At 43.2% G+C, this 288,358-nt stretch overlaps 3 protein-coding genes, 3 long non-coding RNA genes, 6 other non-coding genes and 4 pseudogenes across 24 annotated transcripts; 8 read left to right on the top strand and 8 right to left on the bottom strand.

The window, feature by feature from the left end:
- Positions 1 to 13,128: 13,128 nt before the first annotated feature.
- On the top strand, positions 13,129 to 14,543 carry LOC102126694 (PRAME family member 17 pseudogene; annotated as a pseudogene).
- A 63,139-nt stretch (positions 14,544 to 77,682) lies between these two features.
- GJA8 (gap junction protein alpha 8) lies at positions 77,683 to 80,282 on the top strand. The gene has a single exon (XM_065536382.1). It carries the CDS (start codon positions 78,883 to 78,885, stop codon positions 80,188 to 80,190), a length of 1,308 nt encoding a protein of 435 aa, XP_065392454.1. The 5' UTR covers positions 77,683 to 78,882; the 3' UTR covers positions 80,191 to 80,282.
- Positions 80,283 to 87,605: 7,323 nt separating this feature from the next.
- Positions 87,606 to 99,485, bottom strand: LOC107126563 (uncharacterized). The gene is made up of 3 exons (XR_001483083.3): positions 99,075 to 99,485; positions 93,928 to 94,032; positions 87,606 to 88,300 (listed from the first exon to the last, which is right to left on the bottom strand). It is a non-coding gene; the product is annotated as an uncharacterized lncRNA (long non-coding RNA).
- On the top strand, positions 98,939 to 127,711 carry PDE4DIP (phosphodiesterase 4D interacting protein). Of its 11 annotated transcripts, none has more exons than XR_012415547.1 (8): positions 98,939 to 99,124; positions 107,611 to 107,670; positions 109,540 to 109,642; positions 113,887 to 114,081; positions 114,663 to 114,882; positions 114,982 to 115,071; positions 124,685 to 124,797; positions 126,223 to 127,711. XR_012415547.1 is itself a non-coding variant. In XM_065546853.2 (3 exons), exons 1-3 carry the CDS (start codon positions 99,083 to 99,085, stop codon positions 126,395 to 126,397), a joined length of 330 nt encoding a protein of 109 aa, XP_065402925.1. In that variant the 5' UTR covers positions 98,939 to 99,082; the 3' UTR covers positions 126,398 to 127,711. The 11 variants fall into 11 exon arrangements, 1 of the variants encoding a protein (XP_065402925.1); XR_012415544.1 differs by lacking the exon at positions 114,663 to 114,882 and adding an exon at positions 112,373 to 112,516; XR_012415543.1 differs by lacking the exon at positions 114,663 to 114,882 and adding an exon at positions 112,373 to 113,023.
- Positions 117,714 to 119,502, bottom strand: LOC102124501 (insulin-like growth factor 2 mRNA-binding protein 2 pseudogene; annotated as a pseudogene).
- Positions 127,712 to 155,411: 27,700 nt separating the features above from the next.
- TRNAH-GUG (transfer RNA histidin (anticodon GUG)) lies at positions 155,412 to 155,483 on the bottom strand. Its single transcript has one exon. It is a non-coding gene; the product is annotated as a tRNA-His (tRNA).
- A 5,803-nt stretch (positions 155,484 to 161,286) lies between these two features.
- Positions 161,287 to 161,358, bottom strand: TRNAE-UUC (transfer RNA glutamic acid (anticodon UUC)). Its single transcript has one exon. It is a non-coding gene; the product is annotated as a tRNA-Glu (tRNA).
- An 8,474-nt stretch (positions 161,359 to 169,832) lies between these two features.
- LOC101865626 (uncharacterized) lies at positions 169,833 to 173,635 on the top strand. The gene has a single exon (XR_010587608.2). It is a non-coding gene; the product is annotated as an uncharacterized protein (transcript).
- An 11,498-nt stretch (positions 173,636 to 185,133) lies between these two features.
- Positions 185,134 to 185,205, top strand: TRNAQ-CUG (transfer RNA glutamine (anticodon CUG)). The gene has a single exon. It is a non-coding gene; the product is annotated as a tRNA-Gln (tRNA).
- Positions 185,206 to 189,812: 4,607 nt separating this feature from the next.
- On the bottom strand, positions 189,813 to 216,230 carry LOC135970679 (uncharacterized). Its single transcript, XM_074035519.1, is given in 6 exon segments — positions 189,813 to 192,179; positions 192,482 to 193,781; positions 208,401 to 208,619; positions 208,621 to 208,939; positions 213,791 to 213,895; positions 216,157 to 216,230. Coding segments are annotated over 4 exon segments (693 nt in total). The 3' UTR covers positions 189,813 to 192,179; positions 192,482 to 193,781; positions 208,401 to 208,424.
- A 7,243-nt stretch (positions 216,231 to 223,473) lies between these two features.
- Positions 223,474 to 226,434, top strand: LOC102115829 (DENN domain-containing protein 10 pseudogene; annotated as a pseudogene).
- An 11,103-nt stretch (positions 226,435 to 237,537) lies between these two features.
- Positions 237,538 to 266,937, bottom strand: LOC102122572 (guanine nucleotide-binding protein G(q) subunit alpha pseudogene; annotated as a pseudogene).
- On the top strand, positions 239,557 to 245,974 carry LOC135971439 (uncharacterized). Its single transcript, XR_012415523.1, has 2 exons — positions 239,557 to 239,650; positions 240,669 to 245,974. It is a non-coding gene; the product is annotated as an uncharacterized lncRNA (long non-coding RNA).
- Positions 259,223 to 265,319, top strand: LOC135971436 (uncharacterized). Of its 3 annotated transcripts, none has more exons than XR_010587650.1 (5): positions 259,223 to 259,490; positions 261,176 to 261,356; positions 264,208 to 264,268; positions 264,724 to 264,857; positions 265,183 to 265,319. It is a non-coding gene; the product is annotated as an uncharacterized lncRNA (long non-coding RNA). The 3 variants fall into 3 exon arrangements; XR_010587647.1 differs by having other exon boundaries at positions 261,173 to 261,356; XR_010587648.1 differs by having other exon boundaries at positions 261,173 to 261,356; positions 264,205 to 264,268.
- An 8,799-nt stretch (positions 266,938 to 275,736) lies between the features above and the next one.
- LOC135969028 (U1 spliceosomal RNA) lies at positions 275,737 to 275,900 on the bottom strand. Its single transcript, XR_010584082.1, has one exon. It is a non-coding gene; the product is annotated as a U1 spliceosomal RNA (small nuclear RNA).
- A 5,949-nt stretch (positions 275,901 to 281,849) lies between these two features.
- Positions 281,850 to 281,923, bottom strand: TRNAN-GUU (transfer RNA asparagine (anticodon GUU)). The gene has a single exon. It is a non-coding gene; the product is annotated as a tRNA-Asn (tRNA).
- Positions 281,924 to 288,358: the final 6,435 nt, after the last annotated feature.

Below are 288,358 nucleotides of genomic sequence, written 5' to 3'. Positions count from 1 at the left end.
AGTATACACTGCACCTTATTTGTAGTCTTATCCCTCACCCTCTTCCCACGCTTCCTCCCAAGTCCCCAAAGTCCATTGTATCATTCTTATGCCTTTGCGTCCTCATAGCTTAGCTTCTACATGTCATTGAGAACATATGATGTGTAGTTTTCCATTCCTGAGTTAATTCTCTTAGAATAATAATCTCCGATTTCATCCAGGTCACTGCAAATGCTGTGAATTCATTCCTTTTTATGGCTGAGTGGTATTCCATCGTATAAATTTACCATAGTTTCTTTATCCACTCATTGGTTGATGGGCATTTGGGTTGGTTCCACGATTTTGTAGTTGTGAATTGTGCTGCTATAAACATGCATGTGCAAATATCTTTTTCATATCACGACCTCTTTACCTCTGGGTAGATACCCAGTAGTGGGATTGCTGGATCAAATGGTAGTTCTACTTTTAGTTTTTTAAGGAATCTCCACACTGTTTTCCATCACACTGTTTTCCATAGCCGCTGTACTAGTTTACATTCCCACCAGCAGTGTAGAAGTGTTCCCTGATCACCACATCCATGCCAACATCTACTGTTTTATTATTTTTTTATTATGGCCATTCTTGCAGGAGTAAGATGGGATCGCATTGTGGTCTTAACTTGTATTTCCCTGATCATTAGTGATGTTGAGTCTTTTTTCATATGTCTGTTGGCCATTTGTATATCTTCATTTCAGAATTGTCTATTCATGTCCTTAGCCCACTTTTTGATGGGATTGTTTGGGTTTTTTTCTTGCTGATTTGTTTGAGTTTGTTGTAGATTCTGGATATTAGTCCTTTGTTAGATGTGTAGATTATGAAGATTTTCTCCTACTCTGTGGGTTGTCCGTTTACTCTGCTGATTGTTCCTTTTGCTGTGCAGAAGCTCTTTAGTTTAATTAGGTCCCCACTACTTACATTTGTTTTTGTTGCATTTGCTTTTCGGTTCTTGGTCATGAGATCCTTGCTTAAGCCAATGTCTAGAAGGGTTTTTCCAATGTTATCTTCTAGAGTTTTTATAGTTTCAGGTCTTAGATTTAAGTCCTTAATCCATCTTGAGTTGCTATTTCTATAAGGTGAGAGATGAGGATCCAGTTTCATTCCCCGACATGTGGCTAGTCAATTATCCCAGCACCGTTTGGTGAAAAGGGTGTCCTTTCCCCAACTTTATGCTTTGTTGAAGATCAGTTGGCTGTAAGTATTTGGGTTTATTTCTGGGTTCTCTATTCTGTTCCATTGGTCTATGTGCCTATTTTTATACCACCACCACACTGTTTTGGTGACTATGGCCTTATAGTATAGTTTGAAATCAGGTAGTGTGATGCCTCCAGATTTGTTCTTTTTGCTTTGACCATGAGAGCTCTTCTTTTGGCTCCATATGAATTTTAGAATTTTTTTTTCTAATTCTGAAAAGAATTTTGATTGGGATTGCATTGAATTTGTAGATTGCTTTTGGAAGTATGGTCATTTTCACAATATTCATTCTACCCATCCATGAACAGGGGATGTGTTTCCATTTGTTTGTGTTGTTTATGATTTCTTTCAACAGTGTTTTGTTGTTTTCCTTGTAGAGGCTTTTTCACTCCTTGGTTAGGTATATTCCTAAGGTGTGTGTTTGTTTGTTTTGCAGCTATTGTAAAATGGTTTGAGTTCTTGATTTGATTCTCTGCTTGGTCGCTGTTAGTGTATAGAAGAGCTACTGATTTGTGTACATTAATCTTGTATCCAGAAACTTTGCTGAATTCTTTTATCAGTTCAGGAGCTTTCTGGAGGAGTCTTTAGGATTTTCAAGGTAAATTATCATATCATCAGCAAACAATAACAGTTTGACTTCCTCTTTACCGATTTGGATGCCCTTTGTTTCTTTCTCTTGTCTGATTGCTCTGGCTAGGACTTCCAGTACTATGTTGAAGAGATGTGATGAGAGTGGGCATCCTTGTATTGTTCCCGTTCTCAGAAGGAATGCTTCCAACTTTTCAATTCATAAAATGAATTCAGTATTATGTTGGCTGTGGGTTTGTCATAGATGGCTTTTATTACATTAAGTTATGTCCCTTGTTTTCTGATTTTGCTTAGGGTTTTAATCATAAAGGGATGCTGGGTTTTGTCAAATGCTTTCTCTGCATCTATTGAGATGATCATGTGATTTTGTTTTTAATTCTGTTTATGTGGTGTATCACATTTATTGACTTGCATATGTTAAACCATCCCTGCATCCCTGGTATAAAACCACTTGATCATGGTGGATTATCTTCTTGATATGTTCTTGGATTTGATTAGGTAGTATTTTGTTAAGAATTTTAGCATCAGCCCAGTGTGGTGGCTCATTCCTGTAACCCCAGCACTTTGGGAGGCCGAGGCAGGTGGATCACGAGGTCAGGAGTTCTAGACCATCCTGGTTAACATGATGAAACCCCGTCTCTACTAAAAATACAAAAAATTAGCCAGGCATGGCAAGCGCCTGTAGTCCCAGCTACTCAGGAGGCTAAGGCAGGAGAATGGCATGAACCCAGGAGGCAGAGCTTGCAGTGAGCCGAGATCGTGCCACTGCACTCCATTCAGCCTGGGTGACAGAGCGAGACTCCGTCTAAAAAAAAAAAAGAATTTTAGCATCTATGTTCATCAAGGATATCGGTCTATAGTTTTCTTTTTTGGTTATGTCCTTTCCTGATTTTGGTATTAGGGTGATGCTGGCTTCATAAAATGAATTTGGGAGGGTTCCTTCTTTCTTTAACTTGTGAAATAGTGTCAAAAGGATTGGTACCAATTCTTCTTTGAATGTCTGGTATAATTCTGCTGTGACTCCATCTGGTCCTGGAATTTTTTTGGTTGGTAATTTTAAAATTACCATTTCAATCTCGCTGCTTGTTATTGTTCTGTTCAGGGTATCTAATTCTTCCTGATTTAAGCTAGGAGGGTTGTATTTTTCCAGGAATTTATCCATCTCTTCTAGGTTTTCTAGTTTATGTGCATAAAGGTGTTCATAGTAGCCTTGAATAATCTTTTGTATTTCAGGTGTGGTATCTCCTGTTTCATTTCTCAGTGAGGCTATTCAGATTTTCTCTCTTCTTTTCTTGGTTAATCTTGCTAATGGTCTATCAATTTTATTTATCTTTTCAAAGAACCAGATTTTTATTTCATTTATCTTTTGTATTGTTTTTGTTGTTCTTTCAATTTCATTTAGTTCTGCTCTGACCTTGGTTATTTCCTTTCTTCTCCTGGGTTTGGGTTTGGTTTGTTCTTATTTCTGTAGTTCCTTAAAGTATGGCTTTAGAATGTCAGTTTGTGCTCTTTCAGTCTTTTTTTTTTTTTTTTGCCCAGGCTGGAGTGCAGTGGTGCAATCTCGGCTCACTGCAAGCTCCGCCTCCTGGGTTCACGCCATTCTCCTGCCTCAGCCTCCAGAGTAGCTGGGACTACAGGCGCCTGCCACCACATCTGGCTAATTTTTTTGTATTTTTAGTAGGGACGGGGTTTCACCGTGTTAGCCAGGATGGTCTCAATCTCCTGACCTCGTGATCCACCCGCCTCCACCTCCCAAAGTGCCGGGATTACAGGAGTGAGCCACCATGCCCAGCCTCTTTCAGTCTTTTTGATGCAGGCATTTAGGGCTATGAACTTTCCTCTTAGCACTGCCTTTGCTGTATCCCAGAGGTTTTGATAGATTGTGTCATTATTGTTATTTAGTTTAAAGAATTTTTTTAATTTCCATCTTGATTTCTTTTTTGACCCAATGCTCATTCAGGAGCAGGTAATTTAATTTCCATGTATTTGCATGGTTTTGAAGGTTCCTTTTGGAGTTGATTTCCAGTCTTACTCCACTGTGGTCTGAGAGAGTGTTTGATATAATTTCAATTTTCTTAAATTTATTGAGGCTCATTTTATGTCCTATCATATTGTCTATCTTGGAGAAATTTTCATGTGCTGTTGAATAGAATGTGTATTCTGCGGTTGTTGGATGAAATGTTCTGTATATATCTGTTAAGTCCATTTATTCCAAGGTATAGTTTAAATGCATTGTTTCTTTGTTGACTTTCTGTCTTGATGACATGTCTAGTGCTGTCAGTGGAGTATTGAAGTCCCCCACTATTATTGTGTTGCTGTCTATCTCATTTCTTAGGTCTATTAGTAATTGTTTTATAAATTTGGAGCTCCAGTGTTAGGTGCATATATGTTTAGGATTGTGATATTCTCCTGTTGGACAAAGCCTTTTACCATCATATAATGTCCCTCTTTGCGTCTTTTAACTGCTGTTACTTTAAAGTTTGTTTTGTCTGATATAAGAATAGCTACCCCTGCTCACTTTTGGTGTCCATTTGCAAGAGATGCCTTTTTCCACCCCTTTGCTTTAAGTGTATGTGAGTCCTTATGTATTAGGTGAGGCTCCTAAAGGCAGCCCATAGTTCATTGGTGAGTTCTTATCCATTCTGTGGTTCTGTATCTTTCAAGTGAAGCATTTAGGGCATTTACATTCAATGTTAGTATTGAGATGTGAGGTACCATTTCATTCTTCATGCTATTTGTTGCCTGTGTACTTTGTTTTGTTTTTTGTTTTTACTTTTTAACTTGTATTTTTGTCTCATAGGTCCTGTGTGATTTATGCTTTATAGAGTTTCTGTTTTGTTGTGTCTCCAGGATTTATTTCTTTCAAGATTTAGAGCTCCTTTTAGAGGTTCTTTTTTATTTTTTTCTTTTGAGACAGAGTCTCACTCTGTTGCCCAGGCTGGAGTACAGTGGTGCGATCTCAGCTCACTGCAAGCTCTGCCTCCCGGGTTCACATTCTCCTGCCTCAGCCTCCCGAGTAGCTGGGACTACAGGCACCTGCCACCAAGCCCGACTAATTTTTTGTATTTTTAGTAGAGATGGGGTTTCACCATGTTTGCCAGGATGGTCTCAATCTCCTGACCTCGTGATCCTCCCGCCTCAGCCTCCCAAAGTGCTGGGATTACAGGCATGAGCCGCCGTGCCCGGGCAGCAGCTCTTATAATGGTGGCTTGGTAGTGGTGAACTCTCTCAGCATTTGTCTGAAAAAGACTATATCTTTCCTTTATATATGATGCTTGGTTTTGCTGGATACAAAGTTCTTGGCTGATAATTGTTTTGTTTGAGGAGGCTGAAGATAAGGCCCCGATCCCTTCTAGCTTGTAGGGTTTCTGCTGAGAAATTTGCTGTTAATCTAATAGATTTTCCTTTATAGGTTACCTGGTGCTTCTGTGTCACAGCTTTTAAGATTCTTTTCTTCATCTTAACTTTGGATAACCTGATAAAAATGTGCCTAGGTGATGATCTTTTTGCAATGAATTTCCCAGGTGTACTTTGTGCTTCCTGTATTTGGATGTCTAGGTCTGTAGCAAGGCTGGGGAAGTTTTCCCCCATTATTCCCCCAAATATGTTTTCCAAGTTTTTAGAATTCTCTTCTTTCTCAGGAACACCGATTGTTCTTAGGTTTGGTCATTTAACATAATCCCAGACTGCTTGGAGGCTTTATTCATATTTTCTTATTCTTTTTTCTTTGCCTTTGTTGGATTGGGTTAATTTGAAGACTTTGTCTTCAAGCTCTGAATTTCTTTCTTCTACTTGTTCAATTCTATCGCTGAGACTTTCCAGAGCATCTTACATTTCTATAAGTGTGTCCAATGTTTCCTTATGTTTTCATTGTTTTCTCTTTAAGCTGTCTATTTCCTTGAATATTTCTCCCTTCACTTCTTGTATCGTTTTTTGGATTTCCTTGCATTGAGCTTCACCTTTCTCTGGTGACTCGCTGATTAGCTTAATAACTAACCTCCTGATTTCTTTTTCAGGGAAATCAGGGATTTCTTCTTGGTTTAGATCCATTGCTGGTGAACTAGCGTGATTTTTTGGGGGGTGTTAAAGAGCCTTGTTTTGTCATATTACCAGAGTTGGTTTTCTGGTTCCTTCTCATTTGGGCAGCCTCTGTCAGAGGGAAGGTCTAGGGCTGAAGGCTGTGGTTCAGATTCTTTTTGTCCCACAGGGTATTCCCTCGATGTGGTACTCTCCCCCTTTTCCTATAAATGTGGCTTCCTGTGAGCTGAACTACAGTGATTGTTCTCTCTCTTCTGGGTCTAGTCACCCAATAAGTCTGCCTGGCTCTGGGTTGGTACTGGGGGTTGTCTGCACAGAGTTCTGTGATGTGAACCATCAATGGTCTCTCAGCCGTGGATATCAGCACCTGTTCCAGTGGAGGTGGCAATGGGGGATGCAATGGACTCTGTGAGGGTTCTTAGCTTTATGGTTTAACTCTCTATTATTGTGCTGACTGGCCTCCTGCCGGGAGGTGGCACTTTCCAGAGAGCATCAACTGTGATAGTAGGGAGAGGAACAAGCAGTGGACAGGTCCCTTTAACTCCCAAGATTATATGCCCTTTGTCTCCTGCTGCCAGGGTGGGTAGGGAAGGACCATCAGGTGGGGGCAGGGCTAGGTGTGTCTGAGCTCAGACACTCCTTGGGCGAGTCTTGCTGCGGCTGCTGTGGGGGATGGGGGTGAGGTTCCCGGGTCAATGGAGTTGTGTACCTAGGAGGATTATAGCTGCCTCTGCTGAATCATGCAGGTTGTCAGCAAAGTGGGGAAAGCTGGCAGTCACAGGCCTCACCCAGATTCCACACAAACTGAGGGGCCAGTCTCACTCCCACCATGCCCCCACTAACAGCTCTGAGTCTGTTTCCAGGCAGTGGGTGAGCCAGGCTTGAGAACTTGCCACAGGCTACCCACCTCCCACCTGCAAAACAAAAGGGCTTGGTTCTTCCCTGACCTGTGGAGTCTGCACACCGGATTCGCACCCTCCCCTGAGTTCTGGCCAGGAGGCTTCTTGCCCTATTCAAATTGTTACAAAGTTCAGCTGGAGACTTCCTTCTCCCTGTGGAGAAGGAAATGTTGAATCTGGGACATCGCTTCAGTCTGCTGAAATCTTTCTAATCCTGATCTTGTCATCCAACCCTCTCAGCAAATTTGATCAGTATATTCTGTGAATCCATCCATGTCATTAATAAAAATGTTGACTGGGACCCTGCAGCAAATGACCAGAGACCTCCCATAAAGTTGACACAGATTCATTCATCATCAGTCTTCACATGTGATTGTTCAACCAGTTACATATCTACTTAACTGTTCTGAGCTCACAGGTCTATATCCTGCTGAAACTCACTAGCCCAGTAACCCCATCAACAAAGGAAATGGGTTTAGTGTGGCATAATTTGTTTCAAGTGAGTTCCTGTTATTTTATGAAGGTTCCTCTGGCAGGATGGATCCTAAATCCACATTGCTTCTGCTGATGGTGTTTGTACCTAAGCTGGGAGTTGTGGTAACATAATAAATCATCGATAATCACTTGCAGAACCCTAAGAAGCCAGGATTCCCAATTACCTACCCAATAGAAAACAAAAAATACATATATGCAAAAGAGCAGCTTAAAGTAAAACGGCAAAGTTTTTCTTTGGCTCTCTGACACGTTGCTCTCAGCCTTCCTCTATTGCACCATATCCTTTCTTTCCTACCCCATATAAATCCTGTGGCCCCGTGAGACCCTCTGATTTCCCAAGGCTCCCCACCTTTGTACTTTATTTCATTCCTGCCCTCCCTGAAATGCTCTAAGCTCCAAAATGAACCCTTCCTGAACTCCTCCCTCCATTCTATTTTCTTAATGTACTGGTCTCAGATAGATAAGAAAAAAAACAACTGGACTGTAAGAATTCACACTAAAGTATGAATGATGAATTACCCTGCAAGAATGCAGGTATTTGTTAAATAGGAGCGTAGTTAACCCCAAATAAGCTCTACTTAGTGGAATTACAAGCCCTGTGATAAAATCTGGGTGGAAAATTGCAAACAGAATTTGCCATTTCTTTTGCTGGGGGGCTTTTGTATTAGTCAAGGTTCTTGGATATAAGTAACAGAAACTTTCCCTGATTATCTTAATCAGAAATGAGATTGGAAAAGATGTCAGGTGTGTATATTCAGAACTGATAAGGAGGCTTGGAAGTCAGACAGAACCCAAGAAAGACTGGGCAGCTGAAACCTCATGTAGATCACACAACAAAAACATGCTGTCTAGAAAGCTGTGGCAGGCTCCACTGCTAATGGACCTTGACTCATACTGGACTCTAAATACTGAATCCCTAGGCACCTGACTCTCTCCTGCTTTAAACATTTTCAACTGTTCCTAAAATTCAAAGACCAGGCCCAAAGTGTCCATTGGTCAAGGCTGGGCTGCATAGCCACTCCTCAGTGCCAGGGAACAAGAGAAGAGTATTTTCTGTTCTTTGGCTTTCTTAATGAGAGAGTAATCCTCCTCACTCTTCCTCCTCCTTTTAGGATTCAGAAGTAGATTATCCAAGAGCATGAGAAATGTCTAGTATAACTCCTAGAGCTCCTTAAATTTTACGTGTACTTTTACTGAGAGTCTGATCCTGCATGTGCCCCTTCTAGAGCCATTTGTGGGGGTTGGGGTGAGCTTTCCACCTTCAAGAGTCATTATGGTAGACAACTGAGTACTGTATCTGTTTCTCAGTGGGTAGACCTAGGCAAACCTGTCCCCAGAGTCCAAGGAAGCCTCTCAGCTGCTAAAGAAAGAGGCTAACAAATCCAGTTTCTTAGAAAGAACAGTTATTTAATAGGAACTTAACAAACAGAAGCCATGTCTATGTCTCAGGCAGTGGCGTGACAAGATGGATGATCCTGCGCCACTACCCCCCAGACTGGGTGTTTATATACTGTAGAAGAGGGGCGCACGTGCTTCAGAGGGAATGGGTAGGAATTTGCCATAAGAGCAGAATTTACAGTAAGTAGGAACTCACCCGTAAGGAACAAACCAAAAATCTTAGAGGCCTTCCCAGAAGAGGGGTCAATCAGAAGCCAAATGGCGAGTCAGCATCAAAGATAGAATTGCTTTGGCCTCCATAGTATCATCTGACACGTATCCCAAGCTCAGCAGCCAAGATCTTGACAAACTTTAAAAAAAAACTGTTGGAATATGCCACACATACAGAAAAGTGCACAGATCGTAAGTGCACTTTCACAAAGCAAAGTGAAATTTCACAAAGCAAACCTATCTTCTGAAGAAATATTACCAGCACCCCAGGTGCCCCCCATTTGTGTCAGTTACTACCTTCCCAAGGTGACCACTACCCTGGCACCTGGCACAGTTGATTTTTTTCTTTGCCTTCAAATTTTGAAAAATTGAATTGTATGGCATTGTCTCTTTTAGGGCTCGGTTCTTTCACTCAACATTCTGTTTGTGAGAGACATCCATATTGTATGTGGCTGTATTTGACCAACCACTTTAGAAAGATTGCTGTTGCACTAGCCGGCTGTCCCCAGGGGGCCTGGGATTTCCTGACAATCATATACTGAGGTCAGCTCGGAAACAAAACTCTAGACATTTGTTAGATTCACAAGAAATTTGGCCAACCATGATTAGTTCTAGTGAACTTGAATATCACCCTTTTGTTATCCTGTGCTAAAACTAGGGAATTCTGAGTAATTATAGTAGGGATACAGATATAAGGAATCCCTCAGATTTACAAATGTGTCTCAAATGAGCTTAAAATGCTCTAAAATGTGTCCTCTTGGTTCCTAAAAATTCTTGCACCAGAAGCAAAATTCAACTTCCTAATAATTAAAGGACGTCATATTTGAAGTTTAGGGAGTTCTGGCCTTGTGACAGACAAGAACTCACCATTCACCTGGACATGCCCAAGTGAGTCATCTGTGTCCAGTGCAGTGGTCTCTAAACACATGGGTCATTTGGGATAAACTGGTAGTAGAGGAATCATGATAATAAGTGGAAAGTTACTGGTACAACTAGAGATAATGAAACTGGTTTACAAAGAGGTTGCTGATGGAGACAAGGGGATGCATTAAGGGAGGGGCAGGCAGGACAAGGAATGCTAGATAATCAGACTAAAACATTTAAGCTCTTCCAAAAATGTTCTCCGGAAAAGCGATCTCCTTGGAGAAACAGGTTGAAGATTAAATTGCACCTCCCTGGGGGCACCCGCAGTCATACGATAGTGTGCTTGTGGGGTAGAGGGATCTGCAGGTGAGAAGCCAGAGGGAGGAAGAGAGGGCTAGCAGGGCTTTATGAGGAGGCAGCATTCCTGGTTCTCAGCTGTTTGTTCTGTAAATGGAAGGAGCAAGTACTTTGCATTCCATAGGTGTCTGTGGATAAAGCCATCACTTTGCAAACCTCTGTTCTTAACTCAAACCAATAGGACAAAGAGCAGTTGCTGCATGTCTGCAAGCTGAGTAGTTTGAAGTTAGTGAAGAAGGCAGTGAGATGACAGTAGTCAGAGGGGAGTCAGAAGTCTGGTGCTGCTGGGGACCAAAGAAGCCATGAGGGGTCACACCTTGGTTCAGTGGGCTAGCCTTTCTCCAGGCGAATGTATCTGTTTGTCTCTGCTTCTTATCTTCAGCCCAGCCCCAGACTCAACTTTATGGCTCTAGATGGTGATAGAGAAGGTGAGGCAAACAGGAAAAGCAGAAGGAGAAGAAGCAGAGAGAAGAAAGTGTCTGAGCCAAGAAGGAAAAGGTGAAAGAAGGCCAAGATGAAGGATAGAAAGGATTGCGGGAAGGGAGCGGGGACGAGCATCTTAGTCCTGTGTTGACAATTCCCCCAAAACCCATGAATTTCCCCACGGTGTGAGTGGGAGATGAGGTGAAGCCATGAAAAGACATGGAGGGATAAGCAGGGAGAGGTTCTAGTGGGCTGGGAGCTAAAGCCCTGCTTCACACTGCACCGCAGCGTTCACTCACATTTGCCTTGTCACTCACTCTTAGCCTATTGAGAATTTTTTAAAACGAAACCTGATATTCAAAGTTAAGCAGTCTTCAAATCAGGTCAAGGGTCTCAACAATTATGTGCATCTGCATATATGAGGCACTGTTGTAAGTTTCAGGAAATATGAAAACGAGACTAAAGAATGTCCTACCAAGGAGTGTAAGACAGATGATGTTAAGGGCCACAGGAGGGTAGATATTAAATAATATGCTGAGAGTCAGCAAGGGGAGAGAACTCACCCAGTTGAAGGAGCCAGAGAAGCCTACCAAGAGGAAGGCATACTTAAGAAGAGCACTGAAAGATAAGGAATGGAATAAGTGTTCCAAGTAGAAGGAAACACCTCGGCTGGGCGAAGGGGCTCATGTCTATAATCCCGGTGCTTTGGGAGGCTGAGGCAGGAGGACTGATTGAGCCTGGGAGTTTGAGGCTGCAATGATCACACCACTGTACTCCAGCCTGTGCGACAGAGCAAAACCTTGTCTCTAAAAAATGAAAATAAAGAAGGAAATACCTTAAACCAAGACCCACAAATAAAAAAGTACTGGGCATGTTTTCAATATGACTGATGCTTCTGCGTAGTCAAAGGTATACGGAGATGAGGCTAGAAGGAAGAGAAGCCATATTATAAAGGCAATTGAGTGTCAGAGTTTGGATTTTACCTTGTAGGTAAACAGGAACCATTGAAAACTTTTCTGCAGGGAAGTTCTATGACCAAGTAGCATTTTAAGAAGAAGAATCTGGCAGCAGTATACAGAAGTAAACATCATGACAAGGATTGAAGTAAAGGAATCCCATTAGAAGGCTACTAGAATAGACTAGGGGGAGTAATAACCTAAACTAGGCGTGTGTGTGTGTGTGTGTGTGTGTGTGTGTGTGTGTGTGTGTATTGCTCTATTGCTCAGGCTGGAGCACAGTGGCATGATCATAGCTCCATAATCTTGGATTCATGAGCTCAAGCAATTCTCCCAGCTCAGCCTCCCAAAGTGCTAGGAGTACAAGATGAGCCATTGTGGCCAACTCAGATACATATATTTTTAAATGTTTCATTGATGAAACTTACAGAACTTAGTTATTGATTGGATGTAGTTGATACAGGAAAGGAAGTCTTGACTCCAAGGTGTGTGTCCAGAGCTGATAGAAGTGTAATGGTGCCATTAACACAAATTTAAAAATCAGAAAAAAGCTCAGAAGTGTAGAGGGAGGGGAGGTCTTAGTTTTGGGATATATTGAAATGTCAGTAGAATATGTAGAGAAAATGTCTAGCCAGTAGTTAAAATACAGATAGTAAATGATTTGTGACTGAATATATAGACATAATGACTAGCTTCATAGTAATAGGAGTAGTAAAAATCACACAAAAAAATTGTAATGCTGAGTGTTCAGTCCCTGAGCAAGGAGAGGGGTAGTTTAAGGGAGGGGCTGTCACCATCCTTGCTGTCAAGTTAAACTGTTAACTAAATTCCCCCCAGTGCTAGCTTGGCTTATGCCCAGGAATGATCAAAGATAGCTTGGAGATCAGAAGCAAGAAGAGTCAACTACGTCAGGTTTCTCTTAATGTTATAATTATGAAAAGGTGGTCTCACAGGGACTTTGGATGAGAGAGTTTCTTTCTTTTTTTTTTTTGAGATGGAGTCTCACTCTGTTGCTCAGGCTGGAGTACAGTGGCGTGGTCTCGGCTCACTGCAACCTCTGCCTCCCAGGTTCAGGCGATTCTCCTGCCTCAGCCTCCCAAGCAGCTGGGATTACAGGCGAGCAACACCATGTCTGGCTAATTTTTGTATTTTTTGTAGGGACAGGGTTTCACCATGCTGGCCAGGCTGGTCTCAAACTCCTGACCTCAAGTGATCCGCCCACTTCGACCTCCCAAAGTGCTGGGATTCAAGGCATGAGCTGCTGTGCCTGGCCATGACGAGAGAGTTTCTAGTTGAGGGGCATTTACTGCCTGGTTGTGGAATGTTAACTGAAACTACCTCTATCACTGAAGGACATAAGATGATCCTGATACCTGAAATACCCATACTGTCTGGGATGGTGTCAGATAAACATGTTAATGAGAATGGCAGTTCCCAGAGTTCCATACTTAAATGGCAATGGTTTATATAGGATCATGCCACCTGGGGAATGCCAGAAGGAGAGACTCACAGGCACGGATCCTCTTTTTCCCTAAAACTGACTCTAGAACTGTGTGAGGAGCTGCCAGATTCCATGGTTCCCAATAAACAGTTCCCTCACTGACAAAAAGCTATTGGATTTGTGGATGGCAGTTTCAAAGTCAAAGGCCCACCTCTAGTTTGGAAGGCTGCTCCTCTGATCATTTATCAGAATGAGCCTCCAAGCCCTGCCCACACTCCTGGAGCTGGTGGGGCAGAGCCTGCTGAGGAACCAGTTCTCGGCCATCTTCACCCTGGAGGAGCTGCCCAAGGAGGTCTTCTGTCTGCTGTTCACGGAGGCCGTCAGCAGGAGACGCTGTAGAGTCTAAAGGCCATGGCACTGGCCTGGCCCTTCCCCCGCCTCCCTCTGGAGTCCCTGGTGAAGACACCTCATCTGGAGACCTTGTGAGCTGTGCTGAAGGGACTTGATACGCTGGCCAGAAGGTTCGCCCCAGGAGGTGGAAACTTCAAGTGTTGGATTTGCGAGATGTTCATGAGAATTTCTGGACCATATGGTCTGGAGCCAAGGCCCTGTCCTGCTCCCCAGAGGCCTTGAGTAAGAGGCAGGCAGTGGAGGACTGTCCAAGGACAGGAGAGCACCAGCCCTTGAAGGTGTTCATAGACCTCTACGTAAAGGAAAATACCCTGGATGAATGTCTACGCTACCTCTGTGGGTGGATCCACTACAGAAGATATTTAGTACACCTGTGTTGTAGGAAGGTACAGAATTACTCAATGCCCATTTCAAATTTCAGAAATTTATTGGGAAAGGTATACCCAGACAGCAGTATCCATGAGTTGGAAGTCTGGAAAAAGTGCTCACTGAATAGAACAGGAAAGTTTGCCCCTTACCTGAGCCAGATGAGCAATCTTCACAAACTCTTTTTAGCCTTCGGTTACGGGTGTGAGTTATACATGCGCGGCCAACAGCAGTTCATTCCTGACTTGGACTCTCCATTCGTCTGCCTGGAGCCCCCAGACGCTTTATATAAGAAAGGTCAATAATATTAAAGAGCACCTGGAGCACCTGCTCAGATGCCTCAAGAACCCCTTGGAGGCCATTACATTCTGTCATGCTTACCTAGCTGACCGGGACATGCAGTGTCAGTACCCAAGCCTCAGTCAACTAAAGCAGCTGCATCTGATTCATATCCTAGTGTGGACCACCAATCTTGAGCCCCTTGGAGCTCTGCTAGAGAAAGCTGCTGCTACTCTCGAGACCCTCGTCTTAGAGGACTGTCGGATCCAGGACTCCCAACACCGGGTCATCCTGCCTGCCCTGAGCCGCTGCTCCCAGCTCACCACCTTCTACTTTCACGGAAATGAGACCTCTGTGAATGCTCTGAAAGTCCTATTGCGTCACACAGGCGGGCTGAGCAAGTTAAGACTGGAGACAGAACCTGCCCCTCTGGACAGTCTTGACAACAGGTGTCATGTCAATTGGGAGATCATCGCCCCAATTCGGGCTGAGCTGATGGGTACACTCAGGGAAGTAAGGCAGCCCAAGAGGATCTTCTTTGGCCCCGCCCCCTGCCCTGCCTGTGGCTCATGGCCATCTGAGAAACTGGAGCTCCGTCTTTGCTCCTAGGGAAGGCCTGGTTAGTGGGGTGGATAAGCTGTGTCCCAGACACTTGGGCACTAAACTCTAGGACATAGGTACATTTTTTTTCTTTCTTTTTTTGAGACAGAGTCTCACTCTGTCACTCAGACTGAAGTGCAGTGGCACAATCTCAGCTCACTGCAACCTATGCCTCCAAGGTTCAAGTGATTCTCCTGCTTCAGCCTCCCGAGTAGCTGGTGTTACGGGTATGTGCCACCATGCCCAACTAATTTTTGTATTTTTAGTAGAGACAGGGTTTCACAATGTCGGTGAGGCTGGTCTCGAACTCCTGACCCCGCCTCTGCCTTCCACAGTGCCAGGTTTACAGGCATGAGCAGCCAGGCCCGGTCAGGTGCATCTTAAAGGAAGCACAGAACGAGTGTGTTTCAGGCACGTGCTCAATGTGAGTAGAAAAACAAAGGTGACTAAGCAGGGGCAGTACTGGGTGAAAATGCTGACTTGGCGTCAATGAGGCCTTCAGGGACCTGTGTCCTAGAGTCAGAAATAGAACCTGAAGTTCTAGAGTGATGCAGGAGTTACCGCCACAAGGATGGTTATTAAAAAATGTCAAAAATAAATGGAACCTGAATGGAAAAAAAATTGTAATTCTAATACATAGCTGAGACAAGGACTTAGGCTAAGATAATTAGGCTAATATATATATATATAATTTTTTTAAAAAGCCCTGTAAATTAAATGCTGTTTGTCTTTATCTGTTTTGCATTGCTAGAACAGAATATCTGAGACTGGATGTAAAGAAAAGAGGCTTATTTGACTCACAATTCTGGGAGCTGGGAGGTCCGAGATTGGGCAGCTGCATCTGTTGAGGGCCTCAGGCTGCTTCCACTCATGACTGTAAGTGGAAGGAGAGCAGACATGTGCAAAGAGGTCACATGGCAAGAGAGGAAGCAAGAGAGAGAAACTGAGGAAGCCAGACTCTAAAAGCCCACTCTCGCCAGAACTAATCCATCCCCACAAGAAGAAGAACTGACTCACCCCCACAGAGGGCATTAATCTATTTATGAGAGAGCTGCCCCTATGACCCAAACCTCCCAATAGATCCCACCTCCCAACACTGCCACATTGGGAATCAAATTCCAACACGAGTTTGGGCAGGGACAAACCACATCCAAACTATAGTACTGTTACTACCCATGCTTAGAGATGAACAGAACTAGGTTAGAGAGATTAGGTAAACGAGGATATGAAGCCAGGTATTCTGATTCCCAAAGACTGCACTCTTGGCCACCATGCTTTACTGCATCTGTAAGGGCTGTTTTGACAGCTAGTGTGCAGAGAACACATGAGTGGTGGGGAAGTGGACGCAGTGGGCAATGGAATGAAAAAGAACAAGAGAACAGAAGGCAGCAATGGCAGGACACAGGGGAACAGAAAGAAGACCTAAGCAAATGTGTAAGTCTGGGAAGATCCTGAAGAGAAGCCTAAGAAAGGCTAACTGGCACAGAAGGACCCAGGAGGAAGTTGGAAGGGATGGAATTAGAAGGCCTAGGAAGGAGTTAGCCTGGTCAAAGAAAAGAGAGACTTTTCTGGAACAAAGAAGGAGTAAGGTGAAAGTACCAAGGAATTCTGAGGAGAAGCTGAGAGATCTTAGGTAGGTAGCTGTCATGGTCAAATTTTATCCCCAAAAAGATGTTGAAGTCCTAACCTCCAGTATCTATGAATGGGACCTTATTTGGAAATGGGGTGTCTGCTGTTGATCAAGTCAACATAAGGCCAGTGGGTTGGGCCCTAATCCAATATGACTGTATCCTTATAAAAAGGGGAAAAATGGGCACTAAGACAGAGACATGGGGAGAATGCCATGTGAACCTGAAGGCAGAGATCAAGATGATATGCTTACAAGCCAAGGAATACCAAATATTGAAATTGTTCTTTTTTTTTTTTTTTTTTTTTTGAGACAGAGTCTTGCTCTGTTGCCCAGGCTGGAGGGCAGTGGTATGATTTTGGTTCACTGCAACCTCCATCTCCCAGGTTCAAGCAATTTTCCTGCCTCAGCCTCTCAAGTAGCTGGGATTACAGGCACCCGCCAAAACACCGAGCTAATTTTTGTATTTTTTTAGTAGAGACAGGGATTCACCATGTTGGTCAGGTTGGTCTCGAACTCCTGAACTCAAGTGATCCACCTGCTTCAGCCTCCCAAAGTGCTGGGATTACAGGCATGAGCCACAGCGCCCAGCCCAGATACTGCATTTGAAATGCGATATTGAGAAGACATCCAGAAGCTAGAAGAGAGGCATGGAACAGATTCTCCCTCACAGCCCACAGAAGGAACACCTTTATCTTGGGCTTCTGGCCTCCAGAACTGTGACAAAAAATTTCTGTTGCTTAAGTTACCCACTTTGTGGCACTTTTTATTATGGCAGCCCTAGCAAACTAATACAGTGACCTTGACTTTCTCAAGAAATAGGCAACTTGTTCCCCATATCACATAGCTTCTGTAAAGAAAGACTTCTGGCTCGGTCCAGGGCCAACCCAGGTGTGGTTGGTGGAGATAATATTATAAGTGCAGCACTTGGGCCAGAGCTTAGGAGAAATCAAATGGGAAAAGTCTTTTTCCCTTCTCCCTCCAGGGCCTCAAACAGCAACTGATTTCCTCATCCAGCTTGACCCTCCAAGGTGTCCTGGGAACAGGGTGCAGGAGTGCAAGGTGGGCACGCTCCCTGAACTGAGCTGTAAGGAACCTGGCTTGCTTTGGTCAAGGATAGGCCAAGGTAAACATTCAGAGTGACTCAGCAAGTTTAGAGCGCAGGTGTATAACTCCACTTGTTGTCATAGCCATGTAGACATAACATAGAGAAGCTCACCACCATAGCCATAACATAGGGAAGGCTCATCACTTGGCTCTAAGCCACTATTGTCTATAAAAAGTATAATTGCTTTGCCAACACTGTAGAGGCACACTGATGCCCAGAGAAAGAGAGAGAACCAAAGTTGTCCGTCTTTGCAGATGGACAGAGGGGAGCCAGGATACAGCTTGGCTCACTCATGTCCAGATAGGGAAAGAGTTAAGCTGCTGACCCTGAAGGCAAGGGAGAGCCGGCCACACAGTTGTGTGTGGGAACCACTGAACTAACCAGCTGAGACAGGGTGGACAGTGTGAGAAAGTTGTTGATGAGAGTTGATGCTGAATAAAATCATCTTTCACCTGCCTACAGCCCCCTAAGTGTTCTTTTTGCTCATCCACCCACTCCCTTCAGACTGTAACATGACATTTGGTATAGTCGTGAACCTGACATAAGCATAACTGAGGCAGGCAGATGTAAGGCCTGAGTGTGCAAAGGGCCTCTCTAGGGTGGAATTTACACCTATGACCAGGGCACTGGTACATCTAGCTCACCCTGGATGTCACCATTAGCATAGCTAACTTGGCATTTGAGGTTACATTAGATCCCTTGAAGTATTGTTGTGATGCTGGCTTTTTTTTTTTTTTTTTTCATTGAGGAGAAAAAGGAGGAATTCATTTTTATTTTCACAAGGTCTCCGGAAGCCTGGGTTGGTGCAGATGGGAACATGCAGCTGACATTGAAGCCTGTGGGAGGGTGGGAAGGAGCCCCACTGGGGATAACACGCCCCCGGCCCCCACTTAGCTTTCACTCCTATGTCGGTGGTCTATGAGTCTTTTGTCCCCAGTAGCCCTACTGGTCAGGGACTGTGTCTCATTCTTTTTGATGGCCCCACAGTGCCTAACCTAGCACCTGACACATAGTCACTCCCCAATGAATATAGAGCAGTGGCTCAATAGCTTCTTCAATATTAGAACAATAATGAATGTTTCCATGTTTCCCATTCCAAAAGCAGATTTAGAACACTGACACCCATTTAGAAGCAGGATCGAAGCCCACAGCATAAGGGCTATTCTGACACTATTGATACCACCTATTCCAGCACACCACCTTCCAAGGTCAAAAGTGACTGTTCCCCTCCATTTCCCAGCTATCCTGCCTGGGAAAAACAGGATTGGAACAGAACAGGAAGTATTAAGTAGGAAAACACTAGAAGTTAGAATTGTAAAATGTAGTAACACACTAGAAGCCTGAAGACTCCTTAAACAGGCCTGACGGAAAGCTGGGGAGGAGGAGGGACAATTGTGAAAGAGAACAAAACACCAGGCGCTTGAAAAACTTTGGTTCCCTGACTAATCAGTGGAGTCAATAGAAAGACAGCCCAAGAGAGGAGCACATTGCGGGTAAAGTGGAAACGGAAACCAGGCCATTAAAAATATATAAAGAAGAGCCTTGCAAGGAAGTCTGTAATCTATAACAAAGACACATAACCCTGAACCTAAAATAAAAGTTTGAAAAAAAAAAAAAAAGACGTGAAAGAGAGAAAGCCAGCTAAGGACTCACTAACAGCAATGACACCTCAGGTGCAGATAGCACTTTATAAGGTGCTTTCATGTATAACAACATAGAGAGTAAGGTAGGAGTTCGTATTTCCACTTTATAGAGTGGGGAGCTGAAGTTCAGAGAGGGTATATAATTTATGTACAGTCACACAGCTGGTAAGTGGCAGAGCCTGTTCTCTAGCACTCAGAATGGAAAAGGATTCAGTGAACAGGCTGAAAGAATTCTTTCTCTTCGTCTCACCAAGGGAGGTGGTAAATTTGTCACTAAAATAGACAAATAAATGTGTTCTCCCTGCCACACAGCAGCAGCACAGCGTATCTAAGGCACGGTTTCTGGAGTCCAACAGACCTAGCCTCCAGCCGTAGCTCTTCTCCCTACTAATGAGAGACCATGAACAAGCTGTTTAATCTCTCGAAACTTAATTTCCACAAGTGAAAGACAAGAATAATACTAGAGTTATTCTGAGGGGGAAAAACATGATTATGTCTGTAATAAAATTGCTAATATTTATAAAGTGCTTAATTTTTTGAACAATAATGTGTTTTCTATTGAAAACGTAAAGTAAATTTTAAACTTTTCAGAAAGAAAATCATAACTCACTGAAGAGTGTGCTCCTTTTGCTCCCAGTACACCAAAGGAAAGTCTGTATCAGGCAGTTCCACCATCAAAATACCACTGTGGTCTCCAAACATTAAAAGCAGAATTACTAGGGGTGGGCTGAAGCTAACCACCTGACCTTACCTGTGTACCATCTCCTGCAGTCATCACATTACCATGTCAAGTCACAACTAGCATTCGTTCCACAGATGAGGAAACTGAGGCCAACAGAGATTGAGTAACTTACCCAAGATCAGGGCAAATTTGCATTCAGGTTGATCTGACTCCCAATCCTACGTTCTAAATCAATGGATTTCCTGAATCAGTAATTTTTTTTTTTTTAATTTTGGAACTTAGATAGACTTCCAATATTTGTGACAGGTTAGAATATAATTTCTAACTCTCCAAAAGTCATCTCCGATTATTCATATATATATATATTTATTCAATCAATGTTCATTGGTGTCTACTATGGTCCAAGAACTGTCCTGGGGGCTGCGACACTGAACAAAGCCAATCCTCTTCCTCATGCCATTATCAATTATCATGTTTATACCAAAACAATGTTAAATGATGAATTATTATGAAAACATGGGAAATAGTAATACCATACATAGATAATAATAATTCCAAACATGGAAACGGTAATCTAAAACATAAGAAAAAGGATTAGAAATAATAATACCAAACATAGGAAAAATATCAAATGTAGACAATATACCAAACACAGGAAAGGAAGATGTTTTAAAAGATAGGAAGACACAAAAAAGTACAAGATCAATTTATATTTTATGATACTCAATGTATTTACTGTAATTGTTTACCAGTTTGGAGATTAATATTCAACAGTGCAATAAGTGGAGTTTAGTAGTTCAACTTGTTTTAGTGCCTTCTTTCAAATCAGTCTCTATAGAAAATTGTTTCTTACATACCTATATGGCCAAAAAAAGAGAAAAAAGGAAATAAATTTCTTTTTTTTTTTTTTAGATGGAGTCTTGCTCTGTTGCCCAGGCTGGAGTGCAGTGGTGTGATCTCGGCTCACTGCAAGCTCCACCTCCTGGGTTCACACCACTCTCCTGCTTCAGCCTCCCACGTAGCTGGGACTACAGGCGCCTGCCACCATACCCGGCTAATTTTTTGTATTTTTAGTAGAGATGGGGTTTCACTGTGTTAGCCAGGATGGTCTTGATCTCCTGACCTTGTGATCCACCTGCCTTGGCCTCCCAATTTTGGGTGAAACAAGCATACCGTCCTTTCCCCTCCCACCCTCGCCATTCTTTTCACCATCTCCTGGGGAGACCAAGAAGGAAGGGCTTGAGGGGGCTGGTTAGGTGCCCAGGCCAGGTGAGCCTGTGGGAGCTCTGACCACTCATCTAGCGGCAGTTAAGCATTTATCTGAAATGGATGATGCAGATGGATGGAGAATTCTTCTGCAAAGACTAGCACAGTCTGAGATGATGCCAGGGAGATCTGCCTCACATTTCAGTGCCCCAGAGCCATCCCAGGATGCTACCACTTTCTTTGAGGCCCAAAGAGCTTCTCTCTTCTCAAAAGGCCCCTAGTAAAAATGCAAGTATTTCTGTGGGTGTTAAGCATATCAGCTAACACTTTTCCTATCAGCCACAGCACCTTTGTTATCAGCGAACACCTTGGCTCAAATTACTTGACAACTTTCAGAGTGTGTGTGCACAAAAGAAACCCCAGCTTTGTCCCTGGTAGAGGAAGGTGAAGGGTGGCGATAAGGGTTTAGGGAATGCAAAGTGAACAGGGAGAATTGTTAGAGGAGACCAAGATAAGTCTCCACTAACTTGACCACTTGCTTTGCTTGCCCTGCACTCATGAGAGAGGGGACACGGGGAGAGGCGAGAGGTTTGTGTTTTCATGTGTATATGTGTTTGTGTGTGTTATATAATCTGTGTAAGGACTCCTGGGAAGCACACAGCAAGTTCTGCGAAGAGGATTGCAGAGAAGTTTGCATGGCCTGAATGGAGAGTGTAGACTCTCAAGGGATGGCTGAATCTGTGGTTGTAAAGTGTTTTAAATCAATCATTTAAAAATTTGTTTAATAACTACCCTCTTTCCTAATACCCAATTTGTACTTGTTTCACTTACAAAAAGTCATTTGAATATTTACCTTCCAAATCAGATCATTCTGAGCATCCAGTTAGTAGTTACACTATGAAAAACTTGTTAACAGGCAAGAAAAGCTATAGTTTATAGCCAGCACCTGGTAGCTGGGAACAGTGAGCTATGACAGATGCAGGGAAAGGGGGTGTGTCCTGTTTCAGGGGTTGATGAATGATACCAGATCCTGCTCCCCAAATCACACTTCTCAACTATTAGTTCAGCATAGATGGTGTCCACTCCTCCTCTCTCTCATAGTAAGGGAATCAGTGGCATCTCCAGGTGTCTACTCCACCTAGTTCTCAGCATCATTCACTCCATTTTGTTCTCCTAAGTTCTCCTAGGAATCCTCTGCCAATATATTTTAGTGTGGCTCCAGGGAATAAAAGAAACAAAAGCAATGGCTTACTGAAAATAATATTTTAAGTGATATTTAATGCTTCAGATAATTGGTCATAACAATATAAAAGGTCGGTTTACCAAATTATAGATGCAATGTTATCCCAACACTGTGAAAATATACTGTTACATATATATGTATATGCTAAAGGAAAACAAAGAAAATACATGAAAATATTAACCCAGTTAATATTAACATTAACAATGGATATCTCTGGGCACTGAGACTGAGGGTGACTTCTGTTAGCTTTCCTCAAGTCCATTCACTTCTCTCCAGGTTCTTTGGCATCACCTAGTAATGTCACTATCATCTCCCTCCTGATCTTCTACAGTAACCTCCTAAATGATCGGCCTGCAGCTAGTCTCGCCAAATCAGTCCCCACATAGAATCAAGAGTGAACTTCTTCAAATGCAAATCTGGTGACCATGGAGACAGGATGACAAACTGGCACCAGCTGCTGGCTCCTTCCATGAAACCCAACCCTAGAGATGTCCAAGAAGCAAACGTGAGCTTATTAGATTCAATGCTTATTGCAAAAACTCTTTTTTTGGTTTGTATGCTTGTTTGTTGATTGGTAGGGAGTTAAAATTTGGTTAGATTTTGGAGGTGTCACAAGGACAGAGAATGGCAGCCTACGGCAGACAAGCGCTAGAAACTTTGGACAATATATTAGCTTCCTATTGCTGTATAACAAATTATTGCAAATTTAGCACCTTAAAACAAATACTTTTGGCGTCTCCCAGTTCCTGTGAGTCAGGTATCCAGACATGGCTCAGCTGGGCCCTTTACTCAGGGTTTCAGTTTCACAAGTCTGTGATCAGTGTCTGGCCTCCATTTCTTTCTAGAGCTCCAAGTTCTCCTTCTCAGCTCATACAATTGTTGGCAGAGTTAGTTCCTTGCATTTGTAGGACAGAGGTCCCTGCTCTCTTGCTGGCTGTCAGTAGGGGCCACTGTCAGTTCCTAGAGGCCCCCACAGTTCCCTGTCATATGGCCTTCTCACAATCTGGTCACTTACTTCTTCAAAGCCAGCAGGGAAACTCTCTCTCTCCAACTTACTAAGATGTAATCTTACATAATGTAATATAATCACAGTGTGACTATTCCACCATATTCACAGGTTCTACCCACATTCAAGGGGAGGGGACTATAGAGGGTGTATATACCAGGGGACAGTAATCTTGGGGACCATCTCAGAATTCCACCTACCACAATTTGACCTCTGGCCTCCAGTAATTCATGTTCCTCTCACATGAAAAATACATTCACCCCATCTGTTATGGGCTAAATTGTATCCCCACAAAATTCATATGTGAAAGTCCTAACTCCCAGTATGTAACTGTATTTGGAAATAGATTCTTTAAAGAAGTAATTAAAGGTCGGGTGCAGTGGTTCACCCCTGTAATCCCAGCACTTTGGGAGGCTGAGGCGGGCAGATCACCAGTTCAGGAGATCAAGACCATCCTGTCTAAAACGGTGAAACCCTGTCTCTACCAAAAATACAAAAAACTAGCTGGGTGTGGTGGCACACACCTGTAGTCCCAGCTACTCAGGAGGCTGAGGCAGAAGAATTGCTTGAACCCAGGAGGTGGAGATTGCAGTGAGCCGAGATCATGCCACTGCACTCCAGCCTGGACAACAGGGTGAGACTCTGTCTCAGGAAAACAAAAATAAATAAATGAACAAATAAATAAATAAATTTAAACACATAATGACTCAAAATATATGTTTGTTTGTTTTTGAAAAAAAAAAAAGACGTAATTAAATTGAGATTCTTAGGACAGGCCTAATGTAACATGACTGGTGTCCTTATACAAAGTAGAAACTTGGGCATAGATGTATACAAAAGGAAGACTGTGTGAAGACACAGAGAGAGACAAGCATCTATAAGCCAAAGATACAGGCCCTTGGGGAAAAAAAAACCCTGCCAATACTTTGATTGCAGACTTCTAGCATCCAGAATTGTGAGAAAAATCATTTCTGTCGTCCAGGTCACCCAGTTTGTGGTACTTTGATTTGGCAGCCCTAGCTGACTAATACACCATCCCAGCATCTTCATTCCATTACATCATCAGCAAAATCTCTTCATCGAATCTCATCTCATCAGCCCAAAATGCAAAATCTCATTATCTAAATCATATAGCTCAGGTACAGACAGGGATCCTGGGTACAGTCTATTAAGTGTAATTCCTGGGGCACAATTTCTCTCCATTTAAGAACCTGTAAAACTTAAGAGACAAATTATCTACCCACAAGGCACCCAACATACAATGTTCAGACAGACATAGGATAATAGTTATAGACATCCTGGTTCAAAAATGGGAGAGATGAGAGATAAAAAAAGGAGTCACTAGTCCATCACAATATTGAAATTCAGCCAAACAAATATTACATTTTCTTGATTAAGTTTCAAGGAATGGGAATACAGACTCTTTAGCTCTCTAACCTCTGAACTCTGCATTCTGGTCTCTGAGTCATCTTTCCTTTTTGACAAAAGGTAGCTCATGTTCGCAGCTGAGTCGTTTAAATCAGTCCACTTTCTGCCAGTAGCTCAGAGTCCTCTTTCAAGCCTGGTGTAGAAAACGGGAACTGGCATATAGAGTGAGGAGGGCATATTTGCAGGTGAGGGGCTAGCAATGAAGATAGGAGATTGGTCTCATACAGGAACACTGGTCACATAATTAAATATATTAAAGATATTGAGAGCCAGGTTTCTTACCATCAGAAAATGGATTAACAAATATGAAAAATGAGAAAATTAGAATGAACTCTGTGGTTCTGGATTGGAATTAGAAGTATCAGTTTGCGGCCGGGCGCGGTGGCTCACGCCTGTAATCTCAGCACTTTGGGAGGCCGAGGCGGGCGGATCACAAGGTCAGGAGATGGAGACCACGGTGAAACCCCGTCTCTACTAAAAATAGAAAAAAAAATTAGCCGGGCGTGGTGGCGGGCACCTGTAGTCCCAGCTACTCGGGAGGCTGAGGCAGGAGAATGGCGTGAACCCGGGAGGCGGAGCTTGCAGTGAGCCGAGATCGCGCCACTGCACTCCAGCCTGGCCGACAGAGCGAGACTCCGTCTCAAAGAAAAAAAAAAAAAAAAAAAGAAGTATCAGTTTGCAATATATAGAGAGAAATATAAAAATATACATATAAATGAGTGTGTATATCTATATTTATTTCTTAGCTATATCCACTGAGAAGCCCTGGGAAGTGAAACACCGCAAAAGCAAGAATCACACCTGCTGCCCAGATGCAGGCTTTTCAACATCATGCTCTACTTGAAGGAACCAGGGCTCCTCAGAGAAATGTCTTGAGTTCAAGGCTTGGGCAGGGAAAGTATAAGGTGAGCCCATAACACTTTTTCCCTCACAAGGCAAGAAAGTACTCAAAGAATGATAGCACCATATCAAAAGCACACAAACACCAGCTTGAAGATGGCCAAACTGGAGACAATGTATCAAAGAATGACAGTAACAGGTCATAATTCATTGAATAAAATAGGAAACCATGAGCCCATACAGGTATAAAACAATAAATAAATAAATTAAAAGTTTGTTCAGGAATAGGATAGTTACATAGCTTCAACATTTTTCACACAAAATATTCATTAATTACAAAAAGAAGTAACTTGAAATTCGAGAAGACTAGTAGACATCATCTTAATAAAGCAACTCTTGGCTGGGAGCAGTGGCTCACGCCTGTAATCCCAGTACTTTGGGAGGCTGAGGCGGGTAGATCACCTGAGGTAAGGAGTTCAAGACCAGCCTGGCCAACATGGTGAAACCCCATCTCTACTAAAAATACAAAAATTAGCTGGGTATGGTGGTGCATGCCTGTAATCTCAGCTACTCAGGAGGCTGAGGCAAGAGAATCACTTGAACCTCGGAGGCGGAGGTTGCAGTGAGTCGAGATCACACCACTGTACTCCAGCCTGGGTGACAAGAGCAAAACTCCATGCCAAAATAAATAAATAAATAAAGCAACCAAAACTGACATCATTGATAATAAGAAAAATTGAAGTTTTGCACTACCTGGCATGATGCACTGAGAATAACACAGTGCCACTTCTATGTTACTCTTTCCAAAGATGCATAACCCGAGTCTATTGTGAGCAAACAGCAGATAGGTCTGAATTGAGAGACATTCTACAAAACAACTGGCCTATAATCTTCAAAAATGGCAAGGATATGACAGTCAAGGAAAGATGAGGAACCATTTCAAATTGAAGTTAGCCAAGGATGTGATATATGCAGCATTTTGAACTGGATCCTTTCGCTATAAAGAATATTATTGCGACACTTGGAAAAACTTGGAATCGGATCTGGTAACAGTGATTCATCAAGGTTAATTTTCTTTTTTCCTTTTTTTTTAATTTAAGACACAGGATTTCACTCTGTCACCCAGGCTGAAGTGCAGTGGCATAATCACAGCTCACTGCAGCCTCAACCTCTCTGGCTCTAGTGATCCTCCCGCCTCAGCCCCCTGAGTAACTGGGACTTGTATTGTATTGTATGTACTATATATAGTCTATATAAGCATATGGAAGAATGTCTTTGTAGGAAATAAACACTAAAGTTTTGGGGATAATAGGGAATCAGGTTAGCAACTTATTCTCAAACAGTTAAGGAAAAACAATCACTTCTACCATACTTGTACATTTTTAGTGTGACTGTAATCCTTTAAAAAGATGTAATTTAAAAGTATACTAATAAATAAACAGGCCATGGTTTGACTACTTTTGGGCAGGCTGTCCTCCCACTCCAGCTTGCAGGCCATTTCAGGGCCTATGGGGTTGGAGACCAATAGTTTGTTGCCAGTCTCAGGCAGGAAAATTGAACTGATTTTGTCCATGTAGCAGCAGCTGCCTGAGCATGGCTCAAGATTTCCTGCCTGATCACATTTCTGGCTAAACTTTACTGACAAATCCTTCTCACTGTTCTCAAAATATTTGCCCCATGTGTAGCAGAGTCACCAAATCAAAGACCTAGGTCTGGCTCTAAAATCTCTCACATTCTTTAGACTACAGCTCTCTGTCTGTCCCTGAATCTTCCTAAACCAACCAGACACCCACAGCTCCTCAGGAATAGATTTACTTGCTATTATATTATGGGGAATGTGGCTGACTTTTGCAAAAGATTTCCTGCCTTCTCTCAGCAAGTGACTAAACTGGTTACAGCTAATTCTGCTGGGAAGTAACCAGCTGTTTTTCCACAATCCTGCAGCCATTTCCATGAATTAATTTGGGAGTATTGTAGACCCTTGAAGCAGCATAAGGCTCTGGTGCCTGATAGCTTTAGTAGGATTTAGCATCTTCAGCAATGGACTGAATATAAAGAAACATAAAATCTATTAACAGCTGCTCCTGAAAATGCCTGTGCAGTCTTGGGTGAGATAAAGAATCTCCCTATTCTTGTAAGTGATGAAATGATAGCACCACTAACCCATACCTGTTGTCAAGGCGTGTGTGAGGATAAACAGAGTGTATTTGGAGAGTCTTGAGTTCTACATTAAGAGAATGTAGTATAGCCATATTGCCAATTTACTCAGTTTTTAATAGCAGGAAGCCATTTAAAATCCTAGCCCTGCTAAATAAAAGAAGAATTATTATTACTAAGATTTACATTTAGATAATAGTTTGTGCTCAGTAACTTATTTATATACTCAGCACACATTCACTGAACACATACTCTGTGCTGGTCATTGTATAGGCACAAAGGATGTAACTGTGACCAGGATGGCATAGTCCTTGCCCTCATGGTGCATACAGTCAAATGGGGAACTATGCAACTAAGCAACTTCTTGCAAGTTTGAGGAGTAATAAAAAAAAAAAGAAATTAATTTTCAATGCAATGACTATTACTATGAGGCAAGTAAAAAAAAAAAAAAAAAAAAAAAATCACAGGTCTGGAAGTCAGAAGAGGATTTGAGACCCGAATCTCCTGCTTACGGCTATGTCACCCTCTAAGTTACTTAAATTCCAGTCACCTGGGCAAGGTGGCCACTAGGGACAGCTCCAGTCTGCAGGTCCCAGTAAGATCAACACAGAAGGTGGATGATTTCTGCATTTCCAACTGAGGTACCCGGCTCATCTTATTAAGACTGGTTAGACAGTGGGTGTAACCCACGGAGGGCAAGCAGAAGCAGGGAGGGGTACCACCTCACCAGGGAAACACAAGGGGTCAGGGAAGTCCCTCCCCTAGCCAAGGGAAGTTGTGAGGGACTGCACTGTGAGGAACGGTACATTCTGGCCCAGAAACTACACTTTTACCACAGTCTTCGTAACCCGCAGACCAAGAGATGCCCTCAGGTGCCTCCACCACCAAGGCCCCGGGTTACAAGCACAAAACTTGGTGGCCGTTTGGGCAGACACCAAGTTAGCTCCAGGAGTTTTTTTCATACTCCAGTGGTGCCTGGAACACTAGCAAGACAGGCTATTCACTCCCCTGGAAAGGGGGCTGAAGCCAGGGAGCAAAGTGGTCTGACTCAATGGATCCCACCCCCACGGAGCCCAGAAAGCTAAGATCCACTGGCTTGAAATTCTCGCTGCCAGCACAGCACTCTGAAGTCTCCCTGGGATGCTGGAGCTCGGTGGGAGGAGGCACATCTGTCATTACTGAGGCTTGAGTAGGCCGTTTTCCCCTCACAGGGTCAACAAAGCCCCTGGGAAGTTCAAACTGGGCAGAGCCCACCACAGCTCAGCAAAGCTGCTGTAGCTAGATTGCCTCTCTAGATTCTTCCTCCCTGGGAAAGGCATCTCTGAAAGAAAGGCAGCAGCCCCGTCAGAAGCTTATAGATAAAACTCCCATCTCCCTGGGACAGAGCACCTGGGGGAAGAGGCAGCTCTGAGCACAGCTTCAGCAGACTTAAACGTTCCTGCCTGCCAGCCCTGAAGAGAGTACACACAGCACAGCACTCAAGCTCTACTAAGGGAGAGACTGCCTCCTCAAGGCACCTCTTCCGGTACCTGCTGACTGGGAGACACCTCCCAGCAGCAGGAGTCGACAGAAACCTCGTATAGGAGAGCAACGGCTGGCATCTGGTGGGTGCCCCTCTGGGAGGAAGCTTCTGGAGGAAGGAACAGGTAGCAATATTTGCTGTTCTGCAGCCTCTGCTGGTGATACCCAACCAAACAGGGTCTGGAATGGACCTCCAGCAAACTCCAGCAGACCTGCAGCAGAGGGTCCTGACTGTTAGAAGGAAAACTAACAAACAGAAAGGAATAGCATCAACATCAACAAAAAGAATGTCCACACAAAAACCCAACAATCAGTACCAGCCACTGCAAAAACATGTCAAATTGTAAAGACCATCGATGCTATGAAGAAACTGCATCAATTAATGGACAAAATAACCAACTAACATCATAATGACAGGATCAAATTCACACATAACAATATTAACCTTAAATGCAAAAGGGCTAAATGCCCCAATTAAAAGACACAGACTGGCAAATTGGATAGAGTCAAGACCCATTGGTGTGCTGTATTCAGGAGACCCATCTCACATGCAAAGACACACTTAGGCTCAAAATAAATGGATGGAGGAAGATTTACCAAGCAAATGGAAAGTAAAATAAAAGCAGGGGTTGCAATCCTAGTCACTGATAAAACAGACTTTAAACCAACAAAGATGGAAAAGACAGAGAAGGGCATTACATAATGGTAAAGCGATTAATGCAACAAGAAGAGCTAACTATCCTAAACATATATATGTGCCCAATACAGGAACATCCAGATTCATAAAGCAAGTTCTTGGAGACCTAAAAAGAGACTTAGACTCCCACATGAAAATAGTGGGAGACTTTAACACCCCACCGTCAGTATTAGACAGAAGAACAAGACAGAAAATTAACAAGGATATTCAGAACTCAAACTCAGCTCTGGACCAAGCAGACCTAATAGACCTCTACAAAACTCTCCACCCCAAATTAGCAGAATATATATTCTTCACAGCACCACATCACACTTATTCTAAAATTGACCACATAATTGGAAGTAAACAATCCTCAGCAAATGCAAACGAACAAAAATCATAACAAACAGTCTTTCAGACCACAGTGCAATCAAATCAGAGCTCAGGCTTAAGAAATTCACTCAAAACCGCACAACTACATGGAAACTGAACAACCTGTTCCTAAATGACTACTGGGTAAATAATGAAATTAAGGCAGAAATAAATAAGTTCTTTGAAACCAATGAGAACGAAGACACAATGTACCAGAATCTCTGGGACACAGCTGAAGCAGTGTTTGGAGGGAAATTTATAGCACAAATACCCACAGAAGAAAGTGGGAAAGATCTAAAATCGACACCCTAACATCACAATTAAAAGAACTAAAGAAGCAAGAGCAAATAAATTCAAAAGCTAGCAGAAGGCAAGAAATATCTAAGATTAGAGCAGAACTGAAGGAGATAGAGTCAAGAAAAACCCTTCAAAACATCAGTGAACCCAGGAGCTCGTTTTTTGAAAAGATGAACAAAATAGATAGACTGCTAGCCAGAATAATAAGGAAGAAAAGAGAGAAGAATCCAATAGCCAAATAAAAAATGATAAAGGGGACATCACCACTGATCCCACAGGAATACAAACTACCATCAGAGAATACTGTAAACACCTCTGCACAAATAAACTAGAAAATCTAGAAGAAATGGATAAATTCCTGGACACATATACCCTCCCAAGACTAAACCAGGAAAAAGTCGAATCCCTGAATAGACCAATAACAAGTTCTGAAAGTGAGGCAGTAATTAATAGCCTGACAACTGGAAAAAGCCCAGGACCAGATGGATTCAGAGCCAAATTCTACAAGAGCTACCAAGAGGAGCTGGTACCATTCCTTCTGAAACTATTCCAAACAATAGAAAAAGAGGAACTCCTCTCTGACTCATTTTATGAGGCCAGCATCATCCTGATACCAAAACCTGGCAGAGGCACAATGAACAAAGAAAATTTCAGGACAATATCACTGATGAACATCAATGTGAAAACCCTCAATAAAATACTGGCAAACTGAATCCAGCAGCATATAAAAAGCTTATCCACCATGATCACGTCAGCTTCATCCCTGGGATCCAAGGTTCAACATATGCAAATCGACAAACAGAACCAATGACAAAAACCACACGATTATCTCAATATATGCAGAAAAGGCCTTTGACAAAATTCAACACTCCTTTATGCTAAAAACTCTCAATAAACTAGGTATTGACAGAATGTATCTCAAAATAATAAGAGCTATTTATGACAAACCCACAGCCGATATCATACTGCATGGCAAAGGCTGGAAGCATTCCTTTTGAAAACCAGCACAAGACAAGGATGCCCTCTCTCACCACTCCTATTCGACATCCTGACCAGAGCAATCAGGCAAGAGAAAGAAAGAAAGGGTATTAAAATAGGAAAAGAGGAAGACAAATTGTCTCTGTTTGCAGATGACATGATTATATATTTAGAAAACTCCATCATCTCAGCCCAAAATCTCCTTAAACTGATAAACAACTTCAGCAAAGTCTCAGGATACAAAATCAATGTGCGAAAATCACAAGCATTCTTATACACCAACAACAGACAAGCAGAGAGCCAAATCATGAATGAACTCCCATTTACAATTGCTACAAAGAGAATACAACACCTAGGAATACAGCTAACAAGGGGAGTGAAGGACCTCTTGAAGGAGAACTACAAACCACTGCTCAAGGAAATCAGAGAGGATGCAAACAAATGGAAAAACACTCCATGCTCCCAGATAGAAAGAATCAATATCATGAAAACGGCCATACTGTCCAAAGTAATTTATAAATTCAATGCTACTCCCATTAAACTACAATTAACCTTCTTCACAGAATTAGAAAAAAACTATTTTAAAATTCACATGGAAGCAAAAAAAGAGCCTGTACAGTCAAGACAATTGTAAGCAAAAAGAACAAAGCTGGAGGCATCACACTACCTGACTTCAAACTATACTACAAGGTTACAGTAACCAAAACATCATGCTACTGGTACAAAAACAGACACAGAGACCAATGGAACAGAATAGAGAACTCAGAAATAAGACTGCACATCTACAGCTATCTGATCTTTGACAAAGCTGACAAAAGCAAGCAATGGGGAAAGGATTTCCTATTTAATAAATGGTGCTGGGAACACTGGCTAGCCATGTGCAGAAAACTGAAACTGGTACCCTTCTTTACACCTTATACAGAATGTAACTCAAGATGGATTAAAGACTTGAACGTAAGACCTAAAACCACAAAAACCCTAGAAGAAAACCTAGGCAATAGCATTCAGGACATAGGCATGGGCAAAGACTTCATGTCTAAAATACCAAAGAAAATGGCAACAAAAGCCAAAATTGACAAATGGGATCTAGTTAAACTAAAGAGCTTCTGCACAGCAAGAGAAACTATCATCAGAGTGAACAGGCAACCTACCGAATGTGAGAAAATTTTTGCAATCTACCCACCTGACAAAGGGCTAATATCCAGGATCTACAAGGAACTTAGACAAATTTACAAGAAAAAACAAACAACCCCATCAAAAAGTGGGCAAAGGATATGAACAGACACTTCTCAAAAGAAGACATTTATGCAGCCAACAAACATATGGAAAAAAAAGCTCATCATCATTGTGGTTTTGATAGAGATGCAAATCAAAACCACAATGAAATACCATCTCATGCCAGTTAGAATGGTGATCATTAAAAAGTCAGGAAACAACAGATGCTGGAGAGGATGTGGAGAAATAGGAACACTTTTACACTGTTGGTGGGAGTGTAAATTAGTTCAACCATTGTGGAAGACAATGTGGCGATTCCTCAAGGATCTAGAACCAGAAATACCATTTGACCCAGCAATCCCATTACTGGGTATATACCCAAAGGATTATAAATCATGCTGCTATAAAGACACATGCACACATATGTTTATTGCAGCACTATTCACAATAGCAAAGACTTGGAACCAACCCAAATGTCCATCAATGATAGACTGGATAAAGAAAATGTGGCACATATACACAATGGAATACTATGTAGTCATAAAAAAGGATGAGTTCATGTCCTTTGCAGGGACATGGATGAAACTGGAAATCGTCATTCTCAGCAAATTAACACAGGAACAGAAAACCAAACATTGCATGTTCTCACTTATAAGTGGGAGTTGAACAATGACAACACATGGATACAGGGTGGGGAACATCACACACCAGGGCCTGTTGGGGGCTGGGGACCTAGGGGAGCGATAGCATTAAGAGAAATACCTAAGGTAGATGACGGGTTGATGGGTGCAGCAAACTACCATCGCATGAGTATACCTATGTAACAAACCTGCACGTTCTGCACATGTATCCCAGAACTTAAAAGTATAATTAAAAAAAAGGTTACTTAACTTCAAATAGCCTTGATTTCATCAGCATTCTCTGAGAATCCATATGGCAACATCTGTACAGCCTCTCTCATTAGGTTGTTGTGAATCTCAAATGAGATAACCAATGTGAAAGCACTTGCAAAACTTATAGATGAGAGTTTTTAAGCCCTGTCTGGTGCCAGAAGATGTGACTGTCCCCAGACATTACTGATCCACCACCACCCACCACTGCCCACTGGCCTGATCTCTGTCCTGTTCAGTATGTCTAACAATAAATTGAATGAAAACATAAGATGTTTACTAATATACAGCACAAATGAAACTAAAAATAGAAAATACAAAGAATGATGGATTGATCCGTTCCAAGATGGCCGAATAGGAACAGCTTCGGTCTGCAACTCCCAGCATGATCGACACAGAAGATAGATGATTCCTGCATTTCCAACTGAGGTAACTGTTCATCTCATTGGGACTGGTTGGACAGTGGGTGCAGCCCACAGAGGGTGAGCCAAAGCAGGGCGGGCATCACTTCACCCAGGAAGTGCAAGGGGTGGGGGATTTCCCTTTCCTAGCCAAGGGAAGTTGGAACAGACTGTACCTGGAAAAATGGGACACTCCACCCAAATAGTGTGCTTTTCCCAAGGTCTTAGCAACAAGCAGACAAGGAGATTGTTTCTTGTGCCTGGCTCGGCAGGTTTCATGCCCATAGGGCCTTGCTCACTGCTAGCGCAGCAATCTGAGATCAAACTGCGAGGTGGCAGCCTGGCTTGGGTAGGGGCATTCACCATTGCTGAGGCTTGAGTAGGTAAACAAAGTGGCGGGGAAGCTCAAATTGGGTGGAGCCCACCACAGCTCAGCACGGCCCACTGCCTCTATAGACTCCACCTCTGTGGGCAGGGCATAGCTGAACAAAAGGCAGCAGACAGCTTCTGCAGACTTAAATGTCCGTGTCTGACAGCTCTGAAGAGAGCAGTTGTTCTCCCAGCACGGCAGTTGAGCTCTGAGAACAAACAGATTGCCTCCGCAAGTAGGTCCCTGACCCCAGTGTAGCCTAATGGGGAGACACCTCCTAGTAGAGGCCGACAGACACTTCATATAGGCAGGTGCCCCTCTGGGACGAAGCTTCCAGAGGAAAGATCGGGCAACAATATTTGATGTTGTGCAGCCTCCACTGATGATACCCAGGCAAACAAGTTCTGGAATGGACCTCCAGCAAACTCCAACAGACATGCAGCTGAGAGACCTATTAGAAGGAAAACTAACAAACAGAAAGCAATAGCACCAACATCAACAAAAAGGACATTCACACCAAAACCCCATCTGTAGGTTACCAACATCAAAGACCAAAGGTAGATAAAACCACAAAGTGGGGAAAAACCAGAGCAAAAAAGCTGAAAATTCTAAAAACAAGAGTGCCTCTTATCTGCCAAAGGATCGCACCCCCTTGCCAGCAATGGAACAAAGCTGGACGGAGAATGACTTTGATGAGCTGACAGAAGTAGGCTTCAGAAGATCATAATAACAAACTTCTCCAAGCTAAAGGAGCATGTTCAAACCCATTGCAAAAAAGCTAAAAACCTTGAAAAAAGGTTAGACAAATGGCTAACTAGAATAAACAGTGTAGAGAAGACCTTAAATGATCTGATGGAGCTGAAAACTATGGCATGAGAACTTCATGACACATGCACAAGCTTCAATACCCGATTCAATCAAGTGGAAGAAAGGATGTCAGTGATTGAAGATCAAATTAATGAAATGAAGCAAGAAAACAAGGTTAGAGAAAAAAGAGTAAAAAGAAACAAATGAAGCCTCCAAGAAATATAGGACTATGTGAAAAGACCAAACCTATGTTTGATTGGTATACCTGAATGTGATGGGGAGAACGGAACCAAGTTGGAAAACACTCTTCAGGATATTATCCAGGAGAACTTCCCCAACCTAGCAAGGCAGGCCAACATTCAAATTCAGGAAATACAGAGAACACCACAAAGATACTCCTTGAGAAGAGCAACCCCAAGACACATACTTGTCAGATTCATCAAGGTTGAAATGAAAGAAAAAATGTTAAGGGCAGCCAGAGAGAAAGCTTGGTTTACCCACAAAAGGGAGCCCATCAGACTAACAGCAGATCTCTCGGCAGAAACCCTACAAGCCAGAAGAGAGTTGAGGCCAATATTCAACATTCTTAAAGGAAAGAAGTTTCAACTCAGAATTTCATATCCAACCAAACTAACCTTCAAAAGTGAAAGAGAAATAAAATCCTTTACAGACAAGCAAATGCTGAGAGATTTTGTCACCACCAGGCCTGCCTTACAAGAGCTCCTGAAGGAAGCACTAAACATGGAAAGGAACAATCAGTACCAGCCACTGCAAAAACATGTCAAATTGTAAAGACCATCAATGCTATGAAGAAACTGCACCAATTAATGGACAAAATAACCAACTAACATCATAATGACAGGATCAGATTCACTAATAAGAATATTAACCTTAAATGTAAATGTACTAAATGCCCCAATTAAAAGACACAGACTGGCAAATTGGATAAAGAGTCAAGACCTATTGGTGTGCTGTATTCAGGAGACCCATCTCTCATGCAGAAACACACATAGACACAAAATAAAGGGATAGAGAAAGATTTACCAAGCAAATACAAAGCAAAAAAAGCAGGGGTTGCAATCCTAGTCTCTGATAAAACAGACTTTAAACCAACAAAGATCAAGAGACAATGAAGGCCATTACATAATGGTAAAGGGATCAATTCAACAAGAAGAGCTAACCTCCTAAATATATATGCACCCAATACAGGAGCACCCACATTCATAAAGCAAGTCCTTAGACATCTACAAAGAGACTTAGACTCTCACACAATCATAATGGGAGACTTTAATACCCCAGTGTTAATATTAGACAGATCAACAAGATAGAAGGTTAACAAGGATATCCACAAAACAGACCTAACAGACATCTACAGAACTCTCCACCCCAAATCAACAGAATATACATTCTTCTCAGCACCACATCACACTTATTCCAAAATTGACCACATAGTTGGAAGTAAAGCACTCCTCAGCAAATGTAAAAGAACAGAAATCACAACAAACTGTCTCTCAGACCAGAGTACAATCAAATTAGAACTCAGGATTAAGAAACTCACTCAGAACTGCACAACTACATGGAAACTGAACAACCTGCTCCTGAATGACTACTGTGTACATAACGAAATGAAAGCAGAAATAAAGATGTTCTTTGAAACCAATGAGAACAAAGACACAACATACCAGAATCTCTGGGATGCATTTAAAGCAGTGTGTAGAGGGAAATTTATAGCACTAAATGCCCAGAAGAGAAAGCAGGAAAGATCTAAAACAGACACCCTAACATCACAATTAAAAAAACTAAAGAAGCAAGAGCAAAGAAATTCAAAAGCTAGCAGAAGGCAAGAAATAGAGATCAGAGCAGATCTGAAAGAGATAGAGACACAAAAAACCCTTCAAAAAATCAATAAATCCAGGAGCTGGATTTTTGAAAAGATCAACAATATTGACAGACCGCTAGCAAGACTGATAAAGAAGAAAAGAGAGAAGCATAAAATAGATGCAACAAAAAATAATAAAGGGGATATCACCACCAATCCCACAGAAATACAAACTACCATCAGAGAATACTATAAACACCTCTATGCAAATAAACTAGAAAATCTAGAATAAATGGATAAATTCCTGGACACATACACCCTCCCAAGACTAAACCAGGAAGAAGTTGAATCTCTGAATAGACAATAACAGGCTCTGAAATTGAGGCAATAATTAATAACCTACCAACCAAAAAAGTCCAGGACCTGACCGATTCACAGCAGAATTCTACCAGAAGTACAAATGGAAAAAGAGAGAATCCTCCCTAACTCATTTTATGAGGCCAACATCATCCTGATTCCAAAGCCTGGCAGAGACACAACAAAATAAGAGAATTTTAGACCAAAATCCCTGATGAACATCAATGCAGAAATCCTCAATAAATTACTGGCAAACCAAATCCAGCAGCACATCAAAAAAGCTTATCCACCACAATCAAGTCGGCTTCATCTCTGGCATGCAAGGCTGGTTAAATATATGCAAATCAATCAACGTAATCCATCACATAACAGAACCAATGACAAAACCACACGATTATCTCAATATATGCAGAAAAGACCTTCGACAAAATTCAACAGCCCTTCATGCTAAAAACTCTCAGTAAACTAGGTATTGATGGGACGTATCTCAAAATAATAAGAGCTATTTATGACAAACCCACAGCCAATATCATACTGAATGGGCAAAAACTGGAAGCATTCCCTTTGAAAACCAGCACAAGACAAGGATGCCCTCTCTCACTGCTCCTGTTCAACATAATGTTGGAAGTTCTGACCAGGGCAATCAGGCAAGAGAAAGAAAGTGTATTCAATCAGGAAAAGAGGAAGTCAAATTGTCCCTGTTTGCAGATGACATGATTGTATATTTAGAAAACCCCATCATCTCAGCCCAAAACTTCCTTAAGCTGATAAGCAACTTCAGCAAAGTCTCAGGATACAAAATCAATGTGCGAAAATCACAAGCATTCTTATACACCAATAACAGACAAACTGAGTGCCAAATCATGAGTGAACTCGTATTCACAATTGCTTCAAAGAGAATAAAATACCTAGGAATGCAATTTACAAGGGATGTGAGGGACCTCTTGAAGGAGAACTACAAGCCACTGCTCAACAAAATAAAAGATGACACAAACAAAGGGAAGAACATTCCATGTTCATGGATAGGAAGAATCAATATCGTGAAAACGGCCATATTGCCCAAGGTAATCTATAGATTCAGTGCTATCCCTATCAAGCTACCAATGACTTTCTTCACAGAATTGGAAAAAACTACTTTAAGGTTCATATGGAACCAAAAAGAGCCTGCATTGCCAAGACAGTCCTAAGCAAAAAGAACAAAGCTGGAGGCATCATGCTACCTGACTTCAGACTATACAACAAGGCTACAGTAACCCAAATACCATGGTACTGGTACCAAAACAGATATATAGATCAGTGGAACAGAACAGAGGCCTCAGAAATAACACCACACATCTACAACTGTCTGAACTTTGACAATCCTTAGAAAAACAAGAAATGGGGAAAGGATTCCCTATTTAATAAATGGTGCTGGGAAAACTGGCTAGCCATATGTAGAAAGCTGAAACTGGATCCCTTCCTTACACCTTACACAAAAATTAATCAAGTTGGATTAATGACCTAAATGTTAGACCTAAAACCATAAAAACCCTAGAAGAAAACCTACGCAATACCATTCAGGACATAGGCATGGGCAAGGACTTCATGACTAAAACACCAAAAAAAAAAAAGACAACAAAAGCCAAAATAGACAAATTGGATCTAATTAAACTAAGGAACTTCTGCACAGTAAAAGAAACTACCATCAGAGTGAATAGGCAACCTACAGAATGGGAGAAAATCTTTGCAATCTATCCATCTGACAAAGGGCTAATATCTAGAACCTACAAAGAACTCCAACAAATTTACAAGAAAAAAACAAACAACCCCATCAAAAAGTGGGCAAAGCATATAACAGGCACTTCTCAAAAGAAGATATTTATGCAGCCAACAGACACATGAAAGAATGCTCATCATCACTATTCATCACGGAAATGCAAATCAAAACCACAATGAGATACCATCTTACGCCAATTAGAATGGCGAACATTAAAAAGTCAGGAAACAGCAGATGTTGGAGATTGTGTGGAAAAGTAGGAATGCTTTTACACTGTTGGTGGAGGTGTAAATTAGTTCAACCACTGTGGAAGACAGTGTGGTGATTCCTCAAAGATCTAGAATCAGAAATACCATTTGGCTCAGCAATCCCATTACTGGGTATATACTCAAAGGATTATAAATCATGCTATTATAAAGACACATGCACATGTATGTTTATTGCGGCAGTTTTCACAACAGCAATGACTTGCAACCAACCCAAATCCCCATCAATGACAGACTGGATTAAGAAAATGTGGCACGTATACATCATGGAATACTATGCAGCCATAAAAAAGGATGAGTTCATGTCCTTTGCAGGGACGTGGATGAAGCTAGAAACCATCATTCTCAGCAAACTATCACAATGACAGAAAACCAAACACCCCATGTTCTGACTCATAGGTGGGAACTGAACAATGAGAACACTTGGACACAGGGCGGGGAACATCACACACTGAGGCCTGTTGTGGGGAAGGGGGCTGGGGGAGGGATAGCATTAGGAGAAATATCTAATGTAAATGACGAGTTGATGGGTGCAGTAAACCAGCATCGCACATGTATACCTATGTAACAAACCTGCACATTGTACCCTAGAACTTAAAGTATAATAAAACAAAAAATAAAACAAAAGAATGATGGAGCCAGGATCCAATTGTCTCCTCAGGATAACAAGATGAAATAGAATCAAGATACATGTAAAGTCCTGCATTTAGGTTCACCAAATTGACTGAACATTAACACAAATAAAAGACTTAGGAGTATCTTGGTATTTTACATATGAATAGTGTTTTGGTGTTCACGGAGCGCTTGCATCTCATTTAATCATTTAGGAAGTTGGCTTCAGTGAATCTAATTTGTTAGATTAAAAATTTGCTCTGATTTATCCTTTTGGTTGCTAATCCAATATTTCTTGAGTTAGGTAGGGGGCTGGGGGAGGGATAATCCAATATTTCTTGAGTTAGGTAGGGGGTTGGGGGAGGGATAGCATTAGGAGAAATATCTAATGTGACGAATTATGGTGCAGTAAACCAACATGGCACATGTAGGGATGGGTGCAGTAAACTAACATGGCACAGGTATACCTATGTAACAAACCTGCACACTTGTACCCTAGAACTTACAAACATAAAAAAAACAAAAGAATATGAGTAGTGTTTTGGTGTTCACAGAGCACTTGCATCTCATTTAATCATTTAGGAAGTTGACTTCAACGAATCTAATTTGTTAGATTACAATTTGCTCTGATTTATCCTTTTGGTTGCTAATCCAATATTTCTTGAGTTAGGTATAGTATAGTATAATTACTACACTCTACTGAGTTTAGTACAATAAAACAAAAACAAAACAAAAGAATATGAATAGTGTTTTGGTGTTCACAGAGTACTTGCATCTTATTTAATCATTTAGGAAGTTGGCTTCAGTGAATCTAATTTGTTAGATTAAAAATTTGCTCTGATTTATCCTTTTGGTTGCTAATCCAATATTCCTTGAGTTAGGTTTAATTAAGTCTGGGTTCATGTATATTACCACATATGGCTGTATGCTAATCCTTGTCACACCCAAGAGTGTGTACCTTACTCAGGATTACTCAGTGAGGCCTGGGTGAGACTGGGAAGAAGATAAGATTTCTTTCTTAAACTCAGAGTTCTACCTTTGCTTTAATCTCTACCTCCCCTAAAAAAACCTTTCCTGTCTTCCCAGTTGCAATTCATCAGTTTTATTTTCACTATATTCCCATATACAGAAAAGTGTGTGTGTATGTGTATGTGTTTGTATGGGATTGTTTACTGGCTTAAACTCAGTTATCCTGCACCAACCAACTTTCCCGCCCATAACTCAACTCTAGATCACAGCCCCTTGCAAGATAAGATCCGTGCCTTACACCTCTTAAAATCTTCAATACTCTGGCAGAGGTTTGTACATATTAGGTGCTCAATAAATATTGGCAGAATTGACTGGTTGTAATGGAATACAGGTTTCACAGTCACACCTGAATTGAATCACTGTTAAGCTATTTACTAAGCTTCATTTATTACTTTTCCCTATGATTTTGTTTTGTTTTTAATCTTTAAAATGGGCATAATAACCACTTCATAGGGGATTTTCTGAGTATTAAATGCTATCATAAGTTAAATAAATATTAATTCCCTTCCCTTTCGATTTCTAGCTCATTAACTTTACTGAGGTCATGAGGAGGGTTTCTTTACATAAAATAGTAAGATTAAGGTATCTTAACTCTAGCCTTCTCAAGTTCCTATACAGAGATCAGACGTCCATGGCTTCTGGTCCCCATTAGCCCACAGTCCCTGCAGACTCTCCCAGTCCCTGACTACTCCCTGGAGTCACAGCAAGGCAGCTGTTCTGATTTAAGTCCACCATGCAGGGCTATCTGGGAAGCATGAGGCCTCTTTTCTCCACCACGGCCCTTAATACATCTCATCTGTACAGAACCTGGGCCCTCAGACCTCACAATTATTTTCAATTCAACAAATGTTTCACTATTTACTGTGGTCCAGGAAGTGTGCTCGGGCCAAAAGAGGTCAAAAAGTTGATTGAGGCATAATTCTACCTTCAAGGAACTCAGTCTGCTGACAGTAAGTACACTTATACCAACTGATCTCCCACAGAGCAGAATGGGATAGCAGCCAATAAAGAGATAAGCCCCTGGGGAACTCCAAAGTGGGAGATCAACTCTAGATCTGATCAGAAAAGACTGCAGGAATAGTGGTATTTGAGTTGTGCTTATGGATGTATATAGATAGCTGTGCAGGTGAAGAAGACTAAATGGTGGAGGGAATAGCCTAAGTAAAGGCATAGAGGTAGAAAAGAATCAGAAGTATTCAAGTCACAGCCCGCACACAATTTTGGCTAGAACCTACGGTATAAACAATGGAGTAGCAGACAAGAAGCCTAATACAGTAGGCAGCTTCTGAAACGTCTCCCACTGATTGCCTCCTGATATTCACACCCTATTAGCATACTCGCCTCCCAATCCAATTAAGTTCTAAAAGACTGGACTGACTTCCATCTTGGTCTCTCCGTCTTCTCTCATTAACTTTGATGGAGCCAGCTGCCATGTTACAATCTACCCTATGGAGATGCCCAATTGGCAAGAAACTGAGGGCACCCTCCAAACAAAAGCCAGTGAAGAACCTGGGCCCTCCATCCAATGACCCACAGGGAGCTGAATCCTGCCAGTAACCACTGGCTGAGCTTGGAAACAGATCCCACTCCGGTGGAACCTTGCATGGACTGTGGCCCTAACTAACACCCTGATTGCAGTCTTTTGAGAACCCTAAGCCGGAGGACCCAGTCAAGCCATACCCAGATTCCTGTCACACAAAAACTGTTAGAGAGTAAATGTGTTTAAGCCAGTAAATTTTGATTATGTAGCAATAGACAATTAATTAATATACATGGAAAGAGAGACAAATCTTGGAGAACCCTCAGTACCAGACTGATATATCTGACCCATGACTGATATATCTTGTCTGTACCTGAAGGCCATTGTGAGATATTAAAGGTTGTGTGCAATGTTGTGAGCGGAGACAGGGTTTTTGAACACTCATCTGGCAGTGGTGCACAAGATGAGTTGGAGCAAAAGAGACAGAGATTCCCAAGTTAAGAAATTAAGCAAAACTCTTGAGAAGCTCATGATTCCCTGATGAGAAGCAAAGAAGACTTGAGCAATAGTGACAATGGAGATTGGAGGGAAGATAGGAGAGACAAAATTAGACTCACCTGGTCTTGGCTGTAGATGGAACATCAGAGGGAAGGAGAGACAGAAAATCAAAGGAAGATTCCAGAGAATAAGGAATAGGAAGCTGGAAATAGGGAAACCTCATTTACAGAGTGAAGATCACAGAACTAAGGGCAGGTTTTGAGGGAAAGATGCTGAGCTCAGGTTAGCACCTATTGAGTTTAAAGTGCCAAGGAAACATCTAGATGAATTCAATATTCAAGACTGAAGCTTAAGCGAGAAGTGTGGGAGTCACCTACATAAACCTAGAATCTGGACCTAATGGGGACCAGGGCTACAAGTCAGGGCTCAAGTGATGCAGCAACTACCTTAACACAGAGCATGAGAAGGTGAGGCTGCAGCTCAGGAACCACAGTCCCACACTTTTCATCTTGAAATCATGGAGAATACAACTTGGGGGAATCACTGGCTTGTTGCCAGTGATGCCAGGGATCATGCTGGGAGGACACAGGGTTCCGCCCATTGATTCAGTTAGGCCCTGACAAAGGTGTATATATTTTCCTGTGTTAATATACCAAATACTGCCCCAGGGAGTGATGTGAAGCCTTCGGGTCTCATTCCGGATGAATATTCACACTCATGTTAAAAAGAAAAGACATTATCTCATAATCTCCTACAAACAAAGTAAAATCGTAGTTGCCAGGGACTTAGGGGAAGGAAAAAAAGAGTCAAAATGGTATAGAGTTTCCATTTTGCAAGTTTAAAAAGTTCTAAAATTGGTTGTAGAACAATGTGAATCTACTTCATACTAAACTGCATTAAAAAATTGTTAAGATGGTAAATTATACATTATGGACATTTTACCAAAATTTTTTTGATGAGAAATTATTTGTCTAAGAGTTCCTGGCACCTCATCAACAGAAGTCTGGTATTGCCAGAGAAAATAATTTAAACCGCTACCATTCACTGACTACCTCCTACATGCCATGTGGTTATAAGTTAATCTTCATAAAAATCCAATGAAATAGGCTATTGTCAACCTCATGGATGCTAAGAAATGTGCACAAGATACACAGCCAGTGAGTAGCAAAGCCAATATTTGGGCCAAGATCGCTCTGATTCCAATAACGTGCTACCTCGTGTGCTCCACTGCCACTGGTTGAAATGTAGAAAACAAGCTTAAGGTGTGGAAGACAACTTCGAGGTAGGGGTGGATGGAATTAGGAGAATATCACATAGTCTTAGGCCAAGAACCATGTCTTGTTCTTTCTAACTCCCACAAAGCCCAGCACAGTGCAATGCACATTAAGACCTTCAAAATATATTTTGGAGTAAATAAATGAATAAGAAATCACTATTAAAAAAAAAAAAAACAAAATGAGCCATTTCCTTCACTCCTAAAAGTTAAGGTAATTGTTTTTCTCTGGCTTTCAAACCAGCCAATCAAGGTAAGTTTATTCCAAATAAAAAGGCCCCTGGGTCTTCTGGCTAATGATCCAACAGGTGAAGAGTTAGAAGTCAGCACTCCCATCCACTCAACAACAAAAAAGTTGAACAAACAGCTCTTCTTAGATCCATCAGAGAACCAAAATCACAGGACAAACAGCTGTCCTGAGAACTGGAGAGACAATGAGGCAAATACAGAGAATTACAGTTTACTGGAGCAAAAGACCACAGCTGGAGCCAATTCCAGAAGGAACACTTACACTATAATGGATGAATTGCTGCAGGTTTAGTGTGGACTCGCTTGAGAGTTAAACACTGAGGGGTAGCAGCCGTCTTTCAGGGTTCCCAACACTTTCCTGAGTTTTACCTCCAGGAGCCCCACCAGGTTCTTATTGTAAAAATTGAAGAACAATCCCCTCATGCTGCCAGCAAAGGGGTCGGGGATGGACAAAGTAATCATTTAAAAATATTCCCAGAGAGCTCTATTCTCCTTAACAAAGCTGCCTTCAAGCAATACTATTTTACCAGAACCTAACTGCCTTGGGGGAAGGAAATACCCAATTCCAGCCCCTTCAAGACTTCCATGACCCTATTTTAGAAAGAGTCTCTAGAGAAACACAAAGACAACAGAGAAAACAAAAGCAAAGACACTAGAGGGAATTCTATCATCTGACACTACAGTAAACACAGCCTAACTGCCAATCAGAAAAACAAAACCTCACACCAAAGGCCAATATTTCTGTTTCTTTTAACCAGACGTGTAGCTTTGTATGGCAGATGCACCTGATGGCAATAACAAGCATACCCCCCCCCAAGAATGCAGACTCACCTGATCTATATAACTGCCTGCTTTCCACCAAATGGTAGTGGTTTTCCTGTCCCAGCCCTCCACCACTGGTCCACCCTATACGTAAGTTCTGTCAGTAAAGGCTATGTCTCCTTCTCTGCCTGGGTCTCTTCTTCAGCCTCTCAAACCTAGTATGGAAATCAATAGGGGTCTGGCTGACAAGCTCTCAACAACAACAACAAAAAATACAAGATACGCTAAAAAGCAAAAAAACACAGTAAAAATAGACAAAAAAAAAAAAAAAAAAAAAAAGCGGCTGGGCGTGGTGGCTCATGCCTGTAATCCCAGCACTTTGGGAGGCCCAGGCGGGTGGATCACGAGGTCAGGAGATAGACCATCCTGGCTAATACGGTGAAACCATGTCTGTACTAAAACATACAAAAAATTAGCCGGGCATGGTAGCGGGCACCTGTAGTCCCAGCTACTCAGGAGGCTGAGGCAGGAGAATGGCGTGAACCCGGGAGCCGGAGCTTGCAGTGAGCCGAGATCGCGCCACTGCACTCCAGCCTGGGTGACAGAGCGAGACTATGTCTCAAAAAAAAAAAAAAAAAAAAAAAAAAAAGCATCAGAACCAAACTCAGATGTGGCAGAGGTTTTGGAAAAGACCCATTGAAGGTTCCTGGTGGACTCCATTTCTTTGAGAAGAGGGTTGTGTTTTCCCTTCTAACTCTGTGATCCTAGACAAGCTTTTTAAAGCTGGTTCTGCTGATTCTTCTACCTCAAAGTCTGTCAAATTCATACTATATTTTCATTCTGCTGCTGTCCCCTGAATCTAGGTCCCTGGGCCACATGGATTATTATGTAATCTAACTATTCTCGCTGCCTCCCCGACTAGTCACCCTACAACTACCCCAGACTGATTATTCTAAAACATCACTTAGCACACCACAGCTCCACCTGTAAGACTCAACTTCAAGGGAATCAAGGGCAAGTTCTTGAGCCCGGCTTCCTGAAAGAGCCTTCCACGCTGGTCCATCCCTTCCACTGCTTCCCAGTTCCCTCCTCTGCCCTGTCCCAGAAGCCTGCCATTACCACTCCCAGTGCTGCCTTCTCCTTCTCTGTGTACCCAAGTGTGGGTTACCTTTCAAGCACAGTTCAGTCCAGCCCCATCTCGATGAGAGCCTCCGCGCTCTGTAGCTACGCCTTCCTCCATAATTCTGTAACTTTTTTCTCTATTATTCATTTAACCTTTATTATTTTTATTGAAGTAGCCTTTATTATTAACACCAAAGAACTATGTAAGCTATTTATTGATCACTTATGTGCCAGGTTTTTTTTTTTAACATATTTATATACTTTACATAGTTATTAATCCTTAGTCATTAACCCTTACTAAATTCCCATGCAATAGGTATTGTAATCCTCATTTTTCTTTTTTTTTTTTTTTTTTTTTTTGAGACAGAGTCTCGCTCTGTCGCCCAGGCTGGAGTGCAGTGGCGCGATCTCGGCTCACTGCAAGCTCCGCCTCCCGGGTTCACGCCATTCTCCTGCCTCAGCCTCCCGAGTAGCTGGGACTACAGGCGCCCACAACCGCGCCCGGCTAATTTTTTGTATTTTTAGTAGAGACGGGGTTTCACCGTGGTCTCGATCTCCTGACCTTGTGATCCGCCCGCCTCGGCCTCCCAAAGTGCTGGGATTACAGGCGTGAGCCACTGCGCCCGGCCGTAATCCTCATTTTTCAAATGAGAAAACTGAGGCTCACAGAGGTCATCCTACTTCTCCAAAATCATACCAGACAAGAAGTAGTACAGTTGGAAACTGAATTCAGGTCTGTGAAATTCCAGGGGCTCTATTCTTTTTATATTATATTATGTGACTTCTCATTCACACCATCATTATTCTTTCAACAAATAGTCCTGGTGTACCTATTATGTGCCATGTGTTGTAATATGTGTTATAATAGAGTTAAAGATGAATTAGAGGCCAGGCGCAGTGGGTCACACCTGTAATCCCAGCACTTTAGGAGGCTGAGGTGGGTGGATCACAAGGTCAGGAGTTCGAGACTACCCCAGCCAACATGGTAAAACCCCATCTCTACTAAAAATACAAAAATTAGCCAGCCATGGTGGCAGGCACCGGTAATCCCAGCTACTTGGGAGGCTGAAGCAGGAGAATCCTTGAACCTGGGAAGTGGAGGTTGCAGTGAGCAAGATTGTGCCACTGCACTCCAGCATGGGTGACAGAGCGAGACTGTCTCAAAAAAAAAAAAAAGCCCAAAACAAAAATGATGAATTAGACATAAATTCAGTTTCCACAGAGCTTTGAGATATGCTTCTTTATGTTGCCATTTCTCTTTTTATGTACTTTCTGTCTTTCCATGCCTGGTATAACCATGTCTGAACATAATGGATCTTCTCCATCAGGCTGTAAGGGACTGAGGTCAAGGATGGGAGGTTTTCCTTAAGCACTGCTATATTGTTAGTATTTAACACAATACCTGTCACAAAGTAGTCTGGGAAAACACACACACTGTGTTTCTCCACACTCTCACACACTTCTGGCCCAAGATGTATGAGTTTTTTCTACAATTCTCCAACCCTCTGAACACCAGCTGGAGGCCCTACAATTTAATTCCATTCTGACACTATCTACCTGGAGTTAGTGGCAGACCCTACAAACTCAGGGCTCAGTCCAGCAAGACTATTTCCCCACTTCAGATGCCAATTGCAAGTCTGGGCCTCTGATACTTCTGACCAAACAGCTATAAATCAGAGGTTCCCACAACCTTCTTCTATCATTTCAATTACTTTAATGATTTGCTAGAATGGCTCACAGAACTTAGGGAAACACTTTACTTATGTTTACTGGTTTGTTATAAAGGCTATAACTCAGTAACAACCAGAGGGCTGTTCCCGGCACCTTCAGGTGTTCAGCAGCCTGGAAGCTCATCAAATCTTGTTCTTTAAGACTTTTTACAGAGCTCAATCTTCAGTCCCCTCCCCTCTGCCAAGAAGTCAGTGGGTGGGACTGAAAGTACCAACCTTCTAATCGCTCTGTCTTTCTGGTAAGCAGCCTCATCCTGAGGCTATCTAGGGATCCCTAACGCTCAATCACATCATTAGCATAAACTCTGGTGTGATTGAAAGGGCCGCCATATGCATAACAAAGGACATTCCTATAATTCTGGAATTTCCAAGGAATTTAGGAGCTCGGTGCCAGGAATGAGGGACAAAAACCAAATGTGTATTTCTTAGTATACCACAGGTAGGTACTCAAGAAATATTTGCTGAACAAGGGAATAAATGAGTGAATGAATGAAAGAATATTACAAAGGGATGGGGATATGAAAAGTGAGGAAGGTGAGAAAGAGAATAAAGTTCTCCATTTCCGTGTCCCAAGATTCCCAAGGGAACAGTGCATAAATACAGTAGCAGTTTGAAAACAGGAAGGAATTTAGTGCTAGTGTTACTGCTTAGCTGATGGGTGGGAGGCAAATCGTTCTCTTGTTGGAGATGTGGTCCACTGGGCTGATTGATAGACCCTGTACAATGTCCCCACTTCCACACCAGGAAGAGAGGACTTCGGGTCCAGGGTTCCCAAGTTCAATAGCCTTTTCTTTTTTGCCTTAAAAAAAATTGCTAAGGCATGAGATACTTCCGTTCTCCATTGGCATCTTTGCACTGTGCCCAGAGAAACAATCATATCATGTTCAGGAAGGCCAGGGCCTGCAACGGCGGGGAAACAGGAACCGTCCCCACAGATGTCTTCCCCCCAGGGGAAAACAGCTAGGGGCTGGGGAAAAAAAAAATGCTGTGTGAAAAGGAAAGCCAGACTTCCCCAGAGTCTCCAGGATGAGGAGCTGGCACTTCCAGTATCCAGAATGACCCTCAGCCATAAAGTCCAGGAACAGCACGTTATTCTTAAACATACACACTTTTCCTTCCATATCCCCATCCTCCTACACACATGCATGTGCGTTCACACACACACACACACACACACACAAAATTCCTGGGTGAAATTGGACCAGGAGGCTTTGCGCTGCCAAGCATATTCCAACTCCTTAGCCTAGAGGCCAGTCCCTCACAAGAAGAGTGTCCATCTCCCTCTGGAATACATCTCCGTACCTCCAGATCAAGCCTGACCTTCCTGCCCACTGTCTGCAAACATGTCAAGCTCAGTCTCATTCCCATCCATTCTTCTCTTCCCCTTCCACACACTCCCTTCCCTCCTCACTGATTAGCAAGGTTTTCCCCATAGGTCCTCGACCAAGAGCATCTCAGCCAGAGCCACCTCCTCTCACTTTCAAATTCCAATAGCACTTCTTGTTCAAGTCAGTGCTTCCTCACCTTTTTCATGGATTAGAAAATGATCATATTTGTACAACACATAAAGCTGGTGTCAGACAGGTCCACAAGCCCAGAGACTCAAGATGCCCGGAGGACAGAGGGGATCAATATCTCTGACATGCCCCATAATCCTTTCAAAGTCGCCGCACACACATATGATTCGCAAGCTCAGGTCTACAGATTTCCTGATGCTACAGACCATTCTGCAAGCCAGTTGGGGAACCAGAAAAGAGATATACAGGGAAGTTCTTGCCTTTGAGGAGCTTCCATGCTAGTTTAAGAAAAGAAATATACCTGCATGTATAAGTAATACACACTTGCACAATCATTTTTTAATTATTTGTATAACAGAATATGGCCTTTGGCATCAACAACATATGGCGGTTCAAATTCTGGCCTTGCCACTCCCTTGCTGTGTGAACTTAGGCAAGATAGTATCACCTCTCTAATCCCCCTTTTCCCACCTTTGAAATAGGATAACAAATATCTACCCTCACATGGTCATGCTTTTAAATAACCTTTATTGAGGTATAATTTACACACAGTAAAGTTTACCCATTAAAAGCATACAATTTAGGCCCCACACAGTAGCTCATGCCTATAATCCCAGCACTTTGGGAGGCCGAGGCAGGAGGATCGCTTGAGCCCAGGAGTTTGCAACCAGCCTGGGCGAGATGGCAAAACCTCATATCTACAACAACAACAACAACAACAACAAAATACAAAAAAACTCGCTGGGCGTGGTGGCGCATGCCTGTACTCAGGAGGGTAAGGCTGGAGGATCCATTGAGCCTGGGAGGTCAAGATTGCAGTGAGCTGTGATTGTACCACTGCCCTCCAGCCTGGTGACAGAGCAAGACCCTGTCTCCAAAAAAAAAAAAAAAAAAAAAAAAAGCCATACAACTTAGTAAGTTTTCACAAAGGTATAGGGTCATATAGTCATTACTGTAATCAAGATAAGAACAATTTTTTCACCTCAAAAAGTTCCTTCTAGCCTCTTTACAGTCAATACCCACCCCCGATTCGTTGTCCGCTGGCATCCATGGATCTGATTTCTATCACTATAATTTTGCCTTTTCTAATTTTTCATACAAATGGAGTCACAAAATCATAGTCATTTGTGCCTGGCCTCTTTAACTTAGGATAATGCTTTTGAAATTCATTTATATAGTTGTGTGTACCAGTAGTTTGTTCCTTTTTGTTGCTGAATAGTATTCCATTGTATGGGTATACTTACAATTTGTTTACCCATTCTCTTGTTTGTGGATACTTGATGAATAAAACTGCTGTGAAGATTCTTGCACAAATCATTCTGCAGATGTTTTTATTTCTCTTGGGTAAATATATAATAGTTAAATTGCCTGGTTATATAATAGGTGTATGTGTAACATTTTTAAAACTTTCAAAGACTATTGCCAAGTGGTTGTACCATTTGAAACTTCTAACACCAGTGAATGTGAGTTCAAGTTGCTTCACATCCTTGCCAACATTTGTTGTTGTCTTGTTAATTTTACCCGTTATGATGGGTATGTAGTGAAATTTTATTGTAGTTCTAATCTCTATTTTCCTAGTGACTAGTGATGTTGAACACATTTTTATGTGCTTATTAGCCATTCATGTATCTTCTTTTGTGAAGTCTCTATTCAGATCTTTTGCCCATTATATTTGTTGGGTTATCTTTCTATGATGGATATGTAGAAGTTCTTTATATATGTGAAAGAAATTCTTTGTCAAATCTATATTTTACAAATTTTTTTTCCTAGACTGTGGCTGGCTTTTTCATTTTAATGGTGACATCTTTTGATGAGCAGTTTTGAACTCTGATAAATTTAGTTTATCAACTTTTTTTTCTTTTTGGTTAGTGTATTTTGTGACTTCTTTAAAAAATATTTTCCAACCCAAGATCACAAAAAAATATTCTCTGAAGGTTTCTTCTAGAAGTTTTATAGTTTTAAATTTTATGTTTAGGTCTATGAGCCATGTCAAATTAACTTTGTGTAGTAATATGGGGTAAGGGTACAATTTCATATTTTTCATACATTTGTTCAGATGTTTCAGCACCATATGGGGAAAGGTTTTCCTTTCCTCTACTGATTTGATTTGTTAAAAATCATTGATTTGTTGATTTGTTAAAAATCAGTTGATCATATATGTATGTCTCTTTCTGGACTCTATATTCTGTTCCATTGATCTATTTTTTTCTGTGTTTACTTCAATACTACATTGTCTTAACTACTAGAGTTTTAAAGTATTTCTTTCTTTCTTTCTTTTTGAGACAGCGTCTCACTCTGTCGCCGGGCTTGAGTACCCTGGCGTGATCCCGACTCACTGCAACCTCTGCCTCCCGAGTTCAAGTGATTCTCCTGCCTCGGCCTCCCGAGTAGCTGAGACTACAGGCGCGTGCCACCACGCCCAACTAATTTTCGTGTTTTTAGTAGAGATGGGGTTTCACCATGTTGGCCAGGATGGTCTCAATCTCTTGACCTTGTGATCCTCCCGCCGCAGCCTCCCAAAGTGCTGGGATTATAGGCGTGAGCCACCACGCCTGGCCTAAAGTATTTCTTTAATAGATAATGAAAATTCTCCAAATTTGTCCTTTTTCAAAATTGTTTTGACTATTAAAGTCCTTTGCATGTCTATATATATTTTAGAATCAAAATGTCAATTTATATTTTTAAAATCTTCTAGGATTCTGATGGGGATTGCACTGAATCTGCAGATCAGTGGGCATCTTAGCAATACTGATTCTTCCAATCCATGATATATCTCTTCATTTGTTTATATCTTCTTTAATTTCTCTCCACAGTGCTCCTCAGTGCAAGCATTTTGCATTTTATTAAATTTATTTCTAAGTATTTGATGGTTTTGATGCTATTGTAATGATACTTTTTAATTTTATTTTTGAACTTTTTGCTGCTGGTGTATGGAAATATGATTGATTTTTGTATATTGACTTTATATCCCATAATTTTCTACATGTATTTAGTCTAGTAGAGACTTCTTTTCAGATTCCTTAGAATTTTTAACATACACATCATGCCATCTGAAGATAGTTTTATTTCTTCTTTTTCAAACTTCATACTGCATTTCTTTGGCTTGCCATATTGTACTGGTTACAGCCTTCAATATAATGCTGAGTAGAAGTGATGAGAGAATTTTTTCTGATCTTAAAAAAAAAGCATTGATATTTTACTATTAAGTATGATATTAGCTGTAGAATTTTTCATAGATGCCATTTTTCAGATTAAGGAGGTTATATCTGAAAGCATAAGCATTTTATTCATGAATGAGGATTAAATTATTTCAAATTTTTTCTGCATTTATCAAGTTGATCAAATGGCTTTGCATCGTTATGTTGCAAATATGGTAAATTGTACTAACTAATTTTGAGACACTAAATCATCCTTGAATTTTTTGGGGGGAACCCCATTTGGTCTTATAATATCCTTTTTTTATTTTTTAATTATCTCCTTTATATATTGCTCAATTCTGTGTGCCAATATTTTGGTAAGGTTTTTGTATCTATATCCTTGAAAGATAATGGTCTTTAGTTTTATTTTATTGTGAAGTGTTTTTTCTGGTTTTGTTTCATTCAATTAAAAATATTTTTTAATTTCTCTTGTGATTTCTTCTTTGAGACATGGATTACTTATGAATGTTTAATTTCCAAATATTTGGAGATTTTTCTAGATATTTTATTATTATTTATTTCTAATTTAATTGATTTATAATTTAATTCTATTGTAGCTAGAGAATACATTATGTATAATATAACCTTTTAAAAGTATTAAAAGTCATTTTGTGACTCAGCATATTATTCATTTTGGTGACTGTTTCCTGGGCACTTAAATATTTATTCTGCTATATAAGGTAGATTGTCCTATGTATGTCAATTAGGTCAAATTGTTGATTGTGCTGCTCAGGGCCTTTTATCCTTACCGATTTTTTACCTACTTGCTCTATAAATTACTTAAAGAAGGCTATGCTGTTAAAATCTCTCACTATAATTAGATATTTGTGTATTTTTCCTCTTAGTTATGTCATGTTTTGCTTCTGTTTTTACATACGTTTACATTTAGGATTGTTGTGTCATCCTGATGCATTGATTTACACTTAGGAGTAAACAGGGACTAGAAATAGACTAACCCTCAAAAAGAATAAATCTCAGCTTCCAATAAACTCAGTCATTGATTGGACTGAGATAATTTGTCAGCACCGATTATCTAAGCCTGGATCACAACCACAGCTACCTTCAATGCACACCTTCTTTTAGGCTAGAATTGGGCAGAGTTTTGACTATGAAGTTTAGGCTAATCTGGTGTGCCGATATGCCATGCAATTCCTTCAGTTTTCCAAATCTAGACTTGCTAGTATGTCATTAGTATGTAATTAGCTAGCCTATACGCTAGACACCCAGGATTTAGTGGTGCCAAATGTTGATTCCTTGTATTGGTTTATTTACACATTTTGTTGTCTGACTCTTTAAGAAGTTCAGGTCATTGCTTGAGGCAAATTGTATTTATTCATTAATTCAACAAATACTTTTTGAGTATCTAATACAGTAAAACTCCTGCAATGACAATGCACTAGAATATAAAACCCTGATATTGGCTTCCTTCTTCCATTCAGCCCCCATTCTCAAATTAACAGACACATTTCTTATTATTTGAGGAAAAAGAGAAAATGTGGAACGAAGAAGAGGGGCAGGATGGAAAAAAATAGGGGAAATGGTGGTAAATTTGTCTTTGGAAACAGGGAAGTGGAGGGTAAGTCCTAGCATCCCTAATGTTTTTCTGGACCTATCTACTTGAATTGGGCCAACAAGTGGGTACCACTAACCAAGAGATGTTTGGAATCACTGCTCTTTCCCTGGAAATCCCAACAACAGGACCCAGAAGCATCCTCATCAATATTTAGGCTAGAGCAGATAACTGCTATCAGGAGTTGCCAAAACATAAGCAGGTGGTAATGAATTTAGAGGAAGTTCCCTGCTGGCTCGTTGTGCTGGCCAGCCCCAGTTATTTTATTAACCTAATTAATTTGACCCTTCATTCTTTATTTATTATGAATTTTTGGATAATATTTAATCAAAAATCAGCAAAATTGTATTAACATGAATTTTAATAATATGCCCTCAAAGAACTTGCGTTTTATTGGAGAAGCCAATCAGGTTAACCAATAATTATCATGCAGTTTAATAAAGTCCGTAATAGAGGTATGGACCAAATGGCACCATCCCAACCAAACAAGAGAATCATTCACTGTTTTTCTTTTTTCATGTTTTTCAAGAGACTATAGCGATCATCTTCATTGTAAACACTTTCAGGTGTTGAACAGATCAAGAATGATGGGTTTTATATCTTTGTGGGAGCAACAAATGAATGTGTTAAAACAAATAATACAAATGCATCAACCACCATCCCCTCCTGCAGTATGATTTTCTTTCACTGATTCTAATCAGTGTTACCATTATTGTGGTTATTATTTCAGTCATTCTTGAGTTAAAGCTAGAGTCACGTAAAGTCGATTCTTAAACTAAACTAATTAACTCTTAAGCAGGTATAAGCATGAACTCCATTTGACTATGCCAATGGAAAAAAAGACCAGTTAGTTTAAAGGCATTATGAATATCATTAAACTTAAAACTAACATGGTGTGGGGCGGGGGAGAACAATCCCTCTGAGACCAGTGCTTTTTAAATGTCCAGGAATAGAAGAAGTGATAACAAGAAAAATCATACAGTTGGAAGCTTAGCATTTTATAAGGCATCTAGAGAATACCCAGAGGAGAAGCCTATCCAAGATTGATCTCTGCAATGGTTAATTTTATATGTCAACTTGATTGTGCTAAGGGATACCCATTTAATTGACAAAACATTATTTTCAGGTGTATCTATTAGGATATTGTAGGAAAAGATTAGCATTTAAATCAATACACTGAGTAAAGAAGATTCATTTCCCCCAGTATGGGTGAGCATCTTCTAATCCATTAAAGGCCAAATAGAACAAAAAGCAGGAGAAAGGGTAAATTCTCTCTCTCTTCTTGAGCTGGGATACCCATCTACTACTGCTTTCAGAAATTGGAGCTCCCAGTTCTCAGGCCTACAGATTCCAGGATTTACCCCAGTGTCTCCCCCACCAACTCCCCATCCCACCAGCTCTCAGCTTTGAACAAGGAGTTACACCATTGATTCACCTGGTTCTCAGGCCTTCAGACTTGAACTGAATTGCACCACCAGCTTTCCTGGTTCTCCAGCTTGCAGACAGCAAATTGTGGGACTTCTTGGCCTCTATAATCACGTGAGCCAAATCCCATAACAAATCTCTTATATGCCTATATATATCAGATTGGTGCTTTTTCTCTGGAGAACCCTCACTTATACAATCTCTTGTGGACAATATAAGTTAAAGGAAGATGGAAGACCAAAATCCCTGGGCATGCATCTTCTCAATGTCCTTACCTTGCGCTCACTGCCCAGTTCTTTCACTGCCTCTTCTTCCAATCTACTTGAACAGTTAACCAAACAGCAGCTAACTGGTCTGGTCAGCTGGTTGTGATCATTCCGACCCTAGGAATGGTTGCAGTAGGGTCTCAAAAATGCAATGTACAGGCATAAGTTTACAGCAGGAAGCATGAAAGGAACTGGATTATGCATAAACCATGAAACATATCTGCCAGGTCCTCTTCCTGAAAAAGGATGGATCTAATTATATAGGGGATCATAAAGGGGGCAGAATTTGTAGGAATGACCCCCCAGCGTTTCACATTACCAAGACTAAGGGAGAAGTTTTGGGGAGAACTTTGGTGTCTCTGAACAGAAATAACTCCAGCTTGGCAATGAGCTATGTGTCCCTTTTCTCTACGATCTTCTGGGTCTTGGTCCCTTTCAAGTACTTTCATATTTGCCAGCTACGTGTCTCAGTTTCTTTTATCTAAGCCCTCCGTCAACTGATTATATTTCATCTCTAATTTTAACAGGCATGTGAAAGTACAGGATCTTCCACACCCATCTCAGAGCAGACATCTTATTTCCTAGACTTTCATTTCAAGGCCAACCCAATAAAAGACATTGAACTTAAAATGTTATAAAATATACTTCCACAGTTTAAAGCTCAGTTGTAGACTCTTTTCTCTCCCCCCCAACCCCCATTTCTTTAATAAGAGAAAGTAACTAATGTTACCAAACTCTTGAAGTCCAGCTGCTGTCTCTAACTCTAACCAAAAGACAAGTACCATGTAATGGAAAAAATGCAAGTTCTAAAGTTCAAATTTGGGCCTGGATATTATAAATCTTCATTCTGTCACTTCTTAGCATTATGACCTCAGGCAAGTGAATAAAACAGTTACTTTATAGGGCTTTCATAATGATGAAGTGAAATGATATATATAAAGGTGCCAACCTTATAATGTACGTTTAATAAGTTATGACTATTTTAAAAGGGACTCTTCAAGTTTTGTAATAACGTTGGTGTTCACATCTGCATATGCCTAACTCTTAGGATAGAACTGGTGAATGAGAAATGCATTGTGTTACTCCGTGAAAGTATGAGTAATGGACAGTAGCAGACCTTTCTGCTCATAATTTTGGTCAAGAAGTTGTGCTTTCTCATTTTTTGTGAGATTTCCAACCAAAATAGTTGATGAACTCACAAATTTGAACTGGTCTCTCTGCTCCAGCAACTGATGGAAGCATTTCTCCGCCTATTCCCACCCACTCCTGGGGCCTTTCCCACTCACCAGGTAGAATTTTGAGAAAGAAATTGGCTTCCTTCAAGACAGAAAGTTCAGGCAGAAACAGCAGCCAGGAATTACACAGGAGCAATCTTGTGTAATTCAGAGACTAACCACAATCCAGATGAATCCAGACAAAGCCTTAGTTAGCATTTCACAGTTTTCAAAGGACTTTCATATTTCTCACCTCCTGGGCAAGGCCAACTCTTCATTATACCCACATTTAGCACTCTGTATGTGTCTTCATTGTGATGATGATGATTATTATTTTTTTTGAGACAGAGTCTCACTCTGTTGCCCAAGCTGGAGTGCAATGGCGTGATCTTGGCTCACTGCAACCTCTGCTTCCCAAGTTCAAGCGATTCTCCCGCCTCAGCCTCCCAAGTAGCTGGGATTTCAGGCAACAGCCATCATGCCTGGCTAATTTTTGTATTTTGTAGAGACGGGGTTTCACCATGTTAGCCAAGCTAGTCTTGAACTCCTGACCTCAGGTGATCTGCCCACCTCAGCCTCCCAAAGTGCTGGGATTACAGGCATGAGCCACCGCACCCAGCCCATTGGGATGATTATTAATTAGATGATAATGATAGCTCATGTGTATTATTTCTTCAGTGTCTATCTCCAGGAGGACAAGGACCATGTCTAACTAGTTCAGCATTGTATGTCCAGCTCCTAGCCCAGTGCCTGGCACATAGTAGGTACTCAGTAAATAGTTGTTGAATGAAAAGAAGCTATAGCATTCATATGCCCATCACTCTGTAATGAAATATTTACAATTGAGCTAACAGGTCTAGTTCAAAAATTTACCTACTGCCAAAACAAATATCATGACATTTTTCAGAGTCAAAAGCAAACCTCTTTTTGGCTAATCCAGGCTACTACTTCACAGATAATCAGAAAAGGACTACAGACACCCCTAACCCTCACTGCTAATGAATCATCTTCCCATTTAAGAAGTCAGCAGAGTATTTTCTTTCCAGTCTCATGTCATCAGTTTTACTCAAACAGTTGTCAGCCCTAATGGGTTGTTTCTCCAAATTAATTCTTCTCTCTTTCTTAGAAAGATTGATAGCACATCACCCTCATTCTGATCTTTTTATTGTCCAAGATTTTCCTCCTATAAGATAATGATATGATTTACAGACTGGCTTAAATGGCACAAGACCTAGGATTCATAATATATATATTTTAAATTTTAGGACAATTTCAGATTTTTCCTGACTACTTTCTCCTGATTCCTACCCACAATGATTTCTTTTTTCTTTTCTTAAAATTTTCTTGTTGGAGACTCTAACAATAAATAAATAAATAAATAAATAAATAATCAGAGAGGTGCTCTATTCCTGGTGCTCTATTCCTGGTGCTCTATTCTACCCCAGATTCACTGCAGCTGTGCCTAAGGCTGCCAACACAGTCTAATGACATGTCAAATACACTGTCTATGACTTGTCCTGTCAGGAAGAGCCAAAAGCTGCTTTGATTAATTTTTATTTTTAAATGCAATTGGCATGTGGGTATACATTCTGCCTTTGTGACCTTTGGGCAGGGCACGTAATCTGTCTCTTTCACTTATTCTTCTACCTGCAAAATTGGTGTGACAATAAAATCTTTCTAAACTGATATGTAGTGAAAGATAAACTATACAGGAGCACTAGTGAAAAGATGCCATGCAAGTGCCTCAAAGTGACCTGTTTTCTGGACTCTCTGCTGCACATCTTGCATCTCTAACAAGTCTCCCTCAGCCATGTTCTGAACCCCAGCCCCAGCAGTAACCAGTTATACAAGTAACAAATACAGATTCACCTTAGTGCAAACTAAGTCAAATCAGAAAATAATTCTCCTGCTGACTAAAACACGCATCTTAGTATTCTAGAGCAAAATGCAGGTAACTTTTGGATAATCCAAACCATAGCTTTACAGGCAGTGATGACCAGCCATGAGTACTTAGTATATGCCAAGAACTGTTTTCAGCGTGCTGCATACATTATCTATTCAGTCCTAAGTACTCTGTAACATAGCTGTGATTATTAAACTGCATTTTTAGCCAGGTGTGGTGTGGTGGCTCATGCCTATAATCTCCGTGCTTTGGGAGGCTAAGGTGGGGGGATCACTTGATGCCAGGAGCCTGAGACCAACCTGGGCAATACAGCAAGACCTTGTCTCTACAGACTTTTTTTTTTTTTTTAATGAGCTGGGCATGGTGGCACATGCCTGTAGTCCTAGCTACTCAGAAGGCTGAAGCAGGAGGATCACTTCAGCCCAGGACTTCGAGGTTACAGTGAGCTATGATTGTGCCACTGCACTCCAGCCTGGGTAACAGGAGAGAGACCCTGTCTCAAATAAATAAATTGCATTTTACATCTGAGAAAACTGAGGCATATAGAAATCAAATGGTTTTCCTGAGATCACACGGACAGTAAGTGGTAGAGTTCAGATTTGAGTCAGCTGGCTTAGCCATTATACTCCACTGCATTTCAAGATAATGATAGCAACCATTTATGTGCCAGCAGTTGGGCCAAGTACTTTACATAGATTATCTCATTAAGTTCTCATAATAATCATCTCCATCTACAGATGATAAAAATGAGACTTAAAAGGGTTAATTTGCCAACTATCACAGAGCTAGTAAGTGATAGATTCTGAGCCAGGCTGTCTGATTATAGAGACTGACAACAAAAATACTAAACCATGTTGTGAAAGCCAGTGATGTCTCTACCTACAGGCTTCCATGCAAGACCCCCTCGTCGTTTACAAGGACATGAAAATGTGTTTGCTGGACCTAGTGAGGAGAGAAATTCCTCTGCACTCTCCACTCTAATGGGTTTACAGGTAGGCCAAGGGCAAAATGAACTCCTGAGTAGGAACCTGGAGTCTTTGTTGATGCAAGCTGTACCACTGGATTTCAATTAGCCAGGAGGCTTTTGGAAGGCAAGCCCAGGGCATGGACAACTCACAAGAGTGGAGGCCCCAAAAGCTCCCCAATTCTGCCCCTAGCAACAGAGGCTTCCTGTAGCCAAGTCTGTCTCTGATTTGCAGGTGGGTGAGTTAAATTCACACAGTCTCAGCCATGACTCTTAGAATGGGTTCTCCATTGCCCTAACCAGAAAGGCCCCAGAACGTTTGTCTCCAATGATCGAGGTCTGCCAACTGCTGAAGTTTCACCCTTTGCTTTGCCATCACATGAACCTAATGCTCTACAATTTACTCTGCCCTTTCATGATCAAATATTGCCCCTGGTACAATCAGGGATACAGTAGAATTGTGCAGGACCAAAGGAAATAAGGACAGGTCTGGGAGAAGAGAGCGGGATAGATCAAAGAATCTTGAAACCCTCGGGTTGGTGATTCTGGATTTGTGGTGCTGTGGGAGACAGGGCAAATATTTCCGTGACAAATGGGACTTCTGAATAGGAAGAAAAGGAAGAGGAGAAAAAGAAAGATACCCTCTGGGGCATCCAGTGCCACCAGAATAATGATCACCGAACAGGGTGAAAAGGTGTGCACCAGGAAATCGGCCGAGAAAGCGTGGTTATACAATAAAATTAAAGCCAAAGTTGTCCCCCTTTGCATTTCCTGTCCTCCCAGCCCCTCCCATTTAGATCATACCCATCTTTTCCCATGTGGAAAAAAAGAGTTCACTTGACCCTCCTTTGCAGACTTGGAGTCGGCCTCTTTTCTTTGCCCTCAGGCTCTGAAGGCCTCTACAGCAGTGCGTGGAGCAAAAGAGAGACGGCATCGCCCCCTCGTGGCGCGAGGCCAATCTCTGTGGTATTCTGGACGCTTTCCCGGGCTGCCCAGGCAGGGGCACCCCGTGGGAGTGGAAATGCTGTCCTCAGAACCTCTGGCTGTTGAATGACTTGTGTCTTGTCAGAATGGTGAGATCCCCGAATGCCATCACCTTGTTCCTTCTACCGTCTCCATCGATGTTTACACAGATCAGCTCAGCTAGACCCTGCAGTGTGTTTTGAAAACAGGTTACCCCTGCAAGAAAACTCCTGGTTTAGTAAAACAGCACATCAGGGCTAGAGCAGAAAAGAATTCTGCTGTCTTTGTTTCCATTTCAGTCCATTCTGCCAAGTTGAAGCAGACTGATTTTCATTCATCTTAAATCCCCCCAAAATATTTTTTAAAAATAAACCTCTCGAACCAAACACCATCACATGTGTACCCTAAGGAATAATGAGTCACCTTTTCAGGCAACGGAAAGAAAGGACCAGAGAATTGCTGTCAAGCCTAGGGTGGGTGGAAGAGGCAGGGAATTAATTTTGTTGGTAGATAAAGATCTGGGCCTCAATCCCAAAAGCCCCGATTGGGGCATCAAGCCTACAGCGCCCCTGTCAGTGCTGTCCCCACTGAGCTTCGCTCCCTGCTGTCCCTGGAGCCTAGGCAGGCAAACAGTCATTCTTCTGCACTGTCTCTCTGGGATAGCCGGAGCCTTTGCCCCCATCCCGAGGTCACCCTCTCCCAGCACCTCCTCTGCCTCTGGTAAGAGGAGGTAAAAGGAAGGTGGACACAGGAGGGCCATGAGAGCATAGATGAAGCTGCCCCTACATCAGAGTGCAGAGGCTGGAGTCTAGCCCCATCTTGGCCAAAACAGAAGCAGGGAGTGAGAGAGGCAAAAACGAGGAGCCAGCCTGTTTCCATAGATACGGATTTCAGTTGCATTTTATGACAGCCGTGCCAGGCTGCCTGGAGAGGCATTGTTTGGATGCCTAGGGACCCGCTCAGAAGGAAAATGAAGTAAGAAGCAATTTTTTAAAAATTCAAGTGGTTTCCCTCCCACTTTCAGGTTGAGATCCACCCTCTGCCCTCTGGCCTTCTGGCAGAGGTCATCCCTCGTATGACACTTGCCTTTAGTGCAGCCTGGGGCCAGTCTAGACCCTCCAACCCCAGGCCTCGAAGATCACAGTCAAAATGATTCCTAGAAGCAAGCCTGCTTTCCCTGGAGCCTAGCCAGTCAAACAGCCATCCTTCTGCACTGTCTCTCTGGGACAGCCTGAGCCTTTGCCCCCATCCCGAGGTCCTCCTCTCCCAGCACTGCTAGTGCTTCTCTAATGGCTGCTCTGTGGCTGAAGGAGTTTCAATATCCCAGCCCCTGGTGACCTCTTGTGAGGGCTGCCACTGGGGCTTTGAGAGAAGGCGGCTCACCTGGTCTCCTGCCGGGGGCTCAGCCTGCAGCTTGGGAAGGACTCCCCTCACTCCTAGATTCAAAACACTCATTTTCCTTTCCCACTCCTACATCTTCATCTCCTACCACCTCATCTAGGTGGTGCCCTTCTCTCTAATCATCACTCATTCATTTCTCAAAACCCATTGAGTTCTTTCATTTGCCAGGCCTTTATAAAAGAGATGTGAATAAGAGACTTTCCCTGTACTCAGAAATCTCACAGACTAGTGGGGGATGCAGACACAGAAGTGAACTACTAGAAAACAACTTAGATAGGGTCACATAAGAAGTCCTGGGGAAGTTAAAGCCCAAACTGAGCCTCAATGGATGAGTCAGTTAGGGAAGAGGAGATTCAAAATAGAGGGGACTGCATAGGCAGAGGCATAGAGGCAAGAAACAGGGTGATGTTCATAAGAAACTCAGTAGATCATAGGTGCTGAGAGCCAGTGCAAAGCTATGAGTGGCAAGAGATGGGCTGGCGTAATTGGCAGTCATCAGACAGCAGAGGGCCCTATATGCCATACTAAAGGCCCCAAACTTCATCCTGCAGTGGTTCTTCAGCCATGGCTCACGGAGTTCCAGGGCTCCACTGTGGTGCTTCAGGGGCAGGACTAGGGGCCTCTCACTCTCAACCTGAGTGATTTTTTTTTTTCCTAGTCAGAGTTTCGCTCTAACCTCAAGTGATCCGCCCACCTCAGCCTCCCAAAGTGCTAGGATTACAGGCGTGAGCCACCACACCCAGCCCTGAGTGACTTATTTTATATGTACTTGAATAGGTGACAACAAGCCACAGAGAGATTTAAGTCTGGGAAGGACGTGATCAAAGAGGCATGTATGGGAAGGACATGATCAAACGACATTTCAAAGAGACCACTCTGGTTTCCAGGCCTCACTTCCAACCGTTCCTCAGGGCAGTCTACTGCCCAAGAAAATTTCTGATGGTGATAAATGATTTACAGCAAAAATGAAGACTTCTTCAGTACATCTGTGATAATTATTTCCAAACTTACTTCATCCAGACAGAAGAAAATGAAGTGGGATCCCTTTCCCTTAGACTTCAGAGCCGTTTTCGCCAACTGGCTGTGCTGATCTTGCCACCTAGTGGTAGGAGTGCAGCATGACTCCAAAAGGAAACAAGCTTGCGTTTCTTTATAAAAATCGGTATTATCTTATTTAATCCTCAAAACACCTTGGCAAAGTATGTCTCATTATTATACCCATGTTACAGGCCATAAAACTGAGAGATGGGCAGAAAACAATACTTGTTTTGAGTCTCCTGTGGGTTAGGAGCTATGTCAGCTGATGTACATGAGACTGGCATTATCCCCACTTACAAGACGGACAAACTGAAGACCTTGGTGACTGAGAGATCAACTAGATTAAGCCACAGACACTGAGGTTTTCCTGCTTCCAGGTCTAGATTCACCCCAAATAATCAGGTCAGATTCAAATCTCTAACTTGAATTGAAAAGAAACCAAGTAGTAAAAAATGAGGAAAGAGGCAAGCCTTTGTGAAATTCAGAGTAACCGGCACAGACAGACCACAGCTACTTCTTTGTCATGAATGGCAACCAAAGCGCAGTTGTAGATTAGATCTTAGAATAATGATAGGAAGAATAATTACCACTGGAATATGCAAATTATAGGAATCTGAGAGCCTAAAGCCAATCAGATGCCCAGCAAGTACGTTTCTTAAGAGCGAGTGGCTGCTTTCTGTGGAACAGAGCATCGCTTAGAGCCAGGAAAAGCTGATAATTGTGGTTTGAATGGAACCTTAATTCCACATCTGAAACCTTAATTCCTCTGTGCCATGTAATGTAGCATATTCCCAGGTTCCAGGAATTATGATGCTGACATCTTTGCCGGCCATGATTCTGTCTTTCACATACATTGAGACCAAAGAGACCAAGTACCTGTAAGAGGACCAACCCAGACGGGCTGTGGCAATGACGGTGTTGCTTCTGAGCAAGAAGTTACAGTCCCAAGAAAGGGTAATGACAGCCTTAGATATATATAAAAGAGACAAACAATTTCCAAAACAAAAAGCAAAGACAAAAAGAAAAATTAAAAAAAGCTCTCTCTCCATAAAATGGTAGAAAATATGCCTATAAAGGAGAAAAACAGGCCTGGGTGCGGTGGCTCACGACTGTAACCCCAGCACTTCGGGAGCCTGAGGCGGGCAGATGACCTGAGGTCACAAGTTCGAGACCAACCCAGCCAATATGGCAAAACCCCATCTCTACTAAAAATACAAAAATTAGCTGGGTGTGGTGGCGCACACCTGTAATTCCAGCTACTCAGGAGACTGAGGCACAAGAATTGCTTGAACCCAGGAGGTTGCAGAGAGCCGAGATTGCACCACTGCACTCCAGCCTGGGTGACAAGTGAGACTCTGTCTCAGAGAAAAAAAAAAAAAAGTTAAAATTAAAGAAAAAATAAAAATAAAGATAACATTCTTGCACTCTCTCACCTATCTTATCCACCACTGATATCTGAATATAGTAAATATAGTACAAATCAGGCATCTAGAGCCATAAAAGGCAAGACAAAAACACATCAGAGAAGCAAAATGTCACAGATAGTCCCCAGGTTTGACTTTCTGATTTGCAAATCAGAAGAGGCCCTTGCAAACGATGATAAAATCTGTCTCCAGATGCACCAAGATGATGAATTTAAATATATATGTATATATAGTTAACCCTTGGACAAAATGGATTTAAACTGTGCGGGTCCACTGACATGCAGGTGTTCTTCAGTAAATGCAGTCTGCCTTCCGTATTGTCTCCGTATTGGTGGGTTCTGCGTCAGCAACCAAACATGGGTAGGAAGGCAAGATTTGGAAATCTGCATTATAGTAGGACTTGCTTTTCATATCCATGGGTTTCATAGGGCAGACTACAGGACTTGAGTTTGTGTGGATTTTGGTATCTGTGGGTGGTCCTGGAGCCGATCCCCCACAGATACTTTGGGATGACTGTACTCCTTTATTATCGTTATGTTTAATGCCAGCAGAGAAAGAGGACTAAAAACTAGGAGGAGAATTGGCAGTAATCATATTGCTCTCATAATCCAGTGTTTTAAGCATCCAGGCTTAAATGCTGAACTGAAACAGAAGCTGATCTGGCAAATTTTTTTTCTAACTGGTTTCTTGAATTTAAGTGAAATTTAGAGACCTTTCTAAGCCAGGCACACAGTAAGAAACCATACATTTTTAAATGACAGATTTGATTAGATAAAACTATAAATTCTCTGTACAGCAAAACACACTAAAAGTAAACCTGCAAGACAAGTGATGATTTGCAAAAAGTTTTACAACATATGTGGCAGAGGAATAATAACTATAGTCTATAAAAAGAGCTTATATATCAATAAGGAAAAGACAACTGCTCCCCCTATCCAAATGGACAAAGGATATGAGTAGGCCATTCAGATAAAAAGTAAAAAGAAAGGCACATAGCTAGTAAACATGAGGAGTCACGCCATCTCTCTAGTAATAAAAAAAAACACAAATTAAAATAACAAGATACTTTCTGCCCATCCCATTGTAAAAAATGTGAAGCTGGACAATAGCTAGTGATGGTAAGAATACTTAACGAAGTGCTCCCTTGACAGCTGTATGAGTGTAGTATGGTACAGTGTGTTTGAGAGCAATTGGTAGTACCTATCAATTTTTTAATTTTACCACTTTTGAACAATCATTTCTTTTTTTTTTTTTTTTTTTTTTTGAGATGGAGTCTCGCTCTGTCACCCAGGCTGGAGTGCAGTGGCCGGATCTCAGCTCACTGCAAGCTCCGCCTCCTGGGTTTACGCCATTCTCCTGCCTCAGCCTCCCGAGTAGCTGGGACTACAGGCGCCCGCCACCTTGCCAGGCTAGTTTTTTTGTATTTTTTAGTGGAGACGGGGTTTCACCATGTTAGCCAGGATGGTCTCGATCTCCTGACCTCGTGATCCGCCCGTCTCGGCCTCCCAAAGTGCTGGGATTACAGGCTTGAGCCAATGCGCCCGGCCCTGAACAATCATTTCTACCTCTACACTCTCCTGAAATATTCCTACATGTGCTCAAAATATTTCATAAGGATGTTATTACTTAAAAAAATAGTGTGACAGGAAAAAAAGCAATCTAAGTGTCCTTCAATAGAGAACAGACCAATAAATGTACAGAATGTCCTTATCATGGAATACTATTACAGACATTAAAAGGATGAGGTTGATCTACATGCCCCACAAAGATCACCAAGATATATTAAGGGAAAAAGGCAAGTCATACATTAATATGCAATGCAGTGATTTCATTGGCATTTACATACATATATGCATAGAAAAAGCATCTAGAAAGACACATATCAAACTGTTAGGCATGGTCACAGTGATGGTAGGATAGGAAGAAGAGGGCAAGGAGAGGCCTCTACTTTTCTTTTTTTTTTTTTTTGGAGACAGAGTCTCGCTTTGTCACCCAGGCTGGAGTGCAGTGGCATGAACTCAGCTCACTGCAACATCTGCTTCCCAGGTTCAAGCAATTCTCCTGCCTCAGCCTCCCAAGTAGCTGAGATGACAGGTGTCCGCCACAACACGCAGCTAATTTTTGTATTTTTAGTAGAGATGGGGTTTCACCATGTTGGCCAGGCTGGTCTGGAACTCCTGACTTCAGGTGATCCTCCTGCCTCGACCTCCCAAAGTGCTGGGATTACAGGTGTGAGCCACTGCACCGGGCCAAGGCCTTTACTTTTTACGCTACATGCCTCTATATTGTTAGCTTTTTTTTCAGTGTGCAGATATTCGTGCCATACATTTGTAGTTTTATTAAATATATGGATATGTGCAAAGTGAATTAGTCTACTTAGAAAATATTTGCAGCTATGTTGGTTTTATAGAACAAAAAGAAGTTTTTTAAAAATATACTAAATATTAACTAATTAGCACAAAGACCGGAGACCCCAGATGCTCTGAAAAGTCAGCACTGCAGAACCAAATCTTATAATTAAAGGAGACGACATGGGCTGCCCAGAGCAAACATGGGTTCTGGAGTCAAGCAGATCTGGTCCCAGTCCTGGCCCTGCCCCTTTGTTTCTGCAACTGTGAGCTAATTACTTAAGCTCACTGCCTCTCCATGAAATAAAGATACAAGTGCCTACCCCTCAGTCTTGATGCAAACACCATGTGGGTACAAAATATTTTTCTCCCTTTCTCATGATATTGTATAAGTAGGCTGGGCTCATATGGCAGCTGGGAGACTGTAGTGAACATTTGACAATGATTTTTTTTTAGGTGGACCCAAAGAAGTGTTTTTAGGGCCCTATCTTGGTGGCAGGGTGTCAAGAAGTGCAGTGTGTTGTCAGGGAGGGTTATAATACAAAAGCTCTGGGCACCAGGGCCAGGATGAACAATTCTAGTAGCTGCAGCTTCCTAGATCAGTGGTTCTAAAATTTTAGCATGCCTTAGAATCACCTGGGGGGCTTGTTAAACCAGCTTGCTGGTCTTGCCCTCAGAGTTTCCGATTCAGAAGATCTGGGGTAGGGCTTGGGAGTACACAGTTCTAACAAGTTCCCAGGTGATGCCGATCCTGCTGGTGTCGGGGCGCACACTTGGAGACCCTCAGACTTAAAGCATCAACAACTGCCCCCAGCCCAGTGAATTTTAGGCTGTGGCAGACTCTTCCCCTACCCCTAGTTCTGGAGATGCTTCCTCTGGCGTTCTCTCTGAAACTTCCCAGGCATCGAGAATTCCAGGACACTCCCTGGTTTTACCCATGGCCAGTGGCCGGTTTCTGCAGCCTGTGGTAATTCTGTCCAAGGTGATGGGGCAGCTGAAAGAACCCAAGACTTTTAGTTAAGGGAGGGGAGAAACTGCGGGGAATGTGGAGAGCCAGACCCAGCCCCTGGCCTGGGTCCTGCCTGTTGTATGTGCTCAGCACAAGGACAGGAATTGTATCCCCCTTCTGCCTAAGCAGATTGGGAAAGATAACTTTGTTAGCAGGAGAAGCCTGGGCCGAGGGGTCGTGCTCTATAGAACTGGCACAATCTGCTCTCATGCATGAGCTGCTCCTATCAATAGAGAGCCCTGCCTTGCCCTGACAACTCGTCTGTGCTGGAAATCCTCTCTCGAGTGAAAGTCCCCCCAGATCCCCCTTCCAACACACCCTTTGCCCCTCAGGGCACGGGAGCCCTTGAACCTCAGCCAAATGGTTGTGATGTAGAAGAATTTGTGGCTCCCAACCAAACTGGCCAGGGAGGAGGGAAAGAGAGGGAATGGCCTGCCTCCTGACCCTCTCCAGGTGGCACAAACAGAGCAAAAAAGCAAGTATTGATCTCTCTGCAGGTGAAGCAAAATACCCTTGGTCTCTCTTTCTGGTGGTATCCAAACCTTCTTCCTAACAATGGTGATAGCACTTACTATCTATCAAGTGCTTACTATGCCAAGTATTGGACTCAGTTTCACACACACAGTTTCATTTAATCGCTGCAACTCTTTGAGGCAGACACTGTTCACCATTTTTCACAAGACAAAACTGAGGCTCAAACCAGGAAAGTCACTTAGGCAAGGTCAGGCAGCTGGCTAGTGAGTGGTGAAGCTGAGATGATCTAATCCCAGAGCCTGGTGTTAACCTCTTCGCTGTTCAGTCTCCCACAAGATGGAGGCTCCCAGGCCAAGGTTAGGCCCAGGATTCAGCGTAATGGGGTGGACCAGATTCTCCCCCACCCCCTCTCTTTGGGCAGCGTACCTGAGGCCTCTTTGCACACTCCATGTGCTAAGCATCACATAGGGGACCGTGCTTTATCTTTGTGCTCCCAGCACAGTGCCAAGCACATAGTGGCTGCTTAGCAAAGCCTGTGGTAGAAAGGAAGGATAAAGTTGTATGATGGGCACTGGGTAGTAACTGGCTTCTTGCTGGTGTTGGGGTTTTGAAGACATGCAGGTGAGAACAAACAATACATAGATGAACAACCAACAGATTAAAATTACATTTCCCAATTATGTTTGTCCTTGCCCACTCTACCGCAGCCCCTCTGGCTTCCTTGCTGCTCCAAGCCTTCACCCCCATGCCCTCATGATGGTTCTCTCTCTCACCTTCTTGGAAGTCTGCTCAAATCTCACCTCAGTGAGGTCTCTTTGGGCACCACCTCCCCTCCACCAGCAATCCCAATCCCCCTCACCCTGCCGTATGTTCTCATTTCTGGTGGTACTTACCACCTTTGAATATTCTGTATAATTCACTCGTTCATTGTGTTTAATGCCTGTTCTCCATCTCCCCACTAGGAATCTTTGTCTTACCAATGTGTCCCACACACCTCAAAGGGTGGGAGCTCAACAAATACTTATTGAATGAATCTCTAAACATTGCCCACTAAGTCAGAGCTGGGCTTGAAATACTCAGAGAAGTGACCTGATTCTCCTCCAGTCCCCGGTCCTATGTTTCTCAGAGACTCGTTCCCCCGGCACTTCCCAGTAACTGGAAGGGAGAGATTCTACTTCTCCCAATTCCATTCACCACAGGGATTGACTGATGATGGTCCTCTTGCGCCCTATAATAAATCTTTCTGCCCTTCTCCTCAGGCCAGGGCTCACCTGGTTCTCCCTAAAGAGCCTCTCTGCATATTGAGTCTGTGCCCCGTAACTGGAGGCACCTGGAGCCATGGAAAACACATGGGCTGGAGAGCTATGCCACAACCTTAGGGTGTCATTTCCACTCTAGCCTCAGTTTCCTCATCTATAAAATAAGGGCTGGGGCCAATGATCTCCTCCAGTCTTTCCCAGTTCTGACATTTTTCCCTGTGGAAGTGGAGGAGTGTGTAACCTTGGTCAAAAAAGTAACCAATGTACTTAGAAACAAACCAACCCATGGCCCTGGGGCACAGGACACAGCCACACTCAGATCACAGCAAATATAACCAACAAGGCATTCACAGCATCACATAGGTTAGATTAGCAGTTACCATCTGTTTTCACAAAGCAAGAAAGGCAGTGATTATTATCTCTATTTCACAGATGAGAAGACTGAGGCTCAGAAAGTCTGAACAAGTCGCCCACACATAGGAAGCAGATGAGCCACACTCAAAGCCAGGTCTTCCAACGGCAAATTCCACAGGCTTTCCACACAGAGCTGCCTCATTGCTTTTGAAATGCACCCTGGGCCAGGTGCAGTGGCTTATGCCCGTAGTCCCAGCACTTTGGGAGGCTGAGATGGGCAGACTGCTTGAGCTCAGAAGTTCGAGACCACCCTGGGCAATATGGCAAAACCCCATCTCTACAAAAAATACAAAAATTAGGTGGGCTTGGAGCCTGTGCCTATAGTTCCAGCTACTTGGGGGGCTGAGGTGGGAGGATTGCTTGAGCCCAGAGGTGGAGGTTGCAGTGAGCCAATATCAGGCCACTGCCCTCCAGCCTGGGTGACAAAATAGAAAAGAAAGAAAAAGAGAGAAAGAGAGAGAGAGAGAGAAAGAAAGAGAAAAGAAAGGACAAACCCTGTAGGAGAATGCCACCATTAGATTATCCAAAATGTCAATAATCTAAATTATTAGTCTATATGATTACAGAACATAAAATTGGAATTTACATTTGTATGTGGTTTTGTCTCCTATTCTAGACATTTATTTATTTATATCAAATAATGCAATACTGACACCCTGGGAAGACATCCCTCTGAAAGACCTGAGAAAGTGATTCCTGGTAGGAATAGACAAGTCATCTCTCAATGGTAGCTAAGATGAGCCTCTTTCCCCATCTCTTTCAAAACTTTCCCCAAGATATACACGATTGAGTGTTTATAGTTTCAAGGATTTCCCAGCTACAAACAGAAGAACCAACAACAAAGATAATTCAGTCGATTGGGTACTACGAGTAGAGGAGTATCTTCTATGTCAACAGAGTAAGAAAACAAAGAAAGTGCTAAATTGAAAAACTAGATTTGTCTAAATCTGAGAGACTATAACTGGTTCACAGCCTTGTTGACAGCCCCGTTTTTCCGGATTCAAACGCAGCCTCTACTACCATCTCTCACAAAATGATGACGAGCAATGACACCACCCACCACGCTAGACGAGTTTGACTGGGAAGCCTTGGATAGGGAGAACTTCATTTTGAAGAGAAGCTTTGTAGAGTCTCATCTCTTCATAGGACTATCTCAGGGAGGGCGCAAGTTTCAGGAATCAGCATGTACTGAATATTCCCAAAGAAAGAATGATTGGATTTCTTCCCTTCATCCTCTGACTTCTTGCCTCATTGATATTGCAGGGATCAGCCTTGACCATCTATTTTTAACTGAAGGATTTCCTAGAGGGCATTGTCCCAGTCAGTGTGGGCCCTCAAACTTGGGAGTTCAAAATAAATCAGACATCTAAAGTAAACAAGGTTTTGGGCTAGTGACCATTTTATTTAAAATGGAATTGGGAACTCACACACATTGGTACCATCCTGTTTCAAACTGCCTCCATCAAAATGCAATATGTCCATGACACCAGAAAGGACAGGAAAGGCAGGTGGGGTGAGGAAGCAAGTGCTTAGATTTTGTTTGTCTAGTTTACCCTCAAAGTTGTCTTCAATTTAGTAATCATACATTGCAGATTTCATAAAACAATGTAAGTTTCAACTATTTTTGCTCCATTGTTTTCACCAATAAAATTGTAGGATGAAATGCCCCTATTTTTGGTTTGGAAATGTAGTCAAAATAACCATTTTTTATACTAATAATAGTCAGTCCCAGATGATGGGAAGGGAGTGGGCCTCAGAGAGCATGTGTCCATGCCCTCCAAGCTGGCTTCCCAAGCATCATTCCTCATTAAACCGCATTAGAATTTAATCCAGGAGCCTCCTGGTGAGCAAAACCATCATATCCCCATTTAACAGATGAAGGCACTAAAGTCTAAAAATGTTAGCTGACATTGATTCAACTTCCGCCACTCGAAAGTATTTGTAATTATGAGTGAAACATGGTGAGAAATGCTATTACTTTGACAAATGGCAACAGAATTATTTGGAGTGTTAAGGCTCATTTCAAAGAGGGAGACCACCCTGCTGAAGGTTTATGTTTCTTTTTTATTGTTTTGATCTTTTTAGAAATCTTTTTTCCTTTTATTTTTAGTTGACATATAATAATTGTACATATTTATGTGATACAGAGTGATATTTCAATACATGTATACAATGTGTAATGATCAAATCAGGATAATTAGCATATTCAGCATCTCAAACATTTAGCATTTCTTTCTGTTGGGGACAATCAAAATCCTCTCGTCTAGCTTTTTGAGACTATACAATAAAATAGTTAACAGCCTGGCACAGTGGCTCACGCCTGTAATCCCAGCACTTGGGGAGGCCAAGGCGGGCAGATCACCTGAGATCAGGAGTTTGAGACCAGACTGGCCAACATGGTGAAACCCCATCTCTACTAAAAATACCAAAAAAAAAAAAAAAAAGAAAGAAAAAAAAATTAGCTGGGCTTGGTAGTGGGCGTCTGTCATCCCAGCTACTCAGGCTATGGCAGGAGAATAATTTGAACCTGGGAGGCGGAAGTTGCAGTGAGCTAAAATCTTGCTATTGCACTCCAGCCTAGGTGACAGAGCGAGACTCTGTCTCATACACGCACACACACAAATAATAAAAATAATAAATAAATAAATTAATTAATTAATGTTAACCATATTCACCCTACAGCACTGCAGACCACCAGAACCCATTCCCCCTATCTAGCTGTGCTTTTGAATCTATTAGCAACATGTTCCCCATCCTTTCTTCCCCTACTACTACCCTTCTCGGCCTCTAATATCCACCATTCTGTTGAAGGCTTTGAGAGACAAGAGCAAACCACCAATACAGCATGAAATATGGTCCTTTGGAAAGGACCAACCACTCTCCGTCTGACTCAGGCCAGAGGGATGCACACAGGTGACCACTTACTGTCCCTACATCATTAAGATTCTCCAAGCTGATGATCAGGCCTCAGGAAAATGCCCCTAGGCTCGAGTGCTCTGGAGAGACGCCAAAGGTTTACTGATGTACAGGCCCAGTCTGCTGCTAAAAGAAACTTTGGGAGGCACAGAAGCCCCATCTAAGCTTTCACACATCAGCTTTCCCATCCTCCTCCCCTCAGTGCCCAACACAGCTCTCCCATTCTCTCACTCCCATTGTTTCCCAAACATCCCTCCCTTCATAAAAGCTGTCTGGCTGGGAGCTTAAAATATTGCTGGACAGTAAAACCTACCCATCAGGGCCAATCCAGTCATATCTGCTCAGTCGTGCAGCACAGTAGGGGCGGGGTAGAGAAGTGGGAGGTGGGCTTTTAGGCAGCAAAGGAAAGAGACGAAAGTTGCCATTTTGCTGCTGAGCGCCAAGAGAGAAAGACAGCACATATTTCTCCGTGGGACACTCCTCATATTGGCAAGTTTTCCTTAAGTGATATTAGTTTGTAACCTTCCCCCCAATTGTTCTTTCTCAGCCTAATCTAAGGGCCATATATAGGCTTCTCCAAAAGGAAAAAGATTGCCAATAAGATTCAGTCTTGGGCTGGGATGGCTGGACTTACACTCCAACTCTGAAAACCCTCTTCAAGTTGACCTAAGAACTGGCAGAGGTTTGGAAGGGAGAGGAATGCTGCAATGATCGGGAGGTTAGGGAAACAGAGGTGTCCAAACTCAAACTACAATTTGACTTCTTAAGCTCTTTTCATTTTTCAGAATGAATCAACACGTCTACAGGAATCCACAGGGACCTAAACCAAGTATTTGATATTTATGAAAAAGTTCTGTGCCCTTTTCACTCAATTCTACAATAGGAATAATAGTCTTAATTATTGAATGCTGTGGGGGTAGCGAAGGCTTTGTGCTCAGCATTTTCCATGTTGGAGCGTTTAATGGAGCACAGGAATGGATCTGGCTAAGGACCATAAAATTCTTCCTAGGAGTATGTTCTGTTGTCTGTCTATGAGAACTGCTGGCTAGTGGCTGTTCTAGAAACAAGAAGAGAGGCACATTTCCACTTGGTTACTAACCGGAGTGGTAAGTGGCCATTGAATGCTCTGGAGAACTTATTAATGGATGTATATGTGTTATTCTGCCTCTTCAAAACCAGAGGAGGGCTATGCTATAATGGGCTTAGATCTGGAAGACCAGGGCTCACATACTAGCTCTGCCCTCACTAGCTAAGCCCCATCTTGGAGACTCATTTAACCTCCCAGCCTGTCTTTCTGTCCGGGGATTGATAATGCCAAATTCACTGGTTCTCAAACATCCACCTGAGGGTCTGTCAGTTCTAGCCCAAGATGACACACAGCCTGTGACCAAAATGCGACAATGACGAAGTTAATGATGTAGTAAACGTTTCACCAAGTTAAGTGTGTTCAATTTAAAGGCTTGTCTTTTATTCTGAAATTATGTCCTCTCTGGTTTTATAGTGTTAAAAATCCTCTTTTATGAAATGATGATGAAAACAGACTGTAGTTGTAGTTAGTGATTTAATAACTCTTTTTTTTTTTTGAGACAGAGTCTCACTGTGTTGTCCAGGCTGGAGTGCAGTGGTGTGATCTCGGCTCACTGCAGCCTCCACCTCCCAGGTTCAAGCAATTCTCCTGCCTCAGCCTCCCAAGTAGCTGGGATTACAGGTGCCCACCACTGTGCCCAGCTAATTTTTGTATTTTTAGTAGAGACAGGGTTTTGCCATGTTGGCCAGGCTGATCTTGAACTCCTGACCTTAAGTGATCCTCCCACCTCGGCCTCCCATAGTCCCAGGATTACAGGCATGATCACCACGTCCAGCCAATAACTCTTATTTTTATGTCCTTGATTGGCAAAATAAGGAGTTGGCATCCTTATGTTGGTCACACTAGTTTGTTGTGATTATACTAGTCTGTGAAATCTAAGTCTGAGAACCACTGGCCTAGTTCACAGCTTGTTATAAGGACTGAAATAAGATACGTGAAAATATATTACTTAGATCAAGGATACCCAAACATAAGGTGTTATTTTAATCATTACCTCTAGCCATCATTTTCTGGTGGGATGTTCCTGGCCATATATGGACACCCTGGGGTTGGAAGTTTGAACTCCATCCATTGATTTTCCATCTGTAATAGGTCTGTTCACTAAATTTTCACAAGCAAAATAAAACAGAGAATTATCTCTGAAAAAGAGAAGAGAAGTATTATTCCTTCAGTTCAGATTTCTCTCTGCTCCCATAGAATGCTTTGCTTCTCTGCTCTGACTTCCTTTAGATTTTCACTGTTAGAGGTCAGGAAACCAAGACATTCCCCTTCACACCTCCAAAGTGTCTCTCCTTAACAGCACAGTAGGCCTGTTTCAACATCATGGGGTTGGAAAGATTGTGTCCTAAATAACAGTTTCTCTCTTTCAGTTATCACACGAAACTTTGTAACTAGACATTTTTAAAAAATACAATCTTAGCATGGCGGCTTAGAGTAGAGACACCGGCTTGTTTGGCTTTGGTTTCGAAATTACTAATGAGGTGGTCAGGAGCGACTTCTTGTGTCATGGACATGTGTCATGACTCTTGCGTCAAGAATTGTTGGCCTTCCAGTTTATATCTTTGATCTCATACAAAATAAGCAGTTTTGTGTCTCAGAGCAGCTGGTTGGGGATCAATTTACTATCCTTTTTGTTATTTACCATTTTTTGCAAGTTCTTAATTTTTCTGCTGTTAGCTGTAACAAGAGGACTGAAGCTCCTCGGTCTCTAGTACTCATATTACAGGAATTTAGGGATTGAAAATTTCAGATTTCAGGAGGATTACCATCAGAACCATGCACTGCTGTCTGTGGAACTCCCACTCTGTGAAGAGCTTTGTTCTGTGTTGTGATGGTTCACAAAAGATGAGGCCAAAATGGTTCCTGCCCTCCAGAACCTTTTGATACTAAAGGGAGGGAAACAAGATTGGTTAACATACAGGGCTGAGAGCATGTGCTCATTACGCACATTCATGTGGGTATGTGAGTGAAATACACATACTTGTATGGTACAATACAAGTAAGGTTGTCAAAAATGAACTGATGTATCAATGAGGGTAAGTATTAGCAAGATAGTTAAGATTAAGTAAGATATTAATAAGATAGTAAGATATTAACCAAATCTTATAGAAGTAAAGTTATTGAAATTGCTGTTTTAACATAAAGTTTAGAATGAATTATTTGATAAGAAATGAACTTTTTCCTGGCTCTGCCACTGGTGAGCTTTATGCTTGGGCTGCTTACCTGATTGTGATGTTTCCCACCTATTTTCCAAAAGGCAATGGGAACCACTACTACTCTTACCAGGGCAAGTACTAGACTTAACTGTAGTCTTAAGAGTTAAAAATAGATACATGTGGCTGGGACTGAGTTGCTGGTTCTGATTCTGAGCTGCTGGTTCCCTCCCCCTCTCCATTACCCATTCCTACAAGGAACTCTTCCCAATGCCAAACCCATGACTGGGGATGCCACAGCTGCTGTCACCTTTTCAGGAGAAGAGAAGCTGCTGTAGGATGCCCTGCCTGATTGGGAGTTTATGAGGCCTCAAGAGGAGAAGCACTTTCTGCTCTCCCACAAGAAGAAGCAAACAGCTATTGTGCCTGCCCTGTCAGCACAGGCTGGACTTTGCAGATGCTTGCAATTAGTATCCTGCCATCAGGTTCTGTCTGGCCAGACTCCAAATCACAGGTTGGAAATAGGCTTTCATGTTTAACAAATATCACTGTGATTAAAAAACAGTAGGCATATCCCTTTAGCCCCATGAGTTCCTGGTCCTATAGCGTGGGGCATGGCCAGAAGCAGCCCAGAGCAGGATCCTCTAACATGGGCTCTTGCCCTGGTCTGATGGCAGTGATGAGTAAACTTTACAACTCTAGAGATGTTCAAGCTGGAGGAACAATTGTTCTTCATTGAGGTGGAAGTTTTGCTCATGATTCTTTATAGGTTACAGGTTTGCACTGGATGAATGACCCAGTTGCAAGCAGCTCCTTGTCAGCTCAATGCCATTTCCATTAGCCATTGCTGTGCTAGAGGCATTATATACTATCATGTTTAATGATATTTTTTCTATAGACCAAATTTTTAACTCTATTAAAACAGCCATATACTACAGACCCTGAAACATTTTCATTCTGTAGGACACTAAAAGTGTCCTAGAAGACCTTCCTCATCCTGTGACATGATTCCTTCCCAAAGCATTCTCTCTGTTCTTCGGATTTAAAAGAGTAATAATAAAAATATACTGCCTTCAATGTGTAAAGCTATTAATAAGGGTTTCCAGATTTCAACCTAGAGAAGAGGAAACATAAATTAAGAGCACAGAAGTCAGAGAATTGTGTAGCTCTGATTCCAGGCAGTTTATCTCAATGGTGTAGTGGGAAGAACCCAGCCTTTGTGATCAAGAGAACAGAACTGCTGCTATTTAGCTGTCTAATCTTGGACAATATATTTAGCCTCTCTGAGCCTCAGATTTATTTTTTCTTTTCTTTTCTTTTCTCTTTTTTTTTCTTTGAGACAGGGTCTTTCTCTGTTGCCCAGGATGGAGTATGGTGGCACAAATCAGGGTTCACTGCAACCTTGACCTCCCAGGCTCCAGCAATCCTCCTGGCTCAGCCTTCCAAGTAGCTGGGAACACAGGAATGCACCACCAAGCCCAGCTAATTTTTGAAGTTTTTTGTAGAGATGGGGTTTCACTGTGTTGCCCAGGCTAGTCTCGATCTTCTAGGCTCAAGTGATTCTCCTGCCTCGGCTTCCCAAAGTTCTAGGATTACAGGCATGAGCCACTGTGCCTGGCCTTCAGTTTTCTTTTTTGTTGGAATCAAGTTAGTTAACAAATACTTATCAAGTTCTCACTGTGTGCTGGGCTGTATGTCAGGCATTGAGTACATAGCAGTAAATAAGATAGGCGTGACTCCTGCCCTCATGGAAATTACAGTCTAGCCGAATCAAGTTAAATGAAATAATATAATGTCAAAGTTCTTTCCCAAAGTTGATATTCAATAAATGCTAATCCCCTTCCACTTCCCTTCAAATATATGATCATTATATATTCTGACACAGTCAAACACAAGATGGCCACAATTTCATACATACAAGAATTTTGTTGGAGCCCAGACACCCATAGTATACGATAATTCTTCAGTATTATGTCTCACGAAACTTAGTTCAGTGTGTGGTCTTGATTTAAATCCATGTAACCAAGGATTTCTATTTATGGTCAACAATTAATCCTTATTTTTGGTGGAGTTTAAGGAATTATACAGATATTGCCTCACTGATGCTTTCAGACCATTTGTGAAGTGAATGAGAATAGGTATTATTATTATTAAACCCACTTCACAGATGAGGAAGCGAATGGAAGCAGATTCTTTGGGGCCTCCTTTGTTCCCTAGTCCTAGTCTGCACAGAGGAAGCACTGGATAGACGCTGTTTGCACATTGACTGTTCCGGCAACTTGGAAAGGAGAGGTACCCCGCGTTAGCAAAAACAGATACTGACTCAGGGTTGCACTGCGGCCGCTCAGTTCTTGCCTTCTCCCTCATTTCTTCAGGTGGGTGAGAAATGGGCGACTGGAGTTTCCTGGGGAACATCTTGGAGGAGGTGAATGAGCACTCCACCGTCATCGGCAGAGTCTGGCTCACCGTGCTTTTCATCTTCCGGATCCTCATCCTTGGCACCGCCGCGGAGTTCGTGTGGGGGGATGAGCAATCTGACTTCGTGTGCAACACCCAGCAGCCTGGCTGCGAGAACGTCTGCTACGACGAGGCCTTTCCCATCTCCCACATCCGCCTCTGGGTGCTGCAGATCATCTTCGTCTCCACCCCGTCCCTGATGTACGTGGGGCATGCGGTGCACTACGTCCGCATGAAAGAGAAGCGCAAAAGCCGCGAGGCAGAGGAGCTGGGCCAGCAGGCGGGAGCTAACGGCGGTGAGAGGGGGCCCCTCAGCCCGGACCAGGGCAACGTCAAGAAGAGCAGCGGCAGCAAAGGCACCAAGAAGTTCCGGCTGGAGGGGACCCTGCTGAGGACCTACATTTGCCACATCATCTTCAAGACCCTCTTTGAAGTGGGCTTCATCGTGGGCCACTACTTCCTGTACGGGTTCCGGATCCTGCCTCTGTACCGCTGCAGCCGGTGGCCCTGCCCCAATGTGGTGGACTGCTTTGTGTCCCGGCCCACGGAGAAGACCATCTTCATCCTGTTCATGTTGTCTGTGGCCTCTGTGTCCCTCTTCCTCAATGTGATGGAGTTGGGCCACCTGGGCCTGAAGGGGATCCGGTCTGCTTTCAAGAGGCCCGTCGAGCAGCCCCTGGGGGAGATTCCTGAGAAATCCCTCCACTCCATTGCTGTCTCCTCCATCCAGAAAGCCAAGGGCTATCAGCTCCTAGAAGAAGAGAAAATAGTTTCCCACTATTTCCCTTTGACCGAGGTTGGGATGGTGGAGACTGCCAAGCCTTTCAGTCAGTTCGAGGAGAAGATCACCACAGGACCCCCGGAGGACTTGTCCCGGGGCTACCAAGAGACACTGCCTTCCTACGCTCAGGTGGGGGCGCAGGAAGTGGAGGGCGAGGGGCCGCCTGCAGAGGAGGGAGCTGAACCGGAGGTGGGAGAGAAGAAGCCGGAAGAAGAGAGGCTGACCACGGAGGAGCAGGAGAAGGTGGCTGTGCCAGAGGGGGAGGAAGTAGAGACCCCCGGAGTGGGGAAGGAGGGTGAAAAAGAAGAGCTGCAGTCGGAGAAGGTGTCAAAGCAAGGGCTGCCAGCTGAGAAGACGCCTTCACTCTGTCAAGAGCTGACAACAGATGAGGCCAGACCCCTGAGCAGGCTGAGCAAAGCCAGCAGCCGAGCCAGGTCAGACGATCTAACCGTATGAAGTGATGCCAAAGGAAAAAAAAAAAGAAAAACGCCCAAGCTTACATAGGGCAAGATGAAAGGAAAAGGTGCCAACATGATCTGAATCTTCTGTCTCCTGCCCTCGCCCCAGCCCCTGATTGGACAGGCACTGCAGCCGGGCAGTGCATGCCACGCAACTAGGAAACAGTCTTTCCCACATCCAACATAAGGGCTACCAAGATAAACCCATCGACCCACTAAAGTTCCCCAGTCTCATAGGACTGACCCCTTCCTCCAACCCCAACAACTATGGGGTACTCTTCTTTCATCCCCATTTATCCATAGAAACCCTTAAATCAGAATTGGGGTTGCATCATAGCCTTTTACCAGTCTTGTCTCAAGCTCACTAAGCCAGAATCTATCATCCCAGCGTTTCTGAAGCAAATACCATGTGACCATATTTCAGGGATCCACACTCAAAAGCCTACAAAATACAGACAGGTGACTTCAGTTGCAAGGCAGGCCTGTTCTAATGCAAGGGAGAGAATGGGGCTGTGGAAGTTGGAGAGCAGGGGGAGCTGCTGCTCACTTCCAGACAATGAGTACCATGAAGTGTTACCTGGTCTTTCTGAGTTTTCAAGGGAAGCCAGAAATCCAACTTTTTTTTTTTTTTTTTTTAGACAGACTCTCTGTTGCCCAGGCTGGGGTGCAGTGGCACAATCTCAGCTCACTGCAGCCTCAACCTCCCAGGCTCAAGTCATCCTCTCACCTTAGCCTCACAAGTAGCTGGGACTATAGGTGCACACCACCACACCTGGCTAATTTTTGTATTTTTTGTAGAGATAGGGTTTCACCATGTTGCCTAGGCTGGTCTCAAACTCCTGGGTTCAAGTGATCCACCTACCTCAGCCTCCCATAATGCTAGGATTACAGGTGTACACCACCATGCCTGGCCCATGAAATCTAAATTTTAATTGAAATTTTCAAAACTGTTAATGTTGGCAACTAAATTTTAAATATAACATGTAGGCCAAATTAAATATGTGCAAGCCACATTTAACCTGTGAGGCACCAATTTGCATTATCAGCTTATGCTAATTAGCCCAGCTTTCATATGGAATTGGTCTTATTATTTATGGTCTCAACTTGTTTCAGTGGCTCCCAAACCTTATTTCACTACTTTAGAGTGTTTTGTTTAAATCTTCAGTCCAGGAGCTATCTAGAGTTCTCACTGACCATTCTTCTGGGTTATTGTAGCCCCTGGATTCTGAAGCAATAATATGCTTTGTATTGGTGGGAATTCTGCCCTGGGTACCATCAGAGAAAGAGAGCAAGTTGCCAAAACTCTCTCTTTGAAATCAAAAGGCTTTGAGGCCTGATTGTAATTTTTTTTTTCCCTGAAAGCAAAGGAGATCCTTTCTTTACTCCCTTCTTGCATCATCAGTGCTCAGCCTAAAAGCTATACCTCTTTTCATTAGGGACTAGAAGCAAGCCCAGTTTCGAGCTGGAGGACGCCTGCTCACAGGTGTGTCCTGGGAAGAGGCAGCTCTCAGGCCTTATTCAGGCATGAGATCAAAAGGGCCATCAGAGTGGTGCCAGAGGGAGCCTCTCACAAAGTGGGTGCTCACACAGCTAGGATCCCAAAGTGGAGTCTCAGGCAAAGCTTCATCCCTGGAAAGGACACAGAGGCTAAAGGGAACAAGAAGAATCTTGAAGGGCTCCAGTCCTCATGTTCCCACAACTCACCCTCCTCAAACACAGAGTCTATTCAGGGGGAATCCTCATGTACATGTACATATTTCATAACAGGAGCAATTTTACCCTCAGCCAATCGATTTCCAGAGCAGGGAGAGAAAACTAAGATGGTTCACCTAAACCAACACAATGCTTCATGGACTGCAGTGCCAAAGATCGGGTTGGAGGTATAGAAACCAAGTTGACATGGCAGGGACCTAGACAGGAGACCAGCAAGGGGCCCAAAAGAGGCACTTAGAAAAACTGCCTTTGTTGTATCTTCCCAACCCCAATCAGCACCATCTCAAAGTATTGCAATCCCCTTTGCTGCCCTCTGGTTACCACCTTCCTTTTAAGATATTCATTCAAGATATACTTTTCCAAAGCAGGCCTTTTCCAAAACTATTCCTCCCCCTTGACAAAATGTCCATTCCTTGGTGACCCATTCTAAAGCAAAATAGTCTAAAAATTAAATTCATTCTAAAGTTTATTTGTTTGGTAACTCCTCCCGGGAAAATTGCATTTAAAAGAGAAAGACCTAGGTAACCCAAAGTAACAAACCTTCAGTGGAAGGATGTTGAATAGAAGAGGTATGTTTATCTTGGAGACACGTGACTTTCTGGCTACTGCTTGATCTTACCCCTAGCAGGCAACCTTATTCCACACAGACCTTCTCCTATATGGTGAGACGATGAAGAAAATCCGAGGCCTGAGAACCAGAGAGTTGCATCCTTGACCCTAATGTCTGCACTATTGCTCCTATAGTTTTGTTCCTGAAGACGCATTTTAGGAAGAGCCTTATGAATAGCTTGATCATTACCAGAATAAAGTGTCTATCTCAACTAGAGTCTAATACAAAAAAGAAAAGAAAAAGAAAAACGATATCCTGTTCTAAGTAAAACTGCTGTTTGCTACCAGTTGTAGAAATGTGGGCTGCTGGTCTCCTTATCTCAGGTGAGACATAAGTGTGTGAGTGAGTGTCTTTCCTCAGATGAAGCAGCATCCTGCTTCAATGCACATACCCACACTGTCCCCACATTTTCCCTCTTAGTCTTCCCAATAAAAGAAGAAGCCTATTTAGGAAGAAACAGACACAGGCATCAAGGGGCTGCATTTTTTTTTTTTTTCTATTTCTGCCAATTAGTAGCTCTGTCATTATTGTGCCTTGAGCTCTCTGTACTTCAGTTTTCTGTCTACAGACTAGAGCTGGCATTTGCCACCTACCTATGTCCAGGGGTGTCGTAAAGATTGAGTTGGCCGCCAAGCATGAAGCCTGCTGAGTGGTGCCATTCCCTGAGAGATTCCTCCAACAGCAGTGAGACTGGGAACAAGGGCAAGTGGATGGTTTCCATCTGTCCCCCCAACCTGCCTCGTAGTTAGCTGGTGAGTTTCTCAACATGAAATAGACACTCTAGAGATCAGTTTTCTCAGAAGAGATTCAAAACAGAATCTTAACCCCATATGTTTAGTAGGAACCTGAGGCTCATTGACCTTAAGAAATGATTGGAGACAGATTGCCAATTACTTTCATCCTCTGAGAAAGAGGTCCCATCTTAAGCTGCCACACAAATGCAGCCAGTTTCCATTCAGAAGCAGCTGCATGTCTGTGGTAGTCCTTACTCTAGGCAGCTGCACCCCTCAGCATCTGTTTTGAGGCATATAATTATGACTCTCAGGATTATAATCCCCATGGGCTTCATTATGTCCAGATTTCATTTCTACTCCTAGTTGGTTCCTTGTTAGATAAAAACCCTTGGGCACATGGACCTACCAATAAAAAGATGCATTAGACAGCGGGACATCAGTAGTACAGCTCTTTTCAGAGGAAAAGGGCTAAGCACTTGAGAGCAGTTCTAACACCACTATCAGGGGAGATCTGTGACCAAGGATAGAGGTACTCAAAGTTCAGTGAGAAAGGTTTGAGCCTGGCTGTGTAAACCCTGGCCTAGTGTTTTGGGCGTTGTAAAAAAACAAAAAAAATCCTGTCTGCTTTTCACCATGTCTTTGTCCCCTGCCACACAGGGGAAGCATCCAGTATAGCATTGGACAGATATTCCTGAAGGTCTGTGTGACCTGGGGACCTACAAAGAACACTGCCATTCAAGTCAGGGGTGTTGACTGCCCCTCCTGACTCTGCGTATGCCAAATGCCACTTACCTGCTCTATGAGACAATTTTCTCTATGTTAATTGAGGATGATAAGTTCTGCCCCTCCTTCGCAAGATGTTATAGGTCTTTTAAAAACTCACTTATTTGGAAATAAATGGAAAAGAAAGAAGCCATCATCAAAATTTGTAAGTCCATATTGTAAAATGTATACTGAAGCAGTGACAGTCATCACTTTCAAATACTGCGTAGATTGTTAACTAAGATACTGATAAAAAGTGAGCCAATAACTAAAATAAGGGAAATAAATTTGGAGGGGCAGCAGGCAGTCTTGAATTCCTAAGAATTACGGTACAAAAAAAAAAAAAAGAATGTCTTTAATCACTCAAGAATTGGCTGCCAAAAGAGATGCTAAAGGTACTCGGCTTACTAGAGCTCACATACGGAGAAGCGTCAACCCCTGAGACAATCTCTGACTCATGGCAGAAGGGGCTCCATGGATACAGAAAAAGCTGCATGCAAGAACTCTTCAGTCCAGGCCATGTGGAAGGCCTAGGAAAAGACTGATACAAACCACTGCTCCTCTCCAGTTCCTCAGAAGGGTCAATAGGCATGCTCTAATTAAGAATGAGAACACCACTCCAACTGCATGTCCCATTCCATTCCCCCAACCTCCTCTTCTCTCATTTCCCTGACCATGATTTACCCTCGATGCATATCATGTGCAAATGATTGCCCAACCCAACTTAGCAAAGTTTAGATGAGAAAGGTTTGCCTGATTGGAAGAAAAACTCTTCTGCGTGTAAATACAATCTGTAAAACTAGTTAAGTGTGTACCTAGAAATGATAGCAAAATAGGCAGGGAGACTTTCCCCTTTTGCAACTATTGTATTATAACTAAATATGTACTTGGGGAAGGGAGAAGAAAAAGGAAACAAAATTCTCAGTTCAGCGGTTGAGTAAGAGGAAAGAAAAACTTTTATGAAAGACAGTTCACTCTCCACTGCCCTAGACATTGCGGCTCCCAGAGCCAGGAAAAAGTGGCATTCAGCTCTGGCAGTAGTCACCAAGTTGCAGTGGGACATCCCATAGCCTCCAGCGCCACTGCTTTCTGGAAGTTCTACAGAGCAGACAAAGAAGATCCTAAAAGAATTCATAAGGTTGCCTGAAGGGAAAAGTAGATGGCCCCATGGCCTTTTTTCTGCAATTTTTTCACCTATGAAACAAAGTGGTAAAGACTCAGTTTGTTATGAAGCACATTCATAACAAACTTCCTGGGGAAATCTCTGGCAAAAGAGAGAGGCATTATTGGGATGGTGGTCCTGTATTCTCCAACCTTCCACATTCTCGTGTCAGAGCTAATAGTCGTGTGTTAGACTGTTATAAAACAAAATTAACTTGACTTTTCACCATCTTTGTTTTTTCTTTTTCCGTGTCAGCTGAACTAGACTGTGAAGAGACTGCCTCAGTTTCTAGTTATTTTTCCTTTGGAGTTGAGGGCCTAGAAAACAAGGGGAGTGGGGTAAAGTGGGTGAGGGTGGTATGTTAGTAAGTGTTCCACCACCAGCTCTCTCCAGGGCAAAGAAGGCCAACTTTGTAGTATTTGCCAATTTCCTTGGTATAAATTTTCCCACTGCCACCAATTTCAAGCTACCAACATAATGTCACTGAACGCAGAGCTGGGAAGACGTGCAGTAGCATAACATAATAAAGTTTTCCACCATATGATGGATGTATACCATTCAGTAGGTATAAATAACCTCAAGAACATAGATGATAGTAAAATAATTAGGAAGTGATTAGCTTTGAATATTTATTACCTTTGTGTTTCATATCTTTTTTGTTTAAATTCATATAACTTAACTGTTAATAATGACTGTTCTTAACAAATGACTCACAGAATTCCTGAAAATTTAGCAAATGACTCTTGTCAGCCAGTACAAACCAGCTCCAACACACCACTGGGTGGGATGGAAGAGAATCCGATTCAGAAAGAGCATGAAAACTTTCTTGATCAATTGAGATTAGGTCCATTTTTTCCCCCTCTCTTTCACTATACAAATCTCAAGAAAAAATAAAAGATATATTTGTTTGGACTATGGAAAGGTACAATAGAATGATATTTGTTCTCTTCCATGTCAATGAGAACTACGGAAAGAGTTAAATTTGTTCATTACAGGTAAAAATAAACTGATAACAAAATAAAATTAGCCAAAAGCTTCTGTCTGGGATTCATCATGTCACTTCTCTGCTCAAATTCCTTCAATAGCTCTTCATTGCTTACCCAATAAATTCTAGATTTTTTAAAACATTACTTACGAAGCCCTTTGTTATTGACTCCAACTCACCTAGAGACTATGTCTGTTTTTAACTGACCAGAATCTATTCTCCTTCTTTTATAATTTCCATTTCACCTATGGGAAACATCCTTCCTCAATTAGATGTAGTCTTAGTGAACCCTTAGTCATGTTAACCCAACATCCCCTGGTAAAGGGTCAGGTTTTTTGACCCAAATGGGCCAGTCAGACACTCTCTCCCTGGAATGTGAATCTTGAATAAGAGTAATAAAGAAACTGAAAATCGGTTGGAATTAATTTATCTTGGCAGAAGCTCCGGAAGAAAAATTCACAATTAGTTTCTGCTTACCTAGATTTCCAGGAGATGTTTGGCTCCACATTTTTCAGATCATGGTTCTTCAGCCTTCCTTCAATTTGCTAAGCTACCTCAGAGTTCCTTTTTATTTTTCTAATTTAACACAGCCAAAATCATCTCCGTTGCTTGCCAGCACAACCCAACTAGTACACCACCTTTCTAGCCTCACCTCCCACATTCATCTACCCATACCTGTGCCCCAGTCTTACAGAACCATTGGCCACTCCCCAGTATGGACAGTCCTGGCAGATCATGATGAATGTCATGTTGTTTCAGGACTCTGTGCTCTGTCCTGCCTTTTTCCTATAGTCAGCTTCTTCTCATCCTATGAGAGTCAGTTCAGTTGTCTTTCTCTTTATGAAATTTTACAAACTTCCCAAGAAAAGTCAGTTGCCCCCACTTCTGTGGTCCCTCAGTACTTTTGTGCTCTTCTATCAACACTTACCAAATTGTTGTATTTACTTGCTTTTCTCCCATCTGACTGCAAGCAACTTTAGGACAGAGATTTTATCCTATATCGCTGAATATTTAGTACTTAGCACAGTGCCTGGAACATTGTATGTTTGCTGAATTAATGAATGATTACTGAGACATCTCCCAGGACAGGAAGCAGATAATCAGCCAAGCACTCCCCAGCAATAGAGCAAGCTGACACCACACAGGCATATATCTGAGGAAGAGGTTCCCTGAAAGTCCCAGGAGTTCCAGGCTTGAAAGAAAGCAAACTTTCTTTGTCATAAATAAAGGAAGAAAAAGGTATTTTTCATATGAATTACTGGATGTTGTCACTTAGAGCAACCCCAGAAGCCACATATTAAAGATAGTGTCCTTATGTTAAAGACGCTGTCACCCAGAGCAACCTTGGAAGCCATGTTATGAAGGTGTCAGTCAGTTTTTGAACAGTTGTGGATCAGAGGGCTTCCCACCCTGCCAATTCCCGTTAATTGGACTTTTAGACCTTACATGAGGTGAAAAATAAACTTTTATTGTATTAATCCACTCAGATGTCAAGATTTATCTGTTATAGTATCTAGCATTATCTATTTACAGAAATTGGTACATTGAGGTTAGGTGTGATTGTAACAAAACCTAAATATGTGGCTTAACAGTCAGCGAGTGATAAAAAACAAAAATCAAGACCTACAAAGATGGAGACCCAGGTTTGTACTATGCAAATATTTAATAAAAATATTACCTATGATGACTTGTGTATTTGTTGTATATTGCTGTGTAACAAATCACTCCAAAACTTAGAGAGTTAAAACAACAAGCATATCTTATTCCTCACAGTTTCTGTAGGTCAGGAATCCTAGAGCAGCTTGGGTGGGGTCTCTCGGAAGATTGCAGTCAAGTATAGGTGGGACCTTCAGTTATCAGAGGTTTGACTGGGATGGTAGGATCCACTCATTCACACGTCTGCACAACTACCAAGTTAATGCTGGCAAGTTAGTTTCTCTCCACTTGGGCCCCTCCATGGGGCTGCTTGAGTGTCCTTATGACCCAGTAGCTGGTTTCCCCCAGAGAAATTGATTCAAGATACCAAAGCAGAAACTTCAATGTCTTTTATGACCTAAACTTGGAAGTCGTGTACCATCGATTCCACCATATTCTGTTGGTCATTTTCTCTCAGACTGCCCCAACCACTGTGGAGAGAATAAACTAGAAAGAAGCAAGATTTAAGGCAAAGACATCAATTTTGGCTCTTTTTTCTGTTTCAATGATTTCATTGTACGTATAATATGCATTGTAATCTGCTCTAAATGCTTCTGTTCAATTGTCACCATAAAGGAAGCCCTCATCCGAGGATAATGTGTGGTCATGACCCCTTTGACCAGGACAGTTTCTGTGTCCTCTTTTCTTTCTTTTCCTCCAGCATCTGTTTTTCTCTGACACTCAGCTTTCCTGAAAACTGTTTAGCATTTCTAATTCATCCAAATTTTCCAGTTGTATTTTTCTTTCTCATCTACTGCAGTTTTCATCTTTAAACTAGCTAGATCTGTAGATGGAAGAAACAATGAGGTACCTCCGAAATTGAGTTAGAGCAGCGTGACCAACAAAAAATGATGAAATTAGATAAACACAAGAGACCTGAACCAATGCAATATAACTTAACATTTAAAAAACTCAGTAATATCTATGAGGCAGACACTATGACAGGGAATGTCGTTATGATATTACAACAATTGTTCATCTCTCTAAGATCTCTCAGATCAGAAGGTCAACTTTCTCCATTTTTTTTTCATAATTGCATCAGCCTATGGCACTAAGTTCTAGGACAACTCTATATTTTTCTTGAATTACAGATTGCTTGTCTTCCTTTAAATATTTTTTAGAAATTTACTTATCCAATAGTCAAAGAGGATCCTTCTTTACATTTTTATTAATTCTGTTGACCTAATTTTACTGTGTCTAGTCAGGTACTATACCTATTCTGGAATGGACGAGATTCTCAGTTTTATAGATAAGTAATAGGGAAAATGACAACAACTAGACAGAGAATAACCTGGAGTCTGTGGAAGGTTTCAGAGACATGAGAAGAAAACAACACCGAAAGTAAAAGAATGGCATAATTTCAAAAAATCTTTACTTAAAAAAATATTTATTTAAAATCTGTTTTGTACTCTCAAAAAAAAGGTTAAAGAAAACATGGACTCTATAAAACAATACATGAAACACAAGATAATAAGGTACTAGAATGAATTGTAAAAGGAGCTGGCAGAGTAGCGAACAATGCTACAGCAGAATTTAAGAATAAAGAGCAGAATTAGCAATACATAAAACCAAATCAATTTTGTAAAGAATCAATATCAGAAATTGGCCCAAATGCCAAAAGAAAGGACAAAGAGATGAAAATTATCAAAGAAGAAATAATAGATATGGAGGAAAGACAATAAAAATCCAACACATGAATATCAATGCTCCTGAAGAAAAATCAGGACAAGTGAACCATAAGCTCTAAAGATACAATAGAAAGAAATTTTCTTGAGCTGATAAAAGATCTGAAATTGCAAATTGGAAGGGACTCATCATGCACCAGGAAAAAAAATCTAGATAAATTTTGATTTGCAAGTATAAAGACATAATTCTATAATTTAGAAAAGTAATGAAACAACCCCTGCAATGGTTTTTGTACCACTGTTGAACAGCTGTTTTCACATTCTTGTCTGCTTGTGAACACAGAGTAGGGTCATACCTCTCTCAATAGGAGGTGAGGCTTCCTTGAAGATAATAGATATTTCAAATGTTAACTGCTGAAAAGAGAAAGATTATAAGGTGAGAAAAGAGAATTTGGAAGGTGGGCCTTAAACAGGAACAAGAGGGAATTCCTTTCTCTGAGCTTCATTCTTTTGAGGCTGCAATCCAAAGTCATAATCTGCTCACTAGTGCTTCCAAAAAAGAAGGGAAAATGGCATCTGCCATATGGAGGCAAGCTAGGAACTAAGTTGGGGAGTTAATGAGTTAATACAAGTCAAGATCTTAAAACAGTACCTGGCACGTAGTAAGCACTTCACAAATATTAGCTGTCATCACCTTCATAATTATCATTCTATGTGATATGATTACTGTAATTTAGCATAGCCTTATTATTATTATTATTATTATCGAGACAGTCTTGCTCTGTCACCCATGCTGAAGTCCAGTGGCACAATCTCAGCTCACTGCAACCTCCACCTCCCGAGTTCAAGCAATTCTTCTGCCTCAGCCTCCAGAGTAGCTGCGACTACAGGCACATGCCACCATGCCTAATTTTTGTATTTTTAGTAGAGACTGGGTTTCACCATGTTGGCCAGGCTGATCTTGAACTCCTGACCTCGTGATCCACCCACCGCGGCCTCCCAAAGTGCTGGGGTTACAGGCAGGAGCCACTGCACCTGGCCTCGTCTTATTATTAAACGATGTACCTTAGACTCAGCTTTGATAGTGATTTAAGAAAAAGGTTTATGTAATCTGAAGGGTAAAGGAGAGAGATTCTTCCTCTCCCTCAGAGGCCGCTGTTGGTCATGGGGATGAGTAATAGCTTAAAAGGAAAAGAGAAGCTGGAGTGAGCATAGGGAACCAAAACTCACGGCTCTCAGTTTCAGCCAACCCTCTCAATGTGGCGCTAGTCCTTCCAATGCCAACTGTGGATGAACAGAGTGTTTACCAAGTTACTTACAAAGGAAAAACAATATCAGGCTGGCACCATACTTCTACATAACACATTAAATCTCAGAAAAGAAGAGATTATCCACAGAATATTGAGGATGAAAAACTTAAGCTGAAAACTCCACAAGCCAAATTTCATTCATGTGTGAAGCCAATTGAAAGGCACTCTCAATTATGCAAAAGCTCAAAATACCTGCAAATCTTTCTTTAAAGAAAAAATTTATTTCATAAGCCAAAAGATTTATTTATTTATTTATTTATTTATTTATTTATTTATTTATTTTTGAGATGGAGTTTCACTCTTGTCACCCAGGCTGGAGTGCAATGGCGTCATCTCAGCTCATTCAACCACCACCTCCCGGGTTCAAGCGATTCTTGTGCCTCAGCCTCACGAGTAGCTGGGATTAGATGTGTGCGCCACCACACCTGGCTAATTTTTGGATGATTAGTAGAGACAGGGTTTCACCATGTTGGCCAGGCTGGTCTTGAATTCCCGACCTCAGGTGATCCACCCACTTCAGCCTCCCAAAGTGCTGGGATTACAGGCATTAGCCACCGTGCCCGCCCAAGAGAAATATTTTTTAAAAGAATTCAAGGCTGGGCATAGTGGCTTATACCTGTAATCCCAACATTTTGGGAGGCAGAGGTGGGAAGACCGTTTGAGTCCAGGAGTTTGAGACTAGCCTGGGCACATTGTGAGATCCTGTCTCTACAAAAATTTAAAAATTAGCCAGGCATGGCGGCACACACCTATAGTCCCAGCTACTTGAGAAGCTGAGGTGGGAGGATCACTTGAGCCCAGGAACTACAGTGAGCTGTAATCATGCCATTGCACTCCAACCTGAACAACAAAGTGAGATGCTGTCTCAGAAAAAAAAAGAAAGAAATCAAGAAGGCAAAGTATGAAAGAGGCTGATGATGAATACTGAAGACATTTAAGCATGAAATGAATTAAATGTAACTATTTTAAGTATAGTTACAAAACAGAATACAAATATCATAAATAATCCTTAACAAAAAAATATTTTTAAAGTAAGGTTTAAAATCCCAGATTACACCAACGTAAACTTGGGTATTGTGTGGGGTGAAGGTAGTAACAAAGAAGGAGAAATGTGAGAAAGTATAAGTGTCCTGGTATTCTCAACTTACAAAGATGCTATTTTATTCTCTATGTTAGTAATAAGAAAAATATAAAGTTGTGTGTGTCATTTTAAAACAAACTGCATGCCTTCCAGATTACTGGGAAACAAAACAAGAAACAAGGACTATACAGTCCATATAGCAAAAAAGAAGAAAAAAACAGAAAAAAAAGCAAAACTAAAGACCAAACACACAAAATATGAGAGCAGAATCATTAAATCAAACCAAAATATTGATCTTTATTAATACAAAATATAATATGCAACAAAGACATACTATGAATCATTTTGCACTGAAAAATAAGGCACTGGACTGCATGAAACTTTCAGAAAAAAATGGAGATATGGACAGAAAAATAGTAGCAATAAAAGACTTCAGTCCTTGACGAATTGATAGAAGACAAAAATATAGAAGACTTCAATGTAATTTACAAGTCTGATTTAATGGATATGTAATGAAATGTTAAACAAAATATTTCCTATGTTTTGGAGTTTCAGTAAGGTTACATAACCAAGGACAATAAATGCCCAATGCCTACACTTTCTAAAAAGTGGTACAAAGCACAATCTAGAATTCCTTAAAAAAAAAAAAAAGTAGCCCCCAAATGGTCTTGCAACTCCTAGCTCATAATCCACCTCTGGGTTATTTAAAAGAAAGATAAAGGTTAATCGATAGGAGCAGTCTTTGAAGAGAGTTGTCAGACTGGAAGAAAGAATTGTGGTGTTTCTCATCCCCTTCCCTTACTCCCCTCCAAGTGAGGGGCTCAAGGAAAACCCCTGAGACTTTTCTGGGAAGCACTTGCTGGGAGGGAGGCCTGACCTCTTTCTCACTAGTCATTAGCGGCCTATTCGTCTGCAGAAGTTCACAGGTTTACCTCCGGCTGCCACAGTAGCCAATCTTGCAGGAGCTTGATGTGTGTCCTCAGAATTTGCTGGGACATAGACACAGTGACCTTCCCTTACCCAGGGAAAATTGGAGGCTTGAATGTGTTTCTTGCATGCCAAATTCTTCACCATCATATTATTTTATTATAGTAAACAACACCAAAAAAAAAAAAAAATCCAAAAGGTAGATTGGTTAAGTTACTCATGACATAACCATATGATGGAATGTTATTGAGTCAATAAAAATGTTATAAAGTCTTTGGCATGAGAAAATATTCATAATATACATTTTTTGAGACAGGGTCTCACTGTCTTCCAGGCTGGAATGCAGTGGTACAATCACAGATTACTATAGCCTCAACCTCCTACGCTCAAGCAATCCTCCCACTTCAGCCTCCAGAGTAGCTGGGATTACAGGTGTGTGCCACCATGTCTGGCTAATTTTGTTGTTGTTGTTGTTGTTGTTGTTGTTTTTATAGAGACAGGGTCTCCCAATGTTACCCAGGTTGGTCTCAAACTCCTGGGCTCAAGTGATCCTCTTACTTTGGCCTCCCAAAGTGCTGGGATTACAAGTTTTAGCCACCATGCCTGGACTATAATATATTTCTTTTTTGTTGTTGTTGTTTTTTTTTTTTTTTGAGACAAAGTCTTGCTCTGTCACCCAGGTTGGAGTGCAGTGGTGCAATCTCAGCTCACTGCAACCTCCACCTCCCAGGTTCAAGCAATTCTCCTGCCTCAGCTTCCCGTGTAGGTGGGATCACAGGCATGTTGCACCATGCCCAGCTAATTTTTGTAGTTTTAGTAGAGACGGGGTTTCACAATGTTGGCCAGGATGGTCTCAAACTCCTGACCTCAAGTGATCCGCCCACCTCGGCCTCCCAAAGTGCTGGGACTACAGGCATGAGCCACCGTGCCCAGTCCCATAATATATTTCTAAAATGAAGTATAATGAAAACTATATAACAACATAGCATGCTCATTGTCTTAGTTCAAGCTACTATAACAAGATACCGTACATTGGGTGGCTTCAACAACAAAGTTTTTAAATTTTTTTATTCTTAAGTTTTGTGGGTGTATATAGTAGGTGTATATATTTAACAAACATTTATTTCTCACCGTTCCAGATGCCAGAAGTCCAGGATCAGGGTGCCAGCATGGTCACTTCTTAGTGAGGGCCCTCGTTCTGGTTCACAGACAGCTGCCTTCTCACCAGATACTCACCTGTTAGAAAGAGAGCATGCTGGTTCCTTCATCTCCTTGGAAGGGCACAAATCCCATCATGGGGCTTCACTCTCATGACCTCGTCTAAACCTAATCACCTCCTAAAGACCCCTCCTCCAAATTCTATCACATCGGGAACTAGGGCTTCAACATATGCATTTTGGGGGTACACAAACAGGATCCATTTTCTCAATGTTGGATCACAAGGAGTGCTATGGACTCCTTGTGATCCAATTTTGGGAAAATCCAAAGGTATATGTGCATTGGTGTGGGTACGCGTCACGTTAACCAAGAAATGAATATCCCAGACTTTGGAAATATGCCAGTGTTGTACTCCTTTGCAACTGTCTTAACATCATGGTGGCAAATCTCAATCCAGTGGTAAAGGTGGGGACTTCTTTAAAATAAGCGAATGTCCCTGCTGGTAGTCATCCCAAGAAGAGGTTAGTCCTGGAGCAAGAATTGGTGGGGCAGTAGGGAGAGCTTTTTGCTCTGCCTGAGCACAGATGGCAGGCGACCAGAAGTTTGGAACAGTTCATACAATAAGAATATGAACTTATTGACAACCAAAACTTTTAAATATACATGTATAAACATTAATAAATAAATATACATTGAAACTAATTAACAATGAAGGAAAACTGAATGTATACTCATAATAATAATAATGGGTAAAAATTACTGCATACTTACTATAAAGTGCTTATTTTCCTGAGGGATTTATATATATTACTTAATCTTCATAATAGCCTTAGGAGAAAAGATACTATTACTATCTCTATTTTTTAGATGAGGAAACTGAAGTACAGAGAGTTTAGTGACTTGCATAAAAGCACACAATATTTAATCTTCTTTATTCCTCAGGAACACGGCCTCAAGAACAACCAAGCACTTGATACAGAGTTAACTCTAACTCATATGAACCAATCAAGGCCCTGGACAGGGCGGTGCATACCAGGTCAGCACCAAGGTCGATATATCCAAAATGAGATTGTATAAGAGGAAAGGACTAGAACGCACCTCCAAGAAGGTCTGGAAAAGCGAGAACCAACTGAGGAAGAGGTTCAAAGTAGACTCAAGGAAGATGAAGGGGAATTCTTGAGCCAAAGCACAAGTGGTTGGAAAAGATTCTTAGGCTTCCTGAGGCTATGCAGTGAGCGTATCTAGAGAAAGGGGGGCGGGAGTGGAAAAAAGCAAAGAGCAAAGCTAGCACTGGCCCTTAGTCTCCTTTCTCTAGGCAAATCGGAGCTGGCATTTTCCTAGTGTGAAGGTGCTCACTCACTCTAGGAAAGTTTTTAGGTGGGGAGCAGAGTCTCACAGCCAGTCCCCAGTCAGTATACATAAGAATCTCCTGGGAAGCTGTTAAAAATGCAGATTCCTTCCAAAAAAAAAAAAAAATTGAACACACAAAAGCAGAGAGTAGAGTGGTGATTACCAGGGGCTGGGGGTGGGGGGGCTAGGTCGGGTGGGGTTGGGGAGATGTTGGTCAAAGGATACAAAATTTCAGTTAGATAAGTGGAGTAACTTCAAGCGATCTATTGTACAATATGGTGACTACAGTTAATAGCAACGTATTGCATTTTTGAAAATCTCTAAGAGAGTAGATTTTAAGTATTCTCACCACAAAAAATAAGTATCTGAAGTAATACATATGCTAACTACCTTGATTTAGCCATTCCACAATGTATACACACTTCAGGACATCATTTTGTGCATGATAAATGTATATAATTTTTATTTATTATGACTCCCAGATTCCTCCTGGGAGTCACTTTCAGAAATCCCAAGTCCACTGGTCTACATTAGGGCTGATGAATCTACATTTTAAATAAGCTCCCCAAGTCGTTAGAGAACCACACATGGAGAAAACTGCACCTATACATTTCTAGTTATCAAGTATAGATACTGTCCATGGGACCATTGGGAAATAAACACTTTTCCTCTGAATACTTGGGGTTTCCTGTCCAGCTTACACTGGTGACTTAGTGGGTCACACAGGGAAGTTCTGAGACTCAGTGAACCTGGCACAGTGGGCAAAACTACAAGATAGGATGTCTATCCATGAAGGGAGACAACTGGAGTAGGATGCCACGGAATTGGTGATATCATATGTCTCAAAAGATCCCAGACTTACAACTGCATGTGAATCTACAACTATATCACAATAAGTAAAAAGTTTCAAAAGAAAATCCCTAACAGAGATCATCCAGCCACTGGCATGGGCAGGTGCTATATATGTGCCTGGAGAAGAGGTACTAGGGTGTTTCCCAGGGATCCGGTGTTAGTGTCAACTCCTGGGCCCAGTCCTTTGCATTAATTTGGAGGAAGGGGGTGAAATAGTTAGCTGTCAGTATGTGGATGGTGCTGGAAAGTGTGAGAGTACAGTAGGTATAAACACTGCAGTTGCTATGAAAAAGGACGGTAAAGTGGTGTGAGCAAACACTTGTCCAAAGGACACAGACTGATCACCTTGTCAATCGACTCTTTATAGCACATCTATGGGACTGGCTGTCAGTCTCTGGATGAGTGGCAAACAATGGCTACTAGTTATGAACATGACATATTTTGAAAAGCTCCCTTGGAAAAATAGCACGAACTGGGGAATCAGAACCCAGATTTGGTTTTACTGTCCATGGAGGCAGAACCAAAAGATCTCACTATTCTAAGAGGATGGCAGCAGCTAGAGTGGATTGGAGAATATTACCAGCAGTAGAGATGGGAGGACAAGCCATTTTAGTGTCAGAGTCCACCATCAGCAGTAGAGACTTGCTTTGAGAGGAGGGTCAATTGGATACTAAATGCAGTGTGAAGGTTTCTAAAGACATTCCTCAATCAAAATCAGAGGGTAAAGCAGTCCCTTGAATCACCTAGGCCTGTCCTTTACCTGGACACAAGTGGTAGAGAGAATTCTGAATGGTGTCACCCAAAGCTTTGCATAGGCCTTAGGTCAGCAGGCATTGCACACCTTTCTTTGCTATTCCTGGTTTCTGAGACTCTGATCCCCACTGTGCACCCCAGTAAGCCACCAAGGTAAACTGCTTGCCTTGATCGTCTCTCTCGGCACTCTGCACTATACACAGTCTTGAATGTCGGTTAGGTGCTGCTATGTGGGAATCTACCTGCTTCCCTAATAGCCAGGACACAAAGTTCTGTGGTTATGACACTCCCATAATAGAGCTGCCTCCACAGCTCCTTGAAATTCTGGATCAGGGATTGGACATCTAACAGGTAGTTTTGCCTGCTTAGTATGACAGAGTTCAATCCAATGAAAGGAAGACACGGTCCCTTGTGTGTAATGAATCTGCAAGTCACTTATTCAAACTGTAGTAGTCTGAACTCAGATGCTGGATGTCAGGTGCCCTCAGGATTGTCTTCCTGGGTCTTGACTGCAGCCACTGCTACACAGGGTGATTTCCTGGGCTGGAGCCAGTTTGCAGGACTATGAGACTATGTGGACTACAAAGACTAGCTAGGCCCCAGGGCGGCGGCAGAGTAAGCCCCACAGCAATGCACTAAGCCTTCATGAAATGAGTGTTGAATGAATGAGGTAGTGATTCAGTGTATATTTGACCCACGGTAACAGGTGGGAAGGGGGCAGAGGGAGCTACTTCCTAAAATAACCCTTCTTCAGACTCTTAAAGAACTGATCCTTGTTTTGAGTTAAAATCTGTCTTCATTTAACTTCCAATCATTTGCCCTACAGATAACTGTCAGTGCCACATCAGTTCTACCCATTCTTTCACATGAAGACAGATGTCATGTTCTGAGTCATCTTTCTTTGCCTCCTTCCACCAGCCCTTATCTGGTGGCTCACATTTGAGCGAGCTCCAATGTCTTTGTATAATCTCTCCTTTTTTTTTTTTTTTTTTTGAGATGGAGTCTCGCTCTGTCGCCCGGGCTGGAGTGCAGTGGCTGGATCTCAGCTCACTGCAAGTTCCGCCTCCCGGGTTCACGCCATTCTCCTGCCTCAGCCTCCCGAGTAGCTGGGACTACAGGCGCCGCCACCTTGCCCGGCTAGTTTTTGTATTTTTTAGTAGAGACTGGGTTTCACCATGTTAGCCAGGATGGTCTCGATCTCTTGACCTCGTGATCCGCCCGTCTGGGCCTCCCAAAGTGCTGGGATTACAGGCTTGAGCCACCGCGCCCGGCCTCTTTTTTTTTTTTTTGAGACGGAGTTTCGCTCTTGTTGTCCAGGCTGGAGTGCGATGGCGTGATCTCGGCTCACCGCAACCTCCCCTCCCGGGTTCAAGCGATTCTCCTGCCTCAGCGTCCCTAGTAGCTGGGATTACCGGCATGCACCACCACGCCCGGCTAATTTTGTATTTTCAGCTGGTCAGGCTGGTCTGGAACTTCCGACCTTAGGTGATCGGACCGCCTCGGCCTCCCCAAGTGTTGGGATTACAGGCGTGAGCCACCGTGTCCGGCCTGTAAAATCTCTTAAAAGTGTGGTACACGGAGTGCAGTACTCCACCTGTGGCCTAACTGATATGCAGTACAATATTATCACTAAATTGCTACAGACGGTGTGCTTTTCGTTGTTGTCACAGGAATGTATTTGGTTAGTTATACTTGTTAACATCTCATCTGACTTTCCAGTCTTCCTTCACTTTGTGCAGTCATATTTGCCGAGTCAAGTAAGTTATAATATTTAGGACACAATGCCTGACTTACTATAATTATCTTATTAGCTATGATCATTACAAAACAGAATTACCACTTAGCTCTCAGGTCCTACCTCCTTCAGCCTCAGAAACGTTAAGGCTACCTAACATTGCATCGGCTTTTTAGTATCGCCCCTAATAAGCCCCGCCCCTGGGACCTCTGCAGCTGGAGCCTAGCGTCCGCCCCACCCACGCCGAGCCCGAGGCGGGGCTCTGGATGTAGCCGCTGATTGGCTGGCTCGGGCGCAGCTTGATGGCTTCAGGCTGGAGAGCCGCCGTTCCGGCTGCGGCACCTGGGAGAAGGCAGCCTGTAGAGAGTCCGGTGGCACCAGCGTGCCGTGGCCTCGGGGAGTGGGAAGTGGAGGCAGGAGCCCTCCTTACCCTTCGCCATGAGTTTCCTGATCGACTCCAGCATCACGATTACCTCTCAGGTGAGTCACCGCCTCCCGCCCCGACACCCGTCCGCCTCCCTTTCCCGAATCGCCCTCTCGGGTCTTCCGCGGTGCGGGCTGGTCGGGGGTCTCGCGTCTCTCTCAAGAGGCCTGCGCCAGTTACTCCGGGACCCAGAGCGCGAAGAGGGTGTGCGATTTGCTGCCTCCGGTTCTCTCAGCCCCGGCTGTCAGGAGGCTGGCCTGCGGCCGTCCGCGGTCCCACCCGGCATCCGTCCCTGGAATTTCGGTCCACTTTTGGAAGGGGTCCGCCGGCCTCCACGCTTAGAGCCGGCGCCGCCAGCTAAGGCGGCAGTCCTCAGAGCTCCTCAGAGCTTCCAGGCTGCGCCGCTGACCCTGGGCTAGGGAAGCCTGTGTGGTTCCGGGCACCGGGTGTGTGGCGCGCCAATCAGGGCTGGATACTGAGGACACGTCAGTGCAGGCTTTGCTGTTAGATGTCAAATCTGCATCCAGGTGTGGAGAAATTTGCTGCTTCAAAGTATCAATATAAGGTTACGCCTATGCTTAAAAGTTAAGATTTCACTTTTGCGCTGACACCTCATCCTTTATCCTCTGCTTACTTACCCACACTTTTCGGATGTTTTTCTGACCCTCATTTCTCCATTGGTCACCTTTATTTGTTTGTACAGTCAACAAACATTTATCGACCATTATATAAAGCTCTGAGCGTACAAACATATAAGACACCGTCTCTGCTCAATAGAAGCTTCGTCTAGTGAGCCTCTTGCTTTTACCATGTAATCCATTGTTAATTATTGTTTCTTCCTAGCATTTATCATAGCACTGGCATCATTTATGTATATGTTTATGGTTTTGTTTTTTGAGATCCTGCCTTGTTCATAGCTGTATCCCCACTTCCAAGTGCAGGCATTCAATAAATAATTGTTGGCCAACTGTTAATATTTGTGAAGCTCAGACTACCTATTGATTTTTTTCCCCTCGTCTTTCCAATAATTTAAAGATGGTTTTTTTGTGTGTGGTTATTTTTACTTGTTCTTTCTCTCAAATGGCAAATAACAGAAACAGTTACCTTTTGGGGCTTAAAGTGAACTAGATTTTTGTTCTTTGATTCAGTTTTTGTATTGCTTCATCCTAATACTCGTCTCCGTAGAGCGGAGCATTGTCCTTTTCTCTTCAAAAACTTTTACGATATTTAAGAAATTACGAAAGAAGGAAAAGCCATCCATAATCCTACCACTCTAATGCAATCTTTTTTTGTTTCATGTTTTGAATTTACCACCTTTGCTATAGTTTTCATAATTATTGTTTTTATTGGCTTCATAGTATTCAAATGTATTAACGTAAAAAAACCTGGGCATGTAACTCTTCTGCTTAAAACCTTGCTAAGACTACCCAGTGCCCTTGGTGACAACTCAGGGTTATTTTTAACCCTAGTACCAATTTAAGAAAAATAACAATATTTAATTAGCTTTTTTTTTCACTTAGAATAAAGATAAGAATGTCAGTAGAAAATTGGCTTTGCATTGCAGCCTCTAGGATTTTTAGCGTGGATATAATTGATATATTGAACCAAAGAAGTGGCTTTCTAATTTTGTATGCCTTGTAATCATAGACTTTTACATGCAGTAATTAATTGTTAAACCTGCTCTTTACAAATGTGGAAGAAAGACCCAAAGATTCCTTTGCATGGAATGTTCTCTCTTCAAATATTTATGTGGCTACTTTATCATCATTTCGGTATTAGTAAAAATGTCACTTTAGGAAGATTTTACCTGACACCCTGCCCGCAGCCAAAGTAGCTTTCCATTCCGGCTGCCTTCTTCCTCATTTCCATGTTTTATTTTCTTCTTGACATTTATTACTATAGTTCATTTGTATGTTCATGTGTTTGTTGTCTGTCCATGAAGTCCAAGACACTGTCTTTCTTGTTCTCTCCTGTATTCACCAGCATCTAGATCAGTTGCGGGCACACAGTAGCGTTGTAGTGAATATGTATTTAATAAAAAGCACTTCTCTAGAGAGGTGCGGTTACCTTGGAAACACCACCATTGCCCCCTGCGCCCCTCCCCACTCATTTTTTCTCTGTTGTATTAACTGAAAGGTTTATTTGAAATGAAATCTGAAATTAGAGATCCCATATTGAATCTTGCTCACTGCGCCACAGGATGAAGTTCACGCTCCTTTACGTGGCTTTTCAGGTCCATTATTGATGGGACCCTCGCCCTTATCAGGTCCCTTATTGATGGGACCCTGGCTCTTCTCTCTTCAGCTGTGGCTTTCACCATTTTATTCTTTAGACTTCCTGAACTTCTTTTAGTTCCCTAACCTGGCCATGCTGTGGTGCCTCCAGATTTCCACACAGTGTGTTTTCTCTTTCTGGGCCTTTTTGTCATATGCGTCCCCTTCTTTCAGCCTTCAGATCTCAAGTTGAACATCCAAGAAGCTTCTCCTAGACTGGACTAGATGTCCCTATACATACTGCCATAGTACCCTTCACCTACTTCCCCCGTAACAACGCTACCACATTGTTTTGTAATTACTCGTTTATCTCCTCTATAGATTATAAACTCTTTGAGAGTAGCATTCATGCTCTTGTTTGCCATTCTATCCCTTGGACCTGGCACATATTAGGCACTAATAAATATTTGTTAAATAATTAAAAGGATGAATAAATGATCCAAGAATAAACTATCTTTTATAGTTAATTCTTTAATAACTATCCTGCTGATGGCCTCTTTTTTCTTTTTAACAGTAGCTAATTTTCAACCCAGAAGTCACTTATAAAACAACTGTTATCTAACTCATGTTTTGAGCCCTCTGTACAGTCATTAAGACTTATCAGTTCTACCGTACACTCTTAAGTCCTAAGGTCAAGATTTTACTCTTTACAATTCTGAAAGTATTAAGTCTCGTTTTTAATACGAAGTTATGCGCCTTCCATTTTATTTGCAAAGCTATTTGAAATTGTGTTTTGCTTCTGCATTCTTTTTGGATCCTCTATAATCTTGCCAGAATTTGTGTTTATCTTGGATCTGATGAATTCTCCAGCTACTTTTGTGTATGTCTGTAGTTTAAAAGTCTTTTTTTTTTTTTTTTTTTTTTTTTTTTTGAGATGGAATCTTGCTCTGTCACCCAGGCTGGGGTGCAGTGGCCGGATCTCAGCTCACTGCAAGCTCCGCCTCCCGGGTTTACGCCATTCTCCTGCCTCAGCCCCCCGAGTAGCTGCGACTACAGGCGCCCGCCACCTCGCCCAGCTAGTTTTTTGTATTTTTTTAGTAGAGACGGGGTTTCACTGTGTTAGCCAGGATGGTCTTGATCTCCTGACCTCGTGATCTGCCCACCTCGGCCTCCCAAAGTGCTGGGATTACAGGCTTGAGCCACCACGCCCGGCCAAAAGTCTTTTTTTTTTTTTTCAACTTTTATTTTATTGTAGATTTGGTACTTGTGCTGGGTATATTGTGGGAGCTGAGGTTTGGGGTACAAATGATTCGGTCACCCAGGTACTGAGCATAGTACTCAATAATTAGTTGTATCAATCCTTCCCCTTTCTCTCCTCCCCTGCCCCCAAGTAGTCTCCAGTTTCGTTTTTTGCCGTCTTTATGTTGGTGAGTACCCAATATTTAGCTCCCACTTAGAAGTGAGAACATGTGGTATTTGGTTTCCTGTTCTTGTGTTAATTTGCTTAGGATGATGGCCTCTAGCTGCCTCTATGTTGCTGCAAAAGACATAATTTTGTTCTGAAAGACTGTTTAAGCTTTCTTTGTCAATGTGAAAGGAGGCCACAATGAAATATTAAAGGTATATATCTGTTTCTCTTTTCTTCCATTCCCCTCCCCACCATATAAACTTAAAAGTTTTGCTTGTTTTCTCTTCTTGTCTAAAGTTCCATTTCACAGCAATCTTGGTGATTTTTTTTTTTTTTTAAATCATCCATTTCCACTATACATACCATTCTCAGTCCTAACTACCCAACTTCTCTGTTTTCAGTTGTGGCTTCGTAAGTCATATGAATATGGTCTCTAAACTCTGAATTTACATTTGTCTCCACGGGTAACCATTTATAATAGCCAAAGGATATCCTGGCATTTTCTCCTAATCTGCTTGACTCTTTCCTTTTCTACTTGATCTAGATGCTTGGATCCAACTTACTTTCTTACAACTTCTTGTTCGTTTACCTTCATATATATGTAAGTCCATACTTGGATCATTGCTATAGTTTGTCTACTAATACAGAGGCCTGAAGGCTACTGTAGAAAATCACACAGCTGTATAGTTTGCCAATGCCATGAGTTTAACCCTCAACTCACTGAATTATTCCTTTTCTTGACCTTAATCAGCTACTTGTTTCCTCTCAAAGTTTCTCTGAATCTTTGTCACTCTCCTCAAAGCTGCCTTTTCTATACTCACCTGTCTTACTCCTAGCAGGTAACCTTGCCTCGTACTTACTCAACAAAAGTGAAGCCAAAAGGTATGTTCTCCTACTATGAATACTTTCTGCATTTTAATCTAAAAGGTTATCTGTGTTCACAACCATTCTCACCTCCTTTCCTTCCATTTCAGAAAACGGGGTTCCCCTACTCCGGTTTAAGGCCATTTTACTTACTTTGATCTTAGAGTAGCTTGTTTTGAAGTGGTTAAAAGCACAGGTTTTCTAGACAGACTGACGCAATAAGAGCTGAAAAAATAATATTTAAACAAAAAGCACAGATTTTGGAGTCAAACAAGCTTGAGTTCATTCTTGATTCTGACACTTACTATAAATTGATTAACTTCTCTAAACCTCATCTTTCTCTGTGAAAATAGGACAATAAAACCTACCTTAGTAGGTTTTTTACTGGTTTTTATAAGATTATAATGCTAAGTACTACTTAGAGAGCCTGGAATATAGTAAATGCTTAATAAAAGTTACCTAATAATAATAATAAATTAATAGTATCAGTTCATCCTCTAGCATTCCATCATCCTTCTCATCTTTTTCTCCTTACTTGACTGCTTTCTTTCCCCTTGGCCAATAAACTTTCCCTTTTTCCACATTCTTCTCTAGCCTATTAGCTAATGTTTTCTCTTTTTCTCATTCCTGGCTCTTCCTAGAGTAATTTGCATTTACTATCCCCACTGGTTTAGCTCCCATTCATTCTGACCTGCTACACTCTGGTTCCTGCCCCTACCTCACCATTCAAACTGTGTTCCTTATCCTCTAGTACTTTCTTCTTGGCACATTGCTCTCCTTACTCTAGATACTGTTCCCGGGTGATCTCATGTACTTTGGTAGTTTCAACTCATAGGTATATCTTAGATGTGTCTTCGCAATCTGTCTTTTATTCAGATGCTTGCTGGATATCTTGACCCATCTTGCTGGATATCTTGACCCATATTGCTGACTGTCCCTCAGGCCCTTAGTGTGTTCAGAAATGAGCTCATCATTTTCCCCATCCTCTGCCCCCTTTCCTAAACCTCTTCTTTCTCCAGTGTTCTTTATATAAATTGGGTAGCTTCACTATTCATCCTGTATTCCAAACTAGTCATCCTTGACTTCTCCCTGCTGATTTTATCTTCTAAATAGTTCTCAAATCTGTCGTCTCCTCTTCTGTCACCAAATGTCTTAATTCAGGGCTTTCTCATCTTTCATCTGAACTCCCATAACACATTTCTATGATGTTTCTCTTCCTACAATGTTGTTTCCTTCAAATGTGTCTTCCACACAGCCACCATACTGCTCTCTATAATATACAACAAATCAGACCATGCCATTTCCCTGCTTAAATAACCCTCACCACCTACAGACTATAATCTTAGGGTGGCCTTCAAAGCTCTCAGTGGTTGGACATCCACTCCTCCTGTCTAGCCTCATTTTTAACCTCTTCCTTCTTTGAATTTCATCTTCTAGCAGCACCAAACCATGTGTGGTTCCCAGCATATACCATGCTTTTCACTCTGTGCCTTTTTTCATGCCCTTTGCTATCTGGAAAGCCCTGTCCTCCTACCCCTACCACCTGTTTTTACCCTACCTGATTCTTTTTTTTGTTGTTGTTCATTTGTTTTGTTTTGAGACAGGGTTTCGCTCTGTCACCCAGGCTGGAATGCAGTGACGTGCTCACGGCTCACTGTAGCCTCCACCTGCCAGACTCAAGTAGCCCTTCCACCTCAGCCGCCCCATAAGCTGGAACTACAGGCACGCACCACCACACCTAGCTAATTTTTGTATTTTTTTGTAGAGATGGGGTTTCACCATGTTGCCCAATCTGTTCTCAAACTCCTGGGCTGAAGTGATCCACCCGCCTTGGCCTCCCAAAGTGCTGGGATTATAGGCATAAGCCACCGTGTCCAGCCTCCCTACTTGATTCTTATTCATCCTTTGAGAGGGTGGTTTTTAATATGTTAGGGGTGGTGGAAACCTTTGAGTGTGTGATGAATACCTTGAAACCATTCTAGAAAAATACACATAATCCCAAAATTTGCACACAATATCAGGTTTTAACCCCAAATTAAAACTTCCTTCAGCTCAGGCATTATCTTCTCCAGAAAATCTGTCCTAACCCCCTACAGATTGGTTTGGTCTCCCTCTTTCATATTGTTTTACAATATCGTGTATGTATTTCTATCATTGCACATCCATATTATGTTATAGTTATTTATGTAGTATCTTCACTATATTGTGAGCTTGTAAAGGGTAGTAACCATCCTACTCATCTTTGTATCCCCAGCACCTAGCATAGCACATCGGAGTTATTACAGAAAATTTAAGACTGAATGCTGAAGAATAAACCATCTTTTATGTAGACCACTTAGCCATTCAGCAAGCACTTATGGAGAGCCTGCTACGTACCAGGCTTTGTGCTGGATGCCAAGGATACAAAGATTGCAAGACAAACATGGTTTTTGTCCTCATAGAGCTTATAATCTAATGTCAAAAAATATTTAAATCAGGCATTACAAAACTGCATGGTAAGCACTTTGATGAGGGAAGTACAATGTAGAATAGGATTATATAAAAAGAGCAATTTATCTGTGTTTGGGAGGGCAGCGAGGGCCTTCCAGAGGGAGTAAATAGCATAACTGGGAGAGGGCTAGAGAGAAGTTCCTGTCAGAAGACATCTAGAGAGGTCTCAATGTGAAAGAATATGGGTCTAAAGAACCAAAGGAAGTTCCAGGGGGCTGAACACATGAGTTTGCTAGGCAGCAGGGGCACGATAAGAAGCTAAAGTAGTCTGTGCTAAACTACTGAGTTTACACTTGCTCAGTAAAGTAGTCCCTAGGAAGACATAAAATCATTTTATTCATAAAGGTCCTAGCCAGTTTAAGAAGAAAAGATTAGTCATGTCAGTGCATGTCTATGTATAGAAAGTTCTATTTACTACAGACCAGCTTTGTCAGCTGTCATGTGGCTATGGTCTCTGCCAGTTTGAAACAAAACTGACAAAAGAGGGATCCTGCAATCTCTCAGCTTTACACTGAGATGAAAACCACTTTATGTAGATTAGGCAGGATGGTGGAGAAGCTAAGAAAACTCTCTGAAGGAAACAGATATAAAACACATTAGGCTTTCTACTGCTCGTCTACTTTTGGTCTCAACTCCTCTCCCCTGAAGTTTTTATTTTTTAAATTAATTTATTTTTATTTATTTTTTGAGACAAGGTCTCACTCTGTTGCCCAGGCTGGAGCACAGTGGTGCAATCATGGCTCACTGCAGCCTCAACTTCCTAAGCTCAGGTGATCTTCCCACCTCAGCCTCCCAGGTGGCTGGGACTACAGGCACATCCCACCACCTCCAGCTAATTTTTATGTGTGCATGTTTTTTATAGAGATGGGTTTTCACCATGTTGGCCAGGCTGGTATTTTTTTAAAAATACTTGCAATCAGGGATCATCCGTAAGAAGCAAGTCTCACTCTGACTCCTTTTCTTTTTTTTGAGACCGAGTCTCACTCTTATCACCCAGGCTGGAATACAGTGGCGCGATATTGGCTCTCTGCAACCTCCGCCTCCCAAAATTCAAGTGATTCTCATGCCTCAGCCTCCGGGAGTAGCTGGGATTACAGGTGTCCACACCCAGCTAATTTTTGTATTTTTAGTAGAGGCAGGTCTTCGCCATGTTGGCCAGACTGGTCTCAAACTCCTGGCCTCAGGTGATCTGCCCACCTTGTCCTCCCAAAGTGCTGGGATTACAAGTGTGAGCCACCGCGCCTGGCCACTGACTCCTTTTCTATTTGCGAACTTCTGTGGCTCATATAATGATTATCATAAGATTATGGGAAAATACATACTTCCATTTTTGTCTTACTTAAAGCACACTCTGTAACATGGATAGCTTCAAAAATCCAAGAGCATTTAAACATTTATTTCCAATGTCATGAGCTTTAATAAGTAGGTCTTATAAGAGTGGATCTTATCTTTAATCCCTGAAATAAGTTAACCATCTAGTTAGCAGACCTTTTATCATGAAAGAGTTTCTATAAAACGTTTCTCAAAAGAAAATATAGATTGACATTCTATTTTCCTTCTCCTCCAGATACTGTTTTTTGGATTTGGGTGGCTTTTCATCATGCGCCAATTGTTTAAGCACTATGAGGTGAGAAGAAATCACTTTGTCATATTTACACTATATGAATTTAGATTGTTTTAAAATGGGACAAGAAAAATGCCTCCATTAAAGAAACATTATGTTCATTTCCAAGATGGGAAGCTTTTACCAAATAAGTACTATATAACTATTAGATTGGAGAATATAATTAGGCTTAATTGATTTAAAAGGGGGGGGAAAAGGCAAATCAAATATAGCCCAGAAGTTAGGAGCAAGGAATGTCATGCCTTAGTCATATCAGGATATGCACCAATAGCAAATAGTTATTCTGTAGGAGAGAATTTAATTCATAATGTCTCACAAATGTTCCCTTTCGTTTGTCTATCTGACCCTGAATTGCCAGTCTTATGTTTTAAATTAAAACCAAAATCCCAAGGCTGGTGTTGTTTTTATCTCAAGCTTTGGATTCAGAAGATCACCACCCTAGATTGGACATTTCCTAATTAGTTCTCCTAATTAGTTGTGGGCAGCAAGCTACCCAGGTGCCTAGGCAGGGACCGAGGGCACGAGCTGTTCCACTATAATAAAATATATAAAATAAGAATAGTTATACTAGATATAGATCATAGATATGATTATATATGAATATCATTAATCATTAGTTTGTAGCAATTACTCTTTATTCCAATATTATAATAATCCTCGTTCTACAATCATAACCTAGGAAAAACCAGGCCATACAGAGACAGGGGCTGGGGGGGACATAATGAGAAGTGACCCGAGGATGCCCGTTGCCAAGCAGACCATGGTCTAGCGATAGCATCAGTGTCAGGGAAAAACACCCTCTACTTAGCAGACCGGGAAGGGGAGTCTCCCTTTCCCTGGGTAGTTTAGAGAAGACTGTACTCCTCCACCTCTTGTGGAGGGCCTGACATCAGTCAGCCCCACCCACAGTTATCCGGAGGCCTAATCATCTCCCTGTGATGCTGTGCTTCAGTGGTCACGATCCTAGTCCGCCTTCATGTTCCATCCTGTACGCCTGGCTCTGCCTTCTAGATAGCAGTAGCAAATTAGTGAAAGTATTAAAAGTCTTTGATATGCAGAAATAATGGCCTAAGATCTCTCTCTCTCACCTGTCTTTCTCTCTGCCTCGGCTGCCAGGCAGAGAAGGGTCCCCCGTCCAGTGGACACATGACCCACATGACCTTACCTATCATTGGAGATGGCTCACACTCCTTACCCTGCCCCTTTGTCTTGTATCCAATACATATCAGCGCAGCCTGGCATTCAGGGCCACTACCGGTCTCCGGGTTTTGGTGGTAGTGGTCCCTCAGGCCCAGCTGTCTTTTCTTTTATCTCTTTGTCTTGCATCTTTATTTTTACAGTCTCTCATCTCCGCACACGGGGTGAAATACCCACCGACCCTGTGGGGCTGGTCCCTACAATTAGTAGTAAGGTCAGGGGTTACAGTCTACATTTGGGTCATTTCTAGGATGTTCTCCATTAAATTTTCCCAGGGAGTTTATTGTCTGAAAGAGCCTGGAATTCTGGAGATTTTCTTCTGCCCAATACTTTAAGGCCTCCCAGGGGAGGTTCCAGAACTGATCAGGATCTGCAGAGTGTTGAAGAACCCCTTTAAACATTAACCATTATATACGAATGTGTCAGTTTTTTGTCAGTGTGCATCAGGAATTCTAAGTGCTACCTATGACCCTGTCACTTCATCTTCTTGTCCTCAAAATTCTTCATCCACAAGAGGATGCTGGTAATAGTGACTCAAGATTCAGAAGTGCCACCTACTTCCAGTGACTTGAGAATTTCCTCAAAATAAGTTTTCTGACTTGTAACCAGAAGGAGGTTATCAGTTCAGTTTTTAAACAAGGAAATAACTTCTAGTCTCTATTTGGCTTTTAACAGGTAATGTCAGTATGTTGTACAGGTGATCTTCTCTGATATTTGCATTTTCTTGCACCATGTTTGAGCTCATCATCTTTGAAATCTTAGGAGTATTGAATAGCAGGTGAGTAAGAGTACTGAATAACTCCTCTTAAAGAGTTCTGTGCTACATTCTTTACGATGGAAAAGCTATCTGGATCTCATAACTGAAAAAAACAAACAAATCAAAAACAAACAAACAAAAACACTGTGTTAATAATTTAGTCTCAGTAGCTACAATGATCACAGCAGATATGGGTCACAGCCACCTAATAGCTGGTTTGACAAAGATTATGAGATACCAGGAAAAAAAAGATCTAACCATTAACTCTGAAGAACTCATTGGAGTGAGGCTGTGAAGCCACAGACTAAGCTTCACTCCTAGAAGCTTTATTTTTCCGGGACTGCTCGCTGACTGAATCCCAGTAACAGCCCTTCACATTGTTCTGCTGATTGAAAATCTCTACCTGAAAAGGTTAGAATTCCTCAGAGATACTTAACAATCTCTCTGAAGACTGAACTCCAGTTCTTACTTAACTTAGTTACTTTTATTGATTTTACAGTATTGATCAAGTTTGGTTGAATTTAAAGTGTTTCTTAAAACACTTTTTTAAAGTAACTCTTTATTCCCCTCCAAATAATAGACCTGTTGGTTTATTAGACAGTCTATCCAAAATATTTATTGCTTCTTTTTTTTTTTTTTTTTTTTTTTTGAGACGGAGTCTCGCTCTGTCGCCCAGGCTGGAGTGCAGTGGCCGGATCTCAGCTCACTACAAGCTCCGCCTCCCGGGTTCCCGCCATTCTCCTGCCTCAGCCTCCCGAGTAGCTGGGACTACAGGCGCCCGCCACCTCGCCCGGCTAGTTTTTTGTATTTTTTAGTAGAGACGAGATTTCACTGTGTTAGCCAGGATGGTCTGGATCTCCTGACCTCGTGATCCGCCCGTCTCGGCCTCTCAAAGTGCTGGGATTACAGGCTTGAGCCACCGCGCCCGGCCTATTTATTGCTTCTTAATCTGCTAGCTTGAGTGTTTTTTTAGGCCAGCATTTATATGTAGGGTTCATCAACTATGCTATGCAGACTTTGTTGTACTTTTTTATCACCACCTGGAAAAACCTTTTAAGAGTAAAGTAGTCTTTCACTCTAAAGTTAGGACTCAGCGCCAAACTAAGTTCACTGTAGACCCCTGACACTTGAGACTTGTAGAGAGACTGTACTCTCAAATCCTTTGATAATCAGAGTTGAAAACAAAATTTAAATTAAAAAGAAAAACTTACTGTACAAATGGTTAATCACAAAACATTGAAAAGTTCAAAAAAGAGAGAGAGGCCAGACACAGTGGCTTACGCCTATAGTCCCAGCACTTTGGGAGGCTGAGGCAGGAAGATCACTTAAATGCAGGGGTTCAAGACCAGCCCTGGCAATAAAGTGAGAACCTGTCTCTACAAAAAAATTTAAAAAATTAGCAGTGTGGTAGTACACACCTGTAGTCCCAGCTACCCTAGAGCCTGAAGCAGGAGGATCCCTTGAGCCCAGGAATTTGAGGATGAGCTATAATCACTGGACAAGACAGTGAGATCCCATCTCTTAAAAAAAGAGTGAGAGAGAGAGAATCAGAGTTGATAATAATGGTCTCTTGATAGAACAATGAATAACATGTATTATAGTAAAATAGAAGTATGTTCTGATTCTCCTACTTTTAAACTTTAATAATCCAAACCTTTTTTTGGATGAGCTAGATATAGTTCCTTTGACTATAGAGAATAGACAAGTATTATTTTACATAATGGTTATTAAATTTTATTATCACAACCTGCATCTTTCACTGCTATTTAAGCAGGGTTTGGCAGACTTTCTTCTGTAAAGGGACAGATAGTAAATATTTTAGGCTTCTGTGGACCAGAAGGTTTCTATTGCAACTACTCAGCCCTGCTGTTGTAGAGCGAAAGTAGTCATAGGCAATATATAAACAAACGAGCATGACCATGCTCTAATAAAACTTAATTTGTAAAAGCAGGTGGCTGCCAGGCCATAGTTTGCCAACTACTCATCTAAATACAGATACAGAGGATTCAGATATTCCAAAGCTATAGTTACTGTTTTTGGTAGATGATGTCCCCCAGCTTTTTTTTTTTTTTTTTTTTTTTTTTTTTTGAGACGGAGTCTCACGCTGTTGCCCAGGCTGGAGTGCAGTGGCGCGATCTCGGCTCACTGCAAGCTCCGCCTCCCAGGTTCCCGCCATTCTCCTGCCTCAGCCTCCCGAGTAGCTGGGACTACAGGCGCCCGCCACCGCGCCCGGCTAATTTTTTGTATTTTTAGTAGAGACGGGGTTTCACTGTGGTCTCGATCTCCTGACCTTGTGATCCGCCCGCCTCGGCCTCCCAAAGTGCTGGGATTACAGGCTTGAGCCACCGCGCCCGGCCGATGTCCCCCAGCTTTTAACTTATAGTTAATAACCCATATAGTAAGAAACATCAGTCATACTGTGGTGTATATGTCTTAAATTTCTTAGTTAGTTAAAGAAGATAAGACGTAGCATTGCTAAAATCTGGTTCTTCTTTGTGTGCTATATAGAGGATTGGGTTTGTTCAGTCTGAGACATGTCTTCAGTTATACCTGTTTTTTCATGCTAATGTTTCACCCAATTATGGAACACAAATGTGAACCTTGATGATGTAGTATAACTGTCTGTTGACTGGACTCAGAATTGTTTTGAAAAGAGAATCTTGGCCAGAATATTCTTATGAGAAATCTTATGCCATCCTTATCTTCAGTCCTCCGTATGTAACATGTTCTTTCCCCTTTTATTCCTTTTAGGATTTCCTTTTTATCACTGGTTTTGGTGGATTTGATTAAGATGTTCCTTGGTGAAGTTTTCTTCATGTTTCTTCTTGGGATAATCATATTTCTGTAATATGTGAAGTTTATGGTTTCCATGAAACTCCTTTAATCTTTCATCCAGTATGTTTTAAATATTTTTGTCTCTATTCTCCACTACACGCCCTTCGGGGATTCCATTTAGCCCTATACTAGGGTGTTTAAAGTTTTTATGCTGATGGTCCTTTTATGTTTTCAAGTCATTTGTTACTGTGTGTTTCATTTATGTTTGAACTTCTTTTCCTTCTAGTTCAATACTCTTCTCTTCTGCAATGTTTAATGCAGTGCCTTCTTCCATTTCAGACTGTAAATCATAGTTTTTTATCTACAGAATTTGATATTTAAAAAATCTTCAACCTCTCTATTTAATTAAAATACAATTATAACTGCTCTAATGTCCTTTTCTGCTATTTCCAACATGTGTGTCAATTTCAACTAGATGATTAGATTCTTCATTATGTGTCTTGTTTCCCTGCTTCTTTGGTTGCTTGATATTCTTTTATTTTATTTTTTGGGATGGAGTTTCACTCTCGTTGCCCAGGCTGGAGTGCAATGGTGTGATCTCAGCTCACTGCAACCTCCACCTCCCAGGTACACTAGCGATTCTCCAGGTACAAGCAGTTCTGTGCCTGGGCAAGTCATTGACTTTCACTGGGAATTTTTTTTTTTTCCCCCACATCTAGAAACTTAAGTTGGCAATTAACTTTCTCAAAGAAGTTATGTGAGAATGAATGAGACCTAAGCATTGCCTCTTCCGTCTGGCAGCTATTAACCTTTATTAGTTACGGTGTTCATGCTGGGGCAGGTGCTGTTTTCAGATCTCAATAGATATTAACTCATTGAATCCTCACAAGGCCATGAGGCACATTCTGTTATCCCTGTTTTGTAGAGGAGGAAACAGACTTCTGAAGCTAAGTAACTTGTCCAAGCTAACATAGCTAATAAGTAGCAGATCCAGTATCAACCTAGGCAGTATGGCTCCTCTGTTTCCTCCACCATGTGCCGGTGGTTAGTACAGAAATAGAAACCATCACTATGAGAGCAAATACAGTGTTTAGTATTCCTTTCAGCAATTCGTTTTATGCTTCCTCCTATAAAGTTACACTGGGGGAAAACAAATAAATGAAAGGAGTGTCCATTTATCCTCATCTAACATTAATTGTTACATGCCCTGAACAAATAGGAAAAAGACTTATTTCAGAAAACAATATGTATGTAAGTGGCCACTAGAGATAGTTTTCTGTATTGTTTGTATTCATTCCTGGGACATGTATTTAGAGACTTCTGTGTTCCAGGCCTGTGCTAGATCTGGTAAAACAAAAATGAGTAAAACGTGATACTTATTCTCAAGAATCTCGCACCTTCTTCTTCTATGATAGATTCTTATAAGCCCTTTGATATTTAGTAGAGGCAGTTCTTTCCTCTGGAAACTTACAGTGTCCTTTCTGCATTAGGATCTTAGTGCAACATTGCTGTGCAAACTTGGACCAGGGCAGAGTGAGATAGCAGAGGAGCTGTGCCAGCGTCTACAGCGAAAGGAAAGGATGCTGCAGGACCTTCTAAGTGATCGAAACAAACTAGTGGTGGAACATGAAATGGAGATTCAAGGCCTGCTTCAGTCTATGAGCACCAGGGAGCAGGAAAGCCAAGTAAGGATTAATGCACAGATCAGTAAAGTATCATGTAGTGCATTTATAGTCTGCAAATAGGAAGTATTTGCAGACTATAGATGTGTGTATATTTATATATTTTACAGTCAACTCTGTTAGTTTCTTTCCTTCTATTTATTACCTAGACCACAGTTTTATTTATTTACTTACTTATTTAGAGGTAGGGGTCTCGCTGTGTTGTGCAGGCTGGTCTCGAACTCCTGGGCTCAAGCAATCATCCTGCCTTGGCTTCCCAAAGTGCTGGGATTATTAGGTGTAAGCTGCTGTGCCTGGCTTTAGACCACAGTTTTACATTAATCATCAAAGTATGAAAAATTTCTTGAAAACCTTGCATTTGGAAGGGTGCCTAAACAATACATGTATCCATTAACTTCATTATATACATTTTATTTTCCTTAATAATCTGATCATTTAAAATCTGAGTCATCTTAAGAGGAAAAAAAGATTGCATTTTTCAGAGACCATGGTGAGAATAATCTCATAATAGTATGGGGTATATTAATTTCACAATATTTAAGAAGTAAATTCCTTTTTTTTTTTTTTTTTTTTTTTTTGAGAAGAGAGAAGACAGTGCAAGCCTTAATGGAAAGAAATTCAGAATTACAGGCCCTGCGCCAATGTTTAGGAGGGAGAGACTCCCTGATGTCCCAAGTACCCATCTCTAACCAACAAGCTGAAGTTACCTACATTGGCCCCTGCTCTTGGAGAAAAGACTAATCAAATAAGAACTATAGACTTAGATAATTCATGCTGATTACATTTCCTTTTTACATTTGAGGTGTAAGTTTGATCATTTTAATACCAAAATCTCAGAATATTCTCAGTCCTGTCATTGTAATCATAGTTCCTGCATCTTCCTAAGTCCCCCGACTTTTCCAGTTTTTTAGGGTTCAATGCAGATACCTTCCAGAGATGATAGCACTTCACTGACTGCCAAAGAGGATGCCAGCATACCCAGATCCACATTAGGTAAGTATCAAATTTCATTTCATTAAGGGACTTTGTTTTTCTCCTGTTTTTCCTTCTAGTAATCTCCGTATTAATAGGTTTGGCCAAGACTCTTTTCTTTTCCTATCTTAATGGAACAAATAAGTTTGGAATTCCTCTGAAAGGCTGAAGCACTGTCCTTACTTTATGTTGAGTTGAGGTTATTGCTTTGGGTTCACAATTTGACCGTATTCTCCTTTTCAGATAGTTTTGCAGGGATTCAGAAATGCAGGAGGTAGTGGTTCCAATCCTGCAGAGTAGGGCCATGAGCTGACACCTTTTCCTGGGTATCTTTCAAGTCTGGGGCCACTCAGTGTAAGTTGACATCACCAACATTAAACCATTAGGAAGGATAGGCAGTGTACATTGAGTTATTTGCCAAGCCTAGCCCCATTCAGGGGATGGTTTAGAAAAGTCTTATAAGTAGTCATCCTCTAGTAGGAAAACTTTATACTAATCAAAGAGTAAAACAATGTTGGATTTGTTTTATTTATTCTTTATTTGCCTTTTTTAAAAAATGTACTTTTCCCCAAAGTTTTTTATTTTTGAAATTTCAAACCTACAGAAAAGTGGCAAAAATAGTACAGTGCATACTCATAGATGTTTTTATTCAGATTTACCAGTTATTAACATTCTGCCACATTTGCCTTTTTTCTTTCTATTACACACACATTTGTGGTTGTAATGTATTTTCTGAACCATTGGAGAATTTCTCACAGAAATCATGACACTTTATTCCTGAATACTACAGTAAGTATTGCCTAAGAACAAGCGCGTTCTCCTACATAGCTACAATATAATTATCACACTCAGGAGAATTAACCTTGGTATAGGCTTAGTATCTAATATACAGTCCACATTCAGAGTTCCTGTTGTCCCAATAATGTTCTGTATAGCTACTTTGGTTTCCCCCAACCCAGGTGCTTAGTTGTCATGTCTCTTAGTCTCTAATCTAGAATGACTGTCTAGCTTTTTTTTTTCTTTAGTGAGATTGGCATTTTTTTTTTTTTTTCTTGTTAGCTGGATATATTTCTTTTCTTTTTTTTTTTTTTTTTTTTTTGGTCACAGAATACTGTTTGCAGTAGAGGAAACTGACATTGCAGTCTGGTGGTATAATGACTTGTTCACAGAAACCAGTACCTGTTCATCCTTTAGCACAGAAAGCCCTAATGGCGCGTACCCTATTAAAATTCAGGACATCTCCAATATTCTCTCTCTCTGTTTTTGTCATTTTTTTTTTTTAAATAAACATTTTCAAGGTTTGTCCAAAAGAAGGCCATATAGGTTCTTGGCTAGCAGAAGACAATTCAGAACAGCTGTTGCATACTTGGACCCTCACCTTCTCCAGGCTGGCAGTTGATATCTTATTTCTTTTCCAACTCATTTTTATTAAATTTTTTAAATGCTCCCACTATCAGTTTTAGAAAATCTCTAAGGGAAACACAAGAGCAAGGTGCTGAGGTAAAAAACACCTGAGGTAACTTTTTCTGTGTGTTTTTCTCATTTAAAAAATCTGTAAATTTAATGCCCTGGGCCAACAACCTTGGTAAATTTCTACTTTCCTCCACATTTTTTTTTAAAGAAAGATCATTTTGCTGAATATTGATGGCTTATACACCAAAATGCAAAAAGACAAAATACATTCTTTCACTGTGGAATTTTTTCTTTGTGTGGTTGATTGGTTGGTTTGACGGGTTCCTGTTTTCCTCTTCCAAAATGCTAGAAAAAGTACCATTGACTCTTGTTCTTTTGAGTAACCGAGTGTAAGTTGAGGCTGGTTTGTGTGTTTCGCTTTTGTTCCTTTCATGTGATGTGATATTCAGAGCACTGCTTTGCCTGGGAGGGGGTGGGGGGCATAGATTCAGGGTTGAGATGGAGGGATGAGGGAATTCAAAAGAATGGTGATGGAGAAGAAGGGGAGGGGAGGGAGGGGAGAGATAAACAGAGAGAGACAGAGAATTACATAGCAGTATGCAAAAATCCAGTTTAAAACCTGTGAAGCAGAGAAATGGGTGTATGAGCTAGACAGGCATGAGAAATGACAGAGTTTCCTCTTCAAGGAGACGGTATCCCTTCTGTTGACATACACAGGTGATCCAGAACTGCTGTGAGTGTCCTTCCGACAAGATTTCCCTCTGGGTGAATTTTGTGTGGGTGGCCTCAAAGCTCCTCTCCACACTGTGAGACCTCCCAAAGAAAGACTTTATTCTTTAAAGTCTAGAAAAGCCTGCTTTCTCCTTAGAAAGAAAAAAAAATTGATTGATTAAATATTGGAGTTAGTTATTTGATATATTATTTCTAAAATATATTACAGCTGCAGGCACCCTGTGTAACCCACAGACCACATATCTTAATATCTTCCCCTTCTAGTATATACACACATGTACAGAGACGATTTGCCACCAGAAAAGGGTATGCACGTTGCTTGGCTTTGAACACGTTCACCTATGTTAGTTCAACTAAAAGGGATAGCGTCGTGGGAGTTAAGAAGAGATCCGAATGGATGGTGAAGTGGATGGCTGAAGCCTGCAGAAGCCCTGGGGGGCGAGAGGCGGCCCCGTGGTTCTGGCAAACCTGGCTGACCTTCCCCACCCCTCCCCGGCCCCTGGGATTCTCGGGGCCTCTGCAGAGTCCCTGGCCGCCTCCGCAGACTTCTCATTCCTCAGATGGTCTTTGGTTTGCTCCCGATCTGGCTGGCTGTGTTTGGTCTCATTCTGTCAGGTGTTGGAAGGGCTCCGTCATCTGTTGTTTTGCTGGTGCCTGTGGGAGCCTCACTTGCTGCGCTGTGAGGCGACTCCCTGAGGGTATTTCTGCTCCTGCTGCTTCACCTGTTGTACAGTTTCTCTGATCTTGCGCTGTGCAGTCTGGCTAGCAAAGAAGTATCCGATAATTCCGACGATCACTTCCGCATTTTCATCTGGCTTTTCGTTACGAGGCACAATGACTTCTGCACTGGTTAAGTTCTGCGGTTCATTCATGGTCTTGCCACCTTTGCCAATCACCCAGCCAGCTGTGGAAGAGGGCACTCTGATATGGGCTTCCAGCTTCACTTCTTTGGGGTTAAAGTAGTTTTCTTCTTTCAGTTTCCCAAAGATCCGTCCCTGGGCTTAGAGCTGGGCTTCCTGTGGCCGGGTGATGATGACCATCCTTTTGCTGACGTCTGGGCCTTCTGCAGGGGCGAATCTCGCCAGCTGTTTGATATGTGCCCCCTTCTTCCCGATGATGGCGCCCACAGCCTGGGTTGGGATGAAGCGATTCACAATCTCCTCCTCTGGATAACAGTGATGATGCGAGAACGGGCCAAACTGGTGATAGGGATACAGGCTGGAGAAGTATCCAGAGTGGGTATTAACAGCCAACATATCATTTTCAAAGGCCTCACGCAGCTTCTTCATAATCTCTATCTCAGCACTGGCACAGGCCTCAATTGTGCCCTTCACAGTGGTGGTTCTTTCCGGGTTGTATATGCTCAAATCCTACAAAGATGAGATTGCTATCTTGATCCCTGTTTCATGTTCAATTTTCTTCAAATTCCTGCCTTCTTTTCCAGTCAGTCTTCCAACCAAGCCATTGTGGGCAAAGATTTTCAGAGGAATCTCTTCGGCTAGTTTGGTCTCATCTGCCTCTTTCTGCATGATTTCGGGAATCATGCGGCATGCTTCAGAAGTCCCCCCTGGGGTGACATGGATGGTGACAGGCTTCTCTGCAGCTCCAGAGTTCTCTTTTCTATGGATGTCTACCTGGGACCGGGTCTGCTTAGTGATGTCCTTTATGGTCAAGCCCTCCTTCCTGATGATGGCACCAACAAACTGGGTGGGGACCAGGATCCTCAACAGGAAATCAATCTGTCTAGCCTGAGAAGTGCCCCCAGGGGCTGGCCTTGCTCCCCGGGAAGAGAGGTCCCCACACTGGGCTCACTGAGGGGACGAAGGGGAGCTCACCTCTTCGTCTGGGATGTAGGAAATCTTGAAGAAGTAGTTCTCAAACTGATGCCCACTTAGCTTCTCCATGTTTATTTTCTTCTCTTGTTGCATATGTGACATTGACAACAGCAGTTTCTATGTCTGTGTTGACTTGTTCTACATTCTCCACTGTTCCATATTGAGCCAAAAGTCCATCCAACACCTCCCACTGCAGGCAAGGAGGAATGTTTCGAATCTGAATTTTCCTGCTCCTTAGCTTTTTAGAGACTGAGTAATCAACTTCCATGATTTTCCCATGCAATTCCACTTTACCCGAGAGGGTCTCGATGGCTCGGATGGCCCAGTTCTGGTCGGGGTAGTCCACGAAGGCATAGCCAGACTTGAGCAGGATCTGTCCCATGGGGGGCAGCATCCTGTCCCCAAAGAGCTGCCAGAGGTCGTCGGTGGTGACCATGGGGCTCAGGTTCCCAATGTAAAGCTTGTTCATCATCCATCTCTTCCCTGAGAGCCCGCAGCTTCCCTAGCCTGGTACCTGGCGCTCCTCACCTCCTCCGCTGCCCTCATCTCTCCTCCTCCTCCTCCACCACCTCTCCCTGCCCTCCACCTGCCTGCCACCCACTCCCACCCTCAGCCTGGCTCCCCTCACCACTGCAGGCCCGGCCCGCCCGGGGGCAGAGGCCGAGATTGGCATTTTTGAAGAATCCAGGCCAGCTAATATTCCTCAATTTAGCTGTGATTGTTTCCTCATGCTTAGATTTGAGTTAAACATTTTTGGCAGGAATACCACACGGATGACTGACTTCCTTCCTTCCTTCCTTCCTTCCTTCCTTCCTTCCTTCCTTCCTTCCTTCCTTCCTTCCTTCCTCCCTCCCTCCCTCCCTCCCTCCCTCCCTCCGTCCCTCCCTCCGTCCCTCCTTTCCTCCTTTCCTCCCTTCCTCCCCTCCTCCCTTCCTCCCTTCCTCCCTTCCTCCCTCCCTTCCTTCCATCTGGCCTGCCTGCCTGCCTCCTAGTTTCAAGTGATCTTCCCGCTTCAGTCTCCCAAGTAACTGGGACTACAGGCATGCGCCACCATGCCTGGCTAGTTTTTTTGTATTTTTTCTTAGAGACAGGGTTTTGCCATGTTGGCCAGGCTGGTCTGGAACTCCTAGCCTCAAGTGATCCACCTACCTCAGCCTCCTAAAGTGCTGGGATTACAAGCGTGAGCCACTGTGCCTGGACTGGATGACGTCTTTTTTAGTGCATCACATCAGTGCGTGATAATCGGTTTGTATTGGTGATACAAAATATTGGTGATATTAAATTCAGTCATTTGGTTAAGGTTGTAGCTGTCAAATCTCTCTGTTGTAAAAGGTTTATTTCACCCTTAGTATATAAGTGATCTGCTGGCTGAATTTACACTATATTGGTAGTTTAAAAATAGTGATTTTCAGGGTTGGGCGCGGTGGCTCATGCCTTTAATCCCAGCACTTTGGGAGACTGAGGTGGGCAGATCACTTAAGCTCAGGAGTTTGAGACCAGCCTGGCCAACATGGTGAAACCCTGTCTCTACTAAAAAATACAAAAATTAGTCGAGCTTGGTGGTGCATGCCTGTAATCCCAGCTACTCAGGAGGCTGAGGCAGGAGAATCGCTTGAACCTGGAAAGCAGAGAGATTCCCCACCGCCACCCCGCCCCCCCCACCCTCCCCCACTCCGCCCCCCCCACCCTCCCCCACTCCAGCCTGGACGACAGAGCAAGACTCAATCTCAAAAATAAATAAATAAATAAATAAATATATATATATATATATATGATTTTCTGTTTGTGAAATCTCTTCTTTGTTTATTTGTGGGTATTATTTATAAAGAAGAGCTGTCCTTTCCGTATGTCTATACCCCATTTGTTTTTATCAATATGGAGTTTTAAAAATCATTATATTATTGATTTTGGTCATTATTTCCTTTAATGCTCAAATTAACCCATATTTGGTCAGTGGGAGCCTCATCAAGCTTTGCCATATCCCCATCAGTTTTTTTTTTGTTGTGTTTTTGTTTTTGTTTTTTTTTTAGCATAGTTTCATAGTTTCTGGCACAGTAAAATGTTCTGTGATTACCTTTTGCTTTACCTGCCTCAGTCCCAGAATCAGCCGTTATCCTAAAGAGCTCCCTGGTTCCTTTTGGTGGGTAATGGCATTTAGAAACTATGATCTGGGCACAAGATGTGTTCATTGCTACATGAATGCCTTTTGCTTCTAGGCCCTTTTAAGTGAACAGAGCTAGCAATGAATATTTTTAAGTATATGTGTGTGTATTTGTATACATATGAAGATTTGATACTGATTTCTGTAATTCCAATTTAACAATATAGGTTCTTTTTTCCCTCATTTCATGTTTGTATCTCTTTGAGAGCCCTGGTTACTTAGAGCATCAATATGTTTCAAAATATTTACACATTTGCAGAATACTATAATATGCAAAAGTTGTTTCAGAATTGCTACATAAATACTACCATCAACAATAAATGTATTAAGTAATGTTTAAGATTTTTTTGTAATTCTTTTTATCCTTAGCATATTTTGCACTGACAGTGTTCAGTTAGAGTAGTGAGTTCAAAAATTATTTGGATTAATTTTTTAGTATCTTCTGGGTGGTTTTATTTATTTGCTATATATATTTATATTAATACTCAGTTTTAGACATTTTCTCTCCCATTAATTGTCAAGCTGACTTATACATTAAAAATTAAACATTGGCCGGGCGCGGTGGCTCACGCCTGTAATCCCAGCACTTTGGGAGGCCGAGGCCGGCAGATCACGAGGTCAGGAGATCGAGACCATCCTAGCTAACACGGTGAAACCCCGCTTCTACTAAAAATGCAAAAAATTAGCCGGGCGAGGCGGCGGGCGCCTGTAGTCCCAGCTACTCGGGAGGCTGAGGCAGGAGAATGGCGTGAACCCGGGAGGCGGAGGTTGCAGTGAGCCGAGATCGCGCCATTGCACTCCAGCCTGGGCGACTAAGCGAGACTCTGTCTAAAAAAAAAAAAAAAAAAAAAAAAAAAATTAAACATTTACACAGTTCAAAACTCCAGTATATAAAATGATATACTCAGATGTCCCATATTTCCCTATCCCTTCTCTCCTGTTTCCACTCGTCTCCTGAAGGTAATCAGTTTCATTTCTGGGTTATTCTTCCTATATATCTTTTTGCAAAAATAAGCAAATGAATCATCTGTGTATATGTGATGTATATATGTACATTCTCATTTCCCCTTTTTCCTAATAGAAAACCTACTACCTTAGATGTATTCTTAAGCACATAGCTTGTTTTACTTAACGTATTCTTAGAATCTCAAAGTCACTTCATATAAGTTCATAAAGATCATCCTTATTCTTTATTGACAGTAGTATATAGTGCCATCTGTGAATATGTTTTATTCAATCTTTTCTTTATAGCCTCTAGGATGATTGCAATATTTTGCTATTATAAATAATGCTACAAAGAACAACCTGTGTGTATGTTTTCTTTTTTCTTATTATTGGAATGTGTCCTCTGTAAATTACTTAGAGGAGGCAGCAGATATCACGTTATGTTAATAGCAATTAAAACTAGTGCTGTATTTTCATCTTAGGAGACTTGAACACAATTGCACGGCTGGAAAAAGAACTGAGTAATGCCAAAGCGGAATTTGAACTCATGGCTAAAAAAGAAAGAATAAGTCAAGTGAATTTTCTAGTCAAGTCTTAATTTCTAAATCCCTATTATTTTTTCTTTCAAAATAGTTTATATTTAAAAGTATATAATTTTCCAAGTATAATATCTGAGTCCAAATGCCAGGTATGACTTTTTTCTTTTTGGAGAAAAATATAAGTTATTTTATATATACATTATCTCAAAAAGATGCTCCTGTTTTTAGATTGGGACCATTAAAACTTATTAAGTGCTAGAAAACCGTAACCCTCTCTCCCCATTGCTAAATGGAATAAAATAATTGTAAAGGCCGGGTGCAGTGGCTCATGCCTGTAATCCCAGCACTTTGGGAGGCCGAGGTGGGCAGATCACTTGAGGTCAGGAATTTGAGACCAGCCTGGCCAATATGACGAAACCCCGTCTCTCCTAAAAATACGAAAATTAGCCAGGTGTAGTGGCGGGCGCCTGTAATCCCAGCTACTCAGGAGCCTGAGGCAGGAGAATCGCTTGAACCTGGGAGGCGGAGGTTGCAGTGAGCTGAGATCATGTCATCACGCACCAGCCTGGGCAACAAGAGCAAAACTCTGCCTCCAAGATAATAATAATAATATTTATTATTTTTATTTAAAAATTAAAATTTTAATATTTTTATTATATAATAAAAAAATAATTATTATAAAGCATTAGTGAAAAAAGGGAGTGTTATGTGATTGCTGCTTAGAGTTATGATATTAGACCCATGAAATTAGTTTTAGAAACAAATGAGAAATTTGAGTATAATCAAAGTTTATCAAGTATTCATGAGCTATGTACTGTGCTAGGTATTTAAATTAGCACTAATGCTCACAACTCTACACAAAGTAAGTAGTGTCAGCCCAATTATTATAGATGAAGAAGCTGAAACACTGATTTCTCCTTTAAAATGGGAGTGGAGAATAGTCATGTAACTAATAAATGCCAGAGCTATGATTTAAACTCAAGCCTTTTGTGACTTCACATACTTCCTAAGAAGATTCATTTCCCACCTTTTTCCCACCTTACGCTTTAACTCTCTCTAGCATAGAGTTCTCATCAAATTTTTTAGAAGAGGCCTTTCAGCCTTAGAGATTCCCTTCCCCCTGCATTTCCTCCACAGCTAGCTGCATACTCAACTATGATGTTGAAGAAATGCTAGGACCACAGCACAGAGTTACAGACTGAAACTGAAAGCTTGTTTGTTACTGTGTTGGCATCTCTTTTAGATCAGTCAGTGTCATGGCTTCCTGAATTCAGTTGAGCTAGCTAGTCCAAATAGCTCCTTAGTTTTTTTCTACCTTTTGCCATAGCTAGATCTCTAATATAAAACCTGTGTTTGTATTTGTGATGGAATTATCATATTTTATCTTTTGATTTCATTACCATATTTCTGCTTACAAACAGACTCATGTTTTATGACTCAATTAGTTTTCAGGATATGAGAATGTGTGGCGTTTAAGAAACACCAGTTTTAAAAATCCCCTAGTCTCCCTTTTTGTGGTTTTACCTTAGCCATTATCTGATTATTCATATCAGATATTTTAGTTTCCACATCCTCTTCCTGTTTTTCTCACATTTATCAAATCCAGAGTAATGTTACTTTTTGGTTCTGTCCTGTTTTCAGGATCATGAAATTGAAATGCCTGTGAATGGGTATTTTGAGTGGGTGATATTTAACTATTGCTAAATTCCTTTTAATAGTTTCTTTAAAATAACTTGTCCTTACCATGAAGACTGTATGGATATGTGGGATCTACAGGAAAGACATTACAGCCTAGTTTGAATTCCACCTTACAGGCTTTTAAAGATAAAAAAAGATAATATGACATTGATTTGAAAACTATAAAATAGTATCAAAAGCTTAAGTACTAAGATAGTGGGCTTTTTAAGTCCTAGTACATGCTAATGCATTTTCTTGTTTCTCAGGGTTAACTGTGGCTTCATGTCTCACTGTGCCATTTGTGTGTTGCTTCTTCTCTCTTCTTTCCCCAGTTGCTGCTGATGCTAGAAGGACTAGTGGATGAACGGAGTCTGCTCAATGAGGCCTCACAAGCAGAGAGACAGCTGTATAGCAGTCTGGTGAAGTTCCATGCCCATCCAGAGAGGTAAGAGAGTGGCTGTTTTTCCTTTTATTCTTTATTGAAATTTTTATTTCTTTTACTATCGTGTTCTTTTTATGCCTTTTATTCTTCATTAAGTGCAGATGCTTATGATACTGAAGAGGGGAGAAAAAACAGGGACAATTACTGGGGCTACCCACTTTGTCATTTGTTTTATGGATTGCTCTGAGCCTCAGTGTCAAAATCTCAAGTTGGGAATAGTGCCTGTTTCACACAGCTATTGCAGAGATTAAATAAGAAGACAGCTTTGGTGTCTGAAACAATGCCTTGCATAGAGTAGCCACTCAATGTATGTTCATTTCTCTTCTGTGATCCATGTCCTATTAAAAGCTGTTCTATCATAAACATAAGGCTATATATACCCTGTCTCTACTACAAATACAAAAATTAGCTGGATGAGGTATTGTACACCTATAGTCCCAGCTACTCGGGAGGCTGAGGCAGAAGAATCACTTGAACCCGGGAGGCAGAGGTTGCAGTGAGCCAAGATCGCACTGCTGCACTCCATCCTGGGCAACAGAGTGAGACTCCATCTCAAAAAAAAAAAAAAAAAAAAAAGTAAGGCTATAATGGACACTGATATTCATTTTAATATCATCGAAGAAAATATATTAATTGGGATGGCTAAATCATCCTGGGACCACCGATAACTATCATGATGAATATATTTTCTTCTACCTCTTGATTTTTGGTTGCATATATGATACCTCTCTGGATCATTTTATATTCTCTTCATTTTTTTTTTCTCATTTTGCCTTCCCTACTAGCCCTTTTTACTCTTTTTCAATTTTATTATTATTATTTTTGCTATTCAGTTTCTTGTAATTTATTGTTGGGCTTTAAAAATGTTTTCTTTCCACCAGAAAATGAAGGCAGAGGAAAGGTCTGATAGGACCAGTTGATTGTGTTACTTTTTAAAGAACCTCTGGAGCTTTAGTGTTTATGAACCAGATTTCTTTTCAGCACACCATCCCACCTCAAGTTTGGTAACACATGAGAAAACAAGTCTCTTCAGTAGTGGTTCTACTTGGCTCAGTCTTGCTCCAGTTTATATTTAGTTTGTCCTGGGTTTTAGTTTTTCAGAAACAAGAGCTTTTAGTCAAATAACGAAATATCTCTTGTTTGGGGTATAGGTGTGTGAGATAAGTCTTAGAAGCTATAATTTTAGGTGAAATTGGCCCAGAATCTAGTGTAAGGGGGAAGCTTTTAAAAAAAGGATCAGTCCTTACTCATCTATCAGCAGTGAACACAAATGCCACACAGACTACATTCATTTATTGTGTCCTGGAGAACAATTACTTTACAAAGTCGTGTGGCTCAAAGTGGCATTGATGGTTCTTTGAAAGCAAATATGGACTCACTACAGTTGATGGCTAATCCATTTTCCTTCCGTGTGGCATGTTTAATCAGCTCTGAGAGAGACCGAACTCTGCAGGTGGAACTGGAAGGGGCTCAGGTGTTACGCAGTCGGCTAGAAGAAGTTCTTGGAAGAAGCTTGGACCGCTTAAACAGGCTGGAGACCCTGGCCGCCATTGGAGGTGGGGAACTGGAAACTGTGCGAATTCATCACAAGCATGCCTACTGAGCACTGGCAGGTCAGACTGCAGCCCAGGATGGAAAACCTTGTTTGCACTGACCAGAAAGATCCTTGTCTGACTTTGACAGAATTAAATGGTGACTTACTAATGATGGAACTTGTACAAGTAGCATCAACTACAAAGTTAAACTCACTTTAGTCTACATGGATCTCACTGTACATGCATATTCCTAAATTGAATGGTAGAGGTTGCAAAATATATTTGCACATTTTAAATCATTCTGTTTTAGTTTTTCCACTTTTATTCTTTCTTATCCCTAGCCCCTTCTCATTCCCTCATCCCTTCTGTGGGCCAATAAAGTTTATTCTTCCCCCACTTTCACAATCCATTTCATATGTTCCATATCATATCATAAATGCATGTGTGTGTATTATTTTTGCCTTTCAGTCAACTCCTCTTTGAGTGAGAGCATTTTTTAAATCAAAAGAATGCCCGTTTTAAGATGAGAGAGTGGGAAGGAGATTGAGAGTCTGTAAGAATGACTTCGTAAAAGTGATACAATCCTTATCAGAAGGTAATCAAAACCAGGAAAGTAGTCTTGTAATAGTAGACTGCAAGTATTAAGAAGGCCAAGTTAAAGAACAGAGGCAAAAGCTGTGAAAGTGATCATAGTAAACTTTTATCTCCAGTACTGTCTCAGAGTTGACTGTTGTACACGAGTGAAATTAGATTAGGTACAGATTAAATTCTATTTAAAATTTGTTCTTTATTGATACCTTTAGGTTTCTTTAAACCAAAGTCATGCTATTTAGTCAGAACATGACTTCTAGAATGGTCTTCCAGAGTCAGAATTCTTTGTCTACAAAGATAATTTCAAATGTAGTATCCCTCTTTACATTCAGTGTTTCACCAAATAACTCATTATAGCCAAAGGAGGGTATTGCTTCTTCCATTTGTGGCACTAGATAGGGTCCTAAGTTTTTCACTATTTAGTATGTATACATTTCTCCATATAAAAAGAAGTAATCAGCTTCAGGCTTTGAAGTGCTTGAATAGTTTAAAAAGCAATGTTACAGATGTATGTTTATAGTTTTAATCATTGTCTCAATGTTTTCTTGTGGTAACATGACAGGTATAAGGAGAGGGGCACTGGAGATTGTACCTCTGATGTCTTGACAGTCAAGAGTGTGAAAAGTAACCAAGATTGCTTTGCAGCTTTGTGGGTTCAACATCATGAATTTGTTTTTATTTCCTCTAGTTTTAAGTTTCCTAGGTTAGGAGCTGAGGTTTCTGTTACTTTAAACATGGAATTGTGGAACAGCTTTGTAGCATAATAAATGTGACCGAATACCCTTTCTAAACTAAGTGGGGCACAATGATTTTTTTCCTTCCATTATTTTTTACATGACACTTTATTTCTTTCACATGTTGACATGGCTTGTATTACATTGTAAATTTCATCTGTTTCTGTAACTTTAGCTGTGTCTATAACAGATAGAGCGTCAGTCAAACTAGAGTGGACAGGGAGAAAATGTTCTACTGGGGAAGCACTCTGGAATCTTCTGATTAAGTAATTTGCAAAAGATTGACAGCCGTAAGCCTTACTCGTAATGGATCTGCCATTTCAGTTTCAATGGCTTTTGAGGAAAAAGGAGTCATTTAAGGAAGGAGATAGGAAGTGTAGGCAGATCCATCCACTTTTCTTAGTCTCCCAATTTTAAGAAACCATTTCTTGCACAAAATGTTTTATAACTTTCCAGAAGTAAAGAGGAAGGTAATGGAGCTGTAGAAATGCCAACCCATCAAAGACTAGTTTGTCATGTCGTTACAACAAGGCATTTAGGGAACATCTCTCCTTAATTTTACTAATAGACCAAGGAAGCTCTCTGAGTCTGCTATTAACATTCAGCTCTGGGTGATTCTTTGTTTCTAATGGCTCATAGTGATTACAGTTTATGTTAATAATCACTTCTACTTCTGTCAACCTCCAGCAAGAGTAGATTGATAGAAGGATAAATTAAAAGTCTGATCTTACTCTCATAAGTGTGACTAAAATTTGGCACTAACTTTTTCTTGTCTAGATAGCTGGAATGAGGCTTATAAACAGTGTTATCTGGGGAGAGCTTGCTGGTCTAACAACTTTGGGTGTTGAACACATCATTTAATAGTATTTAGCATGATATAATATTCCATTTTCTCTTCAGGAGCACAGACTCTTTCTCATACTGGATTATTCTACCTTTGACAGTCATTTTTCAACATGACAGTAATTTTAGATAAAGCATCGTGTGCTTATAGAACCTTCTGCTTGAGTAAAAAAGTAAAAATAATCTTCAAATAAAAATAATGAAGTAGAAACAAAATAGGGGGTGCCAAGATGGCCGAATAGGAACAGCTCCAGCCTCCAGCTCCCAGCGTGAGTGACACAGAAGACATGTGATTTCTGCATTTCCAACTGAGGTACCGGGTTCATCTCACCAGGGCATGTCTGACAGTCAGTACAGGACAGTGGGTGCAGCCCAATGAGCGAGAGCCGAAGCAGGGGAAGGCATTGCCTCACCTGGGAAGTGCAAGGGGGAAGGGAATTCCTTTTTGTAGCCGAGGGAAACCGTGACACACAACACCTGGAAAATTGGGTCACTCCCACCCTAATACTGTGCTTTTCCAAGGGTCTTAGCAAACGGCACACCAGGAGATTATATCCCACGCCTGGCTCAGAGGGTCCCACGCCCATGGAGCCTCCCTCATTGCTGGCACAGCAGTCTGAGATCTAACCACAAGGCGGCAGCCAGGCTGGGGAAGGGGTGCCCACCATTGCTGAGACTTAAGTAGGTAAACAAAGCGGCCAGGAAGCTCGAACTGGGTGGAGCCCACCGCAGCTCAAGGAAGCCTGCCTGCCTCTGTAGATTCCACCTCCAGGGACAGGGTATAGTAAACAAAAAGCAGCAGAAACCTCTGCAGATGTAAATGGCCCTGTCTGACAGCTTTGAAGAGAGTAGTGATTCTCCGAGCATGGAGGTTGAGATCTGAGAACCGACAGACTGCCTGCTCAAGTGGGTCCCTGACCCCTGAGTAGTCTAAGTGGGAAAGCCTAACTGGGAGTAGCCTAACTGGAGTGGACCTCAAGCAAACTCCAACAGGACTGCAGCTGAGGGTCCTGACTGTTAGAAGGAAAACTAACAAACAGAAAGGACATCCACACCAAAACCCCATCTGTATGTCACCATCATCAAAGACCAAAGGTAGACAAAACCACAAAGATGGGGAGACAGCAGTGCAGAAAAGCTGAAAATTCAAAAAATCAGAGCACCTCTCCCCTTCCTTCCAAAGGAACGCAGCTCCTCGCCAGCAATGGAACAAAGCTGGACAGAGAATGACTGATGAGTTGAGAGAAGAAGGCTTCAGTCGATCAAACCTCTCAGAGCTAAAGGAGGAACTACAAACCCAGAGCAAAGAAACTAAAAACCTTGAAAAAAGATTTGACGAATGGATAACTAGAATAACCAATGCAGAGAATTCCATAAATGACCTGATAGACATGAAAACCATAACACGAGAACTATGTGACAAATGCATAAGCTTCAGTAACCGACCTGATCAACTGGAAGAAAGAGTATCGGTGATTGAAGATCAAATGAATGAAATGAAGTGAGAAGTTTAGAGAAAAAAGAGTAAAAAGAATGAGCAAAGCCTCCAAGAAATTGGGATTATGTGAAAAGGCCAAATCTACGTCTGATTGGTGTACCTGAAAGTGACGGGGAGAATGCAACCCAGTTGGAAAACACTCTGCAGGATATTATCCAGGTGAAATTCTCTAACCTAGCAAGGCAGGCCAACATTCAAATTCAGGAAATACAGAGAATGCCACAAAGATACTCCTCAAGAGGAGCAACCCCAAGACACATAATTGTCAGATTCACCAAAGTTGAAATGAAGGAAAAAATGTTAAGAGCAGCCAGAGAGAAAGGTCGGGTTACCCACAAAGGGAAACCCATCAGACTAACAACAGATCTCTTGGCAGAAACTCTATAAGCCAGAAGAGAGTGGGGGCCAATATTCGACATTCTTAAAGAATTTTCAACCCAGAATTTCATATCCTGCCAAACTAAGTTTCATAAGTGAAGGAGACATAAAATCCTTTACAGACAAGCAAATGCTTAGAGATTTTGTCACCACCAGGCCTGCCCTACAAGAGCTCCTGAAGGAAGCACTAAACATGCAAAGGAACAACCGGTACCAGCCATTGCAAAAACATGCCAAAATGTAAAGAACATTGATGCTAGGAAGAAACTGCATCAACTAACGAACAAAATAACCAGCTAACATCATAATGACAGGATCAAGTTCACACATAACAATATCAACCTTAAATGTAAATGGACTAAATGGTCCAATTAAAAGACACAGACTGGCAAATTGGGTAAGAGTCAAGACCCATCAGTGTGCTGTATTCAGGAGACATATCTCACATGCAGAGACACACATAGGCTCAAAATAAAGGGATGGAGGAAGATCTACCAAGCAAATGGAAAACAAAAAAGGGCAGGGGTTGCAATCCTAGTCTCTGATAAAACAGACTTTAAACCAACAAAACCAAAAGAGACAAAGAAGGCCATTACATAATGGTAAAGGGATCAATTCAACAAGAAGAGCTAACTATCCTAACTATATATGCACCCATTACAGGAGCACCCAGATTCATAAAGCAAGTCCTGAGAGACTTACAAAGAGACTTAGACTCCCACACAATAATAATGGGAGACTTTAACACCCCACTGTCAACATTAGACAGATCAATGAGACAGAAAGTTAACAAGGATATCCAGGAATTGAACTCAACTCTGTTCCAAGTGGACCTAATAGACATCCACAGAAATCTCCACTCCTAATCAACAGAATATACATTCTTCTCAGCACCACATCACACTTATTCCAAAATTGGCCACATAGTTGGAAGTAAAGCACTCCTCAGCAAATGTAAAAGAGCAGAAATTATAACAGACTGTCTCTCAGACCACAGTGCAATCAAACTAGAACTCAGGACTAAGAAACTCAATCAAAACCGCTCAACTACATGGAAACTGAACAACCTGCTCCTCAATGACTACTGGGTAAATAATGAAATGAAGACAGAAATAAAGATGTTTTTTGAAACCAATGAGAACAAAGATACAACATACCAGAATCTCTGGGACACATTTAAAGCAGTGTGTAGAGGGAAATGTATAGCACTAAATGCCCACAGAGAAAGCAGGAAAGATCTAAAATTGACACCCTAACATCACAATTAAAAGAACTAGAGAAGCAAGAGCAAACATATTCAAAAGCTAGCAGAAGGCAAGAAATAACTAAGATCAAAGCAGAACTGAAGGAGATAGAGACACAAAAAGCCCTTCAAAAAATCAAAATACCAGTACCAGTTGTTATGCTTGTGCACATGGCAGGCCAGAGGCCCAGACTGTCCCCTTTCCACTAAGGTGGTCCTCCAGTTGACCCAACATGGGCTCCATGGTAGCTCTTTTTCAGGATTCTACAGCCTGGAGTAATAAGTCGTGCCAAGCTCTCTCTGTTCTATCCCAAAGTCCAGCACCCTGTGGGTCAGCTCCTAAGGGCCATCCAGCTTCCGTCTCCCAACACTAAGTTCACTTCGTGTCTCTTATGACAGAGAGGAAACAGCATTCCTTGGAGACCCGATGGGATGCAGTGAGCTTAAGAATTTTCAAGAGCTTATCAATCAGTCAGCCCCTGTTCATCCCCAAGTAGATGTGTGGTGGTATTGTGGTGGACCTTTACTGGGCACTCTGCCAAATAACTAGAGTGGCACTTGTGCTTTAGTCCATTTGGCGATCCCTTTCACCCTGGCATTTCATCAACCAGAGGAAGAAGAAAAATAAGACACCATAAAGCGAGAGAACCCCTTATAGGTCTTTCAACTCTCACATCTATTTAGATGCAATTGGAGCGCCACAAGGAATACCAGATCAAATTAAAGCTCGAAATCAAATAGTTACAGGATGTAAGTCAATATTTTGGTAGATGACAGTCAATAAAAACATAAATTAGATAAACAACATTTATTACAACCAACAGCAACAAGCTTTACATGAGTTAAAAGAAAAACTCAGGTCGGCCCCAGCCCTGGGGCTACCTGACCTGACAAAACTTTTTACACTCTATGTGTCAAAAAAAATATGGCAGTTGGAGTTTTAACCCAGACTGTAGGGCCCTGGCCAAGGCCAGTGACCTATCTCTCAAAACAACTAGACGGGGTTTCCAAAAGCTGGCCCCCATGTCTAAGGGCCCTGGCAGCAATGGCCCTGTTAGCACAAGAAGCAGATAAGCTAACGCTTAGGCAAAACCTAAACATAAAGTCCCCCGTGCTGTGGTGACTTTAATAAATACCAAAGGACACCATTAGCTAATGAATGCTAGACTGACTAGATACCAAAGCTTGTTCTGTGAAAATCCCCACATAACCATTGAAGTTTGCAACACCCTAAACCCTGCCACCTTGCTCCTGGTATCGGAGAGCCCAGTTAAACATAACTGTGTAGAAGTATTGGACTCAGTTTATTCTAGTGGGCCCAACCTCCAAGACCATCCTTAAACATCAGTAGACTGGGAGCTGTATGTGGAAGGGAGCAGCTTTGCCAACCCCTGCAAAGTGACTCTGAAAAAGACGACAAGCCCTGCTCCAGTCACACCCGGAAGCTGACTGGCCCACACATGGCTGAAGCATGAGAAAACTCATCATGGGACTCAGTTTCCTTAAAATTTGGACTTGTACAGTGAGGACTTCAGCTGACCTTCCTTAGACTGAGGGCTGTTCCCAGTGTATACATCGAGTCACTGAGTTAGGACAAAAGATTGCTACAGTCCTATTATTTTATGGTTATTATGAGTGTACCGGGACTCTAAAAGAAACTTGTTTGTATAATGGTACTCTATCTAAGGTATGTAACCCAGGAAATAACCAACCTGATGTGTGTTATGACCCATTTTAAGCCTCCCATGATCACGGTTTTTAAAATAAAATTCAGGACTGGTCCTTTTCTAGGCGACATAAGTAAAGTAATAGCTAGGACAGAAGAAAGAGGGGTCCCCAAGCATACAACCCTAAAATTTAATGCTCGTGCCACTATCAATAGCAATTGGCATACAATAAGATGTGGTTCTTTAAATTGGAAAAAAAAAAAAAAAGTTACACGGCAGGAAATAAGTATACCTGCCATGAATTAAGCTCAGGTGCAAATGTGTGTAATTACTGGTCTTGTGTCATCTAGACTACTTAGAAAAAGGATGAAAAAGATCCTTTTTAGCTCCAAAAAGGAGAAGGCACCCCCTCTTGTACGAGTGGAAGCTGCAACCCCTTGAAATTAGTAATTACAAATCCCTTAAACCCAAGGTAGAAAAAAGGAGAACACGTATCTCTGGGCATCAATAGAAAAGGACTAGATCCTAGAGTAAATATCTTTGTAAAAGAGGAGGTTTGTAAACTCTCTCCAGAACCAGTATTTCAGACTTTCTATGATGAACTAAATGTGCCAGTACCAGCGACTCCAGGAAAAACCAGAAATGTGTTTTTGCAATTAGCCAAGCATGTAGCCCAGTCTCCAAATGTCACTTCATGTTATGTTTGTGGAGAAACTGTAATAGGAGATCAATGGCCATAAGAAGCCTGAGAATTAGTGCCTACAGACCCAGTTCCTGATGAATTCCTGGCCCAAAAGAATCACCCTGATCATTTCTAGGTTCTAAAAGTCTCAATTATTAGATAATATTGCATAGCTAAACAAAGGAAAGAATTCACTCATTCTGTAGGATGACTTAGTTGCCTAGGACAAAAACTGTATAATGGTACCACAAAAACAGTTACATGGTGGATTTCAAACCATACAGATAAAAATCCATTCAGTAAATTTCCAAAGTTACAGACTGTTTAGGCCCACCCAGAATCCCACTGGGACTGGATGGCCCCCACTGGGCTATACTGGATATGTAGACATAGAGCCTATGCTAAGCTGCCTGACCAGTGGACAGGTAGTTGTGTTATTGGCACTATTAAACCATCTTTCTTCCTACTGCCCATAAAAACAGGCAAACTCCTGGGCTTCCCTGTCTCTGTTTCCCGTGAAAAGTGAAACATAGCCATAGATAATTAAAAATATGATGAATGACCTCCTAAAAAATTATACTATAGTCCTACCACCTAGACACAAGACGGCTCATGGGGATACCGGGCTCCCATTTACATGCTCAACCGAATCATGGTTGGCAAGCTGTTTTAGAACTCATCACTAATAAAACCGATCAAGCCTTGACTATTCTGGCCTGGCAAGAAACTCAGATAAGAAATGCTATCTATCAAAATAGATTGGTTCTCGACTACTTGCTAGCCGCTGAAAGAGAGGTCTATAAGAAATTTAACCTTACTAATTACTGTCTACACATGGATAATCAAAGGCAAATAGTTAAAGACATTGTTAAAAACTTGACAAAACTGGCACATGTGCACGTACAAGTGTAGCATGGATTCGACCCTGAAGGCATGTTTAGAAGGTGGTTCCCAGCACTAGGAGGATTTAAAACTCTTATAATCGGAGTTATAATAGTAATAGAAACCTGCTTACTGCTCCCTTGTTTGCTACCTGTACTTCTTCAAATGATAAAAAGTTTCATTGCTACCTTAGTTCACCAAAATGTTTCAACACAAGTGTACTATATGAATCACTATCAATCTGTTGCACAAGAAGACATAAGTAGCAAAACTAAGAGTGAGAACTCCCACTAATAAAAAATGACAGTTTCAAAGGGGGGAAATGAGGGAAGAGAGAGACCCTTTCATATTGTTTTATATTGTTTTATACTCAGAAAAGGAAAGAGAAGCAAAACTAAAGGCAGGTAGCCCAGTGCCTAGGAACCAGACCGGAAACCAAGGAACCAGACCCAAAACCAGGCCTGGGCCTGCCTGACCTAAGCCTGGTAGTTAAAATTCGACCCCTGATCTAGCAACTGTTATCTGCAGATTCCAGACGTTGTATAGAGGGACATTGTGAAACCTCCCGTTCTGTTTCACTTTGACCACTGCTGCTCGCACCCCCTATCACGTACCCCCTGGCTTACTAAATCGATCATGACCCTCTCACACAGACCCCCTTAGAGTTGTGAGCTCTTAAAAGGGACAGAAGTTGAGCACCTGGTGAGCTCAGATTTTAAGATGCTAGCCTGCCAATCCTCCTAGCTGATTGATTAAAGCCACTCCCTTCACTATCTCGGTGTCTGAGGGGTTTTCTCCTCAGCTCCTCCTGCTACAGTTCAGTGGCAGAATTTTTGTCTCCTATGCAGGAGACTCGGGTCCGACTTCCGGCCATGTAGGCCTTCTTACCCTTCAGGCAGGAAGAGCTACTATGTTTCTACCCAACAAAGTTATTATATTACACAGGCTGTACTGCACTTATGGACCTTGGTTGTGGAGGCTGGAAGCTAACCCGAGGGGTGTGCCACATCTGGAGCATTCTCTTTGCTGGAACTAATCCCGGAGTTTACAGTTCCTGTGCTGGAAGCCTGTCTTTGAAAGTGGGGAGTGTTTCCGGTGGGTTGCTGCAGTTTTGAATACTGGGAATTAAAACCTTTGCTACTTTCATCTAGTCTCAGGGCAAACCCCTGGGTAATCCAAAGGCCGTCAGACATTCGTCAGACAGATTCGCCTGCTGGGCTTTCCGCTACATTAGGCCACATCTCACTATGGAGCGAGGATCAAGAAGTGAAGGTCTGGGAAGGAGAGAAGCTGCGGGGCCGGGGGAGACTCTTCAGTAGTGGGTCAGAGAGGCTTCAGCGGCCCAAGGAAAAGGGAAGCGTGTGGGGAGGTATCTGCCTAGAGATGAGGGGAGCCACGGAGACAGTCTCACAGAGAGGTGTGCCCAAACACCAAGTTACTTAACCTCCTCAACCACCTTGGCATCTGCGCCTTCCGTGGGCCCGTCGGTCTTTCGGGAGGGATTCTGTGTTCCTGGTATTGTGTGTCAACAGGTGTTAGCCTAATATTTGTATTTTTAATGAGAGAAAACAAACTACAGAATTGGTGAGTTTTGCTTTTTTTCTGGTTTTGCTTTATACTGCTTGGATGCTCCTTCCAAAGGATTCCGATCTGAGGAACACTGGGGTGTGACTATGGTAGACAAGGGGTGTCCAGAGCTGCACGCCCCGGCCATAGCGAATAATAATTAAGGATTAAACGCCTGAGCTATATTCATTTCCACCCCACACCTTCTCCCTAGATTTACCTTCTTCCCTGTATTAATACCGCCATTAAAAGATGGCGCTCTTCCTGTTTCTTCTTCATTCCTTTTTCCCACGCCCGCGAAAAGACTGCCTGACTGCGCAGGCGCAACATGACGTCCGACCGGAGAAACCGAAACCTATCTGGCCACGCCTTCCGCAATGAGGTCATTTCCGCCTTAGCCCAACCCCTTCCCCTCCAAATGTATATAAGGCATTGCATTACCACCATTAAATGAGACTTGATCAGAGCACTGTCTTGTCTCCATTTCTCGTGTCTCTTGTTCCCCAAATTCCCACCCCCTCCTCCAGGGCCTACACTGACTATCCCGCGGGCCGGGATACGTGGCGCCCGAACAGGGACCTGGAAACGAGGGACTCCGTGAGGAAGAGGATGCCAAAGGACGGTCGACCGCTAACGAAGACAAAAGGAGTCAAACTCTTCCGATCACCGCGGGAACCTCCCGCGTCAGAATCGAAGGTAAGTGACGCATCCGAAATGGGACAAGAATTAAGCCAACATCAAATATATGTAGGACAATTAAAAGAGGCTTTAAAGATACGAGGAGTAAAGGTTAAAGGTAATGATTTGTTTAAATTTTTTGATTTTGTAAAAGACACTTGCCCTTGGTTCCCACAGGAAGGAACTATTGATATTAAAAGATGGCGTAGAGTAGGGGATTGTTTTCAGGACTATTATAATACTTTTGGGCCAGAAAAAATTCCTGTAACCACCTTCTCTTATTGGAACCTCATTAAAGATTTAATAGATAACAAGGAGGCCAATCCGCAAGTCATGGCTGCGGTCGCTCAGACAGAGCATATTTTAAAGGTTAGCTCCCGCTCTAACCTCACAAAGCCTCCGCAAGATACGGAGGAAGATCTCATTTCCCTTGAAAGTGATCATGAGGAAATCAAGTCTCCTTCTGTAACAGATAAAGAAATACCACATGAAAACAAACCAAAAAAATACCCAATTTTACAGATGCTTCAAAAGGAGGAAATTAATAAGCCTAATCAATTGGATATAAATTGGGATGATTTAGAGGAAGAGGTGGCTAAATATCACAACCCTGATTTGCCTCCCTGCTCCTCATACCCACCCCCATATATTAAGACACATAATGAGGCTTCTGCGCCCATTGTTATGGCAGCAATAGATCCCAAAGAAGAATTAAAGCAAAAAATTGCTCAACTAGAAGAACAGATTAAACTTGAAGAGTTACATCAATCATTGATAATTAGGCTCCAAAAGCTAAAAACAGGAAATGAAAAAATACCTAACTCAGACGCTATGGAGGGTTCCTTGCGCCCACTTCAGCGGCCTGGACAACATGTTCCAAGAGGGGGGTTAGTTGCTAGCCGACATAGAGAAGACTCCTCCCCCAAAGACGTTTTTCCGGTCACTGAAACCATAGATGAACAGGGACAGGCTTGGAGGCATCATATTGGATTTGATTTTACTATTATAAAAGAGTTAAAGACTGCTGCCTCTCAGTATGGGGCTACTGCTCCATATACTCTTGCTATAGTGGAATCTGTAGCTGAGAATTGGCTCACTCCTACAGACTGGAATACCTTAGTTAGGGCAGTTCTTTCTGGGGGAGACCACTTAATTTGGAAGTCAGAGTTCTTTGAAAATTGTAGAGATACAGCTAAAAGAAATCAACAGGCAGGAAACGGTTGGGATTTTGATATGTTAACTGGTTCAGGTAATTATGCAGACACTCAGGCCCAAATGCAATATGACCCTGGACTGTTCTCACAAATCCAGGCTGCTGCTACAAAGGCCTGGAGAAAACTTCCCGTTAAAGGAGATCCAGGGGCCTCGCTCACAGCGGTTAAACAAGGACCCGATGAGCCATTTTCAGACTTTGTGCATAGACTTATGACCACGGCAGGTAGAATCTTTGGAAATGCAGAAACGGGTGTAGATTATGTTAAACAGTTAGCTTATGAAAATGCTAACCCCGCCTGCCAAGCGGCAATCAGACCTTATCGAAAGAAAACAGATTTAACAGGATACATTCGCCTTTGTTCAGATATTGGGCCCTCATATCAACAAGGCCTAGCAATGGCCGCCGCTTTTAGCGGCCAAACAGTAAGAGATTTTCTCATTAACAAAGGTAAAGATAGAGGGGGATGTTTTAGATGCGGTAAAAGGGGACACTTTGCAAAAGATTGCTGTGATAACCAAAATAAGAGTCCAGAAGCAAAAATCCCAGGCCTTTGCCCAAGGTGTAAAAGAGGAAGGCACTGGGCAAACGAATGTAAATCTAAAACTGACAGTCAAGGAAATCCTTTACCCCCCAGGCAGGGAAACGGGATAAGGGGCCAGCCTCAGGCCCCAAAACAAGCATATGGGGCAGTCAGCTTTGTTCCAGCCAGCAACAGCAATCCATTTCAAAACTTAGTAGAGCAACCCCAGGAAGTGCAGGATTGGACCTCAGTTCCACCTCCCACACAATACTAACACCTGAAATGGGACCGCAAACCTTAAATACCGGAATATATGGACCCTTACCACCTAACACTTTTGGGCTACTTTTAGGAAGAAGTAGTGTCACCATGAGAGGCTTACAAGTCCTCCCTGGAGTTATCGATAATGATTATGAAGGAGAAATTAAAATTATGGCCAGAGCTATTGATAGTATTATTACTGTCCCTCAAGGAGTTAGAATAGCTCAGTTACTCCTGCTACCTTTGGTTAAAACAGATATCCAATACTCTAATAGAAATATAAAAGGTTTCGGATCATCAGATATATATTGGGTGCAACCAATTACAAATCAAAAACCCTCTCTAACCTTATGGTTGGACGGGAAGGCATTCACTGGACTAATAGACACAGGGACTGATGTAACTATCATTAAACAGGAAGATTGGCCCTCTCATTGGTCTACCACAGAAACTTTAACTCACTTGAGAGGAATTGGACAAAGCAGTAATCCTAAACAAAGTTCTAAATACCTAACATGGACAGATAAAGAAAACAATTCAGGCCTCATTAAGCCATTTGTCATCCCTTACCTACCTGTTAACCTTTGGGAGCGAGATCTGCTCTCTCAAATGAAAATTATAATGTGTAGTCCAAATGATATAGTTACTGCACAAATGTTAACTCAAGGATACACCCCTGGTAAAGGTCTTGGAAAAGGAGAGAATGGTATCCCACACCCTATACTGGTTTCAGGACAACTTGATAAAAAGGGGTTTGGAAATTTTTAGCTCAGGCCACTGACATACCTGCACCCCAAAGGTGCGCTGACCCCATTACTTGGAAGTCAGATGAGCCCGTTTGGGTTGATCAGTGGCCTTTACTCAATGATAAACTAAGTGCTGCCCAACAGTTAGTGCAGGAACAACTAGTAGCAGGACATATTGAGGAAAGTAATTCCCCCTGGAATACACCTATTTTTGTTATTAAAAAGAAGTCTGGTAAATGGAGACTCTTACAAGATTTAAGAGCAGTAAATATCACTATGATCCTTATGGGTGCCTTACAACCAGGATTGCCTTCACCGGTTGCGATTCCTCAAAAATATTTTAAAATCATTATTGACCTTAAAGATTGCTTTTTTACAATTCCCCTTCACCCTGCTGACCAGAAAAGATTTGCCTTTAGTCTTCCATCTACAAATTTTAAACAACCAATGAAGCGCTATCAATGGAAAGTCTTACCTCAGGGTATGGCCAATAGTCCTACCTTGTGTCAAAAATATGTAGCTGCCGCTATAGAGCCAGTCAGAAAAACATGGGCACAAATGTCTATTATACATTATATGGATGATATTTTAATAGCAGGAGAAATTGGCGAACAAGTCTTACAGTGCTTCGCCCAACTCAAACAAGAGTTAACAGCAGCCGGACTACAAATAGCCCCAGAAAAAGTACAATTACAAGATCCATACACTTATCTTGGTTTCCAGATAAATGGACCCAAAATCATTAATCAAAAGGCCGTTATACGTCGTGATCATTTAAAAACTTTAAATGATTTCCAAAAATTACTGGGAGACATAAATTGGCTTCGACAGTACTTAAAGCTCACCACAGGAGAGTTAAAACCTCTTTTCGATATAGTAAAAGGAGACTCTAATCCAAAATCCCCCAGGTCCATTATTAAAGAAGCATTAATAACACTCCAACAGGTAGAACATGCCATTGCAACACAATTTGTTACCGGTATTGATTATTCTCAGCCATTAATATTCCTTATTTTTAACACGACAATAACCCCTACTGGCCTATTTTGGCAGAACAATCCCATTATGTGGGTACACCTGCCCTCCCCTAAAAAGGTTTTGTTGCCTTATTATGATGCCATAGCTGATCTAATTATCTTGGGAAGAGAAAACAGTAGAAAATACTTTGGAATAGAACCCTCTACCATTATACAGCCCTACACTCAATCACGCATCCATTGGCTGTTACAAAATACGGAAGCCTGGCCAATTGCTTGCGCTTCTTATACTGGCGCGATTGACAACCATTACCCACCTAACAAACTTATTCAATTTTGTAAGCTTCATGCGTTTGTATTTCCCCATATTACCAGTAAAGAACCTCTCAATGACGCATTACTAATTTTCACTGATGGATCTTCCACAGGACTTGCCGCTTACACTTACAATAATGTAGTCGTTAAATTCCAGACCACTTATACATCAGCTCAGCTGGTCGAATTGCAAGCTATAATTGCAGCACTATCAGCTTTTCCTTGTCAGCCACTTAACATTTATACAGACAGCACCTACCTGGCTCATTCAATACCCCTCTTAGAGACCGTGTCTCAAATTAAACATATTTCAGACACAGCTAACCTATTTTTACAATGTCAACAACTTATCCGAAAAAGGACTACTCCCTTTTTTCTTGGGCATATTAGAGCACATTCAGGATTACCGGGACCTCTAACACAAGGTAACGCAACAGCTGACACGGCAACAAAAACCATAGCCACAGTCACTACAGACAATTTGCAACAAGCGCAAAAAGCACATGCCTTACATCATTTAAACGCCCAAACCTTAAGACTTATGTTTAAACTTACCAGAGAACAAGCTCGACAAATAGTTAAACAATGCGCCAACTGCATAACATATTTACCTGTTCCCCATCTAGGAGTTAACCCCCGAGGACTCATCTCCAACGAAATTTGGCAAATGGACGTTACTCACCACTTAGAATTCGGTCAACTAAAATATATCCATGTATGCATAGACACCTATAGTGGATTCATTAGTGCAACTCTCCAAACAGGAGAGGCCACCAAACATGTCATAGCTCATTTATTACACTGCTTTTCTATTTTAGGAATACCCAAACAAATCAAAACAGATAATGGCCCCGGTTATATAGCCAAAACCTTCTTACAATTTTGTAATGCCCTACAAATTAAACATACCACAGGCATTCCCTATAATCCCCAAGGACAAGGTATAGTAGAAAGAGCTCATCTGTCATTGAAAACTATTATCACAAAATTAAAAGGGGGGAGCTGGTACCCCGTGAAGGGTACCCCCAGAAACATACTCAATCATGCCCTGTTTATCCTTAATTTTTAAAATTTGGACAGTCATGGAAAATCGGCTGCCGACCGTTTCTGGCATCCTGAATCTCAAAAACAGTTTGCAATGGTAAAATGGAAAGATCCACTTGATAGTTCATGGCATGGCCCCGATCCAGTTTTAATTTGGGGAAGAGGCTCAGTATGGATCTTCTCATAAAAAAATGATGCAGCCAGATGGCTGCCTGAAAGATTGGTAAGACAAATAAATCATAACCATTGTCAGTCCAGGGAAGATAAATCTCCCTGAGAAGTTCTTTCCTTCTTGTTTTTCAGAAAATGAAGCCTAACATGAAATTCCTTTGGAGAATAATCGCTCTATATAACATAGTGACAGTCTATGCAGGTTTTGGTGACCCTCGTAAGGCAAAAGAATTATTACGAAAACAATACGGCCAGCCTTGTGACTGCAGAGGGGGACAAATATCTGAACCTCCGTCAGATAGAATCACCCAGGTGACCTGCACGGGCAAGACAGCTTACCTAATGCCAAACCAGTTATGGAAATGTAAGTCTACCCCAAGAGATACCTCACCTAGCGGGCCGCTCCTAGAATGCCCTTGTAGCTCTTTCCAATCTTCTGTACATAGTTCCTGTTATACCTCCTATCAACAATGCAAATCAGGCAATAGAACATATTATACGGCCACGTTACTAAAAACACAAACTGGAGGCATCAATGACGTACAAGTATTAGGATCCACTAATAAACTTGTACAATCTCCTTGTAACGGCCAAAAAGGAAAGCCTGTTTGTTGGAGCACTACCGCCCCCATTCACATTTCTGATGGAGGAGGCCCATTAGATATTACAAGAATTAAAACCGTCCAGAAAAAATTAGAAGAAATTCATAAAGCTTCATATCCTGAACTTCAATATCACCCTTTAGCCCTGCCTGAGCTTAGAGGTAATTTTAGGCTCGATGCCCAAACCTTTGATATCTTCAATGCTACTTACAATTTACTTCAAATGTCCAATACAAGCCTGGCCCACGATTGTTGGCTTTGTCTTAAAATGGGCCCCCCTATTCCTCTAGCCATACCTAACCTTTCATTGCCCTATGTCAATTACTCAAATGAATCCTTAGTAAATAATTCCTGTCCTATTACCCCCCCCCTTAGTTCAACCGATGACGTTTTCTAATTCCTCTTGCCTCTTTTCACCATCATATAATAACACTAAAGAAATTGATTTAGGCTATGTTGTGTTTGGCAACTGTACTTCCATAATCAATGCCACCAACCCTTTGTGTGCTATAAATGGCTCGGTTTTCGTTTGTGGAAACAACATGGCATATACGTATCTACCTACAAATTGGACAGGGCTTTGTGTTCTGGCCACTCTTCTCCCCGACATTGATATCATCCCTGGAGATGAACCTATCCCCATCCCCGCTATTGAACATTTTATTTATAGACCGAAACGAGCCATACAATTTATTCCCTTGTTGGCTGGACTAGGAATCACCACTGCTTTTACTACAGGAGCCACAGGCCTAGGAGTTTCACTAACCCAATATACCAAATTATCCAATCAATTAATTTCCGACGTACAAACCTTATCTAGTACTATACAGGATCTACAAGACCAAGTAGACTCGTTAGCTGAAGTAGTTCTCCAGAATAGAAGAGGTCTAGATTTGTTAACGGCAGAACAGGGAGGGATATGTTTGGCTTTACAGGAAAAGTGCTGTTTTTACGCCAACAAATCCAGAATCGTCAGAGATAAGATAAAAACTTTGCAAGAAGAACTAGAAAAGCGCAGAAAAGGCCTGGCCACCAATCCACTATGGACTAGACTCGATGGACTTCTCCCCTATCTCCTGCCATTTCTTGGTCCTTTACTCACCCTTCTACTCTTCCTCACTCTCGGGCCTATAATCCTTAATAAGCTTATGGCATTTGTCAGACAACAAATTGAGGCCTTCCAGGCCAAACCTATACAGGTCCATTATCATCGCCTTGAGATGACTGAAAATGGTGAGTCTTATTTACCTTAATAAGACCACCTCCCCTGTGTGCTGAACTGGACAGTCAATGACGGGTAAGAGGACACTATCTCCATCGGAGCCTAAGACAGGAGGGCCGCCCTTGCTGCTGCCTTATCCCATGACGGGCCTAGAAGGTGGGGGTGAGTTGACCCAACCTAAGACAGGCGCAGTTCCCGAGGGGTTTTCTTATCATAAAAATATAAAAAGGGGGACCTGTCCGGAGCTGCACGCCCCGGCCATAGCGAATAATAATTAAGGATTAAACGCCTGAGCTATATTCATTTCCACCCCACACCTTCTCCCTAGATTTACCTTCTTCCCTGTATTAATACCGCCATTAAAAGATGGCGCTCTTCCTGTTTCTTCTTCATTCCTTTTTCCCGCGCCCACAAAAAGACTGCCTGACTGTGCAGGCGCAACATGAAGTCCGACTGGAGAAACCAAAACCTATCTGGCCACGCCTTCCGCAATGAGGTCATTTCCGCCTTAGCCCAACCCCTTCCCCTCCAAATGTATATAAGGCATTGCATTACCGCCATTAAACGAGACTTGATCAGAGCACTGTCTTGTCTCCATTTCTCGTGTCTCTTGTTCCCCAAATTCCCACCCCTTCCTCCAGGGCCTACACTGACTATCCCGCAGGCCGGGATAAAGGGGTGGTTAATTTTCATCCAAAAATCTTTGGCGGATTCCCTTGCTCTCCCGCTCCCCAATCCAACCAGTAGTTTAAAACAGAAGATCAGTAACATTTGGAGAGTTTTTTTCTCTGTGTTCTAATGATAAACTTGACTTATTCAATTCCAAAAGTTTCCTTATTCTGAGGTTGTCTTTCTATATTTTCAGTGTAAAACCATGGCCGTACTATGTTGGACCCACCAAGGTTCTTCTCTTCACTTGTTTATTTGTAAAGTCTCTTTGTAATCTCAGAATTTCCTGAGTAAACTGGGAACTGTTATGCATAATTCTGTGTTCTTGAGCATTCTTTGTAAACAGGAATCAGGATTGGGGGTAGGGAAGGAGGGAGGAGTAGGAGTGCCGATTGTGTAGTGGAAAATCATAGATTACTTACGTGGTGGGGCAAAGGTTTTAAAAACTCTTAGCGTCCCCAGACTTCCCCTTTTACTGTTTGCTGAAGAAAATTCTGTCCTTGACTCACTTCCTTACCCTCTCCTGGCAAGGGAAGGGGTCCCCTCCCGCCTCAGGGTCTCTGTCCTCCTGGGGTTAGGAGACGTGCATCCAACTCCCTCTACAAGTGCTAGAGAGGAGGCTAGGTGTTTCCCATGGGCTGGGGGCGTTGCTGTCCCACGGACAGCTGGGGAGGAAGAGGAGGCAGAGGCGGAAGAGGAAGCCGGCTGAGATGTGTGAAGCAGCTCTTGCTACAGCGGGTAGGGAGAGGGCGCGCGGGACCCAGGAGCCTCGGTGCAGAGCCAGGCCTCAGGAGCAGCCGCCTTGTTCCTGCAACAGGTGCCTCCCACCATCTTGTCTCCAAAGACTGTAGGGAGACCTTCTCACCCGGTGGGAAAGACACGTCTCCCATGCTTTCCCACCACGGACGCCTTGTGTCCCTTTTCCTGCTAGTGTCTGACCACCAGCCTGCGGGGGCTGTGGCCGCCGCGGTTCCACACTGGGTGGAGGCTGCCCGCCGCGAGCCCAGAGCCGCGCTAGGAGGCCGGAGTCGGGAAGTGTGCAGGCCGGGAGGAGACCCAAGCTCTGGATCAGGCTTTTTTGCCGATAGCCAAATTCGGCGTGTAAAAGACAGAGAGCTCACATCTGTCTGTTCGTGAACTTGAGTGAGAACAAGGCCCTCAAGATCCCTAGGAGGGCAGCGAAGGGTCTCTGACGGCGATATCGGCGTCGGCAGTGAGCCAAGGCATGTCAGGAGAGAATGCGAACCCAGTCGCCCGGTGGCACAAACAGCATCCCGGAGGAGGGCCCCGCGTGTGGGGAAATCGCAGGGGTCAGCGCAGCCGGAGAGTGGTGGACTAGCCTCGTCCAGGGAGAACTCCCTTCCTGACTATGGTCTGTCCCCCACCAGGTAAGGGGAGAGGAGGGACAGCACAGCCTCCTCGCCCTGGCAGGAGGCTCAGGGTCACCACCTTCGCCTCCGCTCGCCTGTCGCCATTCTTCCAAACCACTCTCAGCCAAAGATTCCACCGACAGTCACCCACACGACAACCCAGGCCTCCTTTCAGCAGCGGCTCCCGCCCCTCAGCCACCGCGCCCTCTCACCCCGGCGGTTCTGCCCGCTGCCTCTGCACTTCACTTCCCTGGCTCCCGCTCTCCCCTGAGCTTATAGTGGACGCGGGGTTCGTCCCAACCCTTCTTGGGAGTACTGAATGGAAAAGGGGGAGCCTGCGCAATTGCTTGGTCGAATGTAGACAAACATTGCGGGATTGACTGTGGTACCATCGTTTAGACGTCCTAGTGATTTTTACACCTGCCTTCTGCTTAGGGCACCGGCCAGTTTTCCATTTGTGTCTACTCCACCTGCTGTCTTTGTTGGGTAAGCGAACATGGCCCCCCTCTGCCGCTTAATCGGCAAACGGGCGGTCCTGGAGGACCTCACCCGCCTCTCACCCCCCTCCCAACCTCGCGGACATCGCCTCCGGTCGCCTGTTCCAAGGCCTAAGAAGCACGTTAGCTGCGAACGGAGGTGAGGAGGCTCAGCTGACCGCCTGTGTCAGCTGACAATGTGTGGCACGCACAAACGCCACAGCTTGGCTTGGCCTCTCTGTTATTTGCAGCTCAGCCCAATCGGCGCCTCCAGGACGGCGGAGGCGGCAAAGACGGTGGGCTTCTTGGGTGCAGCTCCACGAGGGCTGGCATCCCTGCACGGCGGTGTACACCTGAGCGAGACGCTCAGTCGCTCTCTAAAGCCCCTTCTGCGGATGACGGACACGGAGATAAATAAGAGCCGTGTGTCATGAGAGGCCGTCCACCAGGACTTACCCTCCTTCGCAAGGGTTTGCACCTCACAGCGGAGACTGTTCTGCCTCTGGCCCTTGGAGCAAGCCGGCTGACAGCGGAGTAAAGAAAGATTCCTGCGGGTAGGCGGTCAGTGCAAAACAATTCCCTGACCGGTAATCGCACCCCGATGCGGTGGTGAAAGAGCTGAATGCTAGCCACTAGACCAGCAGGGGCGCACGGGAGGGTCTTTCTCAACCTTCTTGCCATATAAGTGACTGTTTGCCTGTGTGCTGGGAGGACTTGGGCCTTGTGGGCGTCGTTGGTCGCTCCTGGAGTCGTCTCACAAGGCCTTTTCCTCCCTCCTTTCTCCGAAAGAGGAGCCCGCAGGCGACGCGCCCAGCACTCCGCGAGGCGAGTACTGGAGCGGGTTGCAGCGTCCTGGCTGTACTTGAACACTGACCTACAGATATGCCTTTGTGAAGCTGCAGCGCGTGGAGAAACAGTCACGGGTCGCCGGGGTCAGAGCCTCGCACCGGGTAGCCAGGAGCAGGTAGGAGCGAGGAGGCTCCCGGGTTGAGACCGAGGCACCCGAACATCATAAAGGACTCAGAGCTTGGCATGCCTGACACCATAAAGGACTCACACGGATGCGGAAACCGAGATGGGATGGAAAACTCTTTCCAGGGAGGCTCCGGGGCCCTCAACTGGTCTCCTACCTTCCCCTGCAACCTGCGACACCTGCCATTTTCCCATCTTAGGCGATGGCAACGCCACCCTTCCTTATGCTCCGGGCAAAACCCCGAGAGTTCCCTCTGATGCTGGAGTTTTTTCCTCATATCCAAGATCCAATTGGTCGCCAATTCGTGATTTCCCGTCGGCCAAGTGCGTGGGCATTGATCTACACGGGAGTTTCTCCACCTCCGTGGAATGGCTACTTCGGGGTTGGGGAGGGGCCCTCCGGTGAATTGTAAGGTGTTTAGCAGCATCCCTCGCCTCCGCTGACTAGATAGATACCAGGGGTTAACATTCTCCCTCCGGGCTTCCCGCATCGTGGCCTAGTGTCCCAGCAGGGATGGGGGAAGCATGTGAGGGTGAAGTTGCTGCCTGTTGAGAACCATAGTCCTGTCCTCTGAGCTTGTGCTGAGGACTCCCCAGATTAAGGCTCAGGGGTCGATCCAGCTCGAGAACCCCTCGCTCCCCCGCACAGTCGGACCTTAAAATTGGAGGGTTTTAATATCTCGACATCATGAGATTCTACCATTAGGTCTTTTCTTCCCTTCTTTCCGCCAGTTCAGCTTCTTCTGAGTGTGTCAACCAGGGCCAGCCAGGCAGAAGGCTGGTTTCGCTCAAAGAGGATCCTCTCGCCCCTCCTGGAGCTTCAGGCCTATTTGGGTTGGGCCTGCAGAGACGCCTTAGGGGCCACTTCGTTCAGCATCGGGCGGGGTGGGCGGGAGGGGGCAGGTGCGCGATGCGGGGAAGAAGAGGGTTTGACTGCTGTTCCCGACCCCGGGTGCCAAACCTCCACCCTGGTGCCAAACCTCCAACCTGGTGGGGCGCACCCCTCCAGGCTCCTACTGGTCCCACTCGCTGGTAGTTAGGTCTCCGGTCAGCCTGAGCTCCCGAGACACCCAGGCCCAGAAAGACATGTCGAGATACCCAGGCCCAGAAGGACACGTCGGGGAAAACGGCTACTCACTTAGGTCCTGTCCGCAAGGGATCCCTTTCTGATGGGAAAGAAAGGCGGCGAGTCCTGTCCTGTTGAGTAAGCGGAAGAGAGATCAAAGGGAAGAGAAGAAAAATCCTGTGAGGTTTCAGGATCTAAAGTTACCATGAAGTCGACCAAACCTCGTCTGGAGGTCCTCCCGTGGCTGGTGAATGTGACTCATGTCCCCGTCTTCAGTTTGTCAACGTGGAAAAAGCCTACGACAACGGCCAGTACCAGCTACTAGGAATCCCCAGTCTTTCTAGTTGGTGGTACTGGAGCTTCCCTACCCAGGATTTCCATGGATTTCAAGGATACAACTGAACAGCCTTTGTTGTTCCAACTGCTCTTATTTGAAGAAAGGGCCGATCTGTTGAGAAGCACATAGGAAAACCACTTCTGTAAGAGTATAGCAACTGTTGTTGAGACTGTCACATTCCCCCTCCTCCTCCTCCTCCCTCTTCCTAGAAATGTGCAATGAAAATTAATCCCCAGGATGGGCCTGTTGTACTTTCAATGCACAGTTGTCGGAACCTAAGAGAACTCTAGGAGGTTCTGGGATGAATATTTGAAGTATAACACAGTCATTTTTATTTACAGTTGCATTCCAAAAACACATTGGACAAACACATCCAGTTCATCTGTGCCAGACTTACAAAGATGGCAAAAGAGGGACTACATACAAACAAGTGAAAGATGTAACCAAATGGCTTTTAAATATTTGCTGTTTCCACTGAAGGTCTTCTCTGGATACACCTACCAGTGTCTTCTCTTTCCCTAAAGTCAGACATTCAAGTGCCAGACCCTGAAATCAGTTTTCTGGTTCCAGCTTATTCTTCCCCGTTCTGTGTCTCTGCCCCTCCATTCTCTTCTTTCATATGCAGTAAAAGGTCAGCTCTCTGTCAGTTTCTCATTTGCAACATCCCACTTGAAGAACGCAATGACCAGCATCAAAAATTAGACACCCTCCATGGGACTCCATCTCTGTCTTAGTTGGAGCTTCTATAACAATGTACCATAAACTGGGTGGCTTATCCACAACAGACATTCCTCACAGTTCTGGAGTTTGGAAATCTAAGATCAAGGTGCCAGCATGGTAGGATTAGGGTGAGGAACCTCTTCCTGGTCGTAGATTACCATCTTCCCACTGTATCTGCAGGTGGCTGAAAGAGGCTGAGAGAGCTCTCTAGTGTCCCTTTTATAGGGGCACTAATCCCACTCGGAAGGACTCCACCCTCTGGATCTAATTACCTCCCAAAGGCCCCTCCTCCTAATTTTAACACTTTCCAGGGGTGGGTGGGGGAAGGTTATGGTTTCAACCAAGGCATTTTTGGGGGACACAAATATTAGGTCTCCTGTGATCGTCCTAGAAAAAGAAGAAATTATAAATGATCCAAAGCTTTGTACATTTCACAGTCAGAAATAAAGAAAACTTTTCCTAAGATTTTGAAAGGTCTGAAATGTGAGCTTCCTCCCAACCAAACCCACCACTAAAATCTGGACTCTGTGCTGAGTGTTGTGGACTTTTTGCATGTTCATCCTCCCTGCAGACAACTGAAGATTTATTCTCTCCAGAGGGTAGAAGAGAAGATCTATTGGGAGAACCCACCCCCAATATTTCAATGTAGGTTCTTTCTATTTTCCGTGTCAGCCTGCTGAGAAATAAAGAGAGACAGTACAAAGAGAGGAATTTTACAGGTGGACTCCCGGGGTGACATCACATATCGGTAGGACTGTGATGCCCACCTGAGTCTCAGACCAGCAAGTTTTTATTAATGGTTTCAAAAGGGGAGGTGGTGTTAAGAACAGAGACTAGGTACAAAGATCACATGCTTCCAAGAGCAAAAAGCAGAACCACTGATAAGGGTCTAACAAAGATCACATGCTTCTGAGGGAACAGGGCAAAGGGCAAAAGCAAAACCACTGATAAGGGTCCAACAAAGATCACAGGGCAAAGGGCAAAAGCAGAACCACTGATAAGGGTCTATGTTCAGCGGCACGTGTATTGTCTTGGAAAACATCTTAAACAACAGAAAACAGGGTTCGAGAGCAGAGAACTGGTCTGACCACAAATATACCAGGACTGAGTTTTCCCAACCCTACTAGCCTGAGGGTTCTGCAGGAGAGCAGGGCTTATCTCATTTCTTATCTCAACTGTGCAAGACAGACCTTCCCACAGTGGCCATTCATAGCCCTCCCCCCCGGGGCACATTATTTTCCCGGGGTATCAATATTAATATTCCTTGCTAGGAAAAGAATTTAGCGATATGTTTCCTACTTGCACGTATATTTATAGACCCTCTGCAAGAAAAAAAATACGGCTCTTTTTGCCCGACCCCACAGGCAGCCAGACCTTATGGTTGTCTTCCCTTGTTTCATAAAAATCGCTATTATTCTATTCTTTTTCAAGGTGCACTGATTTCATGTTGTTCAAACACACATGTTTTACAATCAATTTGTACAGTTAACACAATTATCACAGTGGTCCTGAGGTGACGTACATCCTCAGCTTACAAAGATAACAGGATTAAGAGACTAAAGTAAAGACAGGCATAAGAAATCATAAAAGTATTATTTGAGAACTGATAAATATTAAGATGAAATCTTCACAATTTACGTTCCTCTGCCATGACTCCAGCTGGTCTCTCCAGCTGGTCTTTCCTTGTTATGGAAAATTGGGGTCCCTGATTTTCCATAACAAGGATCCTTGGCCCCAAGGGGGCAATCAGCATAGATGAGCGAGGGCTTGTGTCCCACACTGAAATGAGAGGGATGAGGTGACAGCATATGTTGATCTGTGTGATGGTTACATAAGTTGTGACCTAATTCAAAGCTTATTGTGCTGTATTAAAAAGAAAACCAGAGGACTTGCACAACCTGACTTTCAGACTCACTCTAAGTTGTTATAAACAAGGCAATGTGCAAGCAGCATTGGGAGACCCAAATACATAAACAGACTGACTTGGGAGACCTCAAACTGACCCACAGCTATAAGATCCATAGGGTTTTTTTGTTTGTTTATTAATTTCTTTTTGCTTTCTGAGACAGGGTCTCACTCTGTCATCCAGGCTGGAGTGCAGTGGCCTGATCTCGGCTCACTGCAACCTCTGCTTCCCAGGCTGAAGTGATCTTCCTGCCTCAGTCTCCTGGGTAGCTCATACTACAGGTGCATTTTAGTAGACACGAGGTTTCGCCATGTTGCTCAGACTGGTCTCCAACTCCTGGGCTCAAGTGATCGACCAGCCTCAGTCTCTTACTGTGCTGGGATTATAGGCATGAGCCACCATGACTGGCCATAGGTTTTCAATAAAAGCAGTTCAAGGGGCAAAGGAAATAGTTTCAATTAATTGACTTTCATAAAAGAGAAGGAGGAGATGAACAAGGTTATTTCTCCCTCACACTATACCTGAAAGTAACTTGAGGGACATTATAGACCAAAACTTAAAAGCTGAAGATATAAAGCATTTTGAGGATACTTTGTGACTTGTTGGTAGACACAGATTTATTAAACAAGGCACAGAAAAAAACATGTATAAAGGAAAGACTTGATAAATTAGACTTCATCAATATTAGCCATATCTTCTCACCAAAAGACACCACAAAGAAAGTGAAGAAATGAGTCAGCCTCAGACTGGGAGAAAACAGTCACAAAACCTATCTGACCCCCAAACCCTGTAACTATGATGTATGGTGAGATCTTCTTACCTGGTAATTAAAACAGCAACAACAACAACAACAACAACAACAAAACCCAATCAACCCAAGTATGCTAGATGGGTAAAAGACTTGAACTGATACACAGGAATAAAAGGTACACACATGGTCAACAAAGCACATACGGTATGTTTAGCTATCAGGAAAATGGAAATTAAAACCACATTGAGACAGCACTGTAACTCCCCGTAGCATGGCTAAATTTATAAGGAGAGGAAACACCTAATCTTGGAGAAGATGAAGAACAACAACAACTCTCACATGTCATTGATAGAAATGTAAAATGACACAACTACTTTGGGACAAGTTTTGACAGTTTTTATGAACTTGCACATATCCCACTCTTTGGTACCAGCAATTCTGCACCTAGGTTTTCCCCAAGAGACATGAAAACAGATGCCCTCAATATCTCTTGTGGGAAGAAAGTTCAAAGCAGGCTTATTCAGAATAGCCAATATCGATTTATTCAGAATAGCCAATACCCAAAAGCTCATTATCGGGTTGGGGGTGGGGTAGGAATGGCAAACAAACTGTGCTGTTTCTTTGCAATGGAATACTACTCAGCAATGAAAGAGGAATGAACTTCTGCTACACTCAGCAATGGGTAGAGCCAGAGACATTATGCAGAGAGAAAGAAGCATGTAGAACAGAGTAGATGCACCGTGATTCCATCTGCGTGAAGTTCTAGAAGCAATGGTAAAGTGAAAACAATCTGGAGAGTGATTGTTCACAAATAAGGCAGAGGACAATGACAATGATTTTTATAATTCTAGTGATTATGTTATTGATTGAGTAGTCACTAAATCCAGGCATGTCTGACAACAGCAGTGTAAGGCAGAGTTTGCGAAGTGGCCCAACCTTCCATAGAAAAATGTTGAGGCACATAAAATTTAAGACACTTAACCAAGGTCAGGCAAGAGCTGACACAGATTTCCAACACAGAACCTGGATTTCTTGGACATAGGTTAGACTGGACCTGTCCACTTCTCTGTTTCAGGTGTCTCTGGGATTCTCAGCTACACCAGAGGAGAGAGAGAAGGAGATGGAGGGAGAGAGGAGTAGGGAAGAAATGGAGGGAGGCACAGGGCCTGTAGCTGTCGAAGAGCAGAGAAGGAATGCTTGCCAGTGTATTTACAGTACAGAGAAGTTTCCTGGGGATCAGGACATTAGCAGATGCTAAGCTTGCTGTGGTCAGGAGATGAATTTGATATGCCATAGATTTAGAAATTAAAACAAAACCCTTAAGTTATTGGAAGAGAATGTAGCAGAATACATTTCTGCCTTAAGAGACAACAGGAAAAAATAAAACAAAGTAGAATTTCACCAAAGTTATCAACTTCTGCTCATCAAGAATCACCATGAGAAAGTGAGAAGGTGAGCCAGAGACTGGGAGAAGATAATTGCACTGTGTTTACCTGAAAAAAAAAAATGACTCAAATCTTGAATATAGAGAGTACTTTTTAGAAATCAGTAATAAAAAGTCAAGCCAATTGAAATAGGGAAGTTGCTTTGATAGCCTCTCTTCGCAAAGAAGGATTGCTAAATGGTGAAAGGCATTAGTAAATATGCTCAACAGCATTACTCATTAAAGGAAACACAAATTGAAGCCACGATGTGGTACCATTTTACATCCACCAGAACGGGTGTATTTAAAAGACAGAACACACCACGTACTGTCAAGGATGTTCAGCCAGTGGAACTCTCCTTGCTGGTGAGAAACCATTCTAGAAGAAACCATCTGGCTGTTTCTAATAAAGTTAACATTGCACCTACCCCATGACCCAACAATTCCAGTACTTGGTATTCCTCAAGGGAAATGAATGCACGTGTCCACAAAAAGACCCACGCAAGAAGAATCTTCATTTTTCTTGTCCAGCAAGTGGAATCTGTTCCTTATCAGCAGGAGTAGAAGTCTGAACACTTCTGGCCACAGCCTCTTGGTATCAGAGTCGTCAAGGAAATACAAGCAGTCAAGTGCTGGATGGAAGAACAACACATTATTCACACAGAGAGGAGACAGAGCGGGGTATGGGCTCTGCTTTAGTCCTGTGCGTTGGTCCCCCATGGCCAGCAGGTCCCTCCGTTTGGCCTGCACACACAGCCTCTTGAGAAGCAGAAGAAAGGGTCCCGCCCCCTCCCCTCAGTAGGGGGCAGATACAGCAGCTGGTCAGGTGCCAGTTGATGCACATGTTTAAGTGGAACAAACGGGTACACACTAAGTCAGATCTGGGGAAAGATACTCCCACACAAGGGGGTGAGTCCAGCACAGGCTGTGAGGACTCCTTGTCTCCTGGGAAGGAAGTGCTCCAGGCCCAAGCCCCATTTCTACCCAGCAGAGTGGAGGTTGAAAGACCCCTGCAAGAGATTGCCCTTCTCCACACTTTCCTGTTGGCATACAAACTTGGTGATGGGCTTGGAGACAAGCCATTTGAGGCCACAACAAAGAGTCTGGAGTTTAAAGTCATTAAAAGCTTGTCATCGTTTCGTGTGTAACTGCCCCAGTGACTGGAAAACAGGTTCTGATCACACCATTGCATTCGTGTAAGCCACGACCAACACGGCTGACTGGGTTATTTGCTCTGTGAGGCTCAGAGACAGGAGGGTGCATGTCCAGGGTTTCCCTTGGACTCCTCCCCAGGTTGGTGAGCTGTGACGTCTCTTCTCCTTCCCCTGACCTGGCCCCAGTGACTGGAAAAACGGTTCTGAGCATACCATTGCCTCCGTGTAAGCCACCAACAGGACTGACTGTGTTATTTGCTGCATGAGGCTCAGAAACAGGACAGAGCACGCCCAGGGCTTCCCTTGGATTCCTCACCAGATTGGTGAGCTGTGAGGTCTTTTTCCTTCCCCTGAGGCGTCTGGTTGCGGGGAGCAAAAAGCGATAGCCTGAACGAACGACGCTGCCGTGACTCGGATTCGAACCGAGGTTGCTGCGGCCACAACGCAGAGTACTAACCACTATACGATCACGGCCAGCCACAGGCCAACTGGCAATGTCTGAGCTTGCTCTAGTAATTTTGACGTCAATAGATTTTGATTATTAAGCGGATTTGTTCCCAGACAGCCACGGGGGGTTCCCGCTTTTCTTTCTTTTATGCCTGCTCTGCTTTTCCCTCCCTTCCTCCCAATCCTCATATGTGGTGAGAACAACTCTCATCTCATCTCCAGCCCGGGCCTCCCTGCACCAGCCTCTCTCGGGAGGTCTCTCTGTACTCGTCGGCACCTCCTCTGCTTCTCTCCCGCCTCTCCGTATTTCTGCTTTTCACCCTTCCTCTCTCCCGCCCCACCGACCGAAGCCGAGGTGAGCGAGAGGAGCGCAAGCAGCGCAAAAACTCGGGCGAAGGCGGTGCAAGAACGGGAAGAGCCATCACTAGAGCCCACGGTGCGTTCTGCTTGCTTCCCTTGGGACCCATGCTGCTTAGGCCCAGGGAGTCGCGGACCCGGACGTTTCCTGGGATGCTGGGTCTGGCGCCTGCGAGAGGCAGGACGCGGCGATGGCCATTCCCCTGCGCTTCCGGCTTCGGAATCACTCAATGCGTGGGTTTCAACCGTAGCCAGCAAGATGCGCCTCTCCTGTTTTCCGAGGCTTTGGAGCCTGCACAATTGTTCTACAAAAGGTGGTGGCTCCGCCTAACGTTGGATAGGCGCTTGCTCTGCATGGTAATACCAGAGAAAGAGTTGACTGTCCGTGTGTCGCAGTCCGGTGGTGTGCTTGCTTCCAAGTCTAGAGGTGGGTGGTTCAAGCCCGTTCTATGGAGCATTTCTTGCATTTTAAAAATGTTTAAACCGCTGGTAACTTTCTTCTATCCAGCACATGCTCTCATGGAAAGGCAGAGCGACAGAGCAAGACCAACTTTACCCTCTTCTCCTCCGTGTCTCGCGTACCACATGAGGACAGAAATCAAGGCCCGCTAGGATTCTGGAAACTCTCTCTCTCTCTCTCGCTCTCGCTCTCTCGCTCGCTCGCTCTCTCTCTCTCTGTTTTGAGACGGAGTCTCGCTCTGTTGCAAGGCTGGAGTGCAGTGGCACGATCTCGGCTCACTGCAGCCTTCGACTTTCTGATTCAAGCAATTCTCCTGCATCAGGCTCCCGAGTAACTGGGATTATAGGCACGCGCCACCACGCCCAGTGAAGTTTTGTATTTTTAGCAGAGAGGGTTTCACCATGTTGGCCAGGGTGGTCTCCATCTCCTGACCTCGTGATCCGCCCGCCTCGGCCTCCCAAACTGCTGGGATTACCCATGGCGCCTGGCGCGCTCTTCTCTCTCTCTCTCTTTAACTGTCATTCATTTAGCCCTTTCCATACGCTTTTGAGGTTAAATGGTTCCGTGATTTTACAATTAACATATAATGCTCTAGACATTTTTGTATGGGCATTTTCAGCCACTGGTGTATTTCTACAGCATAGAAGTTCAATTACTATAGGAAGAGCAATTATCATAGTATTCACATGGTATTTATATCATTCCATTCTCTCTCCTCTGTTGGCTTATTAGCTATAACTCTTTCTTTTGTTATTTTAGTAATTGCCTTAGGGCTTAGAGCAAACCTTTTTAACTGATCACAGTCAACCTTCAAGTGATATTAAACCTCGCTGTCTGGCCTTGACTCTACTGCTGACATGCACTTTGCTTTTAGGTATGTTATAAACCCAACAACACGGTGTTATTGCTTTTGTTTAAATAGTCAAATTTTTACAAAAGAAATTTACAAAATAAAAGAATACCTAGGACAGTTACCCATTTCTGGTGTTCTTCATTTACTCGTGTAGATCTGGATTTTCATCTGGTATTGGATTCCTTCTGCCTGGAGGACTCCTTTGACGTTTCTTGCAGTGTGGGCGGGCTGGTAGTGAATTCGTTCGGCTTTTGTACATCTCTAAATGTCCTTATTTCACTTCCAGTTTTGGGAATTTATTTTTTCTGGCATAGTATTCTAGGCTAACTTCCCCTGCCCTCAGTACCTTAAAGATGTTGCTTCTCTGCTCGGGTGCATTGCTGCTCCTGGTAGAGGCCGGCAGGAGCAGAAAGGAAACTGACGCAATCCTCATCTTTGTTCCTGTGTATGTGCAATGTCTTTTTCTTCTGGCCGGATTTGAGCAATGTTATTTTGATGGATCCGGGAGTGGTTTTCTTCATGTTTCTTGTGCTTCGGTTTCCTCAACTTTTTGGGTCACTGGATTTATAATTTTTGTTATGATTGGGAACTTTTCAGCTATTGTTTCTTCAGAAATTGGCCAGGCACAGTGGCTCACACCTTCAGGAGGCCGAATCAGGAAGTGTTGAGTAAGGAATGAAATTCAAGACCAGCCTGGGCAACATACTGAGACCCCATTCCTAATAAAAATAACAGAGAGAAAATAAATGTTTCCTCTCCTCCCTGCTCCTTCTCAAGGACTCCCATTACTCATAAATTAGACCTCTTAAGTCTGCCCTACAGTTCACTGATAATCTTTTCACTAGAAAAAAGTCTTTTGTCTGTGAGTTTCATTTTGCATATTTTCAATTATTCGTGGTTCCATGTTCCCTGATCATTTCTTCCACAACGTCTAATCTGCTGTTAATCCCATCAACGAATTTATCATCTCTGATACTGTGGTTTTGGTGTGATATTGGCTCACTGCAACCTCTGCCTCCCATGTTCAAGTAGTCCTCCTGCTTCAGCCTCCCAAGTAGCTGGGACTACAGCTATGTGCCACGACGCCCGGCTAATTTTTTGTATTTTGTATTTTGAGTAGAGATGGGGGTATCACCGTGTTAGCCAGGATCGTCTTCATCTCCTGACTTTGTGATCCACTGGACTCAAACTCCCAAAGTGATGGGATTACAGTTGTGAGCCACCACACCGGCTCCTTCCTTCCTTCTTTCCTTCCTTCCTTCCTTCCATGAGACAGGGTCTCACCCTGTAGCCCAAGCTGGACTTCAGTGGTGTAATCTTGGCTCACTGCAACCTCTGCCTCCCAGGCTCCAATGATCCTCCCACTGCAACCTCCTGAGTAGCTGGGACTACAGGCACACACCACCATGCCTGGCTAATTATTTGATTTTTCTTGGTAGAGATGAGGTTTCATCATGTTGCCCAGTCTGGTCTGAAACTCCTGCATTAAAGGGATCAGCCCACCTCGGCCTCCCAAAATGCTGGGATTACAGGCACCTGTTTGTTTGCAGAGAGGAGCAGTGGGCAGATTTCAGGTAGGAGAGTAATTCGAGCATCTGTTACTCCAACACTGCCAGGAGCCGAAGGCATCTCTTTACGTGTTCTTAGTTTGACTTCAACAGAAGATGTGCCAATTTATCTTCCAATACATTTTTCCAACTCAGTGAGAGAGCCTTTTCCTTGGTGCTCTTGCCAGCACAGCAAAGTTTCCATACATCAGTCTGATGTACCAGTGAGGGGGTGGTGCCCGCCTGACTTACCTAAGCAGTAGACGCAGCAGAAAGACATGGTGGACACTGACTGCCCAGAGATAATCTCTGGCACACGTTCCACAGCTAAACCTCCAAGATGTTTAGAAAGTCTTCCAATAATTGTAATTGTTTTCTCTGGTGATCTACCTAACTGAGTCCAGAGAAAACTGGCTGGAGGGACTCTAAACTGCTTCCTGTCAAGAGGCTAATCAAACAGGAGAGGAAAGAATGGCTCCTTCTAGACATTTGTTCCTCTTCTCTTTTCTTTATGAATTGCATTCTGCTTTTGTTAAATGCAAACGATCTACAGACTGTTCTCCCTCCTAGACAAGGGTGCATTAGCACATTAATAACTACCTCTGTGTTATTCCTTCCTTGGTGATGTTTGTTTTGTTTTTCTATAAAACTCAGATCTCACTGGAGACAAATCTCTGGAGCCATAGGATCCTGCACCTGACCATGCTTCTTATGCAGACCTGGATCCTTGGAGTTATTGGCTCCCTTTGCCTTGGTTCTTTTGTTGACTCTCTTCAGCAAAACTGAACTCTGACTTTTACACCCTAAATCTGGCTCTTGGACATACAGGTCCTTTTGCTTCCTGACTCCTCCTCGACCCAGCCCTGCCTTTCTAACCTCTCCATCTGTGTCTGTGTGCCTGTGTCTGTCTGTCTGTCTCTCATACTCCAGGCTGCCCCTAGTATTACCCACTTTCTTCTCCTTCTCTTCAATGTTCAGGGTTTACCTTCCTCTCTGCCTACAGAGTCCCACAGGCTGGGGGGGTGTCCCCTTACAGAGAGGGGAGCTCATTCCAGAAGGTGCCTCTAGACTTGGAATAAACCTTACAAAGAACACCCAGGTTTGAAAAGCTTTTTCTATCTTCCCATTACCCGAATTATTCAAAGGACTAAAAGTGGGAAGTCCAGTAGAATTCTTGATGTCTCTCAGAAACCTGCATTGGAACGCCTTCATTCACCGAGCATTGGGTGCTCACGAGGTGTGAAGCCTTGCTCTAGGTGAGTAGCTGCATGGTGATCAAGTCCTGCCCCACCGAGCCCACATCGGAGGCATCAAGAAGGGACTGAGCAGTGGGAACACAACCGGCTCGTGTCCTCCCCACAAGCATTTCTCCTTTTGGGCACAGGGAATGCAAGCGGTGAGCACGACAAATAAAGCATAGGGAAGGATGAGGAAGTGGCTGACTTCAGACCAGGAGGCTATGGTGGTCACCTGTGGTGGGGCGGCTTCCCATAGGGGAAGTGCAGGAGGCAGTGTGGACCGGGGAGAATGTGGTGGATCTGGCATTCCTGCATCTTGCCCCTACTCACACGGCCTGGTGTCAGCTCGGAAACATGACAACCACACAACTTCTGGCCTCCATGTCACCACACCCTCAGGCATCTAGAACCTGTGCAATGGCACAAAGAAGTGAGGGTGCACAACCTGGGGATGGGGGCATTTAATAACGGACAGGTGTCTGAGGCAGATGTCTTCAGACTTCCAGGCACCACTTGCCTCTTTGTGGAGCAATCAGGGCAGTCATTCGCAAAAAAACTAAAGACTACTCGTCCTGTTCCACGCAGAGGCATAGTTAACCTTGTAACTGTTCTTTTCGGACCTTCATTCTTCCACGTCCAGATATATGGGGTCTTTGTTGCCCATCTGCTTCAAGTTAGATGAGGAAAATCCTGCCTGAAGGCTTAAGGGTTTGTTAGAAAAATAAATGCTGTTTACAAAAGGTGCATTTTAGGCAAAAGCTCAGTTCTGGAGCTCCAGAATCTACCTATCCCAAGCCCAATACACACCTCCTTTCTCTCCCTCCCTCCTCCTCACACTTGCCTCAGCTGATTCTTCAGGCTGCACATCTCTGAGAAGATGACAGTCCCTAGCAGAAGAACAAGAGAACCTTGGACTCTTCTCTCCATGAAGCCGTAGACGCGAGCAGATAGCCTCATTCCGTGGCGGTGTGACTCTGAAGTCACTCAGGTTTTCTGTGCCTCCATTTCCGCATTGTAAAATGGGCCCAATAGGAATGTGTTTCCGAATGGGTTGTTCCAAGTTTAAATAAGACACGGCAGTAAAACATTGAGCCCATGCCCAGATGCATAGTAAACACTCCAAGAGCATTAGTCATTATTACTGTCATCATCACCGGTGGCCTCATTGCAGCTATTATCATTATCTACATCCATCTTTGAAATAATTGCATATCCTTTTAGGGTATGGAGGGATCGCAACATATAACATTTCCAAACTGATGAACATTTATTATTACAAATATTGCTGCTGGGAACATATTTCTGCATTTTAATCATCACCTGTGTGTTTCTCTATCAAATCTTCGCACACAATTTGGGGATGTTGCAAAACACATTCCCTGACCGGGAATCGAACCCGGGCCGCAGCGGTGAAAGCGCTGAATCCTAGCTACTAGACCACCAGGGAAGCCGACAAAAATACCAATTTCCTTGTCTGAAGAAAAAAACAGCAGGTAAATACTAACTTTAAGAGGAGAGCCCAACGGAAAATGGCTCTCTGTGACCCAAGCGGACTGCAGGGCTCCAAGCAATCACTGCCCAGCTGCTCAACACCTCTCACCTCTGACAGCCTGGCCGCTGCGTTGGGCTGTATTGAGGCCAGGCCACAAGGAAACTGAGCGGTGCTCCATTCTAGCCTAGCTGTAGCACGGTGTGAGGCAGAGCCAAGCACTTGCTCTCTTTCCGAGCCTCAGTTTCCTTGCCACCAAAGTGCAGACTTGGCTCTCAGTGAGTGATGAGCGGAGTCCTTCTGATTCCTGATCTCTGAACTGGCTCAAGGGGCTCTACCGATAAAGACATGTGTAGGGATCCCCTTTCGCCCCCAACTAGCTCAATTCGTAGAGCATGAAACTCTGAATTGAGCGGTCTTTGGCTCCAGCTCCAGGTGCAGATTTAGGTTCGTTTTCTTTTGTTCAGCCACGCAATTCAACCGGTTCCGCAACTGAGGTCAGGGCGCGAGGAAGCCAAGTGGGCTTCACAGGAAAGACCTCCTTGGTTTCAGAGACATTGTAGCTGTCAGCTTGAAATCTTCAGAAAGAAGATTTCGGCGATAGATGAGAAGACTGGAAATTTCTGGATCTAAAGCTAACGTGACGTCCACCTCATCCGGCGCCCTCGTCTCCGATCCAACTCACGGCGGGCAAACCGGGCCTAGTTCCTAGTGCTCAGCGGGGTTTCAGGTAGTAATGGAACTCCTCCCGTGCTTCTTGTGATCAAAGATGCAGCTAAGTTCCCCCATCCCACCCCTCAGGTCCATTCCCCTCCCTTGAAAAAAAAGAAAAAGAAAAGGTCATTATGAAAGCCACCTTTTGTGTGTGAGGCAAACCTGCTGACCCCACTCTAGCTAAACGACCCGAACACCGCCTCTGGAGGACATATCCACGAAAATCTTAGGCGCCGCCTTGGGCAACTGCATATTGCTGCCTATGACGGATGAAATTCGACTGCATCTCAACATTCCCGCGGCCCCAGGAAAGTGCTGGCAAAAGGCCCCGGGAAGCACCTGCCATCCCTCAGGTAAGAAGACTGCGGATCGCGATAGCGCCAGGCTGAGGGTTCCCCGCCTGCTCCCGAAATGAAGGCCCTGGAGACCCATAACCGGGCTACGGGATCCCGATTCTTTCTGCGGGGTATCCAGTTCCAGAACTAAGCGCCGGTGTGCGGAATTCGCCCGGCTGACACTCTCCGGCTCCCAGAAGCTGCAGCAGCCGGCGGGTTTTGAGCTTCCAAGTCCCGGGCGCAAGGGAGTGTGGACGCCGCCCCTTCAAGGCTGTAGACCCCGCCTCGGGGCCTTTTTCCTGGCGCCGGCAATCAGGGCTCATTCTTTCACAGGGTATCGACCCTTCTGGTCCTCCCAGCAGCCGCAGGACCCTCCCTGCCCACCCTTCACCCAAGCCAAGGGGCCTCATCCTTGCTCTTTCCTCACGGGCCCTCCACTTAGGGTGTCAACAGAGGTAGGTCAGGGGAGAAACCTGGATTTCTACACACACTTGGCTACAATGAGATGGCGCTACTCCCCTTCCCCTGCAGAAGCAGACTCAGAGAAAGGTAGTTAAAACAGAAGGTTTCAATAAAATCGAGAGTCTGATAACATAATACCCAAAAGTCCAAGTTTCTATTGAAAATCATTCATCATACCAAGAACCAGGAAAATCTCATACTGAATGAAAATAGACAGCAAATACACACTGGCAATATGATGAGAGAGGTGTTGGGATTGTCTGACAAAGATTTTAAAACAAGCAAGCCTGATGAAAATGCTTTAGTAATTATGAGCACATTTGAAATCAATGGACAAATAGAAAGCCTTAGCAATTAAATACAAGATTTAAAGGAGAACCAAATGGAAGTATTAGAAGTGGAAAATACAACAACCAAAATAAAAAGTCCAGCACATAGGCTGAACAGCAGAATGGATGGTGCACAGCAAAGAAATCCATCCACTGCACATGAAAAAAAAAAGAAGAAATTATACAATCTTAACAGGGAAAAACTAGACAGGGTGAGAAAGTGAACTGAACCTCAGGGACCTGTGAAACTACCTCAAAAGGTCTCACTTTCATGTTGTTACCTATGTCTGGAAGGGGAAGAGGAAGAGGACAAGGCTGAAAACAAAGAAATAAATGGCTAAAAGCTTCTCAGAGTTGGCAAGAGACATAAACCTACAGGTTTGAGAAGCCGTGAGAATCCCAAATGGGATAAAACCCAAAGAGGTCCATGGCAAGACACGTGAAAAAATATAATGTCGGAAATGAAAGACAAAGAAAATATCTTGAAAGCAACAGAGAAAGGTGACACTTTACCTAGAAAGGAAAAACAATTCTGGTGATGATGGATTTCTCATCAGAAACCATAGAGGCAGAAAGAAGTTGCCCAGTGCTTTTCAAGCCGTGAAAGAAAACAATTGTCAGCCCAGACTCCTCTCTCCAGCAGAAACATCTTTCAGGGATTAAGGGGAAAATCAAAACAGTTTCAGATTGAGAAAAGCTAAGGGAATCTCTGACCAGCAGTTCTACCCTAAAAGAAAGGCTAAAGGGACTTCTCTAGACAGAAAGGGAATGATTAAAGAAGGAACCTTGGGACATCAGAAAGAAAATTAAAAAAAAAAAAAGAGGTAAGCAAAATAGGACTTTCTTCTCTTGAGTTTTCTAAACTATGATTGATGGTTTCAGAAAAAATTGTAGCATCGTTCGATGTGGTTCTAACTCTCCTTAAAGAAAATGTTTGAAACAATTATAAACGGGGAGGGTAAAGAGACCTACAAGGGAGGTAACTCGTCTATCATTCACTGAAACTGATACAATGATACCAGTGTACTGTGTGGTCAGATGCAGATGCACAGACATATGAATATCTGTAAAAATCAAGAGGGCTATGCAAACAGATATACTCAAAAACACTATAGATAAGGCAAAACACTATTCTCAAAGATGTTCAAGTCACCACAGGAAGGTAAGGAAAAGAAAGCATATCCGGAAAACAACACCAGAGAGAACAAACACAAAAGGAAAAATATAATGGCAGGCTTAAGGCCTACCATATCAATCATCATATTAAATATCAATGGCCTAAGTACACCAATTATAAGACACAGATTGGCAGAGTAGGTTAATGGACATGACCCAACTACATCCTGGCTACAAAGAGACTACCTTCAAATATGATGATACAGGCAAGTTGAAATCAAAAGGATAGGAAAAGATATATCATGCAAACCTTAGACAAAGGAAAGCAAGACTGGCTATATTAATGTCAGATATAGTATATTTCAGAACAAAGAAACTAATCAGAGACAGAGAGGGACATTAGATAATGAAGAAACAACCAATCCACCAACTCCTCCCCTGACAAAAGTCATAAATGTCTATGCAACAACTGAAAACACTGAACAGAGAACTAGACAAATCCACAAATATAGCTGTATGCTTCAACGTCCCCCTTTCTCACAATTTATACAACAACCAAACAGAAAATCAACAAGAATGTAGAAGAACCCAACAGCATGATCAACCAGCAGGACTTAAATTGACGATTTTAGAACATGCAACCACACCACAATATACACTGTTATGGGATGCATTGTGCCCAGCCCCCTCCCCCAAATTCATATGTTGAAATCAGAACATTAGTAGCAACTAGTGATATACTAATTAAAATCACAATGAGAAATTGCTACATACCTATCAGAATGACCAAAAGAAAAGCTTAACCACATCAAGTTCCGTCAAGGATTCAGAGAAAGCTGGATCACTCATACATTGCTGGTGGGAATGTAAAAGGTTACAGCCACTTTGGGGAATATCTGTATAGTTTTTACTTTTAAAACCATATGTGCAACTACCATACCACTTAGAAATTGCATTCCCTGCATTTATCACAGAGAAATAGAATCTTATGTTCACACAAAATCTGTATACTTAAAGTTTATAGCAGCCTTGTTTTTAATAGGCAAAACTGGGGAAACAATGTATAGATGACTTTCATTAGGAGAATGGTTAAACAAACTATGTTGTATGTCCATAGCATCAAATAGTCCTCATTAATATTTTAAAAAACAACAAACTATTGATACCCACAATAACCTGGATGAATCTCCACAGAATTATGCTGAGTGGACAAAGGGTAATCCCAAAGGTGACATGTAGGATTCTATTTACGTAACATTCTTGAAATGAATAAATTTTATATGAATGGGCAATAGGTTAGTAGTTGCCAGGGGTTAAGGAGGGAAGGAGGAGCAGCACTGAAGAGACAGGGTCACGGCTATAAAAAAAAGTGACATGATGAATCCTGGTGTTGATGGAAATATTCTGTACCTTGCTTGTATCAATGTCAAGCTCCTGGTACTGTTGCATTTACAATACATTTGCAGTATTTACAAATATTACAATTTTGGAAACATTACGAAGATGTTACCATTGGAGGAAACTGAGTAAAGGGTACAAGGGACCTCTCTTTTTCTCTCTGAGTTCTTAAGATTGTATGTGAATTATTAAAACATAAAAATTAACTTAAAAATCCCAAGTATATTTCTCCTTGACTGATCATGCCTTTGCTTAAAAACATTAAAGCAACAATATTTTTCCCAACACCCGTCATTTTCTTAAAGACAGTTCTAACAAAAGCTGTTCTTAGAGTTTTTCCTAAAACTTTAAAACTTCTAGTAGTCCTTACTGTTCTTCTTTGAGAGCCTTCCACGGTTTTGTTTTATTTATTTATTTTACACCTTTCAAAAGAATACAGACAAAAACTGGCAACTGGCATATAATACTATATTAGTTCTCCAGAGAAAGAAAATGAGCAGGATACACACACACACACACACACACACACACACACACACACACACAGAAGCAGAGAAGCCCAAGTTCTACTCTGAGTAAGCTCTAGACCTAGGAGAGTCGAATACAGTTCAAGACCAAGTCCAAGGCTTAAGGCAGAAGACTGACGTCCCAGCTCAAAGACAGTGAAGCAGAAAAACTTCTTTCTTAACCCTTCATCCTATTCAAGCCGTCCATGGGTTGTATGAGGCCCACTCACACTCAGGAGGGCAATCTGCTTCACTCAGTTTACTGATTCAAATGTCAGTCTCCTCCAGAAACACCCTCAGAGACACAGTGAGAAATCACGTCTAACCAAATATCTGGGCATCCCCTGGCCCAGTCAAACTGACACAAAAATTAACCTTCACAAATACTCTCAATAGAAGTGACTAAAAAATGTAGCATCATGTCCTGCCTGTTTAACCCATGACAATTAATATATTCCAGCATAACATTGGCTTCTGTTCCCTTACTGTAGCAACACGTAGGAGTTTCATTTAATGTGAGGATAATTTTGACATTATGGAGTCGTACGTGCCATTGCCACTTGTGGATTGTCATTTTGCTATGGCTTTCTTATACAAAATATCAATAAACTGGATACTTTGAAAATGTAAGTTTGAATTTCATTCTAGCTGCATAAGTCACTTTCCATTTTGATAAAGCCTAGAAATATTTTTGTTTATCTGCTGAATATTGGTAATGCATACCTATTGTGGGGCCCACTCTCAATCTCATGGTTTCCTTTATTTTCATTCAGATCTCAATAGATATGCCTGGGCTGCTTGAATGTCACTGGAAATGGCCCGTGGCCGTGTCCATCTATCAGAGTCCAGTAAAATCCTGGCCATGGAATGGGGGGATGGAAAGTGAGAACCACCAAACTCAGCAAACAAACACTCTGTTTAAACCTCTGTGCTAAGAGATGATCAGACTCTATCATGGCTTCTAATAGCATATGACCATGTCCCATGGATGACCCTAGGCTCCCATGACAAAGCCTACCTAAGAAAGCTCAAGGCTGCCAGGGGAACTTACTTTAATTCTAGCCAATACCTGCTGATGATGGTAGGTTCATTCTTATAGCACTTACTAAGAAGGGAATCCTCTTCCAGCCCTTTGAGGAATGTGTGTATCTCCTAGGGACTCCAGTGTGTCTTTCCCCAGGATCTGAAAGCCATTCCTTTGAGGTATAGTCCTCAGGAAGGACTGAGCCTCCGTCTTCTGGTCTCTGTGGGAGGTTAGAATCCTAACGTCTAATATTGCCAGCTGGCAGACACAGCTGTCCTGATGGAGCAGAAGCTTACAATGACCAATATTTTGTAATGTTTCACTTGTGCCCCGCCCTCTCCCCTGCCTTACTCTCTGATCAGAATGCCATCACCTCTGCACAAACGCGATGGAGCTCAGCCCCTTCCTCTATGGTCAGTAGTTACTGAATAAAATCTGTTTTCACAGCTTTGACTAATGTCTAGCTTTATCTTTGAGAAAATAAGCGTGAGCGATTGTTTTCAGTGACATGGCAGCTGCAAAGAGAGGCACAGACATGGCAGGAGAGGGAGGAATCATCTGACCCTTCTCATTTCATATGAATCATCGTGTTTATGAGCTTGAGACTTGGCAGGGTTGTCCTGCTGTATCACTCCATGGCTCTGCAGCGGGACTTGAATAGGCTGGTGGTGACACTTGGTGTGACCACAGCTACCTTCAAAGATGCCATTAAGGGTTCACAAAAAAATGAAAGGAAACATAGAAAAACTGATTTTGAAAGTTGTTGCCTCTCCTGCTTCCTCATACAGAGTGTGTATGATATTGCTGTGTGATGTTAGTTGGACTGCAATTTAGCACAACAGCTGTTCTAATAATTGGCAGTTTCTTGTCGAGTTAAGCCTACCTGAAAAGGAAGCACACTTGCTTTTATTGATAACCCCCATAAAATGAGCAATACATCCAACAAGGCTTCTACCAAAAATGTTCTTATTAACCTCATTTTTATACTAAGGAAAAACTGGGTACAACACAAGTCTTCATCAACAGAAGAATTTAATACCGATACTCATAAAACAATCCCAGAAGTTCACTCGATAACATCAAAACAAGAAACCCACACTGGTGCCACTGATGGCAGAAAATCATGATATAAAAATGAGAGAGACAAGAGAAAGAAAATGTACTATAGCCATAGTAGTGGGTAAAAGCCAAAGACCTCAGTTTCTACTCATAATATTCGGTAGAAGAACTGAAGGAACATGAGCCAATAGCTCTAAGGGCCCAGGTCTGCAAAAGGTGCCTGTTGGGTGCAGGGTTCTGTTGGCTCCAATGATGTATCGCAAATGGCTCATTCTGTTGGCTCCAATGATATATCTCAAATGGGCTAATTTTTATGGACATAGCCACTGCAGAAATCAAAGAATAAAAAAGGGATAGCTATTTGTGTGTTGATTTACCATTGTATTGGAGGGAGAACAGGCATTAGATTGGTTTGGTCAAACAAAAGCAAAACCAAGATTTATGAAGAAAAGAGGAAAGGGGAGAAGAAAAAAATCATCTGGGACCTGTGTGATTTTGCTCCCCTTGGATAAATGACCTGACAGAAAGCTGTCAAAGAGGTCACTGTGGCACATCTTCTCTGGACCCGCATGGCTTGGTCACCGTAGAAAACAATTACAGATGTTGGAGGACTTTAAAACATCCTAGAAGTTTAGCAGCTCATCCTATGCCACAGAATATCTGTGTGTAATGTCCACCATGTCCTTCAGTTGTTCACCCCCTCAGTTAAGCCAGGAGGATGCCCCTCCCCTCAGTGGAATATCATACATCGATGTGTAGAAAAGTTTGTTGTGCCGGCAAGTAAACGACAAAAGGGACATTAATAGAATTGGGAAACAAATTGGAATATGATTTGGTACTGCTCCCATGGAAGATAAATTTGCAGAATGTACTCAAATAAGAAGCATTACATAAATGCTGTAGTGTAAAACTGGCACATCCTGTTCTCTACACTATAGAAATATCTGCAGGAGTGACCAAAAATACGTGTACAAGAATAGTGGAGATTGCAGCATCATTTGTAATCCTAAAGCCATGAAACCCACCTCATTTCAAAAACATCTTGAAAAGGGTTAAATAAATCATGCACAAACAGAGGAAGAAATGCTGTTTTCACAAGCAATGGCGAGGATCACCATGAGGATGACTGATTCCACTGGTCACATTACTGATAGAAGAATCACTAAACCCAGGCACATCCTAGGGACAGAATACTACTGCAATAGGTCTCCTATTATTAAACATGAAAAAGTCCAGGCACTTTACTCCCCCAAGCCTTCCATGGGAGCAAAGAACATTTTTATCACACTAGAAGTGAGTCCCTGTCTAAGGTCTCTGGGATTCCTGAGTTTGACAGGTACAAGGCACCATGGCCCTTGCCAAACCTCAGACCTAAGAAGGTGGGGAAGAGGACATGTGTGTCTCCTGATTAGGCTGGAGTTTGTCCCGTCCCGCGGGATCGTCAATGTAGACCCTAGAAGAGGGAGTGGGAACTCGGGGGGACAAGAGACACGAGAAATGGAGACAAGACAGTATCCTGATCAAGTCTCATTTATTGGTGGCAGCGTAATGCCTTATATAGACCAGCAGGGGCGGAGGTTGGGCCAGGGCGATGATGGTGGCCCTGCGGTGGGAGTGGCCAGGTAGGTTTCCCTTTCTTGGGTCGGAGGTCATGTTGCGCCTGCGCCATCTGTTGGTAATTTTCCCCGGCGCGGAATGGCGCCTGCGCTGTAAGTTGATCATCTTCCCCAGCGCGGGAAGATGGGTGATGAAGAACCCCGAAGAGCGCCATTTTGTACTGGCCTATGAGATATCAGTACAGGGAAGAAAGTAAATCTAGGGAGGAGGCATAGAGTAGAAACTTTTAGAGCTCAGGCATCAGTTGTCAATTATTATCGCTATGGCCGGGCCATGCGGCTCTGAACAGGAGTTGATTGTATATCAACAGAAACAGGTTAAAACAACAAAGCGAGGCGTCCGGGGACCACCAGCCTTTCTGTTAACAGAGGAAGGCCCTAACTGATTGCGCCACAGAGACCACTACTACTGATTCTACTGGGCGCTACATGTAGGGCACACCCACCAAACTCTCCCCATCCCTTCTGTCCTGAGGGCCTGCCCTCCGGAGGGAAAACCCAAGAGATTAGAGCGGTGAGTCGCACTGATCACGTTGCACACCCGCGGGTTGGGAGATTCTGGAGCCAGAAGGACAGCCTAATGGCCTTCGCCGGCCCTGCCCCTCCCCTGCTTCAGAAGCTCCCGGAAACGCCCCGTCTGCGACCCGGGCCCCAGCCGCCTGGGGGCCCAAGGGAAGCTGAACGCCCGGTGGGCTCCCAGGATGCCTCTTCCCGTTCTTTGCGCCGCTTTCACCCAGTGAGGGAGCTTGTGCCCACCCTGCCCAGTCGCTTTCGGGGCCGCTGCGGAGCTTTCGCTGCCGTCTTCGGATCCTGTGTCCGCAGGGGGGGGTGATGAGAGTCGCTCTTGCTCCCCTCGCGGGGAGCAGGGTCTGCCACGCACCAGGGTCGTCGCCTTTAGATTTTAGTCCTTTGAAGAGTCCTGAGAATGTAAATCATGAACTAGTTTTCTATGGGGAAGTTTTGTTTTGTTTTGCGACAGGGTCTCACTTGGTCGCCCCGGCTGGAGTGCAGTGGTGCAAACAAGGCTCACTGCAGCCTCGACCTCCCGGGGCCAAGTGATCTTCTTACCTCAGTCCCTAAGTAGCTGAGAAGACAGGCGCGCGCCACCACGCCCGGCTAATTTTTGTATTTTTTGTAGAGACAGGATTTCGACATGTTGCGGAGGTTCATCACGAAGGGGAAGTAAGCTCCTTTTTTTTTTTTTTTTTTTTTTTTTTTGAGACGGAGTCTCACTCTGTCGCCCAGGCTGGAGTGCAGTGTCGGGATCTCGGCTCACTGCAAGCTCTGCCTCCTGGGTTCACGCCACTCTTCTGCCTCAGCCTCCCGAGTAGCTGGGACTACAGGCGCCCGCCACCTCGCCCGGCTACTTTTTTGTATTTTTTTAGTAGAGACGGGGTTTCACCGCGTTAGCCAGGATGGTCTCGATCTCCTGACCTCGTGATCCGCCCGTCTCGGCCTCCCAAAGTGCTGGGATTACAGGTTTGAGCCACCGTGCCCGGCTGTAAGCTCTTTTTAAAAAGCATTTATTCCGATTGATTTCTCGGCATCCTCTGGGGCGCGCAAGGGGCGAGGCCTCCAGTGGCCTCTCTTCCCGCTCTGAGGCAGGGAGCTGCCGGGGCTCAGCTGCGCTGTTTTCGTGTGCCTGTCTGGGGCAGGAGGCCGGAGCCGGCCAAGGGTTGAATCCAACAGGGAATTGCCAGGAGGAGGGCAAGGAAGTCGATAGAGGCGTGGACCTGGGAGGCTAAACTTCGCAGTAGCTTTGTGCGGCGGTAAGGACTGCACACGGGAGACGTGAGAAGTGTGTTTTTTTGTTGTTTTTTTTTTGTTTTGTTTTTTGTAGCAGAATGGGGAAGAAAGGGAGGAAAAACGGAGAGACAGCAAGAAAGAACGAAATCTACGCGGACCCTTAGGTCTCCAAAACGAAAGCAGCCCTGCATTAAGTTTGAAGAAAGAGCCCGGCGCGCTTCAGCTCCTGCGGCTCGCGGTTATCATACTGTGTTTAGTACTCTACGCTGTGGCCGCAGGAGGCTTGGCTTGGAATCCAAGTCATGGCAACGTCCATTCTTGAGTGCAGCGCTCTTCTTTCCCTTTCGCCTCCAACGTGAGCCTAGGCTGCGCCGTTGACCTGCGGCTAGAGAGGTCACAACTTTCCTGTGGCTTAGAACTCTCGGTAGAGTCGAGAACAGAGGGAACTCCTACCCTGCACGCCTAGGGGTCCGGTTATCTTGAAAGGCTTTTGCTTCCTCTCTGAGCAAGTACAACACCCAAAAGGTGAGGTGCCCCCTGTTAGTCAGCCTTATTGGAATCTTTTACTGTTGGCCTGATGTGGCCCTACCCGTTTTTCTGGCTCAGATATTTCAAAAATCCGTGGGGCCTTTTCAGGCCAAATCAGAAATGGACAAGAGAAGACGAGAGTTCGCACTCCAACTGGGTATTTTAAATAAAACCGAAAGAGTACAATAAAATCTAAAGTTAATGACATTCTCCAACCCCAATTTTAAATTTTGTTTGTATTTATTTATTTATTTTTGCTATCAGTAAATGACTGAAGTATAATCCACAGAGACCAAAGTGCACCAATCTTAAGTGTGCAGCCCAGTGCATTTTGACAAAAGAAACCATCACCTAGATCAAGTTACAGGACAGTTCAACAGACCAAAAAGTCGTGCGAGCCCCTTTTCAGTCAATCCTCACCCCATCCCCACTTAGGCAATCGCCATTTGATTTCTATCTCTGTGGTATACTTTTGCTTCTTGTAGAAATCACATAAAGGACTATACTGATTGTGCCTGCGTTTTTCTTTTTTTTTTTTTTAAATGCAACAATGGTTATGAGATGCTTCCATTTTATGGCATGTATCTCAGCTCTTTGGTGTTATTAATGAGTGCTATTCCAACATGTGAATATACTAGAGTTGATGGACAATTGGGATATTTCTAGTTTTGGCTATTGTGAATAAGGTGTTTGCAAATATTCTACTATGGGCCTTTTTATGGGTCTGTGCCTTCATTTCTGTTGAGTATAAACCTAGTAATAGAGTGGCTGGGTCATGAGTGGCTGGGTCAACTGTATTAGAAACTATTAGACAGTATTTTAGAATGGTGGCACTATTGTATTCTCTTTTATCTTTTTATTTTATTTTATTTTATTTTTGAGACAGTCTCACTTTGTCACCCAGGCTGGAGTGCAATTGCACGATCTCTGCTCACTACAACTTCTGCCTCCCAGGTTCAAGCAATTCTCCTACTTCAACCTCAACCTCCCAAGTAACTGGGATTACAGGTGCCCATCACAACACCTGGCTAATTTTTGTATTTTTAGTAGAGACGGGGTTGCGCCACATTGGCCAAGCTGGTCTTAAACTCCTGACCTCAAGTGATCCACCCAGCTCAGCCTCCCAAAGTGCTGGAATTACAGGCGTGAGCCACCACTCCCCGCTGTACTGTTATATTCTCTTGCCAGCAACAAGAATTACACTTGCTCTGCATTTTTATAAGCCAGTGGTTTTCCCTGTCTCTTAAATGTTACTCATTCTGATGGGTGTGTAGTGGTGTATCATGGCATTTTAAATTTGTGTTTCCTGAATGAGTAATGAAGCCAAGAATCCTTTCTTATGCCATTTGGCCATTAAGAAATTCTCTTTGGTAAACAAACACCATTCAAGTGTTTTGCCTATTTTAAATTGGCTTGACTCTTTTATCCTCCCCACATTATACACAAACTTTTCTATTAGAATAGAAAAGTTGAGGAGATAGTATACAAAATGGAGTAAAGAGGATGGAATGGGTTTTTGGAAACCAATTCACACTTTAAAGTTGTTTTAATATCCCCCATCCCCAAAGAACAATGTATGTTTTCCAAAGACATTCCCTTATTGAAATATGCAGAGAAAGTGTGGGATAAAAGAGCATATACTAAACTCCTCAGAACGAGTTTCTGGAAGTGGACAGGGGAATGGGAGTGGGATAAACAGAGAAAAGAAGGAAAGACAGTAAGGGCCTTGCTCAGAGCAGCTACCATAATGTGCCCTGAGCTAAGGTACATGATTACCTTTTCCCTGTGCACCTGAGATCTAAGAAAATATATTAACTAAACAGGGACATGGAATTTCAAAAACACTACAGGAAAACAAAACATTTACCCAGACAGAACAGTCTAGTTAAGAAAGGCAGGAAGAGATTTTATAAACAAAGCAAAAACACAGAAATCATACAATGAGGTGGTGAGAATGAGACTAACCATGCCCGTCATCTCCAACATAACACTAATTACTGCTAATTATTGCCTGGTGGTGGCGCCAGGAAGCAGTTGTTAGTAAGGCTGCCATTATGGCTAATTCCATGATTAGGAAAGCACACCTGAGCTGAAGTGCCTGCCATATGGGAAAGAGTGCAGGTCAAACAGATATTAAATGAAAATTGGGGAAAATGGTAGCAAACAAAAGCAGTGCTTTTAAATCCAGGAAGGATTGAAATTGTACAATTTCATGGAAATCCTATTGTCTTTATCAGGAGAATGACTACACAAGGTTTATTAACTGGGGGGAAATGCTTTAAATCCATTAAAACTATAATGGATTTAAGTCTCTCAGATTGGATAGAAAAGGAAATGCCAGCTCTAATGGTTTAATGGGCGGAAAAGGGTTAAATATTCAAAGCAGGCCTTTTCGGGAATTCGAAAGAGGTATAGGAGGAGAGAAGCTCAATTTTCACCCTGGTCTCCTGGAGTATCCCAGGCATAGTTCCAAGAGTTCAGCTTTCCAAACCGGGGTCCCGGTGTTCTTATGGCCTTTTTTGCAGGAAGTAATGATGTTCGTGTCAAGGTTGGGAGGAAAGGGTTTGGGAGGCACCAAGCAATGGGGAGGCAAAGAGAAGACATCAAGGAGCAAGGCAAGAACTTTCCACAGGCTCACACTGGATATAGGACCAGAGACAAGAAATTGGGTGAATTTCTGATGTTTTCCTACAGAGGTTTGTTATCCAGTTGCACAGAGCCTACTCAGAATAAGGCTTTTTCAAGTCAGCTCTTTTAATGTGAAGCCATAACTTTGTGGTGTTGCCTGATGCAAATCTCCACTGCAAGCCTTTGCTCTGGGTGTCTCTTTTGGTAGCCTCATCAAAGAGAACATGGCAAAAATCTTGACTCCTTTCCCCAAGTCTGTGTCTTAACTGTGTCCAAGGCTGCAGAGCTTGGGGTCAGGAGGCATTGGCGGTTCAGTGGTAGAATTCTCACCTCCCACACGGGAGACCTGGATTCCATTTCCGGCAAATGCAGTGTCCTGTCTTTGTGCCCTGTGGTTTTTACAGTTACTTACTGTAATTGTCCCTCAGGGAGGTCACAGCCTCTCTAATAAAGAAAAAAAAAAAAAAAAAAGAAGCTACTGTATAGTCCTTGGGTTCTTTCCCTAGTGGAATTTATCTTTCCTTTTTAAAATTTTTGTTTGTCTGTTTGAGACAGAGTCTCAGTCTGCCACCCAGATTGGAGTGCAGTTGCACGATCCTGGGTCACTGCAACTTCCACCTTCCGGGTTCAAGCAATTCTCATGCCTCAGCCTCCTAAGTAGCTGGAATTACAGGCATGTGCCACCATTTCCTGCTAATTTTCCTATTTTCAGTAGAGACGGGGTTTCACCTTGTTGGATTGGCTGATCTTGAACTCCTGACCTCACATAATCCACCAACCTCGGTCTCCCAAACTCCTGGGATTACAGGGTGAGCCCGGCCCCAGAGTGGAATTTATCTAAGCAGGGACTTTGCAGAGACAGTTTTGAAGCAGCCAGTGGGTCTGGTTGGTCTCTATGTTTCTACATATTTGGCGCTAAAACCGGAGCAACTTTTATCATCTCTGCTGTCAGATCCCTGCAATACAAAGAGTCACCTGATCACTGATTCTTTGCCTGGACCTTGGGTAGACCATTGGACCACATCTTGCGATGGAGTGTGGCTCAAGAAATGACATTCCTGAAAGAAGAGAAGCTGTGGGGTTGGGCAAACACACTCAGTGGTGGGGCACTGGGGCCCAGGGAAAGGGGAGGCATGTGGAGAGGACCCCCTCCTGTCGAGGAAGGCCCAGTCTTTGGTGGTCTTGGCAAAATGAAGGATGGGCCCCAGGTGGAGAGCAGCACATCCACAGAACTCATTTCTATCACCCCTGTTTGTTTTACACTCCACCAGGCAAATCTTCTGTCTAGCAAATCTTCTATCTAGGGATAGAGTCTAGCTCTGTCGCTGGGGTGTAGTGTAGTGTGCGATCTCGGCTCATTGTAACCTCTGCCTCCAGGGTTCAAACGATTCTCCTGTCTCAGCCTTCTGAGTAGCTGGGATTACAGGCATGCACTGCCACGCCCAGCTAATTTTTGTATTTTTAATAGAGACGGGGTTTCACCATGTTGGCCAGGATGGTCTCGATCTGTTGATGCAGAAATGGAGACAGGGCAAATGGAAAACTCTTTCAAGCAAAATTTTGGGACCCTGGACTGATCTCTGTTTTTCCTCCTACAACCTGCCACACCTGCTATTTTCTCACCTCTGTGGATGGAAACTGCATCCTTCCATATGCTCAGTCCAAAAATCTTTGAGTTTTCTTCGACTGCTGATCTTTCCTTCACACCCTATAGCTGTTTAGTCAAGAATTCACATTATGCTGAGCAATCAGGTGTGGTCCTTAATCCACATCATCCTTTCCCCCCAGTTAATAAACCTTGTGTAGTCATTCTCCTGATAAAGACAATAGGATTTCCATGAAATTGTACAATTTCAATCCTTCCTGGATTTAAAAGCACTGCTTTTGTTTGCTACCATTTTCCCCAATTTTCATTTAATATCTGTTTGACCTGCACTCTTTCCCATATGGCAGGCACTTCAGCTCAGGTGTGCTTTCCTAATCATGGAATTAGCCATAATAGCAGCCTTACTAACAACTTCTTCCTGGCGCCACCACCAGGCAAATGTCATAGGATTTAATAGGTAAAGAATCATAGGATCGCCCTATTACTTGGTGTTATAAAATGAATAGTTTTCCCCTGAATTCATATGTTGAAAGCTTAACCCCAGATTTGACTATGTTTAGAGATAGAGCTTTAAGGAGGTAATTAAGGTTAATGAGGCCATACAAGTGGGGCCCTAATCTGGTAGGAATGGTGTCCTATAAGAAGAGGAAGGGCATCAAAGAATCTCTCTCTTTCTCCACAGAGGCACGGAGGAAAAGCTGTGGGAGCACAAAGCAAGAAAGTGGCCTTCTGCAAGCCAGGAAGAGAGGCTTCCCCAGAAACCAACTCTTCGTGCACATCGATCTCTGACTTTTGGCCTCCAGAACTTTGAGGAAAAAAAAAGTCTGTTGTTAAACCACCCAACCTTTCATATCTTTCTATGGCAGCCTGAGCTGCCTAACACCCTTGGTAGGTGGGGGACATTCACCTTATTGGGCTACACAATGTGAAATTAAAGTAACTTCAGCAATAGGTACCATCTAATTTCATTGTATAGACACTGTGTCTTTTGCACTAATATTGCCTTTTTTAGTTGTATGTGTATTGATGCCTGGGCCTAGCATTACAAGACCAGTCGAAATGGGAAGAAAGAAAAGAAGGTGGGAAAGATATCAAGTTCCATAATTGCATCCTCTACCCACATCCAGTTCTCAGAATCTTTTCCACTGGAGGCCGCACCTGTGTACCCCCTCAAATTCAATCTGAGCACACAATCATTTAGACAACCAAGGCAACTTTTCCAATTTTCAGCATCACATGCTTGGGGAAACAAGTATTTCAATCACTAATTTAAATATTCATTGAGATAACTGTTCTGAGGTTGATGAAAAATGTGGTGTATCCATGTACTGTTGCCTTCTCCTGGGTCAAGAGTGTTGTCTTTACTCTGTTGGCTCACATTTGACCAGAAATTGTAGTCCCAGCAAATCTTAGTAGCTGCTCAGGAAGCCTGTTTTAAGATAGACCCAAAGTTAAGATTACCCAAACTCAATCTTGTTCTAAGACTAGTATACTGATTGAGGAGAAAGAGCCTCATGATAAAAATTCAACTAGAGCTGTGGGTGACAGTTGTGTGTCTCCTACTAGTCTGGGCCCAGGTTTCTCTTGAGCACCTAATGAATAGGCTCATTTGTAGGGATCGTCAAGATGTTCACTATGTCTACCTTAGAGCCTCAAAAGAAGTGATCAGCTAACAGAATTTGTGTAGTATCCTGAAGGGAAATTAATCCAGAAATAGAGGAGAATATAAAGATTTTTTAAATCAGACATGTGATTCAACAGTAGTTTAAGAGGTAGAAATCTGTAAGAGACAGTTATTCCCACTCTAATGACAAGAAAATGCTGTATGGTCTGCGAAATCATGTGTTTTGATCTCACCAAAGAGCGAAGTTGCAAAGCAACTGAAGTCCAAAGCATGAGACACCCCCTATAGAAGGACAAACACATGAAGCGGTTCATCATCTTTGACAGATAATGGAAGGAAAAGATGGCAGCCATAAATGTTGGTTGGAGATAATCTCTGAAGTTTTCATTGTTTCTTAAAGGCCAAGTGTGAACTATTGTGACAGCTTAGAATCTCTGAGAGTCCCAGATACGTAGCATGTTTTTTGCCCATTTGCTGGGTCTTTCCTCTCACATCCTAAGTGCTGACAAGACACGCGTGGCAGGGAAAGCAAATTTCTTGAGTTTGCCACAGTGATGTAGGCATATAGGTCATTATCAGCCACCACCAGAGTACAGGTACAATACCTGGTTGCTTCTCTCACATGAAACAAAAGGCATCTACCACTGATGCTGGAGCAAGGAACCACTCCAACCCTTGGCCCCAGGTATAGGCCAGCTGCTGCGGTAGAGTTAGACACAAAAGCTGTCTATACTGGACAAGGGGAGGAGATGTGCTCTTGCCCAAGACTTCCCATCATTGAAAGGTAGAGTTCCGGCTGGGCGCGGTGGCTCACGCCTGTAATCCCAGCACTTTGGGAGGCCGAGGCGGGCGGATCACAAGGTCGGGAGATCGAGACCACGGTGAAACCCCGTCTCTACTAAAAATACAAAAAAAAAAAAAAAATTAGCTGGGCGCGGTGGCGGGCGCCTGTAGTCCCAGCTACTCAGGAGGCTGAGGCAGGAGAATGGCGTGAACCCGGGAGGTGGAGCTTGCAGTGAGCCGAGATCGCGCCACTGCACTCCAGCCTGGGCGACAGAGCGAGACTCCGTCTCAAAAAAAAAAAAAAAAAGAAAGGTAGAGTTCCAATACCCCAAGGGGATGTCACAGGAACACTAGGACTCAGGCATCCATGGCCTGAGGTTTGGTACACATTCAATGCAATCAGTAATATGAGTTGGCTTCAATCAATCAACTGAGTTGGTTGCAGACCCTTTCCTTTAATGAGGAAAACCTGTGATGTGGGTACAAAGTTTCCACGTCCAGAAAGATTGGCCTTGTCCTTAAGGATATTATATTGATTGGATTTCTCTCAGCCTCCTTAAGTTGTGTTTACCATTATTAAAATTAAGTGACATTCACTTGGATTAAGTGGTAATAAAAACAAGATGTGAGAATTTCTAGTGATTTTTGATCCCAAGCCTGGTATCACTGTTGGGCCTTCATGTGTGTACTTGAAAACAAAACATGTACAATTGTTGCACTGGTTTGAAGATTTTAATGGTGAAAGCAACCTAATCAGTAATCAGTAGCATATCTAGACACCAATCTTGGAAATATGTGATTATGCTCTTTTAAAATAGCTGAAAAGAAGGCTGGGTGTGGTGGCTCATTCCTATAATTTTAGCACTTTGGGAGGTCAAGTCGGGCAGATCACTGAAGGCCAGAAGTTCAAGGCCAGAAGCCTGGCCAACACGGCAAAACCCCATCTTTACTAAAAACACAAAAATCAGCTGGGCATGGTGGTGCCCACCTGTAATTCCAGTTACTCGGGAGGCTGAGGCAGGAGAATCCCTTGAACCCAGGACTCGAAGCTTGAGGTTGCAGTGAGCTGAGATCCTGCCAGTGTACCCCAACCTGGGTAACAGAGGGAGATTCTGTCTCAAAATAAATAAATAAAATAGTGGGAAAAAAAATGACTGTGTGTTTATTCTCACTTTGTTCTTGTTTTGTTGTATAGTATTTAAATAAAAGGAGATTATTTATCCTCATACTGAATTTCCAAAACTGGTATTTGCATTTAGCATTTTGTTAAATGATGGAGAGAAAATTTAATTGTCTTACTTTGAAAAGTTTGGCATAGGTTCTGTCACCTTTTTGATGCTTTCTATCACAGTTCTGTCATTAGAATGCTGGCAACTAGTTACATGCAAGGAGTATCCTAACCACTTTAATACAGTGGTTTGAAGTGCTGCAGGCAGTAACCACTGGACACCAAATCACAGTGTTTTTATTGGTGACATGAGAGGGAAATAGAACTTTCTGCAGTACAAATGTCCTATTAACTAATTCTTGTGCTGTTAGCTTACAGGGCTTTGACTCCTGGGTCTGAAAAAGGCAACTTCTCCTGCTAAATCTTTTTTTTTTTTTTTTTTTTTTGAGACGGAGTCTTGCTGTGTCACCCAGGCTGGAGTGCAATGGCCAGATCTCGGCTCACTGCAAGCTCCGCCTCCCGGGTTCACGCCATTCTCCTGGCTCAGCCTCCCGAGTAGCTGGGACTACAGGCACCCGCCACCTCGCCCGGCTAGTTTTTTTTTTGTATTTTTTATTAGAGACGGGGTTTCACCGTGTTAGCCAGGATGGTCTCGATCTCCTGACCTCGTGATCCGCCCGTCTCGGCCTCCCAAAGTGCTGGGATTACAGGCTTGAGCCAGCGCGCCCAGCCTGCTAAATCTTGAATATTGACACCAATCAATGCCTCATCTTCAGACCCTGGGGAAGGTGACAATTAAAATGAACTGCTTTCATGAGAAACGGAACCAGAAATTGAAACCATTCAATCCCTCTAGGCCCAACAATCCCACATGTCCCCTTTTCCACCTCATGCACCCTCTTCCTCTAGACAGAAGAGGTGGGCACATGAGAATTGTAAGGCCGGAGTTTGAGGGATAAGTTTAATTCAGAGACTTTCTTTCTTTTCCTTCTTTTTTTTTTTTTTTTTTTTTTTTTGTATTTTTGGTAGACACAATGTTTCACCATATTGCCCAGGCTAGTCTCAAACTCCTAAGTTGAAGTGATCTGCCCACCCTGGCCTCTCAAATTCAGATTTTCTGTAAATTAGACATTACACTCAGGAGCACACTGATGCAAGGCCAGCATCTGGGCCCATGTATTGAAATAGCAGGGTTTTCTAGAGCATTTATCTACTCTTAAGTTGAAAAGTATGAAAGGTTATGAAAGGTTTTTGGAACTCTTACCTCATGGTCAAACTGATTAAAGTTAAATTTGTGTATAAGGTTTTATTAAAATTAGCTTTAACATGTTAATATACCACACAAAGGTAAAATTTGGTTTTCTCTTTTGATCAAAATGTTTGTGTAGTATTAATAATAGATAAAATATTTTTGTTTACTTTCAAAGTAAACTGCAGGGCAAAAGAAGGAAGGGGAGAGACAGATACACATGGCCTCATGTTGTCTTCATTAGCACTTACTGTTCAGAAAACTCAGCCTCCTTTCTAGCAAAGGGTGAACATTTTTGTTTTATCATTTTGTCGAAATGATTGACTATTCTAAGGTGACCTGTGATCCTATTTTGTGGTATCAAGTGTCTCAAAACTTTGATATCTGGCAAACTTTCTAAGAGTGAAGTTTCTAAATTCAGCCCTTTGGACCTCAAATTAACTTTTTGGATATTTTAGGTTCTTGAAGCTCAAGAGAGATATATTAAGCTTCTTAGGCCTATTTGTTATGCTAGAATTATGCACAATTATGCATAATTTGAATTATGTCAAATCTGAGGTGGTGTTTCACTTCCTTTGGGTTCTGTTGACACAGATGTGTTGTTAATGTGTGTTCCAGGATTGTATGAGATTCCTAGAGTTCAGATATGCTGTCAGTAATTATTATGATTATTATGTTAAATTGTTGTATGCCACAGAAACAACAGAATTCACTTGTCAACTGTGTCTGTAACTATGGCTGTCTTAAGGCTTTTGTCATCCACAATTGTTATTTTGCTTTGATTCTTCTCAAAAAGTGACTTAAAATCAGTTACAGTCCAGGCCTTGCTTCTTTGGGGGAAGTCCATAAAAAGGACTCTCGGATGGAGGTTTCTGGTAACTTTGGAGATTGTGCCATTGAACTAAAGAGAAAATTTCCAGGGCACTAATAGACAGGCTGATGTGTTCATAGAGATTGCTAGCCGAATAGGACACAGAGCAGGAGTTGATTGCATGGATTGAACTAATAGAGGACTGAAATAAGTTTTTATGGCCTTTGTTTCAAACATTGTTGATTCTTCAGAGTCTGGAGAACTTGTTTCCTTTTGAGCTATTTATAGCCTGCAACAAGTGAGTAGAATAGTCTTCTAAACAGAATTTGAGGCATATTTTTCTCTCTCTGCCGAATTTCTCCAGAATTTGTAAATTGAATATTCTTAACTTGTGACAATGTGTTTGTTTGCAGAAGTTCAATAAGATTCTGTTTTCTTTTATAATGGGACACAGGTGGAGGAATTGATAATTTTCCCAGGGCTTTGCCTGAAATGGCATTGTGAAATGTTCCAGCAAAGCCCATTTAGGAAAGCCTATATGAACAATGATTCTTGCTGCACTTTGTGTGGGTAATCAGGCCAAGTATAGGGGACTGAAGCTTCTTTGGCAGGTACGTTGGTCCTACTGTGTTTTGTCTTTAGTGGAAATGGGGGACTGGAGAGAGGAAGATTGTATTTCAGGAGAAACTACAGTATTGGATAAACGTTTGATTCCTGGGTGGCCATGCATTCACCCATGGTGTGGAGCTGCCCAGGATGCCCTTTCTCCACATGACGCAGCCAGAAAGATCGACGACCAAATTCCCCATGATTGAGGAACTGACAAATAGAAAGTGGGGACTGAAATCGACCCAATAGTCCCACAGACAGTGTTTTTGGACAGACATAGAAATTGACCCTTCTGGTCTTAAAGCTTGAAATTTACATTTGTTTTATCTGAGTTCCTTCCTCAGGAAAGGACCCTCAGGGCTCTCAAAAAGCATCATAGACCTGAAACTCAGCAGATCACAGCCTCCAGACAATGAGATGTCAGTCCCCTCACTCATCATGAATGCTTCCTCACCCCTCCCTAGTTCCTCTTTTCCCACCCACAATTATGTTTATTCCCTGCTACATAGACCCCTCACTTTAGTTGACCAGGGAGATTGATTCGAGACTGATCTCCCATCTCCTCAGCTGCAGCACCCAATTAAAGCCTTTTTCCTCAGCAATACTCGATGTCTCAATGATTGGCTTTCTGTGAACTGAGAAGCAGGGCCTCGGCTGAACTCCTGGGCTTTCAGTAACAATACATGTGCGCTTTTAAAGACTGCAATTAATGGGTCATGATATATTGAGAAATTGGAATGGCATCAACTTGGCCAATTTTGAGAAAACACACTGTGCTTAAATATCAGGGCCCTGTCTCCTGACCTCGACAGTATATGGCTGATTTTGAGTCATCGTAGGAGAGTATGGCCTGGTTTGAGTGTTTTATAGAGATGTACAACATGGCTGATTGCTTTTATTTTAAATCCAACAAATCTCCATTTCTGGCGAGAAAATTTTGTTAAAACCAACCAACCAAGCAAACATAGAAGTATATGAAGAAAAAAATAAAGGATTCTGTGCTTCCCAATCTCACTGGATTGCTGTCTTCTATTATATACTACAGGGAGGAAGGGGGCAATGTGCCCAGGAAGTACCATGTCCTGTTTTGACAATCATCTGGCCTCCTTGGGCAAACAGAAAAGAAGGAAAAGCATAAAGAAAATAACAGAAATTTTACAGCTATTTCATCTCTGGGCTGGGCACGGTGGCTCACACCTGTAATCCCAGCACTTCAGGAGGCCAAGGCTGGCGAATCACTTGAGGTCAAGAGGTCGAGAGCAGCCTGGCCAACATGGCGAAACCTCATCTCTACTAAATATACAAAATTTAGCCTGGCATGGTGGCCATTGCTTATAATCCCAGATACTGGGGATTACAATCAGCTGAACCCAACAAGACGGAGTTTGCAGTGAGTGGAGATCGCCCACTGCCACTGCCACTGCACTGCATTCCAGCCTGAGCAACAGGAGACTCTGTCTCAACGGAAAGAAAGAAAGAAAGAAAGAAAGAGAGAAAGAGAGAAAGAGAGAAAGAGAGAAAGAGAGAAAGAAAGGAGAGAGAAAGAGAGAAAGAGAGAAAGAGAAAGAAAGAAAGAAAGAAAGAAAGAAAGAAAGAAAGAAAGAAAGAAAGAAAGAAAGAAAGAAAGAAAAAGAAAAGAAAGAAAGGAAAAGAAAAAAGAAAAGAAAAGAAAGAGAAATTTCATCTCGGCACAGGAAACTGCGACCGAGGCTTTAAGGAAAGAAAGAGAGAGAGAGAGAGAGAGAGAGAGAGAAAGGGAGAAAGGGAGAAAGAGAGAAAGAGGAAAGAGAAAGAGAGAGAGGAAGGGCCGGGCGCGGTGGCTCAAGCCTGTAATCCCAGCACTTTGGGAGGCCGAGACGGGCGGATCACGAGGTCAGGAGATCCAGACCATCCTGGCTAACACAGTGAAACCCCGTCTCTACTAAAAAATACAAAAAACTAGCCGGGCGAGGTGGTGGGCGCCTGTAGTCCCAGCTACTCGGGAGGCTGAGCCAGGAGAATGGCGTAAACCCGGGAGGCGGAGCTTGCAGTGAGCTGAGATCCGGCCACTGCACTCCAGCCTGGGCGACAGAGTAAGACTCCGTCTCAAGAAAAAAAAAAAAAAAGAGAGAGAGAGAGAGGAAGGGAGGGAAGGAAGGAAGGAATTTCACCTTGGCACAGGTAACTCTATGACCGAGGCTTCAAGGGCTCTTCTCTGGCCCTAAACCCAAGTGGATTTTGCCTCATTTTCCGAGATGCAAATGAAATGATAGAAGTCGATCAAAGGAGAGGGCAGAGAGGAAGCAAGAGGGGTGGCTCTTCTTGCAGGCCCACCTTCCTCAAGTGTTGCTTGTGGGATCAAAAGAAATGTCTTGACATGGGTAGGTGGGAACTATTGCTACTTATTAGGAATTCAGACTACTGTAGCAAGTTTGTATTGTGTGGTTCCATGGTGTAATGGTGAGCACTCTGGACTCTGAATCCAGTGATCCGAGTTCGAGTCTCGGTGGAACCTTACTGTTTAGGATGGTAGTGCAGTCTTTTACTCCCTAAATGGGGTAGTGCCGTCTTTTACTCCCTAAATGCAATGGGGATTCTGCTGACGTTCAGAAGCTCTGCGCTGCAGGCCTCCGTGTCCCTTCTGCTACCTCTGTCTGAGCCTCGCGATGTCGCCCGTGCTCTTCGTTCCCTCTTCCTCTCCCTCTTCGGTGTTCCGGGTCCCAGAAACCGGGTTCTCGCAGTGGCCCCGACCACAGCGAAACTGCCGAATCATCCAGTCGGGATGACCGAGCCTGCAGGGTCCCCTTCCTGGGCCAGCCTCCTGGCAAACAGCAATCGGAGGCTCGGATCCCCACGCCAGGGACCCAGCGACCCAGCAAGTCCTCACCCCCTCTCAGGGCGACCTGGGCCTCGGGGTGAGAGGTCTCCTCCACCAAAAAGGCTGCCGCCCCTCAATCCTAGACCCCGAGATTCCTTTCGCCCGGGAAATCTCGTAATGGCACCCATTGTCATTTTGGAAAGTAAACAGTGGCGTGAGAAATGTTGATGGGGTTAGTTCAGTCATTGGCGATTGTGTCTCAGTTTAGGATCTATGGTTCGAAACCTAACTTGGGAGTAGCACTGTTTTATTCAGATGGCCCATCTGATTCTGAATGTTAATTTATTCTGTTCTTCATATTTAGATTTTTATGCCGAATTTCTAGCTCCTACGTTTCCATTGCGGGCCCTAGAAGTCGCTGTTTCTCTAAGCTTTGGAACCTGACTCCAGGAGATCTATTCTTTCGTCCCGGGATCTCAGCCGGAAAGAGAAATCCGCGCGGCGGCCTCTTCCAGCGCGCGGGCTGGGAGCGCGGGTTCTGATCCTCGGTCGCCCCGGCCGAGCTCCCTCAGGGCCACGGGAAAGAGGAACCTCAGCAGCTCTGAGGGGCGAGTCTCTGACGGTGGGGCTCCCCCTCGTCCTGCCAGGACCCTGCCCCAAAGTCTTGCCTTAGGACGCTACCACAGTTAAAAAACGTTTTCTCCTGCTCTTCAGAGCACTTGGGATAAGTCTCCTGATGGGTCTTGGGAATGAACTAAGATGTCGCTCCAGGCACTCAGGACCATCCCTCTGATTTTTATATTTTGGGGCTGAGGGCATTTATGAAGGACTGAAAAACACCACAGTCTTTGAGGGTCTCCGTTTGGAGGATGAGGGGGTGGGAGAGGATGCCTTCTTGGTCCTTGGAGTGGACTGGCAGGCAAGGAAACACACAAACTCCGTTTCCCCTTGCAGGCTGGACTGTAGGGCCTGGGATGGAAAATGGGACAAAGGCTAAGAGTATTTATGTAGAGTTTGGCTGCATGCATTAAAAATTGTTATCCCTAGAGATATGTGTAGGAAGGGACCAGGGCACTGCTGTTCACCTCCAGCTTTGCAGCATATGTAAATTTGACAACAGTGTATAGTGCATAAAAATTCATTCCTGTTTACAAATTATTGATCACAAGCAGTTACAGGTTTCTTTGTCCCTTCTCCACTTCCACTGCTTCACTTGACTAGCCTTACAGGGAAAAAAATTATTTGTAAATATGATATGGTTTCAGTTGATCCTCAGCCCACCAGCTAAAAGTAGTTGGAACAACAGGTGTGCACCACGTGCTGGGCTCATTTTTGTATTTTCAGTAGAGACAGGGTTTTGCCATATTGACCAGGAAGCTCTTGAATGCCTGGACTCAAGTGATCTGCCTGCCTGGGCCTTCCTGCTCTTCCCTGCTGGGATTACAGCTGTCAGCCGCCCCACTTGGCCATCATATTTTGAATTTAAATATTTTGTAGTCATCACTCTTCAAAGATTCTGGGTTTTGTTGCATGTGCATGATGGGGTTCACGACATGCTACTCCAAAATATAACATCTTGGGGTATTGAATATTTTATGTTTAATTAATTTGAATAAACAATAGAAGCAGGAAGGTCACTGTCACCCTCCCCCTGCCCTTCGTCCCTGAAGTCAATTATAAGACCCTTATGTGAGAGGTGCCCTCTCTGTACCCAGAGGAAAGGTACATTCTGGAGTCTGAAGACCCAGGGACACAGAGGAGCCTGAACACAGAGGCCTGGCTACGTTTTCCCCAGTTTGTTACTGTTAGATCATAGTTTTATTGTCTTATCATACTTCTCCATGACCATCCATTCTTCAATAAACCTACAGTTAAAACAAACAAACAAACAAAAACCCTGAGGTTTAGCTGTTTCCATGGGCCCTCATTTCCTTTGGAAGGCACTCCTGTCATGTAAAACGTACATTAAATAAATACATACGCTCTTCTTTTGTTAGTCTGTCTTTTGCTGTAAGGGTCTCAGCAGTGAACCTAGGCTGGGTGAGGAAAAGTCCTATTTCCTCCCCTACATGTATAAATGTCTTCCACTGTAAAACTATAAAAATTTTATTGGGGCAGACTTGAAGCAAGAAGTTGAATCATTATTCCCCTTTGGATGAGCTGAACAGATAAGCTAATAAACTCCCAGATAGAAATACTTCTCTAGCTCATTCCCTGAAGCTCCTTGAGGGTCAAACCTGCTGGAGATTAAGGGGCCTTCCTGGGATCTCCCAGCCCAGGAGGTTATTGTTGGTGAGAGGTTTGCTGCAATCTCCCTGGGAGGGTGCACGGCCAATGGAAAGTATCACTGCTGTAACCAGTACAAATGGTTTTCGTCACATCTGCTCTTTGTGCAGTGTTGCAGGCAAAATACAAGAGCTAACATGCACATGAGTAACATATGCACATCATCAACCGTGCCTGAATCACAAAGTGCCACATGTCACGCACAGTTGATGAGTGCGTATGTTTACTCATTTATTCCTTACCTCAGGCCGAGGTCACACCATCACTTTCATCTTCCATATGAGAAAACTGAGATGCACGAAGACGTTAAGTGACCTGCCCAGGGTCACTCAGCCAGCAAAGGAGGATTTGAAAGCAGGAATTTGAAGTGAAGGCAGCCTGGCTCCAGAGGACATTCTCAGAACCACTGTGTTTATACTGCTCCTAACAAAACTACCCTTGCAAAAATTATGACAGTGAGAAAAACCTGGCATAGGAAAACTATGACTGTGAAAGAAATCTGACCTGACTGACCGCATCTTACTTCTAACTTCTGAGCTGCCCTTGTCCATTCCTGGGCATAGGCCAGGCTGTGAGAGGAGTTTAGTTCCAAGTCTAAATCTGAAGCAAAGATGATCTCCCCTTCCTGAGACAAACTCCTTCCTATCTTGGGGATCAGACCTCCTTAGCAAAGCTAACAAATTAGGCACGAGATTAGAAATTATGGCTCAGGAGCCATGCAGCCAGAAGCCACGTGATTCCTAAGCTCCCAAACTGTGCCTTTATATGACATTATTAGGGTCAAACCTAAGATTGGTGTTTAAGATATTTTTCAGACCCTGCCTTATGATGGACTAGCTGGTGCCACTCAGACCAGTAAACTGGCTCATCTGGTCTGGTGGCCCCCATCCAGGGACTGACTCCGTGCAAGTAAACAAGCTCTTATACCCTGTGATTTCCATCCCCAACCCAACCAATCAGCTTTGCCCATTCCTAGCCCCCTGCCTGCCAAACTATCCTTAAAAAAACAAAAAACAAAACAAACAAAAAACAAAACAAAACAAAAAAACCCTAGTCTCTGAATTTGGGGGGAGGCAGATTTGAGTAATAATAAACTCCTGTCCTAGTCCTTCAGCTGTGTCTGCATTTATTAAATTCTTTCTCTGTTGTAGAAAACCTGCTGCTCTCAGCTCCATTGGTTTATCTGGGCAACAGGCAAGATAAACCTACTGGGCAGTTACACTAATAAAAGAGAAACACAAATGGTAAGCATGCTTAAAAAGAAATCTGTGTATTTCTTTTGAAGAAACACAAAGGGAGGAGGAACGATAAGACAGGCAATACACTGTACTACATATTTTTGTGATTCTCCTGCCTCCTTCATATCCTTCTTGTCCCAACAACTTCTCCCCAGAAACCTTCAACTTAAACGTGATTCCCGCCAGAGCTGGGTTTGTCCTTTACTTTACATTTTCCTCTCACCTGCCCCACACCCCTTCCAAATCTAATCTGTTCTTTTACTTCCAGGTCATTGAGGATTTTTCATTTAAATATATAAAAATTCGTAAAGAGGAAGATAACTGGTCATCCATATTCACACCTCTTGGAATTAACTACTGTTAACATATCTATATATTTTTCTTCCAAATCATTTTAAGCTATTGTCTTTTTAAAAAAAATTTATACATGCTAAGCATAGACTGTACTAACAGTAGAGAAAATGTAAACATATGTAAAGTTCTTGATCACCTAAAGTTCAAAAATAACTTCTCATAACATTCAGGCAACACTGGAGTCATGGTATTGTGGTATATCTACAGAGAGAAGAATGTATATTTTAGCTAGACTGTCCCCCCCAGGCCCCACGAAAGAAAAAATAAGAAAAAAATAATAAAGAAGGATATATATACCTGAAAAAAATTGCAAAATAATAAAAAGTATATATTTAAAAATATAAAAAATACATATTAAATATAATCATATTTAAATAAATATAAGCATATATATGTTTGCTTTTATAAAATTGAGCTTAGACTCTATTTTTATTTTACCAATATTCCATTTAATAATGCATCAACTTAACTGCAGACAAAGAGACGGAAACACAAATGAAGGAATTCCTGAACTCCCAATCACAGTTAGAGAGACATTTTTCTAAAGGAATCCTCTAAGGGTAAACATACACTAAATTGAGTAGAAGACATTAAGATTTGGAGTGGTTTTCTTATTCCTTTTTACAACCAAGTTGATTAAGGTGTGAGCTGACTATGGTACAACGCATCCATTTCAAGTTCGATGACGTGTCTATTACTCTAAAAGGTCCTCTTGTGCCCTTTGCAGTCAGTCCCGCCTCCCCCGCGACCCCAGCAATCAATGATGTAGTTTCTGTCACTATACAGGTTAGTTTCACCTGTTCTAGAAATTCACCTTGATGGCGCCTCACAGGATGCTCTCTTCATTACTCGGCATAATGTTTTTGAGATTATCCATGCCATCTCATGTTTCCGTAACGTGTCCCATTTTATGGCTGGGTAGTTCGGGTCACTGGGGTAGATTGCAGCCCTTTCTGCCTACAGGTAAGACTGCGGTTCCGATCTGCAGGCCTCGGTGAACATGAGCAAGGGCACCTGGGCTCCGGGAGAGCCCTCCCGTTCCCCTACAGAAAGCAAGCGTGTTGTGTCTACAACCGAACGGGGACACTACCTTCATCACAAAGAACAGCACCAAAGGCCCTGCTTTCATCCCAGAGACAGCACCCGACTGCCTAGAGATTCTACCTGGCTCTATGAGGTGAGAACACGTTCCCCGCTAGCACAGAAATCCCACAAACTCGCGTGGGGGCTGCGGTTAGAAGCAGAGGCTGTGTGAAGGGTGACTCTGGGGGCTACTAAGAAACACCAGTTTTCACAGAGCGTGAGAACTCAAGAGACTGGAGACAGTGAAGCAATGTCTACAAAAAGGAGCCCCACGTAGAAAGGGAAGAGAAGGGCCCTGCGGCCACTTAGCTTGTGTTAAACAAGCTCACGACAGGGGCGGAGAGGACAGTAACACGGTACTTTCTCTGCTCACTTTTTGCACTACAAGATTTCAGCGGAAAACACTAACGCAGTCCCCCACCACCACAAGCTATGCAATCGAATTCCACACATATGGAGAAAACGCAAGGATCAGCACGTGGGGAGTGTAATGGAATAGCCTTGTTCCGGCAAAACCACCTTCAGAACGCTATCTTCTCTGCCAGGTGAGTATGAGTTTACACACCTCCGCCCTGCCACAGCCCCACACGCCTCACCCTTTACACACACGGTCACTTGCCCCGCGCACCCTCGAGCCCTCCTAGCCCTGACACACAGCTGGGACTCTCAGGTCCGACCAGCGGTCCTGGACTCGCTCCCACAGTAAGGAAACTCCTTCGTGGCCTAGCAGCCGGTGGCGAAGCGGCAGCCCCTGCGCTGCCTCATCTACATAGAAGTCGCTCTCTCCATGATGTCACCAACAGTGTCTCTCCCGTCCTACTCTGCGTTTCTGCCCCATCTTCCGCCACTCAGTCGAACAACTTGCTGCCAGAGCCTGCGGGGGCAGTGACGTCTGCCTCTCCTTCCTTTCCCTCCCTTCTCCGCGCCTGATCTTTCCAAAGAAGTGGGTGTTTCTGTTGTAGTTTTTTGTTTTTTGTTTTGAGCCGGAATATCGCTCTGTCGCCCAGGCTGGAATGCAGTCGCATGATCTGTGCTCCCTGCAACCTCCGCCTCCCGAGTTGAAGCGATTCTCCTGCCTCAGGCTTCTGCGTTGCTGGGATTACAGGCGCATGCCACTAAGCCCTGCTAATTTTTGTGTTTTTAGTAGAGACGGGGTTTCACCATGTTGGCCAGGACGATCTCCAACTCCTGACCTCAGGTGATCCGCCCGCCTCGGCCTCCAAAGTGCTGGGATTACAGGCCTGAGCCATCAGGCCTGCCCAGAAGCCAGTTCTTAGCCTGTGTTGCCGAGGACCTCTTTGGCAGACAGCTGGAGCCTGTCCACCGTTCTTCAAACAATGGCTTGTAATGTGCAGACTAAAACATGTAGGATTACACAAGAAACTGGTTCTCTTCACGTCATTATCCTTGTGATTAGCATTCTACTTGAAATTGGAAGCCGTTCAATATCAGAGGGAAACCATATCTATGAAACTAGAGAGGCTGCTCAGATGACTGCAAACCAGCCATCCTTACTTGTTTTACCACTAGCACTGTTATAAAGAGGGTGGTCCAATTTCATGAATCTTGTAGGGTGTTTTCAAATACAGCAATGTACAGATATGCTGCCAGCAGAGCACACTGGACACTCAGGCATGGTGCTGGAGTGTGTCATCTCTTCCACAGCCTTCTCTAGACCTTAGCACTTACCTCGTGTTAGCGCTTTATGCTCTGCAAAGACAGAAACAAAGTGGTCCAAATTTGGAGGAAAAAAAATTGAGGGGAAATTTTATTTGAGGTGCTTGACTGATTACTTTCAATCTGTAGAATACAACCCCAAACTTGGACAATACTCCATAGACTCCAAATCTATCAGACCAGTTTTTCCTGTCCTTTACTTTCATATAAATCGAATCATAAAGTGTGTAGTGGGTTTTGGGGGAGTATAACTGCCCAATGGGTTCACGTTGCCTGCTGCCTAGACAGAACCAATTTATTAAGACAGGGGAATTGCAATAAAGAAAGTTACTTACCCAGAGCCGGCTGTGTGGGAGACCAGTTTTATTATTACTCAAGTCAGTCTTCCTGAGCATTCTGGGACCAGAGTTTTTAAGGATAATTTGGTGGGTGGGGGCCAGTGAGTTGGGAGTCTGATTGGTCAGGTCGGAGATGAACTCAGAAGGAGCTAAAGCATCTTCTTGAGCTGGGTCAGTTCCTGGGTGGGGGCCACAAGGTCAGATGAGCTGGTTTATCCATCTGGGTGGTGCCAGCTGATGCATTGAGTGCGGGGTCTGCAAAATATCTCACACACTGATCTTATGTTTTACAATAGTGATTTGATCCCCAGGAACAATTTGGGGAGGTTTAGAATCTTGTAACCTGGAGGCTGCATGACTCCTAAACCATCATTTCTAATATCATGGCTAATTTGTTAGTCCTGCAAAGGCAGTCTAGTCCCCAGGCGGGAAGGGGGTTTGTTTTGGGAAAGGGCTGTTATCATCTTTGTTTCACAGCTAAACCATAAACTAAGTTCCTCTCAAAGTTATTTTGGCCTGTGCCCAGGTATGAACAAGGACAGCTTGGACGTTGGAATCAGTTAGGTCAGATCTCTTTCGCTGTGATGATTGTCCTAGTTATAATTTTTGCAAAGTCGGTCTCAGGAGCAGAGGCATAGGTTTGACTTCTTTCACTCAGTCTTACATCTATGAATTGTTCATGTTATTCATGTGGTTATTTGTTTCTGTGTGTATTCCTTTGTATGAATATAGGCCAACTTATTTATTCTACTGTTGCTGAACATGTTGACCTAAAAGAAAGATGCTGAAGCACAAAATATAATTTAGAGTTTACTTGAGCCAACGTGAAGGCAGCTGCCTGGAAGACTCACACCCAAAGAACCTTGGATCTGAGCTCCCTTTGGCCCCTGTCACAAGCAGGTTTTTAAAGGTCAAAAGGGGGGACGCACGATGGACTGATAGAAAGGTGCCTGTCCGGAATTCTCATTGATTTTCAGAAATGGCATTGATGAGAGCTTGGCTCTCCGTTGTTATACGGCGTGGAATATAGTGTTTGGTGTGGCATTATTAGATTAATTTACAGCTACCTGGAGTGATAGCAAGCAGTTCCAACAGATGAATACGTAGCTCAAAAGGAAGGAATCAGAAAGTGGTTGCTGTCTTGATTTAATGTCTCTCTGATCATGTGAAGTGGCTCACATTCCTCAGATAAAAATTCTTTTAAAAATCTTTCTTCTTGAAAGCACTGATGATCAAAAGCTCAGGCACGGTGTCCCTCTTTGCCAGGAAGGCTCATTCCCAGATGGTCTTTCCCACACTGAGGGCGGGGGAGGAAATGAGAGAGAGACCTCAGTTAAGTCTACAGCTATCACTTGTTGAATCATCTCTAGTCTTCAGATACCATAAAATCACTTTTCTCAGAAGTAAAACAGGAAATATATAACATTAATAATTTGAATAGAACACATATAATGCACACAAGAATGAGAATCACAAAGAGAATCTGTATGCCAGAACAGTAAGGGAATCTATTCCATTAGGGAGCCAACTAAAAACATTGGGGAAAACATCACATCCCAGTTCTTCTTTCATGATTTCTTTTTTTTTTTTTTTTTTTTTTGAGACGGAGTCTCGCTCTGTCGCCCAGGCTGGAGTGCAGTGGCCGGATCTCAGCTCACTGCAAGCTCCGCCTCCCGGGTTTACGCCATTCTCCTGCCTCAGCCTCCCGAGTAGCTGGGACTACAGGCGCCCGCCACCTCGCCCGGCTAGTTTTTTGTATTTTTTAGTAGAGATGGGGTTTCACTGTGTTAGCCAGGATGGTCTCGATCTCCTGACCTCGTGATCCGCCCGTCTCGGCCTCCCAAAGTGCTGGGATTACAGGCTTGAGCCACCGCGCCCGGCCCTTCTTTCATGATTTCTTGTAGCCAAATGACTTCTAATTTTTTCTAGATGACGTTCTACTTCATGGGAAGTATTTATTTATGTATATGCAACAAGACTTTGTAACCAGCACACATCCACCTCCCTGCTCAGCTAAATCTACCATCTGAGGTAGGCTGCGGCTCTCCCCTTGTGTGTTCTGGGCTGTGTTGTGTTGTACTAAGTGGAAGAGGAGGTTGTGGGCAAGCGTTGTGCAGAGATCACAACCAGGTGGGCAGGCGGCTGCTGTCTCCACACTATCACCTGACAATGTACAATTCCTTTTATGAACTCATGTAAGTGCTGCTGTATCTACCCGTTGTTTTTGTTTTGTTTTGTTTGAGACAGACTCTCTCTCTGTCTCCCAGGCTGGAGTGCAGTGGCACGATCTTGCCTCACTGCAACCTCTGCTTCCTGGGTTCAAGCTATTCTCCTGCCACAGCCTCTCAAGTTGCTAGGACTGCAGGCACACGTCACTGTGCCCAGCTAATTTTTGTATTTTTAGTAAAGACTGGGTTTCACCGTGTTGGCCAGGCTGGTCTCAAACTCCTGACCTCAGGTGATCCAACCACCTCAGCCTCCCAAAGTGCTGCGATTACAGGCATGAGCCACCGAGCCCAGGTTCTACCCATTTTTAAATAAGGCTAATAGTGTCTTTGAAAATATATATCATCTAAAGTGATGCAATTATCTAGTACAACCTTACCCAGTGAATAAATAGCTTTTTGTAGAGCTATGAAAGAGGCTACAATTTCATCAGCAATATTTCCTTCTTTCTTTTATTTTTGCTTCTTTCTTTTTTTTTTTTAAAGACACGGTCTTGCTATGTTGCCCAGGCTAGATTGCAGTGGTGCAGTCTCGGCTCATGGCAGTCTCAACCTCCCTCGCTCAAGCAATCCTCCCACTTCAGCCTCCCAAGTAGCTGGGACTACAGACATGCACCACTATGCCTGGCTAATTTTGGTTTGTGTTTGTTTGTTTGTTTTGTTTGTTTGTTAAGAGATAGGGTCTCGCTATCTTGCTCAGGATGGTCCCAAATTCCTGAGCTCAAACAATCATCCCATCTGAGCCTCTCAAAGTGCTGGGATTACAAGCATAGGCCACCAAACCTGGAATCTTTATTTTTCTTTCAGAGAGACAGAGTGGCTCTGTTGCCCAGGCTGAAGTGCGGTGTCGCCATCATAGCTCACCAAAGGCTGGAACTCCTGGGTTTCAATGATCCTTCCACCTCAGCCTCTGAATCACTAGGATTATAGGCCAGAGCCACCATGCTCAGTTTTTATCAGCAATATTACCTGATGCTAAAGAAGGATTTCTAACCATGGGAAGCAACATCCCATCAAAGCAAAAGGGTGTTCCCCCAAAAATGTATGGAGCTACTTTCTTAATGTCCAGGCTGGTAATTAGCAAATTTTCCCCCAACAGGATCTCCATCTATTAATAAAATAGAGTGGTGGGCATGCCTAGTGAAAAGTTTGAGGATACTCTTCCAATTTTTTTGTTTGTTTGTTTTGTTGGTTGGTTGGTCGTTTTTTTGAGATGGAGCCTCTCTCTGTCTCCTAGGCTGAAGTACAGTGGCATGACCTTGGCTCACTGCAACATCTGCCTCCTGGGTTCAAGTGATTCTCCTACCTCAGCCTCCTGAGTAGCTGGGAGTACATGTGAATACCACCATACCCAGATGATTTTTGTATTTTCAGTAGAGATGGGGTTTCACAATGTTGGCCAGGCTGATCTGGAACCCGTGACCACAGGTGATCCACCCACCTCGATTTCGCCATTCATCCAATGTTGAGTTTCTTCAGAGCTATATATAGGGGTGACCAAATATCCTAAAAGACATTGCACTTCATCATTCCATGCCTTTAGATATTTAAGGGCCATGGATGGTGATCTCCTCCAGAGACAAAATAAATGCTGGTCAGAACAGGTAAGTGTAGTATAATTTGGGTACATCAGCTTTTGGCATTTCAACCATGGTCAGACATGTTAGAGCAAGAGGGCAGATTGCATCCTGATAGCAGGAGGGAGTGTTTTTCTCTTAACTTTCCAATAGCATCATGGTGTTTACCCCTGACATTTCAGAGTGAGGCAACAATTTTTTGTTTGGTTGGTTTTGTTTTTGATTTTTGGTTTTTTTCAGCCGGGGTCTCACTGTTGCCCAGGCTGGAGTGCTGTGGCAACATCACAGCCCAGTACAGTCTTGACCTCTTGACCTTCAGGGCTCCATGAATCATCCTACCTCAGCCTCCCAAGTGCTGGAGTTACAGGCACACACCACCACACCCAGCTTATTTATTTACTTTCTGAGACAGGGTCTCACTCTGTTGCCCAGTCTGGAGTGCAGTGGTGTCATCAGGATTCACTGCAGGCTCGAACTCCTGGGCTCAAGTCATCCTCTCACTTCATGCTCCTGGTAGCTGGGACTAAAGGTGGGCACCACCATGCCCAGCTAATTTTTGTATATCTTGTAGAGACAGGGTTTCATCATTTTGCCCAGGAAGCTAGTCTCAAACTCCTGGGCTCAAGTGATCCTCCTGCCTTGGCCTCCCAAAGTGCTGGGATTACAGGCAGTTATTTTGACAGTACAATTATGATGGGTTAAACTGAGACATGGGGCTGGAAGGTTAGGATGAGTCAGACAGATTCGAAAAACAGGTTTTGCTTGATGTGACCCTGATTTGCATTGTCAGTACAATAAGGAGGAATACTGGTGAAATTTAGCACAGGATGTACCAATGGATCATTATGGTCAAAAATGGTTGGTGGTTTAAGGTGGCAAACTCAGCACCTTGTCAAATTTCCCACAGTGGCAATGGTTTGTGAGATTCTGATCAGAGAATTATCCTTCCCTGCTGTAATCAAATTAATTAGGGAGAGTAAAACAGAAATCTGACCATAGGCATTTTGCTATATATGTACATGTATGCATGTATATGGATATACACATACATGCAATAGAACTAGTGTGCCATATCTTAAGATAATATACATATAAGGTGATTTTACCAAAACCACCAAGAGAGAACCCCTACAACTTAAAGGAGCCTTAACGGCATATGTATTCCAGTCAATAGAAAAAGCGACCAACTCTTTCAGTTGCAGTAAGCCCTGGAATTGTGAATAACTGGTTATACAGCTGGTATGTTTGGCAAAAGTGGACTACAACAGATGTCAGCTACTTGCCATCTTGGTCAGGAATATTGCAGGTCACCTTTAAGTGAAAACCTCCACTGACAGATGTCCACTCTGGTAGGGATATGAGAAACATGAATCTGTGTGTCAATGCCCTTATGTTTACTGCCACAGAGATTGGGCAATAATACCTGCTGTGAGCCAGGTGCTGTGGCCCACACTTCTGGTCCCAGCTACTTGGGAGACTGAGGCACGAAGATGGCTTTATGTCAGGAGTTAAAGGCTACAGTGAGTCATAATTGCTCCACTGCATTCTGGCCTGGGCAACAGAGTGAGACCCCATCTCAAAAAAAAAAAATTAATATTAATAATACCTACTTGGTGCCTTCCAGTGGACTTGGAGGGAATATTTACTTGATGTTGTTTCCAGTAAGCAACATCTCCAGTTTATATGCATAATTTTTGATATTTTCATCTCCCAGCAGCTCATTATGAAAGACATCCTTTATTAATTTGGAGCTCGTGGTAAGAAGTTTTGTGAGACCTTAGCAATGACAGAGAATGCTACCTTTAAGAAGTGCCGGTTCATAAGCCCCTTCATCTAACCACTGCATGGGTCTTCCTGTTATTATTTCAAAGGGAGACAGTGGAAGTTTTCCAGAAGCAGTGGGTGATCTCTGGCTAGGGAAGGTTAAAAGCTTCTGTTAGCTTTGCCAATTGAGTGTTTATTGTACCATTTTTGAGTTGCACCAGTTTAGAGAATTAGGGGTGACAGGCACAATGGAAATGTTGGGACGTAGGCCAAATGTTACAAATGGATCCAACTACCTGCCTGATACAGTGTGTTCCTCGGTTGCTATGGAGATCAGATGGCACTCCCCATGAGGAATGATTTTTTCTCATCACAGCCTGCCTGCTGCTTGGCCTGTGGCTCATCGGCATGGAAATGCTTTACCCCAGTGAGAGCACAAACAAATTACCACCAGAAGGTATCTGTGACCCTGAGATGGAGACAGCTGGATAAAGTCTAACTGCCATGTCTCAAAGGGTGCTAAAGATACAATGTCCCTGTGACACATGAAGGGATCTTCCAGGATTATGTTTGGGACAGAACAGACAGTACTACAAGAATAAACCCTTTGTGCAATGGTAGACGATGGCTTTCCATACACTGCTTTCCCCATGCTATCATTTTGTCTGAATTCCAACAAGTCAGCTTATGAACTACTTTAAAAAGGGTAATTGAATCCTAAGGGGTGGATCGTTGTATCATTGGGCCCATATCATATGCTGTTTCTGAAAAAAACAAAAAACAAAAAAAAAAACTTGTTCCCTTTATCTTTCCGGAGATCTATCTCCTGCTTCGGAGATCCCACATGTGCTTCTTCTAATAAGGTTTTCAATGAGCCATAAGTCAGCAGGGTCATTTAGAGAAGTTCTGTGTCCGATGTCACCTTCAGAGCCGCATTCTTAGCTGCCGCATCAGCAAAACGGTTGTCCTTGCTCTCCGGAGCATCTAATTTTGAATGACCAGTAATTTTGATGATGGCCAAATATTTGGGTTTTCAAATTGCTTCTAAGAGGTAAGAGACTTACTGGTAATTTTTGTTGGGTGGACCTAGTGAAATAAGAAATCTATGTTGCTTCTAAAGCATTCCCAAATCATCACCTTCTCCAAATGCAACTCTGTGGTCAGTGTAAATGTTACGCTGACGCGGGAGGATTGATTGAGCCCAGGAGATCAAGACCAGCCTGGAAACCACAGTGAGTCCCCTCTCTATAAACAGTCAAAGAATTAGCCGGGTGCGGTGGCATGCACCTGTAGTCTCATCTACTTGTAGGCTCAAGTGGGAGAACTGCTACAGCCCAGGCGTTTGAGACTGTGGTGGGCCATGATGGAGCCACTGCACTCCAGCATGGGTGACAGAGTGAAATCCTGTCTCAATAAATACATACATGCACACATACATACATAAATTATTTTCAGCCATTTAAAATATCAATGACAGATTTGTTTGGCCTTTTAAGTGCATTGCTGAATTCTCCTCCAATCTACATCTAAATCTAAAGCAGAGCCTGCTTTAGAAAGAGAAGAGGAAAATGTATTTCGATTTAGAAAAGGGAAGTCTTTTACAATATTCTTAATTCACATTTTGGTGAAGCGGTATACACAATGGTAGGCTCCCCTCTTCCTGTGGGTTTTACCATGAAAGCGGCTGTCAGAACAGAAGTTTCAGGGAAGAGGCCAGAGCCCTGGGGACTTTCCTCAGGTGATGGTGATGGAAGAAGAGGCAAGGCAGGACAGGAGGACTCAGGTAAGAAAGACTCTGCAGGTGCAGGGGCAGGAGGAGAAGGAGCAGTTGGAGGTGAAAGAGACAAAGCCTCCTCAATATTTCTCAATTCAGAAAAAGCGTCAGATATCCCCAGTTTACATCCTCAATGGAGGCAATTTTCTCAGAAGTTCTTTTAGAAAGTTCTAGGTATCATTGGAAGTAAGTCTCCCATTTAATTTGCCTGGTTCTAACACCAAATTTTTCCAATTGTGTGCCCTAATAAATTATTTTAGACATTTCAAAAGATCCCCATTTTCTCCATTCGACTTAAAAGTTTTTCTGGTTACATGGGTCGGGTTTCTCGGATATTTACAAGTGGATGCTTCATAAGTGTTATACAGAAACCCAGCTGGTGGTTCTAAAGGCGTTTGTTTCTTCAAAGTGTGCTCAGATTTTGAAGCTTGATTTCCCATAATTTAGGAGCTTTGCAAAGATGACCAAGGCCTGCAATGTGATTTGGGTCACAGTGCGATGCTTATGAAGTCACTCCTACAGATAACACCGGAGTTGTGTATCGCTGTCTCAGTGGTTTCCACTGTTTCTAACCACCAGGTGGGCACAGAGTGCATGTGCTCTGGGGGACCCGTCTCACATATACCCTCCCAGAAGAGCAGGAAAGGGGGTTCATAAAGATGTTCTTCTGAAGGGAAATGCTCTATGAGGCCGCCTTCACATGGTAAGTAGTGATCGTGACACCTCTGCAGCATCCCTGGTCACTTGGAGCACCTGAATGGGTCAGCGGAAGCAGATCACTTCTTTTCTTACAGGGCTGGAGAACACACCTCCATGAATTTTCCAGCCAAGGACTAACAGGGGCCGGGCGCAGTGGCTCACGCCTGTAATCTCAAGCGGAGGTGGGCAGATCACCTGAGGTCAGGAGTTCAAGATCAGCCTGACCAACATGGAGAAAACCCGTGTCTACTAAAAATACAAAATTAGTTGGGCGTGGTGGCACACGTTTGTCGTCCCAGCTACTCGGGAGGCTGAGGTAGGAGGATCGCCTGAACCTGGGAGGTGGAGGTTGTGGTGAGCCGAGATTGTGCCATTGCACCCCACCCTGGGCAATGAGAGCAAAACTCCATCTCAAAAGAAAAAAAAAAAGAACTAACAAGAATTAGTCACAAATGAAAAGCTAAGTTTGAACTTTCATAAAAGCATGCTACAGAAAACAAAACCACCGATGTCCACCTGCCAATACCTTGACCCAGACCTTCCTAACGAGGGACAGAGACAGAAAACACAGAAGCTTTCCACACAGCGCTTTGCCTGACTGTGACCCAAACTTTCTGACCCGAGGCAGAGGTGGAAAGGGCAGTTTTTCCTCCTGAAACTCAAGTCTCTTACCCACAGGGTAGACAGAAAACCTCCACTGTAGAAAGGGAAGGCTGGAAAGGACACTCAAGCAAACTCCAGGCCTTCAACCAAAGAGTGGGAAGGTCCAGATTTCAGGAGGATTCACCCTTTACTACTGCCCAACTGTTTCTCTCAGAGTCAGAACTCAAGAGCTTCAGAGCTGGCCAGGCACCCAGTCCAGGAGGAATGTGGTGTGATCTGAGAGACGAAAATAGATGTGCCATTGTAGACTAAGAGAGCTTCTAAGGTTAAGGAAACAAAAGTTAGCTACAGGTCAAGGATTCAGGGCTGGACTGGTATAGCAACTTCCTAAATTTCTATGGTTACAAGAAAAACCACACTCTTGCTAAACTCCTTAACAATAGGAGCTAGCAGGCAAATTGTCAAAATCTTCCCAGAAATTCTCAACTGGATTTACAACCCAGATCACTAGACCTCTGATGGGACAGAGGAGTGGCCTTCCATTCTCTCCTGATAAGCTACTGCAGAACTCAAGCCAGTTTCAGCCATGTTACAGGGACCGCACACAAACCGACATCGTGTCCAGTAGTTCATCTTTTGACATAACGAGCCAATTTCCACCTCATTTTAATGCTAAAATCCCTTCCCAATGTGAAGATGGGGTGTATGTTACATATATGTACCCATTGCACATGAGCTCAATACCCCTTAGAAGTGTGTATGGCCTTTCCCCCAAACCTACTGAATATATATGACTCTATTGTGTGATATACGCCCTGTGAGGCACAAAAACCAACCTGCCCTCTCTCTCTCTCTCTCTCTCTCTCTCTGAAGAGAAACCACCTCTTCAAAGACACACACTGGAGACTGTCTCTTCCTGGACTGCAAACTGATCTCACCAATAAAATTCTTACTACTATTTAGCCACCCTGGAGGCCTTGGAGAGGACAGTCAGATGGTCAGAGATGAGTCACTCTGAATCCTGCTCCCAGGGCCAAAAACATTGACCTAGAAGGAAGGTGCTTAAACACAAAATATGATTTAAAGAGTTTGCTTGAGCCAATGTGAGGACATTTGCCCAGAAGACTCAGACCCAAGCAATCTTGGATGTGGGCTCCATTTGTCCTTTGTTACAAGTGGGTTTCTAAAGACCAGAAAGGGGGACCCGGGGAGGCTGGTACAGAATTACTTGTCAGGAACTCCCTGAGGTTTACAGAAATAACATTGATTAGAGATTAACTATACATTGTTCAGCTATAGGGAGTGAGAGATGGTGTCCAGTACACCATGTTTAGGTTACTTTATAGCTACGTGTGGCGATAGCAAGCAGTTTCAATAGATGAATACACAGCTTCAAAACCGGGAAGCAGGACGTGGTTGCTGTCTCATTTTAATGCCTAACTCTGGGCTTGTTAATTTGAAAGCACTCACTTTCCTCACATAAAAAGTTGTTTTCTTTCCTCAGACATTTGAATTCTTTATAATTTAGGAATATTTTGAATAAATATGAACTTTTTACATGTCTTTTGGTAAAGTGTACTCACATCTTTCTCTAGAAATAGAAATTCCAATAGAAATATAATGCCAGGCATATTTGTACTTTTAAATTTATTAGTAGACATACTTTAAAAAGTAAAAAGAGATGACTTTTTAATAATATGTATTCAACTAAATATGTTAAAAATATTATCATTACCCCATGTGACACTAGCAAGATTTCAAGTGTTCAACAGCTGCCTGTGGTTTGTGGCTATCGTATTGGAAAGTACAAGTCTATGGGGTAGAAAAGTCGAATTGCTGGGTCATAGCATATATGTATGTGTGTTTTACCATTAGAGTATACTGCCAAACAATTTTCCAAAGTTTTTGAACTTATTTATACTCTTGCCAGAAATGAGTAGGAGACTGTAGTGCTTCCATTGTGCCAAAATCCAGGAATGTATTTTTTTTAAGTCAAGTTTATTGAGGTATACCACATTAAAAAATTCAATATGTAGGGCCATGTGAGGTGGCTCATGCCTGTAATTCCAGCACTTTGGAAGGCCGAGGTGGGAGGATCACTTGAGGTCAGGAGATTGAGATCAGCCTGCCCAACATGGTAAAACCCCATCTCTACTAAAAATATAAAAATTAGCCAGGTGTGGTAGGGGGCACCTGTAGTCCCAGCTACTTGGAAGGCTGAGGCAGAAGGATCATCTGCACTCTGGAGGCTGAAGTTTCAGTGAGCATCATTGCACCACTGCACTCCAGCCTTGGTGACAGAGTGAGACTATGTCTCAGAAAAAGAAAAAGAAATTCATATATATATATATATATACACACACACACACACACACACACACACACACACATATATGTTGTGAACCCAATAAGCAACACCGTTCTCCAAGCAAAGTAATATAGAGAGAGAATCTTAAGGCAATCAAAAGTATTTATTATTATCTATAAACTAATCTTAAAGCAATCAAAATTATTTATTATTTATTATCTCTATTATTATCAAAATTATTTATTAACTCCATTATTAACTCTATATAATCATTAGTATTAGTCATGGATTTTAAAATTAACTATAGATCTTGAAATTATACATTGAGCTGACATTTAATAGAGGATGATGGCATCTTGTATTAGATGATATCTAAATATATTTATGAAGAAATTGTAAGTGGAATAATTCAGTCTCTTAGTTTCTAGAATTATCTCCTTTTAAAGATATTACCTACTGAATTAGTAACTGAGTCCAAAGCTCACCCTCCTTGCTGCATGACAGCCAAGAAATCAGGAGACACAAGGTATTGGGGCAGGGAAGGTGACTTTATTTCAGAAAGCTAGCAAACCACGAAGATGGTGAACTAATGTCCTAAAGAAACATCTCAAGTTAATAAAAATTTCTGGCTTCTTGTATATTACGGAAAGGAGAAAGAAGCAGGGGATTGAGGTTAAGAGGTGGCTGACACTCCCAGACATCTGGGCGGCAGTGAGGGCCCAAGGGGATTTTGAACCTTCTTTCTCCTTGGTCAGGTCACCTGAACAAAACATGGTTACTTGTGTGCACATATCCCTTAGCTCCTCAGGGGTTAGTTTTGGAAAGGGACCTTTACATCCCTGCGTTATTATTATTATCATTATTATTAAGCCTGAATTTCACTCTTGTCGCCCAGGCTAAAGTACATTGATGCGATCTTGGCTAACTGCAACCTCCACCTCCCAGCTTCAAGTGATTCTCCTGCCTCAGCCTCCCAAGTAGCTGGGATTACAGGCATGCACCACCAGACCCAGCTAATTTTGTATTTTTAGTAGAGACGGAGTTTCACCATGTTGGCCGGGCTAGTTTTGAATCCCTGACCTCAGGTGATCCAAAGTGCTGGGATTACAGGCATGAGCCACTGTGCTTGGCCTAATTAGCTAATTTTTAAAAATTTGTAGAGACAGGAGTCTCACTATGTTGCTCAGGCTGGTATGGAACTCCAGGCCTCAAGTGATTTTCCCTCCTCAGCTGCCTAAAGTGCTGAGAATACAGGTGTGAGCCACCACACTCCGCTTAATTTTCTTTTTTTTTTTTTCTTTTGAGACGGAGTCTGGCTCTGTCGCCCAGGCTGGGGTGCAGTGGCGCGATCTCGGCTCACTGCAAGCTCCGCCTCCTGGGTTCACGCCATTCTCCTGCCTCAGCCTCCCGAGTAGCTGGGACTACAGGAGCCCGCCACCACACCTGCCTAATTTTTTTGTATTTTTAGTAGAGACGGGGCTTTACTGTGTTAGCCAGGATAGTCTCGATCTCTTGACCTCATGATCCACCCGTCTCGGCCTCCCAAAGTGCTGGGATTACAGGCTTGAGCCACCGCACCCGCCCTAATTTTCTTATTTTAATTTTATATACGTAATTATTACTGTGCTTAAGATAATCAGAAGTAATTTCTTTAAAGTTTTAGAGAATTTATTCACTCCACTGAAAGACTATGCCAATTAGTTTCACAAGAAAATATATTTATACATTACAAAAATTCCTTCCACCAAACTAGCAGGCATTCGAAAGCAAATAATTTGGTTATGTAACATCATTTAAGGTGAAACCAGAGGCAATGGTGTCTATTAACAATGCCTATCAGTGAGGGAAACAAACTGAAAAATGAACTTCATTAGATCCTTGGAAAACCCCCACTGCTGAAAATCTGAGTAACTCTGTGATACCCTTTTGAGTCTGGTGAATAATTTCTTTTCGTTCATTTTCATTAAGGGCTGAACTTCCTTACTGTTCTAGAGGTTGTTAAATTTGATTTGTATAGTTGTGAGAAGTGCTCAAATTGCTGATTCCCATTGCTTACTTTTGATCATGTCTCTCTTTTTTCTCCTTTCTGTGGTGTGATTTAAACTTAATCCTTAAAGGGCATATATTTGAATTTTTCAGCTAGTTAGAAACCCGAATATACAAATCAAAGAAAGCTGTTCCTTACATGCTGCAGATTCAGTTTTCTTCCCGTGTTAAGATCTCCTTCAGGGTTAGTAATTTGTTAAGGCCAAGAGCTCCTATGGAATGAAATTCAGTTGGGGGTGAGGGGCATTGAGTAGTAAGATCATCTTTATAATAGAGATGCCACTCTTACAGATATTGACAGCTATTGGGCCCATAAAATTTTTACCAAACATTGGAAAGACAGGATATGAGCAACTTCTGATTACTGCAGTCTCAAATATCAGGAAATACCATTATCCTCAGGACAATGAATAAACAATCAAAAAAGACTCACAGGCTAGATTAGCTGTCAGGTATCACCAAACAGGGACTGGATTCTTGCCAAACACCACCCAACAGAGATTGTCCCGAGAAATTCATTCCATAACATTTACCAGAAACCTACACTGATGCCATTGATGGAAGAAAATAACGATGCAAACGAGAGACAGACAGAGAGAGAGAGAGAGAGAGAGAGAGAGAAACAGAGAGAGAAAGGACTTGTCCAATGACCATACTTAGTATTTAAAAGCAAAAGAGCTCAGTTTCTGCTCATGAAAACAGAAGAACTGAGGGAACAAGAGCCAATAGCTCTAAGGATCCAGGTCTGCACCAGGGGCCTGTTAGGTGCAGGATTCTGTTGGCTCCAATGATGGGTCTCAGATAGACTAATTTTTATGGACATAGTCTCTGAAAGAAATCAGTTGAGGAATAATATAGAGACACTTATCTGCATGCTCATTCTCCATTACTATAGAAGGAAGAACTGGCATTAGATTGTTTTCAGCGAATAAAAGTAAAATCAAGATTTATAAAGAAAAGAGGAAAGAGGAGGAGAAAAAAAAATGCCTGGGACCATTGTGATTTTGCTTTCTTCAGATAAGCGACTTGGCAGAAAGCTATCAAAGAGGTCACTGTGACCTGTCTTCTCTGGACCTATGTGACTTGGTCACCACAGGAAACAATGACAAGCCGGGCACAGTGACTCATGACTGTAATACCAGCACTTTAGGAGGCTGAGGCAGGAGTATTGTTTGAGCTCAGTTGGAGAGCAGCCTGGTCAATGTGATGAAACACCATCTCTACAAAAAAATACAAAAATTAGCCAGGCATGTTGGTGTATGCTGGTAGTCCCAGCTACTCAGGAGACTGAGGTGGGAGGATCACCTAAGCCCAGGAAGGCTGAGGCTACAGTGAGCTGTCATCTTGCCACTGCACTCCAGCCTGGGTGACAGAGTGAGGCCCTGTCTCAAAATAAATACATTTTAAAAAGAAACAGGGCTGACCACGGTGGCATGCTGGTAATCTCGCACAGAACTTCGGGATACTGAGATAGGAGGCTCACTTGAGCTCAGGAGTTGGATACCAGCCTGGGCAACATAGCAAGACCCTATCTCTAAAAAAAAAAGAAAAGAAAAAGAAAAAAAGAGTTACCCTGGAGGCTGAGGTGGGAGGATCACTAGAGCCCAGGGGATGGAGGTTGCAGCAAGCTGAGATCACACCACTGCACTCCATCCTGGGTGACAGAGTGAGACCTAGTCTAAAATAAAGTTGGGGGGGCGTGTGAACAGTTTGTTGTGCCAGCAAGTAAATGAAGAAAGGGACAGTATTAGTGTTGAGAAATAAATTGGAATATGATTTGGTGCCTTTCCCACAGAAGATAAATGTGCTCAATGTGCTGAAGTTAGAGGCATTATATAAGGCCCATTGCAGTGGCTCATGCCTGTAAATCCTAGCACTTTGGGAGTCCTCGGAGCTACTGGAGCCCAGGAGTTTGGAGACCAGCCTGTGCGACATGGTGAAACCCCCTGTCTACAGAACATAAAAAATTTATCAGGGCGTGATGGCCCGCACCTGTAGTCCCAGCTACTGGGAAGGCTGAGAGATGGGAGGATCGCTTGAGCCTGAGAAGACGAGGCTGCAATGAGACGCGATTGGGTCACTGTGCTCCAGCCTGAGAGACAGAATGAGACCCTGTCACAAAAACCAAAACTAAAAATTAAAAAGCCTATAATATAGCAGTGGCACATTCAGTTCTCTACACTATAGAAATATCAAAGGTCAAAGATATATATACAAGAATGATGATTTCAGGATTCTTTGTAATCCTAAAATCATGAAGCCAACCTCATTTCAAACATATTTTGAAAAGGGGTAAGTAAATCATGCACAAACTGAGGGAAAAATACTGTTTTCAAAAATAATGGAGAGGATTATTATGATGATGAATGATTCCACTGGTCACATTATTGATAGAGCAATCACTAAATCCAGGCCCATCCTGGGGATAGGACACCTCTCTAGGCCTCCTATTAAAAATGAAAAGAATGAGGTTCCTCTATAACCCATCCAAACCTATAAGGGGCAGCATGAGGATTTTATCGCACCAGAATTGACTTGTTTGGTCTCTGATTCTTGCACACAGGCACAAGACAACCTGACATTTCAGGAGACGTTCTGTCAGAATTGTATCTCTGAGTGGGGTGGCCCTTCACAGGAATCCCTGTTAACTGTGACTAGAATCCTGAGAAGAGAAAACCTTCCTGAAATGGGCATATCCCTGGCTGGCTTGGAACCAACCTTTCGGATTTAGGACTATGGGAAGAATAGGGGGAGATTCTCTAGTGATGATAATACATGAGCTCTTTAAAAGCTAGAGCAGGCGTCCCTGGGTGGGCTTGAACTACCCACCGTTTGGTTAATAGCCGAACGTGCTAACAGATTGCGCCGCAGAGACAGGTACTAGTGATTCCACTGGGCGCTATAGGCAGGGCGCACTCACCATACTCCCCGATCCCTTCCAGCCTCAGGGCCCGCCTGGCAGGACTACCGACCAAGGCCTTGGAAAACCGGAGCGATTAGAGCAGTGAGTCGCGCTGGTCACGTTGGACACCTGCGCGTTGGGAGATTCTGGAGCCAGAAGGACAGCCGAATGGCATTCTCCCGCCCTGCCCCTCGCCCGCTTCAGAAGCCCCCGGAAACGCCCTGGTCCGCGGCCCGGGCCGGAGCCGCCAGGGGGCCTAAGGTAAGCTGAACGCCCAGTGGGCTCCCAGGATGGCTCTTCCGGTTCTTTGCGCCGCCTTCGCCCAGTGAGGGAGCCTGTGCCCATCCGGCCCAGTCGCTTTCGGGGCCGCTGCGGAGCTGCCGCTGCCATCTTTGGATCTTGTGTCCCGCACGGGGGCTCCACCAGGGCAGGGATGGTGGTGAGGGTGGCTCGTGGATCCCCTCGCGGGGAGCAGGGTCTGGCGCTCACCAGGGCACACGATTAGGACTTGTTGAATGAATCCATCATCGCCTTTATCGTTTAGTCCTTTGAAGAGCCTTGAGAATGGAAATCATAAGAGATTTTTCCATTAGAAAGTTCTTTGTACAAGGCGTTTATTCAGGTTGATTTCTCGGCATCCCCCGGGGCGGGCAACGGGCAGAGCCTCCAGTGTACCTTCTGCGCGGTGGAACCGCCGGGGCTCAGCTGGGCGGTGGTCGGGCGGTGGTAGGTGGTGGGGCGGGAGGGCGAGAGCTGGGGAAGGGAAAAGCAAAAGCAGGGGAAGAAGCTGGGGAGCGGTGGACCAGACATCCAGACCTCCTGAAAGGCTCGTGCGGAGGCACAGGCGGGATCTTCTGGAGGTGAGAATTGTTTTTTTATTGTGACAGAATGGGGAGAAATTGAAGGGAAAATGGAGATGAACCTGAAAGAGCCCCAAACGCGAGAACGTGTACCTCCCCCAAGAATAAGATCTTCCAGAAGAATGAGACAGAAAAACTAGTCATCTGGGAACCGTGAAATCCTTGGAGGAGTAGCATCATCATGACCCTCTGTGTTCCTTTTAACAGAAGGACTTGCTTCCATTGTTTGTTTGTTCAATTGTTTGTGTTTGTTAAATAAATAAAACTCTTTTCATGTATCTTTGAAATTATGTTGGTTCTATTACTTTATGATTACAAACAATGCTGCAGTCGTCATTCTTGTACATTTCTCATTGGCCACTGGTGTATCTCTATAGGGTAGAGGCATGGAGAGCAGTTGTTCCAGCGTAGTGATTACATGGTTTTTTATATCATTCCATTTTCTTCCTTTTTTGGCTTATTAGCTGTAATTCTTTCTTTTGTTAAGTCAGTGATGGCTTTAGGGTTCCTAGAATACATCTTTATCAGTCTGCCATCGAGTGACATTATACTTCCCCTTCTGGCCTTTATGCTAGTGTTATGTCATTTGATTTTAGACATGTTATAAACCCCAACATCTGAGTATGTACATAGCGATTTTTAGTCATCTCCATTTCTTTGTGTAGGTTCAGATTTCTGTCTGGTATCCTCATCCTTAGGCCTGGAGGACTCCTTTAACATTTCTTGTAGTGTGGGTTGGTCAATGCTTTCATTTATTTGTATGTCTTTATTTTTATTTGTATTTTGTTGAGATGGAGTCTCGCTCTGTTACACAGGCTGGAGTACAGTGGCATGATCTTTGCTCGCTCCAACCTCCATCTCCTGGGCACAAGTGATTCTCATGCCTCAGCCTCCTGAGTAGCTGGGATCACAGGCATGTGCCACCACGCCTGGCTAATTTTTGTATTTTTAGTAGAGACAGGGTTTTGCCATGTTGGCCAGGCTGGTCTCCCAACTCCCTGTCCTCAAGTGATCCACCTGCCTCAGCTTCCCAAAGTGCTGAGATTACAGGCATGAGCCACCACGCTTGGCCTCATTTTTTTGTATATCTTTGAGTGTCCTTATTCCAGTCACATTTTTTAAAGATTTTTCATTGTGGGATAGAATTCCAGAATAAGTATTTTTCCTCTCACTACTTTAGGATATTGCCCTTTGATGCCTTGTCATTGATATATCATCTTTTCTGTTTTTGTAAAACTGGCATAAAGGAGGTTTCCTGTACTTGTTATATAATTTTTGAAATGTGTATTTAAATTTTTTTTAAAAAATTATACTATACTTTAAGTTCTGGGATACATGTGCAGAACGTGCAGGTTTGTTACATAGGTATACATGTGCCATGGTGGTTTGCTGCACCCATCAACCCGTCGTCTACATTAGGTATTTCTCATAATGCAATCCTTCTCCTTGCCCTCTAGCCCTGAGAGGTCCTGGTGTGTGATGTTCCCCTCCCTGTTTCCATGTGTTCTCATTTTCAACTCCCATTTATGAGTGAGAACATGTGGTGTTTGGTTTTCTGTTCCTGTGTTAATTTGCTGAGAATGATGGTTTCCAGTTTTATCCATGTCCCTGCAAAGGACATGAACTCCTTTTTAATGGCTGCATAGTATTCCATGGTGTATGAGTGACACGTTTTCTTTATCCAGTCTACCATCAATGGGCATGTGAGTTTGTTCCAAGCCTTTGCTACTGTGAATAATGCTGCAATAAACATACGTGTGCATGTGTCTTTATAGTAGAATGATTTATAATCCTTTGAGTATATATCCAGTAATAGGATTGCTGGGTCAAATGGTATTTCTGGTTCTAGATCCTTGATGAATCGCCACACTGTCTTACACAATGGTTGAACTAAATTAAAAATATGAAAATGGGCTAGGGGAAATGACTCACGCCTGTAATCTGAGCACTTTGGGAGGGGGTCGGGGGAGGATCGATTGAGGTCCAGCTCTGGAGACCAGGCTGGAGAAGATAGCAAGACACACACACACTCTCTCTCTCTCTCTCTCTATATATATATATAAAATATATATATACACATACATACACACACACTATACATATGTATATGTACATATGTATACACACACACACACACACACAGAGATACATCCATCATGAAAGTCCTAGATTCATCTTAAGTTGCACAAAAAGTGCACTTAAAGGAAAATGTTTCTAACCTGAAGGTCAACCCTACCTATTGACGTGTAATGTGTGTTTTTGAGACATTCTCAACAGCATTTGCTTTCCCTAGCATAGTGGTTTTCATGTTTTCCTCACACCTGAATGTCCTCAGTGCAAAATCTGCCAGAATTCATTTCCTTTGCTGTTCTTCTTTGAGAACCCTCCAGGGTTTTGTTTTATTTATTTATTTTATATCTTTTAAAAGCATGGAGACAAGTGGCATATATTACTACATTAGTCTGAGTTCTCCAGAGAAAGAAAATGAGCAGGATACACACACACACACACACACACACACACACACACACACACACACACAAAGAGAGAGAGAGAGAGAGATGTGCATTGGTTCATATGATTATGAAAGCAGAGAAGTCCAAGGTCTACTCCTGAATAGACCCAGGAGAGTCGAATATAGTTCACGACCAAGTCCAAGGCATAAAGCAGAAGACTGATGTCCCAGCTCAAAGACAATGAAGCAGAAAGACTTCTTTCTAGCCTTTCATTCTATTCAAGCCTTCTGTGGGTTGGATGAGGCCCACTCACACTGGGGAGAGCAATCTGCTTTACTCAGTTTACCAATTCAAATGTCAATCTCATCCAGAAACGTCCTCAGAGACACACTGAGAAAAAAATGTTTAACCAAATATCTGGGCACCCCATGGCCCAGTCAAATTGACACAAAAATTAACCTTCACAAATATTATCAATAGAAGTGACTAATAAATGTAGCATCATGTCCTGCCTGTTTATCCCATGACAATTAATATATTCCAGCATAATGTTGGCTTCCGTTCCCTTACTGTAGCAACATGTAGAAGTTTCACTTAAAATGTGAAGGGATGACCTGCGCCTCCACACCCGTGGGCGTTTCTCGTTAGGTGGAACGAGAGACTTGAGAGAAGAAATGAGACACAGAGACAAAGTATAGAGAAAGAAAAAGTGGGCCCAGGGGACCGGCAGAGGACCCACGCCTGCACCAGTCTCTGAGTTCCCTCAGTATTTATTGATCATTATCTTTACCATCTTAGAAAAAGGGAAGTGGCAGGATAATAGGATCATGTAGGGAGAAGGTCAGCAGTAAGACATGTGAATAAAGATCTCTGTGACATGGCCGGGCGCGGTGGCTCAAGACTGTAATCCCAGCACTTTGGGAGGCCGAGACCGGCGGATCACGAGGTCAGGAGATCGAGACCATCCTGGCTAACACGGTGAAACCCCGTCTCTACTACAAAATACAAAAAAACTAGCCGGGCGAGGTGGCGGGCGCCTGTAGTCCCAGCTACTCGGGAGGCTGAGGCAGGACAATGGCATAAACCTGGGAGACAGAGCTTGCAGTGAGCTGAGATCCGGCCACTGTACTCCAGCCTGGGTGACAGAGCGAGACTCCGTCTCAAAAAAAAAAAAAAAAAAAAAGATCTCTGTGACATAAGTTTAAGGAAAGTGCTGTGCCTTGATATGCATATGTAAACATCTCCATAAACCTTTTTAGTGCATAAAGAGCAGCATTGCGCTAGCAAGTCCCACCTTTCGCCCTAAGGTGGTTTTCTCCTTTCTCAGTAAACAGATCATACAATCGGGTTTTACACCAAGATGTTCCATTGCCCAGGCACGGGCAGGAGACAGATGCTTTTCTCTATCTCAACTGCCAAGAGGCCTTCTTTCCTCTTGTACTAGTCCTCCTCAGCACAGACCTTTCACGGGTGTCAGGCTGGGGGATGATCAGGTCTTTCCCTTCCCACGAGGCCATATTTCAGACTATCACATGGGGAGAAACCTTGGACAATACCTAGCTTTCCTAGGCAGAGGTCCCTGCGACCTTTGGCCGTGTATGTGTCCCTGGGTACTTGAGATTAAGAGAATGGTGATGACTTTTCACAAGCATACTGCCTTCAGGCACTTGTTTAACAAAGCACACCCTGCACAGCTGCAAATCCGTTAAACCTTGAGCGACCACAGCACAAGTCTCTTGCAAGGACAAGGTTGGGGGTAGGGTCACAGATTAACAGCATCTCAAATACAGAACGAAATGGAGTCTCTTATGTCTACTTCTTTCTATATAGACACAGTAACAGTCTGCTCTCTCTTTCTTTTCCCCGCAAAATGAGGTTAATTTTGATATTATGGAGTCTCTCCCAAATCCCTACCTACCATTGTCACTTGTGGATTGTCATTTTGTCATGGCTTTCATTTTAAAATATATCAATAAGCTCTATACTTTGCTAATATAAGTTTGAATTTCATCCTGACTCCGTAAGCCACTTTCCATTTTGACAAAGCCTAGAAATATTTGTGTCCATCTCCTTGAATATGGATAATGGATACCTATTGTGGGGCCCACTCTCAATCTCATGGGTTTTCTTATTTCCATTCAGGTCTCCATAACTACGTCTGGGCTGCCTGAAAACCACTGAAAATGGCTTTATCCATCTAAGAGAGTCCAGTAAAATCCAGGCCATCGAATGGGGGAATGGAAAGTGAGAACAACCAAACTCAGCACACAATGACTCAGTTTAAACCTCTGGGCTAAGAGATGACCAGACTCTATCATGGCATCTAGGAACATAAGGCTTTGTCCCAAGGATGGCCCTAGGCTTCCATTAAAATGCCTACCCCAGAAAGCTCAAGGCTGCCAGGAGAATGGCTATTAGTTCTAGCCAATACCTGCTGATGATGGTAGGTTGAGAATCTCCCTTTCTTGTAACACTTAGCAAGAAGGGAATCCTTCCTCCATCCCTTTGAGATGTGTGTGTATCTCCTAGGGACTCCAGTGTGTCTTTCCCTAGGATCTGAAAGCCATTCCTTTGAACTGTAGTCCTCAAAAAGGACTGAGCCTCTGTCTTCCAGTTTCTGTGGGAGGTTAGAATCCCATCTTCTAATATTGCCAGCTGGCAGACACAGCTGGCCTGATGAGGCAGAAGTTTACACTGAGCAACCTTTTGTAATGTTTCACAGATACCCTTCCCCCTGCCCTCTCCCTCTCCTCCCTCTCCCCCTATAATGCCATCACCTCTGCATAAATGGGAGCCAAGCTCCAACCTTTCCTCTACTGTCAGTAGTTACTGGATAAAATCTGTTTTCTCTGCTTTAATGTCTGGCTTTATCTTTGACAAAATAAGTGGGAGCAATTGTTTTTAGTGACATGGCAGCTGCAAAGAGATGCACAGACATGGCAGGAGAGGGAGGGATCACCTGACCCTTCTCATTTCATAGGCATCTATTCCTGCCTGGTGTTTATAACCCTGACACTTGGCTGGGCCTCCTTGGGGTATCTCTCCATGGCTCTGTGGCAAGACTTGAATACACCAATGATGACACTTGGTGTCCCCATAGCCACCTCAAAAATGCATTAAAGATTTGCGAGAAAATGAAGGGAAACATAGAAAACCTGATTTTGAAAGTTGTTGCCTCTCCTTCTTCCTCATTCAGAGTGTGTATGATATTGTTGTGTGATGTTGGTTGGACTGCAATTTAGCACAACACCTTTTCTAATATTTGGCAGTTTCTTACAGAGTTAAGCCTACCCTATAAGGAAGCAAATTTACTTTCATTCATCACCCATAAGAAATGAACACATACATCCAATAAGGCTTCTACAAGAAATGCTTATAGCAACCTTATTTTTATACTAAGGAAAAACTGGGTACAATACAAGTCCTCATCAACAGAAAAATTTAATATTTACTGTTATATAGTCATAAAACGACCTCATGCACAGGAAACAAAAACAAGCAAACAGCAACAAAAATCCAGGCAAAGTTTGAAAAAACACAGTAACACGAGTAAATCCCTCTAAACACTATGTTTAGCAAAAGATGCCTATAAAATATCTCTTTGAACATCTAAAACAAATTTATTTCAATGTACCTGTCTGACACTCCTGTGTGATTCCATTTATATGAATCGGTGGTTCAGTGGGTAGATTCTTGCCTCCCACGCAGGAGACCATGGTTCGATTCCGCTCAATGCAGCTTATCGTTTCTGCACAGTGTGGTTTTTACGTTTATTTACCATAACTGTCTATACCTCAGGTAGGTCACAGCCACCATAATAAAGAGAAGGAAAAGGTAACCACTATATAGCTTTCGGGTTCCTTCCGGAGTGGAATTTCTCTAAGCAGGGACTTTCCAGAGACTGTCTTTGAAGTAGCCAGTGTGTCTGGTTGGTCTCTGCGTTTTTGCATATTTGTCCCTAAAACCGGCGGGACTTTTATTGTCTTTTCTGGCAGATCCCTGAAATACAGAGTCACCTGGACACTGATTTCACTGACTGGACTTTGGTCAGACCACGACTCGCGGTGGAGTGCAGCTCAAGAAATCACATTCCTTGAGTTTCCAGGATTCCTTGAGCTTCCAGGAGAGAAGTTGTGGGGTCGGACATATGCAGTGGGGAAGTGGGGAGGGGGGACGGGGGTCCAGGGACAGGGGAGGCGTGCGGGGAGGAACCCGCATGCAGATGAGGGAGCTGCGGAGAGGGGCCTTGGACCTTCCTGTCGAGGAAGGCCCCAGTCTTTGTTGGTCTTGACAAAATGAAGGATGGGCCCCAAGTGGAGAGCAGCACGTCCCCAAAACTCATTAAGATTACCCCTGTTTGTTTTATAAACCACCAGGCAAATCTTCTGGCTAGGGGATTCTTTTTAATTTAATGCATCTCTTTAAGCAGCGTGCTGGGGAGGCCATGACAATCATTACCTCTGCAGGTTTGCAGAGGAAACCTGGAAAAGGAAAGCCCCGGGATCATCTCGTTTGTCCTCCCCTGTTTTCATCTACTCTTTTCCTCAGGGAAGCTTATATGGGTCCAGGTGTCACATCGCAGCTGCCACACTGGCGGATTAAGAGCCGGGCACGGTGGATCACGCCTGTAATCCCAGCACTTTGGAAGGCTGAGGCGGGGATCACAAGGTCAGGAGATCCAGACCATCCTGGCCAACATGCTGAAACCCTGTCTCTACTAAAAACACAAAAAGTTAGCCGGGAGTGGTAGCACCCGCCTGTAATCCCAGCTACTCGGGAGGCTGAGGCAGGAGAATCGCTGGAACCCGGGAGGTGGAGGTTGCAGTGAGCCGAGATTGCGCCACTGCACTCCAGCCTGGCCAGAGAGCGAGACTCCTTCTCAAAAAAAAAAAAAAAAAAAAAAAAAAAAAAAAAGAGCCGCTGACAAATCTCTCTCCTGAAGGGGTAAGACCCTCAGTTGGCCCATAGCAATGGAGTCAGAAGTAAAAGCAGAACCGAAAACACTTTTCTCTGTGTCGTTCTCTCTCCTACCTGTGAACATCAACCTTCCACACACACTGGTTCAAAACCGCCTTGGTCTCTAAGGGAGGTTTACCATTTTTCACAGGTCCCGTGAGCCATGTTTCCTTCTTGCTTCTCCGGTTCTTCCAGGGCTGAGTCTCAGGAGCTGCTCAGCAGTGCAGGCTAGTTCAATATCCTGGTTCAAAACCGTTTGTCTTGTTTTGCTACTAGAATAAAGTGCCTCCTAGACCAGAGATAAGCCGTGTTCCCTCGGCTTCCATTTTCTAGAGATAATTGGTATCATTTATTCATTAGATGTTTGGTGGTGAAACCATCTAGATCTGGTGCTTTGTTCTAAGGTTGTTAATCGTTGCTTCAGTTTCATTAATAGAGATCTATTTAGGTTATCTATTTCTCCTTGTGCGAGTTTTGGTAGACTGTGTCTTTCAAGGACTTGGTCCAATTCATCAGGTTATCAAATTTGTGAGCAGAGAATTGTTGATAATCTTCATCTGTTATCCTTTTAATAGCCATGAGATCAGTAGTGAGGACCTTCTTTTCTTTTTGTTATATGTAACTTTTATCTTCTCTCATTGTTTCTTGGTTCACCAGCTGATGTTTATCAATTTTATTGATTAATTTAAAGAACTATGTTTTGGTTTTTTTGTTTTTTTTTTTGTTTTTTTTTTGAGACGGAGTCTCGCTCTGTCGCCCAGGCTGGAGTGCAGTGGTGCAATTTCGGCTCACTGAAAGCTCCGCCTCCCAGGTTCATGCCATTCTCCTGCCTCAGCCTCCTGAGTAGCTGGGACTACAGGCGCCCGCCACCGCGCCCGGCTAATTTTTGTATTTTTAGTAGAGACGGGGTTTCACCGTGTTAGCCAGGATGGTCTCGATCTCCTGACCTTGTGATCCGCCCGCCTCGGCCTCCCAAAGTGCTGGGATTACAGGCGTGAGCCACCGCGCCCGGCCCGTTTTGGTTTGTTGATTTTTCTCTATTGATTTCTGGTTTTCAATTTCCTTGGTTTCTCTTCTAATTTTTATTGTTTCTTGCATTCCACTCACTTTGGATTTACTTTGTTCTTGTTTTTTGAGTTTCATAAACTATAAGTTCAGATTATTGATCTTTTCTCTTTGCTACAATATGCATTGAATACTATGAATTTCTTTCTAAGCACCAATTTTCCTGCACCCAGAGATTTTTTATAAGTTGTGTGTTTGTTTTCATTTAGCTCAAAATATGTAATTTTCCTTGAGACTTTTTCTTGACCCATATGTTATTAGAAGGGTGTGGCCTGATCTCTAATTTTGGAATTTTCCAGCTATTTGTTATTGATTTATACTTCAGTTCCATAATTTGAATGGAGGGCATATTTAGTATGATTTCTATCCCATTAAATGTGTTGAAGTGTGTATTATGGGCCAGAATGTGGTGGATCTTGCTGAACATTCCATGTGACCCTAAAAAGAATATGTATTCTGCTCTTCATGGATGAAGTAATCTAAAAAGTCAGCTGGATCCAGGTGACTGATGGTAGTGTCCAGTTTCACTATATCTTTATTGATTTCCTGCCTGCTGGATCTGTTAATTACTGATGCTGAAGATTCCCACTGTAATAGTGAATCTGTCTATTTGTCCTTGAAGTTCTATCAGCTTTTGCCCCTCATACGTAGATGCTCTGTTGTTTGGCGCATATCAATTAAGGATTATCATGTCTTCTTGGAGAAGTGACCTCTTTCTCATTATGTAACGACTCTCTTTATCCCCATGATTTTCCTCCCTCTGAAGTCGGCTCTGTCTCAAATTAATGTACACACCCTAGTTTTCTTTCTTCCTTTCTTCCTTTCTTTCCTTTTTTCCTTCCTTCTCTTTCTTTCTTTCTTTCTTTCTTTCTTTCTTTCTTTCTTTCTTTCTTTCTTTCTTTCTTTCTTTCTTTCTTTCTTTCTTTCTTTCTTTCTTTCTCTTTCTTCTTTCTTTCTCTTTCTCTCTTTTGCTCTTTTCTTTTCTTTTCTTTCTCTGAGTTTCACTCTTGTTGCCCAGGCTGTAGTAAGTACAATGCTGCAATCTCAGCTCACTGCAACATCCGTCTCCCAGGTTCAAGCGATTCTCCTGCCTCAGCCTGCCAAGTGGCTGGGATTAAAGGCATGTGCCACCACAGCCGGCTAATTTTGTGTCTTTAGTAGAGATGGGGTTTCGCCATGTTGGTCAGGCTGGTCTTGAACTCCTGACCTCAAGAGATCTACCTGCCTCGGCCTCACAAAGTGCTAGGGTTACAAGCGTGAGCCACAGCACCCAGCCTCTGCTCCAAGTTTCTTCTGGTTACGATGAGTATGATATATCTTTCTCCATCTCTTCACTTCTAATATCTCTGTGTCTTCTTGTTTAAAGTAGGTTCGTTGTAGACAGCATATAGTTGGACCTCATTTTCCATTCTGCCAGTCTCTGTCTTTTAATTGGTGTACTTGGACCATTCACATTTAAAGTGACTATTGATATCATTGGATTAATATGTACCATAGGTGTAACTGTTTCCATTTTTTTACTTTCTTCATTGTTTCCTTTTGTGTCTTTTACTCTTTTTCTGCCTTCTCTGGCTATAATTGAACATGTTATATGATCCCATTTTTCTTCTCTCTTACAATACAAACCTATTTCTTAACAGAAAAATGATGTTTTTGTTTTCACCCTATTGCTTGCCATATATATTTACAAATAATTTAAGTCAACTTAAAGTAATGCTATGATGTTTCATGGGTCATGCAGGTACCTTAAAAACAAAATTCCTAATTCCTTCTTACCACCCTTTAAAACATTGCTATCATTCATTTGATATATTCATAACGTATAATCATCCAATCTATTATTGCTGTTTTTATTTTGACGGATGGTTATATGAATTAAGAATAAACATAATAAAATATTTTATTTTATCTTCGCTTATTCCTTCTCTAACTTCCTTCCTTCGTGTAGATATGTCTCTAGCCCTTGTGGTTTTTTTTTTTTTTTTTCTTTTTGAAGAACTTCTTTTAACCTTTCATGGAAGACAAAATTACTAGTGACAAATTCCCTCAATTATTGTCAAAGAGGTCGTTATTTCTCCTTCACATTTGAATCGCAATTCTACACAATTCTAGGTTAACAGGGTTCTTTTTCCTCCAACACTAAATATGTCAGCTGCATGCTGTTCTTGCTTGCATGGTTTCTGAAGATAAGTCTAATGTAATACTCATCCTTGTTCCCTAAGGTAAGGTGTTTTCTTTCTCTAGCTTCTCTCAAGATGTTCTTTGGTCTTTGATTTTTTACACTTTCAATATTATATGTTGTGATGCTTAATTGTATGTGTAAATTTGGCTGGGCCATGGTGCCCAGATATTTGGTCAGATATTATTCTGATGTTTCTGCGGAGGTGTTTTTTTGTTTGTTTGTTTGTTTGTTTGTTTTGATGAAATGAGACATTGAAATCAGCGGACTTTGAGTAAAGCAGATGACCCTCCATAGTGTGAGTTGGCCTCATCTAGTCAGGTGAAGGCCTTAATAGTATAAAACCTGACCTCCCCCTAACAAGGAGGAATTCTGCCAGCAGATTCCCTTTAGACTTGAACTGCAACTCTCTCCCCTAAGTCTCCAGCCTGCTCGTCTACCTCATCAGATTTGATATCACCAAGCATCCACAATTATGTGAGCAAATTCCTTAAAATCAATCTCAATCTCTCTCTCTCTCTGTCTCTCTCTCTCTCCTCTCTCTCTCTCTTTCTCTCTCCTCTCTCTTCATCTTCACCTCTATCTATCTTCTATTATGAGAAGTGGCAGGTAAAGAAGATAGGGAAAATAAAACAAATCATGTAATTGACTGTCGTATGGAAATATTTGATGTTGAAAATTATAATTTAAAATGTATAAATCAAATATTAGAAGTGTGTATAGTTCGAAGGGGAAAAAACTATCAAAGCATTTTAGTGCAATATTAAGCATGACCTATACAACCCTTCCTAAATGCCAAAGGCACACACAGACACACACACAATCAAAGAATACAAATAACTAGAACAAAGAAATGTAGTAAATACAATCTGTTACATATAATAAACATAGCCTACAATGTGGGAAGGTTTAGAAAATAAACACGCAAATAAAAATGTTTTTATTAATTCACATAATTACCTGCCAAAACCAATCAACATAATAAAAGAGTATAACATCGAATATAAAAAACAATCTACCAGTCCAAAGTGATAGACAAAAAATTTTAATTGTATAGATTAAAGTTAACTTTGGACAAAAATTAAAACCCAGGCAGGAAATGTTTTTTTTCCAACAACAGAAACTAGCAAAAACAAGGATATAGTAAAAACTGAAATAGAAAATTTCTAGTGTAGAGATATGAATATAGTAATTGACACGGGCAGGGATGATTAGTGAATGATAAAATATTTAGAGGATGATCATTAGAATATAGGACATTTATAGTTTTAAAAACCACTTTCCCAATTACTTCATTAAAAATAAGGTGTCTCTAAAAGGGACAGATCTCCTAGATTCCTCCTTAACCAAGTGACCAGTCCTAGTATCATGATAATGGTGATGGGCAAACTGGACCTTCTCTGCCTACAGATGGGCTGAGGTAGGAAACTCTCAGTAGTGACCCTGCAGGGTTCCTGGCAAAACGACTAGGCTGAATTTAATCATGAGGACGTTTTTGGACAACTTCAGAATGTAGAACATTGAGCCAGACAGCTGACCTGTCCTCTACGAACAAGTCCATGTCACCATCATCAATGACAACAACAAAAAGATGGGGAGATACTTTGGGTTCAAAATAACTAAAGAAATGTAGCTACATTATCTTTTTACTTTTTTTGAACCCAAAATGTGCTTTCTCCTTTTTATTGTGTGATTCGTGGTGACATGGACTGTGTGAAGGAGACAGGTCAGTTGTCCTGCTCAGTGTTCTACATTCTGCAGTTGTCTGTCTGATGATTACCTCCTATGAAACTCAAGCTAAGCATTTTTAGCAAGAACATGGCATTATTCATATTCTGCACCGGCAGAGTCTCATGTGACACGCTGTCTCCTGCCAGAGGCTCCTGACTCCTGTTCTCTACAGGATGGAAGCTGAGAGGAGTAGGGCTAAAGCCTCTCAATGCTGTTTGTCCATCTGGCTTTGGTCTTCCTAAGTATTGATATTAAGTGGAGGCTGAAGGACTGTGGCTTCTCTAACCAAAGGAGCCTAGTGGGTTAACAATTGTCAAGAGCAGTCAGCGGTTCTGAAATACAATCCTCAGCCACGGATCCCTCCCGTGTTGTGTTGAGCTTTCAATTGCTCTGCTCTTTTAGTTTTTTTCCATCAAATGAAAATGCTTTGTGTAACATCTGTTCTTTCTTTTCATTGTTACAGCAGCATTTAGTATCTATAGGAGAGAGAAGAAAAAATCAAATGAGCATCTTTGTCAGGTCCTGCTGATGGCCAAGTTTAGAGGGACTGCTAAGTGGTGATAGTCCAGGGTCAAACTGAGTTTCTGCTAGAAGGATGAGCTGAAGGGTGAGCCTCAGGCTAGGTGAAGAGGCAAATGCCATCCACAAGTGAAAAGTAAACCCCCCTGAACTTCCAGTCAGCATGAGATGAAGGATATAGGGACCCTAGCTCTGCCCAACCAGCAACCGGTGACATCAGCTCCTTTCCTCCTGATTCCCTCTGTCTGGTGCACAGCGATGGCTTTTCACACCTCTCAGTGAGGATGTTCTCAGCATCAACCAAGAAAGCTCAGAAACAGAGGGCTGCAGAAGGAAAGGACCTTTTGCAGAGAAACCCACCCCCTTACAACTCCATGTCCCAGTCTCTTAGGGAAGGGTGGGCAGGGCCATGGGAAGAACCCTGGATATGAGATACAGGAAGGACCTCAGACCACATCCACGTCCAGTTCTGCCTTTTACAACAGAGGAGCAGTGATGCCACAGGGCTGACTTAACTAAAGCCACATGACTTGCTATTGACAACGCTGAAACTAGAACCCATGCACGAAGGCCCTTTCAATAAGTTGGAGAGAAGGGAGAGTAAATTCTCCAATCTGGAGTTCTCAACAGTCACTAGAGGTTGCTGGGTCACCTTGGCTAGGATAGGAATAAGCTTTGACAAAGAAATATGATGTCACTGCTGCTTGTTTTGTTGGTTAAAATAAAAAAATGAGAAAAAGACAAAAGAAATATTATGTGTTCTTCCAAAAATGATCAGAGAAAAAGGAAAAAGAAAGAGTCAAATTGAATTACAAAGGAAGGGTAGAGATTGTAACCATGGCCCAACTTATTATCCCTAATTCCCAGAAGTTGATTCCATACCTGGTTACACCTTAATGCATTTCTAGAAATATTCTCAATATCTGATAGACAAAACTCTGAAGTAGAAAGTGAAAAGGATTAGTTTTGTGTTTTACTACATTCTCCTCTCCCTGTTCTATTTTTCCCAAAGTGGTTTGTTGGGAAAGATTTCTTTTTAGTATTTTATGCCAGCATCAAGGGTAGCATTAAAAAGTATTCATATATCATCTCTTCCTGGGTATTATTATTATTATTATTATTATTTTGAGACAGAGTCTCGCTCTGTCACCCAGACTGTAGTGGTACGATCTCAGCTCACTGCAACCTCTGCCTTCCAGATTCAAGCAATTCTCTTGCCTCAGTCTCCCAAGTAGCTGGGACTACAGGCGCATGCCGTCATACCTGGCTAATTTTTGTATTTTTAGTAGAGATGGGGTTTCGCCATGTTGGCCAGGCTGGTCTCGAACTCCTGACCTCAGGTGATCCACCCTCCTTGGCCTCCCAAAATGTTGGAATTAGAGGCATGAGCCACCATGCCCAGCCGAGTTTCAGTTTTTCTTATTATATTCTCTCTAGTGAAGTGAGACCTACGCGTTCTCTTTGAGGATTTGGCTGAATGAAAAGAATTGAGCAAAGCAGAATTTTTACATTGCAGTGCTGAATCCATTAATGGGCTGTGGAATCAGTGTATGAAAATGTAAACTGCAGAATTTATTTTAAAATTGAAAAGAAGGCTGGGCATAATGGCTCATGCCTGAATCCCAGCTCTTTGGTAGGCCGAGGTGGATGGATCACTTGAGGCCAGAAGTTCGAGACCAGCCTTGCCAACATGGTAAAACTGTGCCTCTACTAAAAAATACAAAAATTAGCTAAGTGTGGTGGCATGCACCTGTAATCCCAGCCATTCAGGAGGCTGAGGCATGAGAATTGTTGAAGCTGCTTGATGGAGGTTGCAGTGAGCCGAGACTGTGCCACTGCACTCCAGCCTGGGTAACAGAGTGAGACTCAGTCTTAAAATAAAATGGCCTGTTATGGGGGCGGGTCCTACGGCGGGCGGGGCGGGACTCCGGTGCGAGGTGGGTCCTGCAGGTGGCAGCCAGAGCTGCGCACCGCGGTGGTGGAAGATGGCTGCGCGGAGGTGGTGGACACTGAGCTAATGCTTAGAGTCGGGCTGATCCAAAAGGACACAAATGGAGAAATTCTGTGGATGTGGTGTTATCCTTCCACGACAGCCACATTAAGGAACCTGCTGCTGAGAAAATGCTGCCTTACAGATGAAAACAAACTTCTCCATCCCTTTGTCTTTGGTCAGTACGGAAGAAATGGTTTTATATCACAACAATTGAACTTCCAGAGTCTTCTATTTTGAAAAAGGTGACTCATTTTTCTGTTGTTCTGACCACCAGAGATTTTAACCCAGTGAAGTATGCTGCCTTCACTAGGATATTGTGTAGAATGTACCCGAAACATGGGAGCCCAGTTAAAATGATGGAGAGTTATATTGCAGTTCACAAAGGGGATGTGCCAGAGTGAAGAAAATGGCCCTTTCCTTAGTAAGGATTTTGATGTCCGAAAGGCCTACCTGGCTGGCTCCATCAGAGACATTGTATCTCAGTTTGGAATGGAAACTATTCTCTTACACACAGCACTGATGCTAAAGAAAAGAATTGTGGTGTATCACCCCAAAATAGAAGCGGTCCAGGAGTTTACCAGGACTCTGCCTGCCCTGGTGTGGCACTGACAGGACTGGACCATCCTTCACTCTTATGTGCACCTCAACGCTGATGAGCTGGAAGCCCTGCAGATGTGCACAGGTTACATTGCTGGATTTGTAAACTTGGAGGAGAGCAACAGACCAGACCTCTATGATGTGTTAGTGAATCTGGCAGAGAGTGAGATTACCATTGCTCCCCTTGCAAAAGAGGCCATGGCAATGGCCAAACTGCACAAAGAAATGGGTCAGCTAATTGTTCAGTCTGCAGAAGATCCAGAGAAATCAGACAGCCAGGTCATACAGGATATTGCTCTAAAAACGAGAAATCTTTACCAACCTACCACTGTTTTCAGAAGTTTCGGCTGATGGAGAAAAGAGAGTCCTTAATTTGGAGGCGCTAAAGCAAAAACGATTTCCGCCAGCAACAGAAAACTTCCTTTATCATCTAGCAGCAGCCGAACAAATGCTGAAAATCTTACTGTGTGACAGAATGTATCACTGATGACTGATAGAAAGCCCTCTTTCACTCTGATTATCCATTAACTACATAAAGTCCTGAAAATAACAGAGAAACTGTTATATATTTTTAATGATTTATTTGCAGGTATTGAGATTTGACCTGAAAAACAATGAAACACATGAACACACTTCTGATTCTCTCCCAGCTGATTAGTTTCCTGCCTGCTCTCAGTGTTGGACAAAGTGCTGTAACTACTTTATATAACATTACAAAACAGCTAGAGGTCCTGGGGTAAGAGAAAAAAAGCACATCATGACAAATGCGAAAGCTTTCATTATTACACGTTCCAGTTTGTCTCACTGTGTAGTCATAAGCTAATGGTTTACTTTCAGAAAGCTGCCTGAAACATTGCTTTGTATTCTAGGAAGAACTTTAATTCCTCCTGAGAAACTCTACTTTCTGAGCCCAACTGCTAAGTTTTCTGTGGAACTGTCTAGAAGATCATTCAAGAGAGCCTGCAGTTGCACTTTCTTGTAAAAGTTAAAAACAAAAAACAAAAAAAAAAGGTTTTTCCCGGCTTTTGAACATTTTGCCTATGAGAGTTTTGCATATATTTTATACTTGAGTAGACAACTTTAATAGTCCATATTTATACTATCGCAGATGTAAGCATTTGGTAAACGTTCAGCCATTAACACTCATTTGACCCTGTTAGCAATATTCTTTTGAAAAAGGTGCCAGTCCTTATGTGGTAAACTAAGAAGCCCATTGAATATAACAGTGTGTAGGACTGAAACAGTGACCTTATATTATTGCTAAGGGAATATGAGATTAACTTCCTACAGGGGCCAAAACCAGAGAAAGGCTTCCAACAACTTTGGTGAAAGTAATTTGGCCACAAGTCAAGCCAACTGTTTGTATTCATTTATGTACCTTTTTCACAACTGGAGGCCTTAAAATTGCCAAATCAGCATGGAAGCCTCAATTATGTGCTTGTTAGTGTGTCATTCATGTTGATTGTAAGGGATTATTTTCACTCAGTACTGATGTCCTTGGAAATCTTATCTGGAAACATGTTTGCAAAAAACATTATTGGATCTTTCATTTTTTTCTTGGTATTACATATTTGTTAAATAAAAATTAAACACCCTCCCTTTTTGAGTGAGGGCAGGGGAGGACCTGAAATAAGACGATGTTTACTAAGGCAAATTATAGAAAATTAAATCTGCACTTTATGGAAATGAAAAATACTAACATCTTTTTCCTCATTTTTTTTGTATTATACTAGCTAATGATCAAAGTTGTTAAAATTATAAATTTATGATGCAGAAATAAAAAGGAAATATTTTGATATTCAACTAAAAAAATAAAATAAAAAACAAAGTACAATAAAATAAAATTGAAAAGAAAATACTAAATTTGAATATGTGTAATATACGAGGTGTTGTTTTCTGTATACTGGATTTCAGTATAATGACTATTTCTTATTTTACTTGTATTCAAAATTAAGCAAGTGTGCTTTAAGTAGAGAGACTATAGATCTAATCCATCTATTTTCTTGTTTTTCTTTTTGATTTTTTTCTACATTCTACAAATGCTACTGTTGAGAGGTGAATACAGATCCCATCAATGTCTGATGGATGCTCAGCATTTGTGTGGAGTAGCCACACATGTGGTCATCTCCATGTTGAAAACCTGAGGTCAGAGTAGACCAGTGGTCCTTGTCATCTTCAGCTGTGTATTAGAATATCATGGAAGTTTTTTAAAGGTACTGATGCTCAAATCACACCCCAGACCATTTAAGTGAGAACCTCAAGATATCAGTTCAAGGCATTCATCTTTATTGAATCTCACCAGGTGCTTATTACATGGTAGCAGATTTAGAGACAATGAATTAACCAACCTGATTTCTCATCATTTTCTTTCGTATCCTCATTTCTTTCATGATTGCCTTCATTCTCTGTGGCTCTATGGATTTTAGTCTTTCTTCTGACAATTTCAGTTAAATCTCTCACTTGGGCTGGTTTGAGGCAAAGACTATCCTATAGATACATTCTTGTCTATCATCTTGTATAGACATAAAGCTGGTCCCTGGACTCACTTCTCTCAAAGTTAATTCATTAAATGCTCTCTTATTTCTCTGACCTCAAGATTCACTTTAGTTGTGCTTTAGACTTTTACTGAGCTTGTAGAAGTAGATACATGAACAAAAGGAGAATGTACCTCATGGTCTATGCAGGTTCAAAGTCCTGCCCTGCCCTCTGCATCTACCTTTGGCTGAGGTCCCTTTGGAATGTCATAAATGTTCTCCAGTTTATGTAAGCTAAGTAAGTCCATGAGGAGCAGACACTGAGTCCCTGGAAACTTCATCCACATTGCCATAGGGTTGCCCATCTACAGCTGAAGTTACACCTAACTCCAGGCTAGCGGGGAACTCTCATCTGTGATCCAGGTTCCAATTTAGTTTTTGATTTTTTTTGTTTGTTTGCTTTGTTTTTGTTTTTGTTTTTGAAGGAAAGATGTGCAGAGACCAGCTTGGTTGGGGAGACCCTAACCCAGCAGTGCTAGAGGAATTAAAGACACACACACAGAAATGTAGAGGTGTGGAGTGGGAAATTAGGGGTCCCACAGCCTTCAGAGCTGAGAGCCTCAAACAGAGATTTACCCACGTATTTATTAACAGCAAGCCAGTGATAAGCATTGCTTCTATAGATTATAGATTAACTAAAAGTATTCCTTATGGGAAATAAAGGGATGGGCCAAAATAAAGGGATGGGTTTGGCTAGTTATCTGCAGCAGGAGCATGTCCTTAAGGCAAAGATCACTCATGCTATTGTTTGCAGTTTAAGAACACCTTTAAGCAGTTTTCCACCCTGGGTGGGCCAGGTGTTCCTTGCCTTCATTCTGGTAAACCCACAGTCTTCCAGTGTGGGCGTCATGGCCATCATGAACATGTCACAGTGCTGCAGAGATTTTGTTTATGGCCAGTTTTGGGACCAGTTTATGGCCAGATTTTGGGGCACCTGTTCTCAACATGTCCCCCTTATTTGATTTGCAAAGTTATAAAAGCAAAGGCAACTTTGTGATGGTGAACTACTTCTTGCAGGAGTCGGGATCTGCATCTGCGGACTATACAAAAACAAACAACACAGATTAAAAGCACAACCATCATTGAAATCACAGAGTTTCCAAGTGTTTTTATCCATTTTAATGCGTTACTAGCTGCTAATCTGCAGCTCCTTCAAGCACTCCTGTTCTTGGCATTAAGGTCAGATGTGCCTGGGATGCTTTAAATGTTTGATCTTTTAATTTTGCAATACCCAAAGACAAGTTTGTAGAGTGTCTTTCTAGATGCTTTTTTATTATTTCCCAAATTTTGATCTTATTAAGAGTTATTAATAGTTTTCACAAATCCTGATGTTTAGCTCCTACAACAGGCCATATCATTTGAGGTTGAGGTGCCCTATACTGCCATGTTTTCCAGTAATAGGAACTCTTGCTGTACTTCTTATCATTTCTACCATTTGACTGTTTTGTTCAGACCAGCTGAATATTGTGTGGCCGTGGCATGCAGACTGAGAGGTGCAATTCAAGCTAAACGTCCCCTTAGGGGACCAATTAATAATGATTCCATAGAAATTGTTGTGCAGCACCTTTGCCTGTTCTGCAATGCAGTCTTCCTAAACAAGTACATTCATTTTTTCTAACTGGGTTCAATTTTGTTTATGAATAGGTTTTTGAGGGCGGTATGCCTCAATTATAGGAGCAGATTTATTATGGTAAATACTGAGACCAGAAAACATGTGTAACTGTGTCATAGAGTGATTACATCCAGGCATTATTGCCAGCCATGATTGATAAATATGCCCAATATGTATAATTGTTTTCCATGTCAGCATTTGTTGAAGGAATACTCATGGCAATGGTGATCACCACCATCATCGCTACCATTAAATTACTCATTGTGACTGGTTGTCCCACTTTCCTCAGGTTTTCTTCCACCATCTGTGACAACTTCTTGATCTGTCCACAGGTAGGTGGCTGTGTTCAATGGGTGGTGCTTGTGACAGTTGAGGTCCAACCTCAACATGGCTGCAACCAGGGGGTCCTTGGGATCCTCCTGGAATCTCTTCCTTGGCATCTGGCTCATCATAAGGTTTCAGGTGTCTTGATAGTATCCAAATTGGCTGTTGGTTCGGTCCTGGAGAAACACAAGCATAACCTGTACCCCAAGTTATTATTTTACCTACTTTCCAATTTTTTGTTATTGGATCTCTCCACCAAATCAGTTGTTCTGCTTCTGTCTTTGCAGCTGGTTTCTGTAGATGCTGTTCAACTGCTGATAACATCTGGCTTTTGGGCAGGCTCAAAAAATTTAAAGTTAATAATGCTAGATTCAATTGTGTATGGGCTGTCCCATAATCCCTATTTCTCCCCCTTTTTTGTTTTTGTCATCAGCTGTTCATCTGCATGAAATTGTAACTAAGCATTTTCAATTAACTGTGTGGAATGAACCATGTATGATGAATCAGAAATTATATTAATAGACATATCAAAAGCAGTCAATACCTCAATTACAGCTACAAGCTCCGCTTTTTGAGTTAAAGTATAGAGCATCTGGAAAACTTTACCTTTTGATCCAGAATAAGAACCTTTACCATTACTAGACCCATCTGTGAAACAATGAAAATGCTTAGCAGGCTGCAGGTTGTTTACTGCAGGAATTGTAAATGCAAACCATTCATAGTCTTGCTCAGCTAAGGGGATAGTAAAGAAACAGTCTTTTAAATCTATGACTATTGAAGGCCAATTTTAAGTCCTCTAAAGCCTCCAGTTTCTTTTTACTCTTTTTACTCAATTCTAACCAAATTGGCTTATCTGTTAACCATTTTAAAGGTATAGGTTCTGGAGGCTTAACAATGGCTGCCATCAAAAATGATATCCTAAACCTTGGTGGGAACTTTGTCTTTCCATTTGAAGTGGTTTTTTCAAACCTTGCAATTTTTTTCCTAGTCCCATACTAGGGGCATACTCCATTTCATGCATCATATGTTGATTCTGAGGGCTATATAATTGTTCTGGAATTAGAATTTGTGCTCCCCATTGTTGCAATAAATCTCTTCCCCATAAATTTATAGGTACAGAAGTTATAATTGGTTGAATAGTCCCAGGTTGTCCATTGGGCCCTTCACAATGCAAAATATAACTACTTTGATATACTTCAGGGGCTTTACCAACTCCAACTATGTTAAATTGAGTGGGTTGAATTGGCCACGTGGACTGCCAGTGCTGTAGGGAAATGATTGAAATGTCCACTCCTGTATCTACCAAACCTTTAAATTTCTTTCCCTGAATAGTTATTTCAAATGTAGGGTATTTATCAGTAATTTGATTTACCCAATAAGCTGCTTTGCCTTGTTTATTTGTGCTCCAAATCCTCCTGTTTGTTTAATTTCACTTTTCCCCATTTCCACATACGACACAACCAGGAGCTGTGCTATGCACTCTCCTAGCTCTGCTTTCCAGGAACAGAAGTAGATATAACAATTTGGATTTACCCATTGTAATCCGAATCAATGACTCCTGTATGTATTTGTACCCCTTTTAAATTTAAACTAGACCTTCCTATAATTAATCCTGTCGGCCGGGCGCGGTGGCTCAAGCCTGTAATCCCAGCACTTTGGGAGGCCGAGGTGGGTGGATCACGAGGTCAGGAGATCGAGACTATCCTGGCTAACATGGCGAAACCCCGTCTCTACTAAAAATACAAAAAACTAGCCGGGCGTGGTGGCGGGCGCCTGTAGTCTCAGCTACTTGGGAGGCTGAGGCGGGAGAATGGCGTGAACCCGGGAGGCGGAGCTTGCAGTGAGCCGAGATCACACCACTGCACTCCAGCCTGGGAGACACAGCAAGACTCCGTCTCAAAAAAAAAAAAAAAAAAAAAATTAATCCTGTCATCCCTGCTGGCAAGGATCCACAGACTCCTGTTGGGACCTTTTGTGGGGGTTCCCCAGGCAGAAGGCTCACAGCTTTGGGGCAACATAAATCTACTGCAGCACTACCAGCTGTGGCGGGGGACAGACATTATACAGGGGTGAGGGAATGGTCTGAGCCGGAAATGCCCCGGTTTGGAATAGGGCCTGTGACAGGCCCCTCATGGCATTTCCCGAAATCAGGTTCCCATCTTTATCAAACTTAGAGTGACACTGATTAGTCCAATGTTTTCCTTTTTTACAATTTGGACTTATTTCAGGCTCAGCAGTTTTCTTTTTTCCCCTGTCTGGTGACCTGACTTGCTAATTTTTTTCTATATTCTTTTTTAGTATGACCATGCTTCTCACAGTTAAAACAAGCTCCAGGAAATGGAGTATTTCCTTTATCTACTCTCAGTCCTGCCATTGCCTGTGCCAACAAAGTAGCTTTATGCAGATTACCTCCAATACCATCACAGGCCTGGATATAACCAACTAAATGTGCTTTCCCTCTAATAGGTTGCAGAGCAGCCTGGCAATCAGGATTAGCATTGTCAAAAGCTAATAACTGCAACACTATTTCTTGAGCAACCAAAACTGCAATCACCTTTTTAAAAGACTCCTGTAACCAAGCTATAAAGTCCACGTATGGTTCTTTTGGTCCCTGTTTTACAGCACTAAAGGAAGGGTATTGTTCTCCACCTGAAGTGATTTTTTCCCAAGTTCTGATGCACACTCCTCTAAGCTGTTCTATGGCAGCATCCTGCATGACCACTTGTGCCTCTAAACGAGCCCAGCCGCCAACCCCCAAAAGTTGGTCTGCAGTTATATTAATTTGAGGTTGGGCCTGGGTGTTGCAAGCAGCTTGAATGGAAGCTTCATCTACCTACCAAGTTTTAAATTGTAAAAACTGAACAGGAGTTAGACAAGCTCGAGTAAGAGCATCCCAGTCAGTAGGAATCATCCGACTGGAAACAGCCATATTCTTTAACAGTCCCATTACAAAAGGAGAACCTGGTCCACACTGATTAATAACTTGCTTAAATTCTTTGAGTAATTTAAAAGGAAAAGGCTCAAGTGTAGCTATAATATTTCCCTGTTGATCTGGGGTGATGTATTCTAACAGGGAACTGCCAAGCCTCTAAATCACCCTCTCTTCTAGCTTGCTGAATTCCTGCCCGAATAGAACTGAGAGCAGTCACTTGAGGTACTGCTCAAACAGTCACTGGGGCAACTGCTTTTCTCCCGTTGTCCTCTGTAAAAGAAAGATCTGGAGGGTCAGGCCACTCTTTTTCTTCAAAATAATAATGAGGGGGTGCAGAAGGGTAGGGATCAACCTCTCCCTCCTTTGCTGCTTTAGCTTTAGCTGGCAAACAAACCTGAACTGTAACCTCTTCTGTTACTTCATTATACTCTCCTTCCTCCTCATCATTAGTGTGAAAAGGTTCCAAGGTGGAATGAACCAGAGCCCACACTTGTCCCATTGTTACCCTGATGCTTCTGAACTCCCCTTCTTACTCACCACGGGGATTGCTTTAACAGTACTCAGGTGTCCTCCAGCTTAGTTTTCCACATTCTCCAACCATTGCTCTGGTGACCCTTTGACCTGGATTCGAGCCCCAAATTGGGCGCCTCTTGCCAAAACCAGCTAGGTCAAGGATACCCTAACCTAGCGGCGCTACAGGAATTAAAGACACACACGCAGAAATACAGAATGTGGAGTGGGAAATCAGGGGTCTCACAGTCTTCAGAGCTGAGAGCCTCGAACAGAGATTTACCCACATATTTATTAATAGCAAGCCAGTAATAAGCCTTGCTTCTATAGATTATAGATTAACTAAAAGTATTCCTTATGGGAAATAAAGGGATGGGCCAAAATAAAGGGATGGGTTTGGCTAGTTAGCTGCATCAGGAGCATGTCCTTAAGGCACAGATCGCTCATGCTATTGTTTGTGGTTTAAGAACGCTTTTAAGCAGTTTTCCGCCCTGGATGGGCCAGGTGTTCCTTGCCTTCATTCTGGTAAACCCACAGTCTTCCAGTGTGGGTGTCATGGCCATCATGAACATGTCACAGTGCTGCAGAGATTTTGTTTATGGCCAGTTTTGGGGCTAGTTTATGGCCAGATTTTGGGGGGCCTCTTCCCAACAGGATGTATTTCAATACTCCTGCAAATCCAAAACATTCTGAGAGGGACTTGGGCAACTTCAACAGAAGCAAAACTCAACAATGAATAATACTATAGTAGAAAATTATGGCCAAAAATATTGTATTTTTAACCAGCAAGATCATTGGGGCATTATTATACAACATCAGGTGTTTTTTGCAAAACTAGTTCCCATCCCCAAACAATAGACACTACATGCATTTGAATGACATTTTAGGAACAGTAAATATTCTTTTAAATACTGCAAGTTAAAAATTTTTTCTGACAAAACTCCCTAAATACATAGGTCTAGTAAGGGTTTCCAACAGGATGATGGGTGAGGAATCCAGAAAGGAGTTACATTTAGAGAGTTCTTTGAGGAAAAGAAATCCACCAAAAATGTGTTTCAGTCAAATTAACCTGGACAAAGTTACATAGTATTATTCCAGCATTCTTTCCTGAACTTAAAAATGTTCTACTGACCAATACCTTCCTGTTTTTTCTGTCTACCAAAAGCTTATATAAAAGTCAGAATTTCTTCATCCAAGACCTGATTTTACCCAATAGATGTTTTCATAACATGTAAATGTCATTTGCTATTGGGTTGGAATCATATGGGGAAATGGAGAACACGGGATAGATAATGAAGGCAAGGAGGAAATTAATATTTGAGCACCTACTATGTGCTAGGTGTGTATTCACACTTTGAACGTATGATTCTAGAGGTGAGAGTGTTATTGAAAGGATAGTGATCGTTCGGAAGACAGCAGGAAATGGCTATTCTGTGAGAAAAACAAATGACAAGTTTAGACTGTGTACTAAGTTATCTACTAAACAGCAGGTGTCTGGCTCCAAAAATGTCTAGCTAATCATATACAACTAAGCCATTTCTTTTGCTAATTTGATGGAACCAAAATGAAATCCCAAAGACACAGTTACCAGGACAGATCTATTAATGCTACATATGCTGGAAATATGTAGAGCTAGATAAACATTCAATATTACTAGTTTTATTTTTGTGTGTGTTTCTAACCAAAGATATATCTTTGGAAGAAAATATTAATGTATACCAAACACACCTTATTTGTATCCACTGAGATGCTGATTGCTAATTAAGTGGTTTTAAACCCTTATTTAATTTGAAGAAGAGCAGCAATATACATTACAATATTTGGGTACACTTTATTTTTGTATGGGTTAACATTCTGCTATATTTCATTTCATTCATTTTGAGAAACTTAAAACAAAGGGAAATCAAGGGTAATCGGTAGGTGATTTGAGGGAAATTTCCAACCAATATGTGAGTCTTGCAGTATTTCATTATACAGCCCTTTCTTCCCATTATTTATTTATTCATTTATTTATTTATTTTTGCAAGTAAGTCATTTTGACCCAAATCCAGCATAGCTTTTCACCAATTCCTAACTTAAGACAACTAAAATTTACAATCATGTGGCAGTATAAATTTTAAAATTACAGTTCATACACTTTGACAATCAAGATAGTGTGAAGCACAAAAAAGTAAATTGCCCTTTAGCTGAATTACCTTTTTAAAATAGGTCTGCTAGTTAATCTATCAAAAAAAAAAAAAAAAAAACAAGTTTCACATGTTCTTCAAATTCCTTTTGTAGTTGTCATCTGCTAGTAAAAAACATATGCAGGTTCCCAAGATTTTTTTTTCCAGTCTATTCATGACATTCAACAGAGCCCTTTATATGGAAATGTTAAAAACAAAAACTTCTAGGAGATTTATTTACTTTTGAATGGGTGTGTTGTTTCCCTTTGTTTCAGATATGAGGCACAAACTTCTGAATTTAAGCTCTGTAAGACATAGTAGAAACTTCCAATTTACAAATAAGGAATTCTCTGGGGTTTGGAACTGCCATGTCATGCAAAAAGGGAAAAATCATCTGTAAACTGGTACACTGCAATGTGTTAAGTGAGTCATGAAATGGCTGCTTGCCTTGGTGTGCTGAAGAAAGGTTTCTGTGTTTTATGTTTTTGTTTTTGAATAAGACATGCCCAAGTCATCATAAAACTCACCACAGGCCTCCATTACCTAAGCATCAACAATAGGAGGCCAGCGGCACACGCTTATAACGCTTGCAATCACAATATAATCTAAAGCGTGAGTAAACTTTGTTTTTATAGAAAACTGAAAAGAATCCCATCCCGCCCCTAGCCCCTTCAATAAAACCCCAAAGAAACAGAAAAGAAAATCCTTTCGTTTCGATTGACTCGTGTGGCTAAAATTAGGTTTCTATGCATCACTGCTGCTAGGGTGATCAATTTTTTCCTTTCTCAAGAAAAGGGATGTTGTCATGCACCCTACAGGAACAGTGAAGCCACAAACCTCAATTCTGCATAGCAAATTCCATCCCAATTTCATAAAGACAAATATAACAATCTTTCCCTGTTTTGCTCAGCTTCTTCAAACTTTGAGATCAGGTTTAATTGACTATATATACTATAGCTCTATTAAACAGAATATCTTGATTCCCTAAAACCGTGACACTCATGATCCTGTGATGAGGTTTTCTCTATACACACTGTAGGCCTTCAGATGTTGTTGCTTACTTTTTTTTTCCTGCAGCAAATTTAAGAACTCCTTTTCAGGCAAGCAGTGGTCTCTAGCTGTTGAAACACGTCCTTAGTGGATCACAATAGTTCTAAAACTGCCTTTCTAGTAAAGGCCATCAGAGAGGTAATACTAAACTGTGCATTTGCCAAATAAGAATATGAATTGTATAAAAGCTCATATTCCAATCCTAGATCAAACAGTGAAAGTTCTACAAAGTTGACTTCCATGTTTGTATAAAAGCTCCAACTGATTTTATGTATTTTGCTATGAAATTACCTTTGGGTCTTATAATCAGTATACCTCTACTCAGGAACGTGCAAATGATTTTCCCTAGTCAGAAATAAACTGACAAATTCACATTCTCCTCTCTTAAAAAAGTAAATAAAATAACATTATTCAAAATGTGAAATAGCTATAGACATACAATATAATTACATAGATACATATCAATACAGCACATTCAATCTGTCAAAAAAATTAATGATTACAAAGCCAGTATGGATGCTGCAATACCAAGAGAGATGTATGTACAATGATTAGAACATTTGTAATGCACTATACCTACAGGCAGTCTGTTTGTTAAATTACAGGTGTTTTCTGAACAAGGGAAAAAAAAAGTAACCTGTGTTGTTTGAGGCTGGGAGAATAAAGAATGAGAACATTTCATTACTGTTTGGTGGCTTTGGTACTCATCTAACAGGCCATTAATATTCTCCCTCCTCCTTTATTGTTCCAAAAAAGTGATTTATATAGAAGTTTAGACTAGTGCTAAATACTACTATAGTTAAAATGAGAACAGTTATCATGGCCTAAATCTAATGTCCCAGCAGCTTTAAACAACCATGATTTATTTTCTTAAATCAAATTTCACCTCAAGCTGCTTGACAGAAGCTCATCAATACATGTGCTGTATTTCTTTGCATTTGTTGACAAATTGCACATATAGAATTCCAAACATTTCTCCTAGTAAGTTCAGTTACACAAATACATGTTCTATAGAACACCGAGAAGTTACTTTTGAGTTAAGTCCACAAATCTTCCGTAAGTTCAACCTAATCAGTTACCAGTTCAAGAAGATCTTGAAGGTGGTAAATTAGCAGGGACTTCAGATTTTGGAAATTAAAGGTGTCAGAATAATACTATCAACCAATGTTCCTGGCAGACTTAATTGAATTTAAAGAACCATTGAGAGTAAAACTGGTTTCAAATAAAGAGACACAAACAGATTTCCTGTTAAACCACACAGGATACTTTTTACATTGCCTGTTTGGACACTGAACATGGGACAGGGACACTAACCATGTCATCTTAAGGACAAAGAAAAGAATAGACCATGAGAATCAAATTTACAGTTACCAACTGTTAGGCAATTGGCATTTCTGGTTCATTCTCAGCCAGCCATTTTAGGCTCCACAGTCTTACTCTCTTAGATATTTTAAGATACCAGCTTTTATTTTTTAAGTTCTTATTCATTTTATTTGACAAAAAGCCAGCTTTGGCAACACATACCCATAATAAAAGTCATTTTAAAATTGTGGCACAAACACCAAGGAAAAAAAAGAAAGGAAAAGCTTAAACAACAACAACAAAAATATTAAGAACAACCTATAAAAAGTTTCTGAGTAGCAGCCATTAGGGTAATGTAGTGTCTGTTGGCATCTTTTTTGGCATCTGCAATTGAAAGAGAGGGGGAAAAAAAGAAAAAGAAGCAAAGAAAGGAGGAAAGACAATGGCACATGGCATTTCAAAAGAAAGGACTCCTGTGTGTCTTTGATCCTGCCTTCTGTACACTTCTCTGAGCAATCAAGCTGAAGGTAAACATCTAAAAGAAATGACACTTAACGATTAGACAGGCATCCATTGTCCCAGTCCAAAGTGAGACAAGACAGTATACTCTATTAAAAAAGAAACTATGTGTGTATCCAGAGCAACACATTTAAAATCATAGTATTAATACACATAATCCTTCAGCAAAAACTACAAACTTAACTTAAGCTGATGATGGCTTAAATCGAACGATGTGTCCTGACTGTATCAGTGGAGAGAAAAACTTGACCAAGAATAGATCTAAGATAAAGCCCATTGTAACCTGGGGAAAAAATCAGGAGGGAGGTATGAATTGGGGGATGGGGAAAAAGGGAAATCAGCTTTGTTTTGCTCTATAGAAAAGAAAAAGAGAGAAAGAGAGAGAGAGAGAGAGAGAGAGAGAGACAGAAAGCCTTATCATTGTGAGTGCATGACTGAGAATTTAAAATACATTGAGTCACAAGGTTTTGCCTAAAAAAAAGATAGAGAGGAAATGTGCTGGGACTGTACTTCAGCATCCTCTGTATTTCCTCTGAATAGTTTAAATAAAATCATAATATTTACCATAAACTCTGTGGACATGCTCACACAGAGTCCAGGAAAGCAATAAATTAGTATTATGCAAATTGTTTCCCACAGAAACACAGTCCTTGTATATCTTCAATAGCTCACCAGGGAAGGGCAGGGCGTGTGTCTAGGAGGCACAATTAGACCAGATTGTACTACTTCAGGTTCAACTGGAGGATGGTGTCCTTGACGGCAGCAAAGACAAAGCGGATATTCCCGGTGTCTGTGGCGCATGTGAAGTGGGAGTAGATAATTTTGTCACTGTCTGGGTTCAGGTCCATGAACATCTTCAGAAGGAATTCCAGGGCTGCCTGGGCATCTCTCTGGGGTCCATCATATTCTGGGAAGTAGTCGACTAGATGGGAATACATGATTTCCTCCTCTAGAAGATCTTTCACGTTTAAGAACAGAATAACCGAGGAGTTCTGGAACCAGGGATATGTGATCATTGTTCTAAAGAGAGCCTTCCTTTCCTCCATTCTGTTCTCATTGTCTGACTCCACGAGAACTCGATCATATTCACTAAGCGCTACTAGAAACATGATAGAGGTGACATTCTCAAAGCAGTATATCCATTATCTTCTCTCTGACTTTGGATCCCCTACATCGACCATTCTGAAAATGACACTTTGTAAATCAAAGGGTTATTCGATGATCCCTGCGGTGGGGACTCGAACTCTAAGCACATCTTCTTGCGTAGGCAGGTAGGCAGGGTCAGCTACGCGTCCAAGTGGTTGAGATAGTATTTGGTAGAGTCAGATAATTGATATTCTCGTCTATCATAGCATTCCTGGATTCCAGGATCATTCCATAAACTCTTTATTGCACCTACATATGGATTCTCAAAAGCAGGCACCTTCTCCACATCAACTTCTCGAACTAATTGTGCATGAGCCTTATCGTGCTCATACTTGTACTGGATCTTGAGTGTGTCCATGGCTCTGATCATGGCCTGCATGGCCGTGAAGATGTTCTGATAAACCAGCTTAGTGAAGACCCTTTTATCTTCATTAGAGTATCCTGACCCATGGATGATTCTCATCTGCTTGATAAATGTACTCTTGCCACTCTCTCCTGTCCTGAGCAGCAGCAGCTTGAGCTCCCGGCAGGCGACCCGCTTGTCCCTGCGGAGCTGCTGCTCGATCTTGTCGTTGATCCGCCGGGCTTCCTTGGCCTCCTTGCTCAGGCAGCACGCCTTGATGGACTCCAGAGTCATTCTTCCAACGTGCCTCCGCTGCAGCCCTGCCGAGACCCCCTGCTCACAGCGCGCACACACACCCTCCCGCCCTCGCTCCCACGTGGCAGCGGTGGCCACCGAGCCCCAGCTGACCGGGGAGGCATCCGGGACAAGCTCCAGGAACCGCCGCGGGGGCGGCGGCCACGGCCGTGGCCACCAGGTGGGCAGTGGGCGCGGCGGGAGCGGATGGCCTGGGCCGACGGGAGAAGCGAGGCGGGCGCGGGAGGCAGGCGCTGGCTCGGGAGGCAGGCCCAGGTTCGGCGGGCGGGGGCGCGTGAGAGAAGGCCGCCGCTATCGGCCTGGCTCAGACGCCCTCGCCTCTTTCCCCGGGAACTGGCGGCCAGCGTCGCCCCACTAGCCGCCGCCGCCGCCAGCGAGGCTCCCCTACGCCGTGTGCCTGGGCGAGAGCTCATCCATCGGGATGTCCCCACAGCGAGCGGCCGCCGACTGCTCCCCGCGCCGGGCGCGCCGGCTCCTCGCCGCCGCCTGACTGGGCTCCCGGGCGCCCTAGGCCCTGTTAGCGCCCACTGCCCGGCTTGCTCGCAGACTCTGTTCCCCTGATTTGGGGTTCTTAGTGCTCAGTTTTAACATTTCTCATTCCCATGTACAAAGTGAGGGTTAAAGTTTGATTTTTGGGGTTGCTCAAATACTGTCCCAAGAGAAAATTCTGTGTATAAATGGCGTATTAAAGCAATGCTTCCGGCAGAAAGGGGCAATGGAGTTTGGGATGGAGGAAGGAAAGGCAAATTACTCAAACTGTGTGATTCCATGCACAGAATCCTGTGTTTAGCAGCTCACACCATGCACTTGGAGGGGGATAAGGAGGCTGGGTTCTCCTGCGGCCTTGAAAGGGACTCTCAGGACAGCAGTAGTGGGAACAGAGCAGAGTTCAGAGAGCAAACAGGCGATGGGGACCAGAAGGGCCTGGCAGGGTGGCAGCCCATGGGACACAGAGGTAAGACCAGACAGAGGTGACAGCGGCTTCTGAAGAGAACAGATAGGAAAGAGAAAAGCAGTGGGGGAAGGAGCTGTCATCATAGGCAGGGAAATAAGGAGTGAGTGCAGCTAAGAGCCATAGATGTGATTACCTTTGTACCCTAAGCTTGCAGGCCAGGGAATCTGCATGCCAGTCTCCACTTGCTGAACGGCAGTTTTCTTTTGATCATCTTTGGTCTTAGGACACTTGAGGCATGAATGTGGCCAATGACTTGATGCCCATGTGTGTTGTCAGCTGAGCCTTCAAGACCATCACCTTCCAGCTGGGGAGGGTTCTTCATTCCGAGGGAAGGCTCTAAACCCAGCTCTGAAAATGAAACCACACCCAACAGGGTTCACTGTCATCCATGATCTTACTGTGACTTTCTCTTCCACCCAAGAGGATCATCAGAGAAGGAAAGTGGCCTTGAACAAGAAAGTCCAAGGGGTAAAGGGAAACCAAGAAAGACATTTTGGTATTTTCTGTATTGTTGATTTTTCATGCATCACCCATTAATGATAAGATTGCCAGGAGGAAAAGGTGATCCCAACTGACAAACATATTTAAAAAACTTAGGATTAATAAACACAAATAACTTCCAGGTAGACAAGGCAAAGGCAAGGAAATCACACTGGATACAGGCTGTGTTCTGGGAGGGAGGAGATTCTAAAAATCAACATTAAATGAACATGTGAGAGAGGAGAATTGGATGCACTAAACATGGGATATTGATGAAATGATCATACAGATATGTATATAGCATGTATCCTCATTTTATTAAAAACATACACCAAATATGCATAATGTATATGACAAATGACATAAATACATATATTTATATATAAAAATCTATTGAAAGAAATTACATAGGGATGTGGAAGATGTTGAATTAACATTATAGTCACTACCATTATAATCTGGTCCATTGAAATTGGAAAAAAATTTAGAAAAATAAGATGAATGAGAGAGGGAAGACATGGTGAAAAACAAATGCCCTATTAGCAGGGAGAAGTCACCAGGTAAAGGAGAATGAAACAAAAGGCATTCACTCTGTCCTCTTCCCTGAAGCCTGGTTAGTGCTCTGGACTCCTGGGGAAGCCAGCAGGTGAGAGTGTTGGAGCCAGCGGGGTGAGTCCTGACTGGGAGTGTGGGAATCCATGAAGAAGCAAAAGAGACATCAGTGGGAAGAAATCAGTTTAAATACTCAAAGTTATCAGGGCACGTGTCAGGGACTACGCATCCCCCGACACTCACTGAGCGTCTTTGTGTGTCCTCTCCAGGGATCCAGATGGAGCTCGTTACATCACGTGACCCTCCCTCCTGAGGACATGGGTCTCCTTATTCCTCAGCTGGGGGCATCACTTGACAGATGAGCATCAGGCAGCCCCAGGGGATCCAGGAGGAGATATTGAGTGGGATGGAGAGTAGGATGAACACGACCCAGGGTTTTAAGGAAATCTGAGCAGAAGTGGATCCCTGTGAGAAGAAAATGGAGGACATGGCCGTGGACATGAGTGGAGATGATGAACTAAATGGAGTTTCATAAAAGAGACAGATTTATACACTTTCAATGAGAAGGTTGCCCTTTTATTCTTTTATTTCAAAACAAGGGGAGAAAACATAGCAAGAAGCAGGAGACTGACTTATGGGCCCAGGATTTGCACTTTTACTGAATGTGCCTAATAGGTTGTTACTGAAAATGCTCAATAGGGGAAAATTGACTTAAAAAGGGACGCTGACGGAGAGGAAGAAAACTGGCAAAATAGACTTTCTAAGAAAACACAGGAAGGGGGTCCCTAGAAAGTAGAGATCCTAACAGTTACTCCTCCTCAGATGAAACTGCATGTGAAGTCACTTCCTAAGTGCTGATTTACCAGAAAGGTAACAGAATTAGATAACATGTATTCATAGATTTATTGAGTAATTTTTATTGAATTAGCCATTTGGAAATTATCATAATTAATGCTATCAACAATGATTGAACGTAGATATTATTTTTCAGGTCTCTCAGATGACAGAACTGAGATGTAAATGCCAACACCACAAATGACTTGGCCGAGGTGAATAATGAGTAAGGGTTAAACCCAGGACCTGAGAGCAGATTTGATCCTAAACCCCAGGCTCTTGCTCACTCACTAGGTTGGAACATTGTGGATTTCTACCTGACTCTGAGGGAGCACGAAGAGACCCCATTGCCTCCTCCCCTCACAGCACCATGATCACCAGCACCCAGATTAGAGCTTACTGGTCCCCTTTCCTTCCCTACCTTGGAAGGGCCATTGCTTTCCAGGATCAGCGTTGGCTGTGAAGCTGCAGGTGGCGGAGGAAACGCTCGGCCTGGCTAAGCCATAGCCACAGTCAAACCCTTGATCCAGTTGCGGTCACAGACAATTGGGCACCAGGGTTCTCGGCTCCAGCTGTGCCTGTGAAGCCTGCACTTCTGACAGGTGGTGGCTCAAGTCTCCACTCCAAGGCCCGTAAGGACAGGCCGCCTGGGTGGGAGCTGAAAGGAGAAGGGGCTTCAGTAGGAACACTTTCACTTTTCCCTTTGTTAATCATGCCCAGAACACCCATCTCTGGTGTCCCTGCCTCTGAGGTGAGCCACCCAGTGGCCCAGGCCACAAAGACAGACATCATGTAAATGGGTGATGTCACTTCCTGTCTGTGCCTGGGGATGCTGAGATGGAAGGTACCCAGGCTGGATGTCACTGAAGTGAAAAACCCCCACTTCAGCCCAGAGGGCTTTGGATTGGCTAACAAGGCCATGCCAATTATTCTGTTATTATTAATCTCCATCCTGCAGCCTAGAAAGAATGTTCTGGAGAGCCTTCAGAGCATAGAAAATGCTGTTTTTCTCAACACACAGGAGTATAAGAACAGGGAGGACTCAGAGCCTCTAGGTTTTGGGATGGAACCACAGAAAAGGGTTTTGGGACACTGTAGACCAGCAGTCTCCAAACTTTTGTGCCCCAGGGACTGGTTTTGTGGAAGACAATTTTTCCTTGGTCCAGGGGTGGGGGATGTGAAAAGAGGGAAGGATCATTTCTGAATGAAACTGTTACACCTCAGATCACCAGACATTAATTAGGTTCTCATAAGGACAGCACAACCTAGATCCCTTTCATGCACAGTTCACAATAGGGTTTGTGCTTCTATGAGAATCTAATGCCACCGCTGATCTGACAGGAGGCGGGGCTCAGGCTGGAATGCTCGCTTGCCGGCTGCTTATATCCTGCTGTGTGGCCTGGTGCCTAACAGGCCCAGGACAGGTAGCTGACCACAGCCCCGGGAGCTTGGGGCCCCCTGCAATAGACCAAATACTACATGAGGCGAACTTTTTAGGGTGCTGGAACATTTTGAATTTCCATTGCCTATAATGGTTTTACCACCTACCCACACATATACATCTTGTTGCCATATAGGTGGGTGTCTGCAGCCATAAGCAATGTTGTAGAGGGACCAGTCACCTCACAGACACTTAGGGGCCACAGGTATTACCGATCAGCGTGTGTGGTTCTGTAGGGAGATAACACCGAGCACAGTCCTCATCTTACCCGCTCCTCCAGTGGGTCCGGGCAGCGCCCCTCATAAAAATTATCGCTATTTCCACAGGAAGAGGAAATCACACTCCCAGAAAGTGGACTAAATGCATTGTGATTTGCAGTGGTTTCCTTTTTCTTTTTTTTTTTTTCCAAGACCGAATCGCGCTCTGTCGCCCAGGCTGGAGTGCAGTGGCGCCATCTCGGCTCACTGCAACGTGATTCTCCTGCCTCAGCCTCCCAAGTACCTGGGATTACACAGACGCACCGCCCCCTCCAATTAATTTTTGTAGTTTTTTTAGTAGAGACAGGGTTTCACCATGTTGGCCAGGGTGGTCTCAAACTCCTGACCTCAGGTAATCTGTCTGCCTTGGCCTTCGACGTGCTGGGATTACAAGCGTAAGCCACCGCGCCCGGTGGCTTTTTAAGATGTTTGGAAGAGTTCAGCTGTGAGGCCATTTGGTCTTGGGCTTCTGTTTGTTGGGAGGTTCTTCAGTCCTTTTATTTGTTGTTGGTCGTTCAGGCTTTCGGTTTCTTCTTGATTTGATCCTAGTAGGTTGTATGTTTCTAAGAATTTATCCATTTACTCTAGGTTATCCAGTTTGACGGTATAGAGCTGTTAATAATAGTTTCTTATGATCCTTTTTACTTGTGAGGCCTCTGTTGTAATGCCTCCACTTTCATTTCAGATGTTACTTATTTGAGTCTTCTGTATTTTTTTCTTAGTTATTTTAGCCAAGTGTTTGTTAATTTTACTTTTTCCAGAAAAACAACTTGGGTGTGAGAGGCCTACGTTGGATCAATGGCGGCCAGTAGTTCCCAATCAGCCTGGGAAGAATAGTAAGACGTTGTCTCTCCTAAAAAGAGAAAGAGAAAGAGAAAGCAAAAGAAAAAGGAAAAGGAAACAAAAAACAAAAAACCAACAACTCAGTTTTATTTTTCTGTAGTATTTCTATTCTTCAGTTGATTGACTTCTGCATTGATTTTTGTTTCCTTTCTTTAGTGAATTTTGAATTTGTTTTGTTGTTGTTTTTTCCTGGTTTCTTGAGGTGTAATGGTGTAATGTATATTTGAAGTCTTTCTTCTTTTTTAATGTATGCATTTATGGTTGTAAACTTGACTCTTAGAGCTATTTTTGCTGTTCCAAAGATTTTGTTATGTTTGCTTTCACTGTTGTTTGCCTCAACATATTTTCAAATTTCCCTTTTGATTTGTTCTTTGATCAATCAGTTGTTCAGAGGCATGTTTAATTTCCATGTATTGTTGAATTTTCCAGTTTTCCTTGTGTAGTTAATTTTTAGTTTCATACCATTGTGGTCAGAAAAGATAACTGAACAGATTGGAATCCTTGTTAATTTATCTAAGATGTACTTTTCATTATTTTAACTGATGTATAATAGTTGTTCACATTTTGGGGATACACATGATATTCTGGTAAATGTATACAATTTGTAATGATCAAATCAGTGTGAGTAGTATATCTGTCACCTCAAAACTTTATCTTTTCTTTATGTTAGGAATATCCCAATTCTTCTCTTCTAGTTATTTAAAAATATTCAGTAACGTATTTTGAATTATAGTCTCCCTAATATGCTATCAAATACTAGAACTTATTCCTTCTATTTAACTATATTTTATATGCATTAACCAGTATCTTTTCTTCCTTCTCCCCTATCTCCTTCACAGCCTCTGGTAACCACTAATTTTTCTATGTGAAATGACACATGAATTCAATTTTTTCTACTTGTTTATTTTTATATGGTTACAAATATGTCACATCCATTGCTTAAAAAGAAAATTCTCAATCATTTGTTGAAATATTATGCATCATTTTTAAATACATTGCTTTTCCAATATATCTGTTCTCAATATATGTATTGGTTTATATTTGGACTCTATTTTCTTTTGATCTAATCACATGCCAAAGCATTCTGTTGTGGCCATTACAACTCTATGATTGTTCTTTAAATCAGTTGGAGCTAGCTGTCCAATTTTGTTCTTCGTTATACAGGCATTTTGGTTGTGCCAGTTCATCTTAATTTTAGAATCAACTGACCATTTTCTACCAATGATGCATGCTGAAATTTTGAGTTGGATTGCATTGAATTCATAGATCAAATTAGGGGAAATGAACATCTCAGCAATATTCTTTTTTTTTTTTTTTTTTTTTTTTTGAGACGGAGTCTCGCTCTGTCGCCCAAGCTGGAGTGCAGTGGCCGGATCTCAGCTCACTGCAAGCTCCGCCGCCCGAGTTTACACCATTCTCCTGCCTCAGCCTCCCAAGTAGCTGGGACTACAGGCGCCCGCCACCTCGCCCGGCTAGTTTTTTTGTATTTTTTAGTAGAGACGGGGTTTCACCGTGTTAGCCAGGATGGTCTTGATCTCCTGACCTCGTGATCTGCCTGTCTCGGCCTCCCAAAGTGCTGGGATTACAGGCTTGAGCCACCGCGCCCGGCCAACATCTCAGCAATATTCTTACACATGAACAAGCAATATTTTTCTAGTTATTAGACCTGCACTATGTTCTCTGTGAAATATGCTCTAATTTTCAGTCATATTCATATTTATGGATTTTATACACTTGACATTATCATAAATGGTATTCCTTTTACATTTAAATTCTGCCGTGCAATTGCATAAATACAATTTATTTTTGCATATTGATCTTATATCCTGCTAGAAACAAATGCTTTTCGGATTCAGGTTTGATTGGCCAATGGCAATATCTTAGGAAACTTGCATATTTACCAGGTATGAAGAATCTTTCTCATTTCAATTGGAACTTTATCACCAGCCCAAGGGAGAGGAAAGTCCTAACCCATATCAAGTTCTGAGGTTGGGAAGAGTTTGTACTTTGTAGACAAATGCATGTGAAATGTTCTGTATGTTCACCGATAAGTTTTCCTTAAGATTGTTCATGCAGTTGATAAGGCTGCCACTTGCACTTGTGTTTAGCTGCAATGCTATAGTTGTAAAATTTAGAAGCCAACGTTCTCCCTTAGTTTAAAATGTAATATTGAAGAATCTACTCCAGCATTATGTAGTGCCAGAAACTTTGGGATGATAATGCAATGATATGTCCAGCAAATATGAGTTTGTACCTGATCCTTATTAGTCTTACTTCTGATGTGATCTACTATAAAATGAGACCACTGAGAGCTTTAAAATAATTAATAATGCCAAGCTGAGGCGGTTAGTTTGTGGGATATTCAGTAGCCATAGGAAACAGTAGTTCCTACTCAGTAACTCAAGTGGGAGTCCACTGTTCAGTATGTCACCATCAAGACCCTGATCTGCAGTGGAATTTGCAGCCCCCTGCTGTGTCAGCTTCATTACTTCAAGGGAGGGTGAAAGCCTTCAGTTCCTTAGGTCAGAGCTGACACATGGAGCACATTTGGTACCTCTTCAGTTACTGACCTTTATGCCCAATCATGTCAGGCTTGCTCACCTGAGTGATTCACAAGATCACATTCCCAATGCATCGGATCACTGTGTCACACACACACAAAAGCATTTATTTGTCATTATGTATCTCTCCTGAATTTCCACCTTGATAGGCAACATGGCTCACAAACAGCTTTAAATTTGGTTTCTCAAATGTCTAATGGTTTACAAAAGTCCAGTTACTCAGATGAATTTATCTTACAGTCTGGTTGTCTATTGTTCCATGCTGTGCCTCTGTGACATAAACCAACAGTCAGTATGTAAAAAGATTTATTTCCACTCGTTTATAACCAACCAATAAATAGTATGCATCTTATATATAGTTCTGTGCATTGGGTTGCCAGTCTCCTTCCTTCTTTTACCTGATTTTTGTTGGAAGTGGAGATGATGTAATATTATGGGTCACTTCTATTAGCGTCCCTGGACTACAGTTCTACTATCTACTTTTTAAGCTGTTTTACCTTGTCATTATAAGATCTGCATATTTGTGAGCATCATTTATGTTATTAATAGTTAACATCTATGGTAGTCACTTTTTTGGTTAGGTCAGAGACTAAAATCTGAAAATTAGAAATTCATTCTTTATTTCAGGTGTGTGTGCTGTTGTGTTGATCCCTCTCCTGTCTCAGAAACGTCATTGTAGGCCCAAGTTGATGAAGGGACAGACTGTGAAAGAATGGATGCAGAGCGTGGACTAACTATGTGGTGCCCACTGAATGAAAAACTTTGCTAAAGTTGCTTTTGTGCTATTGTCTAACATTCCTCTGAGTTACCTCGTCTGCTGCTTAAAAATCCCAAAGCAGGCCGGGCGCGGTGGCTCAAGCCTGTAATCCCAGCACTTTGGGAGGCCGAGGCGGGCGGATCACGAGGTCAGGAGATCGAGACCATCCTGGCTAACACGGTGAAACCCCGTCTCTACTAAAAATACAAAAAAAACTAGCCGGGCGCGGTGGCAGGCGCCTGTAGTCCCAGCTACTCGGGAGGCTGAGGCAGGAGAATGGCGTAAACCCGGGAGGCGGAGCTTGCAGTGAGCTGAGATCCGGCCACTGCACTCCAGCCTGGGTGACAGAGCAAGACTCCGTCTCAAAAAAAAAAAAAAAAAAAAAAAAAAAAAAAAAAAAAAAAAAAAAAAAAAAAAATCCCAAAGCAGTTTCTTCACCGTCTTGTGGCCATTGTTATAAACTCCACTCTGCTCCTCCTATGTCAACTACCACAGTCTGTTTCATTGCATGGCCCTAAAGGCAGAGCCATGTTTCCAACTTTAAGTGCACTAAGGGTATCCTGTTTCTGCAAAACCAATGGATGTCAGTGGTTCTCTTAGGGTTTTTTTGGTTTTTGTGTTTTTTTGATATATAAGGCCATAATTGGAGTAATGTGAAAAATATTTTTTCCTCCGGAAGTTATTAGATGCTGCTACATACAATATATTTTCTATCATTACACTGTAATGTATCCCAGCTATGCATTTTATATTTCCTAAAACTTCACTTCTGAGAAGGCCCTTCACGTGTTTTTAAAAATTCATGGCCCACCCAGCAGCATTACTAAGTCTTTTGGAGTCTAGCCTTATGGTCTTTCTGTTGATTTTCCCACTTTCAACATGTAATCTGTGAAATGAAACAAAGGGAGGGGATCCAGGCTGAGACTTGGTGACACTCAATTCATTGACCCTTTCACCAGAATGCACCTGTGGGTGTCGGCTACTGATTTTCTCATCTCCAGGCAACTCAGGCTGAGCTGGCAGCAGAAATCTCAAGCTCTTGTCACTAAGGACTTTTCTGGGCTTCCTCTGTATTACCCACCATAACTAGCATAACGCTTTACCCACAGGGGCTCAGCAGATGCATTTGTTAAGCTCAACAAATTGAGAATCCAAGTTGTCTCGATAAGCAGAGATGTTATAGTGTAGAGAACTGGATAGGGTAAGCAGAGGAACAAAACAGGTTGTCATTTTGTTGTTGTTGTTGTTGTTGTTGTTTCTAATAGTACAAAAATTGTGACTGGCAACTGCTGGGGAATCCTAAGGCAGCACTCTAGTCCCTGACCACCCCCTACATTCTCACTACATTCATGGAAGCTGCTTTACTCCTTTCCGCCTTAGTTATTTAATCTATAACTAGAAAATAAAATACACAATTTCTAAATGCTAGTACTATAACTGATACAGAATTTATTTTGGACACAGGTGACTCTTGAAGTCTGAAAAGCATTTAAATTACCAGACAGAGGCTGGGCGTGGTGGCTCACACCTGTAATCCCAGCACTTTGGGAGGCCGAGGTGGGTGGATCACCTGAGGTCAGGAGTTCGAAACCAGCCTGGCCAACATGGTGGAAGCCCGTCTCTACTGAAAATATAGAAAATTAGCCAGGCGTAGTGGCATACGCCTATAATCCCAGCTACTCAGGAGGCTGAGGCAAGAGAATCACTTGAACCTGGAGGCAGAGGTTACAGTGAGCTGAGATCATTCCATTGCACTCCAGCCTGGCAAAAAGAGTGAAACTCCATCACCATATACATATATATATATATAAATAAAGCCAGACAGAAGATAGATCATCTGTGATTACTATGTCAAGGACAATTTTAGAATACTTGTTAAACTCACCTCTTTCTTTTCACAGCTGGCCAGGACATAGTCAGTATCTACTGATACCTTGAATACCTTGGCTGTGTTAACTGTTTTGACCCAACATGGAGCCAAGGTGTTGGTTGTGCCTTGAGATGCTGACATCTGGCTGAAGTCCAGGGTCACTGGCCCAGGACAGGTCATTCAGCTGTTTGAAAAAAAAAAGCAGAAAAGAGACCAGGGCATCCACTGGGGTCATCTCCATGCAGCATGGGCCACTGGTTCCAATGAACCCACCATCACTACACTTCTCAGGAATCGCTGGTCACTAGACTGAGAGTTCTGTGACAGCTGAGATCGTGTCTTACTGATCTCTGTGTTCGTGGTGCCCAGCTCAGGGTCCGGCACTGAGGGAGTTCTCAGGAGAGTGTTCATCAGTTATTGAATGAAACCAATTGCAAACCTCCTCTTACCTGCATTCCTGTCCCAAATGTCCTGTCAGGGGTGCTGAGATTTCTCCCAGGATGCAGCAAATCCCTTTCCTTAGACTGGCCCTTGCCTTACACCATTCATGCCCCAGGATCCCTCTCTGTGGGACATTGGAGGAAAATGAGTCTGTTCTGAGGAATTCCTCCTGTGGCTCCCCCTGTCATTAGGAGCAATGTCTGCACCTAAACTCCCATTCTCTGAGTTGCCACAACTCCCCGATGTGGGGGAACTTCCATATTTTCTTAAAATGCTATGCTTGTGTTCTTTCTCTCATGAGCTTGAGTCCCTTTGGGGAGACGTTAATATCTGAATCCCAAGTGTTTAACACAGTGTAAAGAAAATTAAACATCCAATAAATATTTATGAGATACCATTTGGAAACCTCTTTCAACTGTAAGTACAGAAGAATATTATAAGTATCACTGCATTTTATACTAGCAAGGGACACTTACTCTGGCACCTGACCTAGGGCAGAGCTTTTTAATGTAAGAATGGATGTCTCCAACCCTTCTCCCAGCATGGTTATTCCCTCTAACCCACACCAACCTGAAGAGCATCCACTGCTACGGCAGCCCCAAGGTCGAGGCTCCTGGGTCTGGGGCGGAGGCTCATGGTCACATCTTCCCCCTCTTGGAGTTGCTGCTGCCCCTCACTATAAACCAGCTCTGATCCTCCCTGTGGCTCTCCCTGGCCAGGGGCAGGAGACTCCTGTGGAGTAAGTTTCTCTCAGTCCCACTGCTCATCTCCGCTGCTCCTTGAGGGTTTGGATGATGAGAGGCATTGACCATTTCCCCTGAGGCTTCTGTCCCAATTTGTCCTTATTCCCCCCTTCTTTGGTTTTCATTTACCAATGGCTTATCCTTTGTGGGTTGTTCTCATCCCCTAAACCTGCTGACTTTCTTTCTTTCATCTGTTCCCTCAGTTCTGGGCTTCCAGGGTGTGGACTCAGCTCAGGCCCCTGCAGGAGACACAGAGTCAGGTCTCAGCTGCCGGTGCTGTGCGGCGTTAAAAACCATCTCAGTTCCTCAGAGACTCAGAGAAAACACAGCAGGAAGGGACCTCAGAGAGGAGCAATAAGCCCCTACCTTACTGACAAGGAAAGTGAAGCCAAGAAAGACTAAGACTCTCCCAGGCTCCGTCACCACATGGTGGCAGCAGATCGACCACACAAGCCTTGGCCTCAGCCTCCAGGTCCAAAGCACCTAACTCACCCTCCAGGAACTCACTGCTGCGTTTCAGAAAACTCTGGATGAAAAACAGCAATTTCCACTGTGAAAACAAATAAAAGGGCATTTCACTGGACAAACCCTTTAACACCGTTCTGTAGTTCTAGTATTTATACTCAGTCAGTTGTCATTCGCTGGCTGGTAGACTGGGGCAGGGAGGACATAAAGATTAAATAATGCTTAACACAAGCCTGCTTTCCTGGCCTGGGATCTCAGCTCCACCATTCTTCAGGGAGTTTCCTCTGCTGTAACTGCTGGAGAGTCTCAGCCCTCACGTGGGTCATTTCTCCATGACGATACCTGTTATTTTCTTCCTCTCTTGGAGATAAGAGAGGGCAGAGATTGGTTCTGCATCTCCACAATTCTAGGTTTTCTCCTAAACCAGCCAGGTCAGCTGAAAGCAATCGTGACAGAGAGGTCAGGTCAGTGAAGAGGGTCCCAGGGGAGCAGGGGTTCCAAGGACAGCCCTCATGGAGATGGTCAGGATCATGACATGGGCAACATTTGACTAATTCTGCTGGGGATGATGTGTCAAGGATTAAGGGGAGGATGCTGCCATAAGGAGAAAGGGGAAGAACCAAAGGAGTAGGAGAAGAAGGAAAATAAAATGATTTCTGTAAAGATAGAAAGAAATGCAGAGCCCAGAGGCAAAGCCCGTGTCACAGAGGGTTAGTTCCAGGTTGTGGATCCTAACCAAGAAATTCCTGCTGGGCTTTGCTCAGCCCCATTTCAAAAAGGTTTTGGATCAGTGACTTCTTTGGTACTTCCACCTTCCCCCTTTGTGAACAAGAATCACTAGAATCGTTTTTCTATGTCTGTCCCACCATTGCATACTGAGGGCCGATAAGCTGTTTGCTGAGTTTAACAGGTTGATAGAGGGAAGGGAATCATGTCAAGGATCTGGACTTAATGGACATCCTCAGAAGCCTCATTCACACTTGGTGTAGATGATTAAGATAAGATTTTAAACTTTTGATCTGATATGGTGTACATAACATTTTTCACTTTGAACTTATGCTTTAATGACATGAAATTTGGAAACCTTAGGGGAGAGGATGAATGTATTTTGCAGATGGGGGAATGTGAGTGTCCGACTGTGGTAGATGGAATTTCTGAAATGGTCCCCAAACACGCCACACCCTTGTCTCTGAAGCCTGTTAAGGTGAGGAGACATCATTCCTGTGATTATGTTGTTACATGCCAGTTATATGACTTTAAGATGATGAGGTTACCTGTGTAAACTGGATCTTATCACATCATTGCATACATGCCAGTGGTTTCTCTAGCTGTCAGGAGAAGATAACGTCAGAAAGAATGGGAGCTTCAGAAGGACTCCATGAGCTGTTATTGGTTGGAAAATGGAAAAGGCCAGGATAGAAGGAATGCAGGTGGCCTCTGGAGTTAGTGTCTCCTGTCCGACAGCCAGCAAAGAAAAAGAAAACCCAGTCTTTCAACCCCCCCAAAATGAATTCCTCCTACACCTGAAGTGAACTTGGAGAAGCAGCCTGAGCTCCACATAATTACACAGCCAGACACACCTGAATTGAGCTTCCTAAAACCCTTATCAGAGAACCCAGCCTCTGTTCCAGACTTCTGTGGTTTCAATCCACTACAGCAAAAATCTTGCACTCACCTTTATGCCACTCTTCTGGAGCCCTTGCAACCTGAAGAAGATAACGAGAGGCATTCCAAGCACGTGAGGAGTATCTCTAATGTTACCAGCCAAATTTCTGCAAGAATAAAGATGGTACAATACTAACTCCACATAATCTTATCTGCAAATTCATCATCTATCTCTATTTATAATAGCACATTATTATTTTTTTTTTAGCTCCTTCATTTAGGTTTGCCAGACCAGGTTTGGTAGCAACTATCAGTTATCAGTAAAAATGAAACAACTCACAAAGAGCAATGAAAAGGACTATTATTAAGTTCCTCAAAAAAGTGCCTAAAATGCAATATTTCCTCTAAATGTCACAAAACTAAGACAATGAGTCACTATCAAAATTCCCAATCTAAGAAAAGTTGAAATTTAATGATGTCGGTTTTCCAAATTTTTATTTTGTTGGGGCCCAGTCATGGGCATCAGAGATTAGGAAATGACTGTGCAGAGGCTTGAGGGAATTTGGGGAAAGAAAAAATATTCTAGAGTGTGACTCTGCTGATGTCTGCACAATTCTAGAAACCTCCTTAAATGATTACTTCGTAGAGTTAAAACTGGTGAGTTTTATTACAAGTAACTTTGTATTTTTTATTTTTATTTATTTATTTTTTGAGACAGAGTTTCACTCTGTCACCCAGGCGGGAGTGCAATGGCGTGATCTTGGCTCACAGCAACTTCCGCCTCCTGGTTTCAAGAGATTCTCCTGCCTCAGCCTCCTGAGTAGCTGGGATTACAGGCACACACTACCATGCCTGGCTAATTTTTGTATTTTTAGTAGAGATGGGGTTTCACCATGTTGGTCAGGCTGATCTCGAACTCCTGACCCTGTGATCCATCCACCTCAGTCTCCCAAAGTGCTGGGATTACAGGCTTGAGTCACCACGCCTGGCCACAAGTAACTTTTTAAATGAAATTTCTGGTTTCAACTCTGGCATATAAAAAGGTGGGAAGTCACCATTTGTCCTCACAACAAGACAAAAGCTGAACAAACTGAAAACCAACAACTCTTCTTAGATGGCCAGAGAATTGAGGTCACTGCCACCCTGAAAACTAGAAAGACAGGCAAACACAGGGAGTCACAGCTTGCCAGGAACAGAAGCTGCTGGAGCCAGCACTTGGGAGGAGCACTTAAAAGGTATTGACAGATTACTAGAAGCTGAGGGTGGCCTGGCTTGAGCATTAAAAACTCTCTGAGAACCAGCCATGTGGGGATATCACACTTTCCTAAGTCTGACCACTAGGAACCCAACAAGGTTCTCATGGTGAAGATGAGAAAAAATCCCTGAAAATTGGCTCTGCCAACTTCAGGACACCTTGTAAAGCTACAGTAACCAAAACAGTGTGGAGTTGGTGAAAAAAGGTAAAACAGACTCATAGATCAATGAAAAAGAAAACAGAGCCCAGAAATAGACCTACATAAATATAATAAACTGATCTTTGATAAAGGTGCAAAGGCAATTTAATAGAGCAAGGATGGCCTTTCCAACAAATGCTGCTAGAACCCCTGGACACCCACATGAAAAAATAAATAAATGTACACACACAAATCTTAAAACTTTCACAAATGGATCTTACAACTACATGTAAGGTTCAAAACCACAGGATTCCTAGGAGATAACATGGGAGAAAAGCCAGGTGACCTTGGGTTTGGTGATGATTTCTTAGAAACAGCATTGAAAGCAAAATCCATGAAAGAAACAAAATTGAAAAGTTGAGCTTCATTACAGTTAAAACCTTCTGCTGTGTGAAAGACACTATTAAGAGAATGAAAAAACAAGTTACAGACTAAGAGAAAATATTTGCAAAATACAGATCTGATGAAGGGCTGGTGTCCAAAATAAATGAAGAACTTCAAACTCAATAATATGAAAGTGAACAACCCAATTTAAGAGTAGGCAAAAGATCTGAACACCTCACCGAAAAGATGTACAGATAGTAAATAAGTAAATGAAAGAGATACTCAAATTCATTTGTCATTAGAAAATTGCATATGAAAACAATGAGATAACAGAACACACCTATTAGACTGACTAAAATCTGTAAAAGGTGACAATCCCAAAAGCTGTCAAACAGGGCTATAGGAATTGTTGGTAGATATGCAAAATGGTAAAAAATTGCATATGAAAACAATGAGATAACAGAACACAGCTATTAGAGTGACTAAAATCTGTAAAAAGTGACAATCCCAAAAGCTGTCAAACAGGGCTATAGGTATTGTTGGTGGAGATGCAAAATGGTACAATCACTTTGGAGAACAGTTTGGGAGTTTTTGTTGTGCTTTGTTTTGTTTTGTTTTTTTCATTTACAAAGCTAAACATAGTCCTACCCTATAATTTTGCAATGGCAGTTTGACCTATTTAGCCAGATGCGAGGAAGGCTTGTGTTCACCAAAAACCTGCACACAAGTATTTACAGCAGTTTTATTTATTAGTGTCAACAACTTGAAGTAACCAAGATGTCCTTCTCAACAAGTGAATGGATAAACAAATTGTGTTGTATCCATACAATGGAATATTAGTGATGAAAAGAAATGAGCTTTTTCATATCCTTTGCACACTTTTTGATGGGGTTGTTTGTTTTTTTCTTATAAATTTGTTTTGAGTTCTTTGTAGGTTCTGGATATTAGCCTTTTGTCAGATGAGTAGATTGCAAAAATTTTCTCCCATTCTCTAGGTTGCCTGTTCACTCTGATGGGATTTTCTTTTGCTGTGCAGAAGCTCTTTAGATTAATTGGATCCCATTTAAATGTCTATTTTGGCTTTTGTTGCCATTGCTTTTGGTATTTTAGACATGAAGTCCTTGCCCATGCCTACGTCCTGAATGGTATTACCTAGGTTTTCTTCTAGGGTTTTTATGGTTTTAGGTCTAACATTTCAGTCTCTAATCCATCTTGAATTAATTTTCATATAAGGAGTAAGGAAAGGATCCAGTTTCAGCTTTCTACTTATATGGATATGAACAGACACTTCTCAAAAGAAGACATTCACACAGCCAACAGACACATGAAAAAATGCTCATCATCACTCGCCATCAGAGAAATGCAAATCAAAACCACAATGAGTTACCATCTCACACCAGTTAGAATGGCAATCATTAAAAAGTCAGGAAACAACAGGTGCTGGAGAGGATGTGGAGAAATAGGAACATTTTTAAACTGTTGGTGGGACTATAAACTACTTCAACCATTGTGGAAATCAGTGTGGGGATTCCTCAAGGATGTATAACTAGAAATACTATTTGGCCCAGCCATCCCATTACTGGGTATATACCCAAAGGATTATAAATCACACAGCTGTAAAGACACATGCACACATATGTTTATTGCAGCACTATTCACAATAGCAAAGACTTGGAACCAACCCAAATGTCCATCAATGACTGACTGGAGTAAGAAAATGTGGCACATATACACCATGGAATACTATGCAGCCATAAAAAAGGATGAGTTCGTATCCTTTGTAGGGACATGGATGCAGCTGGAAACCATCATTCTCAGCAAACTGTTGCAAGAACAGAAAACCAAACACTGCATGTTCTCACTCATTGAACAATGAGATCACTTGGACACAGGAAGGGGAACATCACACACTGGGGCCTGTTGTGGAGTGGGGGGAGGGGGGAGGGATAGCATAAGGAGATACACCTAATGTAAATGATGAGTTAATGGGTGCAGCACACCAACATGGCATATGTATACATATGTAACAAACCTGCACGTTGTGCACATGTACCCTAGAACATAAAGTATAATTAAAAAATAAAAAAAAGAAAGAAAGTGGCCATTCTTTTAAACCATTATACTGGCCGCTGCACCATGTTTTCCCATCCTGGACACTCTGGAGGGCAGCGTCTACAGCCATACCCATCTCCCTACCCAGGACAGTGCAGCAGCATTAGTTTGGGGGATGCCAGTGGGCAGGGAAGGGGTGAACCATGAAAGCTGAACAGGAGAAAACAGGTGGAAGGGGGCAGCAGGGTGGAAACAGAGAGAGAAAATAAAGGTGGGGTAGAGAATGGGGGGCTTCGAGGGGAAAAAGAGAGAGAGAGAGAGAAGCAGATATGGCCACAAAGGAAGGAAAAATCCAGAAGAGAACATTTGTCTGCTAAAGTAAAATAACTTACACCTAACCAGGTGCAAGGGCACTGCAGGTCGTGGGTGGCATGCCCTGGTCATGCTGTGATGTTTAGGGGCCATGACATCTACCCTTTGAATCCGAATCATAATAGAGGGGACTCTGTCCCTATCTAGCTGGCAATGCCTTGTGATTTTCCCTTTCGGATCTGGCAGCTCTCCACATCTGCTCACTTTGTGGGAGGCAGCTCTTGGCACACCAGATCAGGACGATTCAAAAACCAGAGCCTTGGAGACTTCACTGGGAACCCTGGGCAGTAGTAGCTGGTGGCATCCAGAGGGTGGAGTCCAAGAGGTAGCAGCGCTGAGGCTCCACACACCCTCAGGAGGACAGTAAGGGGTAATCTCTTGGTGAGCGCCTACTTCCCCAGGAACCTCCGCCTAGGTGGAAATGGGCCCCATGCCCAGCTTTTCTCTGGACAGGCCCTAGCCAGGCATCCAGGGTACCAGCTGAGTCCTGGGCAATGCAAATGCCTGTGTGCTGACCTTGTGGTGGCTGGAAGGGGTCCAGTTTCCGGGACCCCTTCCACTTGGAACTGGACTTGCAAAGACAATGACTCCTGCTGCTTTCAATTTCCTTGGACTTTGGCAATGAGATTTATCCTTTTGGAATGGGAACATGACTTTTTTGGGTCACCCAAGGTATGGGGTGGCCTTGGATCTGCCAGTCCTCCCCAGGCCTCAAGGACTGGCTGATGTTCATCGTCTAGGTTGCTGTCACCGCACTCACACTCCCCAGCAAAGATCCCCCAAAGTGTCCTGACTAGAAACATATTCCTCAACTTCCTCTCAGACTGTGATAGCCAATTCTTCTGTTAGTGTAGGCTGCGTGTGGGAGGCTGGTGGTGGGTAGGGTGGGAGCCTACAGAAGGAAGAGGAATGGTAGCCAAGAAGGAACAGAGGAGAGGGAGGCAGGAAGTATGGAGAGCTGGAGGGGGCTGGGGAAAATGGGTGTGGGGGTAGTGTGAGGAAGACAGGGAGCAGGAGAGAGAGGGGATTGGAAACAGAATGAGAGGAGGAGGAGAAAGAGGAGGAGAAGAAGGCAGAATAAGAAGGGTGGAAATTTCAGCATATCCCAAATCTTGTTCCGGAAATGGTCATCAGTGCTCCATGGATAAAGGGAAAAGGAGAGTTGCAAAGAGAAAGAAACCCCAGCGGGTAGGGGGTCTTGGCAGAATGTTTATTTCAGGGCAGGAAACTCTGGCAACCCAGGCAGAACTGGTGGCTTTAGTGGAGGCCTAAATATAGCTCTTCCCTGTCCCTAATCCGGAAAGGAGATTAATCTCATTCTCTGAGATAGAAACCTAAAGAGAAGATCAGAGAGACATAAGTCTGGGGCGACTCTTCCTATTGTTAGGCAGGGACCCGGACCTGACATGGCGGCGCCACTCGGCATAGCAGGCCCTTTGTTCAAGCGGGCCCTTTGTTTCCAGACTTCCCTCCCTCTTTGAACACACCCTCAGACTCACATACATCAGAGGTTCCAGCTGGGCAGTCACACTCCCCCATGACCTGCAGCTCACCTGCATTCCACAAGTTCCTAAACAGAGTTTCAGTTGACAGTTTTCAAAGACCCCTTCCTCATGACCCTTACTCAACTCCTGCCCTAGTAGTTTCAAGACCCCCCAGGCCCTGTTTGCACAACCAGCTTCCCTACCTCTCAGGCTATAAGAAGCCCCTACCCTCCTCCCTCAGTGCGACTTCCTCGGCCCACACCTTTGGACGGAGGAAACTCGCCCGCAAGCCCTAATAAAAGGCTATCTTACTGCCATTTGCCTTGTGTCTTTGTTCCTGGTTCGGCTCCAGCCTCAGTTTACCTTTACATTTGGTGCCAAAACCCGGGAGGAGACCCCCTCCCTGGACCCCTGCCGGGTCGGGCAGGCTCTCCTCTCCCCGAGCCAGGACCTCCTTTCCGAGCCGGGAGCCGTTTCACCAAATCCAAGACTCAATTCAATCACTGCTAGGTAAGTTTCCCCCCGTCCTGAAGGCTCCCTCCGGGAGTCCCTCTAGGAAATGCACGGCTGCGTCAGGGGCTCTCTCCAGTCAGCTGTGACCTCGGCACCGGGGACTAGGAGACATCCAACCTCCCCGGAAGCCACCGTACCCCGCACTCCGCGTGGCAGTGGGAGGACGCTCCCATTGCCTCCGGACTGCCTGCCTTGAGACCATGGGAACTACCCAGTCGAAACCAAACCAAAAATCTCCTCTGGGGTGCCTCTTGGCGAATCTCCAGACTTTAAGCCTCAGCCAAGACATAAAACGAAAGCGGCTCATTTTCTTCTGCACAATAGCATGGCCACAATATAAATTGGATAATCAGTCTCAGTGGCCTGCAGAAGGCACTCTAGACTTTAACATTCTCACAGATCTGACCAACTTCTGCAAGAGACTAGGCAAATGGTCCAAGATACCCTATGTTCAGGCCTTTTGGGACTTGCGTTCTCACCCAGATCACTGCGCCCAATGCTCGTTAGCTCAAGTTCTGCTCGCAAAGTCTCTTCCCTTGAGCAAGGAGAAGGATGATTCCTCCCCTTTTTCTGAGCCTCCTGACACCCTATCCCGGCCACCCCTCCGGTCTCCTGCCCAACATCCTCCTTACCCTGACCCACCGTTATCCCCATCCTCGTCAACGCCTCCCCACCCTTCCCCCCATCCTGTGCCCTTACCAAACCCGACAGATTCTGTCTCCCCTACCTCCACCTCCTCCCCTTCCTCGCCTGTCTCAGCCCATACTCAGTCCAGGACCGACCTGTGTCCCTTACAAGAGGTAGCAGGCGCCAAAGGAGTAGTCCGGGTCCATGTGCCGTTTTCATTGGCAGACTTGTCTAAGGTTGATGAGCGTGCAGGCTCCTTTTCGGCCAATCCTACTGGTTATATCAAAGAGTTTAGGTATCTATGCCAGGCATATGATCTCAGCTGGCATGACCTTCATGTCGTCATGACCTCAACCCTGTCTCCTGAGGAGCAGGAACGCATCCTAGTGGCAGCCAGGCAGCATGCTAACCAGGTTCATTTAACTGACCCTGCCATGCCAGTCGGCACCGAGGCAGTGCCCTCGGCTGAGCCCGACTGAGACTACCAGGTGGGGCAGGCAGGCCGCCGCCGCCGAGACATGATGGTTCAGTGCCTTCTTGCCGGCATGCAGGCAGCCTCTAACAAATCAGTCAACTTTAACAAACTAAAGGAGGTAGTCCAAGGCGCAGATGAAAATCCGGCCGTTTTTCTTAACCGGCTGACTGAGGCACTTATTCAGTACACCTGCCTTGACCCTGCCTCCCCCGCAGGGCGGACCGTCTTGGCCTCATATTTCATTTTTCAGTCAGCCCCCGATATCCAAAAAAAGTTTAAAAAGGCGGAGGACGGCCCTCAAACTCCCATCCAGGACTTAGTCAAACTGGCCTTCAAGGTCTACAACTCCAGGGAGGAAGCAGCTGAGGCCCAACAACAGGCCAGGCTAAAACAGAAGGTACAACCCCAAACTCAGGCTTTGGTAGCAGCCCTGAGGCCGGCCGGCTCCAGGAGTTCCCAGAAAGGAGGTACTACCCGAGCGCCACCTGGTGCCTGCTTCAAGTGCGGCAATGATGGCCACTGGGCCAGGCAGTGCCCTAACCCAAAGGAGCCAACCCATCCCTGTCTGAACTGTCAGCAGATGGGCCACTGGAAGTCAGACTGCCCCAACCTAAGGACGGTCGCTGTGCCTCCACGGGACGACCCTCCTCCATGTATTGGAGGCGCCTTCCAGCTCCTCGACATCGATGAAGATTGAAGAGGCCCAGACTCGGGGACCCCTCTCACTCTCGCCAAGCCCAGGGTCATGCTCCAGGTAGCGGGTAAGTCCATATCCTTCCTTATGGACACGCGGGCTATCTACTCTGTTTTGCCTTCCTTCAGTGGCCCCAGCCACCCCTCCACTGTCACAGTCATAGGAATTGATGGCAGTCCCTCCACCTACTGCCAGACTCCTCCTCTGTCTTGCTGCCTGGATGGCTCCCTCTTCTCGCACTCATTTCTTATCATTCCTTCGTGCCCAGTCCCCTTGTTAGGATGGGATCTCCTCTCCAAGCTAGGGGCCTCAGTTCACTTCCGACCCAATCCCTCCCCACACCTCGCGTTCCTCTTCCCCCTTCTCTCACCTGACAAACCCCGCCAGGCTGACCCCCGACTCCCGTTTCCAGTCCCCATTAACCCTAAGGTGTGGGACACCTCCACCCCGATCATTGCCCAGCACCACACTCCGGTCCGCATCCGGCTAAAAGACCCTTCCAAGTTCCCTTCTAGACCCCAGTTCCCTATCTCCCTTGAACATCGACAGGGATTAAAACCTATCATTACACGCCTGCTCCAACAGCACATTCTAGTTCCAGCCAACTCACCATGCAATACTCCTATCCTGCCTGTACAGAAAAGCTCTGGGGCCTATCGTCTCATGCAGGACCTACGCCTCATCAATGAGGCAGTAGTCCCTACCTTTCCAGTTGTTCCTAATCCATATACACTCCTCTCACGCGTTCCCCCTGACACCACACATTTCACTGTCCTTGACATAAAAGATGCCTTCTTTACCCATCCCTCTACACCCAGACTGCCACTTTCTGTTTGCCTTCACATAGGAGGACCCAGACACTCATGTTTCTTCCCAGTTGACCTGGACTGTCTTGCCTCAAGGGTTCCGAGATAGCCCCCATTTTTTCGGCCAGGCACTGGCACAGGACATCCTCCTCTGCCCCCTAACTCATAGCACCCTTCTACAATACGTAGATGATCTATTACTATGTAGTCCTTCCTGGGAGTGCTCCCTTGCAGACACTGCTACACTTCTAAATTTTCTAGGCAACGGAGGTTATCGGGTTACCCCGGCTAAGGCTCAACTTTGCACCCCTTCTGTCACCTACCTAGGCATACTACTCACACCCACTACAAAAAGCCTTACGGCAGATAGAATAAGCCTCATTAAAACTCTCCAGCCTCCTCAGGATGCGGAAGACATCTTGTCCTTCCTAGGACTGGTAGGGTATTTCAGGCATTGGATTTCCAACTTCGGGGTCCTAGCCAAGCCCCTCTACCAGACTGCCAGGGAGACACCCACCAGACCGCTGTCCGACCCCTCCTTGGTTGCCGACTCTTTCAAGAAGCTTCAGGACTGTCTTCTTTCTGCCCCTGCTCTCTCTCCCCAACCCCCTTTAGCCCTTTCATCTATTCACCGAGGAGCGCCAGAAGGTAGCTACTGGCCTCCTAGCCCAGCCAGTTGGATCCACATACCAGGCTGTGGCTTATCTCTCCAAGCAGTTAGATCCCACAGTCCAGGGCTGGCAACCTTGTCTACGAGCCCTGGCGGCTGCCACAGAACTTACCCAAGAGGCCCTCAAGGTTACCCTAGGACATCCTCTCACAGTCTACTCTTCTCACCGACTGTCAGATCTCATCACACACAAGTGTCTCAGCCATCTTACCCCCTTCCGGCTTCAACAGTTCCACCTGCTATTCATTGAAAGCCCTCACCTCACTCTCACCACCTCACCCCCTCTAAATCCTGCTACTCTCTTGCCCACTCCAGGACACAATTCCGCCCCTGCACATTCCTGCCTGGAAGTTCTCACCACCTTGCCACCCGCCTGCCTCGGTCTTTCCGAACAGCCGTTAGAACACCCAGACCATACCCTGTTCGTAGATGGGAGCTCTGTCTTAACCCCCAATGGCCACAGACAGGTGGCATATGCTGTCGTAACAGCAACACAAATGGTTGAAACCAGGTCCTTGCCTCTAGGCACCACCTCCCAGAAGGCTGAACTCACTGCCTTTACACGTGCCTTACTTCTCTCCGAAGGGCAGAGGGTTAATATCTATACAGACTCTAAATATGCTTACCTTATTGCACATACTCACTCCACTCTCTGGCAAGAGCGCAGGTTTCTTACCACCAAAGAGATGCCAGTAGTCAATGGACCACATATAAAGAGATTGCTTGATGCTCTCCAGGCCCCCAAAGAAGTAGCCATTATCCACTGCAAAAGCCACCAGCATTCTAAGGACCCTGTGTCACAAGGTAACAGCCTAGCTGACTCCACCGCACGGGCCACTGCCCTCACTTCCCTCCCTCCCCGAGCGCCTTTACTCTTTCTTTCCCCCGCATATTCCCCCGACTACTCTTCTCAAGAACTTCAAACCCTGATGGCCCACCCCAGTGTTACCCGGAACAAGGTAACAAGGATGGGGTATTGACAGCCGAATAGCACTCCCTCAGACTCAGGCAGTACATATACTGACCGACATACACCGCTCTCTCCACATAGGACCCAAGGCTATGTATAACTTCCTAGAACCCATCTTTCACCTTCCCTCACTACAGGCCCAAATTAAGAAAGTACATCAACAATGTGCCACCTGTTCGGCCACTAACCCCCAAGGTAGGCTCAGACACCCAGGGCCTACTCATCAGCTAAGAGGCCACCAGCCAGGAGAAGATTGGCAACTTGATTTTACTCACATGCCCCGACATAAAAAATGTTGCTACCTGCTGACCTTAGTTGACACCTTCTCAGGATGGATTGAGGCTTTCCCCACCACTCGAGAGACTGCAGAAGTCGTGGCAACTATTCTCCTAGAGCACATCATCCCCAGGTTCGGTCTCCCCAGAACCATCCAGACAATGGTCCGGCTTTCATTTCCAAACTCACCCAGCAGGTGGCAGCCGCACTCCAGATTACCTGGAAGCTCCACATTCCCTACCATCCGCAGTTGTCTGGTAAGGTATAACGCGCAAACCGCCTCCTTAAACTGCATCTAACCAAGCTCACTCTAGAAACCCGCCTCTTGTGGATAACTCTCCTTCCTCTGGCTCTTACTCATCTCAGGGCAGCTCCTCGGGCCCCCACAGGGCTCAGCCCTTTTGAGCTACTGTACGGACGCCCGTTCCTCTTCCAGGAGCTGCCAGCCCTCTCCCCTCCCTTAGGCTCCTACTTCCCTTACTTAACCCTCCTATGCGAGCTTCTAAGAAAACATGCAGACCGGTGTCTCCCCACATCGGTTTCCCCAAACCTTAAAAATCCCGCTGTTGTAGCACCAGGAGACCTGGTACTGGTCAAGCAGCTGCAGCCCCGAGTCTTATCTCCCTGGTGGGAAGGACCATATACCGTAATCCTTATCACGCCCACTGCTGCCAAACTCCTCAGCCTTCCCTCCTGGTATCATCTGTCCCAGCTGAAAAAAACACCCACCCAGCATGATTCCAGGTGGACGGCTCAGGCTGTTGTCCCTACTAAACCACGACTTATGCGTGCCAGTAACGACCCTCTGCCTAACCTTCCTCAGCTATCCGGTGCTCCTGAGCCTAGGTAAGACTCCTACCCAAACTCCCCTCTCTCCCCCGTCAACCCATTCCGCTGGAGATTCTATCTGTCACAGCCCTGGACCCAAAACAATCACATAAGTTCCCTCATCTTAGCCACAGTTGACTGCCGACCCCAAGGGTGCCAGAGTCAAGTTACCTTTAACTTCTCCGCCTTTAACAGTTGCCCTGACTGGTGGAACCCAGTCATATGCTTTCTCTATGATCAAGTAGAATATAACTGTCTCAATTACTGGGTAGAAACCAATGGCGGGTGTCCATATCATTATTGTAACATGCATTTTACTTACCTTGACATGTCATACACCAAGTGGCAGCAACCGGCATCAACAGTTCGGTTAGTCAGATCATACGGACGAGGAGAAGTGCCTACATTCTTCCTTACCATTCCTGACCCGTGGGACCCTCGGTGGGCATCAGGTATAGAGGCTCGCCTTTACCGGCACGGCTACGAATCTTATCCCGTAGCCCGACTCAAGATTTATAGGGCCTATGTCAGGGTCACAAGCAGCCTCGTCAGTCTGGCCTCCAACATCAAACAACAAGAAAAAGTCATCTAAGCTCTAGCCAACCCAGACAACACAGTCAACTAAGACAACAAGCCTCAGGGCAGCGGTAACCCGTTTTCTTGGCTAACCCTAGTCAGAGAAGGGGCCCAGGTAGTACATATGGTCGGAGTGCACAACATCTCCCGTTGTTTCTTGTGTGCAGCATTTAATAAGCCCCCACTGGTTGCGGTACCTTTACCTAGCCCTTTTAACTCCTCTAACCTAACCCCCTCCTTTCCCCTTCCCTGCCAAGCCCTGAGGGAAGTTCCTTTGTTTCAAGACCCACTTAGACAACAACTCCCCTTTTGCTACTCCACCCCTAATGCTTCCTGGTGCAACCGGACAGGATCGGTGCCTCCAAATCTCACCGCCCCCCCAGGCGAGTATTTTTGGTGCAACTCCACCCTGTCAAAAACTCTCAAGGCTTCCGACACTACTCTATGCCTTCCCATCTCCCTAGTTCCCAGCCTCACCCTGTACAGTGAAGCGGAGCTATCCTCTCTTCTGCCCCTTGCCCGCCCCCGCCAGGCAAGAGCAGTATTCCTTCCGCTAATGATTGGAGTCTCCTTAGCCGCATCCTTCGTGGCCTCTGGCCTTGGAACTGGAGCCATAACTCATCCTGTCCCATCCTCTCAAGATCTTTCAGCCCGATTACAGGTAGCAATCGAAGCTTCGGCAGAATCCCTGGCTTCCCTCCAACGACAGATCACCTCAGTGGCCCAGGTGGCAGCCCAGAATCGCAGAGCACTCGACCTCCTTATGGCTGACAAAGGCGGGACCTGTATGTTCCTTAATGAAGAATGCTGCTACTACATCAATGAGTCAGGACTAGTAGAAACCAACCTCCTCACTCTAGAAAAAGTCCCAGAAGGACTCCACAAAAAAACCTCAGGATTAGAGTCTTCATTCGGGTGGTGGCAGTCGTCCATGGCTAGCTGGGTCCTACCCTTCCTAAGCCCCTTACTAATCATTGGCTTCTTACTGCTCAGAGCTCCCTGTATCATCTGCTTCATCCAGAACCACATAAAAGAAGTCTCCCGGATCACTTTCAATCAGATGCTGCTCCACCCCTATACCCGAGTTCCGACCTCCGAAAAACCCCACTACGACCCAAAACAGCAGGAAGCAGCCAGATGAACAGGTCGCCCGTTTTTCTTATTAGAAAGAGGTAGGAATGTTAGGCAGGGACCCAGACCCGACATGGCGGCGCCACTTGGCGTAGCAGGCCCTTTTTTCCAGCGGGCCCTTTGTTTGGAGACTTCTCTCCCTCTTTGAACACACCCTTAGACTTACATACATCAGAGGTTCCAGCTAGGCAGTCACACTCCCCCATGACCTGCAGCTCACCTGCATTCCACAAGTTCCTAAACAGCAGTTTCGGCTGACAGTTTCCAAAGACCCCTTCCTCATGACCCTTACTCAACTCCTGCCCTAGTAGTTTCAAGACCCCTCCAGGCCCTGTTTGCACAACCAGCTTCCCTACCTCTCAGGCTATAAGAAGCCCCACCCTCCTCCTTCAGCGGGACTTCCTCCGCCCACACCTTTGGAGGGAGGAACCTCGCCCGCAAGCCCTAATAAAAGGCTATTCTCACTGCCATTTGCCTTGTGTCTTCGTTCCCGGTTTGGCTCCAGCCTCCGTTTACCTGTACACCTATTGTAGATTAAAGGTACTCAAGTCCTGTGTGGCAAGGAGAAAAGAATACCTGCAAAGGAAATTCTGGTGACTATGGAGGCTTGCCAAACGTCAATAACTGAAAACATTCCAAACATCCGGTTCTAGGGGCTAATGGCGAGCGCTCTGGACTCTGAATCCAGCGATCCGAGTTCGAATCTCAGTGGGGTGTTGCTTTCACTGGTGTTTTACTCTGGAGCCAGAAGCCCCTCTGGGAAGCAAACTCCTGCCTCAAAGACAAAGTGAAAGGGATGTGGTTTACATTTGCCCTTCTGCTAAGTCCTGGGTGAGAGAAGAGAAAGGAAGGTTTGGGTCCCAGGGAAGGAAGCTCTGCTGCTGCAGGCACCCTCGTCCCTCCTGCTCCCGCCTCGCAATGCGTCCGGTAGGATGTCCCTTCTCCTCTCCCGTCCCCCCCGCCTTGAGGGGTCCGGGTCCCAGAAACCGGCTTCTCACAGGGGTCTGGTCCACAGGGAAATTGCCCAAACACCCAATGGTAGTCACCAATTCAGGTCCCAGTCCTGGGCGAGCCTCCTGGCCCCCTGCAATCCGAGGCCCGGACCCCGCAGCCAGTGCCCCAATAACCGAACAAGTCCCCACCCACTCTCAGGGCGACCCTGGGACTGGGGGTGAGAGGTCTCCTCCACTAAAAAGGCTGCCGCCCCTCAATCCTAGACCCCGACGTTCCTTTCACTCGGGACATCTCCTAATCTTGTCATTTTGGTAAGTAATCGGTGGGGTGAAAATTTTTGATGGGGTTAGCTCAGTCATTGGTGATTGCGTCTCAGTTTAGGGTCAATGGTTTGAGACCTAATTTAGGAGTAACACTGTTTTATTCAGATGGCCCATCCTATTCCGAATGTTAATTCTCTGTTCTTCATATTCAGATTTCCATGAGCCGAATCCAAAGTGTTCTGCCAAGCAGAAGAAAGGATTTTTGCATCTGTCTTGTCCTGAGGTGTCTTCTCCTTGGGGAGAGGTCCTGGCGGGACCAGGGGGAGCCCCATCGTCCCGCACTCATCCCTCGGAGCTGCTCAGGCTCCTTTAACCCGTGGCCCCGCGGGAGCCCGGCCTGGCGACCAAGGATCAGAATCCGCGCTCCCAGCCCGGGCGCTTGAAGAAGCCGCCACGCGGATTTCTTTTTCCGGCTGAAATCTTGGGCCGAAAGAATGAGATTTCCCGTACAACCTAAGGCGGTGAATAAAATGCCTTTTTATTGAGCTGCAAAAGAGGCCGCAGTTTCATCAGCAATGTTTTCCTTTCTTTTTCTTTTTCTTTCAGAGACAGTGTCTGGCTCTGTAGCCCAGGCTGGAGTGCAGTGGTGCTACCATAGCTCACTGCAGCCTCGAACTCCTGTGCTTAAGTGATCCTCCTGCCTCAGCTCCTGGGTCACTGGGATTACGGATTACGGATTACAGGCCAGAGCCACCATGCCTGGTTTTCATCAGCAATGTTTCCTGAGGTTACAGAAAGATTTGTAATCCTGGGAGGAAACACTCCCTTGAAGCAAAAGTGTTCTCCCCTCAAAAATGCAAGGAGCTATCTTCTTGATAGCCAGGCAGATAATTCTCAGGTTTTGCCCCCCAGAATCTCTATCTAAAATACAGCAGTGGTCATGCCTAGTGAAAAATTTGAGGGAACTCGCCCAATGTGGGGTTTCTTCAGATATATATATATATGACCAAATATCCTAAAAGATACTTCCTTCCATCATTCCATGCTGTTAGACATTTATAGGACCATGGATGGTGATCTTCTCCACACAAAAATAAATGCTGGTGCAGAACAGGTAAGTGTACTATAATTCGAGTACATCAGCTTTTGTCATTTTAAACCGTGGGTAAGACACGTTGGAGCAAGAGGGCAGGTTGATAACAAGAGGGAGTGTTTTTCTTTTAATTTTCTAATAGCAAAGTGATGTTTCCACTGTCATTTCAGAGTGAGGTGACAATTTGTTGTTGTTGTTGTTTGGTTTTGTGGGATTTTTTTGTTTGTTTGTTTTTGAGACAAGGTCTCACTGTCGCCCAGGCTGGAGTACAGTGGCACGATCATGGTTCACTTCTGCCTTGACCTCAGAAATTCAAGCAAACCTCTTTGCTAATCCTCCTGAGTAGCTGGACTACAGGCAGGTGACACCACACCCTGGGGTGTGAACTGGGATTTGATGTTTTCAGTTGGCTCCTTAATGGAATAGGTTCCCTTACTATTCTGGAATAGAGATTGTCTTCATGATTGTCATTCTCATGTGCATTATATTTCTACTACCCTGCTAATTTTTTTCTTTTTTTCTTTTTTCTTTTTGAGATGGGGTCTCGCTCTGTCGCCCAGGCTGTATTGCAGTGGCAGGATCTCAGCTCACTGCAACCTCTACCTCCCAGGTTCAAGTAATTCTTTTGCTTCAGCCTCCTAAGTAGGCACCTGGCTAATTTTTATATTTTTAGTAGAGACAGGGTTTCACTATGTTGGCTGGTCTTGAACTCCTGACCTCAAGTGATCCACCCGCCTCGGCCTCCCAAAGTGCTGGGATTACAGGCATGAGCTACCACGCCTGGTTCTCAAACCATTTGAAGTAAGCAAAGACAGATTTGTCTGGCTTTTTAGTACGTTGCTGAATTATCCTCCAATCTATATTTTTAGGAAGGACCTGGGGAATGGCAACATGGAGATATTTGGCTAAAATATGAGCCATTTCATGTTCTGCTTCAGTCTCTTTTGAAAATCCTTCCAATTTGACTTTTGCAACCAGTTAGTGGCCTTGCCTTTCTCACCAGCATGTGAATTAATTGATAAAGGTCAGAATATTTGGGCTCAAAGGTTTCAAAAGTTAAGTCAAATTTTCTGTCAAACCCTGTACGGATCTTGGAGGATCTTGGAGCCTGCTTAGGAACAGAAGAGCGAAATGTATTTAAATTTAGATCAGGGAAGTCTTTTATAATATTCTTAATTCACGTTTTGGTGAAGCGGTATACACAATGATAGGCTCCCCTCTTCCTGTGGGTTTGGGTTTTACCTTGAAAGGGGCTGTCAGAACGGAAGTTTCAGGGAAAGGGCCAGAGCCCTGGGGACTTTCCTCAGGTGATGGTGATGGAAGAAGAGGCAAGGCAGGACAGGAAGGCTCAGGTAAGAAAGACTATGCAGGTGCAGGGGCAGGAGGAGAAGGAGAAGTTGGAGGCGAAAGAGACAAAGCCTCCTCAATATTTCTCATTTCAGAAAACGTGTCAGTTTACCTCCTTCAGCTTACTTCCTCAATGGAGGCAATTTTCTCAGTTCTTTTAGAAATTTGAGAAATTTAGAAATTTCTAGGTCTCATTGGAAGTAAGTCTCCCATTTAATTTGTCTGGTTCTAAAACCAAATTTCTCTCTCTCTCTCTCTCTCTCTCTGTTTGTTTGTTGTTGTTTTTTTGTTTTGTTTTGTTTTGTTTTTGAGACAGTCTCACTATGTCAGCCAGACTGGAGTGCAGTGGTGTGATATTGGCTCACTGCACTCACCGCTTGCTGCATGACAGCCAGCAAGTCGAAGGACAAGGTGTAGGGGCAGGGAAGGTGACGTTATTCCAGAAAGCCACCAAACTGAACAGATGGTGAACTAATATACTAAAGAACCATCTTAAATTAATACGATTTTCAAGTTCCTTGTATGTTAGGGAAGGGAGGAAGAAGGAGGTGGTTGAGGTGAAGAGGTCTGACAATGACAGACTTATGGGCTGCAGTGAGAGCCCAAGGGGATGGTGAAAATTCTTTGTTCTTTGTCAGGTCACACTGCTCTTATAAATCTTCAACATAACACTGTTACTTGTGCATACAACCTCTTTATCTTCTCAGGAGTCAGTTTGGGGAAGTGATTATTGTCATCTGTGCTTTAAAGTTAAACTGTAAGCTAAATCCCTCCCATGATAGCTTGGCCTATGTGCAGAAATGAGAAAAAGCAGTTAGCCTGAAAGATATCACCACAGGGTAGGAAGGGTTAGGAGTAAAATGCAGTTAGTCATGCTAGGCCTCCTTTTTATTGTTATATATTTAATTCACTTGAATACGTAATTTTAATTTTTTATACTTTTTTTTTTTTTGAGACAGAGTCTCACTCTGTTGCCCAGTCTGGAACAGTGCAGTGGTGCGATCTTGGCTCACTATAACCTCTGCCTCCCAGGTTCAAACAATTCTTCTGCCTCAGGCTTCTGAGTAACTGGGATTACAGGAGCCCGCCACCATGCCCGGCTAATTTTTGTATTTTTAGTAGAGAGAGGGTTTCACCATGTTGGCCAGGCTGGTCTTGAACTCCTGACCTCGGGTTCCCCAAGTGCTGGGATGACAGGCATGAGCCACCTTGCCCAGCCTAACCAAGATTATTAAACCGTTCTAATTTGTCTAAAGAATCACATTGATTTTTAAAAAATAATGTAATGGGCCAGGTGAGTGGCTCATGCCTGTAATCCTAGCACTTTGGGAAGCCGTAGTGGGCAGATCACGAGGTCAGGAGCTCGAGATCAGCCTGACCTACATGGTGAAACCCCCATGTCTACTAAAAATACAAAAATTAGCCAGCTGTGGTGGTGTGAGCCTGTAATCCCCGCTACTCAGGAGGCTGAGGCAGGAGAATCGCTTGAACCTGGGAGGCAGAGGTTGCAGTGAGCCAAGATTGCACCACTGCACTCCAGCCTAGGTGACAGAGTGAGACTCTGTCTCAAATAAATAAATAAATAAATAAATAATAATAAGATAATGAACTTTTTCATGTCTTTATATATTAAATATTTACATTATTTAAATTGTTCAAAAGCATCAAAGATTCCTCTCTGCTATCAGCTTCATTTCATTTATTTCATTGTACCAAACTATCAAGACCATTCATTTAATCTACAGCTAAATCTAGTATTTTTTCATGTTAGAAATTCAACAAGAAAATTTTTCCCTAATGAAACCTCACATTTCAAGCATCAGTAGGCTGGGCGAGGTGGCTCACACCTGTAATCCCAGCACTTTGGGAGGCCAAGACAGGTGCATCACTTGAGGTCAGGAGTTTGAGACCAGCCTGGCAAACATGGTGAAACCCTGTCTCTACTAAAACTATAAAAATTAGCTGGGTGTGGTTGCGTGCACCTGTAATCCCAGCTACTCTGGAGGCTGAGGCAGGGAAATAGCTTCAACCTGGGAGGCAGAGCTTGCAGTCAGCTCAGATCGCACCACTGCACTCTAGCCTGGGCTACAGAGCAAGACTCTGTCTCAAAACTAAATAAATAAATAAGCATAAATAGTGAAAAATAAAATAAAATAAAAAATAAGGCACAGGATCTTGCTCTGTTATCCAGGCTAGAGTGCAGCGGGGCAATCATAGCTGACCAACTTGGAACTTCCGGACTCAGGAGATCCCCCTGGTTCAGCTTGCCTTGTATATTTTTAGAGATGAGGTCTTGCCCTGTTGCCCAGGTTGGTCTCCAACTGCTGGCCTAAAGCAATCCTTCCGCCTCAGCCTGTTAAGTTGCTGGGAGTACAGGCACAAGACATGCAGCCTAGCATTGTAGTAAAACAATTTTCAACAAATTCTTAATTTTCTTTCTTTTTTCTTTTTTTTTTTTTCCTGAGTTGAGAGTCTTACTCTGTCACCCATGCTGGAGGGCAGTGGTGCAATCATAGTTCACTGCAGCCTGCCTCAGTCTCCCTCATGCATTATCATGCCCGGCCAACTTTTAAAAACTAGCTAATACTTAAAAATTTGTAGAGACAGGGGTTTCACTATGTTGCCCAGGCTGGTCTCCAACTCCTAACCTCAATTGATCCTCCCTCCTCAGCCTCCTAAAGTGCTGGGATTGCGGATATGAGTCACCATACCTGGCTTAATATTCTTATTTTAATTTTATATTAGTGATTATTATTGTTCCTAAGATAATTGGGGCAGTGACTCCTTTAAAATTTTAGAGACCTAATTTGTCTATTCACTTCACTGAAAGAGTATGACAGTTTGTTTCATGAGAAAATATCCTATATTTATAAAGCAGGAGAATTCCTTCCACCAAACTAGGGGGCATTCTAAGGAAATGAATTGCGCTAAGTAACATCACTTAAGGTGAAAACAGAGGCAATGAATGGTATCTATTAATGTTTATCAGTGAAGGAAATAAACTGAAAATATTAACATCATTAGATCCTTGGAGGGCCTTCATTGCTGAAAATCTGAGTAATATTGTGATACCCTTTTGAATCCGGCAGGACATTCTCTTTCCAGGGCATATAACAGTGGGTGAATAATTTCTTTTCATTCATTTTCATTAAGGGCTGAATTTCCTTAATGTTCTGGAGATTATTACATTTGATTTGTATGGTTGTGAAAAGTGCCCATATTGCTGATTCCATTGCTTGTATGTGATCATATAAATCTTTTCTCTCCTTTCTGTAGTGTGGTTTAAACTTAATCCTTAAAGGACAAGTACTTGAATTTTAAAGCTGGTTAGAAACCTGAATATACCAATCACAGAACACTGCTCCTTACATGCTACAGATTCAGTTTTTTTCCTGTACTAAGATTTCTTTTAGATATAGTAAATTTGTTAAAGCCAAGAGCTCCTATGGAACGAAGTTTGGTGGGGGGGGAGGCACTGAGTAGTAAGATCACTCTTGTAACAATGATGCCACTCTTGCAGATATTGACAACTACTGGGCCCATAAAATTTTTACCAGACATTTGAAAGACAAGATATGAACAACTTACCATTGCTGCAGTCTCAAATATCAGGAAATACCATTATTCTCAGGACAATACATAGACAATAAAAGAGACTCACAGAGCAGATTAGCTGTCATGTATTACCAAACAGGGACTGGATCCTTGTCAACAACACCCATCAGAGATTGTCCCCAGAAATTCACTTCATAACATCAAAATCAAAAACCCACACTGATGGCAAAAAATAATAATACAATAATGAGAGAGAGAGAGAGAGAGAGAGAGAGAGAGAGAGAGAGACCTGTCCTATAGCCATACTTAGTGGGTAAAAGCCAAAAAGCTCAATTTCTGCTCATGATACTTAATAGAACAGAGGGAACATAAGCCAATAGCTCAGTGGGTTCAGATCTGCACCAAGTGCCTGTTGCATGCAGGATTCTACTGTCTCCAATAATATGTCACAGATAGACTAATTGTTTTTTGTTTTTTTTTTTTTGGACAGAGTCTCGCTCTGTCGCCCAGCCTGGGGTGCAATGCAATGGCGTGATCTCGGCTCACTGCAACCTCCGCCTCCCTGGTTCAAGCGATTCTCCTGCCTCAGCTTCCCGAGTAGTTGGGATTACAGACACACACCGCCACGCTCGGCTCTTCTCTTTTCTTTCTCTTTCTCTCTCTCTCTCTCTTTCTTTCTTCTTTCTTTCTTTCTCTCCTCTTTCTTTCCTTCCTTCCTTCCTTTTCTCTCTCTCTCTCTCTTTTTCTCTCTCTTTCTTTCGTTCTTTTTTTTTTTTTTTTGTATTTTTAGACAGGGTTTCGCCATGTTGGTCAGGCTGGTCTCGAACTCCTGACCTCAGCTGATCAGAAGTAGGTGAGGTCAGAAAACACATCCTGGGAGAGGCTGGCAAAATGTCCAGAACCGCCATTGCTAGGCCTGGGGTTTTCTTCTGTAGTGGATACTAGTATTCATGTAGTGCAGAGACAAAACCAATTAGATACTTCTGGGAGTTAAAAAGAGATGAATTTACAGTGCTATTTGAGAAGGAGTATTAAGGAATTTGCCAGGGTACTGACGCGTGTCAGGTGTAAACCGCAGGTTGAGAGAGAGCTAAGTATTTTCTGTCCATGAAGGTGATAAGCCAGGGCCTGAAGAAAGAGGGAAGGGGGAGGACGCTGGCGCCAGAAATAGGAAAGGGCTGCTTGGAGGCAGAAGGATGGGTGGGAGTGCTATCTAGAAAGTTGCCTGGCAATGGATGTAGGATGTGGAAGCGAGACATCAAACAAGAAGCTGTCGCTTAAATAAAGTCTGAAGAAAGACTAGATATGTAAACGGCAGGAGACAGCAGGGAAACTGGACCCGGCTCCTCATAAAATTTCCCGCCTTATATTTCAGGGCGGATCGCAGCGCATTTCCGCCAAGACAGTTGAGACTGCGGTTCTGACCTGGGGGCCTAGATGAATTGCGTTAGGGCACCTGTGCGCCGGCAGAGCCGTTCCCTTAAACAAAGTAAGCCTGTTATGTCTACAGCCAAAGGGGACACTAAGAGCCCCAAAGGCTCTGCTTTCACCCCAAAGAACAGCGCCCGTCTGCCTAGTTTATACCTGGCTCTATGAGGTGAGAACACATTCCCCGCTAGCGCAGAAATCCCACAAACTCCTGTGGGGGCTGCGGTTAGAAGCAGAGTCTGTGTAAAAGGTGACTGGGGGATAGGGAAAAACACGAAGATTTTTACACAGCGTGAGGACCCAAGAGACTGGAAACCATGGACCAATCTCTTCAAGAAGCAGTCCCTCTTAGAAAGGGAAGAGCTGTACGGCCTTCGCGCGAGTTAGCTTGTATTAAAAAGGCTCACAAGGGATGTCGCTTCATATTTGTCTTGCGGGGGAAGGAATGGTGACTTGTACAAGAATTGCACTTAAGACGCCACCCAAGACCCAAACCAGTAGAAGAAAGGAACCTTTAGCGTATAGCCTATTTTTTAATCTACAACAAACTCAGGGGAAAGCGCGAACGCAGTCCCCCACTACCACAAATTATGCAGTCGAGTTTCCCACATTTGGGGAAATCGCAGGGGTCAGCACATCCGGAGTGCAATGGATAAGCCTCGCCCTGGGAAAACCACCTTCGTGATCATGGTATCTCCCCTGCCAGGTAAGTATGAGCTCCGGCACCTCTGCCCAGCCACAGCCTCATACGCCTCACCCTTTACACACACGGTCACTTGCCCCGCGCACTCCCGAGCCCTTCTAGCCCTGACACACAGCTGGGACTCTCAGTTCCGACCAGCAGTCCTGAACTCGCTCTCATGGCAGGGGAACTCCTTCATGGCGAAGCAGCAGGTGGCGAAGCAGCAGCCCCTGCGCTGCCTCATCTACATAGAAGTCGCCCTATCCGTGATGTCACCGATAGTGCATTTCCCAGTCCCCGTCTGCTTTTCTGTCACTTAGCCGACCAACCCGCTGCCGGAGCCGGCAAGAGGAAGTGACGTCTTCCTCTCCCTTTTTGCCTCCGCCACCGCATCTGTTCTCTCTCAAAGAAGCGGGTCCTTAGCCTGAGTTGTGAAGCAACCTTTGGGCGGCCAGCTGGACCCTGGGCACCCTTCTTCAAATAATGGCTTTTAATTCTCGGACTAGAACGTTTAAGATTACAAAAGAAACCGGTTCTCTTCACACCCTTAGCCATGTAATGTAGCATTACGCTTGAAATTGGAAGCCATTCAATATCAGCAAGAAACCATATTTATGAAAGTAAAGAGGCCGCTCAGATGACTGTAAACCAGCCTTCCTTACTGATTTTATCACTGGTAATGTTATAAAGACAGTTGTCCAGTTTCATGAATCTCGTAGTTTTTTTTTTCTTTCCAAATTCAGTATTGTAGAAAATTATGCTGCCCCAGAAGAGATGATTGAACACTCTCAAGCGTGGTGTTGGACTTTGTCATCTCTTGCACAGCCATCTCCAGACCTTAGTGCTTACCTCATGTTAGTATTTTATATTCTGCGAAGACAAAAACCAAAATAATCCAAATTTGACACAAATACCTGGGATCCATCTTATTTGAGATGTTTAACACATGTCTGGATCATCTTTTCTTATATTGGATTATAACACAGGAAACACTGTGAGGTAAGCAAAGTTGGAATGCCCAAGTCAAAAACCATTTGAATATTTACAAGCAGATTTGAGACAGGAATAATACAGGGTGGTCACAGAATAACAAATTTTAGGCAGCAGATTTACATGACTTGAGGCTACGGGCTGAGAAGATGCTGAAAAACCAGGGTGTGGACCAAGCTGGCTAAGACTGACTAAACCCAATGTGGTGCTGGATTTGACACAGGTTTTACCTAGGCCCTCATTATATGCTCATTAACATACTAAATCACACACCCACCAGTGCCATGACAGTTCTGAGACCAATATTTGATGTAAAAATGAATGGCACCACAGTTCTGAGACATCTCCACCTTTACCCAGGAATTTTCATGAATATTCCACTCTTTGGTTAAAGAAACCCATCAAGATGAAACCCCAGAACCCATTGTTCTCTCTCGGATATGCCCGAACTCACCTTTCTTGAGTGTGTACTTTTTGCTTTGCAATAAATCTCTTCTTTCACTATTTGCTGACTCATCCTTGACTTCATTCTCAAGATGGTGTCAAGAGCCTGGACACCACAGCTATGATCAAGGTCAAACCAGGTCGAGGAACCTCCCCCAGCCCACCAGTATCAGATTCTATTCCATTGCTCAAATCACAAAACATCGAGTGGAGAGTTCTCCTTGGAGACCATAAAGTAAAGATTCTGTGGCATGGCAGCCAGTTAGGCCACCGGAAGGCATGGCAAAATATTGAAAATGAGGGATTAGGTGACAGTGTAGCAACTGCTGAATACTAAATACTTGATCCAGGCCCCATTCCCTGGATACTGACAGGGAGACACATTGTCCAGGTAGTAGTGGAGAAATACTTTCTGGGTGTCTGACCAGCCTTTGTGGAAAGAACTGGCACCATCCTGCAGATGTAACCGCCTGATGGGTTCTTCCTGCCCACTGTACACACAAAATCAATTCGTGGAGACCATGGCATTGCAGTAAAGAGTTTCATTGACACAGGCCAGCCACAACCTGTGGGAGACAGAGTTACTACTCAAATCAATCTCACTGAAGGCTTGGAGGTAAGGGATTTTTCAAAGATAGTTTGGTGGGGAGGGCGCTAAGGTTTGGGCAGTGCGGATCGTTAGGGATGAAATCACAGGGAAGTGGAAATGGCCCTCCCGCATTGAGTCAGCTTCTGGGTGGGGTCAAAGGGACTGGTTGATTTTCGGGCCAAATGGTGCCATCCAGTAGTCAGAAATGCAAAAGCCTGAAAAGACATCTCAAGAGGCCAATCTTAGGTTCTACAATAGTGATGTTCTTCACAGCAGTAATTGGGGAAGCTGCAAATCTTGTGACCTCTGGAATAATGACTGGTAATTATTTAATGAGGCATACATCTTAGTAGAATTCATGCCCCTTTCATCCTCCTAACTTGGTGGCCTTTCATTAGTTTTACAGGGGTAACTTAGTTTTGGGGAAGGTTATCATTTAAACAAATCTTTTTGGCTGTTCCCAACCTTTTTGGCACCAGGGACTGGTTTCATGGAAGACAATTTTTCCATGGAAGGGGGTGGTGGATGGTTTCTGGATGAAACTGTTCCTGCTCAGGTCATCAGGCATTAGTTAGAGTCTCATAAGGAGTGTGCAGTCTGGATCCCTCACATGCTCAGTTCCCAATAGAGTCTGAGCTCCCATGAGAATCTAATGCCGATGCTGATCTGACAAGAGGCGGAGCTCAGGGGGTAATGCTTGAAAGCCTGCAGCTCACCTCCTGCTGTTCAGCTGGGTTCCTAACAGGCCATGAACCAGTACCTGTCTTGTGACCCTGGGGGTTGGGGACCTCTTATTTAAACTATAAACTCAATTTTTCCCAAAGAGAGCTTGGGAGAAATTGCACAGGAATGAGCAAAGACAGCCAGCCTGTGAGGCTAGAACCAAGATGGAGTCAGCCATGTCAGCTTTCTCTTATTGTCAGAATTTTGCAAAAGTAGTTTCAGAGGGACTACCCTGGACACTTGTTAAAAACCTGAGATGGATTTTATGTACTACAGTAGGCAAGAGAGACCAGCAGAGAACTGAGCTCAACCTCAAATACAGCAGGAAGAGTTGAAGATTATAGCCAATTGCAAGATAAGAAAGTCAGTGGATGGAAAATTACTAAGAGGAACTTGATTAGCTATCAAAGGTGGTTGGGAGGACTTTTGCTAAGCTAGACTCAACAGTATTATTTTCTGAAACTGGACTTTCAGAAACCAATAGAGAAAAGGGCTCAAAGGAAAGCACTAAAGTTTGGTAAAAGATGGAGTCCTTGTCAACTCTACATTGAAGCTTCTGCAAAAAAACGAAGACCAACCAAATGAAAAAAAGCAAAAGCTATTTATTCTGAGTTTGCTATAGCAGGGAGTCAGCCACTGTTACTTGTGTTTTGGTAGAGACTTGAAGGCAGTCAGAAGGGTGGGAAAGCTTTTTAAAAAGAAAGGCTTCAGGTATGCTTGGACTGGACGCTGTCAGCATGGTGAAGCTGTAGATAATGAAAAAATCAAAATATTTTACTCCAGAATATATTTCTTTGGCATATTTTAAGACGACTGTCAGAGAGCCAGCAAACAGAAGTAACTCTGCAAAACTATCTTTTGTAGGGGAAATTTACACCTGGAGAGAATCTGCATTAATCCAGCCTTCCCTTGTCAGGACTGAGAAATAAAAATAAGCCCTAGGCCCTACAACGAACTGAATGGACTCCCTCTTGGCTGACAGGACCTCAGAGAAGCCTTGAAAGCTGTTTCTGGCTGTGACAGGATAGGATGTCGGACATGCCCCCTTAAAACCCCTCCCTCACTAACTGCCATTATAGGCAGAACAGCAGAGGGAATTGGAAGTTGGATAAAAGGCAGAATTAGTAAAAGCAGAAACAGAAGCAAGGTGATGGGGTGGGAGAGCAAGAAGGAAAATAAAAGGCAGAAGTTGAGTAGCCAAAACAAAAAGTAAGATTAAAAAAAGCAAGCAAGCCTGGGTGCGGTGGCTCACGCCTGTAATCCCAGCATTTCGGGAGGCCAAGGCGGGCAGATCGCCTGAGGTCAGAAGTTTGAGACCAGCCTGACCGACATGGAGATACCTGGTCTCTACCAAAAATACAAAAAGTTAGCTGGGCGTGGTGGTGCACTCCTGTACTCCCAGCTACTCAGGAGGCTGAGACAGGAGCATTGCTTGAACCTGGGAGGCGGAGGTTGCAGCGAGCCGAGATTGCACTACTGCACTCCAGACTCTGTCTCAAAAAAAAAAAAACCAAAACAAACAAACAAACAAAAAAAAACAAAAAAACCCAGCAAGGATCCCCATTGCTGGCAAGATCCAAAGCAGTAAAGGGGCAGCTCCTCAGAGATAGACATGTGCATTCAAGAAAAAAAGTATCCTTAACCTGACTCCATATGATAATGAGCTCATTAAAACTCATGTATTTGGACTACATATCATGCATGTACTTAAAATTATGGGATGGAGGCAATGTGCAAGCACACAAGGGCCAAAGTAACTAAGCAACCCACCTATCAATCTAAAGGCAAACACTGGCTAAAGAGTAGGCATCCTTGTGAAGAGAAGAATAAAAACCACACATGAAAAGACCCAAAGTACACCAAACTAATACTGATCTCATCTCCCAGAGGTCAGCCCACTCTCCCCACTCTGAGAGTGTTACTGTACTTAATAAACTTTTGCTTTGCTTTGCTGCTTTGTGTGTGTCATGCACAGTTCTTTGTTTGGGACACCAAGAGCCTGGAACTGCATGGCACCATCTGGTAAGAATTAGGACTTTTTTCCCTAAGGGTTAACAAACCAACCCTTTTGAAAGACTTGCTTCACTACTGTTATCAACCAGCAGCCTGACACTTTCCCTTCCTTTTGTGGTTTTGACAAAGCAAGCAAGCAGCATTCCCTCCTGATAAGAGACCACCGACCTAGGAATGATTCTGGCCAGACTACAGAGGATGTGCAGTGAGGGTTTTCATGTCCTCTGCTTCAGCTTTTGACTTCAGAGGGCTGCAAACTCCACTCTCAGATAGCTAATGCCACCATTTTATGAACATGGGCCCCATGGAGAGGCACGAAGCTCAGTTGCACATCTGCACATTTTTCCTCTTGTAAATATTCATATTGGAATATTATTAGGTATTGCTCCCGTGAAAGATACATTTGCAGAATGTACTCAAATTAGAAGCGTTATATAAACACTATAATGTAGCAATGGCGCATCCAGTTCTCTACACTATAGAAATATCTGCGGTGTAGACATTTCCACAATGACCAAAGATATGTGTACAAGAATGGTGGCTGCAGCATTCTTTGTAATCCTAAAACCATGAAACCAACCTCATCTCAAAAACATTTTTTTTTGTTTTGTTTTGAGATGGAGTCACACTCTGTTGCTCAGGCTGGTGTGTAGCGATCTCAGCTCACTGCAGCCTCCACCTTCCAAGTTCAAACAATTCTCCTGCCTCAGCCTCCCGAGTAGCTGAGATTACAGGTGCATGCCACCATGCCTGGCTAACAAAAACATTTTGAAAAGGGTTAAATAAATCATGCACAAACTGAGGAAAAATACTGTTTTCAAAAATGGAGAGGATCACTATGATGATGACTGATTCCACTGGTCACATTATTGATAGAACAATCAGTAAATCCAGTCACATCCTGGGGATACTACTGGACTCCTATTACTAAAATATGAAAAAATGGAGGCACGTAAATTACTTGTTTAAGCGTATAACGGACTGAATTAGAATTTTATCACACCACAAGTGGGTTCCTAGGTCTCTGTTTCAGGATTCTTGAGTTACGCAGGTGTAAACCTGCCATTTCAGGAGATACCCTGTTAAGAATCTGGTCCGGGAGGTGGGCTGGTCCTTGACATGGATCAGTCATAAATTAGTGGTTTGTTACTCCGGGAAGATAAAATCTTCCCCGTTTGCCTAGTGATTGACAATGAGCGCATGCTTTAAAAGTTGCAGTAAGCGTCCCTGGGTGGGCTCGAACCACCAACCTTTCGGTTAACAGCCGAACGCGCTAACCGATTGCGCCACAGAGACAAGTGCTTTCGAACTTACTAGGCGATACAGGAAGGGCGCACTCACTAAACTTCCTCCTTTCCTTCTATTCTCAGGGCCCGCCCGGCAGGACGACTGAGCAAGGCCTTGGAAAACCAGAGAGATTAGAGCGGTGAGTCGCGCTGGTCACGTTGGACACCTGCGCGTTAGGAGATTTTGGAGCCAGAGGGAGAGCCGAATGGCCTTCGCCCGCCTTGCCCCTCTCCTTCTTCAGAAGCCCCCAGAAACTCCCCGGTCGGCGACCCAGCCCGAGCCGCCTGGGGTCCCAAGGGAAGCTGAACGCACGGTGGGCTCCCAGGATGGCTCTTCCCGTTCTCTGCGCCGCCTTCACCCAGTGAGGGAGCCTGTGCCCACCCTGCCCAGTTGCTTTCGGGGCCGCTGCGGAGCTGCCGCTGCCATCTTCGGATCCTGTGTCCCGCACGGGGGCTCCACCAGGGCAGGGATGGTGGCGAGGGTCGTTCGTGGGTCCCCTTGCGGGGAGCAGGGTCTGGCACTCACCAGGGCGCCCGACTAGGACTTGCCGAATGAATCCATCGTCGCCTTTAGCTTTTAGTCCTTTGAAGAACCCTGAGAGTGGAAATCAAGAGATACTTTCCGTGAGGAAGTTCTGTTTACAAATCGTTGATTTCTCGGCACCCCCGCGGGGCGGGCAACTGGCAGGGCCTCCAGTGCACCTTCTGCGCGGTGGAGCCGCGGGAACTCAGCTGGGCCGTGGTCTGGTCCTGGGGCCGTAGAGCGGGAGCGGGGGAGGGGAAAAGCAAAAGCTGGGAAAGTCGCCGGGGAGCGGTGGACCAGACCTCCAGACCTCCAGACCTCCTGAAAGGCTCATGCAGAGGCACAGGCGGGATCTTCTGGAAGTGAGAATTGTTTTTGTTTGTTTATTTATTGTAGCAGAATGGGGAAATGGAGAGAGAACCTGAAAGAGCCCCAAACTCGAGGACCTGTTGCTCCCCAAGAATAACATCTTCCAGAACTAAACAGAAAACTAGGCGTCTGGGAACCCTGAAATCCTTGGAGGAGTAGCATCATCATGACCCTCTGTGTTCCTTTTGGCAAAGGACTTGCTTCCATTGTTTGTTTGTTCAATTGTCTGTTTGCTAAATAAATAAAACTCTTTTCATGTATCTTTAAAATTATGTTGGTTCCATTATTTTATGATTACAAATAGTGCTGCAGGCATCATTCTTGTACACTTCTCATTGCCCACTGGTATATTTCTATAGGGTGGAGGCCTGGAGAGCAGTTGTTCCGGGATAGTGTTTACATAGCTTTTACTTCATTCCGTTTTCTTTCTTTTGTTGCTTTATTAGCTATAACCCTTTTCTTATTTCAGTGGCTGCTTTAGTGTTTCTGGGATACATCTTTAATTTATCACAGTCTGCTTTCAAGTGTCATTATACCTCCTTTTCTGGCCTTTATCCCAGTGTTATATATTTTTACTTTATGCATTATAAGCTTTGGGATTCATTATTATTACTTTTATTTATTATGTCAAATATTTTTAAAACATTTAAATTATAAGAAAATGTGTAGTACATGCTTTCTAAATGCCATTTCCAATATTGGTTTCTTTGTATGGGCCCACATTTTATTTGGTATCCTTTTGCTTCTGCCTGGAGGACTCTTAAGATTTCTTGTAGTGTGGGTTGGTGAATTCTTTTAGCTTTTGTATGTTTTTCACTGTAATTTCACAGTTTTGAAATTTTATTTTTGCATAGAATTCTAGGTTAACTTTTTTTCTCAAGGTACTTTAAAAATGTTGCCATTAATGAAGCATTGTCATTATAGTATCTTTCTTTCCTGTGTTTGTAAAAATGGCATAAAGCCGGTTTCTTGTGCTGGTTATATAATTTTCAGATTGTGTATTTAAATTAAAATATTAAATTTTACTAAAAAAACTAAAATAATAATCATGAATGTCGTTAATTCATCTTAAGTTCCACCAACAGTGCACTTAAAATGTGCCCAACCTGAGAGTCAAACCTACCTGCTGACGTGTAATTTGTGTTTGTGAGACATTCTCAACAGCATTTGCTTTCCCCAGCCGAGTGATTTTCCTCACATCTGAATGTCTTCAGTGCAAAAGGAAACATTTTTCTTTGCAAAAATACTTGAAATTATTCTTACTTCAAGTAAGTGCATTAAATACAAACTTCTCAGTTGCATCCCTGGAATCCATCAAAAGCCCGAGAGAGACAATCAAGTCCTTCAGGATCAAGAGCTAAACAGGGGAGGACAAAATATGGCTTCTTCACTAGGAGTCAAGCCAAAGTCAACTGATTTGGTCTCCAACGGAGACTGGAACTCGGTTCACCAGCGACGTGAGGACCCGGCCCAGAGGAGGCGGCCTTTCTCTTCGTGGTGCCTTCAGATAGGAAATCTCCAGGATTTCTTTCTTTCCCTTTGATCTACTCCCAACTCTCCCGTTCTATTTCTTCAAGACCTTTTTCAGATCCCTACTGCAAAGGACCTAAGGGGCTGGTGCCATTCCCTACTGGTCCTTCCCTGGCTGGGTATCTTCACCCACGCTCACCCGGAACGTTACTGCCCACCAGAGACAGCGAGAGGACCAAGGAGGGCGGCGGGTGCGGTGGGAACCACAGAGTCACCTCGCACCTGTGCCTCCTGGGTTCCTAGCAAATTGAATAAATGTCCCCTGGAGCTTCTCTGCAGGTCACAGGGAAGGGGAGGGTGGCTGCCAACCTGGCAGGAGAAGCTTCAAGAAGCATCAGGAGGACCTGGCCCTGCCCCTGCGCCTTGAAGACAGGCCTGGCCAGGTTGATTTTGACGGGTAGGCCCAAAGGAAAGGTTCAAGGGCAGCCCAAACCCTACCCAGAGATTAAGGCTCTTAAATGTCTGACGGTTTTGAGACTCCTCATTAGAATCGATCCCGCCTGTATCAGGAGACTCCTTTGCCAAAATTCAGAGACCAAGAAAGAGAAAGATTAGGCAGATCAAAGTCTGTAATTAACCAACCAGGAAACAATTTTTCTGACAAATTGTATGTGTGCTGTGAGAAACAGACTAGCCTCAAGGAGAATCTGTTTTTTTGGCTTGAGTGTAGGGAAGAATGGAGTTGCCACCAACAGTGGTGTGTTGAAATGGCAGGTGCATCAGGATGTAGACGTCAAGGAATTAAAAATATTTTACCCCAAAATACATTTCTTTGACATATTTTGAGATGTCTGTTCAGAGAGCCAGCTGCAGAAGTAGCCCTGCAATGTTGTCTTTTGTTGGGGAGATTTGCATCTGTAGAGAGTCTGCATTGATGCAGCCAAGTCTTTCTTTGCCCAGATCTAGGAGAGATGAACTGAAATCCTGACACCTGTAAAGGTCTGAAAGAAACTTTTAGGGTTTATTCTCTCTGAGAGCTGCTACCTGTAAGGTTTCATTTACATATTAAGACCAACTTTGCTAGCCAAGCCTCCTCTTCTCTCCCTCCCATAACCTGTCTTTCCCACAATAAATGGATATACCTCTGACTCTGATGGTACCTGGTTTTGGCCATGCTTTGAGCTCTCATTCATTCTGTTACCTTGAGATGGTATATAAGCTTCTGCATCCCATTGTGGGTAGGGTAGGGTAATCACTCTGTGACTCTCCCCATGTACATGTTAGTACATTTTATGCCTTTTCTCCAATTAATATGCCTTTTGTGACTTGATTTTGGAGTGAAACTTCAGAGGGTTAAGAGGGGATTTCCGTTGACCTCTACAGTTTTGGAGCTGTAAGCAGGATAGCAAAGCTTTGCTCTTCTGGAAGCTGCAGTGAAGAACCCAGGATCTGATCAGCTGTCATAAGGGTAAGAATTTTTTTTACCAGCCAGGCTCCCGGCCTCCTTCTCTGTGTGGAATCTGTTCAAGTGGATAGTAAAAATCACTGTTTCTTTCTTTTCCCTCTCCAAAATCTTGATTAATAGGAGAAAAGGATTTGTGTGACTAGTCTTGGGTGTAGTGACTCTGGTGTGCTTTTTGGTACTTTGTGGTACCAATTCAAATTGTTTAATCCCTTTCTTCCCAGAAATTGTCTGTTCCTTTGTCTTTGTCTCTATGTGTTATTCTGTCATAAAAGGGGGTACTGGTTGAGGTTCCTTCTCATCTTATTTGATGTCCTTGAGAGCTTGACTTGTGACCAAGTGGGAGCACTTTCTCTTGGTTTTCGGTATCTGGAAAGAGGTGGTAATTTTCAGGTCATAGTAGGTGGCCTGTCTGAAAATGGCTGGGAATGTGAGCACACTGTTTGCTCTGACTATGTCAAGCTCTTGGGATTTGTCTTAAGAAATCCCATCCCTTCAAGGCTTTTGTCGTCTCAACTTTTGTTGCCTGGTTAGTCCTAGGAAAGCTCAATCCCAAGAGGACCTACCTGGTATAACAGATTCACAGGTCTGTGACTGGAAGCCCCCACAAATGTGTGGGTTACTGGAGGCAAACATCATCCTTAACCATCTGTGGCCTACTCCTTGCATTGAACTTTTTTCTTGGAGGGCAATCATTGGGATTGCCTCTTGTATGACCTTCCCAGGAAGTTAACCTGGAAAATGACATCCTGGGCTTTCCACAAAGAGGCTATTTGGTTGAATTGCTTTTGGAATAATTACACCATTCTAAATTCTAGTTGACAGTGGACTGAAGATGGATCCCTTAGACACCTGAATTAAAAAAAAAAAAAAGATTTTAGAGATCTCTTATTTTAAACAGTTGATAGGAAGATCAAATTTAAAGAAAGGCACATACTAGTGCCATGGCTACCCTTAAAAATTCTCTTGACAATATTATCTGTGTTGTGTAGGGAAAAAAATTCCCTTGACTAAATGAAAGAACAAAATTTGACCCAAAACAAAGTTAAAATTCTTCATAAGCTTAAACTGCCTGCTCTGGATCCCTTCCAGGATTCACAGTAAAGTCTGCTCTACCTTGCAATTCAGTACTTAAAGTTCTGTGCTTTTGCTGCCATAGCCTGGGTTCAATTTGCAGTCAGGGAACCAGTTTATTTTGGCTTGATATTTGTGTGACTTTTGACTTTTTGGAATACCCATTTATTGATCCTTTTCCTTTTCATGGGCAGCTTTTGTTTGTTTGTTTGTTTGTTTGTTTATTATGATGGAGTCTCACTCTATCACCCAGGCTGGAGTGCACTGGTGCAATCTTGGCTCACTGCAACCTCTGCCTCCCAGGTTCAAGTGATTCTCCTACCTCAGTCTCTCAAGTAGCTGGGCCATGCCTGGCTAATTTTTGGATTTTTAGTAGCGACAGGGTTTTGCCATGTTGGCCAGGCTGGTCTTGAGCTCCTGACCTCAAGTGATCCACCCGCCTCAGCCTCCCAAAGTGTTGGGATTATAGATGTGAGCCACCGCTCCTGGCTGTTGGCAGCTTTTGATTTCCTGTCCTTCCAGCTTCCAAAGTTTCTGATGAGAAACCTGTTGATAATCTTATTAAATATTTATGGCATATGACCAGTTGCTTTTCTCTTATCGATTTAAAGATTCTCTTTTTTTGACTTTTGAAAGTTTGATTATACTGTGTTTTGGTGTAGGTCTCTTTATCTTACTTGGGGTTTGTTAGGCTATTGTGTTTGTATTCATCTCTTTCATCAAATTTGGAAACTTTTCAGCCATTATTTCTTCAACTATTCTCTCTTGACCTTCTCTCCCTCTTCTTTAGAAATTCCACAATGCAAGGCTGACTGCGGTGGCTCATGCCTGTAATCCCAGTATTTTGGGAGGTCGAGGCGGGAGGATCACCTGAGGTCAGGAGTTTGAGACCAGCCTGACCAACATGGAGAAACTCCGCCTCTACTAAAAATACAAAATTAGCCAGGCATGGTGGTGCACGCCTACAATCCCAGCTTCTCGAGAGGCTGAGGTGGGAGAACCGCTTGAACCCAGGAGGCAGAGGTTGTGGTGAGCTGAGATCGTGCCATTGCATTCCAGTCTGGGCAGCAAGAGCGAAACTCCATCTCCTCACCACCCCCCAAAAAACAACAACAACAAAAAAGAAATTCCACAATGCATATGTTGTCCACTTGATGGTCACTTAGGCTCTACTCACTTTTCTTCAATCTTTTTTAATTTCTGTTCCTCAAACTGGATGATTTCCATTGCCTTATCATCGGGTTCACTGATTGTTTCTTCTGCCTAATCAGCTTTCTTCAAATTTAACTTTGAATCTCTCTAGTAAATTTTTTGTTTCACTTATTTTACTTTTCACATCCAGCACTTCTTTTTTCTTTCTTTTTTGGTTTTCTATCCTTATTTATATTTTCATTTTGTTCATGCGTCATTTTCTTGTCTTCTGCTACATCTTCCTTTAGTTAGTTCTTTGGGCACCTTTAAGACAGCTGTTTTAAAGTCTGTCTAGTAGAACTTCCAGATTTTTTTTTTTAATTTTTATTTTTTCTCTTTAATTATTTATTATTTTT

Source organism: Macaca fascicularis, chromosome 1 (genome assembly GCF_037993035.2).
Source record: "Macaca fascicularis isolate 582-1 chromosome 1, T2T-MFA8v1.1".
NCBI classification, from domain to species: domain Eukaryota; kingdom Metazoa; phylum Chordata; class Mammalia; order Primates; family Cercopithecidae; genus Macaca; species Macaca fascicularis.
The sequence above is the reverse complement of the archived record's forward strand: the minus strand, read 5'-3'. Positions and strand labels throughout refer to the sequence as shown.

Excerpts from the sequence above, each read along its gene's own strand:
- GJA8 (XM_065536382.1), top strand. The coding sequence starts at position 78,883 with ATGGGCGACTGGAGTTTCCTGGGGAACATCTTGGAGGAGGTGAATGAG.
- PDE4DIP (XM_065546853.2), top strand. The coding sequence starts at position 99,083 with ATGAGTTTCCTGATCGACTCCAGCATCACGATTACCTCTCAG. Across the intron at positions 99,125-124,684 it reads GCATCACGATTACCTCTCAG|TTGCTGCTGATGCTAGAAGG; the intron begins GTGAGTCACCGC and ends TTCTTTCCCCAG. Across the intron at positions 124,798-126,222 it reads TTCCATGCCCATCCAGAGAG|CTCTGAGAGAGACCGAACTC; the intron begins GTAAGAGAGTGG and ends ATGTTTAATCAG.